The following is a 282,518-nucleotide window of genomic DNA, read 5'->3' as shown; positions in this document are numbered from 1 at the left end:
GGGAGCTCAGAGGAGCCTGCTGCCGGAGCCCAGAGGGCTCTAGCTGGGTGCTGGCCGCCTGCACTGCAGCCCAGCCCCAGCAAATGCCAGCGGAGCCAGGCAGGCAGAGGCGGGCGGGGCGGGAGGGCCGAGGGGGGCTCAGAGCCAGCCGCGCCCCGAGCTCAGAGCTTGGGAATCAGCCGGGGCGCCGGGGGAGGGCTGCTGCCCGCGAGAGCGCCCAGAGCCTCGGGCAGCCGGAGGGGCCCTGGCGGGGAGCAGCCAGGGCGCCCAGCGGCGGCAGGGAGCAGCAATCCCAGCCCTCCTCCCAGGCTCTGGTGGCTCTGGGCTCCCGCCCAGGGCACGCGGCCAGCAGCCCAGCCAGCGGGCCGAGGGCTCTGGGCTCTGGGCTGTCTGCTGGGCCAGCCAGCCGCAGCCAGCGCCCAGCGCAGGGCCGGGGGGGGGCTCTCTGGGCTGCCTGGCTGGCGGGAGGCGCGCAGGAATCCCGAAAGCCCCGGCAGGCAGGCTCGGGGGGGGCTCTCTGCTGCTGGAGGAGCCCAGCAGAGCCTTTAAGCAGCAGCGGCGGGGGGGCAGAGGGGCTCTGGGCTGCTCTCTGCGGGGAGCCAGAGCGAGAGAAATCCCCCGAGCCGCGGGATCAGAGAGGGCTCTGGCTCTCTGCTCTGCGCGGGAGCTCAGAGCCTTTAAAAGCCTTAAAGCAGGGCATCAGAGAGGGCTCTGGGGGGGGCAGGGGGCAGGCAGCCCAGAGCCTTCCGCCCCGCGGCCGCTTGGTTAAAAAAACTGGGCTGCCGGGGCGCAGCGCACAGAGGAGAAAAAGCTCCAAATAATTGCTGGAGCAGAGCCCTGTCTGTGAATATTTCTGGGCTAGCCCCCCCAGAGCCCATATAAGTCGGCGCCCATGCCACCATCCCCGTAAGGGTAGGGAGAAAACCCCTAACTGGCCTGCTGTATACCGCATCTGGCTGTATGCTTGTGCAGCAAGCATTGGTAAAACCTCATTGGCTCGTCAGAGGGGCGAGAATGGCCCTTGGCTGCATACATAGGGATAAAAAGTTTTGCCAGGTGGCTCAGGTACCCCTAGAAGTGAGGGGCCGCTTCAGGTGGAAGCGAGTGGGGGTCTTGGAGGGGCTACCGTAGCCGGTGGTGGTGGGCAGGGACTGGGGTCCGCCACTAAGAAGGGAGAAGAGGCATACCCCAGTTAGGGGGGTGTACCACTCGCGCCAAAAGGCTGCGAGATGTGACGATGGGCAAGCGTCCATCAAGACCAACAAAACTCCTAGACAACAGAGCATAGAGTGGGTGGACCCACAGGAGATCTACCTGGGGGAGCTGGCGGGCCCGGGCCCCTCAGAGGAAGAGCCAGCTCCCACGGAGAGCCCTGTGGATGCGATACCCAAGGATGAGACCCCAAACCCACAGGGGGGTGTGGGGGAAACTGAGGAGGGAAGCTCCCACCAGAAGAGGGGATAGGTTCCGACCCCATACCTGAAGTACTGGACGAGCGGGGGGCTCTGCTGTCATGAGCATGGTGTGATGACATGTGCGCAGAGGCAGCATTATGGGGACAGCCACTACCGCTGCAGTGTACTTTCTGTGGGTGGGGGATGGAGCGACCACTGGTGGAGGGAGCCGGGGTCCACCTGGCCACAGTTGGAGGCCTTCCCCCGGAAGGCCCCACCCCAGGTCGACGGTGAAAAGGCCGAAGGGCAGGCGGGCTGAGGGCAGCTGGGTCTTGTGGCTCTTACGGGAGGAGGGGTGTAACAGGATGCTGGCTAGGAATCCAAGCCAGGCCCCTGTTAGCCCAGCTCCACTTAAAAGGGGGATTAGTTAGGACTGACTGGGGATGCCACGCTCTAATCACCTGAGGGAATGCACCTGAGGGAACAGCCTGCTATATAAAGCTGGCTGGGAGGAAACGGGGGGGAGACTAGGAAAGAGAGGAGAAATGAGCTCTAGATCCCTGCTGGCAGGCGACACTAGCAGTCTCCCAGGGTGTTGGTCTGTGTAAGATATGTAAATAGTAGGTGGTGGGGATAGGCACGAACAATAAAAGAGCACTGGTGCATGTACTTTGGAGTGGTCTCTGACTGAGTTTGTGGAGGGGCTGGGAGAAGGCACCGCTATGGTCCCCCATTTACTACCAGATCTTGTGTTTTCGATATTTCTGTTTTTTCTAGAAATGCCTCATCCACCTCCTCTTCCTGATTTGGTGATCTATAGTCGACCTCTACCATGACATCATCCCTATTTTTTTTACTCCTTTTATCTTTACCCAGATACTTTCAACAGATGTTCCTCTCACCACCTTCTGGACCTCAGTACAAGTGTATATATATATTCTTGATGTGTTCTCCCTTTTTACCCTGTCTGTCCTTCCTGAAAAAGCTATGCCCTCTCTATACCAATATTGCAGTCATGAGACTTATCTCACCAGATTTCTGTGATGCCAATTGTGTCATAATTTAGACTGTGTACTAAGATTTCTGATTCTTCCTGTTTATACCCCATACTCCTTGCATTTGTGTATAGACATCTAAATTGAGCAGATTCCCTACTGATTTCCCTCTTGTTGCTTCTATAGCCTTATTGTAATTTTCCATGTTCCTCCCAACATCTAGCCTTCTACTAAGGTCACCTTTTTTAAGGTCACCTGTGGGCTTTTGTCACCTGGCCCCTTTGAAAGTAGTTTAAATCCCTTCTCGGTTGGCGAGTCAGTGTGAGAAGATGCTTTTCCCCTTCTTGGTCAGGTTGACTTCAACTCTTCTTCCTGGAACAGCATCCCATGGTTGAGGAAATTGAAGCCTTCCCATTGACACCATCTGTGCAGCCAATCATTCATCTCCAGGATGTCCAGGTCCCTGCCTGGGCCCTTAAACTCAACTGGGACGATGGACAAGAACACAACCTTCGCCCCTGACTCTTTCACCTTTGCTCTCAGAGCCCTGTTTTCACTGTTGATTTGCTCAGGGCCACACCTTGCAGTGTCATTAGTGCTCATGTCTATGAACAGCATGGGTAGTGGTCAGAGGGACAGATGAGCCTCAGCAACTTTTCCATAATGTCTCAGACATGGGCTCCAGGCAGGCAGCACATCTGCTGACCTGATATGATGCCCCAGGAGATGGATGCCTCTTTTCCCCTCAGCCCTGTTTTCACTGTTGATTTGCTCACTACTCTTCTGCCATTAGGTTCTGCTCCTCATCTCCAGTTTTCACCTCAATGGATGTGGGACATAGAATATCAGGGTTGGAAGGGACCTCAGGAGGTCATCTAGTCCAACCCCCTGCTCAAAGCAGGACCAATCCCCAGATAGATTTTTGCCCCAAATCCCTAAATGGCCCCCTCAAGGATTGAACTCACAACCCTGGGTTTAGCAGGCCAATGCTCCTCAAACCTACATGGGTAGATTTAGGAGCATTGTCTACTGCCCAAGAGGGCCAGCAGTTAATCTCCTCCCCATAGAGCATTCAGTTCTCTCCTTCTTCCTCTGGTGCTGCTGTAGTCACCTGTAATTGGCTAGCATCCTCCGTCCCAAATGTTTCCACGTGCATCCTGTCGATGAAGTCCTCATGCTTCCAAATGTTGTGCAGACAAGCCACCTCCACCTACAGCTGTCTTACGTGCTTTCTGAAGGAACCCATCAACAAACACCTCCCACACCACGTGGCTCCCCGTGCCTGGCTTTCATCAGTGGAGACACACAGGCCACATACTCAGCAAAGTCAAGACCAGGACCTGGGTGGAAGCCTCTAGGGTCAGGATGCCTTTCTGCTTGAGGGCCTCACAAGTGCAAGTAGAAGAAAAGCTAGCAGTGGTGTTGGCTACACACCGTTTCCCTCCCATTGTGGTTCTTTCTTGTAGAATACCTGCAGATTAAGGTAAGGAAAAGAAACACACCCAATCCTATCTCCCTGCCTACCTCTGCTGGTGAACTTCCTTACTCTCCTAGCTGCCTGCGTGCCATCAATCATGTATTTTAACAGCCACTGGGAGCCTGTGTGCTTTTTAAAGCCTGGACCCCCACACACAGCTGGAATGGGTAACTCAACCCATGTTGCTCAGATGCCGCTAATCTCTGGTTTATCCAATCAAACTGTGTGGCTCCCACTTCAAAGAGCCCTGCTCAAGCCCTTCAAAGAGCCTTGCTAGAAAGCAGGCACTTACTCACCTAACTGAAGGTCAACCTAGCCCAGCCAGCCAGCAACCAAGCTGGGATTTCAAAACACAGCAATCACACCAACCAGCCCAGAGTCCTTCCTAAAGTTAATCAATAGCAATAAAGCAGTAGTGCCCCAGTGTTACTCACCAACTGGCTCACTCCCTTAGTCTCCCAGCTGCCTTCATCTCACCAGCCACATGTCTCGAGTTTGGAGTTTAACAGTTGATAACATGTCAGACATGCAAAAGCATCTCAGTCCAAAACTCTTTGATGAAATATTCCTGATTTCCTCGGGGAAGAAACACAATACTCTCATATCTCATTTACTAGGCAAAGAGAGATTAGCAGAGATTTATGATGTATTTTGTTTCAAAGCTAATCCATTTATTTAAATTGCAGCCGCACCAGTTGTCTTTTCTTTTTGAAGCGTGAGGAACTGCGGTGTAATAAAAATGAGTTCTGAGATCATTACAAGGTAGTTTGATTAAGATATGCTTGCTTGTATCGAGAAATGATAAGGCTTGAAATTCCAGCACCAGTGTTACCTGGACTAAGGGCAAGACTGTTGGAAACTTTCCCACTAGTATAAGGATTGCTCACTGTGCCTTCCTGAAAACTTGCCAGTATGGGCTTTGGCCTTTTTGACGATGACAGGTATTTTTGAAGTGAATGAGATGATAGCAATGTGTCCTAACTGTACAATAGAAACTAGAAGGCCTATTAGAGTTCCCATTGTATATCCAGTTATTCAGAGGTGGTAGCCTGAGCCTTTTGGGGTTTTCCCTTTCCCCAGTACAGCTACCAATGGAGAGAAACTCAGGTGGGAATGGAACAGGATGGGGAAGAATCCAGCGGAAAGTTGGAGAAGACTCCGAGGGGCATGTGTATGAAACAGAACATTCAGTGACAAGAAGAAAGACTCAAGAAGGGATCAGGAGGAGAAGGGACCCAAGGGTGGGAAAAAAGGATCAAGGAAAAAAGGGAAACCAGACCAAGAGAGGGAGAAGGACCAGTGGAAAGGAGACAGAACAATGCTGACTTTGGCCGTTAGTCCTATGCCATCTAGGACTCTTTTACTCTAGAGGTATTCACTGGAGTGGGGAAGGGCAAATGCCTCCCCTAGGGCTCCATTGCACCAACCTAGATGTATTTCTGTGCCATCTTTACAGCAGTCCCCACACAAGCAGAGAGGTATTACAGGAGGAGCGGGAGTAGGCAAAAGCCATCGGAGGGAATGGGCAGACTGGGAGTGGGAGGAGGCATGGCCAAGGTGGTCCTGAACCCCTGCAGTGTCTCATCAGGCCATTAAAGTAGGAGCACAACTTGAAGCTACAAACATTCCCAGTAGCCGGAGTCAAGGGCTGACTCAGTTCCTAACAGTCCCTGAATATGGGATGCACCAGCTGCCTTTCCCCATCTCTGCTACACCAAGATGAATCTGGCCCTATGGGTAAACCTGGAGGAAGTGGAAAAGGATCAAGGAGCTGTAAGAGACTAAAGAGAAACAAGCAGAGCAAGGCAGGAGCAGGGCTGGCCAGGCTTTCCCCAGTCCCTAATCTGTTAAATAATATAACCACCCTAGTTTTCACAGGTTGCATAAACAAAACACACCAACTGCTTTCTTTCCTTTTCACCACACCTGATTTTTTTACAAAAATTGGTTTGGTTTCTAAAAGAGAAACTATAGTTTTCCAGCTGGTGTTTTAGAAAGAACACCGCCTGGCAATCTTACTTTTTTTCAACAGGATATTGAAAATGTCCTGGTTTGTATAACCCAGTAGGGTTCCACAACAGGAGTCCAAAATTCTTCTCTCCCTGCCCTCCTTGGAGTTTACTTTCATCTGAAGATGAAATAGAACAAACAGAACAACAAATAGAAACCACAGTTTGAGCTAACTTCCCTACATGGGCAGATGAATGAACTAAAGGTTGTTCCTGAATGACTCCTGTTCTCTGTAGAGCTCCTCAATTTAGAGGAAGAGGGCTTGGGGAACAGAGCTACATAATTCAGGGCCCCCTACTGCATAATTCAGCTTTAGCGTACCCTATGGAACATGGGTCTTGGTCCTAACTGAGAGACTATTGTGCACCACATATTTACAAGAAATCAAAGAACACAAAGGCCAAGATTTCTTAAAACAGAAGCCTAAAGTCATTTTTCTACATACACATTTAGGTCTCTGCTTGATTTGCAGAAGTGCCGAGCACCCAAAATTCCCAGTGTACTCAGTGGGAGGTGCTAGGGCTAAGGACTGCTGAAAATCAAGTGCAGATATGGATGCAGAAGATTAACTTTAGGCTTCTACTTTTGAAACTATGAGTTTCAGCAATGACTAGTGATTCTGAGTGCCTCAGTTTCAAGGTACCCCATCTGAGGCAATCTAGAAGCATAGAGTTAAGGCCAAAGCGATCACACCAGATCATCAAGTCTGACCTCCTGTATATCACAGGCCACCACCAACACCCAGCACCTGCACACAACATCCAACAACCAAAATGAGACCAAAATATTACAGCCCACGGGAGACTAGACTATTATGTGTGACAGACAGAGACTAGGAGGGATTTAGGTGCTCCAGTGCCCGAGGCCCCCAAAATGGCATGGAAACGATTACATGAGATATACCCAGATAAGCCTGGCAAATGACCACCTGTACATGTGTTGCAGAGGAAGGCAACCCCCGACCTGAGATATATTTCCTTCCTGACCCCACATATAGCGATCAGTTAGATCCTTAAAGGGGCCTGATTTAGAAAGGGCAGGAGCTCAGCGATGGTAATCAGATCCTTTTCAGGTGTCTCAGGTTGGGCACCCTGCAATTGCAGCACCCAAAAATCACTAGACATTTGAAAAGCTAGGCCCTTTGCCATAGGTGTTTCTCTTTGGTGGACAAGAACGTGAATGAGCAAAGCAATGAGGACATATACAATGTACTTAAAAATATGTTAATGTCACCTTCTACAGGGGGATGCCAACAAAGTCCAACTAGCCTGAGTCCCGCAACTTTAGTGTTTGTGCAAAGAGGAGGCGGCTCCCATTCACATTGGATGGGCAGGAAAAGAATAAAGTGACATCCTCAATTCAGCTGATCAATGGCTTGTGAATCAATACCAGAAAATGCAGGAACTGTACAGTGAGACTTAGGTAATGCTAAGAAATACAGACTGGGAGTGTCTCTGCTGTCTGAATAACTGTGGTATAACAGTACAACTACTGGTGAGCACTATTGATTACCTGGCTTTCTGTTGAGAGTGAGATGCAAGGGGAAGTTCTTGAAGCTGTTGGAGATTTCTGATATCAGTACTCATAGTTTTCATGTATGAGCAGAAAAGGTGTTTTAGTTCACATGCCAGCATGAGATTCTGTTCAGCTTTTTATGACAGTAATTCATTTTTATGGGATGCTTCCGAGTTTTGCATCAAAGGAAGGGGAAAAATCATATCTGTTTTATTTTAAAATGAGTTAACTATGCTGACAATGGAAATGGCCATATTCAAAGCAGGGTTACACCGGTTTCCACTGGATAAATTCAGGCACAGGGTTTCCAAGAGAAAAAGCCTGCCAGAGAAGAAATTAGGGCAGCTCAAATCAGCTACAACTTCAACTTTCTTTGTATGAGCCCAAATATTCAAATACATGGGATTTGCAAAGAATCCTAGGATTAGATCTTGTATTTTTATTTCTAAATCAATCTTGCCTCTCTATTTTTAATATAGCAGCTACCACCATGGAATCAAAACACTTCCTCTCCATAACCCAAATATGGAAAGGCATGTTCTAGAATTAAGCTCAGTTTCACAGGATCTAGTCACCAGAGAATATTTAAAGTAGCAATTGGGTATAAAGAAGTTGTCATCATTTTGATTGAATGCAGTGTGTGAATTAATTACCCTTTGATGACATCCCCTCTTACGACTCCTCTTCCCTGCATCTCCTGACCTATGCACACCCCATCTGTGGCCCCACATAGTTGTGGGATCTCTTGTCAACCTCCTCCTGGTGCTCACCAAGATGACTATCCATCATACCAGTAGGAAGATGAATGAGAGGCTACTCTGTGACTGTGGGGCCTATTTCCATTCCCTTGTTTGATTATGTCTCCCCTGGGCTGTGTTCACTGACTCATTAGACACCTTTGAGGAGTGGTGGACACTGTCTGGGGTTCTCTGCTCATTGTCCTCTTCTGGTTCCCTGATTTTCAACCTTTGACCTCACTCCCATTCCTGTTTTTTCATTTGTTGGCTCATGTATTCACTTGTGGCCTGGGCTTAGTGGTTACTCCCCCTGAGCTAACTGGGTAGGCCTTTAGCTTTGAGCAGGCCTAGACCTGTCTCAGATCTGCAAATAAAAAAGAAAAGGCCAGTTGTAAGAATTGTCCACTCCACGGCTGTACCTCAATGATGCTTCATTCTGATTTGTTTTGTAGGTTTTATACTGACAGCTCTTTATTGTTTTTCTTTGCAGCTCTAAAGGTATTTCCAATGATGATTATTTATATCAGGACAGTTTTCATTAAGATTATAATTCATCCTATAGCCAATGGAACAATTAAAGAAAATAAAAGTGGTTTGTTTGTTTTTTGGTCCTGGTAAACTGTGTTGTTGGGATTGTAATCTAAATTTCTCCCTAGCTTCTAAAAGGAATGTAGGGCAATTGACAAAGGTCTCATGCAAACCAAGGGAAAATAAATCTCATTACAGTTCAGCCAAGAACATAGACTTTTGTTAAGGAGGACAAATTGTGTTGGTTTTGCTTCTTTCTCCCTGCTATAAGAATGCACACAGGAACAAGCCTTAAAGCTAGTTCTAGCAGGAATCACTGCAATTTTCCTCTTTGAAACCCTATAATAGTTGCACCAGAGACTTTCAACAACTTATTGAACTATCAGTCAATATTTGTTTTATTTAACAAATGTCTTATACATCTTGAAAAGGAATGGTGTTGTTATCCACAATTACTATAAATTAGTTCCTCAATTCTTTATAAACTTTTGATTTCTTTTTTCCTTCTGTGAACCTGTGCTCATCTGAACTCCTGCAGATGATGACGTAGTGACATTCCAAGCTTCAGCACTGAATATACCTTGCTAATAGCGATCATTAATCCAAAGTATATCTCTTTTTCCAACAGAAGTTAGTCCAATAAAAGCTACAGAGCCATAACTACACATTTTAGCACCAAGGGTGAGCAAGCATATTTGCGCCCCCAGCAGATGACGCGTGGGGGGCATGCAAGGTCATGTGCCCCCTCTCCTCCAGATTTCTGCTTTTTAATTAGCACAGAGGTTTTCAAACTCTGGGGTGCACCTTCCTAAGGGGATGAACCCCATAGTCTGAAAACCATCACTACTCCTGAGGACATTCTGCACCAAAACATTAAAAATTCTGTGCACAATATTTTAGAATTCTGCATTTTTTGTCAAATTAATGTGGAGGCTCCAGCATGGCATTGGGGAGCACAGCCCCCTGGCTGCAGAGAGGTAGGTGATGACTGTTCAACCCGGGACTTGGACTCAGCAGTGAGGCTGCACCCAACTCTGACAGAGTGCAAGGACTGGGCCTGCCCCAGAAACATCCCAGTGCCTTGTTCCTCCATGCCAGGTGCACCATGTGTGGGCAGTCAAGATCCAGATGTGGGTTGAGAGGGTTCTATGTGGGGTAATTTGGGTGCAGGCAGCTCAGTGGGTGATCCGGGTGCAGGGGGGATCTGGATGCAGGGATTGTTGGGGGTTCTGGGTACAATGGTAATGGGACTCTGTGGGGGTCCAGGTGAAGGTGGTTGGGGCTCAGTGTGTGGGGGATAGAGCTCGGCAGGGGACTCTGGGTGTGGGGGGCTCACTGAAGGCTCCAGATGTTGGGGGAGTGGGGCTCAGTGGGTGTGGGGATCCAGATGCAGCTGGTTGGGGCTCGGTGGGATGGGGTTCCCGGTGCAGGTGACTCATCGGGTAGTCCAGGTGCAGGAGCAGTGGGGCTCATTGGGGGGGTTCTGAGTGTATGTGGGGAGCAAGGCTCAGTGGGAGGGTCTTGGTATGAGGGGGTCTGGATGCATGGGGGTTGGGTGGATGGGGAGCAGCTCCCTGTACAGGATCCATCCCCCTGCAGCTGAGGAGCGATGGGTGCAGGAAGTCGGGGGGGGGGGGGGCGGGGCGGAGGGAAGGGGTAAGTTTGCAGAGCTTCCTGCAGCCCAAGAAGAAATCTGGGGGTGGGTCTAACCCAGCCCTGGATGCCATGCAGGGGAAGAGGAAATCCCATGCTCCCCAGCACAGCTAGGACTAGCAACTGAGCTCAGTGCAGAAGAAGCCACCAGCCAGGTCTTCCCCAGTCTCGCTTCCTGCCCCACAGTGATTTACCTCTCTGCCAGCTGCCCTGGGCACCCAAAACATACTTCTGGGGAGGACTGCATGACCACTCTTGTGGCTTCCCTTTGCTTCCCCATCAGAAAGTAATTTTTCTGTGGGGAAGCAAAGAAATCTGCGGGAGTCATAAATTCTGTGCATGTGCAGTGGTGCAGAATTCCCCCAGGAGTAATCACTGGCTGCCAGGAGCCAGGATGTAACATCAAAACCTTGCACTGACAGGTTTTGCTACCAGTAGCAGTTACTTACACCCATGGATGCTGTTTTTTGCTGCCAGGTCACAATTTGCTACCTCTCATCTTTGTCATCCTCTAGTGCAGGAGCAGCAAGTTGTGGCAGGGCTTCAACCATCCAAAGTAATTTGCTAACCCCAAGACAAAGGATGACAAAAGTGAAAGAGAGCATATTGTAACAGATGGCTAATACATACTCATGATGCACTGCACTCAATCATTACAAGCAATCCTGGTGAGTACACTCACCAGCAACACAAAGAGCCAAGTAGGCACATGCACAAGTGACATACTAACTGGCGTGACTCTATGCTGCCATAACTTGAGTTAACATAAGTAAGGCTAAAATTTTGTCATGGATATTTTTAGTAAAAGTTAGGGACAGGTTACAGGCAATAAAGAAAAATGTATGGACTCCCGTGACCTGTCAGTGACTTTTACTAAAAATGGGGAGTTCAGCTGCAGGGTCCCCATACCGCCTGCAGCAGCTGCGGGGGCCCGCTCTGAGCTCTGTGGTACCCCCACTGTCCTCAGTGGCCAGGAACTCGGGGGGGGAGGCTCTGCTGCCCACAGCGGCCGGGAGCTTTGGGGTACCGCCACTGCCCACGGTGGCTCAGAGCTCCGGGGCCCCCTGCGGAAGCCAGGAGCTGCAGTCCCACTGCCTCCGGTGGCTCGGAGCTCCAGGAGGCCCCCACCGGGTGGCAGGGGAACTCCACAGCTCCCAGCCACCACGCTTGGCGGGGGGACCCTGCAGCTCCTGGCCACCGGGGCTGAATTCATGGTGGTCACTGGAAGTCATGGATTCTGTGATCTCTGTGAAACAATCGTAGTCTTAAACATAAATTTGTAGTGTAGATGTGGCCTTAGGTTTATGAATAATTTGGGAGAGATAACAGCAAAAGCATGAGACCAAGCCAAGATTCACTCAGGGGGTTAGGCTCCTACTTCTGTGGATCTGGGCCTCCTGCACCATAAAATCTCAGGAACAAAAAAGCACATAAAAAGAACCCCAAATCATGTATTTCTTTTTTTTTTAAACTTTCATGATTTGGGATGTATAACTCATGATTTTTGAATTCTTGTAGTTGTCAATCAATCTTGGGGTTGTAAATGTGTTTTCATTATGTTGTGAAGGCCAAAATTATAACTGGTTAAGAAAAGAATTAGGTAAGTTCCTGTAGGATAAGTCCATCAATGGCTATTACACAAGATGGTCAGGGATGCAATCCTGGGTGCTCTGGGTGTCTGTGTCCCTACTCTTTGACTTCCAGAAGCTGGGAGTGGACGACAGGATCACTTGATGACTGACTGACCTTTGTTCATTTCTTCTGAAGCATCCGGCACTGTGAGAAGACAGGATATTGGGATAGATGGACCATTGGTCTGATGCAGTATAGCTGTTCTTATGTTCAGTAAAAATTACAGTAGATGTTTGCCTTTGAGAATTTTGCCTTTGCAAAGGGTTTAAATTAATATGATATAGTATAGTGCCCTTAGTGAATATTTGGGAACCAAGTTCTACACACAGGCAATGACGTGTGAAAAAGCGGTAAGGGCTGGATTGACACGCAAAATAACTGTTGCGAAAGGCAATCCCCATTGGTGGATCAAATGAAAATGAAGAAGTTTTGACAGCAGCCCAGAAAATCAGTCAGACTAGAAAAGACATAATCCAAGACAACAAACTTGTGCTAAAAAAAGAAAAAGAAAAATTTGGAATTAAAAATTCCAAATTAAAAATCACAGTAAAAGTATAGGAAGTGCTATACTAGAATCAGGAGACATTGCTAAAACTACTAGCAACTATTTACTTATAAATATTTTCAGTGATTATTTGCTATTAAAATGTAAATTAAATAGCACAATGCCATCCATCTGCACAATGTTGAGACAGGTAAATGATGAAGTGCTAAGAGCAATAAGAATAATAAAAATAGCATTTAAAAAAGTTTAAAGGAGCAAAACGACATTTAAAATGGATGACAGAAAGGGAGTGCAATTCAAGGAATCAGCAGCAGATAAGGTAAATTTGTGAGCTGCTAGGAGACTTTATGCAAACATACAAGGGATTCATTTAAACGCTCAAAATCTGACACATATTTTTACATATGCCTCCAAAAACTACTTCACTGAATCATCTCTTGTAGGACCTCAGTACGTTATATCAGATAGAGAGGAGCTGCTTTGTCTAGGCCTTGGGAAGCCCTGTGCCTTTGAGGACACAGACCAGAGAAGCGCATGCTGAGATGTAATGTCCTGTGCAAGGGGAAATACGAAAAAAGGCCCTTGGCTTCCCCACACCCTGGTTTTGCAAGCATGGCAGGCGGCTCACCCCATCTGGGGTAACTGTTATCCCTTTTGCTCCTCCCTGTGCTGGGGTTTTGCCTTCTGCCACTGTCTGGCAGCACCTCACCGCTGGGGAGAGGGGGGGACGCTGAGCATACTTGTTGGTATCAAGAAAGTGGGTGGGTGGAGACCAGGGTGTTGAGCTGGTGCCAGAACATGGACAGGACTAGCTGACTGAGCACCAGTACCCTCCCTCAGAGGGAAAGGCACTGGAATAGTCCTGTCCATCTCCAGAGCCGCTCTACCACCCTGTCCTCTAAACCTTGCCATCTGGCGGAGACAGATGTGTAGCAGAAAGGTAAATGCCAAGATAGAGCAGTGGACCCGCGCTCCACCGGATGGCCTGAAGCGCAGGTGGGAGGGACTTGCCTGCCACCCATCCCTGACCACCAGGCCAGAGCTCTTGACCCAGTTGACCCGGGTGAAGGAGGCCGCCAAGTAGACGGCCTGGCAATCCTCCATCCGCACCAAGTCACCCGGCTCCTAGACCACAAGAGCATGTCATCAGCGTATGCCGACAGGACCAGCCACAACTCTGGCTCCCACAGCACCAACCCCGTCAGCCTCCGGTGGAGGAGACAGAGGAAGGGCTCGATCACCAGAGTGTACAGCTGGGCCGAGAGGGGGCACCCCTGCCGTACTCACTACCCAAAGCCTGACCAGACACTCCGCGGAGGCGTACAGAACCTAGAGAAAACCCACAAACTGGGTTCTAAAGCCGAACACTTGCAGAGTGCCCAGGAGATACCCATGGTCCACCCTGTCAAACACCTTCTCCTGATCCAGGGACAGAGGGCGAATGACAGATCATCCCTACACCCAAGCTCCAAGAAATCCCGGATCAAATAGAGATTATTAAAGATGATATGGCCCGGGATGGTGTAGGTCTGGTCTGGTCAGGTCCACCAGGACGGACCCAGTCGCAGCGAGATGGCCTTCGCTATGACTTTATAGTCTGTGCTGAGGAGTGAGACAGGACGCCAATTCTGAAGGTCGTGGGGGTCCCCCTTCTTTGGGAGCAAGGCGAGCATGGCTCGCCTGCATGACAGGAGGAGGACCCCGCTCTCCAAGGACTCAGCCCAGATGGTGACAAGGTCCGGGCCGAGGATGCCCCAGAACACAAGGTAGAACTCCACAGTCAGTCTGTCCATGCCCGGAGATTTATTGGTGGGCATGCGACAGAGGGCTTCCGAGAACTCAGCCAGAGTGAGAGGCAGCTCTAGCCTGTCTTGGTCGCCCGTGCTGACCGTTGGGAGTCTGTCCCAGAGCACTTTGCAAGCATCAGGATCGGTCGGATCCGGAGAGAAAAGGCCTGCGTAGAAGGCCCTGGCCCTCCTGCACATCTCCACCGGATCCGTAAGGGGGGTGCCATCCTCTACCAAAAGGCAGGTGACGTGCTTCTTGGCCCCACTCTTTTTCTCCAGGGCATAAAAGAAGTGAGAGCTGTGATCCATCTCCCAAAGGAGGTGGATGCGGGATCAAACAAAGGCACCCTGGGCCCGATGGTCCTCCCGCTTCTCCCTGCACACTCCGCAGAGGTCTCGGGGCTGGCAGCCAGATGCCTCTCCAGCTGTAAGACCTCCCATTCCAACTGCTCTATCGTGCATCTCTCTATCGGCTGGCACCCTTGGTGTAGTTGCAGCAGAAGAGCCAGGCATGCACCTTCCCCATGTCCTACCACCGCTGTGCCGAGGGAAAGGCACGCCTCTACGCTCACCAGCACAGCCAGAACTCCCAGAAGGATGCCACAAAGCCCACATCCTCCAACAAGCTGTTATTAAAGTGTCAATAGGCCAGCCCCGGCCTCTCCGTGCAAAGAGAGGCCATCACAGTTGCTAGGCGGTGGTCTGAGAACGGGGCGGCCAGATGCTGGAGGAGTGGGCCTGTGAAAAGTGGCAGCATGAGAAGTAAATGCGGTCCAACTGGGAGTGGTGCAACCGATGGGCCTCCACCCGGACAAAGGTGAACGTTGAGACATCATCAGGGTGGTGGTCATGCCAGACGTCCACCAGGGAGTGATGGTTGACAATCTCCTGGAGGACGTCCGCAGAGGCCGGGCACTGCAGGTTGCAGGTCTGCTCTCTTTCCTGGTCTATCACCAAATGAGCTGTTCCCCTGCCTTTTAACTCCTCCTCTAGTTGGAGCATTTCCTACAGGTATGGCGGGACGGAGCTGGCTGGGCCCAGAGTAGTTCCTTAGCCCCTTTTTGCCAAGTGTGGGGTTTGTACACCCCATCACAGGCTCTCAGTTTCTCTGGGTCCATCTGGAGTCTCTCAGAAGCTAACAGGTATCTCCTCTGCTTCAGCCTGTCTGCATTCAGCCTATTATTTGGCTTCTGGCACTTGCTTAGGAATTGTCACAGCTTGGTGTCATGCTCCTGGATTGCCTCTCCTTTGTCATCTGCTTCTCCTACAATAAGAATGTCATCATCTGCATCAGCCTGAGAGTTCCTCTAGTGCCCGGTTCAGTTTACACTGGAACACCTCTGCAGCCGGGCTGATGCCCATAGGCATTTGTACCAGCAGTACCTGCTCATTAAGTTCAATATGCCAGAACCCATTTTTGACACCACAAACAGTGAATGCTTGTGTGCTGGTTAGATCAGGCAGTATATCCTCAATCTCTGGGAGCAGGTAGTGAATTCTTTTCAATGCTCTGTTAAATGGATTTGGATCAATGCAGTGTGAAAACAGCAGTGTAGATGAGGGAGGCACTGCTTGGGGATGTAGGGAGCCATGTGGGATATACCAGGGGTGGCCAAACCACAGCTCGTGAGCCACATGTGGCTCTTTTACAGTTAAAGTGTGGCTCATGGAGCACCCTCATGTTCCCCCCCATTCTCCACCTACCAGATTTGGGGGGAGCACAGGGAGGGTGGTGGGGCTAGGGGCTTCTGCCAGAGATGACTGGTGCCTGCTGAGCATGGGTGGGAACACAATTTAAAGGTTTGGGCCCTCCCAACAGCTTGAGGCAGGCCCCCCCAGGCAGGACTCCCTCTTACCCTCAGTGGCCCCTGCCTACAACTCCCAGGTGTTAGCTCTGCAGGGAGAGGCAGCAGCAAAAGCAGCAGCTCACCCTGCAGCTCTCAGCTGTTTGCCGCTGCCTCTCCCCATGGCCACAGCTCCCAGCTTGCCAGGTCCAGCAGCTGCCATGCATGGAGTGGGGCTCAGAGGCACCATGTGACTGAGCGGGGCCAGCAAACCCTGGAAAAAAATCTGGGGTGTGTGTGTGAGGAAGGTCACGTGATCCCATGTACCCCACCCCCACTCATCGCCTCTGGCTTCTGCCTAGCTGGGAAGTGGGACTCAGGGCTTCAGCTCTGTGGGAAGCACCTGCCGGGGCTCAGGACTTTAGCCCCACTTCTGCTGAAGCCTTGAGCCCCCGCAGGTATGCTCCAACTCTTGAACTTCTGAAGATTGTCGTATGCAGCTCAGAGGGTCGGTAAGTTTGGTCACCCCTGCTTTATACCTTAAAGTTCTGGAATATCTTTACTTTGCATGCCTAAGCAGTGCCTCACCGTCTACATTGCTAGGCAGGTGTGGAGTGTCTGTATTCTATATGCTACCATAATTGTAGACATAGCCTTAGAGACATAAGGCTTGAGACACTTGAATTGAAATTTTGCCCAGAGAATAAAATATGAAACCTAAATAATGCACAGTTGACTCTTCTTTTTGTTATTTGCCATATACAGCAATATGTTTGATGTCATTTGAGTCTTACCCTACACTACTGCCTATGGGTGTAAGATTAGTAAAGTCAAGAAGGATGACTAAAAAACACTGTGAAATATGAATCCTCATGGTAGAAAGGAATCTGAGGCAACTGGCATCAAGATTATAATCTCTCTCTTCCTGTTACAGGATTTACAACCTTTACCTTGGGCTCCTTTTTATGGTACAGTCACTCTAAGTTAACAATAGACAATAAATATATATCTTAGGCTACCGTGAGGCGCCAAATATAATCTCCATGTGCTTCATGAGAACTGCAGAACATCAGGAAAGGGAAGCAAAACTAGTGTATAGTGTTCTTGAAAGGCAGCATTCTTATAATAGGGGACACCTTGAATTAGTCATTCGAACAGTGCATCTTAAATCAAGTATAAAACAAAATGACAACAAAAGACACGAGTGCGGTCCTGCAAACCTGTTATTCATGCATGTGGCCTTCACCTGAGTCAGTCAGTGGGGCTATGCACATGACTAAATGCAGGATTGGGCCTTGTCATTTTTATCAACACTGTTTTGGTTTAACCAAAGTTATTGGGCTCAATTTAGGAGTATCTGGGTGAAATTTAATGGCCTGTGATATACAGGAGTTCAAATTAGATGATATAATGATCCCTTTGGCTTTAAACTCTATGAAATCAACAACATTTCCTTTATATAAAATGAAATCATTTTATTTAATTACTTAATTTTTTCTGATATAGAATTGGTCCATAAAACCCTCTATGATAATAGCTAGAGAATAGGATCAAACGGTAAATCTGTCTAACAGATCCCATTATCCACTGAACTACTGATCAGAAAATGTTGCCTTCCTTTCTCCTTTCCTGTTTTAACTCCCTGGGATAGCTTCTCAGGATACACATCTCCGTATCGTAAGCGTCTTATTGGGACCCCAGTCATAAAACTCCAACTGACAGTACTGCAGTGTGGAATAAATAGTTCAGTGTAATATAATTATACTATCTAAAATAGACAACAAGGAGTAGTTCAATTTCAGTTTTCCGTAAAGATGTAATCCAATTGGCTGAAAAGTTATTGTTAATGTAGAGTTGTTAACTATAGCAATTAATTCACAGCTGCAGTAATAATCAAATAGACAAGTTGTTATGTTCTTATAAAAGCTATTATTAATAATACGAAAACAAAGATTTTGTCAGCCTAGAAGCCATTTATTTTTTGTTGGAAGGACTTTGCAGGGGGACGGGGACTTTAAGCCCACTGAGTCATTTTCATTTATCAGTCATTAGCCATTTCTAGTCAGTATTAGGAGCACCATCTGAAATGTAGAATCTAATACACGGAGGTTGGTTATTATTTAAGAACAGGTTGAGGCACTAGATGGCACTGTTGGTTTTAGTTTAACTACTACTTTCTCCTCTGCTAGAAAGAGCTGGTCTTTGAAACTTTAATTAGCTTCCTTTGGAAAATAAACATGGTGTTTCAACAGAATGTCAGTGTACATTGTTCTGGGCTGCTGCTTTTATGTTTATAGTCATGTAATCAATATGTTGGAAGAATAATTAATTTTTAACTTCAGTCCAATTGTAGATCAAATGCCAGTGAAGTCACTGGGTGGAGATGGTTTAATTTCTTTTAAATCAAAGATACTGATTAGCTGAAAAAGGAGTTTGCAATTAGTTTTTAGGGTTACACGAGACCTTGTGCTTTGAAATAATGGAGCTAACCTTAAACTAACATTATTAGAACAGATTCAGATTAATGATTGGGTGCTGCAATACTGATAAAGTTACTGTAATACATCTGCTATCAATCTCCTTCTCTAATCATATTTTCTGGAACTTTTAAACAACTTTGGTTCCTTTGACTATCATGGTCACTATAGTCATAGGTGCGGACTCTGTGGGTGCTCTGGGGCGGGAAAAAAAAAAGTGGGTACTCATCACCCACCAGCCACCCACCGATCAGCTGTTTGATGGGCCCCGTGGTGGGCGGGAGGTGCTGGTGGGAGGAGGCGGAGCGGGGGCAAGAAGAGGTGGAGCATGCTTGGGGGAGGGGGTGGGACGGGGGCAAGAAGATGTGGAATGAGGTGGGGCCTTGGGAAAAGTGGCAAAGTGGGGACAGGGCCTCAAGGGAGAGCGGGGGTTGTGGGGAGCCCCCACCCAGAAAAAAGAAAGTCGGCGCCTGTGAGTATAGTGATGGAATACCATTAAAATACTGTGCCACCCTAACTTAATCAAGCTCCCCCTTCTCCTTTTCACCCATTCTTTCCCAATCTGTCATCCCAGTCCCTATTTTGAGGTATCTTGATTATTCCCTGCTTCCTTCCGTCCCACCTGGACTTTGTCTTGTCCTTTCTGTCGATCTCCCTTGCTCCTATTCTCATTCCCCCCCTCTTGTCTTCATCCCTAACCTCTTCCAGTGCCCTGGCTCCCTTTCTTCAGCAGTCAGGCATGCTCTAGCATTTCTCATCATCAAACAAACAAAAATCCAGTAATCCGCAACTCCACTTGTTTATCCACTTACCTTTTTTCCCTTTCCCCCTTCATCGCTAAGATCAGTGAAGGGGCCTATGATGGGGTAAAACCCATTATGGGCTCAAAAAGGGTTAATAGTTAATGATGGCATAGGTGCAAGAGGTGTACCTAATTAGCCATGGGGACTAAGGAAAAGTCAAGTGGGAACTTAAACACCTGGGCCAAATAAAAGGGGAGAGAATTCAGTCTGAAGGGAGCAGACAGACGGGCTGGCTCATGTGAAGTGCTGAAGAGCCAGAGCCAGTTGGAGGCTGGAGGCCTCTGGAAGACTTTGGTTGGGCAGGACGGTGCTTGATGATACCAGAGCCAGGGAAAGGCAGTGGAACGCCAGGAAAGTGCTGAACTCAGGTCCCAGAGGACAGATTGATTCCTTGGGACTCTGGAGTATACCTGGACATTTGTTAGCCAAGAAGGCATTTGTTTTAGCTGCTTCTCAGCCAGAGGGCTGATTGGCATGCAAAGGTAGATAGCCTGCAACGGGTGCCAGAGCCAAAAACCCCTGCAACATCACACCCTGATGCACTGGGGTGCCCTGGTAGTGAGTAGCTATGTAATACATGATACCAAAAATGGGATTAACCATTCCCCACTCTGGGAAAGGAGGAAAGAGAGAGACAGCGTAAGGGTTTTATTATTATTAATTATTATTATTATTATTATTGTCAGAGGTAGCCAGCCAAATGGAGAAAAACATCCTCACGTTGGCTGCACAACAGGAGCAGACTCACCTTATTATGACTTTCACAAGGACAGCAGAACCAGCAAGAGGCCCAACAGTTACAGCAAGAACATCTTCTCCAGTGCCTTGAGATATGGGGACCTGACAGATGGGTAGCTCCATGGGAAGAGGACCCTAGTAGACCAGTCCTGATCCCATCAAAAGTAGGCCCCGGAGATAGGGTGACCAGACGTCTCAATAAAATTGGGACTGTCCCGATATTTAGGCATTTGTCCCGCGTCCTGACCGATGTTTGGTCGGGACGCAATTTGTCCTGATATGTCACGGCACTCTGCCTTTTTTTTTTTTTTTGCTCCGCTGGCAGCACTCCACCTTTTTTTTTCCCCTCTCCTGGTGACTCCCACCCCCACCCCATGTGTCCCGATATTTTCTTCCTCTCATCTGGTCACCCTACCTGGAGATGACATGGAGACATTTTTATATGCTTTCAAATGAGTGGCAATAGTGTCAGGTTGGGCCTAAGTAGTGGGCAGCCTGGGTGGCCCTGTTCCTCTCGGGAGAGGCACAAGCCACTTCCTGTGCCCTCTCAGATGAACAAGCAAAATCATATGTTATCAGAAAGGAGACTAACTGTGGAAGGCCACAAACTATTCTTGAGAGTAGAGCTTTCCCACGGGTGGCTCAGTACCTACAGAACCTGGCAAAACAGCAGTTATGTCCATAAATGAACTCATTGGATAAAGTGCTGGATTTTGTAGTCTTAGAACAGTTTTTACAAGTTCTGCCTGTTGCAGACTAAAGTTGGGTCTGAAGGTTTCAACCACAATCCACCAAAGAGCTGTAGAGAGGACAAAGGCCTATCTAGAAGCCACTGGCATAAAATAGTCTGAGCAATGGCCTAAATTAAGGATATTTTACCAAGGGAGGGAGGATGAAGGAGAACTCCAAACTCCAGAGGGTAAGGGAGATGGATGAGGAAAGACACTTCTAGATTTCTAAGTATTAGGAACAAGAGGTACTAAAAACACCCCAACAGTTCCCACAGGCCTGCAAGGGACCATCAGAGGGCAATCAGGAACACTACGCGGTCTGTTTCTGCTGTGGTCAGCCTTATCTGCTGCCTTATGGAATACAGCTCTCTGGGGTGTTATTATAGCCAAGTTTGTGGATGGGGAGGCTCCCAAGTTTGTGGATGGGGTGGTCAAACCCCACCATATGTAGTACCCACTAGACTATGGGACTGAGTAGCAAACGGCTTGGTGTGACCCAGGAACCTCTCTGTGCCAAGGGTGGCATAGAGTCTTACAAGAATCCCCTGGGCCAAGTATATGCACAACAATTCACCAAAGGGTGGCATGTAAGATCTCTGCCAAGAGCCCACTGGTCATCATAATAACTGCCAAGTGAATGTACAGATACATAACTTCTTAAACTTTATCTATAGTGAAAGCTATGTTCGTCATGCCTTGAAGTTAAAGGCAGGTTACCAGAAGATGACCTGCCTCAGTCAGGTTCTGTTCTGGCAGGGGATAGCAGGCACTTATCTCTCTGTCTGGTCATTGTGTATTGTGTGTCTCACATGTATGCCTATTTGCACATGGAACCAGATGCTGATTAAAAGTTGCAAAGTCAACAAGAGAGGGAGGCCACAGGAAAAAAAATAGCAGCGGGGTTGACCTGTTTACACAAAAGGACTGTTCTTATATATCTAAAGGTACCAAAAGACACCCTGGATCTTTCACCTAGGAAGTAAGCTGACATCATGACTTGTCTCATGAATGGAAGATCACAGCCAAGCCTGGCTGAAAAACTCTGGATGGATTTTGAGTGAGCTTTTTTCATTAAGACATGAAAATATCTAGCTAAATACGTCGAGGGTGTAGAATGCGTGTTATGATTTTACTTTACAAGTAACCATTTGTTTCTAATATTTCTACTTGCTGTCACTTGAATCTCTATACTTGGTTGAATAAACTTTTGCTTGTTTTCACTATAAACATATTGAGATGCTGTGGGTTAAGTGGGGCTGTGATCTGAGATGTAACAAGTAGGCTGGGGTCCTTTGGGAACAGCCAGTCTGAATACTGTAAGTGTCCAAAGGAACAGGGGCTGGACACTCCAGGGAGCGGTTGGGGTTGGAGTGTGCCTATTGCTAATCTGCAAAGGAACCTGCATGGGCTGAGATGGGACTGGTTGTGGGGCTCATGGCTGGTGGAGTCAGGGTGCTGATGCAGGCCAGGCACAGACAAGGCTTCCTCATGCTAAGGACGTGTGGTAGCGAGGTGCCTCGCTGCCCTCGGAACCCTGGAGAAGGATCACACGTGGTCGACTTGGGCTCTGGACAGACATCAGTCTGGGGGCAACAGCCTTCTATTAATAAAGATGGACAGACACTTGCTGGTACACATTTCTTGTGTGCATGGGAAGAGCCATGTGAACCGGAGAGCAGAGGCAGATATTGAAGTACGAGGTCGGCGGTGCTGGCTGTGGGTGGGGGTGCTAAGGTAGCTCCCCGCCCATGACTGTGGGCTGAGACAGGTGGGATTTTCCAAACCTGAGGCAACAATATGTTTCAACATCTCCTGCATGGACAGTCAGGTCTCTCTGATCACTTCCCTTCTGTTCAGCAGGGCTAAGTGACCCCAAGCCTGGTTCCTGGGCCAGGGCTGACTTGTCACCTAGCAACTCAGTATTTCCTGAGTTTTGCTAGGTGACAAGTCAGCCCTGGCCCAGGAACCAGGCTTGGGGTCACTTAGCCCTGCTGAACAGAAGGGAAGTGATCAGAGAGACCTGACTGTCCATGCAGGAGATGTTGAAAGGGCCAAAGAGAAAGCTTTACAGTATCTTCAAAGCCTGGGGGTGAAATGACAAGAGGTGAGGGCCAGAGATGGGATAAGTGAAAGCCTCCCAGCAGAAGATTATGTTCAGAGCAGAGAAATGGGAACAGGAGTTGATACAAACCAAGGTGGAATTGGATCATGAGAAGTTTATTCATCAACGGAAGTGCCAAGACTCAGGAAGAAGCCTCCATGGGCACTGAAGGGGAAGAAAATTGGGCAGACCTTTGGGAAAAGGATGTTCTCTGTGAGAGGGCAGAGGAGTCTGCACTAACCATAGAACCTGATTCTCAACCTTGGGAGAAACCAGAGAAGGCTGAGGGAAAGGCTCAGGGTACACAGACTGGAAAACCGCAGAAAAGATTGGTGTCTGCCAGTCAAGCCCTACAAAAGGTCACACAAGAAAGAGAATGGCTGGAGATATAGCAAGAGATCCTGGAGGAAAAAGACCTATGGTTTATGTGGGTACATGAACTGGAAGCTGAAACAATGGTTTGGACCACCTGACGAGGTACCCTGAAGAGTACCCAGTTGGGTACTGTCTGGAGATGGGGGTGGGGGAGAGATGTGTGATGGGGTGAGAGCATCATGGGCTGGAAAAGGGTTAAAAGTTAATTGTGGTGCAGTAGGAGTACTAAAATTAGCCACAGGAATTAAGGAAGGACCAGGTGATAACTTAATGGACGCTTGGGCTCTATCAAAGGGGAGATAATTCAGTCTGAAGGGAGAAATCACAGGGAGGAGACAGGCTTGCTTGCTTCTGTGAAAGGCTGAAGAGCCAGAGATGGTTGGAGGCTGTAGATCGCAGGAAGACTTTGGTTGGGCATGACTATTCTTGATACCTGAGCTGGGGAAAGGCAGCGGAAGCCCAGGAAAGTGTTGAGCACAGCGTTCAGAGGACAGGATGATTCCTTGGGACTTTGGACTATATCTGGACATTTGTTAGCCTGGAAGGGGTTTCAACTAGCTGCTTCTCAGCTAAAGGGTTGAGTGGTGCACAAAGACAGATGGCCTGCACCACAGATGAAAACCCCTGCAACATCACACCCTGACACTGGTGGTAAGTTAACTATGTAACAACGAATGGGCTATTGACTTCTCTTCTAGTTGTCTCTAGATCTTCTCTGAATTATATTGAAACTACTCATGCTATGGGCTCCAACAATCTATTTCCTGTCAGGTGTCAGGGCCTGCACTCTGTTCTCATCATCCTTGATCTCTCTTGTAGTTAGCTGTGACACTCTGAGTAAGTTTCCTAGACCTGAAGAAGAGCTCTGTGTAAGCTCAGAAGCTTGTCTCTCTCACCAACAGAAGTTGGTCCAGTAAAAGATATTACCTCATCCACCTTGTCTCTCTCATATCCTGGGACTGACACCGCTCCAACAACACTGCATAACTCCCCAGCAAGGCAGACTGCCTACGCAGGCCTGCTTTGTCGTCTTGTCAGAGGATATAAACAGCATAATTGCCCATGATTTTAAGTTACCACACAGCTCATTCTCAGACAGCACGTTTATTCTTGAGGTAAAAGAATTACAGAGAAAACATATTAAAAACAATAAAAGAACATGCATGCTAATAAGCTTACCAGTGATCACTCCAATTCCAACAAGTGCTCTGGTAGGAGTGAGTTCTTCCAACCCTTCCCTAAGGAATGGGCCCATTGGAGAGAAGGTCCTGTCCATTTGCTGGATGAGATAGAAGGCCCTGGGTCAGTTTAAACTCAGGCTATTTATCCAAAAGTCCTTTCTGTGTCTGTTGGCTTCTGCAGAATCCAGTTTGAACCAGTATAGGAAAGCATCCCCAGGAGGTAGCATCTCTCTGGAGGTGTTACAACAGGGTTTCTCAAACAGGGGATGCCGCTTGTACAGGGAAAGCCCCTGGTGGGCCGGGCCGGTGTGTTTACCTACCCCATCCGCAGGTCCAGCTGATCACGGCTCCCACTAGCGGTGGATCACTGCTCTGGGCCAATGGGAGCTGCTGGAAGTGGCGTGGGCCGAGGGACTTACTGGCCGCCACTTCCAGCAGCTCCCATTGGCCCGGAGCAGCGATCCACGGCCAGTGGGAGCCGCGATTGGCCGGACCTGCGGACGGGGCAGGTAAACACACCAGCCCGGCCCACAAGGGGCTTTCCCTACGCAAGTGGCGACCCCTGTTTGAGAAACCCTGTGTTACAGCCTGAGTGAATTTGCCTAATCACCCCCCCGCCCCACAAGGGTTCTTGGTTCCTGAAGGAGCCATGGTTATCCTCCCCTATGCAATTACATATAACCCCTGGCCCACATTAATTTACTTCAATACAGTTTGTCCAGGATATTGCGGGAAATTGCCATACCTGTCACAGTTGCATCAACGTTTACACAAAGGAGAGTTTGGTCAGGAGTATTAATTGGAGGAAGTGAAAAAGTCATTGTTCATCATATTACCCTGATGTCTCCTAATTACCTTGGGGAGTTCCCCTACCTTTCCTTCTCCAAGCCCAGCATTTCACAGCCAATTTTGATCTCCACTTCCTTAGACATTGTTCTTGGATCATGCCTTCATGCTGGATGTGTTCATGTGATCCTAGCTGATCCCAGATGTAGCATGGATTTGCTTATTTTAAAATATTCTTATCAATTTCCCCTTATCAATAAATTAAAATTATTGTTACCCCTTTAGACTGAGCAGCTAACCAATATTTGAGACCTTGTTAGCGGTTTTTGTTAGGAGGAGAAATTGATGGAGTCAGATTATTTCTTGGGTGCTTGTTTACCAAGACTGTATACAAAGTCCTGTTTCCTTGACACAGTAGGAACAAACAATAGGATGCAGTTTCCTTGCTCAGTAATTCAAACCTGTTTCCAACCAGCATTCTATCTAAAAGAATCTTATTCTCTCTCTCTCTCAAGTTGTTTTCAGTGCCCAATTACCAGTGTTTCTCTCACTGTCTCCTGGCTTTCTCTAGTTTTTTTTCTACTTCTTTCATATACAGGCACACACAGCTGCCCTGTTTGCAATCAGTTCCCAGGGAAACCCCTCTGACCACATAGCTCAGCTTCTGATCAGCCTTGCATGCAACCTAGTTTCTTGGGCAATGATGTCTATTGTTTGTTATCTTATTCCTTAAAGAAGTTTAATTACTTTGTAGAGTTTAAGGCCAGCAGGACCACCAGATCATCTAGTTTGACATTCTGTGTTTCACAGGCCATCAACATCACCCAGCACCCACACTTTAAATCCCACAACCGAAATTAGACCATAGTACAACTCACAGGATACTAGACTATTTTATGCCACAGGAAGAGAATAGGAGGGATTGAATTACACCAGGGCCCATGCCCGGTGTTGTGTTACCAGGTTTGCCCATTACTTTGGGGTATGCTCATTTATTAGGGTTGCTCTTTGGGTGGGGGGGTCGGTAATTCTATCAATGTACTTGCTTGTGTCACATGTTCTCATACGGAGCTCTGCTTTTCCCTTCTGCAAGTCCCCTCCCAATGGAGCTAGCCTGCAGAGCCTAAGTTCCCCAGGGCTGGGTTCTTCCAGCCCTAGAATCAGATGAACACACACACACACACTAACAGAGCATGTCCGCGAGGACCGGGTTAATCAACACTCTTAAGCTGACCCCTTATATGCCCCTGGACTCAATAGGTTGGGTCAAGCAGCATTTCCAAGTTGCCACCCACATAAGCCATGGGCACTGCACTAGAATAGTGTACACCTGAGCAGCCTGGGTTGAGCAGCACTTTCAAGCTGCCACCCTTATATGCTCCTGGACTCAGCAGGCAGGGTCGAACAGCACTTCCACGCTGCCAGCCTCATATGTTCTAGGTTCAGCACATCCCTATCCCCATTTTCTTGTTACAATTGTTCTGGTAGTAACCGACTTGATGAGCAAACCCCCCAGGATTTTTGGGCACTGCAGGGATCTTTAGCTTAGGTATGAGGAGAGTTGCTGCAGAGCAAATGGGGAAGCCAAAAAACACCCATGAGGGGGAGAGAGAGAGAATCAACCAGCTAAACCATGAAAGATGGGGCTACTATAAGGTGGGTGCATAACTGGCTGGATAACCGTACTCAGAGACTAGTTATTAATGGTTCCCAATCCTGCTGGAAAGATATAACAAGTGGGGTTCCGCAGGGGTCTGTTTTGGGACCGGCTCTGTTCAATATCTTCATCAACGACTTAGATATTGGCATAGAAAGTACCTTGTGACAAAGTTCCTCCTCTACCTTGGTGGGTCCTGCGCTTATTGGAGGACTTGCTCACCTCAGTGATCTTCCCCTTTGGTGGAACCCACAGTCTGGGTCAGCTCCTCCTGTGTCTGATCAGGAGTTGGGAGGTTTGGGGGGAACCCAGGCCCACCCTCTACTCCGGGTTCCAGCCCAGGGCCCTGTGGATCGCAGCTGTCTATAGTGCCTCCTGTAACAGCTGCATGACAGCTACAACTCCCTGGGCTACTTCCCCATGGCCTTCTCCCAACACCTTCTTTATCCTCAGCACAGGACCTTCCTCCTGGTGTCTGATAATGCTTGTACTCCTCAGTCCTCCAGCAGCACACCCTCTCACTCTCAGCTCCTTGCGCCTCTTGCTCCCAGCTCCTCACACGCACCCTTACTGACTAACTGGGAGGCTTTTAACTAGTTCTAGCCAGCCCTTGATTGGCTTCAGGTGTTCCAATCAATGTAGCTATCTCCACTGCCTTCTAGAAAGATCTTAATTGGCCCCAGGTATCTTGATTAACCTGGAGCAACTGCCATTTGGTTAGCATGGTACCAGGGATTTGTTTAGCCTGGGGCTAACATACCTGTTCCTCACTACTTTACTGTAGCCATCTGGCCTTGCCCCATCACAACGCTTATTAAGTTTGCAGATGATACCAAACTGGGAGGGATTGCAACTGCTTTGGAGGACAGGGTCATAATTCAAAATGATCTAGACAAATTGGAGAAATGGTCTGAGGTAAACAGGATGAAGTTTAACAAAGACAAATGCAAAGTGCTCCACTTAGGAAGGAAAAATCGGCAGAAAGGGATCTAGGGGTTATAGTGGACCACAAGCTAAATATGAGTCAACAGTATGATGCTGTTGCAAAAAAAGCAAATGTGATTCTGGGATGCATTCACAGGTGTGTTGTGAGCAAGACACAAGAAGTCATTCTTCCGCTCTACTCTGCGCTGGTTAGGCCTCAACTGGAGTATTGTTCTGGGCACCGCATTTCAAGAAAGATGTGGAGAAATTGGAGAGGGTCCAGAGAAGAGCAACAAGAATGATTAAAGCTCTAGAGAACATGACCTATGAAGGAAGGCTGAAAGAAGTGGGTTTGTTGAGTTTGGAAAAGAGAAGACTGAGAGGGGACATGATAGCAGTTTTCAGGTATCTAAAAGGGTGTCATAAGGAGGAGGGAGAAAACTTGTTCACCTTAGCCTCTAAGGATAGAACAAGAAGCAATGGGCTTAAACTGCAGCATGGGAGGTTTAGGTTGGACATTAGGAAAAAGTTCCTAACTGTCAGGGTGGTTAAACACTGGAATAAATTGCCTAGGGAGGTTGTGGAACCTCCATCTCTTGAGATATTTAAGAGTAGGTTAGATAAATGTCTATCAGGGATGGTCTAGACAGTATTTGGTCCTGCCATGAGTGCAGGGGACTGGACTCGATGACCTCTCGAGGTCCCTTCCAGTCCTAGAATCTATGAACGTTATTTATTGCCAGGTAATAACCATACGAGAGGAGCCAAACATGCAAAACTGTTACAATATTAAATCTAACTTAAATTTGATTACAAAAGTCAGGTTTAGAAAACCATAACTGATCACACAAGTCAGGATCAGAAGGCTGTACTTAGAGAGAGTTAGGTTCTCTCCACTACATGGTTTGAATCGATCGGGGGTCCCAGATGGTGGTGGAAGCTGAGGGTCCAGAGTGCTGGAGACAGGCAGAGCCCCCAGCATGATCAGTCAGGAGAAGATGAAGTCCCAATGAAACTGATGCAGAGTTTGGTTCCAGGCATCAGAGCACTTACTTGAGCCTGGGTTGGGGTTTTTGTAGGGAAAGAACAATGGTTCAAGGGAGAACACTAGATTTGTTTATGTGTAAATAAGGGAGAATACCAAAGTTTTTTTGTTCCATCTAGACAATGGGAGCTGATCATTCCTGGCTATGGGCGGTGCTCCTTGGAGAGAGCTCACAATGCAATTAGGAAGCGTCAGTATTTTGGATATCAATCAAGGATTCATTACTAGAATTGGTCTGATAACTGCTGAGATGGGTGTGTGCAGGCCTGGGTTCATTAGCATCTGGAGCAGAGATCTATCCGGAGCGGTTTAGGTGTGTCTTCCACCACCTTTTCATTGCTTTTTGGACATCTTCTGATCAGCTTTGGTTCAAGCAGAGGCTTGGGGTGGGGGGCAAGGTCTTTCATGAGTCAGACAGGCTGGATTCTGCACGCTGGTTGCCCAAGAACATAGAGCTGATAGCTAAGAAATTAGACCAAAGTATTACAGCTCACAGGATACTAGACTATTATATGCCACAGGAAGAGAATAGGAGGGACTGAAGTGCACCAGTGCCTGAGCATTGGTGAATTAACCACTGGGCCACCATGGCCTGTGCCCAGGGGCCCCAGCCAATTTGCAGGCCCTGGAAAAATGGGTGACCCCATGCTCTGACCCCACTTCCCTGCACCTGCCCAGCACTCCTGCTGGGGAGCAGGGTGTGGGTGTGGCGGCTTGTCCCACTCCACCTGTTCAGCACTCCTGACGGGGAGCAAGGGAAGCCCTTGTGCCCCGACCCCACTTCCCAGCAGGAGCGCCGGGCAGGTGGAGCAGGCAAGCACCCTTGAGGATGGGTGAGCATCCTGTGGTGGGGGTGGGGTACAGAGAAGGCTCCAGCCACCAGACAGCACCCAGATGCAGTAGGAACCCCTTGGTCCAGGTGCAGGACTCAGCCCATCAGGGGGCTGGTGCGCTGCCCCCACCCTAGTGCCCTGGTGGAGCTGCAGCAGCCAGTACATCCCACCCACTCCTAGCCAAGCATAGGTATGGTAACCCCTCTCCAGTGTCAGCCGGTTGCATCTCTGTGCTTTGTAGCTGATCCCCCACTGCACTAAGCGCGGAGGCCACCTGTCCCTGCTGGGGGTCTGCTCCTAGTCCGTCCCCTCTCTGCTGAGGGTACGTCCCATCACCAGCTGCCCGCGTTGCTGCAGGTTCAGCAGGGAGTGGTCCCTGTCAGAGCCCGGCTCCAGCCCTCCTCCGATTGCCAGCCCCAGTGGCTGTTCCCTTAGTAGAGGCTTTGGCAGGACAGTGACCCCCACTCCGGTGGGAAGCTGGGAAGTCAGCACCAGGGAACAAGATTGGTGATGCTGGGCAAAGCCCTGACAGGATCCCGCCAGTCTCTCCCAGGGGGCCAGGCCAGAACAGGGTTGCTCCCTTCCCTCCCTGCTGGAGAGACTATCCTTCTCTCTCTCTGCTCACAGCCCCTTCAAGCAGAGCAGTAACCCCCTGGCACTGAGACACCCCTTCCCCCATGCAGCTGGGCACAGGCTCTGGGCTTGGAAGGGATTCCTTATCCTAAAGATATCGCCACTTACAAGCTGCATGCAGGCTATTCTAATATTGTTATGGCTTGTGCCCTGACCCCGCTCCCTGGCAGGAGCCTGTTCCCAGGTAGGAGCGCTGGGCAGGCAGAGAGAGCCCCCACACCCTGACCCCATTACCCTGGCAGGAGTGCTGGGCGGTGGTGGTGGAATGCAGGCAGAAGGCGTGGGGAGGGGCCCCCAACTTGCTGTGGCCCAGGACCCCACAAAATCTTAATCCGCCTCTGTGCCCGAGGCCCCGGCAATGATCAAGTGAGATATACCCATTCAGTTTTTGGGCCATACCTAGATTATCTTTAATCTCCTTTCCATCCACTCTGCTCTTATCTTTCCGGAGTCTCTTTTTATTTATATAATATACCTCTTATTTATTTTAATTTCCTTGGCAAGAGCTAATTCTGCTTGACTTTTAGCAATTCTCACTTTATTCCTACATTTTCTAACCTTCACAGCATTCTTTGCTGATCAGGCCCTTTTTTCCATGTTCTGGGGGCTCGCTGCTTACTCCTAGTAAGCTTTTTCAGATAGTTATTTATCCAGCTTGGTCTGGAGCCTTTCCCTACATGTGTTTTTCCCCCTTGCTTGTATGCAAATTTCAGATAGTTTTAGTATAGTTGATTTGAAGACATTCAAAGCTTCCTCTGCTTTTAAGTCCTTGAGCTTTTCAGTCCAGTTGACTTCTTTAACTAATTTCCTTAATTTTACAAAGTCTGCCATTTTGAATTAACAGACCATAGCTGACAACCTGGTTTTGATTATCCTTCCATTTAATTTAAACTGGATGAACTTGTGATCACTCGATCCAAGGTTATTTCCTCCTACTAGCTCATCTGGTAACAATTTGATAAAGAAAACTGTCATCTATCACATCCAGGAATAACTGTGTGCCCTATTGCTATTAGTAGCATATAGTCTCGAATCTATAGATGGGAAGTTAAAATCTCACATTATGACACAATCCCCAGTGGTACTTCTCTCTCTAATAACATTAAAGAGATCTCTATCCATATCTGGGTCTGATCCTGGGGTGGGAGAGGGGGCCTATAGCAGACCCCTAACATTAGCGCAATAGAACAGCTTTTACAATCCTTCGCTACAGTGATTTTTGACCCAAACAGATACTGTTTTGTCCATATTATTGCTTATTTCTTTACAGTTTATTGTATCTTTGATGTACGTTACTCAACCACCATTACCTTTCTTTCTTTCTTTCTTTAACTGCCCAAACTCTGCGTTTGTGTAGATTGTTTCCCTTGGACCTCACCCAGTTTTCTAGCTGGATTAGATGTAGTCCTTTCACTAACTGTGACTATTGTCCAATCAATATTTGTATTTTCTTTCTCCATGCTGTCCATGCTATTACTTCGGAGGTGTTCCAATGTCTCTTACTATAGCTTCATTTAGTTGATTTTCCTCCTCCTGTGTATTGATGGCAGGAGTGGAGAGTTCAGGAGTCTCTCCCAACCTTCTCCCTTCATCTCCTAGTTTAAAGACCTGATCAGTCATGCCAGACTTGATCCCAAAAGATTAGTACCCCAGGTACTCAAGTGGAATCTATCAGTCAAGAAGAGTCTTCTTTCTGTGAATCCTTCCCAATGATTGATCATCCCAAACTTTCCTCATAGCACCAATCCATGAGCCATCCATTGATCTTCATTATCTTATCATGCCTTCGCCCTCCTTCTTTAGGGACTGGAAGCATTCTGCTGAAAATCACCTGAGCTTCCACTTCCTTAAGTGTCCCACGCACCCAAGCGTAGTCGTCCTTGATCCATTATCTTCATTGAATGGTGGCTAGAATTCCCATCAGCTTCAGAGTTGTCTGTGATTGGCTATAGATCAAAGACACACCTGCAGATAGCCACCATGCTCCAGCATAACATTATTGGCAGAACCAATGACGCTCTGCTCCTCAAGATGTTTTATTTATTTATTCAGATATTGAGGGAATGCTAAAAGACACTCTACATGCCTTGCACCCATCCTCTGAGTGCCTTTGATGTACATTTAAAAACACCATCACAGGCATTACAAAACATAAAGCATCCAATGCAACAGTGCTTCTCCTTCCTACCACCCATCATTTACTTACCATTCATGTGACCAGTACAGATTAAATCAACATTGCACTTTCCCACCCTCAACCTCGTATGTCCACCACTTCATGCTCAGACATGTGGAATTTACAATGTATCCAGAAAGTCAAAAGATTGGGGCTAGGAGGGGGAATGGGGAGTGAGGAAGAGAGTTATTCAGATCTCAGGGAAGTAGAGCATTCCAAAGGAAAGGATCCTTACAGAGAATGTTCCTTCAGCAACTTTTATAGCTGCTAATATTTCTGTGCCAGTATGTGACCAATGAGACCTAAACATTAGTGATGGTAAATAAATACATAATAGAAAAAAGCAACAATATTAAACTACAAAAGATGACATCGGGCATCTCAAGCAGTGAAAACCTCTGATCTCATCTACTTCTGTAATTTCCTGATTGTGGCTGAATGTGTGAACAATGAACAAAGATTCTATATCATCATTCAGGCATTTTAAAAAAAAAAAGGAGGAGGGGGCTAGTTTTCACTCAAATGAAACAACTCTATAAACTGAATTCATGCTGAAAACTATCACAGTGATTACATTGCTAGCATATGCCACATTTTATGAATGAGTCTCTGTTTTATAATATCTACTCGGCAGAACAAGCACATAAATATTGCAGATATTATCTAAACTAAGCATTGCATAAAGCCTGGACATTTCCTAGTGTATTTTTAATATGGGCCATTAACCCCTAATGGACATTCATTTTTCAATGGCATGAAGGTATTATTAATTATTATTATTTTAACCTCCTTGGAGTTTTATTCTGCAAAATATAGGACCAAATAATCCTCTGCAGAAAAGGATAAAATCCTGTGTATCCCAGCAGGAGATCCATAGCATATCAGGGTTGGAAGGGACTTCAGGAGGTCATCTAATCAATCCCCCTGCTCAAAGCAGGACCAATCCCCAGACAGATTTTTGCCCCAGATCCCTAAATAGCCTTCTCAAGGATTGAACTCACAATACTGGGTTTAGTAGACCAATGCTCAAACCACTGAGCTATTCCTCTCCCCATGGATGAGGAGAGCTGCTTTGGCACAATTACTACTATGCAGGGCTGGGGATTTGAGTTTATGGAGAGGCAGGCCAGGATTAATAATTAAGACCCAGAAACCTCCTGGTACCAACTGGAACAGGGGTACAAGGATCCCCTGGATGCACCAAAAGAGATTATGTAAGGGCTCTATTTAAAGCATGTGTCATACTGGTCATCATGATTAGGGCTCCGTGTCTGTCACGGAGATCGTGGTTCTGTGACCTCCATGACTTCTGCAGGGGCCAGTGTGGCTGATCCCAGGCCTGCTCAAGCAGCTGGCACCAGAGCCAGCTGCTCAGGTGGCCGTGGGACAGCCACACCAGCCACTGCTGGAGCAGCCCTGGGGACAGTCACACCAGCTGCTGCTCTGATGGCCCCGGGCAGTGGTCCCCGGCCAGCCAGAGCAGCCCCTGGCAGCTAGTGCTGCTGGCCCCAAGTGCCCCCCCCCCAGCAGTGCCCCCATCACTCCACCCCGAACAGCCCCCCCCCAAGATTTTTTGTGTATTGCCCATGACCTGGCCATGACTTTTACTAAAAGTACCTGTGACTAAATTGTAGCCTTAATCATGATTCTTGTGAAGTGGATGTGCAGATAATGTGTAAGGAGTTATGTATGTCTACTGAAAGTTATGTTCTTAAAGTAGGTAAATTAAGACAGGTAACTAGGTGAGAAACAGATTCCAGGTAGGAAGGGGTTACTAAACACTTATCTGTCTGGCAGACCTTCATGTATTGTATACCTCTGAGCCAACTCAATTGGTGTAAAAACAATGACTGTTCTTGGAGACAGTCTGTTTGCTGTCCGGGCCAGGTACAGACCTGAACATTTACAAAGACAAAGGAACCCCAAGATGTGTCTCTGAAGCGGGGACCTCCTGGGGTAAGGGGCCATGTTCTGTACCTGCGTAAGAGAAGTGGAGAGGGGACAAGATTTCATCCTTTGGTGTGGAAAGAGAAGCTGTCAGCAGGCTTGATCTTATGAAAGGAGTGTCTCAGCCATCCTGGTTGAGAATGCTAGGAAAAACGCTTGGAATAAGCTAGCCTGTAGGAGACAGAGGAAAGTCTTGTGTGTTATGTTTAGGCTATAGAATGAGTGCCGTGAGTTTGTTTTATATGTAACTCCTTGTTTTCAGTAGTCTGAGTTAGTATCATTTGCTTTCATAAACTTCATTCTTGTTTTCGCTATATCTAAGTGATGGGTGTTAAGTGCAGTGGTGAGTCTGAGGTGAAACTAGCAAGCTGGTGAGTATTTTTCATTTGGGAGTAGAGAAGCTGAGAGTTCTGTGAGCATTCAGTGCAAGAGAGATGCTTGGAGAACTCGGGAGTTGGTATGTGCCTATTGCTAACTTGTACAGAAAGCGAGGCCTGTGGAGGCCTGGAAGGTAGGGCTTGTGTTGTCAGAGGCTGGTGGAGTCCGGGAGCTGACCCACAGACATCCTCACAGTAAGGCCAAGTTGTAGTGAGGTGCCTCACAACCCTACATACCCCTTGGAAGCATCACAATAACATCCCAGGCTTTGGAAAACCATCTACCAGTTTGTTGGAACTTGATGTGACTTCCATTCTGACCAGTTTTGCTGTCAGTGTCTATATGTTTATAATAATGTACATGTCTATTTACCATTAAGTTCATATGGTCTCCATACTCATATTACAAACTTCCACTCAGCTTTCTTATTTAAATTGTGCTTCAGTTTTAGAGCCATAAGTGTGATGAGCGAGTAGAGGCCTCCCTAGCCTGAAGTACTTTTTTTGTGGCTTAATAAGTCAGTAAGCCCCCCTGTCAATGTGTACAACACATTCCCTTTGGCACAGGCCCCATGTCCTAAAGTTTTTGGCAGTAGCACTTATTACACTCTAGGGGAGCATTTTCAAATCTCATTTATTCCGAGGAGGGCTTCAAATTACTTGGTAATTAAAACTGGCAAATTTGAATCTTTAGTCAAATTGCCATAACCAGATATGTTAGCTCTACTCTTGGTCTCAAGGAGGGAGAGATTTAGGGTCAAATCATCCCTATCTAGGTTATGCCACTCATGGAATTTCCTGTGTATCATTCTGTTGGGAGCCACCTCCTATCCTGGAATTGATAGGGGGTTCAAACAAAGGAAGACACAGATCCCTCACACATCACTGAAGCCAGATCATGGCACAGTAGCCCAGTGTGCAAGGATTACCCCTGATTCCACATGACCTTTTAGTTCCACAGAGTTTCCCTGAAAGGCTGTGGCAGGGTCAAGGTCTATGCCCCTAAAGAGAAACTTCACAAAACTCCTCTGAGGGTTCACATTTATTTTTATATTATGTTACATCCAAGACCACACAAAGTCCAAACTCCATCTCAGTCTCTGGCCACGTTCTCCTCATATGTCTTACATCCTTGAACACCTATCTTTTCCTGATTTACAGAGATGGGGCCAAATTTCACCTCAAGTTACTCATATGATTTATGAGGGTAGAATTTGTTGCATAGATTAAATTATTTTTAAGCTGTTTTAAAGATTCCTAAACCTTACTAATCCAGGAAACTGTAATAGAAATGTTGGCATCCATTCTTATATAAATTAAGTTATATACGGCAATTAGAATATTATCAAATTAATATTTCAACAATAATGAACCTGCAAGAATACCAGTGGAAGGGAGAGAAATATCAGCGTGCAACACCTAGCCAGCTCAGTGTGGTGGTAGAGTATTGCCGGTTCCCTTGTTTTTAGTAGAAACTTTATTGTATTTTTATTTCATTTATTAAGTGTCTACTGTAAAATATAAAAGCTGTGTAAAAGGGCTGAGTAAACATTACATTAAAAACATGGGTGAAATCCTGGCACCATTTAAGTCAATAGCAAAACTTCAGTGCAGTCAGGATTTCACCCCTTGGTTTCTAATCTCTTGGCTTTTGTGGGCTTGATTTCCCAAACCTTAGTATTGCTTTCATGTTAGCTTTTACACTAATGTGCCAGAACTGCAGATGGTATTAACTTTAATGGAGCTATGCCAATTTAGGCCAGCTGAAGATCTGCCCCACTATGTTATGTGCATGATCTAAAGAAAGTTACTAGAGCACATAACCAAGGGTGTTAGTCTTGTGATTCTGGTGTCCTTTTAGCAGAGCAGCAAACTTCAAGTCTTAACAAATCATGGGAAGAAAGCAGAGGAATGCATTACAAATCTGGTATTTCAACTAAGTACTTCATTCTGCTATACATTGTAATGCAACAGACTGATGACACTGCCACTGATTTTTGACTGCAGTAAAATCTCCAGGTTCATCGAGAAGTTTTAGATGACTTTTTCCTGTGCAATCCTCAGTCCCAACATATAAGATGTACTAATGGAGAATAATTCACTGATATGAAAAATGGCAACACTATTAGCTGTATTGGGCTTATGACATAACAAAAGTGCACTTTCATTCTAAACCCTTATTTTTGATAACTTTTTTGTTTGTTTGTTTTCAAAATTACCTTAGGGGTTGAAGTTGCGCATTCTTGTCCTCAGTCAACAAGTCAGATTTTCTCCAAACAAACTCTTCAGATATTTCTGAGTTAGAACACACAAATGTTGTTTTCAACCAATTAGACATTGATTTTTAACCCCTTAGTTAACTCAAAAATGGTTTGGATTTAAAACTTAGGCAAGTCACTTAGGCCAGGTCTACACTACAAAGTTCTGCAAGCATAACTATGCTGGTAAAGGGTGTGGAAAATAAGAGAAACAGCTGTGTGGCAAAACCCCCATGCAGATGCAGTTTATACAGGCAAAAGAACCTGGCAGCATATGTCTTTTGGGAAGGTGGTTTATGGTTTAACTATACTGTCCAAAGCACTCCTTTGGCCAGTATACGCTGCATCTCCATTAGGGGGCTTTGCCGGTATAGAAATAACAGTATATAGCTAGCTATACCAGCAAAACCTTTGCAGCTGTGATACTCAGACCTCAATGGTTCAGGAGCCAAATTAGCGATCAACATTATCCAAGAGCCACAGTAGTGTGAATTAATTGTTTCATTTACTTACTTTGTCTCTCTCATAGCTATATATATATCTATAAATCACAGCAAAATGACTGACCAAGAATTCTACAATTGGTTAATAACATAGTAAAAGCAGCCTAATTGGTTAATAATTAAATCACAGTGTTTTAACATCATGTGCTGCAAAGAGCTACAGGAGACACATTAAATAGCCACTTGCAGCTCGCGAGCCAGTCAGAGTATCACTGCTTTGCCACATAGACTAGCTCATAGTCTCTCTGTGCCTCAGTTTCCCACTTGTACAATGGTATCTAGTACTGTAACAGTAATTCCTTACCTCACAGGGGTTTTGTGAGGAAAAACACCATAACGATTGTGAAGAGCTCAGATCCTGCGGTAATGGGGCTATGTAAATACTGAGGATAGAGCTAGATAGTAGAAGTGTCTTAGAAATAAGGAGTGTATTAAGAAATGAAATCAGGGCACAGCACCACAGACTGTATGTTCTCTTGCTGCCTGTCTTCTTCAGTATTTATCAGATTCAGATTAGATATCCAGTTTTACAGGTTATAGGGCTAAACCCTGGCCTTGACTTCGTCTGTGAGCACTCTGTGAGACCCATCAGAGCAAGCCACATAGCACTTAAAGAGCTGCCTAACGTCTCCCCTTTGAATGTCTCAACCCCAGCCTGTTTTCTGCCAAACATTTCCCACCAATGCTATCACCAGCTCAGCTCCAGCATTGGTAGGCGCAATATAGAATAGACAGGCCAAGGGACCATTGGCATCTCAGGCACTGTTGCGCCAGGTCTACACAACATAGAGGTTAGAACGCTGGCAGCCACTGGTGCCTTATCAGTACTAGCACTTTCACCACTGCATACGTGAGATCAGAACCAGAATCAATGCCACCAAATTAGTGACTAAGGCACTTACCTCTTGCTGAATATTGCATTCCTGCCCATGCTCCCAGTCATCCTGGAGACTGCTGCAACTGGGAGAAATCTAAGGGGAAAAACACTTTGTTTCTCTGCTTTGTGCATCTGACAGCACTTCAGCTGATTCCACCCATCTTAGAGCAGAATTAACTCCCACTCAGATAGCCACCTGGCTTAGAGAGGAGCATGCTAGAAAGTGTAGTGCAAATGTGGCCCTCCCTCTGTCGCCACCCTCCTCCCACCTCACAGAGCTCTCATTGACTTGGGGACTGAGCGGGGGAAATGCAGCAGGAGAAATCCTCTCCCGTGCCCCTGACCTACAATCATGCCTAATTAACCTCTGGCACTCCCTGACACAAATTGTCAGTGAGACCTGGAGCTCAGAGGGATTCAGGACTAGAGAAATCTAGTTACATTAAATAGGACAAAAATGTAAAAGATACAAACCTTCTTGCTCCAGAACAGAAGCTAAGCACCAAATGCCTGCTTTCTGGAAGAGACTTACTAATGGACAGGCTGTGCCACAATTGTCCATCATAGGGAATCTTATGCCTTACTTTGAAGCACCTAGTACTGGCCATTCGTAGGGACAGGATGCTGGACTAGATGGACCATTTGTCTGATCCACTGTGGCAATCCCTATGTTTTTGTGTGTCTAAACTGTTCCCTCCCATCTGCTCCCTCAGTCCAGTTCCACAAGTTTCCAATCCCCCTGCTCATGTTAGTGGAAGGGAACATAAAGGCCTATGTCAGCTTAACAGTCAAATACAAATAGTAGTAACATGAATTATCAGCACACAGAATGTTACAATACTGCATTTTAATAACTTTTATTAGGTCACACCAACAACTATCGCCATAAGTACCATTCAGCTCATTTGCAAATGCATGAATTGACAAACATCAAATCCTTACCAGAATCACATACTCCTACAGGTGTCCCAGACACAACATTAACTATATTAGGCAAAATTCATAAATAGTAAAAATGGTTTTTTTTTTCACATTGCAGCCTTCCTTGAGCATGGATGTACGGCTTTGGAGTATCTTCCCCAAATCCTTGTGTCATAAACTTTCTTAGCCATTGTAATGACTGTAGAGATGATTTTTTTCCTGCAGTAGAATCTTTTGTCCTTTAGCAATTTATAGTTATGTTTGCATCTGAAATGAAAGTGGTGGTGTAATACAATACAGTATTATCAGCTCGTAGTTTGCCCACACACTCCACCCTCATTAGAAACCTTTCAGTTGTAACACTCTTTCTGAAGAACAATAAATCTCCCTCATAATCAGCTCCATTCTAATCACTACCTCACCTTGCACATGTTAACATGTTTGACTTCCAGCAATGGTTATATTATAGTTAGGGTGGAGTATCAATCAGTTCTTTTCCTCCTTAATATTTACACAGTCATTTTTAACCTCGTTACAATGTATGACTCAAACGTTGACATACATTTTCCGAAACGTTCACAGTGCAGTATTTTGTGGTCTGACCAAACCTGGTATATGCCATTAAAAATAAACATTTTTTATAAAAATAGAATACTTTAAGTGTTTACACTAACAACCAGTCATATCCTACACCAATCAAGCTATACAGTAATACGCACAGAATTCCACAGGAACAGAAATGACACATGATGCTTACCCTAAAGCTACAGTACTCTTCCCTAAATAACAAAACCTTTAATTAGTATCTCTTTTGAAAATCACTTCTGGTCATGATTTAGGAATATACTATGTATCATAACTCACTGGGCTGGATTAACTCAAGGAGCAACTATGGGCGCTAAAAAAATGTTTCTTCTTTTGTCCAGTTTTCTTAATCCTTCAATACTGGCATGCAAAGGTTGGCAGCAATCCCACCACACTGCACCCTTTTTGGTTCAGAGTTGGCTTTCCTCAGCTGGCTCAGCATCTCTTCTCAACCCCTTACACACACTATGCGGCAGCTCCTTTGCATGGTTGGCTGGCATAGTTGCAGCTACTAAACATGTGGTCATACTAGCCAGCAGCTCCTCAGGGTCGCTTGGCTCCTCGCACTGTTACTGCTCCACTGTTTACTTGACTGTCTCTCCAAATGGTGCTTCCAAAACTGCTGCATCCTAGGTTAATATGGACTCTTTAAATTTTTACTCTCATGGAACAGTTAAAACACTTTATTGACAGAAAAGAAGCCTCACAATTTTCAGTAAGAAATCTGTACATACAGTTTCTCAAAGGAGCGACTGAATTTTGGAATGATAGAGACATTAACATTGAGATAGCTTTTTTCCTGGGTGTGTTCCCTTACATTTTATAAATATACTGCTCCTCAAAAGCTGACACACTCATTTTATTTCATGGCATTTTGGAATGTTGAATATCATTTTAGAAACTTGCCATGAGACTGGCTCTAAGGAACCTTATTGATATAATGGGCAAACAAAGAACAAAGGTAGAGTCCACTTTATACAACAGGAGACATTGTACAGTCTTGGAATTCTCATGATCTGGCCTGGTCTTTGTGTGAAAACCGTTACTGCACTGCCCACTGCACAATAGTACATGCAACAGGAATGGTATATCAAGCTTGAGCGATTGGTACTCTAGCTTTTCCCTTTTTTGCATTAATCGTGAGTCTCTGTACATCCCTGCTGCTCACCTCTCATTCTGTTGTACATGCTCTAAACTACAACAGAACCCAGGCTGCAAATGGTGAGCACATTCATTTCACAAATGAATGAGAGCTGGTGGGTACTAGCACTAGATGGTGGTAGATGTAGTCTGGTAAATAGATACAGCTGCCCCAAATATTTGGGATTTACCACAGTAGTGTGTAGCATCCCATAGCTATAAACAACATATCATCTCATCAACAGTGCAGTTTGGACAACATCAAACATGTGCAACAGTGTTTTCACAAAAACTGGGCAGTGAAAAAGTAGTGGACAAAACACACTTTTGTTCATAGTACTACTAATGGATTCTCTCTGACACTGTATGGTAGACAAACCTGGTCATGTATCCACATCCCTGTCTATGTTATCTTGTGATGACAAAAGAGAAGGATAGGGAGCAACGCATTTCACATTGACATATGTAGCATTGACATGAACATAATGCTCTCCAATAAAAGTGGAGAAGATTGTTGATATATTTGAAACCAGTTCAGAAAATGCTGGGCGCATTTCAGGTTTTGGATGCCAACACTTTAGCATGACTTCATACCTGCCATTGAAATAAAAAGACAGTAAGTGCTCATCTATGAAATACGTAAAATAAACCCAACAACCCAGAATCAATAACGTTTGCAGGATATGTTGCAAACTATTTACTTACAGTGGATCAGGGCAGTATTCCGGTTGCAATAGCCTTCTTCCTTGTAATAAGTAAACAGTGATATCAAAAGAATTCACGTCAGGGTAGGGCGGTGCTCCTCTCGTCATAAGTTCCCACAACAACACACCAAAGGACCACTAATAAAACAAACCAATAGTAAATCACAAGGGAGAGAGGGTTTTGAACTCCAGTTGTAGAATGTGGTCTGACAGATTTGATCATATCCATTTTCCCTGTGAAACAAGCTATTTTACCGCATGCAGCTTATAATGCTCCAAAGAATCGAGGAACCACTTAAACCAGAACCAGAGAAACTGAACTAAGCAAGTTAAAGAAAAATACAAGTCTATGGGTCAGCTACTCAGCCGGTGAAATTGGCAGAGCTCCTTTGAGGTCAACAGAGTTCCACCAATTTACAGCAACCGAGGACTGGGCGAATGCTATATAAATACATATTGGAGAATACAAATGGCTGAAATTCTATACATCAGACTAATCTGAATCTGAACCGAATTTAGGCTAAAATGCAAAGTGATGCAGCCAACTAGTGACTTCAGCTAGTAACTTTTTTTCTTCATATGTAGTCAGGTAACATTTGGTCACAATGGTCAAAGTATTCATAAAACAAGTAAAGCCTCTTCAAGAGCTGTTAGCTTTTAAGAATGTGAAAGCTAACTTTGTGTTTTCTACAGCTGCAGACCTAGGATCCAATCCTGCTCTCAGTAAACTTAGTGACAGATTTATCCTCTGTTCCACTGGGAGTGCGATTAGGCCCCCGTTTCTTTCCTGACCAGTGACTGACAAACATGCCAAACTGCCGTTGCTTTGTGATGAGCACAAATGTCCTCTCTGTACTTCGATAACACCAATTTCATATTCTTTTATGAGCTGCAGTAGGATTCCACCCTAGTCTTGGCTTGGACATATATTCTTAGTGGATTAATCAAATGCTATAGGGAGCCTGGCTAGCCCAGTTGGCAGAGCATCAGACTCTTAATCTGAGGGTTCAAGTCCCTGGTCAGGTGATAAACTACTCACCAAGAACTTCAAAGTCTGTCTTTCTTGTCATCATCAGATCAATGGACTACAAAGGATAAAGATGCCTTTGGTGATATTTCTAGGAGTGTTTTTAAATGAGGAAATTAGTAAATATACATAAATAGGCTGTACATTACCACATCTGATTTTGTAGTGAACTTCTGAGTTTGCAAACTTTCTAAGGCCATCCATTTCACTGGCAGTTTAGCGCCCGTTTTATTGTGCACACTGTAGTATTCTTTATCATAGACATCTCTAGCAAGACCAAAATCAGCAACCTTGACAGTGAATTTTTCATCCAGCCTATGAAAATGACAAAAAATATTATCTGTAGCTGAGTAGACAGGATTTACAATGACTGTGAATATTCTCTAAATTATAATAAGTGTCTTGTGTGATTGAGACCGTAACTTTTGAAGTCAGCACTCTATCTTGCATCTATTAACTCACGCTAAATTGAAACAAAAGACATGTGATATCCATTTAACAAATTGAATGAACTCAGGAATATTACTGCTGTTGCTCTGATCATTCAAATTACAATTCTTTAAAAACAGTTGCATCATAAAAAAGGTCTCTAATACTGCTCTGTACATCCAGACAGTGAATGCTGCACCATTTCTTATATAGTTGCTTCTTCTTCCAGCTACCTGGAAATCTACTAGTTTTCATATTGAGATACCACCTTTCCCATTCACTGATAGTTTAGACAAGACAACTCCTCTTTATCACACTAATTGTTCAATTTGATGAGGCAAAGGAGGTATTAGGTGTACATATTGAAATAGACAGAGCGGATCCATTGGTTGGTGTATTTTTGTTATTTAATAGATAAGTAATACTAGATGGAAAAGGGCCTATAGGGCAAATCCTTCGCCCTTCCTTCCTGGCTTTGGAAGGTCCCAGGCACAGTATTATTGGTGTGGTTTTATTGGGTGGAAAGGCAGCATTTTGGAAAGCCCGCATAGGGGGTTCATGTTTCCTGCGCCCTGTGAAGCCCAGCTCTATGTGGGCTTCCAGGTTATTCATAAAGCAGGGCCTGGGGTAGGGAAGGATTTGGGGTGAAGGTGGACCCACCAGCTGCTGAGAAGAGTCACTGGCCATTACCCTGTATGGAATGGAGGTGGATGAGCAGCAGTAACTAGTACAACCTCAAGGCTACAGTAACAGCCATGTTGCATCTGAGGGAGAAGGATGTTTCCATCCAAGCCCCAGTAGGACAATCCTACAGCCCACCAGGATGAAGGGAGACATTTTAGCCCTTACACTGTAACTAAAATCAATTTTTGGAGTAAACTTGAGATTGTTTGCCTAAAAAGGAGTCCTATAAGAGGGAACAAAACAGAAGTATGTAAACTAATGCATGTTACAGAGGAAGTTCTGTTCTTCCTTCCTCATGAAGAACAAGGGAACATTAGATAAAACTGAACCATGGCAAATTAAAAACTGATCAAAAGAAATTATTTTTCACACAACACATGATTACTTAGACAGTGGAACTCATTGTCACATGATGTCATTGAGGGATCTTACTAGTAGGATTCAAAGAGGGACTGAACATTTATAGAGATAACAAAACCATCCAGAATTCTAACAGATAATGCTAAAAAAGGAAGGGACATTAAACCTCATGCTCAGTGCTTGAACCAATCTCTAATTATTAGTGATTGGGATTAGATCTTTATGGGGCAAATTATCTCATATCTGCCGAAAGTGGGAAAGTTACTTGCACATTCCTCTGGCACCAGAGGCAGAACACTGTACTAGATGGACCATTGGGTCTGATCCAGTCTGGCAATTCCTGTGTTCATAAAAAGCCTGAAAAATATGTAACCCCTCATTCTTCATTACAAATCCCTGGATCTGCAGGATAACTGAATTAGGAGATGCTTTCCACAGCAGGCACACTTAAAAATATTATATAGCAAGGGTGAATAACCTTTTTGCTACCAGGGCTCCAAGTCCTCTCATGTACAGAAAGTAAATTCTAATGATTAATACTGTAGCACATTAATTCCTACTGTAGGTGATGAATCAGCATAATATGGACAAGTACTATGTCAGTCATTGTGCGAACTAAGCTGTCTGGTCACCCAGACACTAATAAGATTCTTTGCATAATTTTGTTTCATGCACTTTTGTGCAAATCAAGCCAAAATGATGTCAAGTCCGTGCAATGAAAGACCCACTGTCAAGCACTCTCATTGTTACTGTTTCTTTGTTTTCCCCATTTTGTGTTCCACAAAATGTCACCATATTTACCTCCTTACTGCCAGGTGAGGCAGCATAGAAAGGCAGTTTGTGGGTAGCTTGGATGAAAGCACAGCGTTAAAAGAGACAACACAGTTTAAATTCCCTCAAAAGATTCCTTTTTAATTCTCTGGCAGCCCATCTTTGAGAGCTGCCATCCTCCCTTTCCTTTTCCTTCTGTCTGCACACAACATGCTTATGTGCAACCTTAGATCTTTAACAGGCTAAAGCAGCTCATTTGTATGTGAGATTAATAGTATCAGTATAACATAAAAAATACATTTCTGCTGCAATATATAGTCCAGGAAGCTTTACATTTACAGGGTTACTCTCCCCACAATAATGTGATAATGTGGCATGGAATTAGAGTATTGTACTTACATACAATTTCTTGCAGCCAAATCTCTATGGACAAACTTTTTGCTTGCAAGGTATTTCATACCTTTTGCTACTTGAAGGCCAAATCCAATCAAATCTTTAACTGTTGGGTTCTGTAAAACATGGACATTTACAGGCGTTAAAAGGATAAAGTACATTATGGGAAGTACTGATTGGGAATGCAGTTGGCCATCTAGACTGTCACAGTTTGCCATGACCTTAATGTTTTGGGGCTTTGTATCCTGCCTTCAATTTGTATTAAAAACTCCCCGTGAGAGGCAGAAGTTGGCAATGAAACCAGGTACAAACTTAGATCAGGCTCCAGCTAATAGCAGCTAAAAACAACTTTTATCTTGATAGGAAGACAACATAAGCAGCAGCAAGTAAAACCAGCAAGACTTCCTGTCTGTGGGTTCATGGAATATATAATATAATGGACCAGAACCCCTGGGCTAGTCAAGCTCAGTGCAGTACCAAGGGGATGGGTTAGGCAAAGGCTGGCAGGGGGCCAGTTTGACCCCCAGTATAATTTCAAGCAGCCTTTAGGCTGCATTAAGTTACACCTGGCTGCCGTGGTCCCAAAGGCTCATCCCAGCAACTGGAGGTCCCCAGAGCGAAGAGGACTCACACTTGGCCTTATCATCCTCAATGCTGGGGCTGGGGTCACATGGCGTTACTATGCCAACTCTACACCAGGAATCCCCAGGTAGCAGATTAAATGTAAAGTTCACATCAGTAAGAGAACAGCATTTGCCCCATTCTCTTTACATACTCACTTCCAATATCGCCCGCATAGTCATTACAACCTTTTGTTCCCTGTCACAGTGACTGTAGCAATTTATGGATTCTTTTCTGTTTTACGAACAACAATTAGGATTGCAATCTTCAGTGTGGATTAGAACCTCTGTTTTGGGGGCAGGAACAGACTATGGCTGGGAGACTGAAACAGGCCCATCAACAACTGAATAGTTCAGCCCTGGCAGAACAAGCGGGTTGCTCTGACATAACCACTGACTTTTAATGACTCTGCCACAGCAATTCCAGTGGGGGTTGGAGCATGGAAAATACCCACTGGAAGGGCAGAAAGAGAAAAGGCTTCACATGCAGCTTTGAAAATGACATGCTCTCCAAACAAGGAGAGTCATTCCAACCTGAGAAACATGACATAGCTGGACGAGTGGGGGAAGTAGGACCTGGTATTCCCCCAATGCCAATGCCAACTGACCAAATCCCAGCAACACTCAGGAATGATAAGGACTCGGGGTGTGTGTGTGTGTGTGTGGGGGGGTGTGCATTCAAGATGTCGTTTTGCTTAGATTTGCCTACAGGAGTATTGCTCCTGTGCTGAGAGTAAAGTGTGTATGTTAAAGAAGTTCCTGTGCAAAGCCTGTGTTCCTTACTTTACCTGCCATGTGTTCACAAAGACTTAAACCATACACCAGCGTGCCCATGGGGGTAGAGCTCTGGGGGGAGTCTGCATAAATTAGGGGTGACCAGATGTCCCGATTTTATAGGGACAGTCCCGATTTTTGGGTCTTTTTCTTATATACACTCCTATTACCCCCACCCCCGTCCCAATTTTTCACATTTCCTGTCTGGTCACCCTAGCATAAATGACTGGGAAGGCTTGGGAGGTCCAGCACTGGTTTCAGGGCCTAGGACAATTGAACTGCAGGGTCCCACATCTCAAGGAGGGTGTCAGATGGGGAGTATGCCCTCTGGGAGTGTGCCTTGAAGACCAGACCTAGCAACAGTGTCTGGACACTGCCCAGACCCAGCTAACCTCGAAGTATGTGGGATCCAAAGGTTCAGACTGATGCAGAAGACTGGAGACCATCCACTTGGGGGCTCAGCCGGGATTGTCACAGTCATTATTTTCAGTTCAGTCTGAACATATTGCCTACAGGGCTGGCTTTATGAACGGCGGGGCCCAATTTGAATACCTGGCAGCGGTCTGGGGCTTCGGCGGCACTTTGGCGGCGGGAGTCCACTCTGGGCCTTCCGCGGCACCGAAGGACCCCCCGCCGCCGAAATGCCGCCAAAGACCCAGAGCGGACCCCCCCTCACGGCCGAAATGCTGCCAAAGACCCAGAGTGCCCCCCCCCGGGTGAGTAAAAAAAAATTAAAAATTAAAAAGACGCCTAAGGCACGGGCCCCTCTTAGGCGCGGGGCCCGATTCCAGGGAATCGGGGGAATCGGTTTAAAGCTGGCCCTGATTGCCTAGGCAGACCTGATGCCAAGGCCAGCAATCCAATTTATTCAATCAGAAATTACATAGACTCAAAAGTTTAATACCAATGTGTAAATTCTGTATCTGACTGCATGACTGTTTGTTATACAACTATAACACCCTCCAGGCTTCTATGAGGTTAAGCTTGCTCTGGACAGTTCTTTCTGCGAAACAATACTGTTCCACTGGCTTGTTTCTTTATTATATTATCATTGGTATTACCGTATCCCTTAAGAGCCCCAGACACGGACCAGGACTGCACTGTGCTGGCTGCTGCATACACACAGAGCAACAAGTCTGCCCCAAAGAGCTTACCATTCTAGCACAGGTCACTGCTTAACTGAATATTTACTAAGTGAACTGACTATTTACTAACTGTATCTTGCTACACATATACAGCCTCAGTTACCCAAAGGCTCCTTTACACTGCTATAAGTGGGCGAAAATGCACCAGAGCTGTGTAAAGGAGCCTTAACAGATGGAGAATCAGGTCCATTATCTTATACTTGGTAAAAATGCTAAAACACATTCTACTAACTTGTACTCTTAGTGCAAATTGGAGAGACTTGAACTTGTACCAACCATTGCTCTGTTTCTCATTTCTTAAAAAAAAAAAAAAAAAAAAAAATCACAAAGACTTTGTTGTGAGTGTGGCACTGGCAATAGCAGCCAGATACGATAGTCCCTTTGCATCAAACAGCCAGGGCCAGATCTGCAGTGGCTGTAAACTGGCACAGCTCCCTTGAAGCTAATGGAACAGTGCCAATTTATAGCACCGGATGGTCTCGCACACCAACTTTAATCTAAGAAACAAAATGTGTTTATAAAAAGGGGCTTATGGATGGCATTGGTAAATCTTTATTGTTAAGTTTGGGGAATATATTCTGAAAAAGAATATAGGACTCTCAGAACAGTGGTTAATAGACAGAAATAATACCATTTTATAAACAGAATGTAGCTGTCAGATTTATAATACTGTTACAAGGAGTGCTCAAATGTCACCATTTAACAGATCTGATAACGTACTTACATGAGTCTCATTCCTAATGAAGTTTCGAAGATCTCCATGTTTCATATATGGAAGCACCACCAAAGGAGACCCCTCACTGGGCAAGCAAATTCCCAGTAGTGACAGGACATTGAGATGAGTGAAATCTTTCATGATGATCCCTTCTTTGAGAAACTGAGCTACTTCTTCCAGGTCTGTAATTCCTGAGAGATCCAGCAGCAGGGGGTTGGGGGAGGGAGAGAGAGAGAAATCGAACTGCAATATATCTCAGGTGCAATAAATTCTAACTTACCAGAAACTAGAGGGGATAGATATAATTTTGAAAACTGGCCATTTTCTCCCACTCCCCAACCAGGGAGGTATAGTTGAAACAATGATCCAAATCTGATTGTGGAGTTCGACACGTGGTTCACATTGAAGTCAGTGGACCTGATCCCCATAAAGCAGGGGTTCTTAAACTGGGGGGTGGCAACCTCTCAGGAGATCACGAGGTTATTTTATGGGAGTCATGAGTTGTCAGCCTCCTCCCCCAAACCCTGCTTCACCTCCAGCATTTATAATAGTGTTAAATATTTTAAAATGTGTTTTTAATTTATAAAGGGGGTCGCATTCAGAGGCTTGCTGTGTGAAAGGGGTCACCAGTACAAAAGTTTGAGAACTACTGCCATAAAGCATGACTTTACTCATGAACATGCTCATGAACTACTCATGTGAATAGCTTCATTGAGGTCACAAGTATCAGAGGGGTAGCCGTGTTAGTCTGGATCTGTAAAAGCAGCAAAGAATCCTGTGGCACCTTATAGACTAACAGATGTTTTGCAGCATGAGCTTTCGTGGGTGAATACCCACTTCATCGGATGCAAGTGATGAAGTGGGTATTCACCCACGAAAGCTCATGCTGCAAAACGTCTGTTAGTCTATAAGGTGCCACAGGATTCTTTGCTGCATTGAGGTCACAGTTATCCATATGTATAGTGTTTTCAGGCTTGGGCTCAGTTTGAACTGCATACTAATATTTATATTTAGAGTATACTCCAGTAAGTTTTCAACACTGTCTGGTTCAAAGCAAGCTGTGTTATAGAACATATTCAATAATCCATTATCTGGATGTATCTGTCTCGCTCAAATACTTTATTCCCCCCTTTTTATAGTAATTTTTTTTTAAATAATGAAGAAGATAAAGCCAGGAATGAATCATTACTATACTATGTATGAACTTCCTTCTGCTGGTTTTCAATTTCATTTATAAAAACCAAACCTAAGCCAAGTTAATGGTGTGCAAAATGCTATTTCCCCTCCCCTGCCTCTTCTCCCTACGCCCATGTTTGTATTTGGGGAAGATGTAAATGTTCGCTTTGACAAATTTACAGAGCCAAATTGATCCCTTCTGTAGCTGAATTGAAAGCAGTGGATTTACCCCAGGGATGAATTTGGCTCTTAGTAGTTGCAGCTGAAGTCAATCTTTTATAGGTGAAAGTGGAACTCTACAGTGCAATTTCCTATTTTGGGTTACTCTGGCTGCCTTACGAGCTATGATGATATCTCACTATTAAAAAATGTAACTCACTGTTCAAGGACTTCACAGCACAATGAATTTTCCTGCCATCATTATCCAACAATGTCCCATGGTACACACACCCAAAATGCCCTGTGTGAAGAATGAGTAATGTTAACCTCCATCTCAATAAGTAAGATTAGCTTTATATTACTTTTTACTTTATGGACTAGCGATTATGCTGTAACATAGTCATTACAGACTCTGATTTCAGACATTTGCAATATATACTTTATAACACATTAGGCTGCAAGTACATAAAGCTAAAACTCTATTTCAAGCATAATTGATATTTCTTGATTTAGATGGAAAGAATAAATAAATGACACAGGCTAGCTCCACAACTGCCTAATATTCTTGCAATGACTATTTAAAAAAAACAAAACCGCATTCCTTCTCCCCCCTACTCTGCTATTTGATGTGTTCTGGAGGGAAGGACTGAATGGCTCAAGAGAGTGATAAGGGGGAAGTGAGCATTTTACCTGCAGTTCACCAGTTAAAAATCCAGTCAGTAGGGCATGATCAGAGGTCTCTGTGAAATAAATTGGGCATCTTGCATAGGGTCAGAGTCAAAGCTCTCTGAAGTCAGCTGGAATCTTCCCGTTGACATTAATGGGCTTTGGAACATGACCCTAGTTTTCAAATGGTGTGTCACCGAAAAATGATAATCACAATTTGCCTTCTTGCCGGCAGTCTCAGCAGAGAAATGAATAGGTGTGTAGAGTAGATTGAAATCCTCTCTCATCCCTGGAGAGGGGCCTTTGGGTTAAGGAAGGGGCAGCGTGGAGAAGCATACCCTGTCACAGCCCATGCTAACCTGCTCTGGGGATCAACAGAGAACTTAGAGCTTCAGGGCTGTGCATTTTCTGAGAACACTTATCACAGTTAATAAAAATAGATACCCTGGAGGATCCCAATCAATGAGGTTGCATGTTCTTAAATAGGTCTAACAATAGGGTTTGCCTGCCGACATCATGAATGCATATTCACTGGGCACAAGAGGTAAAGGATCATTTAAAATTAATATTAACATTTGCAGTCACAGCACTTTTTCAAGCATTAGCACTTCAGAAAATAAGGCTGAGAAATTCTACTTAGGATCCAGAGTCACAAGTTCTGGGCAAAACCAAAGGCGGCTTCGGTCCTGCAAACTGGAATTGGTCAGGAGTCTGTTTTGCAAAAGCAACCAAAATTTCCCAAGTTTGGAACCTGGGCACATTTTATGCAAGCCTTCAAGTATGGATGAGTTAAATTTTTCTGGCTTTGGCCCTTCTATCAACGAAAGGGGCAATTTAAAAAAGGGGATGAGGGGGCATAGTAAATGAAATCAGTGACATTTTCTGGCAGTTTTCCAATATTTAAAAAAAATATAGGGAATTTTTTATGTTTGTTTGGGGAAAAAATAATGCCCTGCTCCTGCTATGGGAAACATGAGCTATAACTAGGGTTGGCTGAATTCAATTTTTTAAAATAATTTCAACAGATATTAATATTTTAGTTTTAAGCATTTTTTATTATCAATTTAAATTTTCACAGTTGTGGGAAATTATGGGGGCATCAGACAACAATTATTTAATGACAGACATTGAGATTCAAAAAGTTAAAGCTATACAACCGTTAAAACATACAACATAAACATCCGTAAGGCAAACACTATTAAGTTCTCAAGCAGCATTTTTCTTATTTTGCTCATCTGTAAATGTTGTTTATTATCAATGGAAATATTGTGAGGTGCGGTGAAATCAACATTTCTGAATTTAGAACCCAATCCTCCCCAGTCTAACTATAATGCACTGAGGGGGATATAGTGTCTGTTGGTTTGATTTGTGACTATTTTCCTGCACCACAGAAATTGGACAAATGGTTTACAGCCAAGTTTCCATCATTGTTCACTGGTTTTCTACCCCTCAGTTTTTGTGCGCGCTAACTGGAGACATTTTATGCCTGAGTTTGAGAGGTGCTGAAAACCCAAAACTTTCACTTAAGTCATCCAGGTATATTGAAGTGCACAAAATGAGTGAACACCTCTAAAAATAATGACCTTGGCATGGGGGTCAGGAAGAATGGGGGATCCTGGTGTGGGGGGGGAAAGGAGGAGAGAGGGGTGGGTCAGGCACACAAAATCTCCGTCATTAATGGGAAGAATGGGGGCATTTTTATAGTGGGAAGGGAGAATGAGGGGACACAGAGCCCCTGGCATGGAGGGGAAGGGAGCAATGAGGGGAGAGGGACATGGTGGACACAGAGCCCATGCCATGTGGCAGATGGTGGAATGGGGGAAGATGACACAGAGCCCCTGGCATGGGAGATAATGCAGGGGGTCCCTGAAATAGAGGGGGATGGTAGGTAGCACACAGAGAGATTGGGGTTGGGGTGCATATGGAGGGATGCAAGATGTCCCTGGTAGGACCAATGTGCTCAGCCTATAAAAACAACAAAGCGTGCAAGCCTCTAGTTAAATGATTGCAATATCTTTCAGTGATCGGTTAGATGCTGTCTTCAGAAAGGAATATGATGAATGGCTGTGCAAAAATGTTAGTTAGCAAGGTAAGAGTTGAAATACTTACCTCTTCCTATTATCTCACTAAAATGCACAATCAGGCTGTCAGCACCAATGACTACATGCTGAACTTCTTTGACCAGGTCTGGATTTAAGGCACCGATGTCAATGTGGACATTAGTTTGCAGCAGTGGACTGGCTAAATCTGAGTCCCCACTGGACAGAAAGGATGCTAGGTCTGTGTGAGGATACTGTGCTGGTCTGCATGAGCCATTCTGCGACAAATTTGGGAGCTGATCTGCAAGATAAACAGAAATTATTTTAATTCTTTTAAGCTTCCTGCTGTGCTCACTGGAAGATCAAGAGGTGTATTTAACTGGTACTTGTGCAAAGTCAGTTATACTCGATCAGTCTGGAAGTTAGCCTGCTTTACAACACACTTCGTCACAAAAGGGAAAAGGAAAATATAGGTAGCTGCCTTGCCAAAGCTCAACTACGTCACCGAAGACAGAAATTTACTCTGGGTCCAACCCAGCTTCTTTTGAAGTAAATGGCAAAACTGCCAGTTACATCAGAGGGAACAGTACCAGGCCCTTCCACTTCTAGCCAATGTAAAAAAAAAAAAGAAAAAGAGAAGTATGTAGTATATCTAGACTATGCAGCCATTGGAGTAAATTTGCAGAAGAACACAGATGCAAGTAGGAAGTAGTAAAGGATTCAAAGTACAAAACTTTGGGTTATTGTCAGATTATAATCTGGTAGGCAACTTTACATTTCATGAAATTTGATTAAATTCCCAAACTGCCTGTGACAAGCTATATTTATCTAAAGGTCAATATTCAACCAGGGAAATGCCTAAAGGTGAGTCATATCCTGTAGCTTCCAAAGATAATACAGTTGGTGTAACATGAAAAAAAAAACAATTTGTCAACAGATTTTAAATTACAGCAATTGCAATGTTTCAGTTAAGCATAGTAAATGCTTTGGGAATAGTTTAAATCAATATAACATTCACTTTGTTGGTATTGTTTCTTAAACATTTTACTACCGTTTTGTATAATAGAGTCAAAGAGCCAAATTTTACTTTCAGTTACATATGGAATGAGTCCAGCAGAGTCAATGAGCAGAATTTAGCCCACTGTCAAAGAAAACCCCTAAGAGATGAGGCTACTTTATCAGAGAGAAAAAGGGAATTGGACATAGATATGTTACATGAAATTATAAAATGCAAATAGTGCTAAAATTATTCATTAGATTCCAGATACTAACTCCATGCTGTTATGTTTAGAAACACAAATCCCTCACATTTATGCTGCACAAGGAGGGAATGTATCCAATTATCACTATGTAACTGAGGCGAGTCTTTCCAGTTTTGTAAAATAATGTTAATAGCTGTTATCAGTGTACCTCAAAGTTTTCCAATGTTCTTTTCATTGTATTCCTTACAGTAAGTGAGATGCATATCAAAGGCATATTCAATATTAATTTAGTTCTTGTGATTTTCTAGGAATAAGCTGTAGCTTTCTTTTATATCAAGAAGATGAAGGTGCCTTGTAGGAAAGCATGGCAAACCTGTCCTGGACAGAGCGAGGTGAATAACTGATTTTTCAGTTTGCTGGTAGTTCAAAAAAAAATTGGGGGAGGGGAAAAATCAGTTTGACCCAAACCAAAGTAGAAAATTCTGAAAAAGTTCAGAAAATCAAAAAAGTCCATAAAAATTATTTTCTGGTTAAACAAAGCATTTACTTTGACCCATAATGAACTGTTTGGTGCCGTTTCTGGACATTTTTGTAACATAAAAGCAAAGGAAATTAAGGGCTAGCTTCACCAAACAGCTGGAGGAGGAGGAGGCGGTATCTTTAGGCCAATGGTTAGGGCAATCATCAAGGATGTGGGAGACCCACATTCAATTCCCCCCTCTCCCTGATGTAGACCAGCAATCTGAACTTAGGTCTCCCACATCACAGGAGAGTGCCCTAGCATAGGCGCCGACTCCGTGGGCCGGAGCACCCACGGAAAAAAATTGGTGGGTGCTGAGCACCCACTGGCAGCTCCCCGCAGTCCCGCCCCACCGCCCTGCTCCAGCTCACCTCTGCCTCCTCCTGTTTCTCCTCCCTCCCAGCCCTTGTGCCGCGACACAGCTGATTTGCAGGGCAGGGAGGGAGGGGGAACACCGTGTGCTGAGGGCAGAGGTGGGGTTGGGGGGGGGATTTGGGGAAGGGATCCAGTAGGGGCAGGGGGTGTGCAGTTAGGGCGGGGACTTTGGGGATGGGGTTGGAATGTGGGCGGGCCAGGGGCGGGGATGGGGTGGAGTCAGGGCCGGGCCAGGAGTGGGGAAAGGGGCAGGGCGTGCAGGCACCCACCGGCGCCAGAGAAAGTTGGTGCTGCTGTGCCCTAGTCGTTGTGGTCTGGTGGTCTTGATTTCTCCTGTACGTCTCCCTTGGTGAATGCCCTATCAGGCCATTTTGTACAAAGTGGAACAACTTTGACAGGAGAGACTGAGAAGACCCACATAAGCAGATTTAATCGTACAGCTTGATTTTTGAACCATAAGCTGAGTTGCAGTGTTGGCCAGTTAGAATATATGTCATTTCATTTTTAAGTGAGCATAACTGATGCAGGAGTCATTGAGACACACTCAAAGTTATCCTTGCAGGATCTTTTTGGAGTAGAATTGCACCTTTTACCTGGTAGACCTACATAAACATATAAGAGTGAAAAATTCATAAATCCGCAGCTCCTCATTAAGGTTTGGAATATGGTATTTTTTTCTATAAATTTTTTACACTGATTTTATGTGTTCACTAATCTCTTTTTGCCACTTAGTCTATAGTAAAAATTAAAAAAACCCCACCAAGCCCTCAGTTTAACCTGGTGAAATACCTCTGAAATCTACCTTCTATAAAAAAGCAGGTGAAGGTCCCTCACAAAAAACAGGCAGGTCTGATGAAAAATTGAGCAATAAGATATAGTTCAAAACAGGTGGTCGTATGAAGATAGCTGAAAAACAACGAAGTTAAAATATGGCAATGTCTGCTCAGATTAATAACAGAGACGCACCTTCCTGAAACGTTGATCTGTAGTCTACAGAGTCACTAGAAACCATTTCTGTAGTTGGACTTACGCTCCTTGCGCTCACAAGCCTATCCAAATGAGGAGTGTGCACTCTTCCATCATAACGAACTAAATCACTACCCAGATCTGAAAGCGGGTTTGAAAGAAACAGTGTCAAACACTCATGTACAGTGTGTATCAGTCCTAATTTGGAACACGTATAGGGGCTAGATTTTTGGCTGTACTGAGAAGGGGGGCCCCCAGGGAAATTCAGGGAAATGTGCTGTCCTGAGCCGCAACAAAAGTTAGAGCAGCTTGGGGGCTGCTTTAATTTATACCAGCTGGCTATAGTTCCTAAGGGACCCCACAACAGTTGAGTATAGATGAAGTACAGTTCACTCCAGCCATGCCCTCTTCCTGCCCCTTAGGACTGGCTAGGGTTCTACCCCCTTGAGAGCTGCCCCGCCTCAGGGGAATTCTCAGCTGGCCAGATCTGCTTGCTGGCCCTTCACACAGCCCTGGCACCAAAAAGGTGCTGAAATGCAAGCAAAGATTGGACCTATTTTTTGCAATTTCTACTGGCAGGGTATATGAGAAGGATATTACATTACATGTAGGCAGTGCATAAAATAGTTTAAGTTTTAAAAGAACCCACATATTTTGTAAATTACTTCATGAAGTTAACAATGATGCACCTTTAATTTGTTTTTTCTTCTTCATCCATAGAAAACCCCCCAACAACAATAAAAACAACACTGATGTTGAGACAACTCCAGCAATCAGTCCTGTGAAATTCTGATCTTGCAGAACCAGCACTTTCCCAATAAGCGTTGACAAAACTTCTTGCTTCCACTAACAGAAACAAAGAAAAAGATATTGTAATTCTGTGAAGATTTAAAATAAAAAATCCATCAAAAATAGATAATACATATTAGCACTGAAATACCCATTATGGGCTAAATCCTGGCCTGAAAGGTTACACCATGGAGAGACGTTTAGAGTAATGAATTTGCACTGGTGGAAATGAAATTGGAATCTGGTCCTCTGGGGTTCATCACATCCTTTCAAGAAGCCAAGTAGCCATCACACCCACAAAATGCTATTGTACACAAGAAACCCAGCATTTGCACACACAATTACTTTTTTCTTTGCACTATGTAGCGCATAGGAGCCACAGGCCTGGACCAGAACCCCTTTGTGATAGGCATAGGCAGCAGGTGAACCTCCCCTTTCGGGAGGCTAGCCCCCAGCCCCGCCCCTTCTGCCCGAGGCCCTGTCCTAGCCAGCTGGAGTCCCAAGACGCCCCCACCCCCTGCAGCTGGAGGAGCCCCGCCCTCACCCCGTGGCTGGAGGAGCCCTGGCCCACCTGTCTCAGCCATGCCGGTGGGCCCAAGCACTGAGCCGCCGGTGGGCCTGAGCACCAGGCTGTTGGCTGGTGTGAGCACTGGGCCACTGGCTGGACTGAGCTGCCCCAGGCCGCTGGCCACAGCAGAGCCACTGCTGGCTTCAGGGAGAGGGGGACTGAGGGCGGGGCCCCAGGGCAGAGTGTAGGTGGAGCCACAGGCCTGGGTTAGGGGAGACTTAGCCTCCGCAGGCCTACGATACCTGCCGCCCATGGTGATAGGCCCTGCACAAACACAGAACAAAGACGACAGTCCCAGCTCTGAAGTGCTTACAATCTAAACTGCCACTTTGTGTTAATCACCTTTTACTCAAATTGCACCGGCAAAAGTGGGGGTTTATAGGAAAAACCACTGTATTTGATTTTAAAACAGCCCTAGTACATGCCCGTCTGGCTGAAATATGCTGCAGGTTGTGTAGTATAGTTCCCAAGGTCATGTGATTCTATCCTTGCCAATTTTTAGCTAGTCAACAAGTTTGAAAAAAACAAGCAAACACACACTGACCAGCTACCAGGGCAAAATTATTTTAGGACACATGGCACTATCTCAGTCAACTGGAATGCACTGGCAATCCTTCGTCTTTCTTGTGTGGAAGTCAGTCCTTTGGGTACTGTAATGAAGGATTTGTCCATCAAAAGTGCAAAATTTCTTCTTTGCTGAGCAGACAACAATTTCCAAGACTTTTTGCCAGTAAACAAGTAGACAACATGTTTAACCCCTTCATTACTGAACTCTTTGCTTCCACATGTAGAATGTGCCACACCTGTGGTGGTTAGGAGTCAAAGGATTAAGGAAATATGACACAATAGAACTGATTAAATACGTTACATAACCAACAACATAAATGTAAAAGTGTGTGTGCATTTCTCATGATATATACATAAATAAAATATGAGAGACATGGCATTTTCAATCTTCTATGAAAATGTATTTGCCAAAGGGAAAGCATAAGGAGAACCTTTGATTGCATAGTTTGTCAGCAATATATCCAGGAATTAGCACCTGTGCTTTTAACAGAAATTGTCTCTCATAATTATTTTATTTGTATTGAGGTACAGCTTAAGGACCAGGACCACACTGTGATAGGTGTTGTACAAACACACGACAAACAAACTGTCCTTGCCCCAAGGAGCTTACCATCTAAATCAGTGGTCCCCGAACTGCATGGCGCACCCACTACGGGGGCACGGAGAAACGTTAAGAGGGGCGTGACAGGGCTTGGGCCAGCCCCCACAGGAAGTGGGGAGGGAGCCTCCCAGCTCCACTTCGGCTCCAGACCCAGCGCCTCCTGCAGCTGAGGCCCTGGCTTTGGCTCCTGGCCTCGACCGAAGCCAGGCCCTGGCCTCAGCCCCCGACCGCGGCCCGGCTCCCAGCCCTGGTCCCACTCCCGCCTCTGGCTCTCGCTCCCGGCTGCGGCTCTGGCTGCAGTCTCAGCCCTGCTCCTGGCAAGGCACAGACAAATTACATTATGGGTAAGTGGGGGCCATGACATAAAAAGTTTGGGGACCACCGATCTAAATGAAAGTCATACTGTAGGTTTAGATCCTATTCACTCTAAAGTCATTGTTGATTTCAGTGGAGCAGCTCAAGGCCCATAATGTACAAGCTGCATAATTTAAAGGAACATCATTTGTGATTTTTGTCTTTTCTCAACAATGTTATCAACAATTATGAAAGATGCTTGTAATGCCACATGAATCACCACAGGGTCAGATCCTGGCCTTATTTAAATCAGTGGCAACACCCTCAGTAACTCAGTGGGACCAGGTTTGGGTTCATAGAGGGTGACGGACTTGGATTCAAGTACTTGTTCTAAATATCTGCATTTTATCAAACTAATAAAACTGAATTGTGCATGTGGAGAACAGGTTATTTCATGCTTTTTCTACACAAAGTGCCTGATCCCATTGACTCCAAGGAAGGCCTGCAGGAACAGGACCAAAACTATTGCCTCATCATTTCCACATGCTTCCCTGTCTATCTGTCCACATCCACCTGTTGTCTCTTGTCTTACAATTTGATTGTAAACTCTTTGGGGGCAGGGACCATCTTTTGTTGTTTGTCTGTACGGCACCTAATATAATGTTCACATTTTTCTGAAGAAAGCTGGAACTTAGAAATAATAAGACACACACACACATACACACGAAAGTTCATGAACTGAAACCACTACCAACATGAGGATTAGAGTTGCATTTTAAGTTTGCAGGCACCATAATTCCAATGGCGTCATTATTAGCTATATCATATATGGAGTGAGGGTATCCCACCTCTATATTTAGCTCACTGTGGGATTTCAGCAGATCTCTGGGAACCATACAGAAAACTGATCCAGACTGTAGGCGGATGCTCTCACAACTTCTATTTCCAACTTTTAGCACTTCGCCTTTAATAGCTTCTGAATCAATGTAATTTCCCTAGAAAAAAATTTAAATATATTATGTTAACAATCATTTAGTATAATTCTTAAGGAGATGCTCTACTGCTGACTCAGAAAACATTATTTTAAGGTAGCAAAAGCAACAATTATGAAATCAAACAAAATACTACACAATTAGTCTTCTATTGCCTAGCCAATGCACATGTTTAATTTCTGTTAATGTAAATGGCAGTTTGGCAGAAAAACAAGAAGGGAAGTAAAATGTTGAAGGCCAAACTCTGTTCTCAGTTACACTCATGCAACCCACATGATTTCTAAAAATGAAAACATCCAAGGAACATATTCTGCTGGGTTTTTTTACTGTCTCACATTTTTGCATAATTCACATGAGAAAGGAAGCATTATACTGCCCTATTTATACAAAACTGGCATTCTGTTATCCACTACATTGTAGGCATCTCAAACATTTTGTTTTGTAAGTGGCATGGGGAGATACATTATATTTACAAAAGGAGTGAAATCTGACAGCGAACTGCTCTCGTAGAATTGGGCAAATTGTAGGACCCATCCTATTTTGGCTGGGACAGTCCCCTTTTTAAGTCCTATCCCGGATGTCCCGACTTTTTTGGCAAAACTAGGCATTTGTTGATGATCAGTTGGCAAGAGCAAATGGGACAAATGCCCAGTTTTGCCAAAAACGCAGGGCACACCTCCCTTGGGAGAGTGCAGAGGAACAGTCAGGAGGACGTGTGGCAACACCAGGTGCCAGGACTCAGGCTGTCAGCCCCAGGTGCCAGGGCTTGGGCAAGCAGTGATGCCAGGCGGCTCAGGCCAGCCCTGTGCAGGGGGAGGGGGGCTTGGGCCAGCTCCATGCAGGGTGGGAGAGGGCACGGGCCAGCCTCTCGGGGTATCTCATTTTCTCTTTGGGAAATAAGGTCACCCCAGTAAATTGGATAAAAGGAAACGTTCAACAAACCAAAGATGAGCATTAACCAGTAACAATGACAGCATTAAAAGGACCCCATTCTGCACTCCTTACCCAGGAAAACTGCCCTTGACTACATCCCAGACTAAGGTGAATCATTATTATTATCAGGGGCGGCTCCAGGCACCAGCACGCCAAGCGCGTGCCTGGGGCGGCAAGCCACAGGGGGCGCTCTGCAGGTCGCCGCAAGGGCGGCAGGCAGGCTGCCATCGGCGGCATGCCTGCGGAGGGTCCGCTGGTCCCACGGCTTCGGCGGACCTCCCACAGGCGTGCCGCCGAATCTGCGGGACCGGGGACCTCCCGCAGGCAAGCTGCCAAAGGCAACTTGCCTGTTGTGCTTGGGGCGGCAAAATACCCAGAGCCACCCCTGATTATTATTGCTACTTGTATTGTGTTAGTGCCCAAAGGCCCTGTTCAGGATTAAGGAGGGTGGCCACTCTTGCATCCTCAGAATACTGGACATTCAGGTTCGGGTACTTCTGGAAATAGCCTGGACCTGCCCCCAGCTGTGAGACTCCACCCCGCCAGTGTGACCTTGCACGCACAGCATGTACAAAGTCAGGATGGTGGGGGAAGAGCGGTGCACTCTTCGAAATGGTGTCCCTGTGATGTGCTGGGCAACAGCAGCTGTACTGCTGTATCACCAATTAAATTGCCCCGGACTGAACGTGAGGGGCAAAGCTGTGCCTAGTTAATAGATTGGGGATGGGCAGGAGAGAGCTGCAAGGCTATTTAGCCCAGAAGGTAGAAGGTCACAGGAAGGAAGTGCCCATGGGGGAAGAAAGACTGGTAGCCTTTTCAGAATCAGAGCCGAGAGAGAGCTCTCAGGTGGAAGATACCTGCTAAGGAGTGTATGCTATTGTAAATACAGAGCTGTGCAAATTTGTTAGGTTGGTGGGGAGAACACTAAATAAATTGCAAAGGTGTTTGACCAGAAGAAAGTCTATGAGTGGTTTGTGGCTAGAAAAAGGACAGGATCGGGACTCCGTCCTGTCATACTCCCCCATCCCTGGTAGCAGACATAACCACGACCGGTTTTGTCTCTGTACCGACAGGGACAAACCATTTAAAAACAGGGCTGTCCAGCTTAAAACCAGACAGATACCCTGTCTAGGATTAGTGTCCCCTTGGTGCTGGGCAGCATTCAATATTTAAGAAGATACAGCTCCTGCCATGAAGACCTTTCAATCTAATTTGAGACAAAACACAGAGTAATTTTAACAAACAATTGGAGGGAAGTGGGGCAGGCAGGCTGAGGGTAACACTAATAAGAACACACTTTACCATTGGCTGACTATGGATTTATTATTATTATTATTATTATTTTTCCCTAAGAAAGGAGTGCTGAAGACCACTTAGCCCTGACCCTGCAATGAGTTCCATGGGAGCAAATCCCTATACCCAGGCAGAGCAGATCATAATAAATATAGGATAGTTTTGTAGGACTAAATTCTAAAATCCTAAATCAAGCCTCTTATTCAATGGGAATTCTGCTCAGTTAAAGATCACAGAATGTGTCAGATATTTTAGGGATAGAAGGGAGTGCCTATTGATTACTACCGAGGTGGCAGAATAAGATTCCCTTTCATGTTAGTTCTTTCGTTTTTTAAAAAGAATCTGTTACCTATTCCCACCCTGTTTTTAACAGTTGGTTCCCCCTCAAGCCAGATGGGGGCAGTTAGTTACTACTTGGAGTAGCTATCACAGATCAACTCTATATACCATCTGCTCCCACAACGATGAGTATCTGAAGCATGTTGAACAGCACTGAAGGCTTAGAATGGTCCTACAGATCATAAGTAGGAATGATGGAGCACAATTTAAGAATGGAAGATGCAGAATAATTCCTAATGGGGAGATTCAAGACTGTAACAATCTGCTAAAGGACATGGAAGGAGATTGATCAATAGTCATTTAAAAATGGACTGGACAAGTTTCTTAATGTAATGGGGTCTACAAACTCCATACTAAGCGTAGACAGAGGCAGGGAGGAGAGTCTCTCTGATTTACAAGCAAGCAGCTTGCTCACACCCCCACATGGCTACAAGAACTACCAGTCCTGGAGGCAGGAACCCACAGCTACAACCAATAGAGAAAACAAGATCTGCTAAAGGGGAGAGCACAGAGAAGGGAAGGGGAGGTAGAAAGGCCTGAGCTAGCAAAGGGGTAACAGTCCTACACGAGGCTGCCTCCAAGAAAACAGCCAGGAGACTGAAGGAGACTGCAAGCCCTACAATTGAAGGGCTGATAAACTTAATTGGATGTGAGGATCCAGGAACTGACTTGGCCAGAAGCTGAGACCCCTAAAAAGACCACACCAAGAGGCAGTGACACTTAAGATTACCCCACAGGGAACATCCTATACTGGATTGGGAATAGACAAGGTGGCTTAATAGATCACTTCCATCTTTGATTTCTAGGGCAGACTTGTCAAGTTTGATTGTTTGACATGAAATTGTGATGGTCCCAATATTTTCCATGGCCAGAATGAGTTCTGTTTAAAAATCAAGTCCTGCTATATATCAGTAATACTTGTAGTCTGTCTCTGGTTTGGTATGTGTGTATGAGCTCTGATCAGGCAAAGCCTTGGGGCCTGTTGCTCAGTCTCTGTTTAGAGATTGAATGGAAATGGGGACTGAAGTTGATATAAAACTGCAGTAAGAGCATGAGAGAGATCCATGTTGGTGGTGAGGACAGTGGACTCAGACAATACTCTGGAATCTGGGGGACTGGCCCTACAGAGATACAACAAGAGTCAATTAAAACTACCTTCGGCCCAGTTCTCTGTCCCATTTACACTGTTAATTGAATTGTCTAGTTCTTTAAGCTGAAGGACCCTTGTAGAACAGCTGCTCCAGACACTGTAGTGCACTTGTGCACAATCTTGTAGGGGCTCAGATGCAGCAGCACTTAATTAAACAGCCTGCCTCTGACTCAGGACAGCATTGATAGGCATTTTCAAGAGAATCTTAAGTAATGATCACATGCAGAGCTAAGACAAGTTGACGTGTCTCACTGATAATTCTGACCTAGAGCTGCTATGGAGTCGGTTGCAGCTGTTTCTTCTACTTCTATGTATTTGCCTATCACTTCCTACATGCTGGGACAAGCTGCTGACCTGATCTGATCGGCTGTTAAAATTCTTTGTTGCTTAAAACAAACATTGATCTGTTCCAGTGGCTTCCTTGTGAATGCCACTGGACTGCAGTTACGTACTATGATAATGGATGACAGAAATACCCAAGAATAAACAGACAGATATTGTATTTGGGAGGCTGGAAGATAAAAACCTGTATAATTAGCCTATAAGTATGGTATGGGGCAATTGGTTGAGTACTGCCGTAGAAGGAATTCAACAAAGGAGCCGGCCATGTGGACAAATCATCCATTCCTTCTGCAGTTTGGTGGTGTTCACAAGCAAACTTGGACAGGAGGTAATTTTTCATTTACAGCTAGGATGCACTAGGCAGTCAGCAGGCTCAAAGTTCAGAAGAACGGGTCACTGACTTCTTTTGGCAGGCAATAAGTAAATTACATTTTCTTGTCCAGACCGAGTTTTTGGTTGTCCTAGATTGACAGACAATAAGATTTATCCTAACTTGTGTGCTTTGCAAGTTGGCAGGAGATGGGAGCATTTCAGAAGCAGTGTTCTCAGCTCATTGGGTGGGAATTGATCAAGAGAGTGCCTCGTGTCACTCTGCCATGACCCCTCTGACCAGCCTATGAGTAGCATTGATAAGACTTCAAAGAGAGTCACATACTTGGCAAAGGAAGATGGCTGTGATGAGGGACCTTGACACAATGTAATATGGAGTTTTGGAAGCCCTCCACTGAAGACAAAAAACATCTGGGACTTCAGGAACACAATGTCCAGATGGACAAAGTCCTAGATAAAGCAGTTGAATAAATATAGTTCTGAGCAATATTTTCTTATAAAACATCTTGTGTTCATCAAGGGAAACCAGAGAGAACCTTTCAGTCAGTATCCAGTCATTTGTTGAAAGCCAAATGTGTCACACTAGATTAGTCCGACTGAAAAACTCATGATAAAAGCTTTCCCCCCTTCTAAAACTAATTAATAAAAAGATAAAAGAACTTTGGTTTGGTAGAACAGTTTGCTCACTGAAGCAAGTTACCATTTAATTTCATGCTGTGGTTGCTTAATTATTGCTCAAAATAAGACCAGGAGGCATGTAAACTTACGTGTGTGTAATTTTGTCTGTGTGTAGGGGTGAGGGGAAAGTGTTGCCAGTATGGCTTATAATGATCTTTTGGCTCCTGAACATAAATTCTAAAAGTCGCCTCAGTGTTTCAATGGACACATCCCACTATAACTAATTTTATTTGGAGGAAGATGTTAAATTGCTGCCTGTTCATGCTTTATTCTAGGAGACCAGCTTTGACTAACATCATTGTCTAGTTGGTCGCCAGGAAATCATCCAGGCATTAGGCTTCAGAAGGCAGCTGCCTAGGGCACCATGACTACAAGGTAAACCAACAGGGCTGAAGTGTCATTGCGGTCACCCTCCAATAAGCCAGTCCTTAACCAAACTCCTCTACCATCATCACTGCTTCCAATGAAGCAGAAACAGAACATCCTCTTGGAGGAGGAAATGGTAAATATAGTTGTGGAGACTAAGCTAGGTGGGCAAAGGAAAGCATGGAGTGAATGTGGAAGCACCAAATCCCAAATCTTCACCTATGATAGCAACCTGTCCCCCATGCAGTCAGCGTGCAAGACCTGGAGTGCAATGACAATGCTATGTTGCCATGGCATGAAGAAGCTGGGCAGAGAGAGATTCCATGCTCTCTCTGTACGCTGCATAGCTGAACACTGTTGAGGGTCTCTCCAGCTGAAGGAGAGAGGATTGTGTGGGCTGGAGTTCCATGTGAGGCTGGTTGGGAAAATGCCAATTAAATGCTCTTTTGTCAGAATTTGCTGATTTGTCGAAATCAAAACATTTTGTGGACGTGGTTCAATATTGATGAAGTTCCAGTGGAACTTAGACATGGGTCTGACAGAACCCTGCCTGATTTCCTGGCAGCTTGCTCACCTGACTCCTTGGCAGCCTACTTGCTGGACTGTCGTGGAGTCAGGGACTCCAGGTCTCCCAGGATTCATGGCTCCAGCACAGTCTGGCAGGTGGGCTGCCTCACAGCTCAGCCCAACCTCCCTTTTGTGGAGAATTTTGAAATTTTTGGTTTTCATTCTGAATCAGAATGAAACCAGACTTTGCTCTATCAAAATCCTCCGCACCGTGGAATTACCTTTCTTTGCCTCGCTCTAGTTCCAAGCATGCAGCCTGGACACAGTGGGCTGTGTCTGCTAGTACACCCACACCCTGCATTAAACCTGTATGCTGGGTTGGGACTGAGAATTCCACTCCTCAGTGCACACAGCCTGATTACTCAGAACATGCACTCATTATCAAGTTTGAACCCTTCATAAATTCATAAATTTTAAGGCCATAAGGGACCATTAAGATCATCTTGTTTGACCTCCTGCATCACACAGGCCACAGAATTTCACCCAGTATTTCCTGGATTCAAGATCAAGAATGCCAGTGCTGCTAAGACAGTTTCATTTTCCTCCAGTGGAAAGGACACAAAACCATAGAGGAGGAATAGTGAGTCTACAGACCAACCATTTAAAATTCTGAGCTAGATCTGTACTCCTGCTAATTCTTAAGTGTGCAGCTGAAGATTCCCCAAGTGTTCTGGAGCTCATGGTGGGAAGGAGATATGGCTGGAGCATGCTGTGCTCTGGGTTATCCATTCTGGTATAATAGCTCGTAACAGGCTGTTAAAAGCTGGTGCAATTTAGAACAGTCCTGAGGCTGCTCTAACTTGCATTTGGGCTGAATTAGCCCCTGGCTCCTTTGAGGACCAGGAAAGTCACCTTTGCATTCCCACCCAGTGTGCCAAGTGTTCCCCGGTATATCTGTGAAATCAGCTCTTTATGTATAGTTCATGACAACTGGGACTTCAGAAGAATGTGGTAAAAGTAGAGAACAATGCTCTCAAGATATTCCCTGCTGAACATTTTTCTGCAGAAATCCTTTAGATCTTTTCTCCAAACCTTCATTAAACATCAGCCCCCTATTACAGGTAAGTGTTATGACAGATAGTTTGTGTTTTAGTACCTATTTGCTGGTGTAAGCTGAAATATTATTGCATAATATTGTTTATTGAACAGTGTTTCAGTTATCGGCGTAAAGTCTAGTAGATCAAAGCCAATGATTTAAAAGACCATCTAAACATTTCTTACCTTAATTTCCAATATATTTTGATTGCCCCTTGAGATCACCACTGGCTTTTCAAAAGGTTTAAATACAGGATTATTCACATAATCAAAATCGAAGTATTGTTTGCTGACTCCATCAAAAATGAAAAACACTTTTGTTGCAAAGGGTAGTTGCAGACTGAATGATTTCAGTGAAGGAGTTGTGCAACAGATTATCTCTGTGTTAGAACGATGGTTACATGTCTGTAATAAGAAAGGGGTACAAAACAGACAGATGCATTTAATATACTGGAGGTGCATAAACATTTTCAAACACCATATAAATACTTACATTAAAATATATTCTTCAATGGCCAACTTTTTTCAAATAAAGTTTATAAAAGCTGCAGAGCAGTAGGTATCTTGCTATATAAAAATCAAAGTAAAATTATCATGCATCTTAGGCAGAGTTTTTCTTAGATCTGAGTGATCAGTGCAAAAACTTCACTCTGATGCATTTGCACACTTTTGAGGAAGTATATTAGCAAACATATTTCCTAGCATTAGTGTGCACATTTTAGGCAAATATTTTGCTGATAATTAATGGTAAGTAAATCTCAAGCCAAGCACCATCAATATACTATATTCTGGCTACTTTATTACTGCTCCAGTGACACAACCCAGCCACAACCCAGAATAACTAGTCTCTGTCAGAGGGACTCCCATGTGGAGATCTGCTGGAGTGCCATTCCCTTAATACTGCCAAAGTGACATGAATTGACCAGAATATGGCTGCCAAAACTGCTATGAGAACCTGTGCCAAAAATTCACTAATTTTCTTTTAAAATTATATAGTTACGGCTCCAGTCCTGCAACATACAATCCTCAGGTGGAGTAATGTGCCCATGCAGAGCACCACTGCAGTCTGCCCTCATGTTGTATGCTACAGGATCCGTTTCAACCTGTATTCCTGACAGCAGCTGAGACAAAATGATCCCACAATGAACTTTTGAAGGGTCTTTAGTTATATCTTTTCTTAAAAAAAAAAATAAGAAATTAGAGAAGATGGTAGAGCTGCCACTGGAGCTGGTCAGGAATATTTTTGACAAAAAAAAATTTCATTGGAACATGTTGATTTGTTGGGAAGGTTTCTCAGGTTTAAGATGGAATTTTCTGGTCAGAAAGAGAGAGAGAGACCTCCCACCCCAAGATAGCCCACAGCTTCAGAGTGGACTTGAACCTGGGTCTGGGTGAGTACCCTAACCACTGACTTATTGGCTATTCTGGGGTGGGTCTTTCTCGCAAATATTTTTTGAAAGGTCACAATTTCTTTCCACTGAGGGATGAAAACAAATTCTGAAATCTCGATTTTTTCCCCACCAATGTCTCCCTTATTCCGACCTTTTCATCTCCATTTCTCTACTGTGCACCTCAGTTGGGTGTAAACAGGAGTCAGCTAAGCCAAGGGTAGGAAATACACGAATACAAAAAGCACAGCACTTAAATATTTATTTCAATATTCACCTTAACAAAATACTTGGTATTTTGCAGTAGCAGTTGCTGCCAAAATAGGTGGTGCTTCCTCTGATACGTTGACCAGATTTTCAAACGAGGACACTGGTGGTGGATGTCACAAGGAGGGGTTTGGTGGAGGATGAGGGAGGTTGATTGGAAAATAGAAAGAAAGGAGCCCTCTCTTCCCCTCCTTTGCATCCTTCTCATTTCAGAATGAAAACATAGGGCACATTACAGTAAAGGGCAGGGCACAGGGAAAGGAGTATTTGTCTCTGTGGGACTGCTTGTACTCTTTCCTTCCTGCTCCCTACTGTATATCACTGGCTCATCTACACTCACTATCATTCACCAGTTCCCTCAGTCCCACCCCTATTCCTTCCGTTCTCCCACCTCAGCCAAACCTTCCTCCTCAACTCCCTCCCAGAAACCTAACTCACTTCTTAGAAATCTTCTCCTTCCCCTAAACCCTCATCCTGGGCAATGCCCTGCTATGCACACAAAACCCCTCCCATCTGATCATGACTCAAAACAACCCCCCATCAGAAAATCCCCTCCATCCCATAGGGTTGCCAACTTTCTAATCCCTGCAAAGCCAACACCCTGCCCCACCCCTTCCCCCAAGGCCCTGCCCTGGGACTCACCTGCCGCCTGAAGAGCCAGGCTGGGAGGAGCTGATGCAGAGCCTGCCCAATCAGGGCACAACAGGGCATGGCAGGTGTCAGTCCCCAGAATGAGGGGCTTGGGTGGGGAAATCAGGGCACAGCAGAGTGTGGGGGGGTGTCGGTCCCTGGAACGAGGGGCTGGAGAGGGGAAATTGGGGCACAGGAGGGTGGAGGTTCTATCCCTGGAGCAAGGGACTGGGGAAATTAGGGCACAGTGGGGTTGGGGGCAGACAGGTTACCCCCCTGGATGGTGCCAGCACCTACTTTGGAGCCCGGTCTGAGAGCCAGCCAGTTCTCTCCATCAGGCTGGGGGCTGGGAAAAGCAGCACCTGCTAAGCAAAGCCACTTCTCCAGGCTCCAGAAGCAGCTACAGCTCTTCCCACCTCGAACCCCCAGTAGTAGAGGCCAGTTACTGCAGGTAACAGAACTTTTAGTGTCTGGTCAGGACCTTGCCAGTTTCCTACCGGACACCTGCCAACCCTACTGTCTCACATAGCACCCCCTCCATTCAGAGCCCCCAGTTTTTGCTTGGCCTAGTCAAGAGGCAGAGGAAGCAAGGAAGGCCTATATCTACAGTAAATGTATCTAGGGGGCATAATGACTGTCTCTGAGGCTCTAATATGTGTCAGTCCTACAAAGGCCTGTATTCTCTACTTTGAGTCCATTGCCTCTGCTGCCTGCAGCTCATAAGCAGATGGGGTTACTTCAGCTCCACAAGAAGTCCCCCAAAGGTAAGCAAGTGCCCTGCACCCTCCAGCTCAGCAGCCACCTCATAGAGACTACACTTGTCTGTAGCATGGCTGACAGTTGGGACATTAACAATGGTTCTTAGCACTACCAGCTAGGGTGACTGGAAGTCCTGATTTTATAGGGACAGTCCCGTTATTCAGGGCTTTGTCTTATATAGGTGCCTATTACCCCCCTACCCCAAGTTTCCACACTTGCTATCTGGTCTCCCTACAGCAACCCCACAGACCTAAAAGTTGCAATACTCCAACAAAAAAACTTCAAAAACAGACTCCAAAGAGAAACTGCAGAATTGGAATTAATTTGCAAACTAGACACCATTAAATTAGGCTTGAATAAAAACTGGGAGTGGGAGTTTATACCCAAAGTATAAACTATTTCCCCATGCTAATTTTTCCCTTACTGTTACTCACACCTTCTTGTCAACTGTTGGAAATGGGCCATCCTGATTATCACTGCAAAAGTTTTTTTTCTCCTGCTGATAATAGCCCACCTTAACTGATTAGTCTTGTTATAGTTGGTATGGCAACACCCATTTTTTCATGTTCTCTGTGTATAAATATATATATATATATCTTCTCACTGTACTTTCCACTGCATGCATCTGATGAAGTGGGTTTTAGCCCACGAAAGCTTATGCCCAAATAAATTTGTTAGTCTCTAATGTGCCACAAGTACTCCTCATTCTTTTTAGAAAACCAATATTACTGTTGAATAACTTGGTATATATAAATACAGCCAAAATAGTCCTTTTTAGTTATATTGGTTTTCATTATAAAATCCAATCTGAATGTTGCCTTGAAATTAATTTCCATTTGTTTCTTTCCAAGTTAATGCAGTACAATTTAGCTCTATATCAAATTAGTATAATAATGGTTAAAGCTATTTACTCACATTAGCTTGAAAGGTGGGATTAAATTATCTGTCTATAGATCAGCACTTTTTTTTATCACTACAATAATTCATGTTTTCATACATAACAGTGCGAAATCTTAGCCTTGCCAAGCAAAACATACTTTTAAGGATCTGGAAAGGAACAGTGGAGTTTTAAATCTGTACTACAAGTTTTACTTAGTTACGGACTATGCACCCAGTTCTGCTCTCAGTTAAATGTCTGCAGCTCTCACTGAAGATAATGGGAATTGCACCCATGTAACTAAGAGCTATTTGGCTTTATGGACCATACTCTGCCTTCAGATACACCAGTGTTTCTCAAACTGGAGTCGCCACCGCCACGTGTGTAGGGAAAGCCCCTGGCGGGCCGGGCCGGTTTGTTTACCTGCCCGTCCGCAGGTCCGGCCGATCGCGGCTCCCATTGGCCGTGGTTCGCCACTGCAGGCCAATGAGAGCTGCTGGAAGCAGAACGGGCTGAGGGACTTACTGGCCACCACTTCTAGCAGCCCCCATTGGCCTGCAGCAGTGAACCGTGGCCAGTGGGAGCTGCGATTGGCCAGACCTGCGGACGGGGCAGGTAAACAAACCGGCTCAGCCTGCCAGGAGCTTTCCCTACACAAGCGGTGACCCCAGTTTGAGAAACACTGAGATAAACCTACACATTCCTGTTGACACCAGTGTGATCTCTGGGGTGCAACAGAAGGTAGAATCAGGCACCATAATTTTATAGTACAACTAAACTACGCTCTTTTCTATATTTCAGTTGCATTTGTTACTTGGCTCCCTGGTCACAAGGTGACCTACTGCTGTTGCCGTGAAAACTGCATTTTAACCAACAGTACAAGACTTATTGAACTTCAGTTCTGCAGTGAAATGCCCCAGTTTCTCTAGTAGTTACAGGCTTCTTTGATTTTTTTAAAAGAACTATCCTGGTGTTCTTCTGAAAAAACAACAGATGGCAGAAATGTCCCAATGAGAGCTGCTCAGAATTTAACAGGATACATTTTAAATTCCCCTTATTTTTTGACCAGTGTTGGTCCCAGTGTTGCTATATTGCTTATTTTCCTGTGCATGGAGATCTGAGTTTTAAATCCTGCTCAGACCCCCTTCTTTCTGATTTACGGGTCAGTCTAAGGCAGAGCAGAATTTCAAAACTAAATTTGTATGCATGCTGTAGGGAGAAAGGAGATAGCTCTTCTTGCTGCTAAGACAATCTGGGATGCTGAAGATTAATGCAAATACACGTAGCAGGAACATATTCTAAATGGGTGCTTCTCTCTCTCTCTTTTTGCTGTTGTGGGCCTCCCTGCAGATATTTAGGTGTGGGCTTTACTACTTGCCATGTCAAGCTTTAACTGAAGGGCCTGCAAAACTCTCATCGACTTCAATGTTAATAGGAACAGGGGGGAGGGATAGCTCGGTGGTTTGAGCATTGGCCTGCTAAACCCAGGGTTGTAAGTTCAATCTTTGAGGAGGCCACTTAGGGATCTTTGGCAAAATCAGTACTTGGTCCTGCTAGTGAAGGCAGGGGACTGGACTCAATAACCTTTCAGGGTCCCTTCCAGTTCTATGAGATAGGTGTATATCTCCATATATTATTTAACACCCTGGGCCTAACTACATACAGGTGCCTTCCTCCCTGTAATGTCTTTTCAAATTCAGCTGGCTAGGAGCATTCAGAGAGTTAATAATTCATGATAGATTCCAAGACCAGAAGGGACCATTGTGATAATCTAGTCCGACCTCCTGTATAACACAGGCCATAGAAGAATTCATAGAGCAGATATTTTAGAAAAACTTCCAATCTTGATTTAAAAATGGTCAGTGATGAGGAATCCAGTATGACCCTTGGTAAATTATTCCAGTGGTTACCATCTCTGTCTGGTCCTCAACAGGTCCAGCTCACTTGTCTCCTGCAACATAGCCAAGTTTCTTTGGCCCAATGGAACACTGTTGTAGGATTCTCTTTTTAACTCAAGTCTATGAACTCAGGTCTAACGCACCCTAATATATTAAACTGACTAGCCTAGTATAAATGAATTGTTAAAAAAACTATTAAACAAGGTGGGGTCAAATCCTGAGCTCATGTAAATCGTCATAGCAATTTACTCCAGCTGAGGATGTATTCTGGTATGTTTACTTCTGGATGCTGAGTGATGGGCCATGCACTGTAGTTCAAGTTTTACTGTGACTAATGGACCTAAAAGATAATTTGAGTCAATGTGTTAATAACAAATGTATGATGAAAATATAGAATCAAGCTATTTTTTCCTTATTTATGACTAACCTTTTTAAAGATTCCTATAGCATTGTGCTGGTCAGCAAGTCATCACTAAAATACATATAGTTATACAACCAAATATGTCTTAGGTAATCATTATACTTATTTGATTAATGTGAATTCATTACACATCTTATCTACTGTACAGTAGTGATGTCTTTTAAATCAATAGCAGTGGTATTCATAACTTTGTTTGTGGCTATCTGTTGGAATTGGTTCTGAAGCCATCTACTTTATCAGGCCGGTCTCTGAAGGGGATGCTCTCAGAGAATGATAAAAATCTAATAATACTCTTTAGAGGTGATGCAATGTGACTGATTGGTAAGGTCAAGATAAATCTTATTTGCAGTGCCCTTTTTGTTACGTGATTTGACATGACATTTTTACCTTGAAATTGGTTTTAGCAATTGAAGAATATGATGGTTTAGTTTTCAAGAAATATTGGATTGAGAATCTATAAGGAAAGAATTATAATTCAATCAATTGCCTACTCAATTAAGATACTGCCTATCAGGCAGCACCTTTAACTTTTATTTAATTAGGTTTTAAAATACATTTACTTTAAAAGCTGAACCTGTGTTCTGCTTGTGACTATAATCTGCATCAGAAGAAAATGAGGAAGAAAAGATGCCAAAAATGTGGAGTGTTTCACAAGCATATAGCAAATAAGTTTACCCAGCAGAGACTAATGACCCTTCACTTAATCCATTTGACTCACCACTTAAAGATATGTATTTTTGCCTTCATAAAATGTGACTCTTGTGGCAATTAATGAAAGCTTGATTTACAGAACCTGAACTTCAATCCACAGTTTGATTTTTTTTTTAACAACAGGATAAAGAGCAGAAATCTTTCTCCACATTTAAGGGGTCACCCAGCAGCTGACCTAAATAACACAGGGCAAATGTGATTTGAAACTGCCAGAAGGGGCAGAGAGGAGAACTTCGCCTTTGACACAGAGTCTAACATTTTGGAGTTTTCCAATGATGAATGAAAGATGGATGAAATCTACAGCAATTTGGGAGACTTTTATATTGTCTCTGCTCCCCTAGATATCTGTATCTCAGGGTCCAAAGGGTGATTTCTTAGTAATCTGGTAGACGACAAAATGAGAGGTAGGGATAGGAATTCAATGGCCAGCTTGGGGAGTGCAATCTCCGATCTCAACAGGATTTTCTCTCTTGGTGAGAACATCAGAGGTAACCTTACTTGGTCTGTTGGTCATGAAGATCTGTCACAAAATGCGCCAGCCTTTGCAAGGACAGATGCTGCTGTTTAGGCTGGTGCACCAGGAGTATTAATGATTCAGTGGCATCTGCCCCTATTTCTCTTCTAGTCATCTTATTGGGTGAAAACACAGAAAACAGTGTGTCTGGTCCAGATGGTACAAACTCCAAGCTGTCAGATCTCTGCGCCAAACGGTAGACAGAGCTACAGCCTCACCTGATTTTGGTTTCCTGATTCTGAAGGTCAGACCTGGCCTCAATATAAATTTCAGCTGCTACCAGTTCTACTGCTGGCTTAGGGTCTTTAATGGACTCTACATCCATTGGAGGATTGGTGTATCTTCAGCACTCCCCCCTTTTGCCCATCCTGCACAGTCCATATACCAGGAGAGATGCAGGGCCCACCAGAATCTGCAGGGAGTTCCTCTCCAACAAGGGAATTCTCTGCTGGGCATTTGTGGCAGGCTTAAAGCCGCTGTGTATGACTGAAGTAATCCAGCTAGAGAATCTGACCCTCAGTATCTGTTAGGGGCAGGCAGAAAGTTTTTCAAGAGAGGAAATGATGCCAGGATGGTGTCCCTAGACTGTTTGTCAGAGGGTGGAGATGGATGGCAAGAGAGAGATCACTTGATCATTAACTGTTAGGTTCACTCCCTCTGAGGCACCTGGCATTGGCCACTGTCGGTAGACAGGATACTGGGCTAGATGGACCTTTGGTCTGACCCAGTACGGCCATTCTTATGTTCTTATGAGCTTCTGTGATTTCCATGGAATGGAATAAACCAGCAAATTTACCTCCAACATTATCTCAAAGCTACCCTAGACTCCCATGATCTCAGGCTTTAGGGTTTGACGGGTACTACACACATGGATAGATTCAGGATATCCCAAATCTGAGAAAGCTTTTATACTATTCCTTTAATCTCATGGGAGGTGACTGGGAATAGAAGAGAGAGAGCAGCATCACAGGGGAACATTTAAAAGATTCTCAAGGCTATTCAATGGAAGGGGCTAGATACTGTGGGCCCAGTTTTGTAAATGCTTGAAATGAAAAAATAATAATGAGAAAAGAGATGATTTTATGCTGTTACAATGCCAAAGCCACAAAATACCTGGCCTGATAGGAGATCAAATCCATATTGGATAATAGATGTGACAACTGACTATATTTTACAGACTGTGGAGGTAGAGGAGGGTTTGTCTAAAAATCTAAGTACTTCCTAATTTTGCACCTCAGACACCATGGGACATTCCTTTATAGAAGAAGTTAAGAGTATGAATATACTGTCCAAATCAATGGATGGGGATGAGGGTGGGCCAGACCTCTACAGTAGAAAATTCCCAAATGACCACTTGTTTGCTATTAGGGAATCAATGCAAAGTACAGGCTTTCAAAGAGAAAATATTGACCTCAAATGCTTAGGGGACAGAAGAGATCCATTAATAAGACTTACAGCAGAGGTTAGAAGGACTTCGTTTTGCAGGCAGGCACATGAGCTCAAAATTCGTTTCCAGATGGTAAGGCCAGATTATACAAAGCCTTTATATAACCGCACAAGGAAGAAGGAGCCTCTCTCCTCCTGCTATCCTCAGCCTGGGATGGGACATACAAGAGCTCTTCATCAGAGAATGCAAGGCCTCTGCAGAGCTGGTGCTATTCTTGAAACTAACTAGAGCTGGTTAGACAGTGGAATTTCCTTTTGGAAGGAAATTCCAACTTTTCAAAATCTGATTTCCATCTGACTTGGAAGGAAGGGTCAAAATTAGAACAGAAATTCTGAAAAAATTCAATTTGGAAACATCAGAATGTTTCATTTCAATAATGCAGAATTATTTTGTTATAATATGGGGATATGTTTTGATAATGTCAACGTGTTATAATATTTAATATAAAACAGTAAATACAATATCTGCAATATTAAAATTAACACTTGAATATAAGAAAGTCTAAGTGAAATAAATGAAAATGATAAAGTGGAAATGAAACACTTTCATGTTACTGAAATTAAATGTTCTGACATAAAAAAGAAATGAGAAAACCTAAATGATTCCAGTCAAAAATTTTGTCATGAAATATTTTGATTTTGAGAAAACAGCATTTTCTGATGGAAAACTATTCCACTAATTTTTTTTGACCAGCTCAAACACTGACTTCTTCAAAGGGCTGAGGAGAACAGGCAGAACAGAGCAAACTCTCTCCAAAGCTGGCTAATTGCTGTGTTCCCTAAAGCTTCAGGCTGCCCAGCACTTCCTGCAGCTCCCACTGGGGAAGTCAACTTCTGTGCACACATATTGCCCATCATGGAGCTGTGGCTCTATGTCATATACATGCAGGGCACTTGGATGCTCTGGATCCTAGCTGAAGGAAATGGAAGGAAGAGTAATATCTCCTCCTCTTGACACTATGGTAGCTCCTCTGTGTGTGTTCCTCATAGTTTAGGGCTCAAAGTTCACAATGTGGGATGGGGTAGGCAGCAGCCAAGCCCACTCTGCACCACCAACCACTTGATACCAGTCAGCTCTGTGTTCTTGGGGAACCAGGGTGCAGTATCTAGCCTATCTGACTCATGAAAAAACCCCTCTCCCCCATAACAGTCTCTGCTTGAACCAAAGCTGATTAGAGACAAGGCTTGCACAGAGCAGTGAAGGGCATTGGGAGACACACCTAGACCTCTCCTGACAAGGGTGACAAGATTAAGACATCTCTATTTGCATACAGAATGGAGAGCAGAGACAACTTTAGCCTCATCTGCATGAAAGATGGGACAGGGATTAGCGTACAGAATGAAGAACAGAGAACCGCACTGAACTCTGGGACCAGAAAAGCAGGGAAGCACTGCATCATGGGAATCTCTGCTCCAGATGTTAATGAACCTATGCCTGCACACACTCAGCAGTTATCAGACCAATTCTAGTAATGAATCCTTGATTGATATCCAAAATACTGAAGCAATAGTTGCATTGTGAGCTCCCTGGAAGAAAACACCACCCATAGCCAAGAGCGATCAGCTCCTATTGTATTGGAGCATGAGCTTTCGTGGGTGAATACCCACTTCGCCACAGGACTCTTTGCTGCTTTTACAGATTCAGACTAACACGGCTACCCCTCTGATACTCAGCTCCTATTGTCTAGCCTAAAGAAAACCCTTGAGTCATCAGTTTACACATAAACAAAACTAGTGTCCTTCCTTGAATCATTGCTGTTTCTCTACAAAAAACCCTACCTATGTTCAAGTAAGTGTTCTGATGCTTAGATCCAAACTCTGCATCAGTTCCACTGGGACTCCATCTTCTCCTGACTGATTGTTCTGGGGGCTCTGCCTGTCTCCAGCACTCAGGACCCTGAGCTACCACCATTGCCTGAGAACCCCGACCAGTTCAAGCTTCAAGGAGTGGGTGAGATCTCCCTCTTTCTTGTTCTCTTTTTTCCTTTCTATCTTAGGTATTAACCTTTAATAATGTATGTTATGTTGGTTTAGGCTATCCTTGTGTAGTTATCACTATTATTCAATAAATAATTTTTATGGTTAAGCTGGTTCCTTCTCTCTCTCTCTGAACTTTACTCTTTTGTGATTTTAGCTTCCCCCATTTACTCTGCAGCAACAGTTCTTTTACCTAAGCTAAAGATCCCGGCAGCATCCAAAATACTGTGGGGTTTGCTCATCAAGTAGGCTACCGCCAGTACAATTGTGATGTGAGAGTGGGGATAGAGACATGCTGAATCTGGGACACATAAGGGTAGCAGCTTGGGAGTGCTGCTCGACCCAGTCCACTCAGACTTGCTCTGTTAACTCTGTGTGTGTGTGTGTGTGTGTGTGTGTTCGTGTTCATCCAGTTCTGGGGCTGGAGGAACCCAGCCCTAGGGAACCTAGGTCCTGCAGGATAGCTCCATTGGGAGGGGACTTGCATAAGGGAGGAGTAGAGCTCCATATGAAAACACACGTGACACAAGCAGTACATTGACAGAATTACAGACAACCTCCCTGCCCCAGAAGAGTAACCTGAATAAATGAGCCTACCCCAAAGTAATGGGCAAATCTGGTAACACCCTGCAGGATCTGAGTGCTGACACTGTCAATATTAACTCCCCCTTCTTCTCCCTTTGCAATGTGGAACCTGCCGTGAGGAATAAATCTGGGGGCAGAGACTGGTGGCGGAATGACTGTCAGTGAAACTCAACAGGAGGTAGGCCGGCACAGAAGCACAAAAACCCAGGGAACATAGCAACAGGCTCCAATGTTTTATTCTTCTTCAATGATTTAATTTAAAATGTTAAAAAAAAAGTGTGATGTGATTTCTTATTTGTGCTTATCTTTATGTTTGTTTTTTTGAACTCTGCTTTGCAATTTAACTTGCAATTTAATTTGGGTTGAATCATCACTCATGTCTCAAGCACAGGTCCAGTCCCACACCGTTAAAGTCAAAGGCAGTTTGGCAGTTTGCTTCAATTGGAGCATAATCTGTCCCTATTATTTAATTATTTACGTTGCACTATTTTATTGCTCTCGAATTGCAAAACTCCTCTATAGCATGCTTTATAAAATACTATTATTATTAGTGCTAAACAGATTTTAAAAATCTAGTTTTCAAATGATCATTGAGCTTTGTTGCATGTAGCAGAATCAATCAGAATTATGCAGATAATAAAATCTGGGTCTGATCCTGTTCCCAATGGAGTCAATGGAAAACCTCCCTGTAACAAGGAGGGGCTTCTCCCCAGCTTCCAAACACCCACTATTATGCCCAGTCTCCTTTGGGAAGGTTCATTTTCTGACCCCGATCAAGTACCATAAAAGACAACAGTCTTTTAACTCACTCCTTCCCCCTCCCAGCATCAGATTCCACTGGTATCTGGCCCTCCTTCTCCTGGCAGCTTCCCAATTTGGGTCCCCTCTATTTCCTTCCTGGGGCAGTAGCCCCAGGGCTGCTTCCCTGAGCACCTGGCCCATTGCTGCAGGGACCCAGACACAGCCTGCCCCACCCATTCTCTTCCCTGTCTCATTTCCTGCCCTCGAGCAGTCCTTTACAGGCCCACTTGTAGCCTAGCCCCCTTGAGTTGGCTGTATTGGGCTTACCTGCTCTGACAGAGGCACTGGGCCCAGTTCTACTCACAAGGACCAATTCCCCTGTGACACTTCTGTTGACTCCAATGGGGGCAGAATCAAGCCCCTAAAGTATAAGGTACAAATAAGCCAGGCTGACCAAAGAGAACAGAGTCATTCAGGTTACGATGATGAGATGATATTTTATCATCCAGGAGGCTGACTCACCACAGTGAAGTTCTTTCCTAGCTTAGGTACAGTGATCACCATCTGAGGAAGATACACTGAATTCAAGTGGATTCCATAAACTGTGATTGTGCTCCCACCGCTGGTAAAAATTAAAAATGAATCATTACTATTCTAGAAAAATCCATATAATCAAATATATTTTAGATCAAATTACAGCATGGAAACAAAATCAAAGACATACAAACTGAATAGGAAATACAAGCTGAAATATAGCTTACAGTAGTGATATTTATTTCTGGGAATTAAGTTTCTTTCACACTCAAGATAAAAAACAAACAAACAGGAAAAAAATAATGTAAAAAACTGAATAATTGTATTTAATTTCTGATACACCAGAACAAAACAAGGAAATGTGCATTTAAAAGGAAGATAAAAAAAATCCTAAGTATTTGCTAGCGTATTTTACACATTGCTTTCAAAGCATAGCTTAATAAAAGCTTTCCTTTCCACTGCTGACTTGTTTGCAGACAGATGGTTGTGTTCAAGATAGATAATAAGATATATATATGTACAGTCCTGCAAATCCGCAGATACGTGCTTTATATCTGCAGACCATGTTTGCGGATCGCGAATCAGATGCAGATATACATTTTGTATGGCGCAGGGCTCTACATGTGCGCACACGCAAAAACAGTATTATCGTGAAAATAGAGATATGTATGAATGAGTTGTGCTGCCTTAGGACCCCCTTACTTCCCTGCATCTTACTGAACTGTCATGTTAAAATTATTTACCACTGTCATCAATGGACTGCCTGAACATCGTAGCTGGATGCATGTAGTTCAGCTGGACATTGAAGATACACTCAGCAGCAGTGCAGTTAAATCATGTTCAAAAATTGACAGAAAAATCCACCCCTTCACCTTTGTAAGGAAATGATCTGTCCTCTGCAACCAGACCATAATAGAAGCAATTGGCATGGCAGCTAGAGATAAAACATCCAATTTCTCTTGACAGATTTTTGCCCAAAGGTGTCATTCTCCCATTCGTTACTTTCCTGTATCTATCAGACACTTTTACTTACCTAAGAAAAGATTTAGCTGGATTAATTTTAAAAACAATAGGGTCTTCCTTGTACGTAAAATGACCCTTAGCTTCTCGAATAGCTAAATCAATCTCCATTTTAACAGGATATTCCGATGAAGTTCCTTGTGCAGGTGTATAACACACGACAGTGCTATCAGATTCACTGAAAGGAAAGAAGAAGGGAACTTGTCTTGCAATAATCAGAAAACACATAATCTGTTTAAAACACAATCCTAAATTAGGCCCTGATTTTGCAGGAGGATCCACTAGCACAAATTGCCACCGGGGCCCAAACAAGCAATTCACATTGCAGCATCAGGGCCTCAAAAGCAAACATGAGATGAGGATGAGACAATAATGTGATCTATGCTAAACAGTCTTTGAAATGTGGTTTCCTTGTCATCCCAGTCCTGCTCTGATGAGAACAGACTGACGTACAATCTTTGTAATGACCCTGGCCCTTCAAAAACTGGCTCTGTGAAGTTAAACTGGGATTTTGCTCTTGGAGAATATTAGCATTTTAAGCGTATTCCAACTACCTTGCATATATATGGCCACACAAGGCCAGAACATTAGCTGTAGTAAATTGCTGTAGCTCCACTGAAGCTGATGGATCTATCCTGATTTACATAAGTTGAGGATCTGGCCCATAGCCTTTAATAATGAGGTAAAGGGCTTTTACTAGATAGGCTTTGAAAGTCACCTAATACTGTACATGTGGAAGTGGCCTAAGATGATTGTTTGTCACCCAGCACAGGTCACAGGGCCTTTCAAAAGGTGAAGGAAGAATGAACGAAGGTCAATACTAAAAAAAAATAAGGACAAAAGACCATATTGTAATCACGTGGTGGTGATAGGGATAGAGAATAAGACGGCGAATATCTTATTGCCCTTATATAAATCCAAGGTACGCCCACACCTTGAATACTGCGTACAAATGTGGTCTCCTCATCTCAAAAAAATATACTGGCATTAGAAAAGGTTCAGAGAAGGGCAACTAAAATGATTAGGGGTTTGGAATGGGTCTCATATGAGGAGAGATTAAAGAGGCTAGGACTTTTCAGCTTGGAAAAGAGGAGACTAAGGTGGGATATGATAGAGGTATATAAAATCATGAGTGATGTAGAGAAAGTGAATAAGGAAAAGTTATTTACTTGTTCCCATAATATAAGAACTAGGGGCCACCAAATGAAATTCATGGGCAGCAGGTTTAAAACAAATAAAAGGAAGTTCTTCTTCACACAGCACACAGTCAACTTGTGGAACTCCTTGCCTGAGGAGGTTGTGGGTTTAAAAGAGAACTGGATAAATTCATGGAGGTTAAGTCTATTAATGGCTATTAGCCAGGATGGGTAAGGAATGGTGTCCCTAGTCTTGTTTGTCAGATGGTGGTGATGGACGGCAGGAGAGAGATCACTTCATCATTACCTGTTAGGTTCACTCCCTCTGAGGCACCTGTCATTGACCAGTCGGTAGACAGGATACTGGGCTGGATGGACCTTTGGTTTGACTCAGTATGGCTGTTCTTATGTTCTTATGATTTGGCTGCAGTGGAGGCTATCTAAGTTTGTCTTGGGGAGGAGGTGAGAATCAACTTGTGCCTTTATGTATTCAGTAGTTTGAGAGATCAGTGGATGTAAGGCTCATCACTTTCACTTAGACCAATGAAACTCAGGAATAACTTAACCAAAATCAGTGGAGTTACACTAGTGTAAAACAAGTATGGGTGTGAGGAGAATCAAACTCATTGCCTTAACAAACTGAAACAGGCTCCCGATGGGCAACAATATTTTCATTATTTTGAAGTGTTTTTCATTCTTCCTGCAGTCACATTTGCAGAGGAGGTATGCCATTATTTTGCAAGAGCAATTCTCATAATTTACAAAAAACCATACACGATACAATACTTTGCACCTTAGATCCAATTGCTTCCCTGCAAGGTAAGCATCTCCATTTTACAGACTGGGAAATGGAATTTCAGAGAGCTCAGATGACTTGGTCAAGAACGTACATTAAATCAGTGTCAGAGCCAGGAATGAAATATAGCCCACCTAACTCTGGGTCCTGTACATTAACGCATAGACCATTGCTCTCTCATGTGTCCCACAAGTGTGAGTTTTTGCCATTAGGTTTCTCCATAACCATGTGGAAAAACTCAAAATTTAGACCAATTCTGCCCCATTACCTGAAGTATGCATCACACCCATTTAACCCAGGACAGGACTGGACACAATGTATGTAAAAATAACTGCAACATCAGCGTTAGTACAGCGCCTAGTCCTGGCCCATGACTGGGGCTAAGCACTAAAATAATACAAATATTATTATTGTAGATTAGCAAAATAGCCGGCAACTTCACGACATTTGTCAGCCCCAAACCTATAGCTATTATTTAATGATTACACGGAAGTAGCATGTAGGATACGTCTACACAGCAAAACAAAACCTGCAGCAGCCAGTCTCAGAACTCGAGTCAACTGAGCCCTGGTGCGGTGGGAAGTCTTTGAGGCCTCAGACAGGTCAGGCCCCCCTGTGCTAGATGCTGTACAAACATATAGCACATACCGCATCGGTCTTAAGGACAAGATATAACAGATGGACCAGATGAACAAATGGGTTGGCGTGGGGGTGGGGCAGACAAAAATAATAGGATGTGTGCAATTCTTATACAGTCAGGAGCTGTTATCACAACTTGTCATCACCTTTTTACTTCCTCTTTGGCTGTAGTGAAATGTACACATTACAGAAGAGGTGAAATCTTCTCCTGACCTGTAGGGCACAGGGACTAAACTGGAACTGAAAGCTAGCACATTCAAATACTCTGCATATGTACTACAGTGCCACTTCTACATAGCATTAGGGGACGGGTTCATTTACTTTGTATGTCCAAAACATTTAATCAAACCCAGTTCATAATACAAAGCAAACACAGCCTTGTGAATATAATACCTTTTTAAGGTGCATGGTTTTCCACCAATGTAAATCTCTCTGGATTTTCCGCTCTTTAAGTATTTCCCTGATAATGTTAATAATGTTCCACCAAACTTGGGACCATAGGTGGGAGAGATACTTGTTATTACAGGATTCTGTACGGGTAAAAAGAATAATTTCTCTTATTAAATTGTGCTTCAATATCTTTAAAAAAGGATATTAAAATTTATAATCATAGTATTCTTAGCACTTTAATGAGGCAACAATGACACAAATAGGAACATAGGAATTGCTGTGCTGGGTCAGATCCATGATCCATCTAGTCCAGTATCCTGTCTCCTGTTTTAATGAATAATTAAATTAATTTTGGCACTACAATTTTAATCAGAGTGCTTACCACATAGGAAAATGTGTTGAAGGAAGATATGCCATGTCCACTTGAAACACTGCTTGTTATATTAAAACTGGGGTTCTTTGCAGCAGCAACAGTGCATTCTAGCCTTTGAAAAACAAAGATCAAGATGGTTTCTATTTTGTTTTCTGGACTATTTCGTATGAAAATGAAGTCACATGAACTCACAATAATACAGCATCCATACTAAACAAAAATAAAAAAATCCATCTGAATGATGGATACTTTAGAAATAACAATCTAATGAACTGTAGTTATTTAGTATCACACTAAAGTTCACATCATTATAGTGTTTGTATTTAGCCAGGGAAAATTATGCTGATATATTGAATATTATACTTCTGAAAACACTGAACATGTGACAGAAAACCAATGTATCTTATACATGTAATGGTTACTTTGTTTTAAAAATTTCTCTTTACATCTGAATTTTGTCAGGCAACAAAATTGTACAACTATTAGCTTCTTGTTTTAATTGAAACCTTACTGAAAAAATAAATTAGATTGTGATGGCAATATCCATCAATACATTATATATAGTCAATATAAATAGTCAATTTCTTTTCGTTAAATTGTTTTATTTGCCATGTTAAACTATTCAGGAGAGTTATCATGGCATAGCAGTGACATCTCTTTAGAAAGGAAAGAGCACATCTTTGCACAGCTTAAGATAGCAACAGTGGCTATACATGGCATTTTCTATCTGGAACTAGATGCGTAGTGATGTATCTAGCAAGACCCTGAGACAGCAGGTTGCTTTATCAATATATTGGCATATGTAATCAGCTGAAAGAGAATATTCACAGAATTTGCCAGATGCTAACCAACATATCTGTCTTGGCCACAGTAAGCTTAAGACTTTCATCCTGGTCCCTCTGCCAGATATCAGGAAAATACAGAAACACTTTTGTTAGTGTCTGAGGCAGAGGAGATGTACAAAGAGTCATCAGACTATTGATGACAATAATGCATGTATCCCCTCATCATCTCCCCAGCAGCTTCTCAAATTCGAAAGGGAGAGATGGCAAAACCGAGTCCTATGGGACCTTGACTAAGGCATCTTAGTTATGAAGAGCAGTTATCCATTACCACCTTCTTGGATCTCACTAACAGTAATAAGCAGAACTTTCCTAAGACCCGTTCACCTTTGCCAGGTCCCACAGATGTGACAGCGCACCTCATGGTCAATCGCAGTAAAGACTACTGAAAGAACTATCAGCCTTAGCTAGGATATCAGACCTCCGACATGGAGGCCCTCAATGGATTCCCCTTTTCTGAGGAGATTGTTGCCTAAGACTAATGCTGTTTCTATACTATTGTATGGGTCTGAAACCTGGGAACTGGACAAAGCCAGATGCTGTTGGAGAGTTACAATCCAGCAAGGGAAGACTCTAAGGGATTTACTATGCAGGACATTTTAAGTATCTTACTTGTTTTTGTTGCTAACTTTTACTTCCAGAGTACAAGGCTTTCCTCCTATAAGGACTGCTGTATTTTTTAAGTCAAATCTATTATTTTTGCTGAATCCAAAGTCCCAGCCACACACTGTAAGTCTTGTTCCGCCTTCTAATGGAGCGCTCCTTGGGACAATCTATAAGAAAAACATATACTATTGTTGGGGAAAAATAGACCACACCGTAGTTTTCGGGTCAGACACACTGAAGCACCTTTATTGGGGTACAATTATGCATAAAGGGAAGGTCGGCATGTCCCCATGCAAGGGGTCAGCCACTTTACGCAAAACACATAGCTTTAAGCTTATAAAGGTAAAAACCACAACGCGTAATCATACATTACAAATTCTATCAGCCTTATTTGGTATAATTCTTATCAGCAAGCCAATCAGAGCCCCTCTGGGGCCGTGACTCGGACCTCTTACCATCTAGGGGTTTTCCTGTTATTGTCTCTAGAGGCTCCTGTTTTCGCCACGTCCCCCATCTTGCGTTACCTTCTCTTGCATTATCTTATTGAGTATTAAATTACCCAATGCAATTATTTTTCCAATAGGGTTGTACAATAAGCACTAATGCAATTATTGTCTAATTGAAGGCCACCTACTTGCGGTTATCATTGTACAAGACTCTTCTGCCAAACTGCTGTTATCTTAGGTCAAGTTACCCAATTACCAGTAGGCGTGGGTTCCTCTTTTCTCCTGTTGGCCTTTTGATTAAGCCATGCAGGCTCCTGATTGTGCCACACAAGCAAGCTCTTACAAATTTTTTCTATGCCTTAATGTCAAGCTGGCCTGCCATGGCCTACTGTTGCTAGCTTAGCTTGGGACACAGTTCGGGGCAAGGCATGCAGGGTCCCTGAAAATCCCCATCACTATTATATCAGTTTTGCTAGAACTTCAGATGAATTTTACATAATGTGCAAAGGAGAAGAATAGTTTTATAGAAGCACTTTTTCTGGTAGACAGTATCCTACCATTTATCTTAATTGTTCATCACCTTTCATTCATCACATTATAGGCTTCCTCAGACAGTAGCAATAAATAATAAAACCTTTGCAAGAAAGCTTTGAGGGATAGTGTTTAGGGGCACTATACAAGCTGTGCATTGTAACAATCTTTTTAATCCTCCTGATCTTGTCTTTTATGTCCCATTTCTGGTGTGTTAAACATACAATGTATGTATTTTATTACAAGCTGAATGCTGAACAAAAAAGAGTCCAAAAATGACCATGTAACTTTTTTGTTAGCTTGATGAAAGGGCAGGTATGCACAATGGAGCAGTTTCAAAGGCATCTTAATCAGATATTGCTTTGGCAGTTACTAAGTTAATGAGACTTCTACTATTCTTTGACTAAAATCTGTTACATTTGATTACTTCTAATTCCGAGTTAAAAATAAACTACCTCTCAGCAACATACTGACAATCTAGAAGGAAATGCTTTTTTTCTGTATATTGTAAATTGTGTTGTAAAATAGAACAATGGTGGGAAAAATGTAGGAACACTATAGAAGTGGTACAAACCTCAGTTAAGGAATTCAGCAAAGCACTGCCAATAAAAGTCTAAAAGACACGGGGGGGTTAGGGTTGATGTGGGCTTTTAATAATACTGCCTAACCCAGTCACTACCAGATAATCAACAGGGAACAAAAGACTTAACTTACACTTGTGATCATAGTAGTTAAATATCTTTGGCTTAATGCTCTTAGTGATAGCACATTTGCCCTTAAAATCCAATACAATTGTGCCTTTCATAAACTCTACTTCTGTACTCTCAAGCTGAAAGAAAACTGCTTAAGAACTATGTGGCTATTATTTCATCTAAAATCCAGTAAGACAGGCTCATTTCCTTTCAACTCTCCTAGTAGCTATAAATGAAGATTCTCAGAAATGAAACTGTAGGTAAAAAGCTGTTGAGAAATACTTCACAGGAATTATATCATATATTCTATACTGTGAAATTTACTACTGTCATCAAAAAACAGAAGAAGCTCATTGAAACCAGTTGGAGTCTTTCCATTGACTTGAACAGGCTTTGGATCAGGCTGTGACTGAGCAAAGCACAGGGGACCTATCCGAGTGTTGGGGGGAATGGAGTTAGAGCAAACCAGAGATGCCCACATAGCCACTCAGCACATTATACTACAGCCAGTATTACACCTTCTACAGGACGAGGCACTAGGCCACAAGGGGTTTGTGTTCACTGGTTCTCAGAGTTACATTTTCCTTATTTGTTTTTTTGTTTCTAGGTCCCCAAAGAGACTGACTTTGTATCGTTGCCCCTGCTCCATGTAACTCAGCATGCGCTCTGCCTCTGGGGTAACACTCACCATGGAGCCCTAGCAGGGAATGAAATTGTTTTGTAGAGGTGAGGGAAATCCCATTGTCTGAACAATAATGCACAGGTCAGTACCATTTGAATATCCCTATTTGTAGCCAGTGAGCTATCAAATAAGGAAATTAAAAGCAAACTTTACAAAACTATGCAATATTGTAAGCAAAGGGACTTAACTGACCCCTTTCAAATTGCCTTATTCCTCAAAGGTAGGGTGTGACATCAGCCATATAATATATGCTGGGGGATGACATGAATCAAGGGATAACAAATCTAGCCATTACATCCTGCAAAACAAGCTTAAAAGGTAAGTTTTAGAAGTGGATATTAAAGGATAAAAAAAGTTTCTGATCTTGTGTGATTATTTATGTTGAATAAAAGGGCCTGAAATGAGTTTTAATTCATTTATTTATTTTTATTCTGTTTGTTTTGTACGTTAAATATATCAAGAGTCCAGCCTTGTTTTCCAGACTTTTTCTTGGAGAATTCACAGAAACTGAATTGTAAGCCTTCTGAAGGGTGTTTAACAAACAGGTCTTTTCTGAGAACTCTCTTACTGGATTTGTATTAATTAGGTGTTAACAAAAGTAAACAAAAAACAAACAGTTCTAAACAGTCTGAAACTCAGGACTTGTCTACCTGTTTTAATTAGAAGAATTTATGGAAGGAGTGGAGAACTAGTAAGAGTAAGAAAACATCACAGATAACAACAATGAAACCCAATTCATGGCTTGATCCAAAGCCCTTTGAAGTCAAAGGCGGTCTTTCTATCATCTTTCCTGGGCTTTGGATCAGGCCTTAAATGAGACCAGAAGTAATTTTTATGCAGAAAGTTTAAAACTCAGTTTTTCCACTTGGTTTTAACAGCCACCATGTTTAACTCAAATGCCTTATAAACTGTTGGAAGAAAAGATGTTAAAGATTCAACAGCTCCATCCCTTCAATTAAGGGACAAGAAAGCTCACAATGCACATCTGAAACCTTGAATGAGTCCTCCTATTAAACAGGGAACAAAAGGCCTGACATTCTTGATAATTCTAAGATAAAAAGCCACCCTGTTTAAAAACAGCAACAAAACCTCTCAGGGCTTCTTTATACACAGTAAACAAGTAAGACTGGACACAACGCTATTTTTTCTCCTGTGCAGTTCACCTGCCACAGTGACCTGGATTCCACAATTAGAGCATTGCAATTTGTTCCATTACCAAGTTATCTCTGATGAGACCCATCCAAGACTCCCAGATTTGATTTAGCACTGTGTGTCCAGGCTGAGAAAATGCACTTATTTGTTGGCATAAGCAATAATTGCAAAGCATTTCGATAGGTGTACTGTGCCAAACAGTTGAGTGTTCAAAGAAACCCGGTCTGTGAGAATTGGAGTTGTTTGTCTCACCAACAGCTAGCTGTGTTTTTCTATACGGCACAATGGAGGGATTCCGTCTGTTTTTACCATTTAGAGAATGTTTGGAAAGCAGCAGTTTGGAGTGCAAGAATCCTGCTGAGAACTCTCCAGCTCGAAGAATGGTCACTGTGGCCCAAAACTTCAAGTGAAGAGCTGGGATATTTAAAGCAAGGGGGCTACAACTGGGAAATCTACAAGGCTCCAGTGGAAAAAATATTGGACTCCTTTCCTCCTCTCTACAGGGAGAAAATCCCCCAGTAGATTTTTCATTGAATAAAACGCTATGGAATACACTGGGAAAGATTTTTTCAGAGCCTGATCCAAATCCCACTGAAGTCAACAGGAGTCTTACCATTGACTTCAATGGGCTTTGGATCAGGACCTCAAAGCATCTCTTGCATCTGCTTCAGGTGGAAGATATCATATAACACATTTAAACCCTCTGCCTCCCTGAAATCTTGCTTACTTTTTGTGGGATTTTAGGATTGAATGTCAAATATCATGCAAAGCAGGTTTCCTCCATTTGTTAGGAACAAAACATGCTTAACTCTTGTATTTAATGCACATGGGTTTAAAGATAGAACAGAAAAAGATTAATAATCTGTTTAAAATATTTTTTCAGTAATAATGTTAAATGTCATGGTCAAGCAGAGCAAGAAATTTGCCTTAACAGCTAGCAATCCACAGGGAATTAAGCACTTAGCTGCATTATTTTCCTTCCAAGCCTTCTAGAAACAAGTTTCACAAACTTGTGCATGCTGAAATGTAAACCTTTAGGAGAGTCACTTTAAAGATCAATCACTGCCACATATTTACTGAAATTTAAAATACACACACATACACATTTGAACACAGGGCACTAAATTATAAATAAGTATGAAAAAACTTATGAAATCTTGCGCTCTTTAAAGTTCTAAGTGTCCAATCCTGCAATCCCCACTTGTACTGAGAAACACTTTATTGAGAGGAATCATTGCATTGAACTCAAAGGGATTACCTTCATGAGTCAGCACTACTCAATATAAGGATTGCAGAACTGGGCTCTACAGGAGAGGTTTTAAGAATGGCTCAGTACACTCAACTCTGTATGAAGTCATGGTACGTGCTCAGCATATCTGAAAATCAGAACCTATGCACAAAATAAGCTATGTTGTATAGCTTTGAACAGTTTGGTCTTGTAGAAACATCATATGTATATATTTAATTATGATGGCAATGGAGACTCTCTGGGCTTGATTCTCCACTGCCTTGTATCCAGTGTTATGCACCCATGTACATGTGTGATTCACAAATTCATAGATTTTTAAGGTCAGAGAGTCATTAGATCATCTAGTCTGGCCTGTATAACACAGGCCATAGAATGTTGTGCACTTGTACAAAGCGAGGGTAAAGCATTCTCATTCTTATTTTACAGCCCTTTGCACAGATGTAAATGACTGCACAAGACAGTGGAGAAGCAGTGCCATAATAATTTTGGAATTCATAATCCTAATATAAACATAAATAAAACTTTTGTAGGTTTGGTTCCCATTAAAATTTCATTGTTTGTTGATTAGGTTTTGCCTACTTTACCCCCAGAGTGACTTTGTATTTGAAACACAAATGTAGAATAGAAAAACAACCATTTAAAATGTTTTTTTAAATAGGTTATTAACAAAACTAAAACTTCTTTCAGAAGCTTTGCTTGGATATTATGTTTAAGCAGTTGCAGCATGTGAAATCACCCATCTCTTCTGAGTTTAGTAAAATATTATTTATTTTAAAAAGTGTCTCTCTCTTTGTGCTTAGTCTTTCAAGTTTCTAAGTTTCATTCCTATTTATAAGTTCAGATGTGCAAAAGGAATAAGAATTTAACACTGTATACATCAGTAAAAACAATGGCTATAAGTGCTACAAGCAGGTTTTATGCTTGTTCTCTGCTCCATTTACTAGTGTATTAACTGCTCCATGAAACAAGGCCTTCATAATTGTGTCACACTTAACACAAAATGATTTGGTTAAATGCACAGTCAGCCAATACAAATCTTGCCTTAACCATAGCTAAATGAAAACAGCAACGAGCTAGTGGGCTCTTTGAGTATCAGTGTAATTTTGCTCTTGTGTACTTTTTAACATTTATGGGGTCTTCTACAACTGAAAGCGGCTTTCAGCTGTCCTCTTTCCCAGGGACAGAGCCACAGACTTCCCTACCCCAAGGCCATGCACATGGCAACCAGGCCTATGGGAATGACACTCAAGAAACTGTCAAGGCTGGGGAGATGTTTGAAAAAGCACCTGGCCTAAAGATGTCTCCTTGGTTAGAAGCTCTGTTACAGAGCTTAGGTAAGGAAGAGAGAGCATGCCATCAGGCCAAAGATGTTCCCTTTCTTTCCCATCAGTGCCAGCAGTGGTGGCAGGGGCGGCTCTAGGGATTTTGCCACCCCAAGCATGGCAGGCAGGCTGCCTCCAGCGGTTTGCCCGCGGAGGGTCCGCTGGTCCCGCGGCTTCGGCGGACCTCCCGCAGGCACCCCTGCGGGAGGTCCACCGAAGCCGCGGGACCAGCGGACCCTCCACAGGAAAGCCGCAGGAGCCACCCCTATCACCACTGCTGGCACTGATGGGAAAGAAAGGGAACATCTTTGGCCTGATGGCACGCTTGGCGTGCTGGGGCCTGGAGACGCCCCTGGGTGGTGGGAGGAAGAAGAGACAGAGCCATCCATCAAAATGTGATATGGGATGGGGAACTCCTCCACATCATCTCCAGCAGCTGTGAGCAGGAAGCGTCTTCCTACCCATTCTCCCTACGAGGAAGGCTTTGAGAGCTGACTTGCCCTCCTTCTCCCCACCAGGTGAAGGGAATTTCCTTTTTTAAAATCACAAACAGATCAGTTGAAACCCTGTCCCAGTTCCACATTTGAGACAGTAAACGGTAGTTATTGAAGACCAAGGCTTCCTCCACAGATCCCCAGCAGAGGGCAGAGGGACAAATCCAGAATGGGAGAGCTGTGGAGCACAGACTGTGGGGAATTTATTTACATGAGGTCAGCAGCCAGTTAAGGGTAATTAGGCTGAGGGGAAGATAAAGACCGTGGAAACTTTATTTATCATAATTTTAAAAAGAGAAAAAAAAGTATATTAAAAATTTATCTATTTGGTTGTAGTCCACGTATAATTTGCATCCATACACTGTAAGCTCTTTGGGGCAGGGCCATGCCTTCCTATATGTTTATACAGATCCTAATGCGAATACATTACCAATCCTGATACGGTTGGAATGCAGCATAAACAGGAATAAACAACTACATTAACACAAATTCTCTTCATCACACTGCTCTGTGACTCCTGGTCTTGAAAAGCTCTGAGATTTTGTAAGGGGAAAAGGCCACTTGCCCTTTTTACTGCATAGGTTGGCTAGCTGCAAAGCTAGCATCTGCAGACTTCCATGGCTCAGAAGGCTCAAGAAGCCTCAGGTACATTCTGTTGGACAGGTATGCTTGAAATACATGTGCAGTCCTACCTCTGAGATAAGTTTTGGGGAAATTTTTTTTACCTCATAAACTCTTGGCAAACATGTCTCCTGGGTCCACATCCTTTTATCACACTCCCAGGACCTCACACACCGATCACTACACCAGCCACACTGCATGAAAGGAGGTGCTGAAAGACACTGACTGCAGGACTTGAAGTGATCACAGCCTGGTCCATTCAAGGGAATCTTGGTTATCTATTGATAAGAGAATTATACACAGAACTTTACAAACATATCTTAACTAGCAAGGAGAAACCCCTTATTTATGCAAAGTATGATGATGTTACTCTGGTTTCAAATGTGAAAATTACTCCTCTACTGTAGTTTAGTTCAGTAATAAGATCTGATAAGTAAGGTATATGCTTGTTCATTAGCCCGTTTGTTTATAAACCAACCCCCCAAAATGGATAGGTAAAAATAGCAAAAACTGTATGACCCTTTCATAAGCCAACCCTATATTTCAGGGGTTGGAAAACTTTGGCTCCTGGCCCATCAGGGTAAGCCGCTGGCAGGTCAGAATGTTTTGTTTACCTGGAGCGTCTGCAGGCATAGAGCCCCTCACCTCCCTGTGGCTGCGGTTCGCTGTTCCCAGCCAATGGGGCTTCCTGCAGCCAATGGGGCTTCCTGCAGCTCCCATTGGCTGGGAACGGTGAACCGCAGCCACAGGGAGCCTGAGGGGCTTCATGCCTGCAGACACTCCAGGTAAACAAAACAACAATGTATTAGATAGTCAATTCAATGATTCCATAGAGTTTACAATCATCAAATTTTGGTGTAGACCCCCGCTCTTTGATGCATCACTTTTTTACCAAAACTATTTGGCTTATGAATGAGTATTTACAGTAATTTAATTGGCACATTCCTAAATTCACTCTTAAACCCTAAAGCCATACTGTTAATATCGATAGTCACAACAAACAGCTGTTGCTTACAAAGAGGGGTTACCGTCTTGTAATTAGAACTTGGACAGAGTATCAGGAGAACACCTGGTTTCGTCTCCCAGCTCTGCATTAACTCACTTGAAAAATCAGCCAGTGTAAATCAGTTTACTCATTTGTAAAATGAACATAATATCTACTTCACAGGTATGTTGTGAAGCTTACTTGTTATCTGTAACCCATGTTAAGAGCTTTAGAGCAAAGATGCTCAGCAAGTGGTTTTCATTTTATGACTTTCATTAATATACAGTTACTTCACCATATTTCCATGCCACATTTAAGCCTATTTTGATCATACTTTGTTTTAAGGTTACATTTATATCTACCATAATTCTTAAAGGATTAGTAAACGATTAATAGATATTTCAATAAATGGTTAATCAACTCTTATAGATTGTTAGAGAATTCAACAGGTCAAGAGGTTGCCTATAACCATGCCTTATAATCATCTATAACATCTTCTGCTGATGTGCTTTCAACCATTTATAACACAAAGTACTCAGGCCTGTAACATACTTATATAATCTATTAATCATTCATTCATTAACCTTTGACAAGCTATTGCTAAATGTAATCTTAATATGAATTGTGACCCTGCTTTTAAACACCCACAACCCCCCCATTTAAATAGTGTTATAATGTTACAATACCAATCTACAAAGACCAGGAAATTCTAAACACTATTCTTTACTCAAGCCATTGTGTATTTTTCTTCACAAGAGCTTGAATTCAGGACAGGGTGTCAGCCTTAAATTTGCATTTCCTGGCTTTTTGTCGGTTTCTATCACAATTCTCACATTATTTGCACATTTCTCAATGTTAATTTACTTGTTGGTTTAATAGAAAAAAAAAGCTTTTGAGGAAACAAACAACATACCCAAGAGACTGGAAAGGATGCAAAGGTTGCATGTTATGAGAACTCAAAATACTGTACTGACTAACCACTCTTATGTAAAGCTGATACTATGAATGTAGGTTTACATAATACAAAGCGTGATTAGATTATGAACCACTCACCTTCATTCCGGTGACAACCAGAGTATAGCCATCTGCTACTAATGAATGGCCAATAATAACTTGTGGGGAGACTGGGTGGGAGTCCAGGGGAAAATTCACATGTGGTGGAGTAGCTTCTGAACGGGAAATCACTATCTAAAAAAGAAAAACTCTCAAAATCAATAAATAGGCTGCATGTTACTTGTGTGCATATTGAACAGTGATCCCACATTCCCACTATTTTCTCTGTCTGATGGTTAGTACTAATCAGTGCTGTTGCACTAAGCCCCTTGAAATACATTATGAAGCAATAAAGGCACTCTTTATAACGGGGGCTGGGCAAACTTTTTGGCCCGAGGGCCACATCTGGGTATGGAAATTGTATGATGAGCCATGAATTCTCACGACATTGGGGGTTGGGGTGCAGGGGGGGGATGAGGGCTCCAGCTGGAGGTGTGGGTTCTGGGGTGGGGCTGGGGATGAGGGGTTGGGGGTGCAGGAGGGTGCTCTGGGTTGGGACTGAGGGGTTTGGAGGGGGATCAAGGCTGGGGCAGGGGCATAGGAGGGGGTCAGGGTTCAGGCTTTGGGGGACGCTTACCTCAAGCAGCTCCTAGAAGCAGCGGCATGTCCCCCCTCTGGCTCCTACACAGAGGCATGGCCAGACCGCTCTGTGTGCTGCCCCATCTGCAGGCGCCACCCCTGCAGCTCCCATTGGCTGTGGTTCCTGACCAATGGGAGCTGCAAGGGCGGCACTTGTAGTGAGGGCAGCGTATGGAGCCCCGGCCACCCCTATGCATAGGAACCAGAGGGGGGACATGCCGCTACTTCTGGGAGCCATGTGTAGCAGGTCAAGCCCCTGAGCCCGCTCCCCAGAGGGAGCTCAAGGGCCGGATTAAAACGTCTGGAGGCCCACTCTCTTACCACTTCAAAAGTTATTTTTCCTCCCTTGGCATCCTGCTGTTAATTGATTTATCTCATTAGAGTGACCTCACACTTGGTAAAGCAACCCGCATCCTTTCATGTATTTATACCTGCTCCTGTATTTTTCACTTCATGCATCCGATGAAGTGGGTTCTAGCCCACGAAAGCTTATGTCCAAATAAATTTGTTAGTCTCTAAGGTGCCACAAGGACTCCTCATTGTTTTTAGTTCAGTGAGACTCTATTGGCATGATAAGTGGTAAAAGAATTGCTAAAGTGTAAAAAAGGTATCTGTTAGAGGTAGGTAAGATCCTCCCAGGATAGGGCTACAAGTGTGTTTGAGGTTAGAACCTCATGTTCATATGTCACTGCTATCCATTCCTGATCTGGTGACAGGCTTCTGCACTGCAGTGTTATCTCTGCTGTTTGGGTGCATGCAGCTTACTCTGAGTAGAACCACAGGGAATTTCAACAGGTGTTAGGTACCTAGGTGATTTTGAAAATCCCACTAGATGCCTAGCTCCACATTTAGGTGCCTAAATACCTTTGACAATCCAGATCTATGGTTCTGATCCTGTTAAAACATAGGCACATGCTTAACTTTACTACCATGAGCAGCCCCACTGATTTCAGTCACCATGTCTGAGAGCAAAAATGTGCAGGACTGGGCCCATAATTATATACGGCATGAGCTGGAAGGTGATACCATCATGCAACAAGGGCAGAGGCTCATTTAAACAAAGCTTACAAGGGTACTTGTTTCCAAAAGTTACACCCCAGGTTATTTATTTATTTATTTGAGGAATTTAGAATATCAGTATTTGATAAGAAAGTGAGACTCATTGGATTTCATTATTTAGAGCAGTCTGATAATCTTTAAAATACCTAATACACAAAATGTTTATTTTGTGACTATTAAAGTATTTCATCTGACTGCTAAGCCAATCCTAAAACAGCTAGGACGGTGTGGCCTGTGGCTCTGGAGCTACATGCGGCTCTTCAGAAGTTAATATGCGGTTCCTTGTATAGGCACCGACTCCAGGGCTGGAGCTAAAGATGCCAACTTTCCAATGTGCCGGGGGGTGCTCACTGCTCAACCCCTGGATCTGCCACAGGACCTGCCCCCACTCCACCCCTTCCACCCTCTCCCCATAGCCTGCCATGCCTTTGCTCTTCCCCCACCCCCAGAGCCAGCTGCGCCCTACAAAACAACTGATCGGGAGGTGTGGGGAGGGAGGGAAAGGCGCTGATCGGTGGGGCTGATGGTGGACGGGAGGCGCTGGGAGCGGGGGCGCTAATGGGAGGCTGCTGACGTATTACTGTGGCTCTTTGGCAACGTACATTGGTAAATTTTGGCTGCTTCTCATGCTCAGGGTGGCCACCCCTGAGCTAGGACATGGGTTTCAAGGACTGCCATTGTCTTTCAGCAAGATGGCCGACTCCAGAACTAGCCATAGAAATGCCCACTTTGCTATAATTCAAAACTTCAATAAAATATGTTCCCAGTTAATTCATGGTGATAAGTGTTTCACACGCTGCGGATGTTTAGACTCTTGGGCGGAAACAAATAACAGGGGAAGTTTTTCTTTAAGGTAAAACTATTTTTGGTAAAGAATTGCCATTCAGGTTTGATTCACAGCACAGAAAAATGCAGTTTTTAGAAATCAATAAGGTTTGATGGTTTTCTGCGACACAGAGCTATGATATTTGGCACAATATATTAGGGGATGAGCTCTGTTTTTATATGCAGGACAGAGTGAAAAATGGAATGAACTGCAAAGCTGCATGGAAAAGCTTGATTAATGTTAGTATTATACGAGCAGAGGTAACACCACAGCTGCAAATACCTTTTTAGTTGATCATTAGCCATGTCTCCTCTCGAATACCCACTGCTATAAAATGCTAAGAATTCTTTTCTATCATTAATCCAGGCTTCTTCTTATTGCCAAACATTCTTTCTGATTTAGCAACAATGTTAACCCTTAAATACTTCTGGGTTTTAGCCAAAGAACAATATAAGAAATGGTATTATTATTACTGTAATTAAATATCTGTATTGCGATAGCACTGAGGAGTCTTAGTCATGGACCAGGATCTGTTTGTGCTAGCTACGCACTGTACAAACACAGAACAAAAAGACAGTTCCTGCCTCAAGGGCTTACAATCTCCGGTTATGTCTACACTTCGTGCTGCAGGTGTAACTTCCAGTTTGCGGAGACATACCTGTGATAGCTCTGATTGAGATAGCATGCTAAAATTAGAGTGTAGCTGAAGCAGTGCGAGCGGTGGGAGGGGCTAGCTGCTCCCAGTATGATCCTGTTTGAGACGCTAGGTACGTACTTGGGTGGATAACCCCTCCCACCACTTGCACTGCCATGAATGCACTTCTATTTTTAGCATGCTAACTCCATCAGAGCTAGTGTAGGTATGTGTCCTGGAGCTGGAAATTATACCCCAGCTCAAAAAGTGGACATATCCTAAGTAAATAATACCCTATTTTTATGGTTCTAGAGAATGTTTGGTACTTAAAACACTGAATGATCTATTATTCACCACAGATAAAATTCACATCAGCTGCTCAAAGCCTGAGTAAAATGGTTTTCTACTTGGTGACGTGATCTGAGATTGGAGGAATAGAAATATGCCCCCGTCCCCAATCTTGGGACTATGGTGTGAAATACCCATGCAACTGATCTGTAGCCAACATTACGACTATGTCTATACTACAGATCTGATGTTGGCATAGCTATGTCACCACTGCCTCCAGTGTAAACACAGTATACACAGGAGTTTTTCTGCAGGTGCAGGAACATTAGCTACTTCAATGACATTAGCTACATCAACAGAAGCACTCTTCCATTGGCATAGCTGCATCTACACTGGGAGTTTTGTTGGCACAGCTGTGTCAGTCAGGGGTGTTTTTCCACACTCCTCACCAATGTAGCGTAGACCAAGCCTGTAACTAAGGAACTGTAGAGGTAGCCAAGAGATGCAAAATACATAAATAAATAATAAATTGGGGCCAACATATCTGTGTAGTTTGTGATCTTACTGGCCAAGTCCATAGAATCAAAGAAATGTAGGTCTGAAAAGGACCTCAAGAGGTCATCTAGTCGAGCTCCCTGTGCTAAGGCAGGACCAAATAAACGTTGACCATCCAGGACAGGCAAGTGTTTATGCAACCTGATCTTAAAAACCTCCAGAAATGTGGATTCCACAATTTCCCTTGGAAGCCTATTCCAAAGCTTAAAAACCTTTATAGTTAGAAAGTATTTCCTAATATCTAACCTAAATCCTCCTTGCTGTAGATTAAGCCCATTACTTCTTGTCCTACCTTCAGTGGACATGGAGAACAGATCACTGTCCTCTTTATAACACCCCTTAACATATCTGAAGATTATCGGGTCCCCCATCATTCTTGTTTTCTCAAGACTAAACATGTCCAGGTTTTTTTTTTAAATCTTTCCTCATAGGTCAGGTTTTCTAAAACTTTTATAATTTGTGTTGCTCTCCTTTGGACTCTCTCCACTTTGTCCACATGTTTCCTAAAGTGTGGCACCAGAATTGGATGCATTACTCCATCTGAGGTCTTAACAGTGCCAAGTAGAGAGGGATAATTATCTCCCATGTCTGACATGCAACGTTCGTGTTAATACACCCCAGAATGACATTAGCCTTTTTTGCAACTGCAACCATTGTTGACTCATATTCAGTTGTGATCCACTTTAAGTCCCAGATCTTTTTCAGCAGTACTACCACCTAGCCAGTTATTCCCAATTTTGTAGTTGGGGATTTGATTTTTCCTTCTTAAGTGAAGTACTTTGCACTTTATTGAATTTCATCTTGTTGAGTTCAGACCAAGTCTTTAATTTGTCAAGGGTGTTTTGAATTCTAATTCTGTCCTCCAAAGTTCTTGCAAATCCTCCAGTCTGGAGTCATCTGCAAATTTTATAAGCATACTCTCCACTCCATTATCCAAGTCATTAATGAAAATATTTAATAGTACTAGACTGAGGATTGACCCGTGGGAGACAGCACTAGATACACCCTCCCAATTTGACTGTAAATAATTGATAAGTACTCTGAGTACTTTCTTTCACCCAGCTGTGCACCCACCTAATAGCAATTCCTTGGCCTGCCTTAACCTTGTCTAACATAATCCTACAGAGAGACAACAAGAGAGACAGACTCTTAAGGCATGCTTTGCATCATGCAGCTGGGTTGCATGGTATTCCTGTGCAGTTACTCAGCACCTCTCTTCCCTATGCAGCGGGACGGGGAGGTGCGGTTGTGGTATGACCCTGGGAAGCGGGGTAGTGGAAGAGTAGGATTACTCCCTAAAAATAACAAATCTGATTGTCTATCTCCTGGGACACATATACCATTTTCATAAGAAATCAAACATCTCCCCAGAGTACACAAAGAGCAGGAGAACACGTGTGCCAGCTGCCTTCCAGAAAAGCACGTTCATAGACAATAAGCAGTGCAATTCTTGGCATGCCTCTCAAGACAAATACAAATATATAACATTTTATCCCCTCCATCCTTGAAGGATATGGATAATTCACCAGTACGCTGACTGAACTATAGATTTCAATTTACACTGCTAGCTTTGAAGGTGGTTATGTTTTACTTCCAACATTCAAAAAGACACACACAAAAGGAACCATAGGCACTGAAAATATATGTAGTAGACTTCCAGTACAGCCCAGAGTATTTCAGTGATGCTGGCTTTAAAGATGATAGGCTTTGAAGACAGGAAGTCAATAGATTAATTAGTATCTCCTTTATACTGGAAATGAATCATCATTTTTATGTCTATGGATATCAGGTGCATTCTTTTAAACTCTATTTCATTATCACAAACCAATCAATGTTCAGTCAGAAGCCTTGACGTTTGGTTAATTTATACACAGCTTTGCATATTAAGACCATAATAACTTCAGCACAAAAGCATGCATGTAATATATATTTTACTCATTCTGATGATCAGTCCTGCTAGTCAGTAGGATTGAGTTACAAATGTTACTGTATGCATGTCAGAATATCTTCTGCAAAAATCAGAGGCTACTTAAAACAAGCCAGTCTCAGTATCATATTGTTAGTTTTCCCTAGATGTCTGGCAGGTGTAGGCCATTATCCAGCAGAGATAGGTTCAGGGTTAATGTTATTATGTAACCCCCAAGCGCCCCAGGATATGCAGCATAGCCTTGTAAAGGGCACACATGTAGCTCTCTGGATGCTGTATATATATCATTGTAATCCATTGAGTATAATGGATCCACTTTGAAGGGCATAAGCTTTTCTACTGGAACTGAACAGTAAAACATGTGTTCTCTCCAAACAGTAACTTGGTTCCAAGTGTTAATTTTAAACTTCAGTATAAAGATTTCCTCTCTTTTCTCTTACTATTTGAGTTTACTTTGGGATTAGCTAGGCATGCTCTCTACCATAGAAAAAAGAACTACTATTCAAAACCACATTAAATATTAAGAAGTAAGTTTCAAATATCAATAACTCTTTACTAGCATAGATTATGACATTTAATTTCATTGGTTTAAAAACAGAAAGAAGCACTGTGATTGATTACACATTCACATAAATGCATATATTTATGTTTTATATTTATTTTTTAATGTGCCAGATTGCCAACTCTGGAAAGTTAAGTCCTCTAGCCACAAAACATGGAATAACAAACAGGTGTAATATAGGAAGCTCGCTTTGAGCGGGGGGAGGTTTTTCCATGGCTCCAGCAAACTGCCTTAACCCCTTTCTGGAGGGACCACTTCTAGGGATGCCGGCATTGTTACACTCTGTGTTCATTCACTCCTTGGTCTCTTTGCCAATGCTTCCAACAGAAGTTACCATTCATACTGGTGGATTTTGTTACATGTACACCTGACCAGTAGAAAAAGAATGGAGACCACGAACTCAAAAGCCACTGATCAGCCAAAAGATGGTAATGATTTCCTGTTACTTTACATATGCATTGGATTTGAATGACTGACCTACAGATGAAAGGCTTTGTACATCATTACTCTGAACCATTGCCTTTTATGAATATATACCATGGGCCTGCCTTCACCATTGAAGTAATGGCAGTTCTGCCACTGACTTACTTCAATGTAAGCAGATCACAGCTTGTGAGATGCTAAGTGTTGAAGGCCCAATTTTGCTCCCATTGAATTCTGTGGCAATTCTTGACTTCAGTGGATACATGGCCAGGCCTCAAGTGTAATCACTGAGTTAAACACAGTTGTGATTATTTCTATCTAGCTTTCTTCCGGAAGTATCTCTCCTGCATGTAGGTATCTAAGCACTGAAAACAAGCATGCAGTGTCCATAGCAGTTCTCTGCTCCTCAGGTATGGAGAGCAAGACCTGCATGTGCTAAGGGTTTTCATTTGTTTGTTAGTTTTTAACCTGGGGTGGTGTCCTCGGAAAAGGCTTTTGTCAAACACGAGTGCCACACGCTTTGAACTGAAAACGAACAGGTTTGGGATCAACATGTGGAAACTCCACCTCTTGTTTGGCTATCAAAATATGGTGGAAAATGTATATCAAAAAAGATTCCCCCTTGCCCAGGGCCCACTATTAACTATTTGTATTAAAGTAGCGCAGAGAGGCCCTAATGAGGGTCAAGGCACCAGTGTGTTTGGTGTGGCATAAACCTATCAGAAGATATGTTCCTTGCCCCAGAGAGCTTACTGTGCAGCCGCACTGCTGCTGTTCCTCTGCAGGAAGCAGGCAGAATGCAGACAGTCTGCAGTCGGGATCTCTCTGTTCCATGAGCACCAGAGGGCAGGGTTCTGCTGTGGTTCTCTCTCAGCTATGGAGTGGGGTTTGTCAGCAGACCAAGGGTCAGTAGAACCATGAATGATATGGCTGCTCTGCCAAAGCCCCATATAGAGGGAGGATAGGGAACTGCAGCTGTTCCTACTGCCCTGAGAGGTTGTATGAACTGTAAGGAGAGGCTTCCCGTCATGTGCTTCCACATGTAGGGCACCTACGTGAAGCTCATTTTCCTGGGCTTCACACAGGTGAGGTCAATTTCACTCATAGTGAGCATGCTAGGTGTGCAATTTCCAAACACTGGGAACCTCATTGTTTCCAAAACAGATTTCATCAGGCACATCAAAGACATATTCCTCTCACTGACAATTAAGTCCATTGCAAATCTGAATATCATAGGGTGGCTGGCCCTCTACGTGAAGATGGGTCCTTCCCTTGTGATGGATGAGCTACCTCTCAGCTGAGTCTGATCAGCTAGGAACCAGGTGGTTTAAAAGATAGCAAGCACCACAGTTGCAGTAGAGACCTGCAAGGACCAGGAAACTCCTGCAGGAGACCCTGGGGCAGGGGGGATAGCATGGGGAGGTGAGGTGTGGTGGGGTGGAGTGCGGTGGAGAGAGGGCAAGGGGAAAGCACTACACAGGGCCGGCTCCAGACCCCAGCACGCCAAGCAGGCGCGTGGGGCGGCATTGTCCTGGCAGGGCGGCATTTGGCTCCGGCGGACCTTCCACAGTCATGCCTGTGGGAGGTCCACCGGAGCCCCGGGACGAGCGGACCTGCCGCAGGCATGACTGCGGAGGGTCCCCTCTTCCCGCGGCTCCGCTTGAGCTCCCGCAGGCATGACTGCGGCGGGTGCGCTGGTCCCGCGTCTCGGACAGAGCTCCTGCAGGCATGCCGGCGGATGCTCCACCGGAGCCGCGGGACCACGGGACGGTCCGCAGGCACTTCTGCCCCGGCCGCGGGACCGGGGAAGGGCGGCGAGAGCGGCGCCGTGCGCCGCCCTGCTTGGGGCGGTGGAATTTCTAGAGCCGCCCCTGGCACTACAGGAACTAGAGTAGCTCGGTGGCAGCTTGACTCTCAGGCAAGTGGCTGGTAGAGAGACAATCTGTGGGGAACAGACTGCTCCCTGTGGGGAGCAGCAGATCCTCCAGGGTTCCAAGGGAATTGATGATTGATATGCTGAATTTGTCTTATTTGGAGGAAATAAAGCTAAGAGTCTGAACTAGACTTGTGACAGGTGTCACTCCTTCCTGGGCTGGGGAAACAGGCCAGCAGCCTACACTGAGCATTTAAAAATAAGTCATTTTTATGCCCTCCTCCACGGCCCCAAAAATCAACAAAATCACCCATCAGTGAAATGGACTGTTCACACTGAGAGCTCAAAAATGGTCAAACAGAACATTATCATACTCAAGGGAAAAAAGTTTGTCTTTGGAGTCCAGAAATTTCAGCCCAATTTATTATGGTAACTTTTGTGACAAGCTCTAACTGCCTGAAAATAGAGGCTTATTATTAGGCTTGAGAAGATTAGATTTTTTTTGGTAAATGTCGGTAAACATCACCATACACACACAAACTACTCAGAATTTACCAATAGGCAAAAAAAGAAAAATGCTGCTTGAGAACTTATTAGAGTTTGATTTAAGGGTATTTACACTGTATATTTTGACATTTGATATTGACATGTAGTTAATGGTTATAAAGCTTTAACTTTTTGAATCTCAATATCCAAAGAGTAAATTATTCTGAGGCCCCTCCCCCCATAATGTCCAACAACTGAAAACTGAAATACCGATACATAAAAATAGGAAAAAAGACTAAAAATAAACACAGATATTATCCATAGAAATTATAAAAAGAAAATCAAATTATTTATAATGAAAGAGTCTTTTCAGTAATGAGCCAGATCTACAGGTGGTGAAAGATGGTGTAGCTCTTCTGACTTCAGTGGAGCTATACTGATTTACAGCAGCTAAGAATCTGGCTCCATAACTATAGCATCTCCAATGTGACTTTATAATCAAATAACCACTGTGAAATACCTGATTCACTTTGCACCCAACAGCTGTACTTATGGCTTGTGTTCCCAGCCACACACTCAAAACAAGGACAATAGGAAAGGCAGAAACAGCTGCAACCACTCAGAAGAAAAAAAACCTGTTAAATAAAGCTTGTTGTCAGACTCCAGCTTAGGAAGGAAGTCAAACCATTTTTCTTTTCCTTCTCATGCGTGGCAGCTGTCTTAGAAAAATTATTACTGTTCTGTTTTGTAACAGAAACTCCATAGTATTTAGTAAACTATGAACTCCAAAGTACTCATGGCCCAACATAGGTTTAACACTTTTGATCAAAACATTATCAGTGCATCAACGGGCTGTGAATTCTCTGTTTGAGAACACAGAATTCCCACCCACCCCAATTACTTGCTTTCAAAGAACTTGTGAGTTTTCTGTATCTAGATCATACAGATCAATTTAATGAATCTTAGTTGGCTGAGTAAAAATGCACAACTTTCTACATTTAGTGCAGGAGAATGTGTCTCCTTTTCAACCAGTGAATCCTCAAATAAAATCACAGAAGGTAAAGAATGGGATATCTTTTACTGACTCAATCAAATATATAAGCTTTTGGGCCACACACAGATGCATTTTTTAAACAAACAAAATACGACTACATTCTGATACTCTTTCTCTAGTTTAGTAGCACTTTACTCCATGAGTAATCCCATTGACTTCAATGGAGCCACTCAGGAAGTACAGTAACTCCTCACTTAATGTTGTAGTTATGTTCCTGAAAAATGCAACTTTAAGTGAAACAGTGTTAAACAAACCCAATTTTCCCATAAGATTTAATGTAAATGGGGAACGGGGGGTAGGTTCCAAGGATTTTTTTGGGGGGAAGACAAAAGGCATTATATACTGTACAGTACTGTGGTTGGGAAGTGCCCCTGGCTTATCCTACACAGGCACAGCCCGCTGCAGGTAAGGACGCTAGGTAAGGAAGCGGCAGCTTCCCCGGAGAAGACCAGGAGCCGACTTTGCCGGGAATACTCTAGGCCCGTCTCTTCCCATCCCCGCTCCACTCCAGACCCACCTCTTCCCACCCCCACTCCACCTCCTCTCCGGAGCATGCCACATCCCCGCTCCTTCCCCCCTGAAAGTCAAACAGCTGTTTGGTGGTGCTTAGGACTTTCTGGGAGGGAGGGGGAGGAGTGGAGACACAGCGCTTCCCCGCTTCTCCCCCTCCCTCCCAGAAAGTCCTAAGCACCACCAAGCAGCTGTTTGGTGGTGGGGGAAGCACTGGGAGATAGGGGGAGAAGGCGGAGAAGAGGAACTTGTGCAATGCTCCCTTATAAAGTTACTGCTCTTCCACAGAATCTTACAAGCAGTGGACAGAGTAGGCAGCCAAACGACATTATAAGGGAGCATTGCACAACTTTAAACGAGCATGTTCCCTAATTGAGCAGCGATGTAACTTTGAAACAATGTTAAGCGGGAGGACGTTAAGTGAGGAGTTACTATAAGGTACTGTACCTTGTGAGTAAAGGTTTCAGATTCTATCCCTAAATAAATACATGCAGCAACCACCACCACTATTATATAGTAATTTGGGCCACAAAATCAGTGCGTTAGAGATTCCTTTTTTGTAGTAGTAGTAGTAGTAGTAGTGTTCTACTACAATTGTGTGGAGAGCAGAGGGAAGGTGGATGGAGACAGAAATGGAGAATCAGAGAGAAGAGAGGTCGAGACACAGGATACATATGAAAGTGTGAGTGAGCAAGCAGAGGAAATAGTGAAGGGCTGAGAGAGAGGAAGAGAAAGAAATAAAGAGAGTAAGCATAACATGGTTGGTTACCAAGAGACTGATGGAAATGGTTTCAAATGCAGGTATCTAAAGTTAAGCACCTCAGGGCTTGATCCAACTCCCATTGACTTCTATGGTGCAGGATCAGAGCCTCCATCCTTGTTAGTGCCGGCCAACGTTTGTCAAATTTTGACAAAAATTTTCATTGAAATTTCAAAAAGAAATAAAACTGAAAAAAGTTGACAAAAATGTTCACTAATATTTCCCCTGGTTTTTGACCAGCTGTAATATTTAGGCACTCAAATAAACTGGTCCTGATTTTCTGAGGTGCTATGTAGCCACACTTCTTATTGATGTCAGTGGGAACTATGGCTACTGAGCAGGTCTGAAAGTTAGGCCACCTATTTAGGTACCTCAATATGAATTTAAGGCCTGGATCCACAAAGAGGCTCTGGCATTGAAACACCTAACTTTTAGGCATGTAGAAAATTACAAGGAAAAACAATGGGAACCACCAAAGCCTGAGTTAGGAGCCTTTATACAATGAATGGGGAGAGACAGCACCTAAGAATGGGATGCATAAAAACCACCACAGTAGGCAGGGCATTATCTAAGTTAGCCAGTGGGAGATGCCAATGAGAGAAGTATGTCTTAAACACAACCTCTTTCAAGAAATTAGGCACCTCAATCCATGCTGCAGGGAGGCACTTGTCTCTACTTGTGATCCACAGTCAGAAACTCCTCTCTTGGAGTCGGGCTGCCTAGGCACCTAAGCCATTTCTTGTAAGAAACACTGAAGAAGGAGGTATTGGTGCTGCCTCTCTTTACTGCATTTTAGCCCAGTGGCTAGCACACTCACCCAGGATCTGGTAGATCTAGGTTCAAGTTCTCCCCCACTACTAGGGAAAAGGGAGACCCCTGTTCAAATCCTACCTCCTAGGAAAGTGCTCTGATCAATGGGCTATCGGATATTCTGACACAGTGTGGGGTGCTCCCTCAATCTTTCTTGTTAAAGCTGTTCTGCTTGGGATAAATAATTAAATAGTCATTGGAACAGCAAGATTGGACCCTGTGTCTCCCATGTGAGTGCTCTACCGCTGGACTGTAGAATCATTCTCACTCTCTCCCCAAAACAATAACCCTTTGCATTGTGAGGTTATCCTGATTTTTAGCAATTATATCCCAGCAACGCTAAAATAAGCGGCCCATACATTATGAATTTATTTCTATTCATTGCAGATACCAGACAGATTACTATAGAAACTCTACTGCAATTCTGTTTTAGTTGAAAATTTGCTAATGAACACCTTTGGAAGTAATACCCAGACAACTATTAGAGGGGTAAAAAAAGATTTAATTTGCGTGTATTACATTCTGGAAAATGCTGTAATTCCTGTATCCTGGAGACATGGTACCTTTTTTCAAGGCAAGAAATATTAAGTTTGGTTATACAGATGTGCTGTTACCAGTCATTAAAGGCTGTCTGAGTGTTCACTCTGCTGTTGGAGGTACTAGACCCTAAGGCTGTTCAGGATAAAGAAAGGCTTAGAGTGTTATTATACTATGATCTTCATGATAACTTCCCCCTGTAACTCAAGCCAATCTAATTCAATGATGTGAATATTTCTGTTAATGGCAATATGCAGCTCACACAATAGCCTTTCTTTTCATCTATGCCTGGCCCTAGAATGAGAAATGTAGACTGGAAGTATTTTAATTGTTATATTTTATTGTTCTGTGAGATGGACAAAATCCTGAATAAAAAGTCTGGTTCAAGACATGAATGCATAACAAAAATAAAATAAATAAAAGTACTTACTGCTTTGTATTTTCCTCCAGAGATCACCAAGAGCTTTACACAAAGCCCATTGAAGTCCCACATGAACCCTTACAAAGAGGGCAGTAAGCATTATTGTCCATGCTTATAGATGGGAAAGTGAGGCAGAGAGGTTAAGTTACTTGCTCAGGATTACACAGTGAGTCAGTGGTTACCTTCAGGAATAGAATTTGGGTCCCATGGCTTGCAGGACTCTGCTCTAACCACTAAGAATTCCTGTATGAAAGCAATCTCCATCCTTAAGGCAGTGAGTTCATCGTGGGGACTGCTAGTAAAAATTACAGCGTAATCACTTCATATTTTGCTAGTGTGACCAGATATCCTGATTGTATAGGGACAGTCCCAATTTTGGGGTCTTATTCTTATATAGGCTCCTGTAGTGAGTCGGTGTGGCTCCCCTCCTGCCCAGCAGAGGGAGCCACCTTGCAGACTCCCAAGTGGGCGGAGCCACCACCTGTCCCCACCCCCCGGAAGTCAAGGGGTGGGACAGGAAGTAGAAAAGCCAGCCGCCAGAGCTCAGAGCCCAGCCGCCGCTGGGAGCAGACGTGCCGGCGGAAGCTCCTGACTGGGAACCCTCCAGGACCCAAGGCAGCTGTCCTGACTGGCCGGAACTCCCCCATGCCCACTACGACGAGGAGCCGCCGGAGCTTCCCCGTGACCGGTACTGGGAGCAGCCGCTGGAACTCCCCCACACCCCCTACGAAGAGGAGCCGCCGGAGCTTCCCCGTGACCGGTACTGGGAGCAGCCGCTGGAACTCCCCTGCACCCCCTACGACGAGGAGCCGCCGGAGCTTCCCCGTGACCGGTACTGGGAGCAGCCGCTGGAACTCCCCCGTGCCCACTACGACGAGGAGCCGCCGGAGCTTCCCCGTGACCGCTACTGGGAGCAGCCGCTGGAACTCCCCCGCACCCCCTACGAAGAGGAGCCGCCGGAGCTTCACCATGACCGGTACTGGGAGCAGCCGCTGGAACTCCCCCGCACCCCCTACGAAGAGGAGCCGCCGGAGCTTCCCCGTGACCGCTACTGGGAGCAGCCGCTGGAACTCCCCCGCACCCCCTACGAAGAGGAGCCGCCGGAGCTTCCCCGCCCCTGCTGTTACCCGGAGGAGCTGCCTGAGCACGCCTGGCCAGACTTCCCCGAGGAGCTGCCAGACCTGCCACCAAGCCCTGGTCTTGAGGCGCCTATGCAGGTTGACTGGCCTGGAGCTGGTGCCACGGACGAGGTAGGCCCTGAGGGGGAAAGTGGAAGTAGCCCGGGGGTAGCCGACCCCTGTCAGGCTGCAGACGCAGAGGTCCCGATGTCAGTGTGTTGCGGTCAGGACCCCACTGACCAGCAGCGGTGATAGCCGCTGCTAGGGCCCCGGGCTGGGACACTATGGAGTGGGTGGGCCTGTGTCCCCCCCTGCCACCCCACGCACGGGTGGCAGTTTTCCCCCTCACCCAGCACTCAGGAGTAAGGGCCTGAGCCTTTTGTACTGTGTGTTGCTGCTCAGCCCCTGCCACAAAGGGCCTGAGCTTCCTGACTGTTGGTTTGCCGCTCAGCCCCTGCTCCAAAGGGCCTGAGCTCTCTGTTTGCTGCTCAGCCCCTGCCACAAAGGGCCTGAGCTTATTGTACTGGCTGCTGCTCAGCCCCTGCTCCAAAGGGCCTGAGCTTATTGTACTGTTGGCTGCTCAGCCCCCTGCTCCAAAGGGCCTGAGCTTATTGTACTGTTTGCTGCTCAGCCCCTGCACCAGAGGGTCTGAGCTTCCTAACACTGTTGACTGTTGTTCAGCCGGTTCCACAGAAGACGTGGAGTGAGTCGGTGTGGCTCCCCTCCTGCCCGCAGGAGGGTCGAGCCCCGAGGCGATCGATTACAGCTCCTATTATCCCTCACCCCCGTCTCGATTTTTCACACTTGCTTTCCACTCATCCTATGCTAAATTCAAATGAGATTCATACTGATTTTTGGTAAAGTGTCCCATGTGTAGGTTATTTCCTAGACCTCCCTTCCCATCGCCTCTTTAAAGGATGACCAGCAGGAGCAACTTCACCTCTCTGCAGGAATATCAGGGTGTACCATCTATTAATTCCCCCACAGGGCAGAGAGGGGTAAGCAGCAGCAGCATTCACCCCTGCAGGAGACATTGGTAGGGTGGTGGGATTCCTTCAGCCCATGAAAGGGGCAGGACAGCAAGTATGACAGGTACATGAATGCCCTGTAACAATCTGTTAATAATGTATGTTTTTTTTTCTGAACAAATATCTTTGATTAAAGTGCTTCCTATCTGGGATGGGTCAGACGGGAAGGAGAAAGTGGCTCAAGATCCATTTCCACTTCCTCTGATAAGCTTCCACTTAAGGATGGTAAACAGAAAATGCCAGAACTATTAGCTCTGATGACTCAGTTCAGTCCCCAAACAGCCTATGGAACTAACCAGGAGGGGCCAAAGTCCACCAACAATTGACAAACCCTCCTGGAGAACAAAGAACACTGGCAGGGTTTAAAAGGACATTTTCTCTAGGTTTTAGGGGGCAGGGGAATCTGACTGAGACACAGGCAGACACAGGAACCTGCAGAGGGTGTCATTAAGCCTGACCTAGGTTGCCATTATTGGTACAAGCTCTCTCTTTCTTTAACCTCCTTTTTTCCTCTAATGCTTTGTTCTGACTGCTAAATAAGAATATTTTGTTTTAAGAAAACTATCAGTGCTATAATACTGATCACAGATCCCAGAAAGGAGGAAACTCATGTGCCCAAAACCCAATCAGTCCTGCAGAGTGTTAAGTGATTAATATAGGTGGAGCAGCCTGACTCTGGTCCCAGTCTAAGATTGGGAGAATTGTGATATTTCACACAGAAAAAGGTAAGAGCAAGAGGCCTAAGATCCAAGGGGGTGCACTCAGTGAGACCAGAAAGGGGACAGACTAACCTTACTGCCATGGCTATAGGGCTAAAAATAAGAAAGTCATAGAACCCTGGAGTCTTGTGATAACTCCTTCAGAGATGCTGTATCGGGTATTCTGTCTTATGTTTCCTTACAGATGCTCCAATTCATTCAGCTCACCTGATTTTCCATTATTGCATTAATCTGTGGCTATATTGTCCCCACTCTTTCCCCAACCCCATTTATCTATAGTCAGCTTCTTATGGCTCTAATTTATCTTGCTTACTCTTTGCGCTCACATTAAAGTGTGCTAATGTCACAGTTATATTTACCTGCATGAAGCGGCCCTCAGACGTTCCCAGATTAGCAACAGTAAGATTCCCTTTGGTGAAGACGGATATTGAAGTTAGCAGGACACTGTTGAATTGCCCCATAAACAAGTCAACCCGTTGCAAAGGAGTCGTAACCTCTAGACGATATTCATCATCTTGTGCTTCACAGTACGAGGCATTTCTTGAAAATGTCTGTCAGAAAATAAAGTAGACGTGAATAGTGTCTCTTCAGCAGGGCACAGGCATGAAAAGCTCTTTGTCAGAAAAAAGTCATTTGGCAAGTGGACACAAATGCATTGGATCAGAAGTACTTAGAGGTTTCAAACTGTAATTGTTTCACCAGTTATCACGTTCCATGGGGAAGATAATGATTTCTTAACATTATGGGAATATTTCCCATTTGTTTTAATATGTTTTGTCTGGATGCCCAGAAGATAATGATGGTTTTTCTATTGAATAAGTAGATATATATAAGCATTTACATTAAGATATAGTACAGTACACGTAATATGTTTTACAGTGCTTTTCATCTGAAGGTCTCAAAAATGCTTTACACTTAGATCTGCCCCAAATATAGTATATTTTGCAAAAATATACAGAAAAAACTAGGAAGGAGTGTTCACAACATTTTGAAATTTTCAACCCTTTCCCCCTGATTTTTCCTTCTTTCCCTCCCCATTTTTCTCCTTCCTCCTTTTTCAGTGACAAAAAGGAAAAAAAAAAAAAAGGGGGGGGGGAAGAGGGCAAGAGAGGAAGTGAGAAAGATAGAACCTGTGTCCTGATTCAGATTAAAAATAAAACCAGGTCAATATAATTACTTAGGCTGAGATTATTTTGATCATCTACTGCTCATACATTATTCTTTTCAATCTCTTTTTATATTTATCATGAACATTATTAGAATAGATGCTGCATTTGCAGACTTTTAAAAAAATTATCTTCTGATTATTAATGGAGAATACATGGATTTTTTTTTCCATTGGAAAAATTTCTTGAACAATATATTTTAAGTTAATCTTTAGAAAAGATAACTACGCTGTACTGACAATTCAATAGTAATCTATTAACTGATAATTCCATTACTATTGATGTTTCATCTTCCATTTTGGTGAAATAATATAGATAATAAACAGGGATCCCTTAAAAGATCTATAACCACTTTAAAATTGGAAATAGTCTAGCTGTGTTTCTACTGGAACATGTTCTATGACTACACATACAAAGAAAGCAAAATATCATGGATCTCTCTTTTGAAACCAGTATTGAGCTTGTGTTTTTTTCTTTCAATTTTTGTTTACTGATTTTTTTTAAAAAGCAATTTTTTGTGGGGGATATTAAAGTTTGATCCATCTATTCTGACTTCAATAGCAAGCCAGAATAAGCTTTTACTACAACATAGTTATTCTAATTCTCATGGTGCAGATGATTTACCTTATATTACTTATAACAGAATATTATCAAAGAGAAAGCAACCAAATACGTAAATAAGCTAGTTCCTTGAGGCTTGTCAGTCAGTCAGTGCTGGATAAATGGTCAAAGGCATTTAAGGCCCTTTTCCAACCTACCCAAAATTTTATTCACTGTAGCGTTTATGAAGAGACCCCCATTGGCAGCACTAGAAAGTTAAGATTCTCTTGATCCTTGGAACAATTCTAGCACAAGTTGTAGCAGTGCCAACTTCCCCCTGCTGCCCAATCAATGTGTTTTAACTGTGACCTGAAGAAACAACCACATATACGGGTGACGGAAGGTAGTTTATCCATGTAGAACTGTATGCATCTCTACAGCAATACTGCCAAGGTGGGGATCTGAGTTACTACAGAGAATTCTTTCCTGGGTGCTGGCTGGTGAGTCTTGCCCACATGCTCAGGGTTTAACTGATCGCCATATTTGGGGTCGGGAAGGAATTTTCCTCCAGGGCAGATTGGCAGAGGCCCTGGAGGTTTTTCGCCTTCCTCTGCAGCATGGAGCACGGGTCACTTTCTGGAGGATTCTCTGCAGCTTGAGGTCTTCAAACAGCAATTTGGGGACTTCGATAACTCAGACATAGGCTAGTGGTTCATTATAGAAGTGGATGGGTGGTATTCTGTGGCCTGCATTGTGCAGGAGGTCAGACTAGATGATCATAATGGTCCCTTCTGACCTTAACGTCTATGAGTCTATGGGTTCCAAATTAGACCTGGTCTAGGGAATGGGGCATGGGCGGTCATGCCTAATGGTTTGCATCAGCAGCCTGGAACTAGAGCTAGGGTCAGAGCCAGGCCCCAAGCCAAAGGTAAGAGCCAGAGTCAGGTGCCAAACTGAACGTCAGAGCCGGAATCAAAGCCAGGCGTCAAGCCAGGGGTTGAAGCTGGAGTCATCATCAGGGGTAAGGTGTAGGAGCAGGGACCCGGAGTGAGGCAGGAAATCAAGAACTGGGAACAGATGGGGGTCTGGAATAAGGAGGAACCAAGAACAGGCTGGGAGGCAGGGCTCAGGAGTCAAGTAGGCAGGCTCTATAGCAGCCATTAGCCAAGGACTCCTCTAGTTGCTCAGGCAACTTCTTGTGCCTCTTTCTGACCTAAGTAGAGCTTCCTAGCCAATCAATCGGGTTGGACGTCTCCCCCAGTCAGGAGCTTTATGGGTGGGGCCCTTTGCAAGCTAGAGTTTTGCTGGCCGCTTTCTCCAGTCATTCAAGTGACCATGGTCTGAGCACTCCCTGGGGACATATGGGCCCAGGTTCAAGGCTGATGATTCCTCCCACCTCGTCCAGCACTGATTTCAGTGGGACTGTTTGTATGTTTGAAGCGCTTTGCTGGATCGGTTTTAGTGCTGTTATTATGATGTGATGTGGACACCTGCCCACTAAGAACTGTTTTGGACAATGAGCTCATTTCATATAGACCACCAAATAATCATCAGAGGATAATGACTTTAGGTAATTACCACTACACTTCCTCTAAAACTCGTGTTTGATTAATACATAACAAATTTAGCCTCTCTTCTCTTCTGTCCTCGAAAGCAGGGTTATTTTGCAGTTCTAGTCTGGCCAGTCTAGAAGTGTCTGCAAAACATCTGCACAGAGATGCAATGAGCACAAATAGTTCCAGCAGAGAAGGATACACCTACCCTTGCACTTTTGGGGCAGAGTGCTCAGCTGTACCCCCTCTCAACATGTATCCATCTCAGCCTCTGTTCCCTTGAGAGAGGAACTTCCCATACTGAGAGAGGAACTTTGGACTCCTCTGCATTTGTGCTGCTGACCTCCTTTGAAGATTTCCCTTCTGGGGCACAAAATGTACATCAAAACCTCATCTTCTGCAATTTGAACACCCTGCCAGTCCTCATTAAACATTTTCCAATCCCTTACTAAAAACAAGTGGCCTATATTTTCCCTCCTGCTCCTAACAGATCACACCTTCCTGTATCCTCCTAAAGAGAGAAGTGACCAGACTGACCCTCCTCCCAGATGTCCAGGTTTTGGATGTCTCTCCAAGGACATGTTGAACACAAGACCTTTCCACAAATCCTGGCTCTGCATGGGATAAACACAAAGCTGCTCTTTGAATGGAGCAGAGAGGCAAAAAGGCCACTCCAAAAACTAGAGCAAGGAGTTGGACGGAAATTTTTAAATGGTCTCACCCATTTCTCTTAGTTCTTGCTAGGCAACCTCAAGTAAATCACTGTTTGGGCTAACACAAAATACTACTGGGAAAAGGAGGTGCTGTTGTTTTAACCCTTTGACCCTGTGAAGACTGCGTCCCTTCCTGACACAAATACTCTGCCAAGTATTCTGTGGTAATATGGAAAATAACTGATCTCTGGGTTACACATTTACAATATTACGCCAAATCCTAGTGACAAATCACACAAATATTGAAATAGCCAGGGACCCTGCTGATATGTGTTTGGGTTTGCTTACATTGTTTCTTATGCATGACTAGGAGTGAAAGTGGTGTATATGACTCAGAAAGAAAAATGTTAATGTGATAGAGGTGTGCCATTGGAATGTGATGAGGTGTAGGAGGCAAGTGTTGAATTCTGCCCATATCCAGTATGGACATGAGGTAATAATCCTATTTGCTCAAAGGGGAAATTGTAACTACTTGGAATTTGCCCTGAATCCAGTCTGCAAAATACATGTTGCCAGCTGGTCAAAAAAGTCTCTGAGCTAGGCTAGCAAGAATTGTCACTGCCTGAAGATTAACTGATGCTTGTACATTCAATTTAGCTGACATAAAATTAAAATTTCTTGACATAAAGTTGCATATTTGAAACCAAATGTCCAAAATGTGATGGCCTCAAAATATTTGCCACCCTCTTCCCTCCAACTCCTCCAAAAGCGCCTTTTTATGAAGCTACCCAATTAGACAAGTATCAGAATTCAAAATATCCAATATAAACCAGACTGGAAGAAATAAAGGCTTTAGTTAAGGATTTCTACTAAGTCTCTGCGATAGCTGCAGATCCTGCAATCACCAGGTGTCTGTACTGGGCCCAGTCCTATTCAACATATTCATAAATGATCTGGAAAATGGGGTAAATGGTGAGGTGGCAAAATTTGAAGATGATACAAAACTGCTCAAGATAGTTAAGTCCCAGGCAGACTGAAGAGCTACAAAAGGATCTCACAACACTGGGTGACTGGGCAACAAAATGGCAGATGAAATTCAATGTTGATAAATGCAAAGTAATGCACATTGGAAAACATAATCCCAACTATACATATAAAATGATGGGGTCTAAATTAGTCAAGAAAGAGATCTTGGAGGCATTATGGATAATTCTCTGAAAACATCTACGCAATGTGCAGCGGCAGTCAAAAAAGAGAACAGAATGTTGGGAATCATTAAGAAGGGGATAGATAATAAGACAGAAAATATCATATTGCCTCTATATAAATCCATGGTACGTCCACATCTTGAATACCGCATCCAGATGTGGTCGCCCCATCTCGAAAAAGATATATTGGACTTGGAAAAGGTTCAGAAAAGGGCAACAAAAATGATTCGGGGTACGGAACGGCTGCCATATGAGGAGAGATTAATAAACTGGGACTTTTCAGCTTGGAAAAGAGACAACTAAGGGGGGATATGACTGAGGTCTATAAAATCATGACTGGTGTGAAGAAAGTAAATAAGGAAGCGTTATTTACTCCTTCTCATAACACAAGAACCAGGGGTCACCAAATGAAATTAATAGGCAGCAGGTTTAAAACAAATAAAAGGAAGTATTTTTTCACACAATGCACAGTCAACCTGTGGAACTCCCTGCCAGAGAATGTGTGAAAGCCAAGACTATAACAGGGTTCAAAAAAGAACTAGATAAATTCATGAAGGATAGGTCCATCAATGGCTATTAGCCATGAAGGGCAGGAATGGTGTCCCTAGCCTCTGTTTGCCAGAAGCTGGGAATGGGTGGCAGGGGATGGATCACTTGATGATTGCCTGTTCTGTTCATTCCCTCTGTGGCACCTGGCATTGGCCACTGCTGGAAGACAGGATACTGGGCTAGATGGACCTTTGCTCTGACCCAGTATGACCATTCTTATGTTCTTATTATGTTCTAATCTGCAATCATTAATGGTCTCTTCTGGCCTCTGCCATCCAAAATCCTGCTCCCAAATTAAGTGAGTTTCTCAATCAGAAAAAGACATAATATTTAATATCTTGAATGAACTAGAAATGAATGATTTAATCAAGGCAGCAGGTCTCATGATTCAAGTGAATAGTGAATGTGTAAAAAAAAAATCACATTTACTTTTCAATATACAAGCAAAATAATCAATGTGCAGAAAGCAGTACTTAAAGGTTTGGGGAATCTGAAACTGAGGTACAAGATGAGCATATGGTTGGGCAGGGAAGAATGACCTTTTTCATCAAGTAAAAAAAAAAATGGATACCTAGGCATTTCCACAGAGTAAAACTTGAATCAGAGAAATCTGGAGCTCTCTCTGAAGTAATGGAGAGTTTTGGGTACAAGTAAGTGGATCTCCAGGTTTTTAATTTGATAGAGAGAAATGGATTAACATTTTTGAAAAGGGGCAAAAAACATAATTGAAACATGGCAGATATGAAGACTTTATATTTCTATGTATTTAACTAAAATTAGTTAAAATTATGAAACCAATCAGTTATGTTCCATCTTTGTGCAGTCTGCAGTATGCAGCCTGAGGTCAGCTTCATTAAGCACAAATGGTAGTGTAGTCTTTGAAGATCTAAACAATTAAACATTTTGTTAATTCTTTTTTTGTATTATATGGAGATATACCTATCTCATAGAACTGGAAGGGACCTTGAAAGGTCATTAAATCCAGTAGTCCCCTGCCTTCACAGCAGGACCAAGTACTGTCCCTGACAGATTTTTGCCCCAGATCCCTAAAGGCCCCCTTAAGGATTGAACTCACAACCCTGGATTTAGCAGGCCAATGCTCAAACCACTCAGCTATCCCCCCCATACAGGAAAACAGCTTCTTTATGTTCCATTGAATTATGTTCCACTGAATGGTCCAATTAAGCACATGTTCAAATGCTTTCTTGACTAGGGATGGACATGTGCTCTTCAGGCAGGGATTGCCTTTTTGTTCTCTGTTTGTACAACTCCTAGCACAATGGGCTCCTGGTCCATGACTGAGCCTCCTAGGCACTATGGCAGTGGTTCTCAACCTCTTTGCCATTGTGGGCTCTCTATTTATAACATAGGCCGCACCCACACAATATATATACTACCTGTATGGCACTGAGGATGTCACATGGGCTGCAGCTATGTGCTGATTGGGCTGCAAGTGGTCACGGGCCACAGATTGAGAACCACTCTGCACTACAGTAATATAAATAAATAAATAAATGTGCTTAAGCACTTTGCAAACTTTTCCTTGCCTTTTCTTTGTTAAAAATATAGGCTTTGATTCAGCAATCTATATCAACACAAGTACTGTCTCACAATAACATCTCCATGATCAGGCACTCCCATCCACACAGAGAGTGGGCAGGACCCCCAGCACTTAGAGGGTCTGGAAATTTGTCAATGATAGGATAAATATTCAAAAAATAAATTTGGTGTAAAATGCACAGAATAGATAGTCTTAGATATTGGACTGATTTCCTAGCCTATTTGGAAGGGAGAAGGCCAAGGTTTCTGTAGAGACAACTCTCCAAAACAATGTTTTGTCTTTATGGTTCCAGGGGGATCAGTGAATTAGGATTAGCGATAAACAAAATAGTACTGTCACCATAGAATACAATTTTCAAGAGTGTCTGCCCTCAGGGAATACAGTTAAGAAAAAGTAGCAATCAACACAGTCTCAAGAGAAAGAGCAAAGAAGGGGAAAATAGGGCAACCGTGGTGGTTCCCCTCTCTAAACAGTCTTGTATATTTTTAAAAATACAAACACAAATAAAATACAAATACTTTGCTCCCCTATAATGCCTTCCATCTGAGATTTCAAGACACTATACAAACACTTAGTTTAGTTTAGTTTCATGACCCTCCAGTGAGGTAGTTGAGTATTATTACCCCCATGTTTCATGATGAAACCAAGACACAAAGGATGAAAACCTGGCCCTGTGGACTTCAGGGAGGCCAGGATTTCACCCAGAGAGCTTACAACATTTGCCCAATGTCACACTGGAAGTCTGTCGGAAGGCTGAGGAACAGAATCCGTATTTCCAGTTTCCCGGTTCTGTGCAGAATCCAAAACCCATTACAAAAGTGCCCCAAAGAACTGGACTTTTGGTCATTGCTAGCTTTGGAAGGAATTATTCCTGAGGTGTCACATAACTCATAAATCTCCACTTCTGTCACATACCAATCTGTTTAATTCTGGGCTCTGGTAGAGACAACTACTCAGTTCTTGTAGTTATAACTCTGCAACCAAATGAGAAGAAGGGAAAAACAACAATGCCAAACTTTCCTGTTTCTGGCACAATTACCCTATTTGCTTCATCCTTCTCAGGCCTATTTCCTTAACAAAGGAACAATCTCCTTTTTCACCTCCCAAGTGGTGTCCACGGCACAGTTGGACAAAATGAATAAAATACAAGGAAAAAGTTAAAGCAGACATGTAAATGGATCCCCTTTCATCCCTCAAAGGCAGAAGGATGAATTTTTTCTGCATGATTAAGTAGTACAGACTGTTTGTAAAACTGGACAAAATGCTGTTTAAAATCTTGAAGATTTCCTACCTCTGCGGGTATATAAGCTGGCACTCATGGTCTGAATTCCTTTCAAGTTACTCACATGACTAATTCACATGATTTGCTTTGGAAGAAAGCAGATTAGAAAAAATCTCTATAGAACAAACATCAACAGTACAATAGACCAAACCTCAAGAAATAAGTACAATAAATAAATGAGACATGCAAATTCTGCAGTAACAGAGGCAATTGCAAGGTCCTTTTCTAGAATGTATGCAAATCCTCACTCAGGGGCACATTGAGATCCAGCACCCAGTCCAAGGAGCTGGGTGAAGCACTTGTGAAATGCACTGGGGAATGAGACGAGATTTTCCTACCTGTGCCCAACTGATGATGTAATCTCTGGGGGGAACCTATGCTGACAGAAGGATCCATGAAACATTGCATTCCCTGATCCTAACCCTGAGCTACCTCCCTCCATATCAGCCATGGAAAGGACTCATGCTGAGCCATCATTTATGTCATGCACGGGGCACATGCCCTGAGCAGACCCTTCCACTCATTCAATACTGTAACCAATCCAGTTCTGCGCCTTAGTAAAATATTGCACAACTTATGCATGTTCCAAGAACAGGCTGCTGTGTTCCCAAGAAAAGCTGCTGCATGTAAATAAGCAGGAAATGCCATACAAACAATACTTGGGTTTTGTTTGTTTTTCACTAATCCAGAGTAAATGCTTATGATAAGAACAGTGTAACTTGTTGGTACCTAAGTTATTGCTGGTGCTAACTTCATGTTCATATCCTCCCATTTGGCTTTCTCAACAAAATATTATGAATAAAGGCACTGATTCACCCCCATTGGTACACTGCCCCCTCCTTGCACTGATGGGCTGCTGTGGGGGTTAAATATCAATGGGGGCAGGCACTATCCTCCTGGGTATCCTGGCTTGATAGGGCAGGTTGAATTTGCAACAGAGACTTAATAGACACCTGTGCAGTATAGGCTGTCTGGGGGACTCAATGAATTAGTACATGACCTAATAATGCTGCTCGGTTTTGGTGTAGCACTGGACTGTTGCTCATTCCTATGGCAAAGTAGGAGTTGTGGTGCTTTGTACCATGTCGTACCCTCCCTCAGCCAGACAGACTTTTTGCCACCAGGCACTTACGGCCAGGAGTGCTGGAACAATACGTATAGTGGGGGTGCTGAGAGCCACTGAACAAAACGGTAAACCCTGTAGACGATGAAAACCACTTTAAGCCAGAGGGTGCTGCCACACCCCTAGCACCTCTAGTTCCAGCACCTATGCTTAAGGCTCCAATCCAGGACCTGATTGTTCTGCATGTGTTCCCGTCACAGGTGAATTCCACCCAGGAAGAATTTATTGGTTGTCTGTTGGGATTAGAGCAGTGGTTCCCAAACTTTAACGACCTGTGAACCCCTTTTACTGAAATGTCAAGCTTGTATCACTTTGAATAAGCCTGTTATAAGACAAGGCTCCTATGTTTCATCAAGGAGTATCAGATGTGAAACAGCATGAAGGTATTTCAGAAGCCAACTCAAAGAGTTCCTCCTACACAAGCATTCAGGTCTTGAGCAGTCCAGGCAAACAATGCACGTTACAACAAAGCTTAAATTTGTTCTTCATAATAATTTTAAAAACAATACTAGCTATCTATTTAATTTTAAAAACAGCAAAAAATATCCACCTCCCTTTCCATTTCTTATAAGGAGTCTTGAAGTTTAAATCTCCTCAGTGTGATAGATATGTTTGCTTTGATCTGCTTAACTCTTGGAAGTCCAGGGGCTCCGGGCTGCTGGCCCCGTGCTGCCCAGGGTTCCTAGGGACAGTTCTGTCCACCATTAGGGAATTTTTTCCCGAGACCCCCCCTGTAACATTTCACGAAACCCCAGGGGTTTGGGAACCACAGTTTGGGAACCACTGGATTAGAGACATGTCCATTTTCAAAATGGGGATCAAACCACATGGAATATTTTCCTTGACTTCAACAAAGCAGCATCAGGCCCCACGCTTCTTTGTCAGGTCTGTACAGAGGGTTTTGGAAGCCTGGGTCAAAATCTGAAACTGAGGTTCCCCCACCCCCATCCAAAACATTACCATGGAGGTAAAAGACTTTAAGAGGAGGAGGAAAAAGTGGAGTCAAAGAGGGCCCAGGCCTGTGGAGTTGCTGCCCTCCTCACTGGGATAAGTGGGGCTCTACCCTGCATGTGGCCAGGGGCACGCTTGTCCCTGAGCTCTGGCCCCACTGCTGGTGGGACCAGTATCCCCCAAACTGCTCCTGCCTCTGGGCTCCTGGCCTGGTGTGTTGCCTCAGGCTTGGCACAATGATGCCAGCCGTGGCTATGATGGGATCTGGGCTCCGCTAGGGCAGGCGAATCACTCCATGCAACATTGAAGGCAGGCACCAAACCTGAGTGGCACTGTGACCCAGTGTGCCAGGTTGCAATCCCACCCACTCTAGTTTGACCCCTCTGTAATGTTGGGGACTCTCTCAAATATGGGGCCTGGCCGAACTGCCCCTTTTGCCTCCTAAACCCAGCCCTGCTCCTTGTGACAAATGAGGTGGTGAAACAGAGAAAAATATGCAGAATGGGACAGATTTTATTCTCATACACCTGGGCAAATCCACTGGGCTAAATTCATCCCTGGTATAAACTGATACATCTTCCACTATCTTTGGACAACTCAAATCTGAGTTTCTATGAACCAATGAAAGCCACATTTATGACTGAAGAACTAAGGGGTTGATCCAGCACTCATTTAAGTCAATGGAAAGAATCCTACAGATTTCAATGTTTTGGATTGGACCCTCTAGTTTTTTCAAACATCAAGTTTCTAACAAGCTTCAACTGAAGCACTAGAGCTTTTCTTTAAAATATATAAAAAGTTGCATTTTTTAAAAGTAGAAAATTGTTTGCATCCCCTACTTCTTTTGTCCTTGAAAATGACTCAAATGTTTTTGATGAAACTTTCAGGGGAAAAATACACTCCCTTTCTGAGAGCAAGCATCTCATATTTTGGCTGCAAAGGTAAACCTCTGAAAAAGCTATAAACAATTGAAAATAATCCTTTAGAAAGGAAATGTTTAGGCAACCTTAGCAATAAGTGATGCTATGTGCGTTCCCTATAATTACAACTACACATGCAAAAAGTCACATGGAAACAGCACCTTGTAGCAAACCAAAAAAACCAAAACAAAACAAAAAGCTTGGAAGGAAATATTACATTTCACACACACTTTAAAGACCTGATCCCAAATCCACTGAAGTCAATAGAGAGATTATTTAAATTAATCATACCCCCCCAAAAAGGTAGTTCTCTGAAAAAAGTCACTGGTGTACATTTCACATAGTAATAGCATCATTTCAATCAACTCTTAATACTTTTTGCTTTGGTCTATTTCACTGCTGAATAACAGAAAAAAAGAGGTGAGACTGGTTACTGGTGAGACTGGTAACAAGGTAGAAAAGACATACATGTTAGTGTAATTAGTTAATACAAATTAAAAACATTGCACATTCAATTGTCAAGATCATTCAAAGAGTTATTTGTTTTTGTCATTGACCACTGTTGCATTAGTTCTTGTAATCCAGTTAGTGCATTAGCACTAAGTAAATACTATTGATTCAGTCAGATATAATGGACCTATGCAATCTTTGAATGTTATCCATTTCCTTTATACTAATTTTATGACGTTTCACTCAGTACACACATTATCATTGTGGAGGTGTTGGTTCATTATTCAGTTTAATGAATTAAAAATAAGACACAGAGGATGTTGGTAAAATATCCAGACTTGGTGTAGAAAGTGCTTCTCCCATGGAAGTCTCTAGGACGCATTCATTTGTGCCTTATGGCTTATCTGTGAATGTTATTGCAGAAAAAGGTAAGGTGTGAATTTACAATGGAATAGTTATTGTGGAATAATTCCATGTTTAGAGAAGCCCTTAAACAGTGGTGTAAGAGACATGTGGGATGAAAGTAGGTCAGAAAATGGGTATGAGTTTAAGGGTAAAGTGGTATAATTTGTACATATTTCTATTCAGTAAGTGTGCAAAAGCAGAACAACATACATCATACACCAGTGGCTCTCAAATTTTTTTACTGGTGACCCCTTTCACATAGCAAGCCTCTGAGTGTGACCCCTCATAAATTAAAAACACTTTTAAAATATATTTAACACCATCATAAATGCTACAGGCAAAGTGGGGTTTGGGGTGGAGGCTGACAGCTCGTGACTCCCCATGTAATAATCTCGTGACCCCCCGAGGGGTCCCGACCCTCAGTTTGAGAACCCTGACATACAAACAGAGGTGGCAGAACACACCTTATATTACATCCTCCTGTTGGGTGCTTTTTTTTGGCTGCAATCTCTTCTTCTGCTCCCTCAGTACTTTCCTTGCTACAACCATTCATTCTGCTCACCTGCTGCAAGCCAAATTGCACAGCTTGCATTGCTTTGCCACCTGCATTTGTCTTCTAATCCATTTATGTAACTGCTTAAGCCACCAATAAATTTGGCTGATTGTTTACAGTAATGGTATTCTTTATAGAATACAGGATCTGATTCTGGTTTCGCAGAATCAGGTGTAAACCAGGAGTCGTGGAGTTACAATGATGTCAAACCCGCGTGAGAGCAGAATCTGTCCCAAAGCATACGTTACACAATTGCTTACTTCTGTGACAAGCCAATGGATTTACTGTGAAGGTGCTGAAGACAGACCTGGACTAAGGAACTGAGGTTCCTTCAAAGTCTCCTGATGCTGAAGCCCAGTTTCCTATTGCTGCTCTAAGGCTGGCATTTGTGAAAGTGCCAAGGGGTCACCAACTCAGATAAAACTACAACTCAAATTGGACTGGACCTGACTGGAAGCAATGCTGAGGACAGCTGAAGCAGGACAGGTACTGAGGGAGTTAAAGTGCCATACATACGTGTTTGCATGATTTAGACTTTCAGTTGAGACATGACAAAAAGGGGGAACTGGGAGTGGAGAGACAGGGGTTATAATACCAACCATCAGAGGGGTGAGATTCTGGAATAGCCTCTTGTTGAGAATTGTAGGGGCAAACAACAGTTAATTTTAATAGAGAGCGGGACAATTATGCATGCAATTTTATGATGGGGTTGTTTGTGATGGGAGAGGGCTGGGCTCACTTCCATAATGTTCCTAAAAGCTGATGCTTCAGGGTCTCTGCTGGTCACCTGGGGTCAGGAAGGGGCTCCCCCCAAGTGTATTCTGGGTAGGTTTTTTTTTAAATCTCCTTCCTCTATAGCATCAGAAGAGATGGTGTCTATGACTGGAGACAGTGGATGGGGAGAGCCTGGGCTCTGAGTTGAGAGTGAGCTTTCTCTCTCTCTCTCTCTCAGGTGGCTGGTTCTTACTCACATGTTCAGGGTCTAACTGATCACCATATGTGAGGTTGGGAAAGCATTTTCTCCTAGGTCAGATTGGCAGTAACTGGGGGCGGGAGGGGAGAAGGGGTTCATCTTCCTCTGCAGTGTGTGGGTCCTGGTCACCTGCCAGGATTCATTCATTCATTCATTCATTCATGCCTGCAGTGCCTGTCTGGTGATGTTTATATACAGATAATCCTGCCAGGATTATCTGTATATATTTCACTTAATCATTCCCCTAATAGCGCAGCGTCCTTGGGCATTGGTGCACCTTGATCCCTCATATTCTCTTCCTGTGGCATATAATAGTCTAGTCTCCTAGGGGCTGTAATATTTGGGTCTAATTTTGGTTGTTTGATTTAATATGCGGGTTCTGGGTGGTTTCAGTAACCTTTGATGTACAGGAGGTCAGACTAAATGATCTGGTGGTCTCTTCTGGCCTTAAACTCTATGACTGTATGCTCAGACAATGTGGTTATGCAGTAAGGCCTATGTGACATTTTGACAATGCAGTGTGTTATTATGCTTGTTCATTTTGCTTCATATAGGTGACACAGCAAAAGTGAGTTTTTAGGAGGGATGTGACTTAGGAGAAGGAGGTGACTTTAGAAACAGACCTAGGGAGAGTGTCCCAGGCATAAGGGATGGGATGGAAAAAGGGTCAGAGGCAGGAATGGGACAAAGGATGGCATCATTTGTGCAATGGAGGGGATAGAGGAGGAACTTTGAAGGAGGCAAGCCTGGAGACTGGCTTCAGCCTGATATGAAAAAACTTGTTATTTTGTTATTTAATTATGTTCACATGCTTTAAGAGACATTTAAAGGCATTTTACAAATCTGAGACATAAAAAAAAAATTCAATCCACTGGTCAACATCTAGAAACTGTTCACTGAGCTACTAGAAGTTTGGGCTGTGCATTTTCAGAGTATGCAGTACATTTGCTTGCCACACTAGTGACCAACGGGCAGCCTTCTCTTCAATCAAAGGATCTGATTTAAAAATCTGGAAGTGAGCATTATTAGTTGGCTTTCCTGAGAAAGCAGCATCGTTGCTAGAATATGATGGGAGAACAAATGTCAGTTTCACAGAATAACCCGACTTTCAGAAAGAAAATTATTTAAAAAAAAAATCCTGATCATACTGAACAACAGAGTAGGAGATAAACAGAGACCAGCCCCCAGCAGGGAGCTCAGGAGGAGGGAAGTTCAGCAAGGTTCTCTTTGCAGAGCTTTCTCCCCATCAGGGTAGCAAGCAGCAGCCCCAAACTCCATGGATCCCAGGGATCAGCAGGAGGACATTTCTGCACCACATCTGGGTCTCCAAAAGTCACCTCCTACTCCCTGGCAGTGTGGTTCCAATGGACTGACAGGACTTCTATACCTGGTTCCTTCCTTGGGTCTCCCTTTTAATGGCATCCATGGAGAATGATCACACAGAGATAATACACCTTTAGACTGTATTATCTTTCTGCTGTGAGCTAAGCATGTTTTCCTAGAGGACAATGCACATTTCCCACTGCCCCATTGCAGCCTGTTTACACAACCAACAGATGACCTACCGAGAACCCTCTACAGATGCTGTAAAGACGGGAGGGGATGCCGCAGCATACACTGGTACCCTCTATGCATAGATTTAGTAAATACAATCAGGCCCTTAACTTTTACAGCTTTTTAATTTGGATTACTATGGCATACCAAACTTAAGGAAGGTTACATGCCCAAAGTTCTTTTTAGCATCACGAGCGAAGATCTCAGATGATATTTTTATGTTTTTTAATATATAGCATTTCCAAAAGCATCAACTAATGAAAAAATCAGGATACTAGTGCCTGATTCTTAGGAGAAAAATTTCAGCCCATATTTATTCTACTTGTAAGAGAAAATCCATTTCCTGTATTGTGTGAGATTGTTTAAATGAGCCCCTCCAAGCCTTTATAATCACAGAGATGTGGGGCTATTTTTAATTCTGCCAAAAATTTGTAATCCAAATGGTGTGGGAGATTATAGGGCCTCTAAAGAGTTATTTGTCTCTGTTTATTTTATTAAATATTACTAGCCATACCCTGAGGATGACAGATCAATAAGGGTCTTTGTGGTTTCCTGATGGAAGGTCGCAATTATTTTCTTCCATTATAATATAAGCATAACCCAATTTAACTCATTTATCATCTTTGCAACAGTAATAAAGAAACATCACTGCATGTTTATTTTACTGTTTTTTTTCACTTTGTTTTCATTTCACCTTCTTTCAAAATTATTTTTATCTGTTTGTGCTCTTCCTTTGATAGGAGTGGTGACCAGTTTGTCTGGCCACATCCCAGGGTACTTGGTGACAAAGAACAGCCTATGGTTTCTCTGTTTGGTTGCAAAGCATTTTGCCATGCTTTGGATCAAAGACACTGTATGGAGTAACTTTGGATGTGAAAACTCACAGGAAAAACAAAACAAAAGGAATCCCCCTGCCACAGGAAATCTAGAGCTGAATTCTGCTTGCACTTCCACAGGCACGCCTCCATGGGAACTGGATCCACGTAACTGAGAGCCAAATTGGCTCACAATTGTTTACTACGTAAAAAAAAAAAATCAATGTGAAAAAACTCCAAATGAAAAAATTCTAAGCTTACTGCTCAGTAAAAATATTATCATTTATAATACATCTGTACCGGTTGAGCCCAAACCCTGCTCATCTCACGCACCTAAGGAGTCTCATTTAAGTCAGAACTTAGATGGGCACCTTGGGACTATGTGCATAAGTGAGGAAAGGCAAGTAGGATTTGGCTCTTGATCTGAATCTTCATCTATTTTAGTAGCTGAACATGACTAATTTTGAACCAGTGACTAAGGCTCAATCCACTAAAACCGACACCCAGTTTCCACAGCGGGTGTGGGTGAGGAGATGCCAGAGCAATGATTCGAAAACCTCCAGGAGAGATTTGCAACCACTTCACATCACTCTTTTTGCCCTGGCTTGGGCACTAGAAAACCCTTAGTTTTACTCCACTTTCTAATTTCTGATTCAAAGCTGATTCTAATTGCTCTCCTGGTCCCATTGAAATCAATGTCAAAACTGGAGCAGATCCTCATCTGGTGTACACTGTCGTATCTCCATTGACTTAAATGTGGCTATGGCAATTTATACCAGCTGTGGATCTGCCCCCCTGACTTTTATGGGCTGGGTCTTGTGTGAGCTTTTCTGAAAGACAGGGAAAACTGGAGCCAGTTTTGATTCATGTTTTGTAAAAACTGACAACCAAACCAAGGTAAACTGAAGCATTTTAATTCAAACACCCAAATTAGGGAAGGAAGGGTAGAGGGAAAATTTCAGATAATTTGTTCTGGTTTGGGCCCATTTCTAGCTTCAGCTGCTTCACGCCAAACAACAAAAGCACCGAGGAATAGTCATTCAAAGGGTTATCTGTTAATGTAACAGAAACAAAGGCAATGTGGTCTTGCAACTCTGTCTGCTTATGTGATTTGTACTTCACCTATCAGCCTTTGACAGTAAATGATCAAATATTATAGGATTGCCTTGAAAACAGTGCCAAAGACACAGCATTTGGTTTGGATGTTGCTAACATGACACTTCCATGACTGCGGTACTGTTTGAACTCTCTTATTACTTAATCCTGTAGAAGTCAGTACATTTTCTCTTGCATCAGAGGACTGTGGTTTGCATCTCTCATAACATTAAAGAGAGACATCATTTTGGCTAAATTACACAAAATAACATTCTGATTCGCCAAAATAAGCTATGACAAATTGTCATAGTTTACAGAAAGTTTTATAGCAAGCGAAAGGTGACCTACAAAGGGAAAAGTTGGGTTGTGGCCTTTTAAACTTCTCTATGACGCATAAAGAACGCCTGAAAAGTGCTTTTGTTTGATCAGTTTTTAAAAGGAAATTTTTTCTCTGCTTGTTTTTTACATTAGAAATTTACATCCTTCTAAACTGGAAAAATATGTGAAATGGTGATATTACAAGAGTCAAGAAAATGAAAGCTGAGTAATTGACAGGGAAGAGATTTTCAGCCAGACTGTTTAAAATGCTTTGATTTTTGTTTGTTTTTATAATTTCCTATTGAACTTCAGTGATTAAAGAACACTCCGGATAAAGGAAACCGTGAGATAAATATTCAAACTCCCAATCTCTTCAATTAAGGTGGTGATGTTCACAGTAAACATCCCTAAAACCACCCAGAGGTTCTCCAGCAAAATCTGAGATCTGACATTCTTGATATTTCTAAGATTAAAAGAAAAGAAAAAAAATACATTTACTTCCCTCCCAAAACCAAACCAAAACCTTTTATGTCTTTTTTATACATCATAACGAAGCAATGAAAGGGCACACTCCCAGTTTTTAAAAATCCTTTGCCAATCACCTACCCCTTCAATCCAGGGCTGAGAAAGCTCACAATAGATATTTAAGCCTTCCAATGAGTTCTCCACCAAAAAAGGAATGTCAATCTTGACAGCATTGATATTTCCATGGTAAAAAACTATCAGAAGTACATTCAAGCCTTCTTTATGCAAAATAAAGGCGCACAAAAGGCACAGACCCATTTTCCTCCCTTTGAAGCAATCCTTTATCAATGTTATATAGCTGAAATAAGAGCAGAAATCTGCAATTCTGATGACATTTCTTGGAAACGTGCAACTGTAATAAACCCTCTGTAGCCATAATACATTCAGCTCAGATATGCAAAACAGCGGCAGAGCCTAGAAAGCATTTGAAGCAGTAAAAAAATTCTTAGTGTGTGAAAACTCACAGATTATTCCATCAATATATTAAAGGGACACTTTGCAGTGAAAAGAACATCTTATTAAAGAGATTTGGTTGGGTAACAGGAGAATGAGATAAGTTAAAGGACAAAAGGATCTTAACCCTCCCCCCCCCACAAATAAATAATCTGAGAATAAGGAAGAAACCTATTTTCAGAGAATAAAAATGGATACTCAGAGTGAAACACAAAATGAAAAACAAAGAAGGAATATTAAGGTCTAAGAAAAGACGAGGACAAGGCACTAGAAACAGATAACAGAAGCTACTATTTTAAGAATTTTCTAAACTGTATTTATTTTCCTGAAAATTAGAAAGAAAAAGAGTAAAATATAGAGTGTAATATGTTCACAGTGCCAGTAATATCTCAGCTCAGCTCTGGGAATCTCTAGCAAGGAATCTTCCACTGAAGGCTGCAGAATCATAATGGAGCCTATTTAGAGAGTATTCTAGCCCAGTGGTTCCCAAACTTTAACAACCTGTGAACCCCTTTCTCAAAAACGTCAAGTCTCGCAAACCTCCTCCTAAAAATGAATATTTCCAGGGATTTTCTCTTTTACCGGAGTATAAATTATAAAAGAAGTGATCTTGGAAATATAAAATTTGTTTTTATGACATGCTTATTACACACTTTATTAATTATTATTTGTCGTTACAGTATTTTTATTATGTTATGAAAATGGCAACACTTCCAAGATCTCACTTTCGTAGCTTGTATCACTTTGAATAAGCCTGTTATAAGACAAGGCTCCTATGTTTCATCAAGGAGTATCAGATGTGAAACAGCATGAAGGTATTTAAGAAGCCAACTCAAAGAGTTCCTCCTACACAAGCATTCAGGTCTTGAGCAGTCCAGGCAAACAGCGCACATTACAACAAAGCTTAAACTTGTTCTTTATAATAATTTTAAAAACAATACTAGCTGCCTATTTAATTTTAAAAACAGCAAAAAATATCCAGCTCCCTTTCCATTTCTTATAAGGAGTCTTGAAATTTAAATCTCCTCAGTGTGACAGATATGCTTGCTTTGATCTGCTTAGCTCTTTAAAGTCCAGGGGCTCCAGGCTGCTGGCCCCGGGCTGCCCGGGGTCTGTAGGGACAGCTCTGTCCACCATTAGGGAATTTTTTCCCGAGAACCCCATGTAACATTTCATGAACCCCAGTTTGGGAACCACTGTTCTAGCCCAATGGCTATGCCACTCTCCACGGTGGAGCATGCCTCTGCCACAAGGGAAATGCCAGTGGATCTGTGCAGTGATAGATTTGCCCAGTGTGACCTTTGCCTCATCCTGGAGCTGAACGCCTAACATCCGTTGCCATCCAGGAGGGACAGCACAAAGCCTGCAAGGTCTCAGGTCCTTAACAGAACGTGTTACAAATATGTTTACGTTTTAAATATTTTGTTTATAAAATCCTTCTTGTCCAGTCCTGAATACAGGATTCCATATTTCCACTGACATCATCACAGACCACTTAACAGAGAGGTAGGAGGGGTTTTTCTTTTGTTTCCTCTTTGTTGTTCCAATTACTTGGGATGCCACCAGCACCATCGGGGAAACCCTCAATATGTAGCAGATTTGTGAAAGCACAGATGTAAAGATATGGAACCCTTCATTATCTGAATTCAGGTTGCATCTTTTGGTAGACAATATTTACCACAAAAAAAAACCCTCTTACCCAGATTCCCATTTATCTAATAAACCCTACATTGCACTCAGAAAAAGTGAGCTTCCAGGCTACTTCTTTAGGACCCAATCCTTCGCAGAGAAATTTGCAGAGACAAGAGTACATTTGCTTAGTCCTCACTGCAGGACTGGGACTGCATTTGGGTAGGGTGAGATTCAGATAGCACCTCACTCCACAAGAAATCGCATTGATTGAATTAACTAAACTGACTTCAGTGGGACTGCTTGTGTATGAAGCATGAGTAAGGGTACCACAATCTGGCCCTTAATGATTTATATTATGAAACAGATTTTTTTCTTTAAAAAACCCACCAGACCTTTATTTCACCTTTAACATTCTCTATGAGTTTTAGTTTTAGGGGACTCAATGCGCAAGGGGACTGATAGTAGTGAACCCTTTTTTAATGGCAGCAGGAAATCTAATTCCCTCATTGTTCCATCTATGGTCTAATAGATCCTTAGAAACAAAAGAACACAAAACCAGAAAACAAATTAGTTGTTTTTAAAAGAGGTTTTTCAGTCCCTTTAATATTTTATTTTATATCCTTAAGCCCCTCGTTGACTCCTGCAGTCGATTTACTGTAATTGCTTCTTGCAAAGATGAATCATTGGCAAAGCTGATCGGAACTAGTGCTAATCATTGCTTATTTAAATGGACAACTCAAATAACCTGTAAATGATTAGGGGCCTCAGCCAGCAAAGACTTGCATCTCACTAGTGCAATCAATGGGACATTCACAAAGTAATGGAGTAGTCAATGTGAGTAACGGGTGGCAGGATACAGTATCAAATTTATATGTGACAAAGTAATTTTCACTTACCCTTTTCAAACAGTATTTGCTATCTTTCCCATAAAAGTGCTGAAGACATTTCATGTTTTGCTTGTCTACAATCTTGTTGAAGAATTCATTGATTGTTCGGACAGAGACTGCACAGACAGCAGATCTGTTTGTTGGTTCTGAAGAGTCTGGCTTGCTTTGTGCAAACACACCATACAGAATGTCATCGTTCACGCTAAGCCCCATTTCATGGGCCAGAACTGCACCTGGCTTACTGACATACGCAGCCTGCAGAACATTAAATATCTCATTTCGAATTGACCTCTTTCTCCGCTTTTCAGTGAAAATGCACTCAAGAGGCATCTCCATGTAAGAGCGCAACTCGGAATCAAAAGAGCAGAAACGGATGATTCTTGTGTGAAAAGCCTGGGAGTCAAGAGATTCACGCTGGACTGTTAGGAAGTAGACAAAGTGGTCATTTTCAAAGGCATGGACGTACTTAATGGGATAAGAGTCCCTGAACTGTGGGAGAATGTCCATATAAGAATGATCTGTGAGAAATTCAAAACCATCCAGGGTTTCTTTTAACCTTCTAACCGACACTGAATGTAGTGCATGTTGTGGTTGAAATGAAGACTTGACAGTATTCCCAACAAAAAAGTTTACAAATCTGTCCTTTTCGGTCACCAAAACTTTGGTTCCTAAAGTGCTTACAACACAGTCAGGGCAGCTGTCTGACTCACCATCCCTCTGCTTTGAGTACATGCAGTGCACTTCACTTTCTATGTCTGCAGGGTTGTCGGGGTGAATGATGTGACGTTGACATACACCTCGAGTTACACTACCACAGCTGATGAGCTGATCATCATAGTATGTTTCTAGGAGCAGAGCCATGTTGACATTATCTTTCCAAACACTATTGGATAAATTGGCTCTCTCTTTGCAATCTTCACATGGTGCACAATCAGGATTCTCCAGCACGGGTCCAGTCTTGTACACAGAAATGTTCTGGAGATTTTCATTTAAGACATAGATCTTGTTGACTGCTCCGATATAGATATGATGCTTATATAAAACTATATTCTGTATTGGCGTTTCTGTGATAAAATGAGGAAGATGATAATTGATGCTCACATTCATCTCTGACTTTATAGCTGCTTCTTTACATTGTCCACTGGTCCTTTGCACCAAAGAAAACAGGAATACAATAATCCCAGAAGTAAACGCAGCAACAGTCTTCATTGTTATAGATTTAACCTGTCAAAATATATTTAAATAAATAGTGTTTATATTTCATATAGTAAAGCTTCAGTTTATCTATTATCAAAGATCTGCTTCTATGCTGTATGTATATTAGCCATTCTAATTCAGCTTGAGAAAAACTTGCAGTTTTGTCGTGTCCTGTTCTAAACTGTTGCCATTACGTCTAATGGGTACCTATCTCAAAGCTCCCAGCACACTTCCCAGCAGCAATGGATTTTGAAAGACCACTGGTGCATTGTGGGGAGCTGATAATATCAGCTATTCTAATTCCACATTGATGCTAAAACAGTTTAGACTGAAATGGCTTAGATCAACCCAGTCCTTAAATACTCTGAAAGCAATTCTCATCAGAGCAGTTCTTGAAACACACATAAAGTGGCTGGAGAACTTTGTGTGGAAGAGAGGTGTTCTGCAACATCTAGGGGTTGGAGTGATTTTTAGTACAGCTGGTCAAAAAAAAAATCACAAAAAATGTTGACGTTTGCATTTAAGTGGACTCATTTTGTTCTTTGCTCAGTGTTTCACAACATGTTTATCAACATCATTATTGAAAAGGTTAATTAAATTTTTCACTACCAGAAAACCATTCTGTTTTCCCCTGCAAATTCAATAAAAGGCAAAAAATGTTTTGTCTGAAAAGAATTCAACCAGTTCTAGTTCTTGGAATGGTCATTTTCTCTCAAGTAGACAAGACATTATAATATATCCTTAAAACACTTTATGTATTTTGTGGTTCTAGACATGTGCAAGTTTAATTTTAGGCCCTGTACCACAGCAGTAAGTCACTTGGGAGAACCTTCAGAAGATACAGGCAAAGCACTGTGTTGTAAACAAAGAGAGATCAAATGAATTAGAGCCATGAAGTGATGAAATCAACAAACGTAGCACATTTCTTTCTTACTTATTTTCCCCATTTATTTGATGTGGCTTTAAAAATCAAAAGCCCATGACTGGTGTGATATTTAAAACTCTCTCATTTGACCAAGTACATGAATTGTGGTTGCTGTGTATTTTGGTCAAGAGTCTACATTATACCATAAATCATACCAGACATTGTTCTCTTAATATCTTGCCACAATTGCTAAGCTCAATTTGGCTTCCTTATGGGGAAAACAATTATACTTTCTAAAAGAAATATAATTACATGCTGTTTAGAAGATTTTATGGAAAAAATTGCTTATAATTTGGCTATAGTTAAACAATTGTTTCTGATAGACAAATGCTCACAATAAATACATACTTGAAAATACAAAATATAATAAACAGGAGTTCTGTACTGATTTTTTTTTTAAAGAAAAATGTTGGCTAAAATGACAGAATTTTACAAGTCATCAAACATTTTATATAACAAAATATATAATTTTTATATTTTCATTAGATTGGTTTAAACAACACAAATAATTCTGCTGTATTCTTCCTTTATTTCAATGTATATCGCATTCTTTCTGTGGCTTACATCATTAGTCTATACACTTAGTGTTTGCAAACAAGAGAATTGTCCCCTGTCCAAAAACCTCTCAATGGTCTGTCCAGAATCATGATCAAGAATGGAGAAAAAAATCAAAGATTATCAGCAACAGTCTCTGAAAAACTGCTAGGAAAGATAATCCACTCGTGGTAGTGAGTAATGAGAGTATTAATTTTTAAGCAACTGGCATTTTCTGCTATTAATTAGCAATGCAGTGGCAGAATATTGAGAAGAAAAAGAATTTGATTTTGGGGGAAAAAGAGCAGGGATGTTACCATTATAAAATAGTGATAATTTGATTTAATATTTAGCTGTAGTATCTACAGAGTGCTGGCTCCTGGCAGAACATATAGGCAGACACGTTCCTTGCCCCAACGAGATCAAGTTCTAATATTGAACATGAGACAAGAATTGAGAGCTGATAACAATAGGTTGAGAAATTGAAGGGTGGATAGATGAAAGTTACAAAAATAAAGTCAAAAGGTTACTTGATTGCTATACACTCGTCTTGTTCCAATGTATTAGACAATACACACAAAACCTTCTCCCTACTCTGTCCCCTAAAATTCCCCTACAGAATGCAGTTCCCTTACCCAAACCACCCTCCTGGTCCCTCAGATATCTGAGAGGTGCAGGGAACTCCTGCAGAGGTTGTTCTGGGTGTTCAAGACCAAAAGAGCAAAATATCAGCTTTTAATGACACTGGGACCCAGAAACTGTAAAGACATGGACTATTCTTTCCCCATGCCACACTGGTGTTCAGGTCTCAGAGGTAAAGGGAAAGCCCCAGCTGGGTCACTGTCGCCACTTCCCCCTAGGTGTGGCAGCACTAGCTGCTACTAGCAATTATGTAGCTCCTGGCAGGAACTGGTCCTACCCTGGAAAAAGTTTTGCCCAGCTCCCCAGGTGCCTTGTGGTCTTGAAGAGCCGCTAATCACAGGTGCTAACTAATCTCCTTGCTGGAGTTCAAGTCCCAGGCTTGACCCTGCAGTCTGGAGCAGACAAATTCCCACTGAAGTTGATTTACAGAATCAGATCCAAGGTGCAGAGCTAAATAGCTCCCTTAATTCAGTGCAATGCAACAGGGGGCACTAATAATATGTACCACACTCAACTCCATGAGCAAGGAAGGAAAATATGAACAACACACAAGAACCAAACTTCATCTAGGCTTTGCAGTCTGAGAACCTCCCATCATGTTTACACCTTGTCTTCCTTTGTATTTGCGATATGTGCCAAGAAATCTCAGATGCCGACTCCTGCTGAGTTCCATCTATACAACCCTGATGGGGATTTTACAAGGGAATTTCACAGGGCCCTGCATACTCCAGAAAATGCTTGCTAAGCACAGGGTTTGTAGGCCACTGTAGGCCAGCTTGACATTAAGGTATAAGAAAATTTGTAATAGCTTGTGTGGCAATCAAAAGGCCAAAGGAAAGAAAAGGGAACTGAAATCAACGAGCAATTGTGTAACCTGGCCTTAGGATAGCAGCTTATTAGCAAGAAATCATAATTAAGCAAAACAGTATTGTACAATATAACCGCATGTAGGTGGGCAAACATGAGTTAGGAAAAATATTGTACAACTGTATTGGAAAATTGCCTTAGTAAGCAATAAGGTAACGCAAGAAGAGGGACATGGCATAAGTGGGGAGCATCTAGGACAATAACAGGAAACCCCCTAAATGGTGAGGGGCTCTGATTGGCTTGCTGACAATAAAAATTATACCAAATAAGGGGTTATTAAAAATTAAGATTTGTAATGTGTGATTATACGTTGCGGTTTTTACCTTTAAAAGCTTGTTGCAATTAAAGCAGAGCAAGGCAGCGAACCCCTTGCATGGCGCCATGCTGACCTTCCCTATATGCATATTTGTATTCTAATAAAGGAGCCTCAGGCTGTGTCTGACCCAAAATCAACGGTGTGGTTAATTTTCCACAACCCCCCCCAAGGTCAATACATGTGTACAGTTGCAAAAGGAGATGGCTCCCCACAAACCCATACACTATGGATTTCCTGCTTCACAGTGTCTAAGAGTGGGAAGCAGAAGCAAACTGCTGTAGGCTCAACCTTGGTGAGATAGGAATGATGCTGATAGGCAGGGGGCAGGGTTCAGAATGCACTAACTCTTGGAGGTGTATATGTGGCATTTCAACCTTGGGGTTATATCATCTCCATTGCTGCTTTCGGATCTCAAGGAGACACTGATGGCACCCAATGCCTCTTTTCTCCTAATGTTTGGCCCAGAGACTGTCACTATTCCTCTTTTGCAGACTTCAGCACAGGGAGCCATCTTGTTATAACCTCAAGGCTGCAAAATGCTTTACTTGGTGATACCCTTGAAAAGTATTCAAAAGCATCAGCTAGTAAAAAATGCAGCAGCTCATCTCTTGAGAAGTGTGAGCACCCCAGTTCAACAAAGCACTTAAACATGTGCTTAACTTTAATTTGATTTCAATGGGACTTTAGCACATGCTTAGGTGCTTTGCTGAATCAGTGCCAGAATACCCAGGCTATGGACTTGCTACATTTTCTCTTCTTGCTGCAGGTCAAGGTATTAGTTAATACCCAGGGCCGGCTCTAGGAACCAGGAGGCGGCACTCCGGCTCCTTTTATATTTTGTTTGTTTGGGGCGCAAAAAGCCAGGAGCCGGCCCTGAGCGGAGGTGAGCTGCGGCTGTGGGGGGCACGGGGAGGGTCACAGGAAGTAACCCTGGGGGGGGGCAGAGGAACTGCTCCCCCCAGCTCACCTCCGCCTCCTCCCCCGAGTGCGCTGCTGCTCCGTTTCTCCCCCTTCCCTGCCAGGCAAGCCTAAGAGGGAGGGAGGGGTAGGAGGGGAAATGCAGCGCTTCCAGGGGAGGAGATGGGGCCAGGGATTTGGGAAAGGGGTTGGAATGGGGTGGAGAAGGGGCAGAGTTGGGGCGGGGCCGGGGGGGCACGGGAAATTTTTTTTGCTTGGGGCGGCAAAAAACTTGGAGCTGGCCCTGTTAATACCTTCCTGTTGCTAAGGGAAAAAAACTAATCTGTTAGTTTCTATGTTGTGTTTTAGTGACCTCCCTTTGATCAGTTTATCCCCATCTATGTCATCTGTCTAGATGAGCCTTTTAAGTTATTTTGACCTGTGGTGCTTCCTATTAAGCTAATTCTGTGGATGGATTCTGTCTTTTGTGAGTGGATATTTTCAAAGGTCCTGTCACAATGCCCCCATTTTTCCATCCCTCAGCAGACACTAGCTCATATTACCCATGAGAAATTGGGTTTTGGTCAGCCCGTGGTGCCGGCAGTGTAAGTGCTGTGGTTGATGCTTCCCATACATATTTGGTACTTGGAGTTTGTGTGCTAGTGACTAACATCCATCACTGGGAACTTGATCACTTTTTTCCATTGACAAGCCTCATTCACACTGTGTCATCATTTGTAAGAATACAAGTGCAATACCTTTTCTTGATGGTCATGAGGATGTTGCTTTTATTGCAGTGATATTCCAGACCAGCGCTAGTTGCTAGGTAATGTCAAGTTTGCAACATGTGAGGAAGCCAAATGCCATAACTGTGCTTGGTCTTATGGCATTAATGTTAAAAAATTTTCTTCCTTTTTAGTTTGATCACAATGCACTTCAAGAAACCTCAGAGAGAATGATACTGTTTAACCTACAAATCCTGGCTTTTGTATGTTATTTGGCACATCTCAATTTTCCTTGCTTTATTACCTGACAAGAAATGATAGGGGCCTGTTTGTGTTATATACAAACATAGTAATGCCCAGAAGTTGGGACTGGATGACAAGGGATTGATCTCTGAAAAATTGCCCTGTTCTGTTCATTCCCTCTGAAGCAACTGTCCCGGCCACTGTCGAGATACTGGGCTAGATGGACCATTGGTCTGACCCAATATGGCCATTCTTATGTTGTTAATGGCAAGTTTACACTAGAAAACACATTCTTAAAATAGGTCCTTTTCAGTGGGATATAGCAGAGCTGTGGTAATTCACACTTCACTAATCTGCAAACCCTATAATTAGCACACAAAAATGATGGCTTCTTCCCATTTTTAGCTAAGATTTAATAGAGCACTACAGTTATTAATTATGAGATTGTAGATCTTATTAGTTGTGTCTCACATTACTAAGACACCATGATTTCTACAAAATACAGTGCAGAGCAGTTAATAGAGAGCATGGTGAAGTACTGTCATAACTAATCAAATCAAAACTGCACTTGGCAAATAAACTAGAGACATAGAGTCATAGAATTTACAGCCACCAGATCATTCAGTCCAACTCCCTGCACATCGAAGGCCTCCAACACCACCCAGCACCTGCACACCAACCTGAACCACCAAAATTGGACCAATTTTGTTGTCCAGAACAACAAACCCACAGGAGATTAGATGATTACGTAGCACAGGCAGAGAATAGAAGAGACCCAGGTGAACTAGTGTGCAAGGCCTCTGCAATGGCAGAGAAATGATTAAGTGAGATATACCCTGGCAAGTGACAAAGAATGTTTTGTGCTGCAGGATTCTTGCTTTTTATATTGTTTACTCACTTGGGGAAAGCACACTGTAACACGTTAACCAGCAGAATGTTAAACATGACTTAGCTCTTAGTGGGCTCATCTTCGCTAACTTCAGTACCTTGAGTTAATTGATTGCCAATTAATTTGAGGTACAAAAATACAGTGAGGACATGCCTGGTGTGGATAATCACCGACAGTCATATTAAGACATGTGTTAGGTGTTGTGGTAAGCTGCTTTCTAACATGACACATTTTTTCAACTTAGACTTACTCTGAGGGCAAATACAGCCCGTCCACCCCAACAGCAGGGAATCAGTTAGCAATGGAACTGGTTCTGTGGTAAAGTGGGAGCCGGGTAGGGCAGGTTTGGGTGTGCGCAAGCTCCATACATGGCAGAATAAACCGGATGATGGCGCAAAGGTGAGATGGACGGAGGTAAGGACAAGGCCGGAGGATGGGCATGCTAAATGAATCATTGTGTGTGTGTGTGTGTGTGTGTGTGTGTGTGTCTCTCTCTCTCTCTATCTCAGGGGGAGTACCTTAGAGAAGTGCAGGTTTACTTCAGTCATTAGGCTGAAACAGCCTCCCTGGAATGGCTGTGGAACTTCTCCATGAACGTGGGGAAGGAGGAGGATGCTTTCCCCTTTCCCACTGCACAGCTCCCAGCCCAAACTGCTTGAATAAAACATTATGGCCTGATCCAACTCTCCGTTGACTTTAATGGGAGATAGTTTTGGACTTCACTCCTTACTTGCCAATTTTCAAAATGAAAGTTTTCAACATGTCTGAGTAATTAGTGCAAATTAGTGAGATCCCACTCTTGTCAAATAAATCTTTATTCATTTATGAAGCAAGTTTAGACTCAAGTAAAGGCAATAACGTTAAGATGTATTCTGCCACTGCTGTCTATACTGAGACTGGCATGGCATTCACTTCAGTTTCAGATTTTGGGAACTATTTGCTTGTGATTTTTTTCATAAATAACTGATCAGCAGCAAGCAAAACTGGGGTCAAGGTATCTGTAAATGTGTCTACTTTTGAGCCAGTAGAAAACCATTAACTAGTTTCTCCCTGCTCATAGGAAGGGTTTCATTGCAAAAATTTGGGAAGGTTTCGTTTGCTGAACCTTGGCCCAACTATTGCTTATATAATTGATGTGCAAGTGTCCAGAACATTTGATAAGCACATTTATTATATACATTGATATAAAAGTATAGGAAAACAATCAGTGTCTTGATTTATGTTAAAAATGAAATGCTAATCTGAACAATACGTGCAATGACTTTCCAAGAGATGAATTTATTAGCGTGTTGGGCTGATCTGAAAGATCTTTACTGTATTCATTCTAACATGAAAATCTAGTACAGTAGAAATCAGACAAATTTATAAACTCAGTGCATAAAATATATTGATATGCACAGTCCATTAAAAGGTCCAATATATTTTTGTAATTTACAGTGGTTTACAGTAAAAAGAGTGTTCATTGTTTTTCCAGGTTTATTTTTAACACACACTAGAACACAAGACAATCAATTTATCCTTTGCTAGGGAGAAAGATATATTATTTTACTTGTTTAATATTAATTTACTGTAAGTATATTGCAGTGGAATACAAATTCTGGCATTTCTTTTGAAACCTCCTGTAGTGCTTAACATCCTAAGGACAAGGCAGGTTTTGAGTCAGTGGCACGATTTTTGTTTTTAATTGCTTCTGCTAGTGACAGACTACAATGGCAGTACCGGTGCTCTCATAATGACAGAGCTGACTGGTACATTCCAAATGAATGGATCAGATTGATAGTGTTACATTGTTCAAAAAGGGCTAATTTGGAATTCAGCGTTTGTTGAGATTCACTGGAACTAATCGTGTGAGGAAGTGCTACTCAGTGTAGGGGTTGCAGAGCCAAACCCATAATGAGAAACGATCAGAAAGATGCTGAAAGTATTGAAAGAATAATTGAAAAACAAGACAAACACACAAGAATGGATAGTCCATATTGTTAATCTGTGATACTGTTAACATTTTCAGATGGACTGGGACTTGACAATACAGAAGTGTTTTCCACATCCAGAGGTACAAGGACATGGCTTTTCTTTTTAAAGGCGTTATTAGTTGACGACAGCAGGAAAATAGAAAACAGACATTGAACAGCATTCATTTGGAATATACTAGTCACTATTTGCTGAGGTTCATTATCGTAGAATTATAGAATTGGAAAGGACCTCAAGAGGTCATCTAGTCCAGTCCCCTGCACTCGTGACTATTATCTAGACCAGTGTTTCCCAAACTTGGGACACCGCTTGTATAGGGAAAACCCCTGGAGGGCCGGGCTGGTTTGTTTACCTGCTGCGTCCACGGGGCCGGCTGATCGCAGCTCCCACTGGCTGCGGTTTGCTGCTCTAGGCCAATGGGAGCTGCTGGAAGCAGCGCGGGCAGAGGGACGTACTGGCCGCCGCTTCCAGCAGCTCCCATTGGCCTGGAGCAGTGAACCACTGCCAGTGGGAGCCGCGATTGGCCGGACCTGCGGATGCAGCAGGTAAACAAACCAGCCTGGCCCACCAGGGGCTTTCCCTACACAAGCAGCGTCCCAAGTTTGGGAAACATTGATCTAGACCATTCCTGACAAGTGTTTGTCTAACCTGCTCTTTAAAATCTCCAATGATGGAGACGCCACAACCTCCCTAGGCAATTTATTCCAGTGCTTAACCACCCTGACAGTTAGGAACTTTTTCCTAATGTCCAACCTAAACCTCCCTTGCTGCAATTTAAGCCAATTGCTTCTTGTCCTATCCTCAGAGGTTAAGAAAAACAGTTCTTCTCCCTCCTCCTTGTAACAACCTTTTACGTACTTGAAAACTGTTATGTCTTCTCTTCTCTAGACTAAACCACCCCAATTTTTTCAATCTTCCCTCACAGGTGATTTTCTAGACCTTTAATCATTTTTGTTGCTCTTTAGACTCTCTCCAATTTGTCCACATCCTTCCTGAAATGTGGCGCCCAGAACTGGACACAATACTCCAGATGAGACCTAATCAGCATGGAGTAGAGTGGAAGAATTACTTCTCGTGTCTTGCTTATAACACTCCTGCTAAAACATCCCAGAATGATATTTGCTTTTTTTGCAACAGCATTACACTGTTGGCCCTTATTCAGCTTCTGGTCCATTATGACCCCCAGATTCCTTTCCGCAGTACTCCTTCCTAGACAGTCATTTCCCATTTTGTATGTGCGCAACTGATTGTTCCTTCCTAAGTGGAGTACTTTGCATTTGTCCTTATTGAATTTCATCCTATTTACTTCAGACCATTTCTCCAGTTTGTCCAAATCATTTTGAACTATGAGAAAAACTGTGGTGCTCTTGTAGCTCTTCACCACCAGGAGCATTGAAATTAATCCAGTTCTATCACAGGCTCAAGACCTGTCTCTGTAGCAAATTATTCAGTGAGACCACACACATAGGTCAGTGTCATTCAATTGAAGGGTTGCAAATTGGGCCCTACATCCTGAAAACTGTAATAGGAGCTTTAAGCGGGGGGCGGGGGGAGGGACTTGAGGTCATGCTTAGTATTAGATCCGTTATTGTTCAGAATACAGAGCAAGGATGGTCTTGTGGTTAAGGCCCAGGAGGGGGGAGTCAAGAGATCTGGGTTCCCAATTCCTCCACAGACTTATTGCATGAACTTAGGCATGTCACTTCACCTCTGTGTGTTTCTTTTCCCTGTGTCTACAAAATAAAGATGACACACTTTTATTTAACCTTGGGGAGTGCCTAGGAAGTTGTCTGGGCAACCATGCAGGCTTCTGGCTTGCTGTGGTTCTAGACCTTGCCTTCCCTCCTCGTCTCCAGTCTCTGACCCTGACTCTCGTTTACCCACTTCTCGTTTACTACTCCTAATCTCCAGTCTTCAACCCTGGCTTGACTCTGACCCTGACTCTTGCCTACTGATCCCAGCTCTAGCAATTATTCTGATTACTGCTCATTGACTAGCACCTCGTGACCATCCTTGACTCTGACACTACCCTAGCAGTGACCACTAGGCCAGATTGCCTATGCCCCAACCCCTTACAGTAGGTTGTACAAGCCCCATCACTGGAGGTTTTTAAGAACAGGTTAGACCAGGGGTCAGCAACCTTTCAGAAGTGGTGTGCCAAGTCTTCATTTATTCACTCTAATTTAAGGTTTCATGTGCCAGTAATACATTTTAACATTTTTAGAAGGTCTCTTTCTATAAGTCTATAATATATAACTAAACTATTGTTGTATGTAAAGTAAATAAGGCTTTAAAAATGTTTAAGAAGCTTCATTTAAAATTAAATTAAAATGCAAAGGCCCCTGGACTGGTGGCCAGGACCCGGGCAGTGAGAGTGCCACTGAAAATCAGCTTGCGTGCCGCCTTCGGCACCCGTGCCATAGGTTGCCTACCCCTGGGTTAGACAAACACCTGTCAGAGATGGTCTATATATACACTTAATGCTTCCTCTGTAGGGAGTGGGGATGGACTAGAAGACCTCTTAAAGTCCCTATATTTCTATGATTCTAAAGATACATTGTTTGTAAAGCATTTTGAGATTCATGAATAGAAGGCACTAGGGATAAAAATATGTGACTATGTAGTGTCTTCTATAAATGAGCCCTGCATATTCCAGAACACTAAATTTCATCATAGGTAAACACTTCTTTTCGTATATCTGATCAAGGCACACAACCTCAAGTAAAGATGTGTGTCCTTTAACAGCACTTTTGGTATAAGTAAAAAAAGTCATCCGGCTAGGGAAACACAGTTTTCTGATACTTCAATGTTCCTGACAAATTCTGTCCTTTTGAAGATCTGCTTGCATAAGTGCAAACATGTTGTGGTGGTCTGCACAGAACAGGGACAGCCTAACTTTGTTGGTATGCAATCCTTGCTTTCCTGAAGATCCAAGTAGGCAAGCCTGGCTGTAAGCAGAGTTTTATTTCCACCTATTTGACTATCCTGATGTATTACTTCTCCATTTGTGTTCTTGCCATATGCCTAGTTCTTGCATTGAACTAAAGCAGGTTTTGTACACCTTTCCATACTTGTAGTAAAGCTAACAGTTTTACATACTGGGATAATAAAGAGAAAGGAATTGGTCATTAAATGAAAGGGAAAAAGGCAAATAATAAGTAACCCAGGGAAAGTACAGAGATGGTCAAAATGTTACAATAGCAATTATGAATGATCCTGGTGCAGGGCATTTCCTGGGGTTTAGTCATCAGTTAATGATTTTAACTGTACCAGAGCCAATAACTCTTCCTAGCCAGTTATTAATTTCTAAAAAACGTCCTGCACATCAATGTTTATTGCTCACAGATAGAATATTATCTGAACATGTAGCCAGCATAAAGGATCAAATCTATGAACATAACAACATATACTAAGTTGCTACTTGTCTACTTGCCTGTTTGATGCCATCTAATTATAATAATATCTGAGCCCTGAAGTCCTCTAAGATGCAGCACAAATGCTCAGAATAGCCAAGTGGTTTAATCATTTTCTCTGAGGCTTTGTCTACAATACAGAGAAAAGTTGATCTAAGCTATGCAATTTGAGTTACATGAATAGCATAACTCAAGTCGACGTAGCTTAGATCTACAATGTATCGACCGCCATGCATCGATCCCCCATTTAATGTAGACAAGCCCTGAGAGTCTATAGTAGTGTTGGTCAATTGCTTTTTTTGCCCTAAGGGTTGTCTATGGCCTGTGTCCTCACTCATCTTATTCCATATGTCTATGAGGAGAGTTAGTGAGGAGAACCAGGGCAGGTCTACACTACAGGGTAAAGTCGACCTAAGTTACGCAACTCCAGCTATGTGAATAACATAGCTGGAGTTGACGTACTTTAGGTCAACTTATTGTGGTGTTTACACCAGGCTGGGTCGATGGGAGAAACTCTCCCATCTACTTACCTTATGCTTTCCATTCCGGTGGAGTACCAGAGTTGATGGGAGAGGGGTCTTCACTAGACCCGCTAAATCAACCCCTGGTGAATCGATCACCGCAGCATCAATCCATGCTAAGTGGAGACAAGCCCACAGAGTCAGGTATTTTCAGTAGGCTGCTGCCACCCTCCTTTATATAATATCTCATCTACCCCAGACACAATGATTAACTGCCCTCACTGTCTAGGTCAGTGCTTCTCAAAGTTGGGCCGCCGCTTGTTCAGGGAAAACCCCTGGCGGTCTGGCCGGTTTGTTTACCTGCCGTGTCCGCAGGTTCGGCCGATCGCGGCTCCCACTGGCCGCAGTTCACCGCTCCAGGCCAATGGGGGCTGCGGGAAGGGCGGCCAGCACATCCCTCGGCCTGCGCCACTTCCCACAGCCCCCATTGACCTCCATTGGAAAACCGCGGCCAGTGGGAGCTGTGATCGGCCAAACCTGCGGACACGGCAGATAAACGAACCGGCCCAGACCGCCAGGGGCTTTCTCTGAACAAGCGCCGGCCCGACTTTGAGAAGCACTGGTCTAGATTAGATTGGTGCATAGATAAGACTGAGCTGATTAATCAGGTTGAGCCTTAAAGACTAAGGTGATAATGGTGGGCTGGGGGAAGCAACCTGAGGAAATGGAGAAGCAGCCTCTTTGCTTACTTACAAACTCCAGGAATCTTGCTCTCCAGCTCCAAAAAGGCCTCCAAAACTAGGCATGTTTTGGCCTAAAGGGTAAGTCTGAACAAATCTGAAATTAAGTGAAAATCATTTTACAAATGACCCTTAGGACTACTGGCTGTGCATTTTTGCTTTCTCGGATATCTAGAGCTGGCTGGAGAAATGCTAATGGATCATATTCTGTAAGAGTATGTGGTTCCATTGAAATAAAAACTATTTGCGAAATTGGGTTGATTTGCCATATTTTTATTTTTGGAAGAAAACCAAGAAAAAGAGTTCTGACAATGGTGAAACATCCCATTTTGACATTTTTAAAAATTAAATATTTAAATTTTTCATTTGGATACAACTTTTTGTTTTGAATATTTTTAAATTTAGTATATTACAAAATAAAGTTGAAATAAAAACTATTTTGTTGAAACAAAACCTTGATTGCCCCAACATGATTTCTCCCCCACCCCCCAGAATTTTCCTTCATAAAACTTCAAAATTTTCAGTGTTTGTTTTGATTCAGAACAAAGTCAAATGCTGAAATTGCTAAATCTTTCATGAAAACAGAACTACCATCTTCTATGCACTGTTGGTTGGTGGTGTATATACATCATATGTTACCAAAATTAATAATTTGAGTTGTCCAGGTAGATTCCCAGTACCTTTCGGATGATCAAATAGGTGCAATGTTTTTTTCCATCTGTGTTTAGGCTCAGTGCTTGTGACCTTCTCTTTTGAATGCTAACCTTCTGTTTCTCACAACAAGATTAGCTTATTACAGTGTACTCTAGACAGGGTCACACACCTTAACTGAGTTTAGAAGCTGAGCTACTGATGACCCATTTGTTAAGAAAAATAGCATGCTGTGAGCATGACACCAGTGCTTACTGATCTGTTTTGAAAGATTTTACAGTATTGGTGATGATTTATACATCCCTAAATTGCCTGGAACTAGCCTATCTGATGGGCCAGCTCCCTCCTGTGGAACATTGTTACAATCAGTGGAGATGGCTAAGCTGGAACTAACTTGGTTCTTGTTGGCAGGGTTTTCTCTTGAGGGTCCATCAGCTATAGAATTCATTCCCACTTTTATTCTGAAAGCCCCCCCAATCTGCTGACTTCAGGCCCCGCTAGGGTGACCAGATTGCAAGTGTGAAAAATTGGGATGGGGTGGGGGATAGTAGGTGCCTATATAAAGAAATAGCCCCAAATATTGGGACTGTCCCTATAAACTCAGGACATCTGGTCACCCTAGGATCATCTGAAAAGCCCATTTGTTTGGTGCAGAGTTTTGGGATGCTGAGTGGTCAGAGTGCAGGGGTGGGTTTATTTTCATGCTAAGTGTCTGGCTTTGTGTTGGATCGGATCTGCTGTCATTTTGTTTATGCTTCTCCCTCCATTTTGGAACAGTTTAAAGCTCCTATCTGAGTACCTAGCACCTGGGATAGATGTCTATAAAGTAGTAAAACTGAAATAAACAAAATATTTGCTCCTGATACTGCTTGAGCTGCGAAGAAAGACTTGAAGCCAGACAGTTCCATTGGCTAGATATTTGAGAAGGCTAAAATGCACAACCAGTAGTCCTAAGGGTTATTTGTAAAATGATTTTCACTTAATTTCAGACTTGTTCAGACTCACTCTTTAGGCCAAAACATGTCTGGTTTTGGAGACCTTTTTGGAGCTGAAAAAGCAGGATTCCCGGAGTTTGTAAGATAAGCAAAGAGGCTGCTTCCAGATTTCATATCATTTATCTTTCACACAAGGGTGACATGAGTTTAAGTAAGTTCATGTTTGCAAAATGCTTTGAAAATATAATGTGCTAAGTATTACTACTTACAAGTAAAAACTGGAGAGTAGCCTTGGATCTGATGGCAGAGATTAGCCTTAAGCACAGTTTCTATAAAAAAAATATTGCATGTACAATCAATTAAAAAACTTCAACATCAAGGCCTTGATTTTACCCATTCCCACAACAAACAGGCAGGCCCAGCAGAGTTAGTTGAAGGGCTAATAAACTCTGGCCCTGCTGAACTAAACATTCCAGAGTTGAGGGCTTTCCACCAAAAGCACTCTACTTTCAGCACAGAGACTGCTTCGCAGTTGCTGGGGCAGAACAAGAGGTTTTCTCTCAGGTGGCCAAGGCCAATCTTATATTGGGCTTGGATTGCACCTATATAGGTGTGTGATGTGTTTCAGTTGCTGTTAGTCTTCATGAGGAGGATATTTTACATCAATTCATTAATTACGGAATCTGTTCTCTATTTGGGAGCAATAAACTAACAATGAACTAACACATGTTACATCCTGCCAGAGACATGCCGGTGGTTATTGATTGACAGAGTCCTACAAATCTCAGTGATCTGCATGATTTTGCATGTATATAAACAGATTACAAAACGTACGGGTGAGTCCCAAATAAGGGCTTGGAATGGGCCTGTATCTGACACTACAGCATAACAGCACCTACCCCAGATTGCTAACTTGTGCTCCAGAATCTCAGCTTTCATGAAATGAGGTTGCACCTTCACTAGAAAAAAAAAAAGGTTTAACTAACTTGAAAGCAAAATCCTAATGAAGCCAAGGCAGTGTGTAGTTTTCACATGAGTAGGGCAAGACAAGTTAGAGACAAAGCTCCCCCTTAGGTTACATCTACACTTAAAACAATACAGCAGCATAGCTGCAGTGTTGCAGCTGCACCGTTGTAGTGCTTCAGTGTAGACACTTACTCCAGTGATGGGATGGGTTTTCCCATCTCTGTAGTTAATCCACCTCCCTGAGAGGCTGTAGCTTGGTCGACAGAAGAATTCTAGCACTGTCTGCACTGAAGGTTAATCGGCACAACTACTTCTTTCAGGGGGGTGGATTTTTCACACTCTTATGCTGATGTAAATTTTCAGGGTAAACAAGCCCTTAGTCTTTAACTTGACCTGCTAACTTGAAAGCAAAATAAAGTGACAGGGGTAAAACTAGCAGATGCTCATTTGGTATATGCGCATCACTTAGGACTTGATCCTGCAATGTTTACTCCTGTGAGTAATGCTTGCTCAAATAAGTAACACCACTGATTTCAATGCTTTAATAGCAGCCCCTGGCATCAGTGAGTGAACGCTGTGATGTACCAAGAGTACTGACTTTTGGATCTCTGACCCAGATCACGTAACTGGGTGAGGAAGTCAAGCTGAAGTTTCTTGCCTGCACTCCTGTGAATCAGACCTTTATCCCAAGTTGGACTGCTTGTGTGACTAAGAATTACTCACTAGAATAAGGGTTCAGAGTTGGGCTTTTAACTTGCACAGGATACAGCTGCCGGGGATGGGGGAGTGGCAGGTCCAAGTTACTACGCACCTGGATATTTGTAGAAGAGCCTGGGTTTGGAAGTGAGTAAACAACATGCCTGTCTGGGCAAGTGCTATCCCTTTATTGTGAATGTGCCACCTTCTCCAAGTAACTAAAGGCCCAGTCCTGCAGCCCTTACTCAGACAACATTGTCACTGATTCCAGTAAGAGTTTAGCTGAGTAAGGACTGGAGAATTGGGCCATTAAACATCCTAAGAGACAGAAGAACTTTTAAGATAACAAAATCTCAATATTTCATCATTTAAAATGAGCAACACTTGATACATGACAAACAATGAGATGTGCAGGGCATAAGTCAAAAGGATGATAGGGGGTAAAACAATAAATCTTTAAAAATCTTACATATTGTTTAATGAAGAAATTAATTATTTTCTAATGAATGAGTGAAAAAACATATTATTTCCCAGTAACATTAATTAATGCACATGGGCATTGTTTCTTCAAATATCTTTGAATTCCCTATAAATAAGGCTCCGGGTTTGTCACAGAGGTCACGGATTCCATGACTTTCCATGAGCACTGTGACTTCTGCAGCAGCCGGTGCACCTGGCCCAGGGGTCATCTGAGCTCAGGCAGCCACCCGGGCCTGGCACACCAGCTACTGCTGGGGCAGTCTTGGGGCCCTCCGCCCCTCAACAGCAGGAGTTTGGGTGTGAGGGGGCTCAGGGTTGGGGGGTGGGGCGGTGCTTACCTGGGGGGGGGCTCCCTGGAAGGGTAACAGCAACTCCCCTCCCTCAGTTCCTAGCTCCATGTGCTACCTCTGCCCGCAGGCATCACCCCCACAGCTTCCATTGGCTGTGGTTCCAGCCAATGGGAGCTCCAGAACCAGGGTTTGGGGCAGAGCAGAGGCAGCACGTGGAGCTAGGAGCTGGAGTCGCTGCTACCCAGGAGCCTGCCCCAGCCCCATCAATTCAAACCCCCCCCCAGCATCTGCAGTGCTCCCCAGGCCGTGACTTCCACTCTGAGCACCTGTGGCGCCCCCCCAAAGACTGATTGGCTTTTAGCCCCATTAACAATACGCATGCATTTCTCAGTCAATAACTTACGTTCAGAATTGAATTTGAAAAATGCTAAAGATTCACCAAGAAGTAGTAGGGACACAGGTCTCTTATTCTTCAGCTATCTCTTACTGTTCAGTGTTGTTTCCTGAAAGAGGTTTTGTACTGTAGAAACAATTCACTTGTTGTATTAGCTTCTGTTGTATCCAGAAGGAACTTCAAATATTGCTGTCAGATAGGCAGGAAGAACTCCCACCAAAGCCAATGGAAGTTGTGTGTGCTTATCTGAAGGCAGTTTGGCCCAACTCATATTTAGTTTGAAAGTAGTGTGGTGTTACTTTCCGAAAAATACATTTTTTGAAAGCATGTTAAGCAAAAAAATCCTCAGTTAAAAAAAAAAAAGTTATTTTCTCTGGAAGCAGCAATGACACTGAACTACTCACAAGCAGATTTTATCATGACAGCTTAAGGTTTATGAAACAAAATCATGTGATTAATCTTCTAAACACGTTCTCAGAAAAACTAAAATGACACAGATTCACAAGGAATTAGTAGTCCTTCAGACAGATAATGACCCAGCACTATGTTATCAGTTTCCCACCCTGCAGAAGAAACAGAGAGTTCAGCCCCACAAAGCAGCAGAACCTCTGAAGAATTTGGATACACATGTGATCTGTGGAGATCAGTGTGAGGGTTATACATCTCCACGCTGACTTCCAGCTTTCCAGATTCCTCTCAGCGTGACTCCTACAAAACCTCCTCCTACTTAGTGTTCTACAGAATGGAGGGGAAAACCCAGTAAGTTACTGCCAGCACCGGCTGCATTAACTTACCCATAAAAGTTCTAAGAGATTGATTAGGGGGCGGGGGACGGTGCTGCTTCTATGATCTTCCTTCTCCTCATCCTGACACATATCCAGCAATTTGCCCCCTCCCTGAACACAAGATCCTGACCTTTATGGAGTAATCCTATAGAGTTTGAGAAACATGAAACCCATGAGGATCCATGGAATTGAATAAAAAGTGTTAACCATAGTACAGTGAGTGTATGTGTGTGTGTGTGGGGGGGGGATTTTGTTTTCAATCTATAGAATTCTATAGCAAAAATATAATTCACTATTAAATTCTAGAAGGACTACTCAAAAAACCTATAGAAAGATTCTAATTTAATATGAAATTCTATAGGATTTTTCCATAAGGGAAGCCTGGTTGGAGACCTCAAAGAGGGACTTTGATGGGGTCAGGAGAAGGGAGGAGCAATGTTGCGGAGCTGGGCCTCCCCAGGCAAGGAACTGCTTGATCCTTGGACCCTCCACTCACATAAGTGGAGAGTATAACACAGCTCCAAGAAATGTCACTGTGCTATGTTCCCCTGCCCATATTACTTGTAGGGCAAATGCCAGCAACACCAGGCAAAATAGTCACAGAGAAATTTTTTATTCAGATCTGAAACTGCTTGGTAAACACTAAATACTTAGGGTTGCCAACTTTCTAATTGCCAAAAACCAAAAACCCTTCCCTGAGGCTCTGGTCCCCACTCACTCCATCCCCAGCCCTCTGTTGCTCGCTCTCCCCTACCCTTGTTCAATCGCTCATTTTCACCAGGCTGGGGTAGGGGCTTGGGATGCAGGAGGAGGCTCTGGGCTGGGGAGTGGGGCTGAGGGGTTCGGAGTGTAGGAGGGGACTTCGGTCTGAGGAAGGGGATTGGGGTGTGGGAGGGGTGCAGGCTCTGGGAGGGAGTTTGGATGCAGGAGGGGGCTCAGGGTGGGACAAGGAGTTGGGGCATAGGAGGGGGTTCAGACTCCAGGCGGCGTTTACCTCAGCACCTCCCGGAAGCAGCTAGCATGTCCCTCAGGCTCCTAGGTGCAGATGTGGCCATGGGGTCTCCGTGCGCTGCCCCTATACGCAGGCGCTGCCCCCGCAGCTCCCACTGGCTGCATTTCCTGGCCAATGGGAGCTGCAGAGCTGGCACTCGGGGCGGGGGCAGCGCACAGAGCCCCCTGGCCATCCCCCAGCTGGAGGGACATGTAGCCGCTTCCCATTGCTGCATGGAGCCGGGTAGGAATGGGACCTTGCCTGCTTTGCTCGCCATCAACCAGACTTTTAATGGCCTGGTCAGCAGTGCTGACTGGAGCCGCTAGGGTCCTTTTCAACTGGGCGTTCCGGTTGAAAATTGGACGCCTGGCAAACCTATAAATACTGAGATTAGAAAAAATGGGGTCAAGGTGTAAATGAGGGCTCTAGCCTGCTCTCAGTACACATGCAACACTCGCATTGAAGTTGGTGGGAGTTTTACCTGAGTTTGGGTGTAGATGGGGTCCTAAATTTGGCAGATGTAGCCCGTGTACCAATAAGCTGAGCATGTGGATTTAGTAAACTGGAGCAGCGTGTATGCAAACAAGGAAAAAATTTATTCAGCTGCAACACTCCTGCGCATTTGCCCAAAGGTAGTTGCGGAACACATAGGCAAGTTTACCCTCATCAGAAGGGTTAACCAATAATCAAGATAACCATTATGAACAATCAGTTACTATGGGCCAAGTTCTATCATTAAATGCACATAGGCATTTCCCAGTGACTTCAGTAGGAGCTAAGCACATGTCCAAGGCAAAACCTAGCCTTATAGTCTCTGATAGTAGGAGGTCTATTGGATTTCAAAGTCCACAATGTTGCAATGAGCTTTAGATAGACAGACTCCTGGGTATCCCAAGGATGCCTGTGAAGGGCTCATTAAAAGATCGAGGCCCAATTTTGTAAGCACTGAACATGCATAAACAATATTAGTGTTTGATTGTCTTAGTTTTAAACCACAGTTTTGGGGACATTTGGAAGGATGATACCTATGGTGCCACCAAACACAAAGCATTAATACAAACAACTTTTTTCAACAAGAAACAGAGCTCTGTTTTTTAGGAAAAAATGCAAAGAATCTAAAGATTTAAAACAAGGGATTTGCATCACAGTATTTTGTAGTATTTAAAATTAAAATCCATTTAGAATTTGCCAGAAAGCCTGAATACTAGTCCAGTAATTCATTTATCATTTTCAATAACATTTTGGAGAGGTAATTAATCAACTTATGACATATATTCAAGTACTGTCACCTTTCATTGTCTTTAATTAAACTCTCCTTCTGGTATTTGTCATACTTTCTCTAAACTGATTTACAGAAACTGATTTTTTTGGGAGGTGGGGGGTACAGGTTATATAAAAATACATGTGGTAACCGTGTTTTTCAAAGAAGAGATTCTAGTTCTGCTTCAGATAAATATCTAGTCTTAAATAGACAGGGGTAAATTCTGCTCTCATCTACAGCAGCATAAATTTGAAATAAACTGAAGCTGTGGTTTTACTCCAGATTTATACCAGTGTGAGTGCAAAAATTTGTTCCTCTAGAAATACAGGATTTTATTACACTTATTGTAAAATCTACAAATAGGCCAAGTCACAAACTTCAGATTCAGAGGGGGATATTTAGATTTAGGCTTTTCCATGATTTCACCATAAAAATAAAGGCAGTATCAAAGTTTTGATCCTGGTTCATCTCCAAGTATTCCTGCATTTTGGGCCTGTTCTGCCCAATTTGGAATGGGTGGTCAGCCTAACAGTAACAGGTTGTTGTTCTTATTGACTGTTTATTAGACCTGGGCAGAAAATGTTTATTTCCATAAGCTTTTTATTTGAGAAATCCGCCCTTTTCCATGGAAGCTTCCATTTTGACAACAACAAAAATATTTTTTTTCTCATCAGAGAAATATTTCAAATGAAAAAAATTAATCCAGCTCTGCTATTTATATTGCAGATTGCTGCACCATTGTACTATGTACTGTACAAACACATGCAAAGCGTTGGGGTGAAATCCAGAGTCCACTAAAATCAATAGCAAGACTTACATTGACTTCAATGGGGCCAGATTTCACCCATGATTCCTGTTCCATAAAAGTTACAATTTAAGGGTCAGATTGTGCCTGGCTCCTAACATGGCCACATAGGGCAGTAAGGAGAAGTAAGTCACCATGGCCATATTACAGACAGGGGCGGCTCTAGGAATTGTGCCGCCCCAAGCAGGGCGGCATGCCGCGCGGGGGGCACTCTGGTGGTCGCCGGTCCTGGTGGACCTCCTGCAGACGTGCCTGCAGAGGGTCCACTGGTCCCGCGGCTCCGGTCCACCGGAGCCGCCTGCTGCCCTCCCGCAGCACGCCGCCCCAAGCATGCGCTTGGCGCGCTGGGGTCTGGAGCCGGCCCTGATTACAGATCCCTGCACTGTGGGTTTGGGCAAGGGAGGGGAAAAGAGCAGGGACTATTCCTCTTGTACTTCCCACTTCAAGTAGGCCCCTCTTCCTCAAGGCACTAGCCAGCAGAACTGAGCTGGTCCAAAAGAGAAGGAACATACAGCTGGTAAAGGGCTATAGCGAATGACATCTTCACAGGAGCAAAGGAGTGGGAGCCGGGGAGAAATTGTGACTTCCTCCTGGGGGCTCCTCCTAAGGCAGCACAGCTTTGTTCTGCTGCATACGCTGTGCAAAGCTTCAATTTAGCCCTAAAACAATTGACATATGGGGGAGAGATGAGGGAAGAGGGATGCATTCAAATACATACAACGTTAATATATATTGGCAATTTTTAAAATTATTTTTATGGGTTGGATTAAACCTTGTTGAGACTGGTGGGTGCAACAGCTCTCTTTCATTTAAAGTAGTGATAAGATACCATTCAGCTCCTTTATGGAACCAGCTAGCTGAAACAGCACCAGCCTCCACCCAAAAAACAGGCATATATATATGCAAGGCACATGGAGGCAGAGGGGATTTACTGAGTATTGTTCTACTAATGGGGCATATGTGTGCAAGAGAGAAAGCAGCAAAAAAATCCACCACAGAAGCAGACCAAGAAAAGAAGCAGAAAGCCAAAGATGACACAGCCTGGACAAACACTGAGAGAGTGGCCATGAGGGGAAAAAAAAGCCTACAGAGAGCTTTTGCAAATGACCGTTGTCTGAACGAGTCTTCAAACTGCAAGCAAAGAACTCTATCCTGTTTGATTCCTACTGTGTCCAGGGACACAGAACTTTGTATATTCCTGACTCCAACAATTTCTCCTAAATCTATTAGCCAAGATGGCCAGGGATGCAACTCCTTGTTCTGGGTATCCATAGCCTTTGATTGCCAGAAGCTGGGAACGGACAACAGAGGATAGATCACTCTGATTGCCTATTCTGTTCATTCCCTCTGAAGCACCCGGCACTGGCCACTGTCAGAAGACAGGATATTGGCCTACACAGACCATTGGTCTGAGCCAATATTGCCATTCTTATGTCCTCCTAACAGAAATAACTCATGGGACCCCAAATTTTGACAACTGCTCTGGTCAAATGCTATTATACATAAAAGTAAGTATCAGCTTTCCCCATCTGCTGCTCAACTCAGCCAGGATTAAATTGGTTGATTTCTTAGAGGCATCTGAGTGTTAAAGAAGTATATAAAAGAATAGAGGGTGATAGCCTATTTATTACCTCTCAAAAGATATGAAGCAGCTGCTGCACACTGATTAAAATATCTCTAAATATGTATTTTACCCAAATACATATTTCCCAACATTATGTCTTTATTTATTTAGAGAAAAATTACAACTAATTATTTACCCACAAAAGCCCTAACTACTGGAGCCAATGGGGCTTGATGGTGGAGGGGTTGCCCAAAATTCTCAGCACTGAATGAGAGCTGTTGGACCCAATCCTGCAAACCACTTCTGAGTGAGCAAAAATCAATGAGTAAAAGTCAAGTTTTAACCTTTCTGCTCTAACAGAGTCAATGAGTCATTAGGGGAGAATTGTGGTGAGGAGAAAGCAGACCAAGACAGACTCTGAATTAGAGCCCTGTGCGGGGACTATTTTTTTAATCCTGCTTCTGCCCCACAATACCCACTCCCACCTGCTCCTGCACTGTTACCCCATTCCCACCTGCAAAAACATTAGATCCCGCAAGATCCTCATACACGGAATTCAGACACAATTTTTATCATTAAAAGAATAAAAAATACCTTGGCTCCTATTATAACAGACATCAGATCTCTTTCTATCCCTCACTTAAATTTAAGTATTAAAACCTTTATTGTTTTTTAAAAAAGAAAAACTTGCTTTACATTGCTAAAATTCTATTTAGGACAAACTGACAAGAGATTTAATGTTTTCCCACAAATTACCACGGTTGGGTTTTTTTTTGCCCATCAAAGTACATTTTACCCACTCCCGCTATTATGGCAGTGGGTGGGATCCTAGCCCCGCTGCAGGGCTCTACTCTGGACTCAGCCATGCACAGTATGGTTCAGGAACCCCACACTTTGGATAATGTGACCATTAGTTTAAAACAGTCATGGTGCACAATGAGCACAGAACCCATCAGGCTTGGTTCTCCCACTCCCAGAGAGTTGTTTCAAATGAACATTGTTTGAAGGAACCCAAATAACCATAAAATATATTTAATAAATAAAATAAGTATAATATATATTAAAAAAGTGAAAAGTTTCTGTATGTTTTTTTCAAGTGACTTTCTAGTGACAGCCAAAATTATGGTTTCAGCTATTTATTTTTTTTGAACAATTACAATTTGGCAACCATAGCCCCAGTGGAACATTGGAAGAACATACTATGGATCATTAGCTTTTGACTGAAGACAAATACTAAGTGTGGGAAATGAGAAACTTACAATGAGTTACTGTATCAATAAAAGATAGTCACCTAAATCTGTCTTGGATTTACACCTGTGCAACCTTAATAAGCTCAGTCAGGTTTCGGGAGTGTAACCAAGGGCATAATTTGGCCCCTATACTTTGTCATCAGCTCCAAATGAACAGTTATTTTATAAAAATAAGTACTATATCCTGTCCAAAAAAGTAAGCTCATGGGATAGCTTGTAACTACCATTTTGGATTATGAAAAAAAGTTTGGTCAACACACAGGGGAAGGTTTAGTTCCAGCAAACACACACAAACAGGAAATCTCTCTACAGTAAGAAGGTGTTTTTCTTTACACAATAGAATTTAAAGATGTGTCATCACGTAATTTAAAACAAAAATGGCTATTGCTAAGTAAGTTCACCCTTTCCAGTAGGTTATGAGTATACTAGACTTACAGTACATTTCAAAACCTGTTAGAACTTGCATGGATGGCATACAAACACAAACAAATGAAACCTGTCTTAGTCTGTGCATGGTTTTTAATCGGTAAGCATGTCAAGCTTTGGGGGGGAAATCAATTTTCAGAAGGCAAATGGTAACAACTGCAGATTTAATCAAATTGCATCAGCAATCCTTTACTATTCTCAATATGTTTGAAATGATGCAGCTCCGTGGTAAAAAATGAATTTCAATAAATGTCATATATTTAGTTATATGCCTTATTTTTTAAAATTTATCAAGCTAGATCACTGATCCTTAGCAGAAATTATGCCAGCATATGTCAAAAGGAGTTGGATACTGTTTAGTAGGATAGGCATTAATATGAAGGAGCTATAGTAGAGAAGAGTGACTAAGATATGAATCTTTATTTGTACCTTACCATACAGGAAAAAAAATTATGCAGACATAGCTCATAAGACAAGAATTGCAGCTGTGGCATACACAACAGAATGCTGCTGGGAATCAAATACCACAATGATGGGCATGGTATAAGAACCTGAATAAACTAGTAATTCTTTGAAGGCACAGCATTTAAGTATTTTTCATTTCACATAAGGTTTCATCTGAATTTGATGAATTCCAGGATTGCCTCCCCTACAAAAAAAAATCTATTTCATGTTGATTTCCCTAGGGCTAGTAGAAGAAGCTGTATCATACAACCGTAAAACATGCTTCAAAGGCTCTCTGTTGACGTTCTTCTGCAACTATTATATATCACAGCAGTTCTCAAACTGTCGGTCGGGACCCCAGAGTGGGTTGTGACCCCATTTTAGTGGGGTTGCCAGGGCTGGCTTAGACTTGCTGGTACCCAGGGCCAAGGTTAAAGCCTGAGCCCCACCACCTGGGGCCAAAGCCTGAGAGCTTCAGCCCTGTATAGGGGGGCTTAGGTTATAGGCCCCCCTGCCTGGGGCTGAAGCCCTTGGGCTTCAGTTTGCTCCCCCCCACATCCGCCTGCACAGGCTGGAAGGGCTCAGGCTTTGCCCCACCATCCTGGGCCATGGGGCTTGGGCGGGCTCAGGCTTCGGTCCCTCCTCCTGGTAGGGTGACCATATGTCCCAATTTTATAGGGACAGTCCCGATTTTTGGGTCTTTTTCTTATATAGGCTCCTGTTACCCCCGACCCCGTCCCAATTTTTCACATTTGCTGTCTGGTCACCCTACCTCCTGGGGTTATGTAGTAATTTTTGTTGTCAGAAGGGGGTCGCAGTGCAATGAAGTTTGAGAACTCCTGATATCGGTATGTTATGAAAACCATTATCATTGAAATCTTCTAGCAAAATTGTACACTACCTACTCCTGGGGGAATTCTGTGCCAAAAAATTAAAAATTCTGCGCACAATATTTTAAAATTCTGCAAAATTCTGCATATTTTTTGGTCAAAATAATGCAATATAATCCATCTGGTTTCAATTATTTTTGTAATTTATCTAAACTACAATACAATGGATGGAGAATGGGAGTGGGGAGCATTGGAGAAATCACCAACCCCCCTCTGCCTAATAGTAATGTAGCTAGTATTGACCCTTTACTTCTAATTATTAGTCAACAAATATATGCAGCCATATGCTTAGTGTTACATCATAGGCAACTGAAGAGCAAGTGAGGGCTGTGGACTCAAACTGAATTTATACTGGCTACTGACCATCTTCAAAAAAGATCAGTAGCAAACAGTTCATGGAGCACATTTTGATAGGAAATTTTTTCATTCCAAAAATTTAGACCAGTTCTAATCACTAAAGCACCATAAGCATTTAAGGCCATACTGTCCTTTACAGTAAGGCTCCTTTACATCACTCTGGCAATGTAAAAGGAGTGTAAAATTTAAATGTAAAATTAAAAAAAAACAACTTTACACCTGTTGTATACTCCTGGGGGAATACAATAAGAACAATGGGAACAATTCACTAAGCAGGCAGGCTGCTACATTCTTGTGTGCCTGAGGGAACAGAGTCTGCCCCATGTCTCCCTCTTCAGAAACACCCCAAAGCCTTGCCCCTCTACACCGAGCATGCCACAGCAGTAGTTGAGAGGGACACAGGGGCAGCTCCAGGCACCAGCACGCCAAGCGCGTGCTTGGGGCGGCAAGCCACGGGGAGCGCTCTGCCGGTCAGCACGAGGGCGGCAGGCAGGTTGCCTTCGGCAGCATGCCTGCGGAGAGTCCACTGGTCCCGCGGCTTCAGCGGACCTCCTGCAGGCGTGTCGCCAAATCCACGGGACAGGGGACCTCTCGCAGGCAAGCCGCCAAAGGCAGCCTGCCTGCCGTGCTTGGAGCGGCAAAATACCTAGAGCCGCCCCTGGAGGGACAAAGTGTCTCTCTCACATGCATGACTACCCAGACCCCCCACCAGTGGTGATTTACATCTCTACTGGCTGCAGTGGGTGTCCAAACCAACCTGCCCGCACTGTCGGGAAGTGGGCGCATGACTATTCTTGTGGTTTCCCTTTGCTTCCCCATCAGAAGTCATTTTTCTGCTGGGAAGCAAAGAAATCTGTGGGGGACATTAATTCTGCGCACGCGCAGTGATGCAGAATTCCCTCAGGAGTAACTACCAAGTGCCTCAAATTCTCTTGCTTCAGTTTCATGTCTCAACCCAAATATCTGTGCAAACAGTACCCACCTGATTCAAAGCCCATTGGAGTCAACAGGATAGACTGCAATGGGCTTTGTGTCAGGCACTATCTGATCACATCAGGTGGCATAACAATATCATAGTGTAGTTCAAAAACAAAACAAGAAATGGTCCTCGATCTCCTTGAGCAATATTCATCCTTAAAACAATACCTTTTCCTTCACAGACATTACACCCTGGATGAATCTGGCCCAATAACTTTACCTTTTATTTTATATTTAAATTACAGGAAAAATGCTCTATCTTCCTGTGCAACATAACAGTATTCCTGAAGGCAAATAGCTTGGCAATTTGGGAGATTTGTTAATGCTAAAGGAAACAAGTTAGCATACATACCATGTGCATGAATGCCTTTAGAAATTAGATTGCAACCCTGATTTGATTTCCTAAAAGGTATTTGAAACAAGGAAAGCAACACAAGGCTAGCGATTCTAAGAGTAATGAGCATTTGTGGGATTTCAAACAGCTCTACATAAAACAGGCACAATGTTCTGGGGAAAAGAGGTCACCTAATTATTCCTTTCTTTAAGGCCCTGTCTACACTACATTTCCCCTGGGTGACAAAACTGCTTTAAAAATAGTTTCTCCTAATATGCCTGTGTTAGCTGCTGTAGATGAGGTATAGATTTGTTAAAACCATTGCTAAGATAAATATATTCTTTAGAAAGAAAGCCCAACAAAACAGAACTCTGATGGTTTGGCTGCACATTGGGGGATGGGCAGGCCATGTAGATCGACACTTTACACAGTGGTCAGCTCATCTCCACAGTGGCTCACTCCATGTGGGAGTGGAGAGGTTTGGGTAGACTAGGGAACTAGAAAGAGCATGGCTAGAATCTGCAAACCGTGAATTCAATGGCTACAAACTGTATGAAGGAGGCAATCATAGACTGTAGCAATTACAGACAAGATGATGGCTCCACTGACTGGTAATGGGCTGTTAAACATTCGATCTCTGTGCCAATGCTTCAAATGCAGCCCAAAGAGGCCATAAGTGTGGGAAACCTGGTCACCTGGGTTTCATGAACTAATGCTAGAGGAGCTGGTTTGCAGACAAGAAACCCATATGCATTTGTTCAGAGTGTCAGGTGGCAAATATCCCTGAGAATTCCCCGCTCTCTTCCCTTCCCGCCAACACACCTTGGAACTGGGATTCTTAAGGCTCCTTGGGGCTGGTGTTTCGTGTCTTCATCCTGGGATCTTCAAAGGATACCAGGTGACTGCTCTTTTATCTCCCCATTTTATCATTGGTATTATTAATATTTATTATGTGTATTATTATTGTGCCCAGAGATCCCAGGCAGGATCCCATTGTGCTAGGCACTGTACAAACACGTTAAGACACTGCGTCTGTCCCAACGTGCTCTCTCTTGAGTGAGTAGAGTTAAGATAGGTGCCTACTACAAAGGGGTGCTGGGTCCTGAGAGAGACCTCAGAATTCCTTGTGTGGACACTGCCCTGGAGTCTGCACTGAAGCTAAGGAAGCCCAGATTTCTGAGGTATCTTTCAGGCAGCAGGTTCCCTCAGCTGCTGTGGATTCAGGCATGTTTACAGCTGCCAGTTGGATGGGGTGATCTCCAGAATGTCTTTACTCTGATTTGGGGTCCAGCAGACTGAAGAGGCCATCCCCTTTCCCCTCTGAGATAAACAATGTGGAGCAGCCACCTGGCGGATCACAGAAGGATGAGGAAAAGCCACTTGGCCCCCCAACAGCACTGGACACAGTAGAAGGGGGTTGCAGGTCACCATGCAAGCCCCCAGAAGATTGCAAATGAAAGATGGGTCTCAGAGCCAGTAGGGAGGGGGAAGAGGATGTTAGGGACTTGTGGACTTGGTGAAGTAAGAGGCCAAAATTTGCTAACAATTCTTTGTTCATGAACCTCTCAATGAACCTCTGCTAAGTTTTGGGTTTCTAATTGGCTTAGGCCTTAATTACTCTGTTTCCCATTGCATTACCATCAACTGTAAGCCATAGGCTGGCTTCAGAATGACCTTTGTAAAGAAATAAACCCTCTAAAAAGAACATCTGTAGTTGTGTGTCAAGAGAAACAAGTGTTATGGAATGGTCATAAATTCTGAAAAACACTAAGACAAAAGACAAGACAAAATGTCTGCAGCCCTCTGGAAATAGATTTTGATCTGAATTTAAAAGAGATTGTTGTACATAACTAATTTGGTGTATTTACCTTTCTTCGAATTAACAATTGTGTACTAAATGACCTGTTACACATTATCTATGGCTACAGAAGGTTTAGGGAGGTAATGAGTAGTTATCCTCTCAGGTTGTTTTGTTTTTAATCTGTGACCGTTGCAAAACAGCAGCGCTGTGGTCTTTATTGGATAACACAGTGTAAATATTAGCTGCAAATATTTAAACTTCTCTTATAGAGAAGTGGGACATTTTGTACCTTGCCTAAGTATGATTTTGTGTCTTTCGAATCTCAAAAATGATTCCCACCTATTTGTGCTTGCCAGCAATGCAAAAGGACATTTTGAATGAGATATATCAAAAGCAAATGAATTACCGCAATATGCAAAGGTTTATTGAGAAAACTGAAAACATCCATACATTGCAGCTTCTCAAAGTAAATCCTGTAGATTATAAATGCAAAAAATCCCAAAGAACTGCACAGTTATTAAAGTGTTTGTATTATTTAAATATTATTTAACATTTTAGGGGGTGAGGATTAACCTAAATACTTACAGTTTCTAGAACATACATAAATATTTATACAGAGACCATCTAACTTAATGTTGATATGGACACACTATTAAAGTTTCATTACAGAGTGTAAATTATTCCTAATTGTGGACAAATTTCATCTTTAAAATAAAAAATTTACAATACAACAGCAAGAAATATTTTAAATACACCAGATCTGTAAAGTACATAATCTGGTAATCTGGAAGATAAATGCTTAAAAAAAAGTATACTAACTTAATGGAAGTCTGATTGACTATGCAAGAATTTATCAATAGCCAAATATTTAAACCATCTTTTTTTCTAAATTGAACTTTCAAGTTAAAGTTGACAAAACTGTCTGAATAACCCAAAGCCTTTGACTTCATTTGCATTTCTGCACCTCTTATGCCCCAACAGCACATCTAATGGTCCATATGATCATATCAAATAGACAGTCACAAAGAGAAAGTGTAATAGTTGACAAGAAAAATAGTACACAAGATACATGTTAAAAGCAACATATGTATTGTAGGTGGCTGGCTCCTAGGGACTGAAATACAAGCCTAAATATTGTGTTATACAATGTGATGATTCTTACAACATTTCTGGAGAGTGCTCTGTAAGTGTGGCATTTTCTTTCTAATGCCACTTGGAACAATTACCCTAGTAGTAATTGACTAGGATATCTTAAAAATGAAAAAGAATATAGATAATCATCTGATGAAAGTTTAGAAGAACTGACATGATTCTATCAAAATTAGACTCTGTGACACTCCTCACACACAGGAGGTAAAGGGTTTTATTATTACATCTCAAACCCAGGAAGTTTCCAGCTGCTAAAGCAGCGATTCCTGTAAAATAAAACACGAGTGCAGAAGACACCAGAGTGGAGTTGACGTTTCCCTTGGTCGGAATTAATCCGAACCCCTTAACTGACTCCCACGCCACGGCGGTGCCACATGCATACAGTACCTGTCTCTGCTAAAGCCAACAGCGCGGTATTCCAGCCGGGGTCCGCTCTAGGGGTTTCTAGCAGGACACCAACGCCTCCCGCTACATTGCCGAGCTGCGGGGTCATCCCACTGGGAACGTGCGAGGGCAGAAGCCGGCCAGGGCACCAGCAGAGGGGCACGTGCACCTGCGGGCAGGGCGAGGCGCTCCCCTTCCAGCGCTGAAGGGTGCGGGGGCTCCTCGCGACTAAGCGGCCACTTGGCCGGTTCCCCGGCGCTGCCGTCAGGCTGAGTCAGACCGTGGTTGGTCCAGAGTGGATGACTGTAAGCGCCGCACCCCCCTTCGTTCACCACCTCCCCCTGCCCTCGGCAGAGCCACTCACTCCGGAGTCATGCAGGCTCGCCCGGAGCGCTCCCCCTGACTCAGCCCAGGAGCGTGCCGCCCGCCCCCTGCTGTCCCCGGGCTTACCGACAGCTACAAGTGCACTAACCCCCCCCGCCCCCCAGCCGCGGGCTCGAGTCCACCGCCACCGGGATCGCTTCGGTTCGCACGAGTGTGGGGCCAGCTCCTCCAGTCCTCGCCGGGATCTGTGGGGCCAGCTCCTCCAGTCCTCGCCGGGATCTGGCCCCGGGGCACTGAGGCTCCAGCTCCCGGAGCCGGGCGGGGGGACCCCCCCCTCCCTCCCACCGCCGGGTGGCTGCACAGGCCGGTCCCCGGCACTCTCCATTTGTACCTTGAGCGGGCGGGGAAGCCGAGGCAGCTGCTCCGTATCTGGGTCCCCGACTCCCGCGCTGCGCTCCCGCCACCTGGAGGCAACGTCGCTGCTGGGGGGCGAACGGGCGGGCGAGCGCAGCCCTGCTGCTCCCCAGGGCACCTGGAGGCGCCTCTCCCGCTCCTATGGGGGCTCCTAGCGGTAAATCAGCGCCTGGCCTCGGCTCCCCAGTGCCCCGCCCCGCCCCGCGCGGTCCTGACCTGCCGGTGACTCACCGCCTGCCTCGCAGGGGCCCGGGAGCGCGGAGGAAGCGGCCCTTCCCCCTCTCCCGGGGGTGCGGCCGGTGGCCGGGCTGCGCTGCCCACGTGGAGAGCCCCCCGCCCCACAGCTCCGCCTCCGCGCCCCAACTTTCCAGGTGAACCGGGGAGTTTCCCGGGACCCTCCCCCCACCAGCTGGGTCAGCAGCCCAGGCGGGCTCGGAGCTGCGGCCGGGGGACGGGCCGCCGGGCCGGGCTGCCGAGCAGCGACGAGCCCGACTCAGCGGGGACAACAAGCGTGGCATTGGCTCGGGGAGCGGACGAGGGAGGCATGAGGGTGGAGATCCAAACTAGCCAGCCCCGCAGAGCCCCAGTGGCCTTTTGGGCCCTGACACCCATCGCGATCACCCACCCACGCAGCCCTTTGCCGCTGTTTGGCTGTCCCTAGTTGTGTAACTGCCCCAGGCATACCCGGGGGACCCGGACTTCCCCCGAAGTGCCAGGCACTGCACAGAGTACACTGGGGAGAGCTAAACTGCCTTCCCTTTCCTCATCCCTAACCCGGAGCCTGCACCTAGCTCCCAGCAGCAGCTGCAGAGCCGCCACTGAACTCCTTGATCTGGATCCTGCAAGCCCATCGGGAGAGACTTGCAGGATCCAGCCCTTAGGTGGTCCCTCTAAGGCTGGAAGATAAAACGTGTTCAGACAGAGATGTGCTATTTAGGCTGCCTTTAAAAAAATCGGATTTAAAAGCAGAGCTTCTCCCGTGTTACTACCCAAAAGTATTGGTACCAGAAGAAATATTAACTTATCCAGTAACTCAGTGCCAGTGTCCCCGCCCTGCTGTGCTACAGCATAAACCAGGCAGCCCTGAGAACCGAATCTGTCCATAGTCTCTCTACTGGGTGTGTCAGAGGTGGGAATTGTATTGTGATCATCCACCCTCTAGGAAATGGATTTAAATAATCCCACATAGATAATCAAATAGCCATCTATCAGTAAAGGTGCCTATGTGAGTTGCAAGGGATACTAAGTGCTCAGATACGAAGTACTGGGGATTTATCTCCAGAACATCTCTGTAAGGTAGGTATCCTCTCAGGGGCGGCTCTAGGAATTTGGCTACCCCAAGCAGGGCGGCATGCCACAGGGGGCGCGCTGCTGGTCCCGCGGCTCCGGGGGACCTCTTGCAGACGTGCCTGCGGAGGGTGCGCTGGGAGGGCGGCAGGTGGCTCTGGCGGACCTTCCGCAGTCATGCCTGTGGGAGGTCCACCCGAGCCGCGGGACCAGCGAACCCTCCCCAGTCATGCCTGCGGGTCCGCTGGAGCCGGCTGCCGCCCTGCCGGCAAAATGCCACCCCAAGCGCGCGCTTGGCGCGCTGGGGTCTGGAGCCGGCCCTGTATCCTCTCCATTTGTACAGATTGGAAACTGAGGCACTGAGGGTATGTCTACACCTTAATGTAAGACCATGGTTTGAACTCACTTGCAACTAACCATCCTTCCCATCTACACACAAATTGTGCTAACCCAGGGTTCCCAGGAGTCCACAGGAGTGGAGAGGCTGAGCCTGAGTGAAGCTGGGACCCAGGCTTCAAGCCTTTTGGCTTTGCACTGTAGACACAGCCCCACTGGATTTGTGCTCTGGGAATCTACCAGAAGTATTCCATACTCCCATGCGCTGACTTTTTTTGTCCTCTTGACAGTCACATGTGGTGGACAGTCAAGTTTTCCCGTACTGCACCATGAATAAAGGGCTAGAGCAGCTATAGTTTGGGAATGTGCTAGAAAGTCTGAGATATACAAGGTTTAAATTCAGTTGGAGCTGTCTGGAGCAGAGCTCTGGTAAATATTTTCTGACTCCAGCCTGATTCTGTTGGTTTTCAGCTGGGGGTCTTCAGCCCTCTGGGGGTCTGCAGGCTGGTTTCTGGGAGTGCATGGGGCTCCACAGCTGAAGCCTGGAGCCCTGAGGTACAGGGCGTCCCCCCTGGGGGCCTGAAGCCCTGAGTGGGGCAGGGGACTGGGAGCTCCAGGAAATACTCTATGAGAATTTAAGCCCTGGAGATATGAGTAGTTGCATTGGGGCTTGCATAATGCTGGAGCACCAGGTTGGGAGCCAGAGTTCAAAAATTCCTAACCTGGGGTTACAAATGGTTGTAGATCCTCACGCCCCGTGTTAATGAACCCAGGATCTGCTAACTTGAGTTTACTAGTCCTGGGCTTACACTGAGTTTACTAGTCCTGGCATACCCTGAGAGATTAAGGTTCAGTTTTACAAAGGAACTTTAGCTTTGCAACACTTGACTTTTAGGTGTCTACAAAAATCACTGCAATAACAGTCTGACCCACAAAGCCTAGAGGCATTCCCTCATAACCTTTAGCCCAGTGGTTATTTTTAAAAAACCGTCGGCCAGCCTACCACTAATATGCATCATCATCACTTTCACAATTTGCTTGTGTGTCTGTGTTTCATACTAACTTGTTGGCTTTAGTGATAGAGACATCTAACCTAGATGGGAAATGATTCATTGCCAAAAGCAAATGTGTCATCAAACCAGAATTTTACCCTTTTTATTTTATCTGCTTAATTGGTGGAATCTCATTCTATAATATCTTGCACTCCCCAAAATAACATAAAGGAGTTCATATTTTAATAAGAAAAGCCTACAATCCTCTGGCTACAGGACAACTAAAAGATTATTTTTATTTGTTGTCTCATTATTTAATAAATGCTGACAAAGTGTATGGTGCTGTGCAAAACAAAAATAAAAACAGCCTTTGCCCCCTAAAACAAAATCAACACAAAGATATAATTTTGATTGATTCAGGGCCTGATATAATTTGTTTCATAGTCAATTGGAATCTTTCCATTGACTTCACTGGGCTTTGGATCAGGCCCTTATATTGTAACAAAATGTGATGAGGCCCTTCATTAGTGCTCAAAATACTAATACAGATTAAAGGCTCTAGTCTCTTGCCTCTGAACAGGGACCAGGCTTCCAAGGAGGATAGGGAGGTAGAACACATCAATGCCAGTCCCCAGAGGCATTCTGTGGTGTTCCCAGGCAGGCACAATGCTTCCAGGGGTAGTGAAAAACATGATTTTAGGTGCCTTCTACTCCTTTGTGGAGTTGGAGTAAGTGCACCCCTCTGCCAACCAGTGTGGAAGGCTCTCTTTCCCCCCCGCCCAATTCCCCTTGTGCTCCCATGCAGGACCAGTCATCATCCAGCACTAATAGGGCAGAAGTATAAACATCTACATCAGACTTAGATAGATCCTTATTCTTTTTAAAAGGAAAAGGTAAAGAAAAAGGATTCAATCTAATGATCACCCACATGTAAGAAAGCAAGTCATATGTTCTTTATCTGCTCTCTAGTTCCTGATGCACCTGCTTTGGCTGAATAATAGTCAGCACCAGAACTGTTACTAATGTTATAGTCAGTGCTATTCTAAAGTTAACAAATGGATTGTCACCCAGCATAAAAAGGAGAAACAGCTGTTTCCTTTCCATTTTTTACCCTGCCAATGCCATGTTATTTTAGGTTAGCAGTATGAGACATGAGCTGCAGAACAGTAGGATATCAACAGTTCCCAGATACGTATTGATCCTAAAATCAGAGAGATGATTTATAAACACCTTAACCGGAGGTTTAAACCTCTTTCAGGAGAAAAAATTAGGTAAGCAGGACCTCAGCTTGATTCCCATTTATTTCAAGTTCTTCTCATGACTTCACTTTTGCCATCTGTCCACAGCTTCACTTTGTAAAGAAGGCTTGCATAGATATGATGGTGTGGAGCATTTTGGAAGCTGGCCCCACCTGAAAAACAGTTCTATAGCTGGTGCAATCTATTCAAATAAAAGAAGTGGAATGTACAAATTGTACTGTCAGAGAGTCCTGGCTATGTGCTTTCCACCTGTACTTGCTTCAAGATAAAGGTAGGATGAATAAGCACAAGCACTGACCAAAGAACAGAATTTTATGATTAGACAAATGACTCACAAGATACGAGTTTTCAAGCTGATCTCTCCAGGGTCAAAGATGGAGAATGAAATGCAAAAATATGTATTTCTGAGTTACTACTGCTACTTCTGTGCAGGGCTGGCTCCAGACCCCAGCGCGCCAAGCGCATGCTTGGGGCGGCATGTCGCAGGAGGGTGGCAGGCGGCTCGGGTGGACCTCCTGCAGGCATGCCTGCGGAGGGTCCCCTGGTCCCGCGGCTTCGGTGGAGCATCCGCAGGCGTGCCTGCGGGAGGTCCACCGGAGCCGTGGGACCAGCAGACCCTCCGCAGGCACGTCTGCAGGAGGTCCATCGGAGCCGCGGGACCGGCGACCGCCAGAGTGCCCCCCACGGCGTGCCGCCCTGCTTGGGGCGGCGCAATTCCTAGAGCCGCCCCTGCTTCTGTGTTACTACTGTGACACATAAGGGCCCAATTCAGCCACCCATATTCATTCCAAGTAGTACTCATAGAATACAGTATTACTTAACATAAGCACAGCTGACAAAATTGGGCCCTAAGTGCTTTTCTTGCCTAACTTCGTATTCTTATATTCAGTATTAGAAATTGGCTATGAACATTTGTATAAAAATATATCATACTATATCTCCTGCAGACAGAGGGCCTGTGTGATGGGTTAGATCACAGAAACCCTCTTGGGGCTGCCAACTAATGTGCCAAGACTACTTCTGCCCCTGCTTTCCCTGCCAGCCTGGGACTCCAGCACCCTCTCTTGTTGATCCAGACATACCAGTCTGCTCCAACACAGACCCAGGGTCTGAACCACGTGCCCCAAAGCTGCAGACTTAACTGAAAGCAACTTAAGAAGTGTTCCTGTCTTTAATACTCAGATGCCCAACTCCCAATGGGGTCCAAACCTCAAATAAATCCGTTTTACCCTGGGTCTGATTTAAATCATGATTTAAATCACTAGTCAGGAAGACTCAATTTAATCATGGTTTTCTACATAAAAGTGCATTCTTGTTGGTTGTTATAACCCTAGTACATATTCTTCACAACTCAGAGATAGATGTAATTTTCATTTTTAGAAGGTACACACTATACATTTTTAAACTGTGATTTATTTTGAAAACTTTTCAGATTAGTTTTACAACTATATCAGACAATGAATGATTGTTTGGTTATTTCATTTACCAAAGGTAATTGAAGCAGATATTTATGAAGACGTTGGGAGGTGAACTATCTCCAATTCAACAGGTTAATCATTGATAGTTGGAGGATTTTCTTGCCATGCTGTAGTAGGAGGAGAACATAACCAGACAGATATTTAAATTGTTTTATTTAACTAAAACAACAACGTTAAATATTCTGGATTTTTTTTCCAACAGCAAACATAATATTTTAACAAAAGAAGCATATGTCCCTCACTTCTCACATTTATCTCCAGACTTCTTCTCCTTGTCCAGATCTATTCTGCCCCCAACAATCTTCTATTCATTGAATTTATTGAAACTTTGCACTTTTAGAGAGAGGTAAGGGATTGACTCTGTGTACACAAATTTGCAGAGGGACAATAGAGTTGAGGTCTGTTATTTCTCACCTCTATATATTATTTATTTTAAAAAAATTTGTTGTTAACAAGCATGTTACCTCTGGAGACACAAATCCACAGTTTGAGAACTGCAAAACTAAGCATCTCTGATGGTATCTTCTAGACTGAGCACTGAGTCCCATTGGGTAGATAGAAAGATTAACCTAAATAATCAATAGAGAAGCCTGAGGAACCCCATAAGATTGGGTCCCTAATCCATGAACTATTGGAACTCATTTACAAAACTTTTCTTAAACATTACATGAATATATTGTCTCATACTATAGAATTATAATTTATAATCCCTATTCCATGATGAGATATCTTTGAGCTATAATGTATCTTAATTAAAACTATCTTTAGATAAAATTATTTTTGAGGAAAAAACCTATCAAAAAATCCAATTTAAATAAAAAAAATCCGATTTTTATTTTATTTTTTAAATCATTGATTTTTATTCATCCTGATTCCTTGACATTTTTTCAGTGCCATCCTTTTTTCACTGGATTTTTTTTTAATCTATTTTCACTACAAGGCAGATTGTATGGAGCTATGTGCTAAAGTTTTTCCTGATAAAGATAATCCCACAAAATAGGAAAGATATTAAAGACAACTATTCCAAAATTGTCCATGAGCCTTTTCTAGTCTGATACATAAGGTTCAGGCGACAGCATTTTTTTTCTTAAAGTTTGCTGTGACTGTTTACAGAGTTCATAGCCTGCATAAAGATCATTGCCCAGGCTGGAAATAACAAAACTATCTATTTGAAAGCTTTTGGGGCAGATTGTGTTCTCAGTTACACACGCATAAACCCATTTGTTGCACATGGTAAGGGCTCTGTGCAAACACACATTTGAATCTCTTTGCACACATGAGCAGTTCCATTGGCACTAGTGGGACTATTTGAAGCCTTGATCCATCAAGATACATAAGTACATGCCTAACGTTAAGGGGCACTATCTTCATTGGAACTTCTTATGTGCTTAAGTTAGGCATAAGTACTTTGCTAATGCAGGTCATATGTGTAAGTGTTTGCAGGACGGGGCTGTACTGCCAGGGCCGCCCGGGGCAGGGCAAGTGAGGCAATTTGCCCCAGGATCTGGGCCCCACAGGGGCCCCCACAAGAGTTTTTTGGGGCCCCTGGAGCGGGGTCCTTCACTCACTCTGGGGGTCCTGGAAAACTCTCGCGGGGCCCGGGCCCCCGGAGCTTCTTCCACTCCCGATCTTCACCGGCGGGGGGGTTCTTCCACTCCAGGACCCGCCACCGAAGTGCCCTGAAGACCCGCGGTGGGGAGTCCTTCTGCCCCAGGACCTGCTGCTGAAGAGCTGGGTCTTCGGCGGTAATTCGGCGGCGGGGGCCCCCACCGCGGGTCTTCGGGGCACTTTGGTGGCGGCTCCTGAAGCGGAAGGACCCCCCGCCGCCAAAGCGGGAGCCCCCCACCGCCGAGGACCCCAGGCCCCCTGAATCCTCTGGGTGGCCCTATGTACTGCACCCTATGCTTGACTACACAGTTCCTCATTGTGTCACTTGCCAAACACGAGCCTGCACCACACTCACTCTACATTTAAAAAGACACCATCAACTTAAAAATTCTCCTTTTTCTGACAGTATTTTAGCATACTACTGCTTACATTACTAGTGCTGCAAGCAGCACCTAGAAGGAGTATAACTTACAGATATTAAATAAACAGCTCTCTTTTTCCGTTTATTTACTCTTTGCATTTGGCAGCACTTTGGGTGCAATCCACAAAGTTCTTAGGTCCCTAAGTCCTGTTTTTGGGCAACACTGCAACCCAGAAAACTCCTGCATGGCTGCCGCTGAACAGAGGCGGTGGCAAAAAAATGTTTCTGCATTGTAAGGGGCCCTGGACATATGTTCGGAGGGGGCCACATTCTTTGTTGCTACGGCCCTGCTTGTAGGCATAGAGTTGCCAACCTTCCAGGATTGTCTTAGAGTCTCCAGGAATTAAAGATTAATCTTCAATTAAAGATTATGTCATGTGATGAAACCTGCAGGAATACAGCCAACCAAAACTGGCAACCCTATTAGGTGCTAAACTCACTTGGTGCCTACGATTTTGCCTCTGGGCATGCGTGCTGCAGTCTGACTCTAGGCACCTGGGTGCTTATCTCCCACCGGAGCATGCACACTGCTGTCTCCTGTGAGCTGTCCGGATGCCTATCTCCCAGCAAAGTTCTAGAATGATTCACAAACCAGGAAAGATAGGCCTTCAACCTAAACTCGTAGGTATGCTCAAACCTACTGGATTCAGCTCCTCAGACAAGTTCACATAAAACATCTGGGGGGTGGAGGAGCAGGGGACCAAGAACAGGGGATTTCCCTTATAACCCTGTGGGACAGGGAACTCACCCAGAATAGGGGAAGACCCCCTGACAGGGAGAAGGGATTTGAACTGCATCTACCACTTCACAGGTTAGTGCGTGACTCCCTCACACGCTCCTATGAAGTTGTTCCATTTTAATTAAATAACTGAATAATTAAATATTACTTGGGAGAGTGCAAGCATTGGAATAACTCTGTAGCCTAGTGTTTAGGGCACTCACCTAAGGGGGTGGGGAGTGGGACTTAAATAATGGGTCTCCCACATCCTGTGTGAGTACCCTACCCACTAGACTAGATGATAGGGAAAAGGTATGACACTACTTGTGGTAAAGCTAAGCACGTGCATACGTTTTTGCAGGATCAGGGCCTTATATCCAAGCAATCCCTAGCTGTCAAGGTGGCCCCTGAAGGCTGTTGGTAACCAGTATAGATTGAAGCAGCCTTTGGGCTGCTCAAATTTATGCTGAGGACTTGCCGTGCATTTCCAGTTTTGGGGAACTGTAAACAAGTTTCAAAGACTTTTTTCACCTTTACAGTCTTGCACCAAAAAGTTCCTTACTGCTCTGGAAAATCTGGCCCTTTAGATACTAATCTGTATATAAAATATATTTCAACACATTTGTGCATGTCAGAAGAGCACAACTCTGAAGAAGGTTATTAGCTTTTTTTACCTTATATCATAAATACTACGTACTTCCCAAATGTAATTCGGAGTGTGTTCTCTGCATTACCTATTTTGATGCAATTTAAAAGATAATGGGATATATTCAGCAATGAACCAATGAAGTGTATGGCTAGATTTGGCTCATTATCTTTTAATTGTCCACACTGTTTGGGTTAACTTTTAAAACAAATTATTGATTCTGCACAGATGTAACTATACAATACAGTATTTGCCAAAAGCTTTTCTTCATAAGGCAGGCTTAGTATATAAACTAGTCATAGGAATCTTTATAGGAAACTTCCTTTTAATAACTGCATAATTTAATTAGACATGCGCTGATAATGGATCTAATTCTACTGTGAGTGAAGTCAATATTAAACTCCCATTGATTTAAGTTAGGCAAGATCACACTCATATTATATAGCCTGCATTCAGGAAGCATTTGTTCCCTTAACAAACTAATAGCAATATATTTTTTCACATTAAAATAGTTTCAAATTGCCCTAGTTCTGTTTGTTAGCATATCACTTGTGCTAGCCTGTCATGCAGTCAAAAACATTGCAGCATAATAGTCATTAGAGAGCTAGGCTTAACAAGCTCTCTGGGACTCAGAAGAGTTTATTGTTTAACTTTGTGTTTGGGAACTCGTTGAAGTCAAACAGGATTATGGAAAATGTTTAACTCTTTCTAAATAATATTAAAGCCAGAGCATTGGTTACTAATCTTGAAATGAAATTTTATGTTTTCACTTTCTTATGTCTGTCATGTTAAGGTGTTTGGACTTTGAACTAACATGCCAGTAGCCTTGAAGCAAAATTCCATGTTAAAATTTATGTTTTTGTAACACTCGGCTTTTTCACCAATACCATCAATTTCATTGTCTACAGTAAAAAGAAAAAGAAAGAAAAGGAAACAATAAATAAGTCAGAACTGGGAGAATTAGAGATGAACAGCACAGATAACATACATTCTCCAATTAAAAGCTAGCAAGATGGCAGTTTTAAAATGCTGCTGGCAAGGGACTTTTGATTATTAATAGCATGCTTCCACAGATGCTGGCTTCCGCCTTTCCCCAGAGGTGCTCAACCCCCGCCCAGCCCCAGCCCCCCCCCCCCCACTCCACCCCTTCTCCCAAAGCCCCAACCCCACCCTGCTCTTCCCACCCTGCTCCACCCCCACCTGCCTTTTCCTAGCCAGTTCCACCCCTCCCCCGAGCACCCCTGTCCCCACTGCTCCCTCTCCCCCACTGCCTCCTGCACGCTGCGGAACAGCTGATCACAGCTGGTAGGAGGCACTGGGAGGGTGGGGGGATGAGTTGATCGGTGGGTGGGAGGCATTGGGGGGAGGGACAGGGAACTGGCTGCTGGTGGGTGCTAAGCACCCACTAATTTTTTTCTGTGGCTGCTCCAGCCCATGGAGTCGGCACCTATGCATGCTTCTAATACAGAAGGATTTTTGTTTATTAGAAGATTTAAATGATCTTGTAAAGGCTGGAACTACCCTCTCAAACCAACTCTACCTCTGACTTCTTCCCAAGTGTCGACTCCATAACAATGTTTTGTCATTTCTTTCTTATGTACTCCTCTGGCCTCCATTACCTAGTATCAAGCACCTCAAAATGTGTAATGTATTTATCCTCACAACACCTCTGTGAGGTAGGGAAGTGCTATTATCCTCATTTTACAGATGGGGATCTAAGGCACGGACTGTGGCCTGGATGCACAAAGTTATTTAGGCTCCTAACTTCCATTAATTTGAAATCAAAAGACATTGGGAGCCTAAATACCTTTGTGGATCTGGGCCCCTGAGTCGATCACTATAACACATGTTTTCTAATTCTGTAATCATTCTTGTGACTCTTCTCTGAACCCTCTCCAATTTATGTTCTTATCAACTTCCTTCTTGAATTGTGGGCACCAGAACTGGACAGAGTGTTCCAGCAGCAGTTGCACCAATACCAAATACACAGGTAAAATAACCTCTCTGCTCCTACTTGAGATTACTGGTTATGCATCCAAGTATCGCATTAGCTCTTTTGGCCAGAGTGTCACATTCAGAGCTCATGTTCAGCTGATTATCCACTACGCCCCCCAAGTCTTTATCAGAGTCACTGCTCCCCCCATCCTGTAAGCATGGCCAACGTTCTTTGTTCTAGATGTATATATTTACATTTAGCTGTGCCCACTGTTGACTCAGGCAAGTATCTAGATGCCTACCTCAGGCCTAAGCCCCAACACAATCCACAAACCAGTGAAGAGAGACATTTCTCGCCTATCTTGCCTGCAGAGTCTGATCTGGTAGGTGCGCTCAGAAGCACCATTAAAAATCTGGCTAGTAGCACTAGCTCCTTACTGAAAACTGTCAGCCCAGTGATTAAACCATTTACCCAGGAAGTTGGAGACTTGGGTTCAGTTCCTCCCTTTGCCTGATAGGGGAAAGCGGATTAGAAGAGAGGTCTCCCTCCTCTCAGGTGAGTGCTGTAGTCACTGATTTTTATGGGATATTTTGATACAGGCTCCCTCAGCTAGTCCACTCTGGATTAAATAGTCATTTAACGGGAGACACAGCGTCCATTACACTCATCTAATGATTCTTTATTTATAAAAAGTGGAACATCTTCCACAGGAGAGAGCCCAATTCCAGGATACCCTCTAGCACAGGGGTCAGCAACCTTTCAGAAGTGCTGTGCCAAGTCTTCATTTATTCACTCTAATTTAAGGTTTTCCATGCCAGTAATACATTTAAATGTTTTTAGAAGGTCTCTTTCTATAAGTCTATAATATATAACTAAACTATTGTTGTATGTAAACTAAGAAGGTTTTTAAAATGTTTAAGAAGCTTCATTTAAAATTAAATTAAAATGCAGAGCCCCCCAGACCGGTGGCCAGGACTTGGGCAGTGTGAGTGCCACTGAAAATCAGCTCGTGTGCCACCTTTGGCATGTGTGCCATAGGTTGCCTACCCCTGCTTTAGCAAGTCATTAGGACACTCATTTTGGAGGGGGGAGATTCAAATTCAGGCTCCAGATCAGTGATTTAAACCTAGGTCTCACACATCCCTGTTAAGTGATCTGGCTATTGGGAATAATTCATCATCATGGCTGTCTTTCATGCAGGTTAGGTGTGCTTAAAGCATGCCAAGCAAACTGGGACCTGCTGGGGAGACAGGCAGGGGAAACCTAGTTTGTGAATCCTGCCAGGGCACAGGCATAAACTAGGGTGCCAAACACTTTGCATCACCAAGATTTAAATGCTTTGCAAGTGCCCACTGACAGAAACCTAGGTGGCAGCTTGAGCAGGGATTTTGAGTGAATATTTGATTTTTCAGTTCAGCGGCCAAACCAAAAGAAAAAACAAAACCCAAAAAACCAAAATGATTAGTTCTCAACTGAAACTATTTTTTTTGTTTTGTTTTTCCTCACTGAATCAAAAACAACCCCAAAGAAATTTCATTTGGCTTGACTGAAATGTCTCAACATTTCTGACTTGATTTTTCATTTTTTTAAAACCAAAACTATTTGCCAAATTAGACCCAAAATTGTAAATAGTTTTCGGGTCCCCAAAATACATTTTTTGGCACATTTAGTATTGGCTGAAAAGATTTCACAACTCCAGTTCTGAAGAGGAAAACAACTAGCCACAAATCAGCAGGTGGAAGTTTATAACCCCCGAATCAGATTAAGTCTCAAGGGGAATATTTCTAATAACCTTTGTTATCTCCAATGATCAAGACTGGAGTTAGAAATTACTTGAGTGTTGTGACAACTTGTTCTATGGCAATCCCCCACCCAAAAAACAAACAAACAACCCAATAAAGCTTCGGGACTTATCCAGCTTGACTGAAGACGCTAGATATTGGATCTTGCTATGAAAGGAAGACATTTTAGACCACCATGCAGAGTTCTCTCTCTTATTTACTAGTAAATGCAGGGAAAAGTAGATGGGGACATTATCATTGCCTGTGATATGGATCACAAGCAAGTTTTAGCAAGTGTTATTAAAGGCAGGGCTAATCAGGTGCAATTAGAATCCTAATCTGTTTCTGCTAGAGTGCATTTGGAGATCGTTCCTAAATGAGCTCTAGAAGATAACATGGCTAGTTTAAGGGTTATATTGTTTCACTTTTGATATTTGTCAGGAAAGAGCCATGTGTGTCTTCTGGTGAGGATATGACTGGTGCTTACTTTTATATTGAACCTATTGGAGTGTTTTAAATTTGACATTTCAAATAAGTAATTGCTTCTTGAGATATCATTATTTGTTCACAAATTTAAGCCTAAACTGTGCCTGTCTTGGGGATGGTGCAGCCTGCATTCCCCTCACCTGGGTTCACTAATGGCGCTGCCATGCCTGTCCTCTCTGGAGAGGCTAATAACACGGTGGCCACAAGCCTTTTACAGACCTTGGGCAAAGCCCATTGTAGTGACTGAGAGTCTTTCCAGGCCATGAGGCTTGTTGTGGCCTCTTTCTCATATGCTTATTTCCTTTGTACCCATTGTACAGTTAGGTTTTTATTTTTCACAGGGTGCACACTGGGGGTGTTTTTTTCATGTTTGTGGGCTTGTATGGGATGATATCTTTTCCTTAAGAAGGTTAGTTGTTTTGCATTGATAATTTGTAAGAAAACATTACACAGATGTTTTTAAAAGGCATATTAATAGGCACATCCTGTATCCCAGAAGACTTTTATTAAAGGGATACTGACGAACAGGTTAGGTCTAAATTCAGGGTGCTTGTTGGGGGACTGGCTGGTTTTAGGGTCTGCTCCTGTCAGAACTTGGCATTTACACATCTGAGATATACTGAACATATAGCATGATTGGGCCCAAAATACGTTACATAGAGTTCTGAATTACCATGTTTTTATTTGACACAGTTGTGGTTGGATCTTGCTATGTGCTGAAGGCCATTGAAGTCAGTGGCAATTAAAAGCATTCAGCACTCTTCACAGTGCTCTTAGAACCTCCCCCGATTGAACCCATGATAATTAGGGACATGAAAGATATCTTGCAGAAGCCATAGACCCTCATATAGTTACACAGCTAGTTTCAATGAAACTTCCTTCTATCTATCTTCAACTATCTTTGCATAACTGGCAGGCTATAAAAAGGACACAGGCACCAGGAAATACTTCCTGAACATTCTTAAAACTAATTTTCAAGGTAAGGATAATGCTATGAATGTATCATTTAAATATGTTTTCCTCAGAAGGAAATAAGTTAACTATGATAACGAAACAAGATAACTATGATACTGCCATCTGGTGGTTTCTATTACAATATCGAGATAGTATTTTTCAATTATTGATTATTATTTCAATGGTGATACAAGTGTGCATAGCACTTTACGCATAAATAAAAAGCACAGTTTCTGCCCAGAGAAGTTTACACTCTAAGGGCTAGGTTTTCAGAGATATTTTAGATCGCCATCTGTTGGCACCTAAGCAGGTGAAGTGCTTAACTTCCCTTTATTTCAGTTAGGTGAACAGGTGACTTGTCCTCTTCTATGTAATGTTTTTTAAAACACTACTGGTTTAGATATGACTCCTACACTAATGCAGCCCCAACATCCCATTAATGCAGGTTAACACAACCCGAGAGTGGCCGTGACTCCTGCAGATTGTGTCTGGGATAAGTTATGATCCCGAGAGCAAGAAGTTATAGAATGTAGGAAGCAGAGAGCATATCCTCATGGAGCTCTGTGGTTTTGTGGTGTAAGAATGAGTACCAACCTCATGGCAGACTGTTAAAGGAGCAAGGCACAAACCCCAAACTGGCTGAGAGTTCTATACTTAGATTTCACCAACCAAGTGCCAAGTGTAAACTCCTCAGGCACTATAACAGCCTAACCATGGAATCACAGACAGTCCCTTTCGATGCTCAGGTATATCTTGCCACCTAAGCAAATTTGCCTTCGTGATAGATGGTCCCTTACACCAAAAATAAAAAAAATAAAAATCATAATACTCAAGTTACTTCCAATCCCAAAGGACTAGTTACTTACCCCAGGTCAACTTCACTTTAGATCTTACACTAAAGACAATGCTTGTAGACAATTCTATAATAAATTATCTAAAGATTTATTAACTAAGAAAAATAAATGGTTATTTACAAGGTAAAGCAGGTAAACATATACACACAAATAAGTAGTGTCTTAAGTTCCAAAAGATGATATAGAGCTTGCATATTACAGTAGCTTCTATGTCCTTTAGAGCTAACCTGAGCTAAGCAGCTGGGGATCCCTTGTTTATGCTTAGAAATCTTGCTCTCTCAAAGTCCAAACAGCACAGAGATACAATTTTTTCCTGTTAGGGATTTTTATTCTCTTCTCCACAGAGTTCACGGTGATGGGACAAGTTCACAAGCACGTCTCCTCTTTATGGTGCATGTGTGTGTGTGGAGGAATGCAATTAACAATGTTTTTGTTCTTTGATGTTTCACAATGGCTCATTTGGTTTCAATGGGCCTTCTTGGTAGGCCAGACCGAACACCTTCTGTAGGAAGCCAGCATTTTACATTAATTAATGTTCCCTTCCTGTTTGATGACTTACACAATTACAGAGGATTAGACTGCAAACACTTAATATTACTTTATAACATGGCGTACAGGTGTTATAAGTGAGATTACTACATGCAACATCCTACAAGCTTTTCATAAAGTCTAAATGCTAAACACATTCTTATAAATGTAACCTCTATTTTAACAATATTAACATACATGTGAGCCAGACTAATTCCAGCAATGTATTTGTCAGTGTTCAGTTGAGACATAGGGTTCTTGGCAAGAGCTGGCATCTGGTTTGCCAGCGCCACAATCAGAATTCTATAAGTGGCTTCTAAGGTTTTCCAGGGCTTTCACAGCTCAAGAGTCCCCTGATTTAGTGTAGCTATGTACATAAACATGGCAGCCATGATGTGGTCAATAGTATTTGAGCAAATGTATCATGAAAATAAAAGGCAACACAAAGGAATCAGTCAGAAATGTCTGAGCCATTCCCTCAGCACATCTTCAATAATTGCCCAGTGAATCATGGTATTCAAAAAAAGACTCTGTCCTCCTAAATGCTGAATTGTTGTTACTTGTATTTACTAAGATTCAAACCAGAGTGGCAAATTCCCATAATAGAGAGAGAGAATATTTGAAACAAAGCTGCTCATAAAATGTTGCTGCAGCATGATGTGCAGCATGAATTGTTTTAAGATTATAACTCATATTAAGAAATTGCTATGCTCAAAGTAGCAGAATTATTAATAACCAACTCCTTTGAAAATCAGATTTCAAGACACTTATGGAAGGAGGTTAGATTATGCTATACAAAGAAGAAACTGGAGGTCTTAGCCATGGTGAGTTAAAAACTCCTAAATAAATAATGCTAGAAGGCCATGTTAGTACAAAATATATAGGATAATAGACCATGTCACCAACTGTTGGCATATGCTCCTTTTTAGTTTACGCTAAAGCCATCTTTTCATGTGCTGTAATACATATACTGCTTACTGTATTTTTCACTCTATGCATCTGATAAAGTGGGTTTTAGCCCACGAAAGCTTATGCCCAAATAAATTTGTTAGTCTCTAAGGTGCCACAAGTACTCCTCATTGTTTTTGTTGATACAGACTACCACTGCTACCACTCTGAAACCTAAAGCCAGACAATGATTCATACTTTTTCACTAGACTCAGCATGTTGCAAAAGGCACTTGAAATAATTAACAACTGGAATTAAACTACTTAGATTTCACATCAAGCATTTAACTTTCTGTAATCGCCACTTCAGCTAATTTATTATTCACTCCATTTATCCATTTTAATTACAAGTAATATTTGTCTCGTAGTTACTTTTTTAGTTGCTCATAATTCGTTCTTTTGTAAGTCTGAATAATGACAAAGCATTTCTACACTCCCCTCTTGTATGGTGTTGGGACATTTCCATTAACAAAATATAACCCATAGTCCATCCGTTTGATTAGCAGTTGTCCACAAGTTCATAAGCTCATAAAAGTCATTTTCAAGGGAGTGTGTCTCTGCTCTGTCACCAGGGGCGGCTCCAGGCACCAGCACACCAAGCGTGTGCCTGGGGTGGCAAGCCACGGGGGGCGCTCTGCCGGGCACAGCTAGGGCGGTAGGTAGGTTGCCTTCGGCGGCATGCCTGCGGAGGGTCCACTGGTCCCGTGGCTTCAGCGGACCTCCTGCAGGTGTGCTGCCAAATCCGCGGGACCGGGGACCTCCCACAGGCAAGCCGCCGAAGGCAGCCTGCCTGCCGTGCTTGTGGTGGCAAAATACCTAGAGCCGCCCGTCTGTCACAAGTTCTGGTACTGATGGTGGAGGCTTCTGCATCTCTTTTCAGTTTATTTCACATTAAGCAGAAAGTTTCTGCAGCAATTTTAGTTCCATTCTCCAACTGACTAGTCAGTTTTGAACACCTTAAATCCCCAACTAGGTTAATATCTTATGAAATAACAGTTTGTATGTACTCAATGGTTAACTATTTAACTCCAAGTTACTGAGCATATGGCAAGCTATTTAGAAAGTGTACCAAGCTAACAATTACAAACTATCCAGAACTAGGAAACACTTCATTTACCAATATTACATCAATCTTGGATAGAATGCAGGATAAGGTACAGAAATAGGTGGTTGGTATGGCATGTGACAAATACGAGGATGACCTCATGGGGCATTCACCAGTCCAATAGTTGTGACACTGATAAGTAGGTGTCTTTAATTGTTCACATGTCAGTGTCTGAGGGTCTCTTCTGTCTCTAGATGGATGACCTTACTGTGTCAGTGGATTGTTGTGGTGATCTGCCCCTTTGCACTACTGGTTTTATGTTCTATTTTGGTGTTCATGTCTTTCTACGGCTGGTGTGAATGTCTTATCAGTCCGACCAGCAGTTCCCAAGTCTACTGGATCAATAACATCTTCATTTCCCAGATGTGGATGAAATGTCTCTGCCTCTGGATTCAAAGTCTCTGCGCCATGAGCAGTATCACGGAAGTCCAAATTTCTATCTTCCCTTTGATCTCTTCTGTGCTAGTTTGCGGTGGTGGTTGTAAAAGATTGTGGTGAAGAACTAACATCTTTTTCTACCTTCTGCTTTTACTTCCTCTTTTCTTTTAAGTACTACAAGAAGCTCATCTTCCCAGTAAAATCTTAATTCACCTGGTCCCCTTCTCTCTGAAAGGCTCCTGACAAATACTGTCACTTGGTTGTGCATGGTGCTTTTTGCTGATCATAGGGAGTGTTACCACAAGTAACAGCTTTTTCAGAACATTTTGATGCCAGTTCATAAGCTTCTTTCATTTGCTGTTTCTGTTTCTCAATGTAATCTTTATGATCCCCACGTGCGTATTTAGAGTTTATAGGTAAACCAAATGTGATGTCAGTGGGCAAACGTGAGTGAGAGTGAGAACCCTGTAGCTTCATTTGTGTACAATTATAGGCATAAATGACTTTATTAAGGGAGTTCTTCCGATTTGACTTTTGTTCTTCTGGCAAGGTTCCCAACATAGCCGCCAAGTTTGGTTCAGCTTTTCTATCTTCCCATTTCCCTGTGGGTGGTGTGGGGTTGTGCAAGATGTTTCAATTTTACAGTACTGCTGTAATCTTCTTAATAAACTATTTCAAACTCTGGTCCTTGGTCATGATGGATTCTTTTGGGGAAATCAAATTTTAAAACAAAAGTAATTGAAGCTCTTGTCTGTCCCAGTCTTGCCTGACTTGGTAGTGGTAGGGCAGGTTTGGACAAACCTAGAGAAGTAACCCACTATGACTAAGATGTGTACATATATTCCTTTGCTTCTGTCTAGATGCAAGGAGTCTATCGATAAAAGCTCAAATGTTTCTGTTGCAACTATGTTAGCTAGTGGAGGTAGGCTGGTGAGGTTTCTTTTGCTTGATGAATATACAGGCTCTGTGACAATGTTCAATGTTCCTCTTCATCTGCAGCCAGTAAAAGCAGTCTTGTGTGGGACTGATTACTTTCACTGCTCCTAAATATCCCATCCCTTCATGTAGTTCTTGATATACCTGCCTTTTGTAGTGCTGCCCGGGGGGGGGCAAGTGGGGTAATTTGCCCCAGACCCCGGGCTCCGCAGGGGACCCCAAGAGAACGGCTGAAGCTCCCGCCTCCGCCCCCATCCTGGAGCCTCAGCGCATCAAGCAGCGCCCCCGGACAGCGCTGCAGCCTGACTCCGGCGGGGCCCCTGAGCTCCGCCCCGCTCAGAGCCCTGTCGTAAGGGGGCGGGGCTGCGAGCTCCTCGCCGAGTGGAGGAAGCTCAGGCCCCGCTGGAGCTCGCAGCCCTGCCCCCTTACCACGCGGCTCTGAGCAGGGCGGAGCTCAGGAGGCCCTGCCGGAGACACGCTGCAGCTGTTCAGCGACGCGCCGAGTTCCAGGGGAGGGAAGGGCCAGGGGGGGTTGAATAAGGGACAGGGAGTCTTGGGGACAGTCAGGGCACTGGGAGGGGGCAGATGTTGGGGGGGCGGTCAGGGGACAGGGAATGGGGAGGTCTGTCAGGACTCAGCGGGGGGGTGGATGGGGTTGGGGCAGTCAGGGGACAGGGAGCGGGGTGGGGCCACAGGGGGGTGGTGGGGTTTCTGGGGGACGGTGAGGGGACAAGGAGCAGGATGGGTTGGGGATTCTGAGGGGGCAGTCGGGGGGGGGGGCAGGAAATGCATGGGGGTCAGATAGGGGGCAGGGCCAGGCTGTTTGGGGAGGCACAGCCTTCCCCACCCTAAAGCTCATTCAGCAGTTTGAGGCTTGCAGAAGAGCCAAGCTGTTAGCTTTTCCATTAGGGCTACCATCCCTTTCACTTCTTAAATACCAGATTATAGTCTATATTTAATTTCAGTGCCATAGGGAGATTCATGTCAGGGGAGGGTAGCTTCATTTAAAATTAGCCACTGGGGGAGGGATCACATGAGAAGAGCAATATCCTACACCACCTACCTCCTTCCCAACCCTACCAAGGGAGACCCTTCCTCCCCCCTGCATTCCCTGAGGCTTCAGAGGGGTTAATTCAGTGGTTCTCAAACTTTTGTCCTGGTGACCCCTTTCACATAGTAAACCTCTGACTGCGACACCCCTGCCACCCCTTATAAATTGAAAGCATTGTTTTATATATTTAACACTATTATAAATGCTGGAGGCAAAGCGGGGTTTGAGGTGGAGGCTGACAGCTTGCAACCCCCAGTAATAACCTCTTGACCCCCTGAGGGGTTCCAACCTCCAGTTTGAGAACCCCTGGGGTAATTTAATTTTAGCACCCTGTGTCCATTCACATGCATGTGCTATTTTGAGCATTTCAGTTCTCACAACATAGGCTCATCCCAGATTCTGGAACAAGCTCAAATGCTCAGTTCGTGGAGTCTGTACATAAGCTATACTAAAGACAAACCCACAGTAACCGTCTTCAGTTTGTGAGGGACCCCATCGAGCCAGTCTCTAGGAAACAGATAAATGTATGGAGGTTAAGTCCATTAATGACTATGAGCCAGGATGGATAAGGAATGGTGTCCATAGCCTCTGTTTGTCAGAGGGTGGTGATGGATGGCAGGAGAGAGATCATTGATCATTACCTGTTAGGTTCACTCCCTCTGGGGCACTTGGCATTGACCATTGTTGGTTGACAGGATACTGGGCTGACCCAGTATGGCTATTCTTATGTTCTAACCTAAATGAACCCAAAGCTATGGAGACAGATATGAGCCAAGGAAGCCAGCAGAGTATCAGGAACCTGAACAAATCTCTGACTGGATAGGCTCAGCCGTTTGGTCACAAGCTGAGGTGGTTCAAAAGTTTTGGATTTTTTTTAAAGCAGAATTTTTTTATTGTTTCTTTAAACAATCAAACACAGCAAGCAGCAAATATCTGGCCACACACTTCTGAAACCTCAAACCATGTTCAGGTTTTGCTAGACTAATTTCAGCTTTTCAATTAAAAAAAAAAAAAACAAATTTTGAAGGAATGCAGACATTGGCCGTGATTTTTTTCTGCTTTTTAAAAAACCCTAGTTTTTGATCCAAAAAAAGTTTTGATGGAAAATATTTGTCCAACCCTTTTAATGAGATTTAGTGCCTTTTAGCACTAGCTGATGCTGAGACCCAGTGATACCTTGTAAAGAAGTTTTCTCAAAACTGGTTTTGTGCTGAGATGCGGAAGGTTTATTTTTCCCAGGGCCGCCTGTGAGGGTGGGGGAGCAAGTGGGGCAATTTGCCCTAGACCCCGCAGGGGCCCCCACGAGAATATAGTATTGTAATTTTTTTTATGGAAGGGGCCCCTGAAATTTCTTTGCCCCAGGCCCCCTGAATCCTCTGGGCTGCCCTGTCCTTTTGTAGTTGATTTGGTCACCTGGTTTTCCAATAAAGAATTCCATCTGTATCCAGAGGCAGATACTATTCACACATCAGCACATCCTCCTGTGTTCTCTTGGTTATTCGATTTGTGCCCAGAAGGCTTGTGAATTGTAGCAATTGCTGGATCTTTCTTGTGAGCTGCAAAAATGTCTTTTCATGGTATAGACTTTATGGAGAATTCTTCTACTGCCAAAAGATTGGTAGTAATAGCCGCTAACCAAAACACCTTGCCATCTCTTTATACATCCAGGACTGTAAGACAGCATTAACAACATCTTTGCTCATATCTTCTGTGCATTCTCTCATATTTTTTTCCCATATCAAGGGGAATTCTGGAAAAAGTATCTGCTCCCGCATTAGATTTCCCTGGACAATATTTAACTTTGAAGTTAAAGTCAGCTAATTCTGCAATCCACCAGTGTGCTGTGGCATTCAGCCTGACAGAGGTGTAAACAGGTTAGCAGGCTGTTGTTATCACTGTAAACCTTAAAGGATTGTGTGTAGTCAATGGCGGATTAGCCACTGGGCTGATGGGGCCTCAAAGATACAATTTCTCCCCCAAAACATGCACACATGCATGGAACAAAGCAGGATAATTGCTTGGCTTGGAATTGTGGAAGGTTGTTCTAAATGATAGAGATTTAAAAAACCTGGAACCTATCAAATTTTATAGATTATTCAGAGTACATATCACAACAGGCGATCCCAGGAAGTAAGCTCTTTGGGCAAAGTATCACGAAAATTGCCCCTGCTCACTGATGAATAGAGGATGACGTTACTTCTGCCCTTTTGCAGAACAATAGAATGAGGCATATTTCGCTGTCAGGATGGTGACAGATTTTGGCACTCCAAGAGGTTGAAACCCACGTAACTTGGCTGACAATAAGTGGCAAACTCTGTGTGTTGTAGTTTACATCTTAAAATTCAAGAAGACTAACAGTTTCTTGCCAGATTAGGCTCTAGGATTTGAGTTTCAACAGAAATAAATAACAGAAAGCTTCTTGTCTACAGATAGATGATGTTCTTTAGATTGTAACACAGGAAATATTATGCTATCATTGAAATAATGTGAATAATTAAATAAAGTTGTGGTGGTATAAACCTCAACGGTAAATAGATTTTGTTTTTCTGAATTAACATCAGAAGTCATTATAATTACCTCTATTCTCTTCCCATTCCCCTCCCTACACATACTGTAAGTGAATTTAGAGCTCATGAAAGATGCTAGGTCAATAGCTTTGGAGAGTGAAACTCTATCTACATAACAGTAGATCAAAGGCGATGGCAGTACAAGTTTCTCCAAACTGCCTGGCCAGTATACCTCAATCTTGAGCTGGAGAGACCACCTTGGCTTTAGGGATACTGATGCTATTCAGTCTCCATGTCCATTCCCCTGCTGACATTGCGTTGGTCCTCTAATGGTCCCCCTATTAATATGCAAACAAAAGTGCTAGTTGTGGTGGCAAATTTTATGAACATAGTTCCCAACAGAAGTTAGAGTTTTTTCAGTCTTTCTTAGCAATTAAATCTTGATAGATTATAAATATGTAGATTTATTTTTCCCTCGTGAATCTGTGTTTCAAAATTTGCGCCCTGTTGTCAGTGTCAGCAGAGAGGCAGGCCAGAGCAGGAAGGTTTGCTTTCCATGAAGAGGCCTTTCATGCCCTCTCCATGAGGGGTCCTTTCTAGGTATGATCTCTTTCTCTTAGCATTGTCTGGTCAGTGCAGGCACTGTCACTTCTCCCACTCAGTTTACTTGTAAAAATTAATCTTCTGTTTCCCTCATGACTAATTTTACAAAGGGAAGGTTTGCAAATCTCATTGGGAATACATAGAATCATAGAAGTGTAGGGCTGGAAAAGGTCTCAAGAAGTCATCAAGTCCAGCCACTTGTGGTGACATAGAAGCAAGTGAACCTCAACCATCTCTGACAGGTGTTTGTCCAACCTATTTTTAAAAGCCTCCAATGATGGAGATCCTGCAACTTCCCTGTTCCAGAGCTTAAACGCCCATATAGTTGGAAAATATTTCTTAGTATCAAACCTAAATCTCTCCTGCTACAGATTAAGCCCAATACTTCTTGTCCTTCCTTCAGTGGACATGTAGAACAATTGATCACAGTCCTCCAGTATTTTTTTTAACCTTTCCTCATAGCTTAAGTTTTCTAAACCTTTTATCATTTTTGTTGCTCTCTTCTGGAGTGTCTCCAATTATCCACAGTTTTCCTAAAGTATGGTGCCCAGAATTGGACACAGTACTCCCGCTGAGGCCTCACCATTGCCAAGGAGTATGAGACAGTTATTTCCTGTGTCTTACATATGACATGTTAATACATCCCAGAATTATGTTATCCTCTTTCTCCACTGCATCACATTGTTGACTCAGATCCACTTGGTGATCCACTACAACCACCAGATTCTTTTCTGCGGTACTACCACCTAGCCTGTTATTCCCTATTTTGTATTGTGCATTTGATTTTTCCTTCTTAAGTGAAGCACTTTGCACTTGTCTTAATTGAATTTCATCTTGTTGATTTCAGGTTAATTCTCCAATTTGTCAAGGTTGTTTTGAATTCTAATCCTGTCCTCCAAGTTGCTTGCAACCCCTCCCAGCTTGGTGTCAGCTGCAAATTTAATAAGCGTTCTCTCCACTCCATTATCCAAGTCATTAATGAAAATATGAAATTAATAAAATTAATGAAAAGGTGTTCAGAGCCAAGTTTTAAGAGTGGTGTCAGAGGTTGCTCTAACTTGTGCCGGGGGGTTGAACTGACTGCTGGCTAGCACCAAGATCATAAGAGGAGTGTAAAGGCGGCATACACCCACCTTGTCCCCACCCCAAGCAAAGCTCAGGAAGATCTGAGGACCTAGCTCAGCAAAGAAAAAAAAAAGTGTCAGCAAACAAAGTGGTATTTTAAAAAAATAATAATTCATATTCATTACTTCCCTGAGTACTGCAATATTAGAGATATTAAGCTACAGAAGAACGGCTATAAACTTGCTAGGAAGTAAATGTATGACAGATGAAAGTACCAGAAAAATCAAAGCTGAAACGTTAAGATGAAGTATGTCCTGCACACACTGCAATCCCTCTATTCCACTAGAATTCAACAAATCTGTCTCAGCATCAGCCAGTAAATATACATAGGAACAGATTGTGCCAAGCTGTGAAAGAGTAGACTCACCACTGGAGCGCCTCCTCATGGCCAGTCATGGCAATAGTGACTCTCTCCCCATCTGGGTTCCCCTGCTGACAGCTGCTTTGGTCCTCTGGTGGTTTGGTGCTTCCCATGACTCACCCCTCCAGTCCTGTCATGAATTCTATTAAACCTGAAAGAGGTGGATTTAAAGTCAAACAAATCAAAGTCCAAAACCTTGTATTGGGAGTTCAGCCTTAACTCTGGACCCCATGTTCTTCACACTCTTTTCTCAGGGGTCTGTCATCCTTGTCTCCTTCTCCAGTTTTGTCACAGTTCAGGGCAACTGCACTTGTATTCCTCCTCCATTGTCCATGAAAGGCACCTAGTTTAGGCTCCTAGCTCCTCAGCCATCAGGTCCATGGAGCAGAGACCTATATTTCTCTCCCTCTTGACTGGGTTATTTCCAGTCTGCATAGTTCTGGGCCTACACTGTGATATCCTCTGCAAGCAAGACTGCCTAAAAGGCCAACAGCTGTGCTTTGCTTTTTCTCCAGAGGTTAATTGCCTGCAATAAGTTACCATACAGCTCTTTATAAGAAAGAACATTTATTCGTAAGATAAAAGTATTACAGAGAAAACATGTTAAAAACAACAAAAGGGGCCCTTTAACCAGCAGCCCAGGATTGCTTCATGAAGCTCCTTGCTGCTCCTCCTTGGATTTCTTACTAGCCAGCCTTCTCTCTTGGTTCACCTTTTTCTCAGGGCTGGGAATCTCAGGCCCTGGTCTGGAATCTCCTAACAAACCAAATGTACAAACTTAAACCAACTTCTGCCCTCCTCAAGGTTGGCCATTCATGCATCTTAATTTCCCCTTGCTGTTCTCCATTGAATGCCTCCCAGAGCTCTCTCCCCAAAAGTCTAAATCACGTTGTTTTACCAGGGCATACCACTGCCTGCTCCCAATGGCTGCTGCATCTTACTCCTGGCCTCCTGCCAGACTTCTTGGTTCAGAAGAAGACCACCCCGTCCCCCTTGGGTGACCATGGCCAGACTGAGGCCCTGAAGCAAGGGCAGGGAAGGTGCTAGGACTACACAGGAAGTGGCCCAGGGAAAGTAGGCAGTGGGAATAGGAGAAGAGACAATAAGTGGCTGCCAGCTATAGGGTCCCACAGTAGTGGGTGGGCCTGGGTTCCCCCTACTTGCCAATGCAGAGAATGGCCTAAATCCAGACTGCAGTTTGCCCCTGAATCCAGGGGCTAGACTAGAGACTGCAGTTGGCTGCTGAGGCAAGTGGAGGGACTGAGGACCGCCTGTCCCCCAAAAGGAGGGAGACAGAGGGCTGTGTCCTGAAAAAGACACCGGCTCTGGGAGCGACATGGGTCCAGATGGTGGAGGAAGTGGACGCAATGGCGAGTGAGACCCAAGAGAGCTAGTAAAAGGCCCAGGAGAGCTAATTCCCAGCATAACCAGCAGGAGGTGCTGCAGTGGTGGGTCTGCACCGCTACAGGTACACACCCCATCACACTAGCTCTTTACACAGTTGTGCAGGGGGGAAAGGTAGGAGGAGTCTTTCCTCTGTCCTCCAACCCACATATGGTTCTAGTGCTGGGGGAATGGAAGCATCAGTCCCGCTGTGGAATGCCAAAGAGCTGCTATGTATCTACTAGTGAGATACTGCGTAGGGATAGCCTTCACATCCATGAACAAAGACTTTGTTAACTATTTACCCCTATACCCCTGGAGTGGAGATATGCATGTGGACTCATCCCATCAGTCTGAACACCAAGGAAAGGGAATATTAATCCCCAACAAGAAGAAACTGGATCTCTCTATGCTGCTTGGACTCTGAGGGGCAAAGGGATCCCCAGGTGTCTAGCACAGGGTTAGCCCTAAAGGACAGAGCTTTCATATCACAGCAGCTTCTATCACCTTTTGAAACCTAAGACTAACTCTTTTGGGTGTGTACGTTTACCTGTTTTAACCTTGTAAAAGCTCATTTCTTTCTTTATTAATAAATTGTTAGTTTATTATAGGCTTGGCTACAAGCATTGTCTTTGGTGTAGGATCTAAGGAGCAATTGTCCTGAAATAACCTGAATGTTGTTGTGATTTTTGGTGTAAATGATTGCCTATCAAAGGGAAGTTTTCCTGGGAGGCAAGACAGACTGGAGTACCAAACAAGACTGCCTGTGACTCCATGTTAAGGCTGTGACAGTGCTTGAGTAAGTCACACCTGGTACTTGGTTGCTGAAATTTAAGTAGAACTCACAGCCAGTTTGTGGTGTGTGCACTGCTTCTTAACAGTCTTCCCTGATGTTGGAATTCATGCTCCCGAGCAACTCCAAACATTTTGACAGGATGTAGAACCCCTTGTGTGATCTCTTGGCAGTGGTTCTCAAACTGCGAGTCGTGACCCCGTTGTACTGGGTTCACCAGAGCTGCCATTAGACTTGCTAGGGTCCGGGCTGAAGCTGAAGCCCCACCACCTGGGGCCAAAACGAAGCCCAAGGGCTTCAGCCCTGGGTGGCGGGGCTCAGGTTACAGGCCCTGCAGCCCTTGAGCTTCAGCTTTGCCCCCCCCTGCCCAGGTAATGGGGCTTGGGGGCCCCCCTGCCTAGTGTGGCAAGGCTTGAGCAAGGCTTCGGTCCCGTCCTCCCCAGGGTTGTGTGGTAATTTTTGTTGTCAGAAAGGAGTCGCAATGCAGTGACGTTTGAGAACCCCTGCAACAGACCAAACTGGTTCCATTGCCTTTTTGGGCCCTACAGATCTGCAGATAGAGACTGAACCTGGGACTAGTATGGGGCAATTTTATACACCAATCAGACTGTCCCAAACACCCGTAACTTACATATTTTTTAAAATGTCAGTGACTTAGCATTCATTAAAATCAATGCTTCCCCACACAGCTCTGCCATTTCAACCCCTCTATTATTCCAGTGCTTGGTCTGAGGCATTTGTTCAGCCCAGAATGTCAATTGTACTAATGGTGACTTTGTGATGTGGGCACTGGAAGAGACTATCCCACTCCTTTTCAGTTATGAGCTAAGATTTAGACATAGGTCTCCAAAGGGGTTGCACTCACCCAAATTCTCTTCCCTTATTTGCTTTTCTAGTGCAATTACTTGTAAACAATATAAAAAGCATTTGCAATCACATTGCTATGCACTCCTTGCCCACTTTCAAGCTCATACTTGTCTGCAAATCATTGAAGTAATACATGGAAAGCTGTATATGCTGTACAGATTCCATTGCAGATAAACATGGATTGGTATGTAAGTCCCATGTCAGAACAAGACTCTGTAGGTTTCATGGGGGGGAAAAAAAAAGAGAAATTGAGAGAAAGCCAAATGTGAATGCACTTGTACTTAAAGATGTTTTTCTGCAAGCAATTCTCCTAAGTGACATTAAACAGGAATAATCTCAACACCTGCTCCTTTCTGCTGTATTGACTTTATACATTGTAGTGATGCATCCTTGAGAAAATAAATTTTTAAAATATCTATTTTTTTTAATAGAACTAAAGCTGATATGGAGGGGCAGAAGGAGGAACAAAGGTGGTATATAAGTTTTCCCCTCCCCCATCTTCCATGGGGTGAACAAAGCTTGTATTTAGAATCTTATCTGGGGATGGTATAAAATAAAGGAAAGATAATAGTTTTAAAGCCAGGACCATAATTACTATTTATTTCAACAGCAATTTGCCTTATTATGGTGTATAGCATTTGTTACCTAGGCAACAGGTTTCTGTAGAGGCCCTGCTCAAATTAAAGTAAGTCATGCAAGATCTAAAGTCAATATCAATAATATATTTCAAAACCAAAAAGCTGGACAGCCAGCAATTTGGCCTAAGTGTCCTGCTCTTTCTAGTGGCCCAGCAACAAAGGCTTATGTGCATATATGTGTTACATTTAGATATGCCCCTGCATCCATGGGGAAACAGAAACAAAAAACAAACACCCTCCCCCCCCACTTCCCTCCAAGTTCTGTAGCTTGTTATTGTAGGGTCAAACACAATGCACAGCTTGATTTTTCTGTTTCTCATAAAAAGAGAATTCCACTAGACGGGAGGACTGAATGCTGTTTTAGTGGAGCTAATACTCAAAGGGTTAGATCCCATTCCCATCATAGTTAATTGCAAATATCCCATTCCCTTTAACGGTGCAAGGTCAAGCCCCAGACCAGTATTTTCTTTACGGAAATTCGACACATTTAACCCCCTGAAAAGTAACTGTTGCTTTTCAAAATTCTAAGGGATCGGGGTTATTAACTATATTTTCAGACAGTCCAACGTTTGGGTTTTTTTTTAAATGTAGAATTTTTGTAAAGAAAGCAATACTGTATGTAAGTAATGCTGTGTGGTTGTATGTAATATGGACACACTGTCAATCTTAACTTTTAGAGTGAAAGGTTTTTTCTTAATGAATTTCCCTTTCTTGGAGGGGAGGGTTGAATGAGCACTAAACATGCAAATCAGGTTGGTGCATTAATTTAGTAGGAGGCGAGTCCGACTCTGGCAGATCTTATGAGACCCATGAAAATAAGGCTCCTTTCTGCAACTTTTAGATCAAACACTGAGATTTGACAAGGCAACACAGCTTCCATGCCACTCCTTCCTCTACCTGAGTCCATATCCCTTCTAGTCAGTCCACTTCATACCTCACCCTGTCTCCTCCACACTTCCCACCCGCACCCTTCCTATCCCCATCCATGCGTGAAGCCAGGTCAATTTATATTTACAAAGGTTTAAAAAATGTAAACCTTGCTCTGTATCCACATAATGGCTCCGTAAAAGCCTGGCCTGGGCTATAGTGAATTCCATCCAGTGTAGGACGGGCCGCACTGTAGATGTAGATAAAAGGAAAGGAGAAAAAATAAAGCTAAAAGAATCAGAATATTGCAGCCTGCCATTTTAAGAAACCATGCATCTCTGCAGAACATTTCACCACCTTTTCCTAATACCTGTGAAACTATTTTGCCAGGGGCTGCTGGGAGCAACAAGGGCCAGGTTCAATATCTACGGATTCCTCTTAACATTACAAAACAGAACTGGCTCAAGCCCTAACCCAGTAATCTGGGAAAAGTAAACACCAGCCTGGGTGGTTCTAAGAGGCAATACTTCCCTACTCACAAGCACTGAGTCTATGTAAAACGAAAAAAAAAGGGAAAGGAGTCCCAGCATTAATTTGTGAAAACACCACAACTATGATTCAAGAGCGCATAACTGTAAGCAAACACCCACCTCACAGTATGTTGGCAGCATCCTTTGGCTCAGTTTCCTACCTTGTGCTGTGAACATCTGACAAATGAATGCCCTTTTAACATGCCACTCCCCTTTCCTTCCACTGCACCGCACTCACAGTTGGTTGTCCTTGGTCAGTGAACACCCAGAGGTGCATTCACATGGGTTCACCTCCCATCCCTGAAAGTGGGAGTGAGCATCGAGCAATGTCTCTGCTGCTGTGCACCTTTGCAACTGGCTTCTTGCTGCTGCTGTTGGTTTTTCTCTGCTAGGGCTTGGCTCTCTCTGCCACTTCTGTGTTCTGAGATTCTACCACTTAGCAAAGTCTTAGTGATGTCAGCTCTCAAAGATTTCACTGGGTAGCAGGGAACCTCACTTCTAGTGCAGCCTTAACCTCGCCTTTTACTGCAACATTATCCCAGCACCAGTTCTAAGACTTAAGCTTTATACCTGCTTATCAGTGACCCAGCTCTGATCATCACTGAATAAAAACAGACTATCAAGTCTCATGAGCTGTGTCTTTAAACATCAGAGGACTAAGGCTCAAATGACATTGTAGGGATATTAAAGAAGGTTTATATTAGACATGGTTTATATAAAAATGACTTATTGTTAATTGATGCCTTATAATTAAAGGTTTATGTTAGAAGTAAATTTGTAATTCTAACCTGCAAGCCACCAGCTGTGTCTGTGTGAAGCCTGCTCAAAGAAATACTTTGTATAAAACTTGTTAAACATTAATTAACTCTAAATAAGCCAAAACAGTAGCTGTTATAGTATATAAATAGAGACCCCCACCCTCTGTAAATTTTCATCTCACTTTATCTTTGATTGTTAAAAGACAGGGAGTCTCACATAAATTGGTAACACCCCAAAAAGTAAAGAGACAGTGAAATAGATGTGATTAAGATAGAGAATGTATGTGAATGAATGGTTAGGGAGTTACCAGCCTGAAAAATTCAGTGTTGGCTGAAGAAGGTGTCAAGTGGGATCAACCAAATGACCCCCCGGAGGGCAAACTGGAATCCACTCCACCACACCTCAAAAGGCATTAAAAACAAACATCTGATAACATGGAGCCAGCCACCTGCTGATTGATTTAGCAACAGCAGAATGAAGCAACTCTCATGAACTGACATAGGAATAAATTCCTATAAAACTGGACTCTGAAGACTAAGGACTTTGAGTCTATGGTTCTGCTGCCAGCCTCCAGGAGCATCAGATGCATCTGACACAGACTCAGCTCCATCCTCATGACCAAGATACCTGGCCAGTAACTTGGCATGAGCAACGTCTAGGCTGGTAACTATAACACCTATACAGAACCTGAATGAATGATTGTGTAAATGAACGTGTGTGTGTGTGTGTGTGTGTGTATACAAGAAATAAGTAGTGATAAAAATAAGTAGTAAAACAACGTTGTTTACTGTTATCTTTTGTTTTATTATGGTATTTACAATAAATGTGGCATCTTTGCCTTATCCCTCTTAATAAGAGCCTGCTGGTTTTTATTATATTGGTATAACAACATCTAAGGCATACCTCTCTGCAGAACTAGGATACTCTAAGCCAGGGGTCTCAAACTCAATTTACCTAGGGCCAGTGCCAGTCCTCAAATCCTCCCAGGGAGTCAATAATGTCACTGAAGATGGTTTTCAGAAAAGAAAACATTTATATTGTATTTTTTATTTTGAATTTCTTAGAAATAATAAAACTCTCATACAACTTTATAAGAACATAAGAAAGGCCGTACCGGGTCAGACCAAAGGTCCATCTAGCCCAGTATCTGTCTACCAACAGTGGCCAATGCCAGGTGCCCCTGAGGGAGTGAACCTAACAGGCAATGATCAAGTGATCTCTCTCCTGCCATCCATCTCCATCCTCTGACGAACAGAGGCTAGGGACACCATTCTTACCCATCCTGGCTAATAGCCATTTATGGACTTAGCCACCATGAATTTATCCAGTCCCCTTTTAAACATTGTTATAGTCCTAGCCTTCACAACCTCCTCAGGTAAGGAGTTCCACAAGTTGACTGTGCGCTGTGTGAAGAAGAACTTCCTTTTATTTGTTTTAAACCTGCTGCCTATTAATTTCATTTGGTGACCCCTAGTTCTTGTATTATGGGAATAAGTAAATAACTTTTCCTTATCCACTTTCTCAACATCACTCATGATTTTATATACTTCTATCATGTCCCCCCTTAGTCTTCTCTTTTCCAAGCTAAAGAGTCCTAGCCTGTTTAATCTTTCCTCGTATGGGACCCTCTCTAAACCCCTAATCATTTTAGTTGCTCTTTTCTGAACCTTTTCTAGTGCTAGAATATCTTTTTTGAGGTGAGGAGATCACATCTGTACACAGTATTCGAGATGTGGGCGTACCATGGATTTATATAAGGGCAATAATATATTCTCAGTCTTATTCTCTATCCCCTTTTTAATGGTTCCTAACATCCTGTTTGCTTTTTTGACCGCCTCTGCACACTGCGTGGACATCTTCAGAGAACTATCCACGATGACTCCAAGATCTTTTTCCTGACTCGTTGTAGCTAAATTAGCCCCCCATCATGTTGTATGTATAGTTGGGGTTATTTTTTCCAACGTGCATTACTTTACATTTATCCACCTTAAATTTCATTTGCCATTTTGTTGCCCAATCACTTAGTTTTGTGAGATCTTTTTGAAGTTCTTCACAATCTGCTTTGGTCTTAACTATCTTGAGTAGTTTAGTATCATCTGCAAACTTTGCCACCTCACTGTTTACCCCTTTCTCCAGATCATTTATGAATAAATTGAATAGGATTGGTCCTAGGACTGACCCTTGGGGAACACCACTAGTTACCCCTCTCCATTCTGAGAATTTACCATTAATTCCTACCCTTTGTTCCCTGTCCTTTAACCAGTTCTCAATCCATGAAAGGACCTTTCCTTTTATCCCATGACAGCTTAATTTACATAAGAGCCTTTGGTGAGGGACCTTGTCAAAGGCTTTCTGGAAATCTAAGTACACTATGTCCACCGGATCCCCCTTGTCCACATGTTTGTTGACCCCTTCAAAGAACTCTAATAGATTAGTAAGACACGATTTCCCTTTACAGAAACCATGTTGACTATTGCTCAAGAGTTTATGTTTTTCTATGTGTCTGACAATTTTATTCTTTACTATTGTTTCAACTAATTTGCCCGGTACCAACGTTAGACTTACCGGTCTGTAATTGCCGGGATCACCCCTAGAGCCCTTTTTAAATATTGGCGTTACATTAGCTAACTTCCAGTCATTTATACAATTCTTCACCTGCCAGAGAGTTTGTAGTGTTTGCCAGAAACCTGGCAATGCTTCAGTTCTGTCAGTTTAACTGTTCAGTGACTGAGCAGTTAAAACCTTCAGGATTGCAGCAAGGTGTGCATCAGATAGTTGTGTTTGGTATTTTGACTTGTTTATATTCATTGTGGAAAAAAGTGATGCTGCCTCCATGGCTGACTCTGCCCAGCAACTAGTGATGGTATCTCTGTCCTTCTCCCCCAGCCAATAGGAGCTATGGGGCTGCATGCATCTCTTCTCCCCAGGCCACAGTGGAGAGGTTCTCAGGCCACAGGCTGGGACTTTGAGACCCCTGCTCTAAGCAGAATCCCCATCCCTAGATAGAAATGCCTACCTTAACCCCCTTTGCCCTTCACCAGGCTTTGTCATCCCTACTCCCTGCTTAGCAAGTGAGGTTCAGGTTAGGATGACCCCCCTCAGGCAGGGCATGTTAAACACAGTTCTTTACTCATGCAATAAGGATAACAACACTTAATTACCCCTTCATTTAATATGAAAGTGAATAGTAACCAAACACCAGCCAAAATAGATTACTTTGGAAAAGCAGATCTCTTTGATGATCCCCTATGCAAATACAGGCTGCTCCTGGAATCTTTTCCCTCTGTTTGTCACTAGATGTCAGGGGAGAGCTCGTTCAGGCCCTGCTTACAAAGGGAATCATAATTGTTCCTTTCTTCAGCCTGGTCCAAAAACGCCAGCAAGCAACAGATAAAACCTCAACAAGCTTAAATTTCCTTCAGCCAGAGGGAAGACAAAGAGTTCCTGACTGTCAAAGTCCTTCCATTTCCTAGGTCTCCTTGCTTCCTGGGCTAAGGAAGCACTTCTTCCTCTTCTGCACAGAATCCTTTCCTTTGGCAATCCGTTGGCTACTGTTTATAACCCTGCTTTAATGAGCCTCAATTAACCTTGCCCTGCCAGGGTTACTGCAACTTCAGGGTTGCAGTAGGAATGGCAGACAAACGCTACAGCTTTTCTGTGGCCTGACTGGAGATGGGATTCCTCTTTCCCTCATGCATCTTCCCAGTACTAAGCACCCAGGCTAGGTACTTGAACAGTGTTCTGGTGAGTGGGTTTGGGCCTAACTGAATAGATCTGTAGAAGCAGCAAAGAATCCTGTGGCACCTTATAGACTAACAGACATTTTGCAGCATGAGCTTTCGTGGGTGAATAGATCTGCTTTATTCTCACTGCTTTTAGACGTTTCCTAGTGAAAGCTATGCCATTCCTTTTATCAGTCTCCTCATGTACTGACTGAGCATCTCAAAAAATTATTGAGAGACAAGTGGGGTCCTTAATGCTGAAGCCATTGTGCAGCAACACTTCTGAGGCTGGGAAGGATTCATTAGAATGCTGCAATCTAATCCTTAGGTAATGTCCACCCTCTTGGGTCTTTGCTTTAAAAGTTCACAACTGCCAATAAATCTAACAAACAATTAGTTTCCTGATATTTGAAGAACTCATTTAGAGGTCTCTCTAGAGTTCTTTGCTTTCCTGTGCCCCACTCATTTCTGGGCGTCAGGATGTTGCTTCAGTTTGCTCTGGTATAAATTTCTGGCCACCCTGTCACAAATATTTATTTTAGCTGTTGATCCAGAGCTCATTGATAGTACTAGGAATCAGACACAGAAGTTCTTTGTCTATCATGATAGACAGTTATCTTAATATGGAATGAGATCAATAAGAATAATGAATCCTTCCCTGATTGGAGAAAGAAATCAAAGGTTTGCACACCTCTGGCAAAAATAGCCATTTATTTATGTGTTTCCTCAGTCATTTCTGACTTAAGACTCCTGCCATGTGTGCTTTGTACTGGAGGTGCCATGTTTTGATGAGGTAAATTCCTGGGATCCTGACCACTTATGGTCATCAAAAGTCCTCTTGTTCTTTTTCTCCAAGAGGGGAAGTATTAAACCTGACTGAATTGTTTACTTATATTGTTGCACTGTTGGTTTTAAAGCTGGTCAGAATGTTTTTTCCCTTGGATAATTTCAACATTTTGGAAAAAAAATTGAAACCAAAAATTCTGTTTAAAAACTAAGTTTGATTGGAAAATGCCACCCCAGTACCTCATGAGAGTTTTAACTTGGGTGCCTCATGCCCCATTCTCCTCTATGGACCAGGATCCCTAGCCAGACTACATCTCCCAGGATATATCACAGTGTTTCCCACACCTCTTGCATGATGGTGCATCATGGGAGATGTAGTCCTACTGAGGAACGTGAACTATAGATTAGAATGGGGGCACAAAACAGCTGAACTATAATTTCCATGGGGCTGTGCAGTGCCTTTTCCAAATTGAAATGTTTTAGTTTTCAGGGTTTTTTGTTTTGTTTTTAATTTTTTTTGACAAAGACAATTCTCTGCAAAAAGCAGACACTTTTTATGACAAAATTTGTTGAGCCAGAAATCCAATTGTCCATCAAAAAACAATTCTGGTGAAAATTTTCAATCACCCCTAGTTGGCTTATATTTTTAAGCAACATTGTTGTGTTCCATTAGAGAGCTGCTGTATTTTGCATCAGACATATTAATGAAATCTGTGGTGTGTGAAATTATAGCTGTAGATAATTTACAAGGCATAGGTGACTCTTTCAGGAGAAGAGGCACTATATAAATGGGAGGAGGAGTTGTGACATAAATTGTCCACCTATAAATGTATGGTCAGAGTTTGTTAAGTATTAACTAGTATGATAACAGAACATCTTAACTGGCTGAAAATGTGAAGCATTTACACACCAAAATAAGTGGTAAAAAAAAAATTCAGAACAAGTTCCACAGGAAGGTTCAGGGACAGGGACAGGGACAAGAAGACCTTGAATGGATTTTATTGATTTACTTAGGTAACTATTTTCCTGGCAGTACTTAGCAGAGCTCTGCATGACCTTCTGCAGCCTTCATCTCTCCTCCCATTGTTGTTTTTACTCCTTTACATTCCTTTCTAGTCCTTTCTCTTAAGTCCTCTCTTTAATTCTTCAAAGTGTGTGTGTGTGTGTGTGTATGTGTGTGTGTATTGCTGCCCTATGATAAGAACAGCTTTGCCTTCTGTGTGTTCATGTGCTCTCCCTTACAGTCTTCAAATTTCTTTTCAAAACTCACTTCTGTGAAACTTTCATATTGTTAGGTTTCAGAGTAGCAGCCGTGTTAGTCTGTATCCGCAAAAAAAAAACCCAGGAGTATTTGTGGCACTTTAAAGACTAACAAATTTATTTAAGCATGAGCTTTCGTGAGCTACAGCTCACTTCTTCGGATGCATAGAATGGAACACACAGACAGGGGATATTTATACATACAGAGAACATGAAAAGGTGGAAGTATGCATACCAACAGGCAGAGTCTAATCAATTGAGATGAGCTATCGTTAGCAGGAGGAAAAAAACTTTGAAGTGATAATTAAGATGGCCCATAGAAGGTGTGAGGAGAACTTAACATAGGGAAATAGATTCAATTGGTGTAATGATCCAACCATTCCCAGTCTTTGTTTAACCCACAGTTAATAGTATCTAGTTTGCATATTAATTCAAGTTCAGCAGTTTCTCTTTGGAGTCTGTTTTTGAAGTTTTTTTGTTGCAAAATTGCCACCTTCAAGTCTGTCACTGAGTGGTTAGAGAGGTTGAAGTGTTCTCCCACTGGTTTTTGAATGTTATGATTCCTGATGTCAGATTTGTGTCCATTTATTCTTTTGCGTAGAGACTGTCCGGTTTCTTAATTATCACTTCAAAAAGTTTTTTTCCTCCTGCTAACGATAGCTCATCTCAATTGATTAGACTCTGCCTGTTGGTATGCATACTTCCACCTTTTCATGTTCTCTGTATGTATAAATATCCCCTGTCTGTGTGTTCCATTCTATGCATCCGAAGAAGTGAGCTGTAGCTCACGAAAGCTCATGCTTAAATAAATTTGTTAGTCTTTAAGGTGCCACAAGTACTCCTGTTTTTTTTTTTCATATTGTTGTCCACACTACTGTGGCCTTGTCCCATTCCTTCATGTTTTGTCCTCCCTGGGCCAGTGGGGAGGTTCTGAGGCCACCAATGGCCCGTGGGCTGGGACTTTGAGACCCCTGCTCTAAGCAGAATCCCCACCCCTAGACATATGTCTGAATAAGACTGCAAGCTCTTTAGGACAGCAGTCCTTTTTCATGTTTGCAAAGCACAGGGCACACTTACACCACTCTATAAATACTAATAAAAATTGGGGCAAATTACTCTTGTTCACTTCAGGGGTAGCTAGGTATTTTGCCCCCCAAGCACGGCAGGCAGGCTGCCTTCCGCGGCTTGCCTGCGGGAGGTCACCGGTCCCGTGGATTCGGCAGCACACCTGCGGGAGGTCCGCCAAAGCTGCGGGACCAGTGGACCCTCCGCAGGCATGCCGCTGAAGGCAACCTGCCTACTGCCCTCGCCGTTCCTGGCAGAGCACCCCCCGTGGCTTGCCACCCCAGGCACGCACTTGGCGTGCTGGTACCTGGAGCCACCCCTGGTTCGCTTTCTACACTTTTAGCACCTTCTCTTTAAGCAACTTAGGTGGGTTATGTTATGCTATGCCTACCCGTGGCTTGCATGTGTTGTGAGAATCAAAGATTTTTCACAGCAGAATGATTTGTTTGGGCTTGTAGCTGATATAAATGTTTTATTTCTGGAAAAGTCAGGACTGGGTTTTTCAATTGCATTGTACTTTTGTGACCTATTACAATTCTCACATTTCCTCGTGTTCACTTACTGCTAACTGGAGCCCTTCATTTAAAAAAAAAAAACCCTTGAGGTTGTCAATAGGAAACTAGGGATAACATTAGAACAAACTGAGTTCTTAATAGATTAAGTTCTATTTTCAAGCCTGACGAGCGCTTAGGAGCCTAAAATTAATTGAAAACCAATGGGATTTAGGCTCTTTGGTGCCTAAATACCTTTATAAATTTGGCATCTAACATTTAAATCAATGGGAATTAGATGGCTACATTTCTTTAAAAATCTGGCTCTGAGTCACTTCAGTGTTTTTGAAAATGTTACCCTATAAACAAGTTGATATAACCCATAAAGGTATTGTATGTCATTTTCCTCCCCTAACCGGTTTTGACAGCATGGGCCATATTCATCCTTGGCACTGACTCCTTTGATGTAAATGGAGTTAAAGCCAGGACTGTATGTTTTCAAGTTGACTCTAAATTTAATTTCACAGGAATCTTGTTGAGAACACTGTAGTGAATCCCTGCTTTTCTGTATCCTTTCCATGTACTGTACCCATTTCAAGAGCTGTCTTTCTGATAATGCTACAATGTATTTACAGAAAAAGCTCTGTTATCTGGCATGTTGGGGAAATGGGCGGTGCCAGTTAACTGAATATTTTGGTTAACTGAGTTATAATTTACGAATGGAATACCAATTTTCAAAGAATTAGGATACAATAAAATGACTAAAGTATAAAATAGTATACAGGTACTCCCCAAGCCAATAGTAATACTGCACTGCAGAGTAGTTGGTTTCTTGAAGCACTTAATTTTCTATACAGTAGGTTACCTGTATATACCTATCTTATGACACTAATATCACTATGGGCAGCACATGGCATATACCCACATCACTAAAACTACACAACACTAAAACTATACTGAACATAATTTAATCTTTCTTTGATTCAGAAGGTATTTCAGGTTCTTGCAGTGACTCAGGATCATCATTATCAACATCAATTATCATTTTAGATGTAGAAGGTGTAGGAGATTGGGCTGAATCTGTAATGACCCTATGACACACCCCAGAAGCTGCTTTTTTGAATTAATCCCTGATATCTGCTTGCTTACCTTGTCTTCTGCCTCTTTTGCATAAAAGAGTGCAGAATGTGCAATTGCATAACGTCCTGGGCAGTATACTAGTCCTGGTTACTAGATTGAAGATTTGTATTGGGAGATATCAGAAATGCCAGTTAAGGCGGGCCAGATAACACAGCTTTTTTAATGTTGTGCCCAGTGAAACAATCTTGCTCTGTAAAAGCAGCAAAGAATCCTGTGGCACCTTATAGACTAACAGATGTTTTGGAGCATGAGCTTGCGTGGGCAAATTGACGAAGTGGGTATTCACCCACGAAAGCTCATGCTCCAAAACGTCTGTTAGTCTATAAGGTGCCACAGGATTCTTTGCTGCTTTTACAGATCCAGACTAACATGGCTACTCCTCTGATACTTGACAATCTTGCTCTGCCATCTTTTGGGCTGCTCTCTTTCCATATTCATTTTGCAGTCAGTTTTGCTTTCTATGAGGATTTCATAGAATATCTCGCTTTGACTTAAAGAACCAGGATTAGCTGACTGAACAAAACTCAAAGGCAGCTCTACTCTGAAATGTGACTGCAAAAACAGGAGTTCCTGGTTCCATGTTTATTCTCTCTTTATGGCTTAGTCAAATCTGCTCAACTTACAAGAATAAAGATGTTTTCATAGCAGACAGCCCCGTGATCTGCCCTTGGAATCAGAAAATTAAGCTGGATTTCTTCTGACTCTGTATTCAGAATTTAATAGTTTTGCTGATGTTGTGTGAACACAAACAGACCAGCTCACTCTTCCATAGCTGTGTTGGTTCTGCAGGGGCTACTGCAGTTAAGACAAAAGTAGTAAAATCTTATGGTAGTCAGACAAAAAAACAGATTGTTGAAATACAGACAGGGATAAGGTTTCTACTGAATAAAAAGTATCATTTTATATACAACTACTTTTCAGAGAACTGCACTTTAGATAGTACTTGCTTATTAGGTTGTTCAGTTCAACATATCAGTTGTGGGAAAGTTCCTCCTCTACCTTGGTGGGTGCTGCACTTATTAGCGGATTTGCTCACCTCACAGATTCACCATGTGGGTGGAGAAACAGCCCAGAGACCTTCCCTTCTGGTAAAAGCCACAGTCCAGGTCAATTCCTCCTGTGTCTGGTCAGGAGTTGGGAGGTTTGGGGGGAACCCAGGCCCACCCTCTACTCTGGGTAGCCCAGGGCCCTGTAGACTACAGCTGTCTAGGGTGCCTCCTGGCAAAGCTGCGCGACAGCTACAACTCCCTGGGCTACTTCCCTATGGCCTCCTCCCAACACCTTCTTTATCCTCACCACAGGACCTTTCTCCTGGTGCCTGATAATGCTTGTACTCCTCAGTCTTTCAGCAATATGTTTTCTCACTCTCAGCTCCTCACATACACACCACAAACTAAAGCGAGGTCCTTTTTAAACTCAGGTGCCCTGATTAGCTAGCCTGTCCTAACTGATTCTAGCAGTTTCTTAATTGGCTCCAGGTGTCTTAATTATCCTGCCTGTCTTAATTGGTTCTAGCAGGTTCCTGATTACTCTAGTGCAGCCCCTCACTTAGGGAACAGAAAACTACTCATCCAGTGAGTAGTATATTTGCCCTCTACCAGACTCCTGTACCCCACTGGCCTGGGACTACACACAGTGAGCATTATCTTTTGCTTAACAGAGGGAGTGGATCTAAATGATTGACAAATCTCAAACTATTTTACATGCTCTTTTCATTTTTTCCAAATTATCTAGAGCTTTTTTCAGATGAAAATAAATCAATTTATTTTTAATTGAGCTGAGGTATAGAAATCACACCATGAATCTTAACTTAAAAGGCACCTCTCCCATTAGTGCCTGTTGGGCACTATAACTGAAGTAGATTTAAAAATCACCAGAAAACATAACCACACACTGTAACTGAATAGTACATAATCTTTTTAACATGACTTATTGGCTATATCCTAAGCTTAACATCTATAGCTGAATAGACATATAATACAATATCAGCAAAGTTTCTCTTAGTAGACTCCCCTATGTATCATCTAGAGCAGGGGTGGGCAAACTTTTTGGCCCGAGGGCCACATCTGGGTGGGGAAATTGCATGCAGGGCCATGAATACTCACAAAATTGGGGTTGGGATGTGGGAGGGGGTGAGGGCTCTGGCTGGAGGTGCAGGCTCTGGGGTGGGGCTGGGGATGAGGGGTTTGGGGTGCAGGAGGATGCTCCAGGCTGGGATCAAGGGGTTCAGAGGGCAGGAGGGAGATCAAGGCTGGGGCAGAGGGTTGAGGCATGGGAAGGACTCAGGGGTGCAGGATCTGGATGGCGCTTACCTCAAGCAGCTCCCGGAAGCAGTGGCATGTCTCTCCTTTGGCTCTATGTGGCGGCACGGCCAGGCGGCTCTGCACATTGCCCTGTCCACAGGTGCTGCCCCTGCAGCTAAATGTAGGAGTCGGAGGGGAGACATGCCGCTGCTTCCAGGAGCCACACAGGAGCTTGAGGGCCAGATTAAATTGGCTGGTGGGCCGGATGTGGCCCGCGGGCCATAGTTTGCCCACCCCTGGTCTAGAGTGTAAATTAATTCTTACTTTGCACTGCCAATAGTCCATTTAATATGCTGAACCACGAATGGCAAGGTATCCCTACAAAGACAAGTGTCTGAGTTCTATGCAAAGTTCAATTGCTAATATCAACACACGTCTTTCAAAATGTCATTCCCTCATCTCCCCAGCTCTTCAGACCCTTTCAAGATGGCCACAAGCAAAACTGCATATTGGCTCAGTTTAAATAGTGACTCTGAACTAGATCTTCATCTAAAAATGATAAGATTTGATATTTCTCTCAAGACAGTTTTGTTCATCTCTAAATAATCTGTGTGTCAGGGCCAGATAGTGAGCAACCTGTTGTCATGGAGTGAACTGTTCCGTATCAGGGCCCAAGGCCAGAGATTAATCCAGGGCCAGGCCAGCTCAAAACAGTCAGAGTCTGTTACCAAACTGAGAGGATGAGGTAAGAATCAGGGTTGGGTCAAGCCAGGATCTTTCACTGGGGTCAGCAGTAGTCTTAAGCCAGAGACAGTAAACCAGGAGCAGGGTTGAGAGCTGAGCCATGGTCAGAGCCAGGGATTCAGGCAAATCATAGCAAGCAAGGGCTAAGGCAGAAGCACACTGGAGTCCTGCATTACACAGATAACTCTCAGAAATGGTTTCCTGGTTTAACTTTATATGAGTGCCAGCCAATCAGGAAACAACAGAGGGCTGTTGCTCATGTTCCTTTGGGCCGGGCTTCTTGCAGGACTTAACCTCTCAGTTCCTCTTGATGGTAACTCTACCAAAGCCCCTACTGGTGATGGGTAAACAGCTTCTGCACCTGCATACACCAGTTCTAGGTCTGTGGTTCTTACACCAGGGCTGCTTAAGGCCCAATCTGCAGAGAAATCAATGGGAGCTTAGTACAACTTGTAGAATTGGGCCCTAAGCATTTTTTTTTATACAGTGTATGCTCCTCAAAGGACTTCCATTGTATGTGACTGTTCTGATGAATCATTCCTCCCGGAGTATATTTTCCAGTTAGATAAATATGTAGCCATCCACACAGTCTGCCACTTCCTATTTATTAACAAGTTTCTGAAAATACTTTCTATCCATATTGTTGTACAAGCAAGAGTAAAATGGGATAACTGCCAATGATTCTGACACATTCAGATTCCAGCTCTAACATTGTGCAGCAGATTATCACTAACTAAATTTCCTCTAAGCATGGGTGACAGATTATTCTTTTCCCTGGTTATGTTGTTACATTTGTGACTAGATAATTCATCTTTCCTGCTTCAGAACCTCCCTATCTCTATCTTTCATTTTCAGTTTAGAACAAGGATGGGCAAACTTTTTGGCCCGAGGGCCACATCGGGGTTGCTTCTCCTTCTCCTCCTCGGGGTAGCACAAACTTCTTTCACCAACAGAAGCTGGTCCAATAAAAAAAAATATTACCTCACCCACCTTGTCTTTTTTTTTTATATATATAGATGAATCATACCAATAGTATGTAGCCCCCCTGTTCAAATATTGTAACAATCATTACACCTTTACAAAGGGAAATAGGTCATAATTTTTAACTCAAGCATCACTACACATTTATTTAATTCTGCAGCAAAAACATTAATATTTACACTGACATTTTCAAAAATTCTGAAACACTGTCAGACTTTTATCATTCCATTCCTTATTGTACACTTCAGAGCTAACACTGTTTTTTTATGTCATGGTACACAGCACTGCCAGTGGCTTCCCACAATACTATAATTTTTAGCACAGTCATTCATTTTTCTGATAAACCATATGATCTGAACCTTCCCTAGCAACCCTTGTAGTATTAGGAACCTTCTTTCTTCCCTTAAGATCAGTGTGAGAGGGTCAGGTGCATATTTCCTGTTCCTCCTCTAAACTGGGCAGGGTAATTACATCTGTCCAATTTAGCTGTCGCACAGTTTGGATCCAGGACTGGACACTGGAGGCCCTGTTCTCTTCTCTCACAATGAGCCTTTTACCTCTTTATGTGCCCTGGCTTAGATGAGCCTTGTGTGCTTAAGCTGGAGACATCTGTGCAGGATGTGGACTAACAGGTCCAAATGTGCTATGATGTCAGTTTCTTCTGCACAACACAATTTCTATGACAAGACAATGTAAAGCCAACCCATAATGATTTAACATAACAAAAGAACACGACTAGGCGCCTGATCCTGCTCCCAGTAAAATCAATGAGGGTTTTGCCACTGACTTCAGTGACAGAAGGATTGGGCTATTGATACTAATCACCCTTATGCTCCAATATATTGCTGAAATCTGCTGACATTTGTGTACATAGAACGTTTACACCTGATCCTGCAAGGCGCTGAGCAACTTTTTCCAAGGTAGTGAATGCCCTCAACTTCCACTGAAACCAATGGGAGTTGATAGTGCTCAGCCTCACAGGGAATGCTCAGCAATCACAAGTTCAGGCTCTGCATTATGAACAGACAGTGCAGTCTTGCTCCAATTGAAGCCAGTGGGAACTATGCTGGGTCAGCAGGAACTCATATAAATAAACAAATATTGTTATGGCAAGTGTCACCAGGTGGAGCTGTTACACGGAGGTTTCCAAGTTCTGTGTCTTGGAGTGAAAACAAGCATCCAGTCGTGGGAAGACATGCTGTGTATTGGTGTCAGTTTTATTTATGCAAGGCTCCCTGTAAAGGCAGAGAGGGAGCTGCGTGAGAGTTTGATCTTTACCTTAGTCTCTGATTAGCATGAGGTCTTGAGTCAGTTGTTCCCTGAAAACTAGGCATTGGTGTTGGGCTGAGATTCCCGAAAGAAAGACTTGCCTGGCATACTGTTTGTGACCATCTCATTCCAGGACTGGTGTGAATGTAAATAAAGGCAAAGTATTCTTAGAATACACCCAGAGACCTCCTGTTACTGCCTTTTCCTTCTGTGGAAAGCTAGCCTGCAAGGCCCTGGATGTCTGCTTGGTAGAAGGGCAATGATACAAAATACATTGATTGCAAAATGAATGCTCTTCACTATGTGCCTTTTTTTTTTTTAAACAAACCTGATGAGAGGGAATATGGGCCTTGAACCCAGGCAATACTCAGCCCACAACCACCCACAAGCCCATAGTTTATTTGAGCAACCAGAGAAAGGAACCTGTGAAGTACTAGTTTGCAAAGGGCCATCCCCTGGAGCTACCAATTGGGGAAAACATCTGCACTCCTGATTGGCTGGGGAGCTCTTTTTAAACCAGTAAGAAGCACAGGAAGTTGTTTGAGCAACTTCTGCTTATCTGCCTCCCTGTCTGCTCTTCATCCCTGTTCCTATCCCAGACCATATCTGTTCCTGCTTTCCAGCCTCACACTGCTCCTACACTTGGTGCTGTCTCTGGCCCTGATATCTCTGGCTTGGCACCTGATGCTGGCTGTAACCTTTTGCTTGGCACCTGACTATCCATCAGGCCTGGCTGCTCATGCCCTGGTCATTACACCGAGGAATCTTAAAACGAATATGCATTGTACATCTTGTACACAACCAAGGAGGCAATTTTTTAAAGGGATACAAAACATTTTTAAACACTTGGAGCCTGCTTCTCATTTAGGCTAAGGCCCTACACTTTAATGCCCCTTTACAGTACTAGAGTGGTGCAAAGTGGCCTTAGCACAAATGAAAATCAGGCCCTTAATTTCTGGAGCTGAACGAGCACTCCATTGCATTAACTAGCAGCTCCTTCCATTGCATTGTATTAATTAGCAGATTCCAAACCAGTAACTGAATGTACTGCCACTATTTAATACTCAAAGTAACGATTTCACAAGGGACTTACAAGCTGTAAATTACAATGAGAGCCAAGTTGTCTCCCTCTTTCCTTAGTTTTTACCTTAATTGTCTCATTACTTTTTGTAGTTGAGCACAGTAGTTAACAACCTCAGCAGTAAATCCAGCAAAGTGAGGTTTTAAATCACTGATGCAAACCTATGCTCCTGATTTGTCTCGTTTTTTTCCATGTTGGTCTCTGATACCATTATTTATATCATGCCCCTGCAACTTTCCCCACTCCCATCCCCGGATTTACCAGGCTACAGGTAATATTGAAACGACATTAACACCTTCACTATGTATGCATCAGAAAGTGTAACCTCTTCAGCACAGAGAATATCTCTGTGCTAGGTGTATGTATAGTGCCTATAGTCAGGGTGCCAATGGGGGGAGGTCCCAGAAGCCCCCCCCCCCAAGTTAACAGGAGGTGTGCAAGAGTCCAGGTGGAGCTCTTTAAATACAGCACAGCATTAGTGTGAAATGTAAGGCCTGGTCTATACTGGAGGGGAATCGATCTAAGTTAAGCAACTTCAGCTACATGAATAACTTAGACGTACTTAGAACAACTTGCTGTGTCTTCATCACGGTGAGTCAACTGCTGCCACTCCCCTGTCAACTCTGCCTGCGCCTCTTGCCAAGCTGGAGTACAGGCCCTGGTCTACACTACGAGTTTAGGTCGAATTTAGCAGTGTTAGGTTGATTTAACCCTGCACTCGTCCACATGACTAGCCATTTTTGTCAATTTAAAGGGCTCTTAAAATTGATTTCTATACTCATCCGCAATGAGGGGATTAGCGCTGAATTCGACATCGCCAGGTCGAATTTGGGGTAGTGTGGAAGCAATTTGACGGTATTGGCCTCTGGGAGCTATCCCAGAGTGCTCCATTGTGACTGTTCTGGACAGCACTCAACTCAGATGCACTGGCCAGGTAGACAGGAAAAGACCTGGGAACTTTTGAATTTCATTTCCTGTTTGACCAGCATGGCAAGCTCATCAGCACAGGTGACCATGCAGAATCATAAAAGAGCTCCAGCATGGACTGAATGGTAGGTACTGGATCTGATCGCTATTTGGGGAGATGAATCTGTGCTATCCGAACTCTGTTCCAAAAGACGAAATGCCAAAATATTTGAAAAAATCTCCAAGGGCATAATGGACAGAGGCTACAACAGGGACCCGCAGCAGTGCTGCGTGAAAATTAAGGAGCTCAGGCAAGCCTACCAAAAAAACAGAGAGGCAAACGGCCGCTCCGGGTCAGAGCCCCATACATGCCGCTTCTATGATGAGCTGCATGCAATTCAGGGGGGGGCCCTACCACCACCCCACCCCTGTCTGTGGACACCTGCAAGTGGGGAGTCTCATGCAACAGGGATGAGGATTTTGGGGATGAGGAAGGTGAGGAGGTAGAGGAGGATGAGGATAGCGCATAGCACGCAAGCAGAGAAAGCATTCTCCCCGACAGCCAGGAACTGTTTATCATCCTGGAGCCAATACCCTCCCAACTCTCCCAAAGCAGGCTCACGGACCATGAAGCCGGAGAAGGCACCTCTGGTGAGTGTACCTTTGTAAATATAATGCATGGTTTAAAAGCAAGCATGTTTAGTGATTAATTGGCCCTGAATACTTGGGATGCATTCGTGGCCAGTACGGCTCCTCCTTTTAAATGGCCAACCCAACGGGTGCTTGGTATGGGAAAGGAGGGTGCTGCTGTTTGAAACCATTCCCACATGTTATGAAGGTTGAAGAAACTGAAAGACTGTGGCTTACCATGGCTGCCTGCATCCAACCACTCCACCCCAGAGGACTGCCCACGCAACAGAAGGCTGGTATTCAATAAGTTTTGAAGTGCAGTGTGGCCTTGTCCTTCCCTCCTTCATTCTCACCACCAGTGATGAGCTGCTAAAATCTTAACAACAGGTTCCCTATAAAAAGTTCTGATTTAAGGGATGTGCCACAGTATGTATTTTTTGTACCAATTTTAAAACCTAAAAAGCCCCCAGGAAGGAAAATACAGATGTAATGTGCTACCTACCTCTTTTTAAAAAAAAAAGATGGGCTGAACTAGAAATGGCTCCATTTTCATGTGTGGGGTCCCGCCACTCCTTGGGGTGTGTGTAGGGTGACCAGATGTCCCAATTTTATACGGACAGTCTCAATTTTTTCTTTTTCTTCCTGGCTCCACCACCCCACCCGGTACTTCCCTCCTCACCCACCCCTCCCAGGCTACCTTGGCAGTTATCCCCGTTTGTGTGATGAATTAATAAAGAATGCATGATTTTGAAACAATAATGACTTTATTGCCTCTGCAAGCGGTGATCGAAGGCAGGAGGGCAGTTGGCTTACAGGGAAGTAGAGTGAAACAAGGGGGCGGGTTTTCATCAAGGAGGAACAAACAGAACTGTCACACGGTAGCTGGCCAGTCATGAAACTGGTTTTCAAAGCTTCTCTGATGTGCAGTGCGGCCTGCTGTGCTCTTCTAATCGCACTAGTGTCTGGCTGCACGTAATCAGCAGCCAGGTGATTTGCCTCAACCTCTCACCCCACCATAAACATCTCCCCCTTACTCTCACAGATATTGTGGAGCACACAGCAAGCGGCAATAACAATTGAAATATTGGTTTAGCTGAGGTCTAACCGAGTCAGTAAACTGCGCCAGCACGCTTTTAAACATCCAAATGCACATTCTCCCACCATTCTGCACTTGCTCAGCCTATAGTTGAACAACTCCTTACTACTGTCCAGGGTGCCTATGTTGGCTTCATGAGCCATGGTATTAAGGGGTAGGCTGGGTCCTGAAGGATAACTATAGGCATTTCAACATCCCCAACAGTTATTTTCTGGTCTGGGAAGTAAGTCCCTTCCCGCAGCTTTTCAAACAGACCAGAGTCCCTGAAGATGCAAGCGTCATGTACGTTTCTTGGCCATCCCATGTTGATGTTGGTGACATGTCCCTTGTGATCCGCCAGTGCTTGCAGCACCATTGAAAAGTACCCCTTGCGGTTTATGTACTGGCTGTCAAGGTGGTCCGGTCCCAAGAATCAGTGTTCCATGGCATGAACCTGCCCCATTACCACCATGAGGTCCAAATTGCCTGGGCCCGTGCTTTGAGAGAAGTCTGTGTCCATGTCTTCATCACTATCGTGATTGCGTTGTCATCGCCACCTCGCCTGCTTTTGCAAGTTCTGGTTTTACACATACTGCAGGATAATGCGCAAGGTGTTTATAATGCTCACAACAGCAGCGGTGAGCTGAGCGGGCTCCATGCTTGCTATGGTATGGCGTTCTTCAGAAGAGCAGAGTTGCAGCGGAAGCAGTGGAGGACGACAGTTAGCACCGTGTACATTTCCCAAGGGGGGAGGGATAACTCAGTGGTTTGAGCATTGGCCTGCTAAACCCAGGGTTGTGAGTTCAATCCTTGAGGAGGCCTCTTAGGGATCTGGGGCAAAAAATTGGTCCTGCTAGTGAAGGCAGGGGGCTGGACTTGATGATCTTTCAAGGTCCCTTCCAGTTCTAGGAGATTGGTATATCTCCAATTATAAAAAATAAAAAGGAAGAACAGAAGCCCATGACAAACAACATGGAGAAATTCACTATTGAGACGAGAGCAGAGTTGCAGCAGAAGCAGTGGATGACAATGGGATGCCACAAGAATATACATTTATACAGAATGATGAGAGGACCTGCGAGATCAACTCATGGCACCAGGAGAGCAGAGTTGCAGTGGAAGTGGTGGTTGGATGATGATGGTTAGCAGTCCTACTGCATCATCTGCTGAAAGCAGTATGGTGTCTGCACGGAAAAAAGGCACGTAATGATTGTCTGCCTTTGCCTTCATGGAGGGAGGGGCGACTGACGACATGTACTGAAAACCACCTGCAACAATGTTTTTGCCCCATCAGGCAATGGAAGCTCAACCCAGAATTCCAATGGGCAGTGGAGATGGTGGGAACTGTGGGATAGCTACCCACAGTGCAACGCTCCAATAATTGACGCTAGCCACGGTACTGTGGACACACTCCATTGACTTAATGCGCTTAGTGGGGACACACACAATTGACTATATAAAAATCACGTCCTAAAAAATCAACTTCTATAAATTCGATCTAATTTCGTAGTGTAGACATACCCTTAGAAGGTTTGATGCTTTGTAAACCCCACTAGATATCTAGCTGCATTCGGGTGCCTAAAAACCTTTGAAATTCTGTCCTTAAAGCACTGGCCTGGGGTCAGACGGGAAGTCCATGGGGGGAGTAGAACCCAGCTCTTTTAGGGCTAGCTCCCTGACCAGCCTCTCTCTCTGCTGCATGCTGCCAAAAATAAAATAAAATAAAAAAAAACTCAGATGGGAGCAAAATCAAGGCAGCCAGGTCTCTGAGACTCCAGCAAATGGTCCCAGGATGGATGTCATGGTTGACAACATAAAAAGCAGCACAGAGGTTAGGGAGAATGAAAGTTAGAAAGAGGAGATCACTTAACTCCCAAAGAGTGGCAGGTTCTGCCCCATTGTACAGCAATGGCTGCTGTGTAATTTTACCTTTTAACTGGAAGCCATTTTGTTCAGTCATTTTTTTGTTCTGAGTTTGAGAAAAGGAAGGAATGAGCGTGTCATAAGTATCAGATGTGTTTATCCACAAATTCTTAGGGTTTCAGTTGTATTCAGGCCCATTCCAGAATAAAGAACAGAAACTACATCCACAGTCCACAAAGTCAATAATTGTCATTATTTGCATTATTACTGGGAACCATCTGTGTTCAGCATTGTTCAGAATGCGCCAGAAAATCCAGTCTGAGCCAATGCATATAAGATGTGTAACTCTGGCTTAGATATTTAAGTATGAAGTGTATAGTTATTGACCACACATTTTATCACATGGTTACTGTGATGTTTATATCTGAGTGGAGGCACTGATGGCAATAGAAGTTTTAGTTGATTAAGGACTAGAAGATTTGACCCTCCGACTTTCTTTCTAAAGGAAGAGCTGCCCAGAGCTCCAGTGCCTGTTTATTTTCCTTTCCTGCCTGCAGTGGGTTGATGTCCATTTTTTTCCTCAACTCTAAAATATAGAATTTTCTTGCTATTTAGTTTAAAATATTCTCCTGTGAGAACTGCAACTCAGTCACTGTAGTATTAAGTTTAAGAGCCTTCTGGAAAGTAACTAGCCTTTAAACAGAAGTAAAAGCAGTGTTGCCAATTCTCATGATTTTGTCATGAGTCTCATGATAAGTGTTTTTCTTAAAGCCCCAGGTCCTGGAGTCAAGTGATTACAGCCTTCATTTTTAAAGAAAAATGAAGTTTTTAGTCCTCATGGCTGTGGAGAAAGCTTCAAAATATGACCCCAGTGTACCTTAAAGGCTCAAAAAGCAGACGGCAAATAAAAAGAACTCCAAATCTATTTTTATATACTCTCATGATTTTAAAGCCAATCTCATGATTTTTGGTGAACCTGATTCATGAACATTTGGTACTGGCAATACTGTGAAAATGACTTGAAAGTGTCAGTTTCACTCCTGTTTAAGGTTAGTTTCTAGTCTATTATTTGTAGTAGATAACATCTCTAGAGCCCCAGGCAGGTACAGTATAAGGTCCTAGGGCCTTGCCCTAGTAAGATGTTTCCAAAGTTAAATGATCTATTCCAAGCTTGGTGAACTGCAAAAAAGTGATAGAAAGTAACATTTTTCTACAGTTTGTTGTATTCAAGAGTTAGTAACAAAGAATAGTTATTAAAATTTTAAACCTAACCAGTGTTACTTAAGTGACTTGACACAAGATGTGAGAATGTTAGTATTAGAGCTGAGTGGGTCTAATATTTATTAAATCCTTTTTATATATATATATATATATATATAGGAATTAGATACAGTGCTCCTATCAGCTAGTTTCTAAGTTATTTGTGCAAAACCAAAACCACCCAACCCTAGAGTTTTCAGCTGCCTAAGTAGCCCTTGGAATCACAGTTAAAGTTGCCTCACCCCCTCTCCCCTCCCCCCAGCGCCAAAATCTGAAATGGCGCTCCTGCCTATAGTATTGCCAACATGTTAAAAAATCAGGAGTAAGTCCCCACCCCTTGTCCCCCACCAAATCATGAGATTGGCTTAAAAAGCATGAGGCGATTTTGAAAAAAATACATTGTGGGTTATTCTTATTGGCCATGTAGGGATTAAGCCTTTATGATTCAAGTTTTCAAGACTTTTCTTACCAACCATGAGGGCTAGAGACCAACTGTCTTTTAAAAAGAATGCTGAGATTCTCATGTAATCATATGACTCCAGGAGTGGGGGGCTTTAAGAAAAACAAATATCCCAGCACTCATGATAAAATCGCAAGAGCTGGCAACAATGTGCCTAACACAATGAGGCCCTGATCCAGGAGAGCACTTGGATAATAATAATAATAATAAATAAAGGGATTTGGGGTTAAAGACCACTGCACTTAATATTCCCTTTCTTCCTCACTTTACAGATATTGAGCCTGATTCACTATTTTACCTATTGATTGCAACAGAGTTAAACTGGTGTAAAACTGAAGTAACAGTGCTGCATTAGGCCCTGCATATGCTACTTATGATAACCATTGAAGTCTTATAATGCTGGCAAAAAAAAATCCAGAACGGTGACTTACCCAGAGTGTGGACATTTTATTTCAATTTCATTAATCCTGGCTGTATGTCCAAACCTTTCACATTTTAAAAAGTGAATTTCAGCTGCTATATATTCCTTTATTCCAAACATTTGTAACCTTTATTGATCTGCTCAGGCAGAAGCACAGAATGAAAGGTCTTTATGATTGATTTGGAAAATACTACTTTGTTTTCAGTCCACAAACGTCCATCACTTTTATGACAGCTTACCGTAAATCTTCTCTTTTCCACACCTAGAAAACTCATACATATGCATTTGGTACAATACTGGGTTTTTCCATACAGTTTAATTACAAATGAGATTTCCAGCACTTTCAGCATTTCCAGCAGCTGAGTGTAACAAATTTTGCCTTAATGGGTCTCATTGTGTTCATCTACCCTCTTGGTACCCCACTATGTTTTCATACAAACTTTTGGGGGTCGCATCAACCTGTCCACATCCAGAAACAGAGGAGATGGGACTAGCAGAAATATATTTGGCCAGGAAGCACAGAAAAGGGAAGTAGGGTCTATGGGGCATCTTTCCTTCATCCTCTGGGCTCTATTTTGCCACCCTTACTCACATTGAATAGTGCTTCATTATACAAATAGTTCCATTGATTTCAGGGGACTGTTTGTGGAGGGTTGTACTACTCAGTGTGAGTAAGGATGGTAGTACGCGCCCCCCCACAACCCCAAGACAGAAGCTGCACTGTGTGACCACCACAAGGCAGCCAGATATAGGAGGACCATGTGGAAAAGTTGATCTATATGGTATTATCCCATACAGGTGCATTTTCCATTGAAAAATCCATTGGAAGCAAGTGTTGTTCAGAGCAGCACTAACTCCCATTCCTATCACCAATCAGAGAGTGGGAGATGTGTGCTCTGCTGCATCTGGGCTTCCACTGGACACAAGGACTTACCCATGCTGCCTGGAGATGGGGACTCCAGGGAGCAGCATGGAGGAGCTGGATCTCTGCACACATGGCCCAAGATCTGTGTGTTTAACGATACAGTTAACAGTTTTCCCATTATCTTCCATTTGATACTTGAGCTCTTTGCTCTTTGTATCTGATAGTTTTCAAAACCAGCACAAACACCGTGAACTTGCAATGGCCCAGTAAAGTTTGCACATTGCTTTCACTATCCAAAAGCGGTAATTCGAGTGGCCTTTGTACTCTTATGACTTATGAGGCAGAACAAGCGCTCCAGGTTTTTCGGTCAGTGCATGGCTGTCATGTTTCATTTCAGCTGATACACATCAAGGTGACATCTTCTGCAATTGCACTTCACTATGCCATTTGTTTACTTCTGCTTTCTAATTCCAGCTGCTGGGACCCAGGCAGCCGCTCCATTGTTCAGAGAATTTAACTGGCTGTTCTCTATGCCCCAGTTAGTACAACTGTTTCTTTGAAAGTCATCATTTCATGTCTTCTTATATGTCCGTGTATTTTCTCTCTCTGTGTGAGAAAGTGAATGCAGGTTAATATTATCATTTGTTCTTGTATGTACAGTGTGTATGTGTCTGTATGAATGTTAATACTTATTATCAGCCTGCCATTTGAGACTCACACACTTAAGGGGCAGTAATGTTTCCCAATAGAGAAAAATATATTTTAGATTTCCAATTTCTGAAATCAGTTTAAGACAATATCTCAGCAATATGAAAGACAATTGTTTTGTCAAGCTGTGTGTTTAGTGAGGTTTAGAATAATGTCATGTTTAGCCCTCTCGAGTCTTCAGCCAGGTTCTGGACACTGTGTATATAATGACCACACATTTGCACCACAAAGAAGCTGGGGTTGCTGAAGTTCACCTCCCCAGATCTGCTGAAAGTAGGAGAGCTCGCCCTCCTCGGCTGATGAAGTGAGGCCTTCTAAGGCAGGGGACGATGAAGTCAGAAAAGCAAGAGGTGCTGACCTGATCCCAGCATCCTGCTCTGGGCCATGCTGCACAGCCACACAATTTCCCCTGCAGTCAGGGCTCTCTAAGTCGGGGTTTGCCCCTGCTGCCCCATCAAGGTGTTTGGTCTGGCTCAGGACAGACTGTTAAAAACCCAGGCACAAACTCCAAACTGGTTGTGAGTTCTATTATTAGCTTTCACCTATCAAGTGTGAACTCCTCAAGCACTATTAACAACCTTAACATGGACTCACAGACACTCCCTTTTGGCTCTCTGGTCTATTTTGGCACCCAGGCAAACGTGCCTTTGTGATAGATGGTCCCTTACGCTGAAAGTCACATCAATATTCAGTTACTCCAAGTCCTAAAGGACCTGTCACTTACCCCAGGTCAATTTGTACCTTAGATCTCTCCCCAAAGACAACGTTTATAGCCAATCTTATAATAAACTAACTAAAGGTTCATTCATTAAGAAAAATGAGTCATTTACAAGGTTAAAGCAGCTAAACATACACACACAAATGAGTTACAGTCTTAAGTTCCAAAAGGTGACAGGAGCGCCTATATATGCAAGCTCTATATGCCCATTAGGGATAACCCAAGCTAAACTTGTGCTTAGAAATCTTTGCCCTCAGAGTTCAAGCAGCAGAAGGATAGTTTTACTTAACAGGGATTTTTATTCCCTTCCCTCAGCATTCAAGCTGTCATAGGATAAGGCAGGGGTCAGCAACCTTTCAGAAGTGCTGTGCTGAGTCTTCATTTATTCACTCTAATTTAAGGTTTCGCGTGCCAGTAATACATTTTAATGTTCTTAGAAGGTCTCTTTCTATAAGTCTATAATATATAACTAAACTATTGTTGTATGTAAAGTAAATAAAGCTTTTAAAATGTTTAAGAAGCTTCATTTAAAATGAAATAAAATGCAGAGCCCCCCAGACCAGTGGTCAGGACCCCAGCAGTGTGAGTGCCACTGAAAATGAGCTCGCGTGCTGCCTTCGGCACCTATGCCATAGGTTGCCTACCCCTGGGATAAGGGCTTGTGCATGTACCGTCCTCAGGATATGGGGGAAACAATCAACGAAGCCTTTTGTCCACTGATGTTCCACAATGGCTTGTCTGGTGCCTATATGCCACCTTTTATGGGAGAGGAGATAACACTTTTTGTGGGAAACTAGAATTTCACACTTGGCAATTCTTCTTCCCGACTGTAAGAATTTAGAGTCTATGGCCCGGTTTACACTACAGACCTATATTGGTGTAACTACATTGCTCAGGTGTGTGAAAAATCCACACGCCTGAGCAACTTAGTTTTATCAGTCTAACCCCCTGTGTAGACAATGCTATGTTGATGGGAGAGCTTCTCCCACCGACATAGCTACCACCTGTCGGGGAGGTGGATTAATTATGGTGATGGGAGATGCTCTCCTGTCAGCATAGCCACATGTTCACTAAAGCACCAAAGCAGCATTTTAAGTGTAGACCTATGTGAGTGGGTGGAGAGTCTCTGTCCAGTACAGGGTGAGTGCACCCTGTCTCTCAAGCTGCCTTCTGCCTCTCGGCAGTGAGGACTAAGGTTTAAGTCCACCAATTGGCTCTTTGCTGTAAAGCCGTGCAGCCTAGGAGTCCGAGTCAAAAGCGGTCCCTTGACTTCCTGGGCTGTAAGACATAGCAGATAGAGTCACTGCACAAACCCAGACTCCCGGGGCCATGAGGCCTAGCAGCTAGAGTCAACAGGTTCACCCTGGTCCACAGGGTAGTTAGGCTTAGTGGCCAGAGTCAATAGGGTTGGGCTACTGCCAGAAGGGTGGCGGCTGGGGTAGGGAAACCCAGGCCTGCCCTGCTCGACCCGGTCTCAGCCCAGGGCCCTGGTAGTGGCAAATGGGCTCACCATTTAGTCAGCAGGTATCCGCCTGAAACACGCTGACTGCTGAAGGGACAATGGCTAGTCCCTCCCTGGGCTACTTCCTACCATGCAGTCCTAGTCTAGACATCTTCAGGGTCTCTCGTCTCCTCAGGATATGCTGATCCCGGGGGATCCAACCTCTGAGTGACATCCTCAGGTACCTGGGTGTCTGCCCGAGTCTTGGTGTCTCCAGGTCTCGCAGTCTGAGGCTTTGGCATCTGCAGCAACTAGCTCAGACTGAGCAGGGCTACTCCCTCTTATACTGGTGCTACAGCTCAAGCATGCCCAGTAGGGATGTGGGGGTGTGGCTTCTTCAGCCCACAGGGAGAAGTTAATCCCTCCCCATCCAGTGCGTGGTGTGTGCACCCCGTCACAACCTGCCCTTAGCAAACATTTTATAGTTCCAGAGCAAACACTTAAACATTAGCTTATAACATGGGGTACAGATATTATAAGTAAGATTAATACACGAAGCATCCGACAAGCATTCCATAAAGTCTAAACACATTCTTATATTTCAAAGATCTATTTTAACAACATTAACACGGGGAGCCAGATAGACAAATGCATAGCTGGAAGCCAGTGTTCAGAGAGGCCCAGTGGCCTCAGCATGAGTTGGCATCTGGTCTGCCAGTGCCACTTCCCCATTAAAGGGAGTGATTTGGGAACAAATGAATTACAAATAGCACTGGCATTTTTCAGTATTGGCCATAATTAGCCATTTGAGAAGCTGAGGAAATAGCACTTGATCCAAAGTCCACTGAAGTCAGTGGAAAGATTCCTATTGGACTCAGTGGGCTCTGAGTCAGGTCCTACATGAGACTGGAGAGAGATTTTGTGACCTATGATGGAGCTCTTTCCCAGACAGGTTTTGGACCCAGGGGTGATGGGGTGGAGCTGAAGATGCTGTATATTCAGGCTTGGCAGGATTTGATTTAAATCAGTGGTGATCTGTAAACGTTCATTTCACCTGAGACACAGAAATGGTGGGGAAAAAATATCCCTCAATAGCATTGGGCGAGCATAACTTCTTTGTGCCTGCTGGGATTGGTATCCCAGCCTTATGGTCCCACTAACTCACTCACTGGCTGGGAGTGAGGGGCCATTCCCTGGCAGGAGCTGGCTCAGCAACGGGATGGCCTTCCTCACGGCTGGAGGCTCATCCTCTTCCTCTCAGCACTGCCAGGGGGGTCTGTTCTGTCACTCCAGGATTGCAGCCTTCCCCAAACCTACTGCTTGCAGCCCAGGGTACATGGCACCGTGTGGCAGCACAGGGTACACCCTGCAGCCCAGGGTACAGCACAGGGTACACCCTGCAGCCCAGGGTACAGCACAGGGTACACCCTGCAGCCCAGCTTTGAAACTGTGGAAATTTGTTAATATTGATCAAAATTGGGGGGGGAAAGGTTACAAATAAACATCAATATTAACAGTTGAATTTACAGGACCCCTCCCCCCCCCAAACAGAATTCTGCCAATCCTGTATGCTGCACCTGTTCCAGGATAAACAAAGGACTTCAGTATTCAGGGGTACATCATTCACAAGGATGTAGTTCATTTTAAAGAAATGGTGTAGAGATTGTGAGTAAAGCAACAGAGCCCAGGAAATGAAAAATGAAGACCTACACTTCGTGAATGATCCATGTCATTTGCCTCCCTACCCACTATGGCATTTGATAAAGGAAGGGTGGCAGCCCTGAGTTACACCTGGAATGTCTTGGCCACTTTGAATGTTACTAGAGACAAATAACAGATATAGACACTGATTCAGCAAAGCACTTAAGTATGGGCTTAGTTCCCACTAAAATCAATGGGACTTCAAAAGATACTAAAAAAAAAAATCAAGCATGTGTTTAAGCACTTTGCTGAAAGGGACCATAGCACCCAAAATTGATGTCCTGAATTAATGTCTCACAAAAGGAAGATTTGAGCTTTGCAATTTTAGGCCTTGATCCTGCATGAGAGCCCATCAGTAACATTACGCATGTGCATGTCCCATTGAAGTCAATTATGCATTTATCCGTAGAACAGGAAATCAATGGGACTACTTATGTGTCAAGTCTCTGCTGTGAACAAACATTCGCAGGGGTGGGCACTAAAACTGTCCGTTCCAAATGAATTCTTTACAGAATCAATGACATGTCATGCCACTTACATCATTATCATTGTGAAGGGTGCCCTAAATGACCTCATTCAGTGGGAAGAATTGGAAATATTTATATTTGGATGCTGATCCTATTATTTGGGGGGGGAATTTAGATGGATTCAGCTCCATATAAAGTCTATTTCCAGGCTTTAATATTAGTGTGTTTTAGATCTGGCTGATTTTAATATTCTAAATATGAAAATACATTGGATCAGTAAAGTCTTTATGAGGTGCCTAATTGTTTGTCTTTAATGTATCATTTTTAAATGAACTTTAGTGCATGTAAAAGCTGTCAGATTGCCAGCACTGGAGACTGAAATGCTCTATTTACAGAACATGTATTGGGAGTAGCTGTGTTAGTCTATATCCCAGGGCCGCCCGGAGGATTCAGAGAGCCTGGGGTCTTCGGCAGCGGGGAATTGCCGCCGAAGACCTGACACTTTGACGGCGGGTTCCGCGGCGGAAGGACCTCCCGCCATGGGTCTTCGGGGCACTTCGGCGGTGGGTCCTGGAGTGGAAAGACCACCCTGCCGCCGAATTGCCACCGAAGACCCAGAGCAGAAGAAGCTCCGGGGGCCCGGGCCCTGTGAGAATTTTCCGGGGCCCCCGGAGCGAGTGAAGGACCCCACTCCAGGGCCCCCGAAAAACACTCGTGGGGGCCCCTGTGGGGCCTGGGGCAAATTGCCCCACTAGCCCCCCACCCCCCCCATGGGCAGCCCTGCTGTATCCACAAAAACAATGAGGAGTCCAGTGGCACCTTAAAGACTAACAGATTTATTTGGGCATAAGCTTTTGTGGGTAAAAAACTCACTTTGTTTTTTTTACCCCACAAAAGCTTATGCCCAAATAAATCTGTTAGTCTTTAAGGTGCCACCGAACTCCCTGTTGTATTTACAGAACAAGTAGAGTAGTGGCACTGCAAGTCTAGCACCTAAAAGGCAATGTCTTCCTTCCCACAGAATACATCTCAGTCCTTTCTGTTTCATTAGCAAAGAAATAAGCTGAATACAGGATAAATTGAATAAGTGGAACTTTATTAAACCCTGTGCACTGCTTTGTCCATGTGGCTAAGTTGCTTCCAGCCCAACTTCCTGCATTCCCTGGTGTCCCATCAATAGCAGCCTCTCCAGGGAACACAGGCTGTGACTTCAGGTCCACAGATCATGATATACTTTATTAAATATCAAAGGTTGGAAAGGTAATTTTGAGTCCTTGCCTATTCAGTCCTCAGCTTGTCTGTTGAGATTGCCAACCTGGGTTCTAGTTGTATGGTTGGTGTTATGATATGGCTTAGAAACTGGACTGACTCCACTATTTTCCATAGGTCTCTAAAAGTTGACTGATAGTAATGTGACAGGTTAGAGCCTCCTTCCCCCCAGGATGTAACCCTAACCCTGATGTACTGGGGTTTAGTTGAGCCTCTCCTGCTCCACCAGCCTGATTCCCTCTCCCTATCTTGCAGCACACACACACACACACACACGTAAGGCCACACCCAACTACAGACAGCTGAAATCAGCTCTATGTGAGAAGGTTCACCCAGCACTCATGTGCACACCGCTTTTGGGAGATACACCTCAAAGTATATTGTTTTGCACTGTATAGAAAGATCTGCCCAGCACAAACTCATAAAATTTCATCCTCTTCCTCAATGTGAAGGGAGATATGCATGACTTATTGCCCCCCCCCCCCAGAAATTACATAAACTGGGTTTAATAAACAAAACAATTTGTATTAACTATAAAAGGCAGATTTTAAGTGATTAAAGAGATAGCAAACCAAACAAAGCAGATTATTAAGCAAATAAAACAAAACATGCAAACCAAGCTTGATTCACTAAAGAAATTGGCCACAAATAGTCATTTCTCACCCTCGAAGTATTGTCACAGGCAGATTACAGAAAATCTTGAAAGTCAGCTGCCCTGGCCTGCAGCTTGAGACTTCAGGTATTATTACTCACAAGCCAGATGCCCTTCCAGCTTGGGCTCAACCCTTCTCCCCTCAGTTCCGTTCTTCCTTCCAGGTGTTTTTCAATATCTCTTTTGGTGGGGATGCAGAGGAGAACCACCATGATGTCACTCCCCTACCTTATATAGCTCTTGTGTATGGTGGGAACCCTTTGTCTTCCAGTGGAAAAACACTGGCATTCCAAGGAGTGGGTCCAATACCAGGTGACCCAGACCCATGTCTCTGCAGGGCTGTGGCAGGCTGTCTGGAGCATCCACAGGAAGACTAAGCCCTTTTACAGTCTATTGTCTTTGCTAATGGGCCATCAACCCTACTGGCTTTTTCATTGTTGTACCTGAAGCAGAGGTGAAAGTAAGCCGGTACGCCGTGCCGGACTGGACCGACTTCTCCAGCTGCTATGGGGAGCCCCGGACCCTTTAAATCACTGCTGGAGCTCCGGCAACCGGGCTCAGGTGGGGATTTAAAGGGCTCAGAGCTCTGGCCCCTGCGGGGAGCCCTGGGCCCTTTAAAGTGCTGCCCGAGCCCTGCTGCCGGAGCTCTGGCAGCGCTTTAAAGGGCCTGGGGCTCCCCGCAGCAGCCGGAGCCTCTGGCCCTTTAAATCGCTGCCGGAGCCCTGGGGCTCCTGCAGCTGGGCGTGGGCAGGTATTTAAAGGGCCCGGGGATCCTGCAACTGCAGGGAGCCCTGGGCCCTTTGAATCACTGCCGGAGCCCCAAGGGTAGCGGCAGCAGGGCTCCTGTGATGATTTAAAGAGCCTGGAGCCCTGCGGCAGCTGGAGCCCCGGGCCCTTAAACTTGAAAAGCCCTGTCTCTTCCGGTTGTGGCCAGGCCCCCGCTCAGGACTCTGGCATACCGGTAAGTCCTTTAAGTTACTTTTACCCCTGACCTGAAGGCTAGTTGTGGATGACACCCAAAGTAGCACATTTGAAATACAGCTACATGGTCCATATTCCTAACTTCAGATACAGAAATGATACTGGCATACAAATTGGATAATCACATTCAGTAAATCATAACCTTTCCAATGATATCTTACATGAGCACCTTGCATAAAGTATCTCTCTGTTATGTCATATCCATATCATAAGCATATTTTCATAAAGAACATGGAGTGTAACATCACAGGTAACGAATGCCAATATTGAATAATAAAAGGCTTATTCTCCCTACATGCATGTGTATGTGTGTGTGTGTGTAACATTCTCTAACATGAATGGAAGTTGAATGCACACACTGAAAATGTGTTCCTCCCCTTGAGGATAAAAACCTAATTCTAATTTAAAATGTGCATATCACCATATCTTGCATTTAGAAAAACACAGTGAATACAATGCAAGCATGCCAAAGGGACATGCTATTGTATGTATTAAAGAATTTCAATGAACTAAACAACATAACTAAATTCACTTTATGTATATTTTGCAGAGAGATTCTAGCAAGACACCAGCTTCATGTATTAGATTGAGAAGCAGAAAAATTTGTGAAACATTCGTTGAGTTTATAGTTTAACATACAATGACCAGACTCACATAGAGCTTCTGTTGGCTACTACTTCAAACCTTGTAATATGGCCAAATTATACATGCAGTCCATCTCTTCCTTGTTATCATTTAGGCTGTGTTTTTAATAGTTGTGAAGGCATCTTGAAAAGATTAAGCCTAAAGTATATCCATATAATGTCACTAGTTAAATGTACAGATTTAATATTTTCTAAAAAGGGGCATCTCTCAATGAAAACACGCACTCCATATATCAGATTAGTAAATTTGAACACATGACCAACAAAGATAAGGATTATTTTGCAACTCTGTGTTGAAAAGCAATGAAAATGGAAATTAAATGAAAAGTGGGAAACTGCAAATGTTTTGACCTCAAAATGTCAATGGTTGGTTTTGGTTCTGGAAAAAAAAATGCAGAAAGCATATGTTTTATAGTAACTCCTCACTTAAAGTTGTCCTGGTTAACATTGTTTCACTCTTACGTTGCTGATCAATTAGGGAACATGCTCGTTTAAAGTTGTGCAATGCTCCCTTCTAACGTCCTGTGGCAGCCGCCTGCTTTGTCCACTGCTTGCAGGAAGAGCAGCCCCTTGCAGCTAGCTGGTGGGGGCTTGGAACCAGGGTGGACCGGCAGCCCCCTATCAGCTCCGTGCTCCCCTAAGTTCCCTGTGCAGCAGCTGCCAGCAGGCTAGCAATTGCAGCTATCCCTCCCTCCACTGCCATGTGCTGCTCCTGCTCTCCGCCTTGGAGCTGCTCCCCAAGCCTCCTCCTTGCTGTGCGGGGAGGGGGAAAGAGGGGGAGCTAATGTCAGGGCGTCCCTCTCCCCCCTGCTCCTACACCCCACTTGCCCCTTCTTCTCTATATAGAGCAGGGTAGAGACAGAGAGAGCCTGGGGCAGCAGCTGCTCTCTCAACTTCCTGATCCACTTAAAAAGACAATGCACTTAAGAGTGGGTCACCTTACTTAAAGGGGCAGTGTGCCCCTCTCTCCCACACAAGGTGTGTCTGCCTCTGTCTGCTATGCTATCTCCCCTCCCCTCCATTCCTGCTGCCTTGTGGAGTGAGAGGCTACATTAACAACGTGTTAACCCTTGAGGTCTCAGTCAAGTGCTAGTTCATCATTTAGCACAAGGGTTCTCAAATTGGGGGTCGGGACCCCTCAGGGGGTCATGAGGTTATTACATGGTGGGGTCACGAGCTGTCAGCCTCCACCCCAAACCCTGCTTTGCCTCCAGCATTTATAATGGTGTTAAATATATAAAAAAGTATTTTTAATTTAGGGGGGGGGTGTCACACTCAGAGGTTTGCTATGTGAAAGGGGTCACCAGTACAAAAGTTTGAGAACCACTGATTTAGCAGCAAAGCATTCCCTGGGAAATATTCCACCCTCTTCCACCCTCTAACTTCACCACCTCAACCAAGCCTCACAATCATCATAGCTGTGAACAGTATTAAATTGTTTGTTTAAAACATATACTGTGTGTATATCTACATAATATATAGTTTTTTGTCTGGTGAAATTTTTTTCCCTGGAACCTAACCCCCGCATTTACCTTAATTCTTATGGGGAAATTGTATTTGCTTAATATCGTTTTGCTTAAAGTCGCATTTTTCAGGAACATAACTACAATGTTAAGTGAGGAGTTACTGTATTTATTTCCACGATAAACAGTGAGATAACGAGAGTAGGTTTTGAGCATTGTTCTTGATCATCAGGCTAAAGGGCTTTGTGTTTTTGGTGAGGACCTCATTCCATTGGCTAATGTAGATTTGCTGGAGTGTGGTAGTTAATCAAGAAGGGCAATTGTTGTCTAGCATGGGGTCCAAGGCTCTGTTCCTGCCTCTACTGTTGACATATTGTATGACCTGTTTCCTCATCTGTATAAAGAGGAAAATAATGCTTACCCTTCTTTGGCAATCTCTATGAGATTAGCAAATGAAAAAGCCTATACAAATTCAAAAGAACTATGTTTATTTATTTATAAATATTAAGCACCAATCTGCTCCTGCAGCTTTGCGCTGCTCTTGAAATATCAAGCAACTGTAGACTGTATAACTGCCTGGGTAAACTGTGTTTATGGCTGATTTGCAACACTAGAGAAGCACAAAACAGCCAGAAGCTACCTATCTGAGAATTTGGCGCAAAGTCTCCCCTTCTCACTCCCCTTCCAGGTTGAACTGTCTAGGGACTTTTGTCCTCAGTATCATTATTTAAGGTTCTTGTTCAAAAGACAGGGCTTCCCAATGATACTCTTAGATTTATTAATTAGAATAATTAGATACTCTTAGAATAATTAATTTTTAAAACAATTACTACAAGAAAAACAATTTTATTTTTGGATTGTTCATTACAACTCCCTAAACACCACTTTGGTCAGAGTACTCCAGTGATACAAAGCAATTCAGTTATGGGTTAACCATTCAGTTCAGATTGCTTTACAGCTGCTTTGTATGTCCAGCGCTCAGTCAGTCAGCCTGGTCCAAAATGGGATTTAAAAAGAAACCCCACAGGAAATATCTCCTACCCAGGGTAATATTGCTTTGCTTGGATTCTCTACCCAATCAACAATTGTGCAGATAGGAGCTCTGCTTTCCTATGTGTATTTCATGCTTTATTTTCTTGCTGGGTGCCTTTTCCTAGTGTGCAAGCTCTGTGTACAGGTGCATTCCACTCAAAGCCGAATGCCAGCGTATCCATTTTCGCTGCACTCTGGGCAGGGGCGGCTCCAGGCCCCAGCACGCCAAGCGCGTGCTTGGGGCAGCAAGCCGTGGGGGTCGCTTTGCCGGCACCGCGAGGGCGGCAGGCAGGCTGCCTTTGGCGGCTTGCCAGCGGAAGGTCCGCTGGTCCCACGGCTTCGGCGGACCTCCCGTGCTTGGGGAGGCAAAATGTCTAGAGCCGCCCCTGACTCTGGGGAGAATTAGATTAGATTTGCCTCCTCTTCACACTCACAGTGAAAGAAGACTTATTAGGATAAAAGCAGAGGGCACCATTCCATTAGTAGAGTGGCTCACAAACATTTGTTTCACTAGATGAAATGCAAACTCTCTCATGAAGTTGGCTGTTTTCCAACATGTATGTTCATAACTATCCTTAATTCAGGAAATAAGGTAAGCATGTGCATATCTTAAAGTGCTTGCTTAAGTCCCACTGAAATTAATGGGAGTTAGCATGTAAGTAATTTCCTTTATTTGTACATATGAGCATGTTCTAACTATTGTTTTATCTGTACTATAAATCAGTGGTTCTCAACCTGGGTTACATATACTCCTGCGGGTACTCAGAGATTTTCCAAGGGGTACATCAACTCAGCTAGACATTTGCTTAGTTTTACAACAAGCTACATAAAAAGCACTAGCCAAGTCACTACAAACTAAAATTTTATAGACAATGATTTGTTTATACTGCTCTATGTACTATACACTGAAATGTAAGGACAATATTTATATTCCAATTGATTTGTTTTATAATTATATGATAACAATGAGAAAGTAAGCCATTTTTTAGGAATAGTGTGCTCTGATACTTTTGTAGTTTTATGTCTGATTGTAGAAGTATTTAAGTGAGGTGAAACTTGGGTGTACACAAGACAAATCAGATTCTTGCAAGGGGTACAGTAGTCTGGAAAGGTTGAGAGACACTGCTATAAATGTTGCAAAAAAAATCTATAAATACACATTCATTTTTAGACCTAACTCTAGAGTTTAGTTCTCTGTGTCTAACCAGTTGATCTGCAGGGATCTTATTATTTGGTTTGTAGGCAGCCAGTAGATGGCAGTCTCAGCATTATAATCCAATAGGAGCTTTAAAAAAAAAAAAAACACACCAAAAAACAGCTTTAGAATTTTGTTTTGTCAGCTCCTGGAATATCACAACTACAGTTCATTTAACAGAGTCGTAAATGCATTGGAAGATGCCTTTCAACTACAATTTTGCTAAAAGACCTTTATTTTTACACTACAGAACATTAAAATAAAATCTATAGTTATTTTTCCATTGTAGAACATTTACTATAATGAATTTCAGGAGAAAAAAATAATTGAAAGCGCTCTATTATATAAGGTGATCTATCACTTTGTCACCACTAGCTGTGAGCCTCATATTCCAGAGAGTGATTTCCTCAAATCTCATCTCAGACCACAAAGAAAAAACAGACCGATTGCTTGAAACCAATTAAACCGCATGAGCCTGATTTTGTTTCTGTAAATCAGGAGTTACTCCAATTTAGTCAATGGAATCACACTGGAATAAAAATGATGTGACCGGTTTCATCAATGTTCTCATTTTTGGACACTAAGGGCGAGATCTTCAGCTGGTGTAACTCCTGAATCTCAGAAGAACAGGGCCAATGGTGCAAATTGGAGGAGAAATGGTGTGACAAATATGCTTGCCCTACTCACGCCAGTAACATCTTTCAATGATTCAGCTGACATCAGTAAAGTGAGCAAGATTTGGCTCAACTACTAGTTTTGGGGTCTGATTTTCCACGGTCAACAGTAAAACTCTTTTGACTTCAGTGGGAGAAGTCAGGCCAACCTTGGTACTTTGAAATGCCCACCATAGATATATAAGATTAGAGTAACCAGCTAGCAAGTGTGAAAAATCAGGACAGGGAGTGGGTGGGTGTGGATGGGTAATAGGTGCCTATATAAGAAAAAGCCCCTATAAAATCAGGGCATCTGGTCACCCTATACAAGATACAGTTTCCTCTGAAATGTTTCTCACTTTAGGACTCAAATGAGTGACGTTCCTAAAAGTTCCCTATGTTTTCCCATCACTTTTGATGTGAAAATTATTTACATGAGAAATAAACACTCATGAAACAGTGGTTGTAGACAGAGCTGTTTACATTAAAGGAGTGAATCCCACATGGATACTCTTTGTGTCCCTCATTTTGTGACTTTGGGTACGTCTTCACTACCCGCCGTATCGGCGGGTAGCAATCGATTTCTCAGGGATCGATATATCGCATCTCATCTAGACGCGATATATCAATCCCTGAATGAGCTCCTGTCAACTCTGGAACTCCACCAACCCGAACGGCGGTAGTGGAGTTGACATGGGGAGCCGCGGACGTCGATCCCCCGTAGTGTAGACCAGCCCAGAGTCAGACATTTGTGCTTTGGCAGGTTGGAAAATACAAGGTACAATGTCTATAAGGGCCAAATGTGTCCCTAATGCAGCTCCAGTGTCTTCAAGCATCTGACGCTGGTGTCTTAAAAATAGGAGAGCTGTTTGATTTTGTACAGTTGAACTCCAGAAATTATAAAGGTTCCTTCAGCTCTTGTATTTGTCATCATTGTTGTGACTTGACAAAAAAAAAAATCACACACTAAGCTGAGTTATGACTGGAAGTGTCTCTATTTGATAAAGAAAAAATGTTTCCCTCAAGAAAGAAAACCTTGTACTTTTTGGTCTTAGTCTTCCTACATTTTTGTCTGTGAGACTTAGGGCTCTGCTTATATGCAGTTTGAAAAATGTCCAGCTCACAGGCCACGCGGGGTGGGTTTTGGCCAGCAAAGATTTAGATGTCAAAATGAAATATGGTCATAGGGTTACACTCTAATTTTTTGCCCCTTACTCAGACTATGGCATGTTGTGTATCATCCACCTCTTCCCTTTCTACTGTTGTAGATCTCATTCCAGACAGGATTTACTCCATGTTTAAAGATAAAGCAGTTTTAATTAAATCTCAGAGAGCACCATTTATATGAAAAGAGTATATTTCAGTGTCTACCTTCTTTCCTAAGAGTGAAGTTGAAAAGTGTATCAGAAAGAACCAGTATTAAAAATGAGAGGGACATTACATGCTGGGTTCACTTATAAGGCTCCATATTCCAGCACTGACTTCCAGTTGTATGGATCGCTACTGTTTTCATATCTCAGTCTGCCAAATATAGGATAACACCACAAATCAAACATGTTCTTGTTATATTAGGCTGTATATTTTCAGCAACAAGATGACTCAGGAGGAAAATTTTATAATTAGATAAAAGTACAGAAAGCACAAGTTCTCATGGAAGCAAGAAACCTATATCATCTAGTGATACCACATTTTACAAAAGGAATTGGTCAGATGACTAAATGGACCATAGGATACTTTGGATTAGCTCCTATTTGTCTTAATAAGAGTGTGTTCAGTATGTGTTTTAAATGTATTTAACATGCCCTGTAGTAGCACTGTTCATAAGACATTCATCTGTATAGATGCAATATTTACTTTAATGGGAATTCCACTTCCAGCTTTCATTCAGAATTAAGTATGGTACCATTAACATACAGGGACCAATGGCTGATATGCACCTGTGCGCTCAAGTCCTAAATTCAAGCATGTGTAGAATCCCAATGAACTCAATGAGACTACTCATGTACTTAAAGAAGAACATGTTCTTAAGTACCTTGCTGAATCAGCATATTGGTGGGGAAATGGTTGAATAGCTGATAGTTGATCTCTTTGCACTTTACAATTTCTGAGTGAATTTGTGGCAACAGAGGATTTCTAAAAGATACAAAGTACAGGAGTTATTCTTATAAAAAAGTGTATATATGTTGACTTAGATGGCTTAGTAGCTTGGTATTAGATACAGCTATTCCAGATTTTTTAGTTGAACACTTCTTTCAGTGAAAAAAAAATGTCTGTAGACAAGCAGACTCACCCCTGTGGCCCCTCCTGCTGGTGACTCCTGGGAATTAGCTTGTTCCAGCTCTGGAGCACCCTCTGCAGGCCGGTGATCCGCCTGTCCTCTGGCCCCTTTGTCCCTCCCTGGGCCCGGTGCCCTTTTACCTGGGGTGCTGCCCCTTGTCAGTAACCCCTTTCTCTCAGGGTCTCCTCTCCCTGGGAAACCCCATCCTCTATCCCCACTTTGCCTCAGTATATGGCTACTGCCAGTTGTTGTCTAGCCTCTGCACCCTGGGGCAGACTGCAGTATCAGCCTACTCATCACTGGCAAGGTTGGGTTTGCACCTGCTGCCTTGGCCTACCCCTGGGCTGCCCTCTGCAACCCCCAGTACCTTTTAGCCCAATGCTAAGCCACATCCTGGGGCTTTCCAGGCTGGAGCTCCCCTGCCTGTCCCCAGTCCTGCATCACTCAGGTACCTTGTGTCTAGCTCCCTGCAGCCAGGCCCATCTCCCTCTACAGCTAGAGAGTGACTATGTGCTCTTGGCTTCCCTGGCCTTCTTATAAGGCCCTATTGCTCAGTTTGGGGTGTGGCCCCAGCTGCGGCCACTTCCCCCAATCAGCCAGGGTTTTACCTTGCCCAGCCCCAGCCCTCTGCAGGGCTTTTCTAATCCTTTCCAGGCTGGAGCGGGTGGTCACCCCACTACAATGCCTCTTTTGGAAAATATTTTTTTTTGTTGCAGAAAATGTATTTCTAAAACCCAAAACGATTTCCATTTTCAAAAGCCTCAAATTGAAAATGATTAATTTAAAAAAAGTTTTTTGTTAATAGGGAGCATTTCTATTCAAAATATCACTTTTAGGTACCTGGTTTAAATCTATACTAGATTCATGAGGAAAAAAGACATTACTGTCTAATCACTGTTTAATGGCCTGTGTGAAATGGATTTGTGGTCTCAGTGTAGTAGTTCTTAGTGACCAGACCTCCAGACATATCACAGAAACCACCGACACAATGAACTTGCATTAGCTTCCTAGTTGTCAGTTTCAGCAGAGCCAAAAACTGAATGTCCATGGAATTATCCTCTTGCCCTTAAGGCTGCTTTCTCCAGGACAGAAATTAGACATTTTTGCAAGGCAGTATGGGGAAAATTGCATCTCTGCTGCCTCACCTGTACCATATTTGTTCTGGAAACAGAGGACTTATTCCCGAAGAGCTCTCTTCTGCCATCTTTCAAGAATATTGAATCCACTTTAAGATGTATTAAAAACAAGATGTGGACTAATTCCCTGCAACAGTCATGTTCTTTATGTGGACTTAAGTATGGAGAGTACATTTTGTTACCAGTCTTGGTTACACAACTATTTCTAATGTACAACTGCCCCAGAGTATAGATTCTGCTGTACACAAACTCTGAATTGGTGGGGTAAAAGGAATGAGCAGAGAGGGAGGGAAAAGGGGGTCTAACCCTGTGGCAAGGATTCTGCTCAACGGCCCCATATGCACTGATGCCCCCCGCACTGAAAACTGTGGGAAGAACTAACCCAGGTGGCTTTACAGCAAGAGGCAGCACTGACGTGGCTGTCTGCTGAAGCTGCACAGAACGGCAGTGGAGCTGAGTGAAGTCCAGTGAGGATCCTGCTACCCAGCGCCTATAAAGCTGAAACAACAATGGCAGGGTTAGGTGAGGTGATAGAACCTCAGGACTGGACCAGGCACCACTTTGTCTAAGAGCCGGAGAAACTCCTGACGCTGGGGCTATGCTAATCACTGACACTAAAGAGTGAGTGGGGTATAACAGAGGGAGGAGACACATCAAAGAAATATGTGCATGTTGGACATTCACATCAGTGGGTGGGGAAACAAGCTAAAGGACTACTGCCAAAGATACCATGAGGGTGGGTGTTTTTATTATTCATATAGCTGTACTGTTAATTTATTGGTGCTTTGTTTTCCCAAGCTGATTTTGTGTTCACTCATTGTATATGCCAACTCATTGCTTGCCAGTGTGTGTGTGTGCGGGGGAAACGTTGCCTGTTAAGGTGCCCAGGGCAGGTTTTTAGTTTTTACCAGATTTCTGGGGGCTCAGGTAGTCCATGTTTGTTAGTTTTAAGAAAAACCCCATAGACATTTGAACCCAGCCCTTGTTACTGCTGACAATCTCTGGCAGCAGGATTACAAGTGATGTGTAGAAATCCTACATCTCACTAGACCCATGAATCAAGAGGTTATAGAAAATTTAAAAAAGACATTTTTTCTTATTTTGGTCTTTTTGGAGGAATATCCACTGACTTGGCCACAAGTATCAGGGGGTCGCCGTGTTAGTCTGTATCCACAAAAACAACGAGGAGTCTGGTGGCACCTTAAAGACTAACAGATTTATTTGGGCATAAGATTTCATGGGTAAAAAAACCCACTAGGTTTTTTAACTATGAAAGCTTATGCCCAAATAAATCTGTTTTAAGATACCACTAGTCTCCTTGTTGATTTGGCCACAGTTTTATAGCTCTGAATTCAAGGTTTTGGGGTACAGCATAATTTCCAATGTAATAGTTCCAGCCCCTACAATCCCCAAAGGAATGAACTGGTGCAGAGAAGAGTATAGATTGCCAGGAGAATTCTCCAAAAAGACTCCATAATAGCTACTCTGAACTACAGAGAAATGCCCAGCTCAGCTGCTTATGGGTCAGATGTCAGAACAACCAACCATAAAGGTAAATCCATATCTTAAATGGTCCTGCTTACAGGTTGGGAGGTAGAAAGATGCCAAGCCAGAGAGGTCTCAGGCTCTTTTCTTTAGCCATTGGAACGAGGGCACAAATTTACCCAACCTTACACCGAGACCCAGTCCTGTTAAAACTTGATGCAGACAAATATGACAAATCTTGCTTTTGTTACTAGTCAGATCTGCTATCTGTGATTCTTCATGGCTAAGACTGATCAAGTTACTCAGCACAGAAGAAACAGGTGGCATCTTCAGCTGATTTCAACCCCAGTTTAATTATTGCCTGACCCTAGTTATAACAATATTCACAGCACAATCTTAAGAAAAGGAGATAATTCTGTTGAGAAGATTCCTAAAGCTATTGAACAGGAACCTACAGCTGGGATTTAATAATCCAAATGAACTGAATGGAAAAAGCTCTTCTGTAGGCCAGTAACTCACCTGAATCTATAATAATTTGTTCCTTGTTCTACAACCAGGCCCTATTCCAGTCTCTGTTCCTATTATCAGAATCTTTGTCACATGCTGAAGCTAGGGAACAATGGAGGATTTTTGCAGGCTGGTAGAGATCTTGGATGAAGGCATGTCGCTAGGCTCACAGGTCAACTTGTGCTGCTGCTGGCCTGACCAGAAGCCAGGCTTTAGAGTAAGCTTGGACAGCATGTATGCGTATAGATCACACCTTGGAAAGTACATGTGTGAACATGTCTAATCCTTGCTTTAATAAGGCTTCTTTCACCACTGGGACATTTAAAGGAAACTTTCCTTTGCTAACATCCCTTCCCTACAAGATTAGTTTGCTTGATTTAGTTGGGAGTTGTTGCATGTCATTACTTTGCTTCCACTACCACAGTAGGCTGAGCATTCAGGCAGTTCAATAACCTAAGCTGGCTATTTCTGAACTGGATTTTGGCCTATACAAGGGAGGGAGGAGAGAACTTAGTATGGCTGCCCCACAGTTTCATTACAAAACAAGAATATTAGCCATTCACATTTTCAAAATGCAGGATAAACGTAAGAGCCCTTTGCTTGCGGAATTTTTGTTCCATGTAGGAATTTGTGTGTGATTTTAAAGAGGATCCGTAACCCTGGATATTTTTGCCTGTGGTTACTTTGCTAATTTTTGTCAGGCTTTCAGATCTGGGGTGATAAATTCCTTCGTAGGTTAGATAAAATAGGTCCAGGCTATTTTATTGACATGTACTAGCATTACTCAGATGTTGCTCATGGTGACTTTTCAACCTGATGTCACCAGCAGGAAAGATGGAGCAGCTCCAGCGTCAGTAAAAGAAGAAAGGAATGAAGAAGCAAAGTTGAATTCTTTAGTGGTTACCAAGGGAAATGGAAAAATTGCACGATGTGTGCGATACACTGAACGGATTTGGTCTGGTAGAATAAAAGACTGGCAAACACAGTGTGATTTCTGCAAAAAGTGGGGAAGATCCACAAAATTATGCCAAATATTATGTTACTTGCTAATTGAGCCAGATTTTCCCGGCCCCTGCAAGGTGCAAACAACCTTCCCTCACATTGCATATCCTGCGCAAGGGCCAAGGACAATCACATCCTTGAGCTCAGCACCCAGGTTTTCTCTGTCCTGTCCTGTGGGGCTGGGCACCCAGAGGAACGCAAAATACAACAGTTCCAGGGCTAATACAGTGTGTATACTCCTACCATGAGCCAGGATCTTACACCAAGGTCCAAGCTGGATGCTCCATTATAATTTGTGCCTATCACTTGTAATTATCATGCAGAGAGATTGGGAGAGCTTGCAAGAGACACAGAGAGAGAGACCAAAATTGCCTGGCTGCCTGGGGGTCAGTAGGCAGGCCCTGGGCTGTTTGTGAATTTGAGTTTTAACTCTTTGGGAGGAGCTCAGATACTGAGACAATGAGAAGAGTGAGATGAAAACTGGAGTTTTCGTTTTGTGTGATAATCTGCAATTTTTTTTTTAAAAAAAGTACTGTTGTCAAATGGAATGAAAAAAAAAATCAAAATTCCCATGAACCAAAATAAAAAAATCCAGTCAGTTGAAATGTTTTGTTTGGATAAAATCAAAACATTTCATTCTAATTTTGACTTTTCAAAAGTTTGACAGCATATAAAATTAAAAATGGAAAAATGATTTGAAAATGGAGACTCAAAACATTCCAGGCTGAAAAGGGAGTGTTTTGCCCTTTTTTGAAATGCTTTTAAACTTTTTTCTGTAAGACTTTTCAGTGGGAGTTTTTCAGCAAATGGAGCATGGTATTCTGGTCTTGAAGGCTGCCTGGGTAGCACATGTGAATCAGATTTCCGGGACCTGAGGATAATTATTATTTGTATTACTGTAGCCCTTAGGAACCACATTTCTTGAACCAGGACTCATTGTGCTAGGCGCTGTCCAAACACAGAACAAAAAGCTGGTCCCCACCCCGGAGGCCTTGCAATCAGATACCATCTTTGCAATAACTTGATACAGTGAGAGTTGGAAGATTCTGTGCACCATGTTGGTACTGATATTTTTATCTATTGTTTTAGCTATATCCATTATCAGCACCAGTGGTTGGGAAGGATCTGTGCTTGGAAATTTCAGCTAATTGTCCATCGTTGTTTCCAACAAAAAGGGACGCTTCTAAGGAGCCTATGGTAGGGATGACATACTGGGAGCTGCTCTGGGGGGCCCCCCATCAGTTTCTGCAAAGTACACTTTCTATAGGGTGTTATGCTAGCAAAAAAAACCCTTCCAAATGTTGATTGGGTGTAATCCTGTCTTACCAGGGACTGACTGAAATACCAGCAGCAGGAGAGGTGTGAGCCACCAGTCACTTCAGTGGGATGTTGATTCTGAAGTCTAATTATAATAATTTAATTATCATCATTGTGACCTGTTTTGCAGCTGATCATTTGAGTACATTTGTCCATGTCACAAGTTGGTCCCTGGTTGGGGCCACCTCCTGCAGCAGGCCAGAGTGCAACAGGTGAACCTGCCTTAGTTTCCCCTTTCCTCCTCTCAGTGTAAGCCCCTCCCTTTTTCCCCTGAGCCAGAGCCCCACTCTCCAGACCTCCCTACCAGAGAGAGACCAGTCTTCCCACAACCCTCCACTCAGGTCTGCACTAGAAGGGCTCCCCTTCCAACAATGTTCTATTCCTCCTCCTGGGATCCTGCCCCTGCTCAGAGATCCACCCTCCTACAACAAGCCTATTGCTTCCCACTCAGCTTTGCGTGACCAAGCTGGACTGCATGAGCCTTTTGCTCATCAGGGGTCCCCAGCACTGGCCAGTTGTCACCAACAGCTTTCTTCCACGCTCCTAACCAGCAGCTCATATTTTCTGCCCTCCTTCCAACTCTTTCCCTGGGGTAATTCTCTGCTGCTCCTTCCTGACTCTCCTGGTCTCAGGCAGCACTCACCTGTCCACCTTCTGACTCTCTTCAGCTGTTGTCAGGCAGCTCTCACAGGCCCCTTTTCCCGGTTGATCCCACTGTCTCACTCTCTCCCCATTTATGTGGCCCAGGTGCCTTCCCTTAACCTCAGCTGGGAGGCAGCTAACCAGTCACAGGTGCACTGGTCTCTTCCTTCTGAAATAGCCAGTGCTGTCCTGTGACAATCCAGCTATCTGGAGACTGGGGGTGGGGCTGCGGCTGCGGCTGCATACAGTGCTTGAACTGAGTAACATTGCATTGGCCCCAAGTTTGACTCCTGGCAGAGGTGTGCAGAGGAATTTAAATTTGGCCCCTTTTGGCGGAGCACATGCTGTGCCCCACAAGGAGCTTGCTCTCCCGCCTCCCCATCCAGCCCGGCAGAAGCTCTCTCTACCCTCCCCTCCAGCAGTGGTCCTGGCAGGAGCTCGCTCTTACCTGGTTCCGCGGCCCTGGGCCGGAGAAGTCCTGTGCCCCTGCTTACCCTCCGTGTGCACACCCCTGACTCCTGGCCTATCGGCTGTTGTCTACTCCCTCAAACTGACCAGTCTTTATGTTTGCAGCCTCTTTCTTTGGCTGGCTAGCTGCTGTTCAGACTGTCCCACATTATACAGGGTCGGTTCTGGGGCAAGTTTTGTCCAATATCTTCATTAATGATCTGGAGGATGGCGTGGGTTGCACCCTCAGCAAGTTTGCAGATGATACTAACCTGGGAGGAGTGGTAGATATGCTGGAGGGTAGGGACAGGATACAGAGGGACCTAGACAAATTAGAGGATTGGGCCAAAAGAAATCTGATGAGGTTCAACAAGGACAAGTACAGAGTCCTGCACTTAGGATGGAAGAATTTGGGCCCCACACTACAAGAAGGATGTGGAAAAATTGGAAAGAGTCCAGTGGAGGGCAACAAAAATGATTAGGGGGCTGGAGCACATGACTTATGAGGAGAGGCTGAGGGAGTTGGGATTATTGAAGTCTGCAGAAGAGAGGAATAAAGGGGGATTTGATAGCTGCTTTCAACTATCTGAAAGGGGGTTCCAAGGAGAATGGATCTAGACTGTTCTCAGTGGTAGCAGATGACAGAACAAGGAGTAATGGCCTCAAGTTGTAGTGGGGGAGGTTTAGGTTGGATATTAGGAAAAACTTTTTCACTAGGAGGGTGGTGAAGCACTGGAATGGGTTACCTAGGGAGGTGGAATCTCCTTAGAGGTTTTCAAGGTCAGGCTTGACAAAGCCCTGGCTGCAGGACCAGTGCAAGGATGTTTCGTGCCCTAGGCAAAACTTCCACCTTGCGCCCCCCCCCCCACTGCCCTGAGGCGCCCCCCCCTGACGGCAGCTCCCCTTCTCCACCCTGAAGCGCCCCCTTGTGGCAGCTCCCCACCCCCCACCCTGAGGCACCCCTCCCACCCCAGCTCACCCCTGCTCCATGCACGGGCACCTTGAGCACGCCATCGCTGCTTCACTTCTCCTGCCTCCCAGGCTTGCGGTGCCTAAGCTGATTGGTGCTGCAAGTCTGGGAGGCAGGAGAAGTGAAGTGGCGACGGCGTGCTCGGGGAGGAGGCGGGGCAGGGGTGAGCTGCTTCACTTCTCCCACCTCCCAGGCTTGCAGCACCAATCAGCTTAGGCACCGCAAGCCTGGGAGGCGGGAGAAGTGAAGCAGTGATGGCGTGCTCGGGGAGGAGGCGGAGCAGGGGTGAGCTGCTTCACTTTTCCCACCTCCCAGGCTTGCGGCGCCAATCAGCTTAGGTGCTGCAAGCCTGGGAGGTGGGAGAAGTGAAGCAACCATGGCGTGCTTGGGGAGGAGGCGGGGCATGGGTGAGCTGGAGCGGGGAGTTCCCCTGCATGCTGCCCCCCCTTACTTGCTGCAGGAAGCCCTCCCCGTGCCCCCCCTGCCCCAGCTCCCTCCGCCTAAATGCTGGTGGCAACCGGGGTGGCCAAAGTTCTGGCCGCCGCAGTGGCTGCCGACGAAAATGGCGCCCCCCAAATCCCAGTGCCCTAGGCGACCACCTAGGTTGCCTAAATGGTTGCACCGGCCCTGCCTGGCTGGGATGATTTAGTTGGGGATTGGTCCTGCTTTGAGCAGGGGGTTGGACTAGATGACCTCCTGAGGTCCCTTCCAACCCTGATATTCTGTGATTCTATGATATTCTGCTTTTGCATGCTTTAGTTGATGGTTGGCCTGACAAGTTTTGAACTGTTTTTTCCCTAGTATAATTCTATTACAGTTTATGACTTTCCTTTAAATTACATACTAACTCTTCAGTCTCTCTTTAGAATATGTCTGTCCTGTGCAATGTACCATTTGGTTTTGATTTTCCGGGCTAACTCTTTTTATGTTTAGTTGCTGAACCCCGTTTTCATCTGCGGTTTCCTGTCAGCAGGAATTCTGGCAATGTGTGCACCTGGAGCTCTGGTTGCTGGAAGTGGGGGAGATGGGTGTTTTGATATGTGATATTCTATATTCTGCCAATTGCCAATTTACCCCCCCCCTCCCCCACAACCTTTTGGTTCGTTCAGGCTGAGTTGTGCAGCTCCTTGGGTGTACATCAGCCTTACACCTGATTTAACTGGCCAGAGATGGTTTTTTCTTGCATAGAGCTGGTGAAGGGCTGCCCCACTCCTGGTTAAGGGATATGACCAGGAAGAAAGTTACTGGCTGTGGCAGTCCTGTATCTCGCTGGTCCCTGGCTGCCAGAATAGGGCCTGAGGGCAGTTGGCAGCTTGTATGAAATAGAGCAGCTTTCCGTCTGCTTTGTTTTATGCTGGGGACTGGGCCTGCATCCAGAAGCTCTGGGATCAGGGAACATAAAGGTGACCTAAAGCCACCTTTATCCTCATCCCCATTGAGCACAGCTTTTTGGACCAGAGAATCTGGGATCTGAGTCTATAGGGCAGTCTGACCCTTTAGCAATGTACCAATATAGCAATTTAAGGTCTTGTCTACACTACAAATAAAGCTGTGGCAGGCAATCTTCTTACACCATGGTTATGAATATGGTTCCAATTTGTAGTTTAGAGTGGACCTTAACCATGTTTCATAACCAGGCTAAATCATTATCATGACTCTTCCCTGCCATTATTCAACAGCATGGCTGGACCCAGTTCAGCAGCAAGGGCCTCATCTGCCACAGCAGTCTAATACTCATCTAGTACTCCCTGCTATAAACTCCAGCTAGTGAGTTGCTACAGAGGGATCGAAAAGAAAGTCAGATCCCCATGTTCCCTGAAGCCTCTTGCTGATGTGCAGGGCCGGCTCTAGGCCCCAGCACGCCAAACGCGTGCTTGGGGCGGCATGCCGCGGGGAGCGCTCCGCCGGTCGCCGGGAGGGCATCAGGCGGCTCCGGTGGACCTCCCACAGGTGTGCCTGCAGATGCTCCACCGGAACTGCGGGACCAGCGGACCCTCCGCAGGCACGTCTGCAGGAGGTCCACCGGAGCTGCGGGACCGGCGACCGCCAGAGCGCCCCCCGCGGCGTGCTGCTGTGCTTGGGGTGGTGAAATTGCTAGAGCCGCCCCTGCTGATGTGCCATTGTCAGATGGACAAGTTGGATGGATGTTTTGTCCCAAGTTTTTCAAGCACCTTTCAAAGGAAAAATAACACAGCATTTCAGGCATTTAAAATATTGACAACCTGTTTTCTGCAAAAACCATCCATATATTCATCTGCTTCGGGGCCACATGTCATTCTTTAATTGATTTTAAAATCTTCTTTTTTAAAAGCTCTCTTCATTCACACTGCAGGGAAATGAAATGCATTGAACACACTGTTCTGCGAGTGCAGAATGTAGGAGAACTTACCTTGTGCTAATGTTTGTGATTTGTGCTTTAAAGCATAGCTAATAGATTGATGGGCTCAAAATGTGATATCCTAATTTGTAGCATGTGTTTGTATTATGGTAAGAGGATGGCAGATATCAAGTAATAACCCTGAGGAAAGAATTAGCCTGTCATATGTTATGTCAGTTCAGGACTGGACAAGAGATGCAGTACATAGTACTGTACCTACAATACAAAAAATGGTTATGATAAACAATGGTATTGGTAGGACCAATATTGTTCCCATTGAAGTCAGTGGCAGAACTTCCAAAGAGCTCAAGTGTGGCAGGATCAGGCACAATGTCTTTTATGTCAAATGAAATATACAATAATACTTAGCTCTGACGTAGCACTTTTCATCAGGACAGCTCCAAAGCACTTTAGGTATCATTATCCCGATGCCTGAGGAACAGGAAAGTGAAGTGAATTACCTAAGCTCACCCAGTAGCAGAGTTGGGACTAGAAGCCCCATCTCCCAAGTCCCAGTGCAGCGTGCTATCTACTAGCTAAATAATGTCAATGTATAACAGTGAGGGAAACATCATTTACTATTGTGAAAATCTACTCATAACAAACACCGAGTCACCACCCAAGGTTTATTTACAGGATCTTTCTCAAGAATCATTACATGGATTTATTTGACTTTTACTTGGGAAATGTTTGGTCTTACTTCTTAAGGATGTGAGATTTGTGAAAATGACTTTTTAGGTAAAGAATAATTCAGACTGGAGCTACCATTAAACATTTTTTATTGCGTAGATTGTAGCCTTTGCAGTACATGCAAAATTAAAAAGAGGTGTCGGTTAAATCTGTAAGCATATAATAGCAATGTAAATGTCTTGGATCAGCAATGTATTTGGATTAGGGACTAATAAGTCTAAGTGAACAGACATCTGTCAGGACACACAGTTTACATGATAAATCAAGGAGGCCTTTTCAAAGTGATTTTCCTCATATAAAGATAAAATATTTCTTGTTTACAATCTTGCTTGTTTTTAATACTGCAAAATCTCTATAATAGTACACTCTCAGTTCTGTACATAGTAAAAACATAAAACTATTCTCATACCAGTGTCTGTTTTAAATGCAAAACAAAAGTAGTTAATAGGTTTGTAATGTATGTGCCTATAAAAAAAAAAGAGAGAAGAAGAAGTAGCTGCACCCTCCAATCAGATTTTAAATGCACTTATGGCAGAAATAGAATGGAAGGCACCCCTGACTCATATAAAGCAATATGCAGAATCTCAGCACTAGGCATAAAGCTTTTGACTATACCAGGCAGCTTTATGTACATTTCAGGTTTTAAGGGTTCAAATGCTTCATGCAAACCTTATGAGGATATCCTCTAAACTCAGTAACATCACTGTGAGGTCAAAGGCTCCCATGGGTCACAGCATAATACGTTGCAAATGCTTTATTTTCAAGGGCTCATGCTTTGCAACATTTGACAATTTCACACAATACCCTCCATTAAGACTTCCTGATGGCTGCAGCTCAGCTAAAAAAGTGGAACACAATGTGGAGTTTCTAAAGCATCTCTTGTGATGGATTAGTTTGGACTCAGCAAAGCGTGAATTCTCCTGAAAATAATCTGTGAGCTGACAGCATGCTGACCTCGGCTGACAGGAAGGTTTTTTAAAGCTGGCTTCTCTCAGAGACAGCTCATAGTTGGCATGTTATGGCATGAGTTTGGTGCACCTGGATTATTCATTTTTTAAGCCAGTGTCATCTCAGACACATTTGTGATATTTACTGGTGTGATAAACACCCACATATTAGCTAAGAGACACATCATAAGTCACTGCCAGAAAAACATTTTAATAACAATATTTTTTAGCTTTGATCTTCAGTTTGCTTCTGTAATTATAGTGAAGGGTTGACAAACAGTTGGCAGCAAACTTTCAGGATAGCTAGTATGACACAAGAAGGCATTAACTGTAGCTTTTTATGGACATTCAGCATTTTTTATGTTTTATGTGTCAAAGTCTCTGATCTGATAAGGCATTAGATTTTCAGAACATATATTAGTTAAGTAATTTATTTATATCTGTCTTTTCATAGTAGACCATATCTGACCATTACAGTAAATGGCTGTAGTCAACTGACAATACAATTGAAAAAAGAACATTCTTTTAAAACCTGCCAACTTGTCAGGTTCATTCTGCTGCAATAGCTTTATACTGTTTGCCCACAATAAAATGAATGGCATGACAGTGTTGAAAAGCATTTTTGCAGTTCTTTATTATATCATTGTGAATGTATCTTGCAAGGAATGAATGGAGGCCTAAAAAACCCCCCGACAAAAGCAGATCAATCTGTTTATCAAATGGTCAGCAAAATGATATGCGGCTGGAATGGGAGAGTAGCAATTCAAGATCAGTTTGAAAAATGCAGAGTAAAAAAAATCCAGTAGGGATAAATATTAGTAATGAAAACTGAATAAATGATTCTTTGTTTTGGGCCAGTATATTCACCACCGGTTACTGCAGATTGATTTAAGAACCTTGAAATTGGCACACAAAAGGACTCTCCAGACAGAGAGCTGTCCTTGAAGAATCACTTATATTTCTTTTCGTACTGTTGCCCGGATAGTGCTGAACATTTTGCCGATGGCCTCGAATAATGGGTCGCAGAATGTGTGGATGCAGATAGAATAGACCCGGCTGATGCATTGGATCTCAATCAAGTAGCTCCTTATGCATGGCACCACTGCCCAGATGTGCAAGAATGACAAAATGGCAAAGTAGATACCCCAGATGAGAGCCAGAGGAATGCCAAAGATTGCCGACAGTAAGCGATAAAACCAGTATTTTGTCACAGTGAAGGTGGTGAAGCTGGCTTTCCAAATCCCATCAAAACTGTGTGTTCCATCAGGTTCAGCAATGACATCTTCAAAATCAATCTGAAGGCAGAGGAGACAAAAGCAGGTTAGACAGATATTCACAACCGACAGACGTGTGGATTCCAAATACCCTTTGTCTTAACAGTGATCTACTCATTATGGCTTTGATTCAACAAAACACTTAAGCATGTGCTTAACTTTGAGCATGCAAGTCCCATTTATTTAGACATTTAAGCACATATGTACATTAAGCATGTACTTAAGTTTTTCTGACTAAAGGTAGGGTTATTCATATCATTAAAGTCAAGCATCTGCCTGAGTAATTTGCTGAATTAGGACCTTAGTCTCTGAATTGCATGGAACAGTCTTGTGCAGTGTTTCTCAGACTGGGGTCGCTGCTTGTGTAGGGAAAGCCCCTGGCGGGCCGGGCCAGTTTGTTTACCTGCCCCGTCTGCAGGTCCGGCCGATCGCGGCTCCCACTGGCCATGGTTCGCCGCTGCAGGGCAATGGGCACTTTTGGAAGCAGTGGCCAGTAAGTCCCTTGGCCCGTGCCACTTCCATCAGCTCCCATTGGCCTGCAGCGCTGAACCGCGGCCAGTGGGAGCCGCAATTGGCCAGACCTGCGGACGCAGGGGTGGCTCCAGGCCCCAGCATGCCAAGCGCGTGCTTGGGGCAGCATGCCGCGGGGGGCGCTCTGCTGGTCGCTGGGAGGGTGGCAGGTGGCTCCAGTGAACCTCCCGCAGACGTGCCTGCGGAGGGTCCGCTGGTCCCGTGGCTTCGGTGGAGCATCCACAGGCAAGCCTGCGGGAGGTCCACCGGAGCCGCGGGACCGGCGACCAGCAGAGCGCCCCCCACGGCGTGCCGCCCTGCTTGGGGCAGCGAAAATGCTAGAGCTGCCTCTGTGCGGATGGGGTAGGTACACAAACCGGCCCGGCCCGCCAGGGGCTTTCCCTACACAAATGGCGACCCCAGTTTGAGAAACACTGATCTTGTGGGCTGTGTGAAGCATTTGCATGTAAGTGTGTCTAAAATATAAAACAAGTCTCTGCTAGTTGTGGCTAGCAGATCTGTTCATGTAACTGGAATGGAAGCTCAGATTCCTGGCCTGGAGTTTCCTCCTATGCTGGAGGCAGGGAAATTGGGTCATGGACCCCGAAGGAAGGAGCAAAAAGAAGAACAAATGGGGACACCATTCTCAGGCCTCTGATGGATATAAGGAGAATTGCACTGTAGAGAAATGCTGCTGTCTGATTGTGAACCAATCCTTGAAGAACACAAGAAGATACAGCAGACAAACATCTGCTTTCCACTTGCAACAGTGAAACTTCATAGATGTAACTGAGGTTACTCCTAATTTATATGATCAGGGAAGTGAAATCAAGATTAGGCTCCATATATTCTAATGTAAATATGCAATGCTCTGGAATAGAAAACTAGTATTAAAAAGAGGAGCAGCAGTTCTCCATTGCAAAATCACAATATGCAATACTGTAGAATGAATGGCTTATAAACAGTAGTAAAGATTTCCATGCAAAGCCTTCCATTTTGCAAAAATATTTAGAATATTTACATAATGTTAGACTTAATCACACTAGACAGTGAATTACTGTCTTGTCTCTTCAGGCCCCTCTTAATAGTGAAACAAGTTATTGTTGGGTTTAGGAAAGTGACAAAGTATTGATGTTAAAGAGTTATACATTTTGTGTAATTTCCTTTGAATTCTAATAAAAAACATCACTGTTGACACTGGGCTCATCTGTTTGTTAAAGAAGAAAATGTTCTTAGAATGAGAAATTGAATACTATGCATTTAAAAGTCTAAATTTTTGTAACAAAATAGTTGCTTTCCTAAAGCACCGTGAGTGGAGCATTATGTGGTTATGTGAAATTAATACAAGTCAATTATTTAGACAATTTTTTTGCATTTGGAAAATCTGTTTTAATTTAATAGAATGAGGTTATAAACCCCAGTAAAAGCTTTTCAAATAATAGCGCATCTTTCCCTCATTTTTTCCCTATGAAGTCAATTACAGAGGAGCAAATATTGAGAGAAACAAATTTAAGCCATTAAATATCAACCCAACATTTTCATATCTCCTGATCATGTAAGGGTTTAACCTGCAAGGTGCTGCTTGTCTTCAATTCCTACTGTAATGAACAGAATCATGTTGCATGTTCTGCCTCTTGAATGACTGGACCCTTAATTCCAGCCACTTCACATCGTGACATATATGTTACCATGAAACCAAGCTCCAGACTTCAAAGTGCAACAGGGACGTCTTCTGGTGCATTTGAATCAGGCAGTCATTTTGACATCCTAAGATGACAACAATTTAATGGTTTGTAAAATGTTGACAGCTCAATGTAAATTGAAAACCAAAAACCCTAGATATAAATTATTATTTTATTAGATGTATTTGAGGTATTCAGAATCTAGACACATTTTATGTAGCTTAAATCAAGAGCAAACAACATTTCCCCAATCATGTGAAGCACACACATAATCACCCCCATGGTAACCAAGCCAACTTCTTGAAAGGTGGGGAAGACCAATTGGTAAACCATATATCAGGGGATTCCAGAACCTGCAGTCTGTGGAGGACGTGACTAATGTGATTCATCTTATATCATGTTCTAAAAGTGGCCAGGCTCCAGCTCACTTCTGGCAGGAGTGAATTCTAGAAATGAGGACCATCTGCTCGGAACATTCAGCTCCAGGGCCCATTCACCCTTGATAGGCAGGGAAAGCATTTCTGTTAAATGTTGGCATTGTGTGATGGGGAACAGAGGGACAGCTGGCCTTTGTGATAACAGGGTTCTAGAACTTTTAGGGCTTTATAGATAGTAACCAGCACCTTACATTTCACCCAGCAGAGAACTGGCAGCCAGTGGATATGATGAGCCACAGATGCAATATGCTCTGCTCTGAAGATGGGAAACCACATTTTACAGGAGTAGAAGCATCTAATGGGCCTTCTGACTATCCCCTGATAAAGTAATACAAAAATCCAACCTTAAAATGATAAAGGCATGAACGGTTACAGTGAGGTTTGCATTTCAAGGGAAAGAATGAAGTGTCTCAGTCAATTGAGGAAGACAATGATTTTTCTGACCTTCTGGGAGCTGAGGAATCTACTAAAGCCTACTGAGATGGCAAAAGCATTGTGACAATAGGTGGACAGATGCCTTCAATAGAGATAGCAGCCACAGTCTATGCAAATTCTACAAAATGTTTCCTGCTCCAACATGCATCACATTTATCTTATCCAAAGTGAGTCTAAGAGATCTATCTGGCTTTCATTCATATTTACCTGTCTTTCCTCCAGATTCTAAGGGACTGATCCAGCTCCTACTGAAATCAGAACCTAGCAGACCAGGAAAATGATTCTGTCTGGGCCTGATGAAAAGGAGACATAGAGCAGCTCCTTCCTCCCAAGGGTGTGGAGTGCCACAGGTTTCAATCTTAGCCCCTTCATATTCAAAGTATCTGAAAGGGGGAAATTGCGAGACATAGTATGGCATCTTCAGTGTGTTGAGTGCCCAACACAACCTTCTGGGAGCTCTCCTAAAAAAAATAAGTATGTAGCCATCTATAGTGATTACATCCATTCATGCCACATCATGCAGTCCTCTAACTTAAAGACATGCACTCTTGGCTGAATTTTCTAATGTCACCCTTAGTACCCTTATTGAATTTTCACAGTCAGTGTGTGGGGAAGGCAGTTCTTTAAACTTGTGCTTTAAAACCAAACAAATAGTTGTTAATGTGCCATATTTATATCAGCACCCAATGATTCATCTCTTTCATTCTGGAAGTGTCAGGGGGTTCTCAGTTTGAGTTAATCATTAGGAACATCTTTTCATTGTAGTCTGGTTCTTGCCCATATGGATCATGGGTTGACACTCTGTTAGTAAGATACCTGGCCAGGCTAATATATTAATATTTAGAAGAAATACCCTTTTGTACACATTTCATAGTTTTGACTATTATAGCCAACCTGTGCAAAAACTCACTTGAAGGAAGCGCTACAATAAAGGATGCATATTTTACAAGTCTCTGTTGAAATGCCAAAATATCCAGGAAGCTTAATTGTCATAACATTTCCATTAGAATATTAACAGAAACATGTTGAGACATAATAGTTCAGCCCCATGTCACAGAAGCTAAACATGTGTTTGATATAATCCACGGCACAGGATATTTAGTGTGGCCAACATAACCAAGCAGAGTAGGTCAACAGGAAAAATGAACATCACAATAGTATTCCACTGCAAGAAATTAAAACAATTATATAAATTAGTGGAAAGAACAATACACTCATAGGAGCTGCTCCGAATGAGACTGCTGCCAAGAGTATGAGTTTACTGGATCAGGCTTAATATGCCACACGCTGAGCAACAGTTCTTCAATGTGCTTTTCTAAGGCACAACACATTTGTTAATTACACTATTCTCAGCAGCATCCTACTCTACCCAATGGTTGTGGAGTCTGATATTTTTAACACCTTATGGGATAGGGAATATAATCATTCACCTCTTCTGTAATACCTGTAAAGATGACAAATCATGTACATAAATGGATAACTAGCTAAAATTGTATTTCCACGGAGACCACGTAAATCCCTGTAAATTAGTGCAGTCTCCACCCAGCTCCAGACACAAGCCACACTCTCGCCTTAGAGTCATTAGCTGCCATGTCACCACCATGGGGGATCTGATTTTATTCACAAAAAGAAAATTCCAAAATAACACTGTCTAATCCTCAAACCAACAGCTGATCTACACACAAATGGTGAAATCCTGTCCCCACTGAAATCAGTGTGAGTTTTGCCATTCACTTGAATGGAGCCAGGGTTTCACTCAGAAATTCCAACCATTTAAAACGGTTTCTAAATTGATTTGTTTAAATGGATACAACTTCCTGGTGTAGTGTGGGTTAAGGATGGATAATATCATTTTAGCTTAATTTGGTGTGTTATTAAGCCTAAGACTTCTCCCCAGCCCTGGCTACTTGTAGGTTTCCATTCCCAGCCTAATTCTTCTCCCTGGTTCTGCAAATAGCAAGCTATAATGATACTTGTTGATCATCTGCCAATCTGAAGAAGGCTCTAAGAGCACAAAAGTGATATTTGGTACTCCTCTAAAAGAATTATTTCACCAAATGAAAACAAGTTTTCTAACCAATTCAACAGTATATAGGGTGAAATTCTGGTCTCATTGAAGTCCATGGCAAAACTCCTCCTGACTTCAAAGAGGCCAGGATTTCATCCATGGAATCAATCTTCCATTAGGAAAACGTGTTATACGTGCAATGGAGACACAACTCTATGTATTTTTTATAGAAGCTGTGCAGAGCCAGAAATTTATAAGGAGTTTGAAAAATGTAACTTGACCTAGTTTAAAATATAATAATAATAAAAATATCAACTTTAAAAGGTAGGATTGGCAAATGTCTTTTCTTCAAATAAGAATTAACAAACAGCGTATGGTTTTGTAGCTCATATAAATGCATTTTTGTTTTAACTCATATTAGAGAATAACTGCCTGTGAAATCAGTATAGAAAACTAGGGGCTTTTCTCCTGTAAAGTTATACAGTCATCCAAGTTCAATACCATCAAAGATAGGAAAATGGAAATTTGTGTAACTGTAATGAATGAAACATATTGCTATGCTGGCAATCTTGTGAGTGACATGAAAGAAAGAAATATACTCCAATTTCTCTGTATTTCCATTAAAGCTTTGTTAGGATTGAATGGTTTATACTTTTGGACTTTTATAAATGGTGCTGAATACTTTTGTGCAGCACATTGGCCCATAAAATAAATCTATGAATTTGCAAGTACAAGTTAACCAAAATCTAGCAACATATATTAAGAAAAGTAATCCTTGCTTGATGTGTTGTGACATTGTTTAGCTAACATGAATTGTAAGGTGGTGTTGAATCCGGTCAAATACATTACAAAAAACAATGTATACATGCAGAAGTGAAAAAAAAAGCATCATTTCCATTAGGACAGGGTCTGGATATTATATTTCAGTTTCAATAGAAAACTTGGAGTTTAGTGATCCATGTACTGGAATTTAGATGATTCCAAGACCTGCAACACTGATTTCTAGAGCCAATCTTCCTAACAGAGAGTGGAAAATATGGGTGTGAATCTATGCAATGTGTATATTGCCTCATTCATGAACATAAAAACATGCTGTTAAAAAGACATTTCTACAATAGGTAAGATAACAAGTTTTAGGTTATAGTAGCCCTTTCCCCAAAACTATACAAGGATTTTCTAGTTAAGCACATAAAACCTGTCATCAACATTCACTTTTGTATCACATTATACTAATGTAGGTGAAACACAAAATGTATTCAGCAACATAAATTTATTTGCTTCTGCAATGAGTTGAATTACTCCTCAAATTAATTCAGTGGTCGTCCTGTGCATAAAGGGTTTTTAGGATTAGGCCAAAAGTGTTTACACACATCTAGAAGGACCACAGGATTGAGTTTGTCCTGGCTGGCTGTTTTATAGGAGAATTTATTTTTTCAACTGGCTCATAGTAGAAACATTAAATCTTACTGGGAAACTAACTTTGCACGGAAGCCCTTTAGCCTTTCTGAGGCTGCATCTTTAACTTAGTCAAGCATAACCCTTTTGCTAAAAACAGACTATCTTTCTGGCACCCCAAAAAAGAAACTATAAGTTTATATGGAACTCATAAAGCTGCTAAAGTAAATTATTAGAATTGCCCATGTGCTCAGATGTATTTACATACAACTCATTACAATGGTGAAATATTTATTTTAAAAATATGACTCCAAAGCAATCTCATTGCTTTTCAGGCTGAAAAGTCAAGAGTGAATGTTCTCTCTAGGCCTGAGTCTCAGTAACTGCTTGTATTACAATACTAGCCTAATTGTACTGTCTTCTGTGGAGTGACTCCTGAGGAGAGGAGAATCAGGCCATATTTCTTTTCTTGGCAGACATGCCTGTTCTAAGTGTAAGAGATGAAGATGATGTCATGGAGTCATGGTACTTGCTATACCATGGTGGCACTGCTCAAGTCACACACAAATGTCCTAAAAGTACATAGGAACCGTTATGTTTGTGAGAGGCTAAACAATGATTAGTTCATGCCACCAATGATCAGGGAGGGATTACTGTTCCAGACTAGCTTTAACAAACATGGGAACTTTTATATCAATTTTAGATTATACTGCACAGTACTGAAAACACCATCTCATATGAATTGTAGTCAGTGTCCCGTTGCCACATCTTCCCATTTCACTTTTCCACTGGCCACAAGTCCCAAGCTGCTCCACAGTGATTAAGTAGGGATGTTAACCTGACTCCTGACAGTGAAAAGACCAATAAGCAGCATGTCAAATTAGGGGACTTTCAGTCATGTACAGTATTAATAAATGTATACATCAGTCTGCTCATGGCCCCAAATGTAGTGAAATTACATAAGTGATTAGCAGCCTCAGCTAAGACTGGAGCATCAGTGTGTTAAGTGCTGTACAAACACATAGGATGAGACAGTTATTGCAGGTTATGGTCTAAATAGACAAGACAGGCAAAGTGTGGGAGGAAGGAAGTATTATTATTAAGGGAGCACAGCAGGGCTCCACCAATTCTCAGCTGCTATATGTTCACTTAGGAGTTTTGCCAGCTGGCATAACATAGAGCAACCCCAAGGGTGCTCTAACTCACAGTGCAGCCAGTGCAGATCAGCCCACAGGATCAGGGAGTGGGTCATAACTAAAGCTACATTTCAGTCATGGGTATTTTTAATAAAAGTCATGGACAGGTCACAGGCAATAAACAAAAATTCACAGCTGTGATCTGTTCAGGACTTTTACTATATACCCCTGACTAAAACTCGGGGCGGGGGGCAGCTCAGGGGAGCGGCTCTGGGACCACCGCGGGCGCTGGGGGGGACAGCCTGGGGAGTGCAGTGGGTACTCAGGGCGTGGGGGAGCATGGCCCATGGGGAGGGGAGAGGGGCACCACGGGTGCTGGGTTGTGCAGCTCCCATTGTCTAGGAATCGTGGCCAACAGGAACTGCGGGGGCAGTGCCTGCGGTCGGAGGCAGCACTTGGAGCTAGGAGCTGAGGGAGGGGAGTTCCTGTTGCCCTTCTGGGGAGCCCCCCCCCAAGGTAAGCACCACCTGGCATGCCAATCCCCAGTCCTGAGCCCCCCCAACACCTGCTGCGGGGGGTGTGTGTGCGGGGAGCCCGAGACAGCCACAGCAACAGATGGTGCGCCTGTCCCAAGGGCTGCCTGAGCTGCTCAGGCAGTTGCTGGGCCAGTCACACAGGCTGCTGAAGAAGTCACGGAGGTCACAGAAAGTCACAAAATCTGTGACTTGTGTGACTGCCATGACAAACATGGAGCCTTAGTCATAGCTATCATCCTGATCCCTCCTGTGAGGAGCAGATTCTGCCCGTAGCATAGGGATCAACCCTGTACAAGCAGCATATGCACTAGGCAACCTATGCATTTTGTTATCAACAATTCTAGGTTCTGTTGTCATTTCCATTGTTCTGACTACATCACTCTTCCTGCAGCATGTTCATGTCTTTTAGCTTTCCCTTCTGGTTATCAGTCCAGTAACACTCTGTGATGGTGAGTTGTCATCAGACTGATAACGAGAGCCAAAGTGAACCAAGCCATGTAAAAATCGGAGTGAAGTGGCCCGAAATATGGACATTAGGGCAGGGGAGATACAGCAAAGTTTCCCAATAGCTTTTAGTAGAGGAACTCACTGGCTCACGAGGATAAGATAAACTTTACCTGGGTTCCACTTTTGTCAAATATACCAAACGTAGGTTAGCCTGTAAAGAATTTGTTGCAGCTCCATGCAGTCAGGCACAGATTTAGGCAGAGGCCTCCCTCACTGCAGTACATGTACACCAGGGAACTTGTTATTCTACAGCCTCTAGGGTGTATTGTGACATGGCCATGACATGTCTGCAATGCTAATGAAAATACAGGCATGTTATGATGACAAGTACACAAGGTAAGGAAATGGGCTTTGACCAATTAAAGGGTGCTAATAACTCAAAATAACCTTCTGTTTAGGCCAAAGATTTTTAAACATTACCAACTTCTGTTCTACATCTACAATAAATTTCCTGACCTCAGCGGTTCTTTGTTTCCTACTATTCAGTTTGGTAAAGCCAGCTGTTGCATTGCTTGTAGCTTTTGTTAGAGAAATACTGCAGCTTCATTTGCCCTGGATGTGTTTATTAAACTAGTTTATCAGTGAGTGAAGTATGTTTGAACAAAGATTTATTTGCAAGGGGGCAAATGATATGAAGAACATGTCTACTCTTTCAAGGTTTGTTTAAAGAAAACCTCTATTAATTAGTGTCTGAGATAGGAGTTATTGTTCCGAAGGAGCAGCCTGCTCAATGAAGAAATGAGCACTCTTTATATGTGAAAATAGAGATGGGTGCAAGAGTGAGCTATATATCAAAAGCTGCTGAGTTAGGGGGCGTTTCCTACACATTCCAATCCCAAACCTCCAGCTAACATTGCTGCTCCTTTTAAAAGTTTGATCTTTGAGACATCACCCATTGAAAAGCAAACTTTACCATGTTGTGTTGGCTAGGAAGATAACTAAGAATACCTAAAGGCCACATTTTCACAGAGGTTTCAATCCGGCCAACATTTCTGCAGGTATAACTATGCATGCCCCCAAAAACCACTGCCATGTTTTTGAAGCATTACTGCTTGTGTCCACAAAAGATCTAATTTACATACACCACTGATGCTCAGTTTCGGTGTGAACTAGCAAGGTGCTGAGCACCATGATGAAGTGCTAAAAGCCCTCAATTTTCCACTGATGTCAGTGAGAGGATGTTCAGCTCCTTATGGAAGCATTCAGCCCCTTTCATGACTGAACTTTTAAGCCCTCAGTCTAGCAAACCATTTAAGTATGTGCTTAACTTCAAGCACATTAATGGTCCCACTGAAATCATGGGCTTAAATGCTCTGCTGGGCTGTGGGGCCTGATCAAAAGCCAGGTGCTTAATGAGCAATTTACATGCATGAATATATTTCTATATAAGCCATAAAAAGGGGTTATTTATATTTTTAAAACATGTCTAATGTGAAATGTTGAGGCTGATTTTAATGCCAGAACTCTGCTGTTTTAGGGCAAGTTTTTCCTCACATTAAATAAAACCCACTATTTTTGCGAGATTATATGGTATCCTTACAAGACTAGTAACAAGCATATAGCAGGAAGCAGATAAGATCTTTCCCTATTGTGCTCAGTTTATCATTTAATTTTTTCCACTGTACTCAACTTCCTTTAAAAACAATTCAGTTGAAGCAAAGATGCATATAGTCCCAAGAAGACCATAGCCGCACTGCATTATGAGTCACATTTGGGAGGGGAGAGAAGCTCCATGACAGATGCAATTTTACCAGAGGTGGTTCAGACTGGTGAATATATTAATGGGAGGTCCAGAGGATTTTGTTCTTAGCTATTTGTACTTCCACTTACTTTTTGGATACCGAAAATTCACTGTTACAAAATCTGGAGAACATTGTTAGGTGGTTGGGAACTAGGTAAAAGTTATGCAAGAAGCTCCTGATAGTTGCAGATAAAATGCATCCAAACTTTTAAATGCTTCCCTGACTCAAACATTCCCACTTCCTTTGCAAAATACATGATTCCACACACAGAACCAACTGCCTTCCTGACAGTTATTCTCATGTATCGTAGGAACCGAGAAGTTGGAAAAGCACATTAGGTCATCCCTGCAGAATGTGAGGAGAGGAGAAGAGGGATATGGGGTTGGTTTGGGGTTGAAGCAGATGGAGTAGGGTTATGTGTCATTGAGCTGCTTTTTCCCTCTTTTGCCTGGGCTCCTAGCAATCATGTGATTTTACTGATTTTGATTTTATGATAAACTGGAGCACTGACATTACATAGCACTTCAGAGCTTCAAAGCCTTTATGAAAAGGAAACAGGCATGGTGAGCTGCTGTTCATATTACAAGAAACTCCAACAGATATCTCGCTCTTTGACCTGTAATACATTCCCCTGCAAGTGCCTGGGTGCGGGGGGGGGGAGGAACTGAGGATTTTTTTCACTCGTTTTCCATTTTAAACAAAAACTTGCTGTCATACCAGAACCAAGGACGGAGGCAGCACCATCTGGCAAACAAACATATTCACCTGCATTTCTGGGGACATGTTTATATTTTGTCCCTGAAAACACACAGCATGCGTATGCGCAGGTGTCCTGCTTCCCACTACTAACTCTTTTAACTACTGGTCATTTGGTGCAATCTGGCACTTGACAAAGGCAAAAATCGTACTATTCAAAAGTACAGACCCTCATACTTTGACAAGGACGTTTAGAGATTAGGAATCTCTAGCAGTATCCAGAGATGGTATAATTTTTATCAGAGACAGGGAGATCACCTGGACCTGTAATCTGGTGGAAGAAATGTATCAAGAGTCTCTTCCAGCACATGAGACAAAGAGGTAACTTGACTTTTGTACATATTGGTCGTGTGGTCAAAGGCAAGATCAGACTTTGGCTCCCAGCCCTGAAATCAGTGCATCAGAGCCCACTGCCTTCATAGAAGCCAGCCAGGTCCCCCTGGGATGACACTTTTCCTTTTGCATAAAAAAAGAAATATGAGGATCTCAAATAGACAGAATCTTGGTTTTATATAAAACTGGCCCAATGCTGCAAATAAATAAATAAAAATATCCCACAAATATATGCTCAAACTTGTAAGTGAGTTTGCTTTGATTGTGTTTCCTTCCCTTTTTTGTGTTCACTTGCACTACACTAGTCTAGTAAATTCGTTTCCTGGCAAGAATGTTCATGGAAATAATGAATCTTCAGTGAGTACTTGAGAGTATTCACAGAAAGCAAATGCTGATTTCATAAATAAGAATCCTAATTATAAGGTTGACACTCCTCCAATCGGCGAAGAGAAATATGCCAAGTAACCAATCAAAACTGACCAATACCGTTCAAATATTCAGTTTTGAATATCAAATTATTCCAATGGGCTGCTTGTAAACAATCCACAGATACATTCAGTAAGTAATTTTGAATAATGAATAAATCTGAGAAAATCATGATTTGCTTGTGAACATTTCAAATAAATTATTTGCTATTAATTCACCCAGGTCCAATTGTATGTCCTGCCAAAAAGATAGCATCTTGTTCCCTGACACTATGTGGAGTTATTAATTCAGTAAAACCCAAGGCCTGCATACACTTCTTAGCACATGCTTAACTTGATCGGTTGAGCGGTCCCATTGAAGTCACTGTAACTACTCTTGAGAGCAAAGTTATGCATGTGAATGCAGGGAGAATTCCACCTGCTTTTACCAACATAATTTCTTGCAACAACTAGGCATTCTTTAGAGGGCCTTTATCCAAGTTCTCACCTGGTCTGTCTCAATATAGCTTGAGAGATATGATGAAATATCCATCCAAGGAGTCATCTGAATCTATCTGAAGTACTGCTATACGTCCTGTGCAGGTGGTGTATTCCTACCAGCCAATTCCCTAGGAAAATTACTTTAATGTTGCCAGAGTAAATTTGTTATAGAGGTAACAAAGCTGCTGTTTCCCTTCCTGGAATCTGGTGTTCTGAAAGCTAGGTTAGGTCATTACATTTCCCCCATACTGAAACTTTCCTCAACTAACTTTAACTTTGTTTGTGTTACTTTGTTTCACACTCCATCATTTTATACATCTGATTCAACCACCTACACCAAGGATATCTGAAAATGTTTCCTACTCAGAAAAAATATAGTTATGAGGTAAAATTCAGGCAACACTGAAGTCAATGAGAAATCTGCCATTGATTTCAGGAAGTATAATTTCCCAACACCCAGTTTCCACTGGGTAGCCACACTACATCAACTGAAATAAACAATTTCCCTTTGATTGCCATAATTATATGTAACAATTTTCTTTCTCTTCTTCCCCTCAAGTGCCCCCTCCCTGTTTTTCACTTGTCATGCCTAGAACTGAAGGTAGCATTAATACAAGGTGCATTGAGCTGTATAAAGTCTAACTTTTCTGATCCTTTTAAAAATATTTGTCTCTGCATTCTTCTGTTAGAATTTTTTTTATGGAAGGCCTTAAATTACAGATCCTCAAGTAACAGTGTTAAAACTATTTATTTTTAAATATTGCTATAATTCCTATAGATGACACTGTGAGTCTAGGGCCTTGCTCCTGCAATGACCTCTGCACAGGAACAGAGATCTGTCTGTGTGGAGCTCATAAAAGAATTGGGAGCAGAGAAATGGGGCCGATAGGAAATAGTAACTGTGTGTGGTGTGCAAATGGAGTGTGCGTCTTGTTATTTGTTGGGAGTGAGGGCAGGGGATTTCGGAGGAGCCTGCGGGAAGTAGGTGCCCAAACCCCACTGATGCTCCCTTGGGCTCTTTTGAAAATCCCAGTTTAAATTGAGCACAGCAGCAGTCTGAATAGGGAATGTGATGCTTTCACCTTAAGCTGTGATGCTGTCTTCTCGCTTTCTATTTGAGAAGCTGAATTTATCAGTTCCCACTTGTCTGAAAACATAGCATGTGTGCCAGATAAGCATAAGAATACGGACCAAACTCTTCCCACATACAATTCCCTTGAAGTCAAAGAGTTACACCACAGATGAAATTGCCCCCTCTGCCTATAAAAAGGGCTACCATTTAAAGTTATTAAGAGGCTGGCCATTGGAGGGTACAGAGAAATACTGGGATTAACTTAATTGATATGGATTTTCTCTTCAGTTTGCAGGCGCTCCTAGTTCAATAGCTTCATCCAAGCCAGTTTAGTATGGTGTATTGCTTCTTATTGCTTGAAAAGTGTCAAAGTGTAAAATACTCTTTTTGGACCTGATGTGGAGATCTCTCTATTGCATACTCCTTACATGTTCATGTAACAGAACTCCCAGTTTTGTTAATGAAGAATTGTGAGCTAAAGAGTTCAACACTATGCATCATACAGGAAATTCTGCCCCAAAATGACATTTACCCACTGATAATTCCAACTTGAGCTTGTCAAAGTGTTTTTAAAGTTCATGTGTTACATGAAATCTGTCAAATTATGTTGGCTATAACATTTGCCTTCTGTGAAGCACCTGGTATAATTTGGGGCAGTGTAAAAATGCTAATACAATAAGCATCGGTACTGAATAGTTAGTTATGTCGCCATAGCAAACAAATAAACATTTTCCTATTGAGTTATGAATCATATTCATTGGTGTTAAACAGGAAGCCAATGCATAAGGGTTTAATTATGGTGAGAGCTTAAATATAAACAAAATATTTCAAAAAGAGGCTTTGCTCAGAATAAACACAATTACTGGTTAACCACTGTAATCCTTACGGATGATTAAACTTCCAAGTCCAGCAAAAGAGTATCCAATACTTCCTTGCTTTCCATGTAAAGGAAGACTGATGCTTCGAAAGAGCTGTGCTTTGCCTCGATTCCCTCGCTACATTACTCCAGTTCCAAACCAGTGTATGTATCCTGATATAGCACTGGAGTACTGCAGTGGTGAATCAGTCCCCTACCCCCTGAATCCAGAACTAGTTATGGAAGCGTCTTTTAACAAGGCCACCAGAGTGTATGGGTAGGCAAAGTTTGTCCAAACTTCTGGGACTATGCACAATTAAGGAACCAAATAAACACCTGCAAGTTAATATTTGACATTAAGAAACTGTCAGCACTGTGCAGAAACAAAGGAAAAGGACTGTATATTAAATCTCATCCATTCCTGATGGAAGAAAAGTCCTGGCTGAACTCTGGATTTTCTCTTATTTCATCTAGTTTGACCCCTGGATTCTATTCCTGGCTCTGTCACTGACTCTGGACAAGCCACAATCTTTCTGTGCCTTAGCTCTCCCATCTGTAAAACATGGATGACAAAACTGATTTCTTCATAGAAGGTTTGTGAACTAAGATATTCTTTCAATCATTAGCTGCTCTATCTGTCTAGACATCTATCTCTGTATTCATGCTCCACTCAACACAAAGGTGTCTGACTGCCTAGATGCAAAGTATTAGATGAGGTGATTATTTTGACTTAATATTGCCTTCAGCACTGACTCTCTTTTTAGCCATTGACGGGAGTCATAAATGTTTTTAAGTAGGCTTGGAAGGATTAGATTTTTATCTGTAAATGGCAGTAAAATGTCAATTTCACCACACACACAAACCAATGAAAAATATTTCCATTGATAATAAACAGAAATGTACAGATAGGCAAAGTAAGAAAAATGCTGAGCAAGAACTTAGGAGAGTTTGATTTAAGGATATTTACTCTGTATATTTTGACGTGATGTTGACAGTTTCTACTTTAATGGTTATACAGCTTTAACTTTTTGAAATCAATGTCTACTGTCATTAAATTGTTCTTGTCTGACCTATCCTATTGTCTGACACCCCCACACATAATTTCCCACAACCGTGAAATTTTTAATAAATAAAAATAGAAAAAATGTTTACAAATAAACACTGATATTATCTGTCAAAATTATATCTAAAAAAAATCAAATTCTGCCAAGTCTTGTTTTAAGATACATAAAGGGGAAGTGCCAGGCCAGCATGGCTCATTGTACAGACTGAATAGTAGTGCCCTCCCTGATACCAGTGTAAATGATATATGTGATGTTTGGTCACATCTGATCAAAGTTTCTGGAATATGTTTGATCCTGTAGTGAGCTGAACTGCATCGAGCTGAATAAACTGTTGAAGTGGAAGGACTGAATACTTAATTGTATTTGAGCAACAATGATAAACACTTTTGCAAATTAAACTAGGTGTAAAAACTCCTTGTTGTTTGTAACTGTAGTAAAGCCAGGAGATGTTTCCCAGAAAGAAGGGTCTCTCAGGCAGTAAATAGTTGGTGGTCATTGCTTTTTAAAAAAAAAATAAAAACCAAGTTGTGGATGGCCTTGCGTGGGTTTTCCAGAAGGTGCAATGGACATTTCTTATCTAACACACCCTTGTAGGTGACAGTCATAATCTGGCTGGTTGTGCTCATGACCAAGGAGTGGGAACCAGATAGCTGTATCGTTGCTGGTAGTGCGTACTGGTGCTGAGGTGGCATGGCTGAGTGGGCTGGAAGGCTGGACATAGCCCACCCAGCTTGTGTCAGAAACAAGGAATAGCTGGAGGAGGGCAGGCTACATATATTTAAAGGTGCAAAGAAACCTGCTCCTCGCTATGCTTTTCCCAGCACCAGTGAAGTCGTTATGCCTTATGCAGGCAGAATGTCTTCCTCCACCACTGCTGGATCAAAGTATTCCCCAGAACACAGTACTCCGGAGGATTTCAGGACCATAATTTGGCCCTAAGATGGAAAAAAATCAGAGTGTGTTGTGGGGCACAATTTTGGGAAGTGCAGAGAGTGAGAAAGTCCTCATGGAGAACGCACCCCTCCCCCCTCAGCCAGCCACAGGTGAATATTGGCCCCTGGGGGAATGATAAAAGGCAGATGAGAACAATTAGGGGTTTGTGAGAAAGGTCACTATTGTGATACACACATTAACGGTTGTGTCTCCTCTCACAGAGGTGAAGAACGTGGCATAGAAAGCACAGAGTACAGCTAAGAGTCAATTGTGATATATGAGCTATATAGCTGTAAGGCTGTTCTGTGTACTACAGAATGTCCCCAGGATCTCCTAGGTGCAGAGGCAGTACGCCTGCAGCTAGAACTCATTACTACCTTCCAGCTGGCTGGCCAATTCCACTGTCAGGTAGATGGAGCCATTACCCCATCTTCTAGCTCGCTCCCCTTCATCCCAGAGGAAACAGAGAGGGAGCAGTCTCTGTCCTCCCGCTGAGTGCTAGGACTACAGTTTTGCCTGGACTTATGTGGGTCTCACAAGGAGGTTGAGGTTACACTCTACCCCTCCTTCCTATACCTCTACCCCCAAATGATTTCTGATTGAAGAAATTAGTATAGGCTTTAACCCTCAGAAAGTGCCTTCTTGTAGATGTAAAGTCTGGCTTCAGCTGAAAATGATCTAGATTCTGATAAGCAGAGAATCTTTACATACTCATGAGATTCCAGCATATCTTCATATCTCTCTGTATCAAAATGTTGCACCAACACTCACTTTTAAATTCGTTATGCAAATTGAGCTGTTTTTAAAAGAAAGCATAAACAAAGAAAAGCCAAATTTGGTTCTCCTCCATGTATGTGATTCCATTGACTTCAGTGGGGTTGCACACATGTAACTAAGCATTTTACCCCATTTTTTTCTAAGTGGATGAAAAACATCCTCTCAGAAAAATTGTAACTTTAGAATAAATTGTAATAGATCTGCATGATGGAAGAAGAACTTAATATAGATACTAGGGAAGGCCTACATTTTGAAAAGAACCACTAGTTTTTGGTGCCTCAATTTTGGTGTCCAACCTGAGACATCAAGGCATGTTTTTCTGAGACATTGAGAACCCACAACTTCAAATAGGAGGTAAAGGTGCTCAGCACTCATAAATTAGACTCTCAAGTGGGTACCCAGGGGCTGGACACAAAATTACCGGTCATTTTTTATAATGTAGACCGTGCAGCAAATAAACCAGGAAAATCTGGCACTCAGTGGCAAGCAAACACAATTACTTTTATTTTCTCCCTCTTTACAAACTTATATGGCCTCCATCACCAGAGTATCTGAGTGTATAAGAAAAATAAAATTGCAGAGGTGCTCACTGTTTTATTTGCAAAGGACTGTTATTTCAAAAAATAACATGAGACAACAATGTTCAATTTGGAGCTGAGTAAAAAGTTTGGAACAACAAATATATTTGATCAATGTCGCAGATATTTTTCTGCTCATGAAATATCCACAAATGTTGCAGTTTTTTTAGATGTATTTGTTGTTTGAAAATATTTTATGAATGTTATGGCAATTTTTTAACTCCATGGACATCAAACAGTTTAGTATGAGTATACACTAGTTGAGTTCTATTGGTTAGTGGGGATTGGACAGGCCCTAAAGGCCCTTCTGGCCTTAAAGTCTATGAGTCTATGAAATAAGTCATGTGGTATTGTTTCTCTTCCCTGATTTGACAAGTGTGGAAGCACACCAATACTTCTGCAGGTCAGTTTTCAAATTCAATTTGGGAACTACTCATGCATGTAACTATGAAATTCATGTCCCGTGAACATTCATGCCAATAAAATTTGATCACGTGAATGTTCGCTGAAAGCTGACATGAGAGCTGAGCACATGGCTGAAGCTAATTCATTGACAACACTGAGAATACCCCGGGAAAAGTTTTGCAGTATTCCCCCTGCGGTAGTTCAATCCAAATGGTGCGGTGTAGGCAACTTATGGCACTGCTTAAAGCAAGTTGTTTTTCTCTCACACAGCCTCATGAATACACAATGTTGTACACACATGACGAGATTTGAGCGTAGCAGTTAATTTAGAACCTCATACTGCATTATGTTGCCCAGTCAGGGGCACTTGGCATCTTGTAGAATGTGGCCTTTCGTGAGCATGAGGAAATGCCAGATGTTGAAAGATTCTTTCTCCCCCCACTCCCACCCCACAGTCAGAGATTGGACAGGGGTAATACTAACTATTGAAGGTACTTATAAGGGGGACATCACCTTAGGATCTGAGGCTCAAATCTGAGGTGTTTCAATGCCGCCTCCTCCTCTCCTCCAGCTGTTTTGCTGCCACATAGAATCCCACACCCTGCTGCCTTTTCACCTTAACTGAGAGGGCCTTAGGTACGGTGAGTTCTAATATACACCCCAATGCTAAAATAAATCAGGTCATTTAGTCAGCTTTTCATGAATTAGTATGGCACTTAGCTTCCATTTCACAGATCTTTTAAAGTCATAGTGTAACTGAAGCTGAGGTCACCAATATCTTTAGCTTTAGAGTCAAGCTCCTACAATCCTCCAGTGTCAGTACAGATCAGGAGCAGGGGTATGCCCTTTTCTTGATTCCTACCTATCTGATAGCACCTTGCTTTACCGCTATGCTCCATACAGCCTATTTATCTGGTGCAGAGGACACTGTGCAAATGCAGTGAACTGTGTGGCAGGCTCAGCATGATGTACACCAGGGGAACACGTCCCCTGCTTCTCACAAGCTAGGGTTATTTTTAAAACGTGTTATGAGATTTTTTTTGAGTGCAGGCAACACTGAGGCCTTTTTAAGAGCTGCTTAAAAAGTGGATTCCTTGTTCTCTGTCTAATAATTTACTTTTCATGGTTGATTTACTTGCCCCCGTGTTACTCTCTGATTCTCATAGCACAGTGGCAAAAGATGCATGGATGCTGAGTAAAAGGCTGAAAGTTCTGAATCTGGTGAAACACAAATAGTTTAAACAAAGTAGAGATAGGCCTGAATCACAACTCTGACTCCTTACATCCCTGAAATTGTACTATTTGTGTATTACTTGTATTGTAATATTACTTGTACGGTTTATTACTTGTATGGTAGCACCTAGAGACCCCAGCTGAGACTGCAGCCCTATTGTGCTAGGTACTGTACAAACACATTTGCTGCCCTGAGACACACTCTGCCCTGAACAGCTAAGTAGATGAGATGGACAAATGGCAGGGGGAATAGAAGCAAAATTTCTTGCTCAAGGCAACACAGCCAGCTAGTGGTTGAGACAGGAGCAGAACCCAGATCACCTGACACCCAGTCAAGTCCTGTCCACCCAGACTACACTGCCTCTCCAGAAGCTTTCAGAAAGCTCTGATCTAGATATGAACTTTCTGGTTGCCCCTTAAAAAGCAGTAGCCAAAGAACCTGGAAATTTGGATCTAAAGTTTGCAAATTGGACCTATCTGTGAAATAAACAGCAAAATAAATTGTTGCCTGTCTTGTAACTAGGTGGGAAAATGTTGTTTTTCCAATTGCCCTATGAATTTTGCAAATGTTGCTGTTAGTAAAAAAAACAAAAGTTGGATACCCTGTGTAGCTCAAAAGCTTGTCTCTCTCACCAACAGAAGTTGGTCCAAAAAAAGGTATTACCTCACCCACCTTATCTCTCTAAACGTTACTGAAAGTGGGGATCTGAACACTGTCTTGATATGAGACTGACATTGCCTGTCACTCACTCACTGGGATGGGCATACTTTGAAAGCCATATCAGTTTTCTGATTGGTTGGTTGGTGGGGACTTTTAGGGTGTTTGCAAGTGGCACATTTGTGGATAAGAGGGATCCAGATTGTTTCAGAGAGAGAGACCAAAGGTTTTGATTTTTTTACATTCCTATAATTCTTACTTTCTAACTCAGGGCCGCCCAGAGGGGGGGCAAGTGGGGCAATTTGCCCCGGGCCTCAGGCTCCACAGGGGCCCCCAAGAGAACAGCTGAGGCTCCCGCATCCGCCCCTCTCCTGGAGCCTTAGCGCATCAAGAGGCGTCCTCAGACAGCGCTGCAACGTGTCTCCGCCGGGCCCCTGAGCCCCGCCCTGCTCAGAGCCGCGTGGTGAGGGGGCGGGGCTGCGAGCTCCAGGCTGAGCTCAGCTCCCTCCGCTCGGCGTGGAGCTCACAGCCCCGCCCCCTCCCCACACGGCTCTGAGCAGGGCGGAGCTCAGGCCCCGGCGGAGACACGCTGCAGCTGTTCAGCGAGGCGCTGAGGCTCCGGGTGAGGAGGGAGCTGGGAGTAAGAGGCTGGGGCCAGGGGGGTTGGCTAAGGGGCAGGGAGTCCTGGGTACAGTCAGGGCACAGGGAGGGGGCAGAGGTTGGGGGAGCGGTCAGGGGCAGGGAATGGGGCAGGTTGGATTGTGGGCATTCCGGGGGGGCGGGTCTGTCAGGACTCAGCGGGGGTGGTGGATAGGGGTTGGGGCAGACAGGGAGCAGGGGTGGGGTCCCATGGTGGTGGTGGTGGGTCTCTGGGGGACGGTGAGGGGACAAGGAGCAGGATGGGTCGGGGATTCTGAGGGGGGGGCAGGAAGTCCGTGGGGGTTGGATAGGGGGCAGGGCCAGGCTGTTTGGGGAGGCACAGCCTTCCCTACCCTAAAGCTCATTCAGCAGTTTGAGGCTTGCAGAAGAGCCAAGCTGTTAGCTTTTCCATTAGGGCTACCATCCCTTTCACTTCTCAAATGCCAAATTATAGTCATTATTTAATTTCAGTGCCATAGGGAGATTCATGTCAGGGGAGGGTAGCTTCATTTAAAATTAGCCACTGGGGGGAGGGATCACATGAGAAGAGCAATATCCTTCCCAACCCTACCAAGGGAGGCTCCCCTTCCCTGCATTCCCTGAGGCTCCAGAGGGGTTAATTCAGTGGTTCTCAAACTTTTGTCATGGTGACCCTTTCACATAGCAAACCTCTGAGTGTGACCCCCCCCCTTTTTTTTTATATATTTAACACTATTATAAATGCTGGAGGCAAAGCGGGGTTTGAGGTGGAGGCTGACAGCTCACGACCCCCAGTAATAACCTCGTGACCCCCTGAGGGGTGCTGACCTCCAGTTTGAGAACCCCTGGATTAATTTAATTTTAGCACCCTGTGTCCATTCACATGCATGTGCTATTTTGAGCATTTCAGTTTTGACAACATAGGCTCATCCCAGATTCTGGAACAAGCTCAAATGCTCAGTTCGTGGAGTATGTACATAAGCTATACTAAAGACAAACCCACAATAACCGTCTCCAGTTTGTGAGGGACCACATGGAGCCAGTCTCTAGGAAACAAGTAAATGCATGGAGATTAAGTCCATTAATGGCTATTAGCCAGGATGGGTAAGGAATGGTGTCCCTAGCCTCTTTTTCTCAGAGAGTGGAGATGGATGGCAGGAGTGAGATCACTTGATCATTACCTGATAGGTTCACCCCCTCTGGGGCACTTGGCATTGGCCATTGTCAGTAGACAGGATACTGGGCAGGATGGCCTTTGGTTTGACCCAGTATGGCTGTTCTTATGTTCTAACCTAAATGAACCCAAAGGTATGGAGACAGATACGAGTCAAGGAAGCCAGCAGAGTATCAGAAACCTGGAAAAATCTCTGCCTGGATGGGCTCAGGTGTTTGGTTACAGGCTGAGGTGGTTCAAAAGTTTTTGATTTTTTTTAAGCAGAATTTTTTTATTGTTTCTTTAAACAATCAAACACAGCAAGCAGCAAATATTTGGCCACACACTTCTGAAACATCAAACCATGTTCAGGTTTTGGCAGACTAATTTCAGCTTTTCAATTAAAAAAACAACAAATTTTGAAGGAAAGCAGACATTGGCCGTGATTTTTTTCTGCTTTTTAAAAACCCCTAGTTTTCGATCCAGAAAAAATGTTGATGGAAAATATTTGTCCAATCCTTTTAATGAGCTTTAGTGCCTTTTAGCACTAGCTGATGCTGAGAACCAGTGATACCTTGTAAAGAAGTTTTCTCAAAACTGGGTTTGTGCCGAAATGCGGAAGGTTTATTTTTCCCAGGGTCACCCGTGGGGGGGAAGCAAGTGGGGCAATTTGCTGTGGGCCCCACAAGGGCCCTCAGGAGAATATAGTATTGCAAGTTTTTTATAGAAGGGGCCCCCAAAATTTCTTTGCCCCAGGCCCCCTGAATTCTCTGGGCGGCCCTGTTCTAACTTTATTTTGGGTCACTGGGAGTAACAAACAACCATCCGCAGGGCTTGTCCCTGTGGGTGGGTGGAGGGGATGTGCTTTGTAAATTTCAGTTTCCTTTAAGACAGCTATGTATTTCCCCCCCCCCCCCCATCAGCGATCTGCTTCTTTTCCCAGTAGGATTTTTCTTTCTCTGTTTAGTTCTGTACTGTGGATATCCAGATTCCAGCCTGCCTGGGGGCTATGACTCACACTCAGAAGGTTTAGTTGCAGGGGACTTCTACTACCACTGCTGCATCACATAGTGAGTGTAACACCGACAGTCCCCGGTCATTGGTGGGCAGCATCAAACCTGGGGACCTCTGGAGCTAAATGCATGAGCCTCTACTACATCAGCTAAAAGTCATGTGGTCCTTAGCTAAGGCTGTAGAACAGACTCATTAATCGCTCTCTCTAAGTGGGCTGGGTGCCACTAGATGGGCTAAAACACCACACCCTAGAGGTATGTGGGTTACATGAGCACTAGCATGCTCCTCTCTGAACTCTCATAGCTCTCCCCCTACAGTGCCTCTTCCACAACCAAAAGAAAAACAAAATTCTAAGTTTATAAAAACACGTTAGCTTGCAAATTAAGATTTGCACCATTCTGTATCTTTTGTAGACCATTTTTCAGTGTGTACAGAATTCAACTTCTTTTGTTTCTAGATTGTAAAGGCAAAGTTATGGAAATAGCTCTATGTGCATACCATCTGCCTGCAAAAACTTTTAGGGCTTGATCCAGCAAGGCAGAGAGCCTCTGCTGTGATGAGTGCCTTCAAATGTTGTTGCAGTCAGTGAGATTTAAGAGTGCTCTGTACCTTTCCGGATTAGCGGCCCTAGAGGTCTAAATCATTTCACCAACCTGCCTTGAAAATCAACAAAAGTGAAATTCTTCTGATACAGAGAGAATGATATGTTTCCTTGAAAGTACCTGAATAGACAGGCTTTACCTCCCATCCTAGAGGCAGGATGAACTAGGATTGCACTATATGACTCTGGATCTGAAACAGGTTAGCATTGAGTGGATATCTGCTGTTTCCCCAGATTCCAACGAACTTGAAGGACATTCCTCTATTAATGAGGGATCAACTCCAGGGTTTCTCTGACCCAGATGGACCCAGGCAACAATGTCCATTGTCCCAGATTTGCTGAAATGATCAAAATTGGAATTGAAAATCTGACCAGAGGTTCAGGCACAGTCACACTGAGTTTTTGCTTGTTTATTGCCTGTTTTTATCATTTCAATACTGCAGGAAAAAAAAAACAGGAGCTATGGTTTTGCAAACAATTGGCTTGGGAGAAGTGAGCTGTGTGCATCTGGATCAGGGAAAAGCTGTTCCACAGGCAAGCAGTGTAGAGAAATCCTTAACAGTGTAATCGGAGTTCCACCTGATTTTTGGCCCCCCTTCTTTTTTGGCTATTCCTTTATAAGGTATTTATAGGAATCATTGCTGGCCAGTAAAATCTCCCTTCCTGGGTTAAATATGGTAATGTTCGTTCCATGTCTCACCCCCACCACACCACAACCCACTACCAAAAAGCATTTGCAGCTAGTTTGACTGCAACAGAAGGACAGTTCACTCAGCCCGTGAGTTCTGTAATGGGGCATTCCTCCCCCGACTCCAGTTATAGCTGCATTTTGTTCAGATTGCACTACTGGCTCGAAAGCTACAGTAGCTAGTTGGTTACCGTGTAGAGCTGCCCAGAAAACACGCTGGCTGGGCAGCAGGCGGTGCGGACGGTGCTGAACGCCCCGCTTCCCTTGCGTTCTCGCAACAGGTTCCATTGCTAGGGAACACGGAGCGCGGGTTCATTCACTTAGCGGGTGCCCCCCCGCCCCCAGTCTGTTGCGCTCCCACCAGCTGCAAGCTCCCCAGCTAGCCCAAATGGCCACAAGTAACGTACTGACTGACAGGAGGCTATTTAAGCCGATGCACTAGAGTGCCCCCGCCGGGACAGCAGGTGGTGGAGGGAAGGGAAGCAATGAACTGTCACCAATGGTATCGGTTCCGTCCCTGGCACCTCTGCAAACACCGTGCCCCCGGCACTCGGCGCTGCTGTCGCAAAATAAATCAATCAATCCCCCATAACAACAAAACGGCCCCAGCTTCTCTGCCCCCAGCCCCGGATCTCCCGCGTTTCCTGCCTTTTAATCCTTACCTTGACCACGTCGTCGTTGAGCCGCTTGGGGTCCCGGCTGACCAGGTCGATCTCCTTGGTGTGCACGTCGTGCATCGTCTTCTCGTTGAGCTCCTCGGCCATGCTCTTGTTGTGGGGTTTGTAGATGTTCCCTTGCTCCCGGACGGGCGCGGTGTACAGCAGCCCCTGGGGACGGCACGGGACGGGACGGGACGGGACGGCAGAGATGAGGCACTCCCCGGGGCTGGGCGGTGGCGGCGGGGAGTGTCACGAGCTCCTCCAGCGGCGGGGCTGCAGCGTGCGCGGAGCCGGGGACCCTTCAGCGCCGAGCCTGCCCCCCGGCTGGCTTTTTAAACCGATAAAAGCTGCCCACACCACACCCCTCGCTCCCGACTCCCACCGCCAGGGGTCCCCTGCCAGCGCGCGCCGGCAGCCGGCGCCCAGCCCGCCCCGCCCTCGCCCCTGAGGCCAATGTGCCCGGCCCCGCCGCATCCGCGCCCGCTCCATGCCCCAGCCCCCCCATCCCGGCAGCGCCAGCTCTCTGAGCCGGGCCATGTCCAGCCCCCGGGGCCTGGCTCAGTCCCTAGCCCGGGATCTCAGGTCTGTCCCCCCGTCTCAGGCCGATCTCCAACCTGGGGCTCTGCGCCGGGTCCCTCCCTGGGCTCCCATCTCCAGCCCAGCCCACTGCAGCTCCGAGTCCCTGAGCTCATCCCCCAGCCCCCTGGGGCGAGTCCCACGTTCCATCGCACCTGAGCCCCTGTCGGATACTCCTCCCCAGGGCAGCGCACACCCCTTCCCCACAGGGCTGCGGCGGGCCGAGCGGCCTGCTCAGGTGGGGCCCTTTGCTCCGTGGGCAACAGGTCACTAGTGCTGGCTGGAAAACACCCCGCAGCTTCATTAACAGCCCACGAAACAAGCTGTCAGCGCTTCACCTGACGCGTTCGCTTTGCGGAGCGACGCGGTTCCCTACAGAGATGTTTACAAATACCAGCTAAAGAGCCGGACGGAGGGAAAGCGATCGGCTCCGGATGGAGAGAGGAACTTCCCCAAAGGTGCCAAATTATAATCGGGTTTCCTCGGAGAGCCAGCAACATGGACAAATAACCCCCGATTGCTATCCTTATCTCTAATCGCCCCTCCCAAGCACCCAGCCTATCTCCTTTGCTGGAAGGGGTTACGGACGGTCAAGAGCACGATCAGTAAAGAAAAGTGCCAAGAATGCCCGGAGAAGCCAAGCCAGCGATAGCTGAAGCAGGTACTAGGAGGCAGGAGGAAGCAGGAACGAGAAGTATCTGAACTGAAACTGAATTTTGAAAGGATCCCAAGGAAAATCCTACCTCTGAGTCTACGTATTGGCTACCAGACATGCTGTCCTGGGCTTGGTGGAGAGTCTGACTGAGGTTTCACTGCGCTACAATTTAGACGAGCTGAGAAAGGAAGATCCTGTATTGTAAAAAGCAAGCGAGGGGGAGGTAGCTATAAGTGAGACAGCTGGCCGCCGGCCAGGGTTTGTTCTGCTTGTTTTTGGCTGGGATGACAGCAATGGTGGGTCTAGGCACATCCCCAAAGCTCTGGGAGCAGCAGGGGGTGGAAAGGGAAAAAAAAATTCCTGAAACTGGACTTTCCCAACCTTGTTCTGCCTGTACAGATTTTGAAACCTGGGGCGAGGTTGCTTTGCCAACCACTCCACACAGCGATCCAATTAGGCTGCTGCTTGCTTCGAAAAGGAAAATCGATGTATTCACTTTGCAGCACGTCGGCATGTTGCGAGGGCGGTGGTGCTGGAAAGGCACCAAATTTTAGCCCTAGGATGACAAGCTCTTCGGAGCTGTCTCTGTGTTCTCTGGTCGCAGTCAGAAGCCTCCCGTTTCCTTCATGAATCCTGTTTCAGATCACCAGATAGTGTGTACTAAAACGGTTGCCTTGATGTTTCAGAGCGGAAAGTAATGAGAGTAGTTGTATTTCACATCTAAATCAAAGTGAGGAGTTTGTATTTTTCTTTGACAATAGTTTACATACAAGAACAACTGGAAAATTGGGGTCCTTTTGGGTTGCAAGAGGGAAATTGTTCCGAGTGATTCATTTCACAGCTATGCAAATATTTAACAAGTCCGCGCTTTTACTGTATTTTTTTCTGAGACGAGAATGATCCATGCTAACATAGCCTGTTGGCCATGCGTATTATCTTCCGGGATTTTTAAAGACGAGATATTGAGGTAAACGCTGTAATGTTTTCAGCATGGGGTTTCTTTATGATCGAAACCCCACGGTAACTCTGAGAGATTCGGTTTTATTAATAATAAATAACAACAATGCTCAGCACTCTGTAGGTCTGAAGTGCCTTTGCTTATGGTTACAAAGGCACTGCACCGCTAGGAACTTATTCCTTGTTTTGCTATATAAGATTTCGCTGTGTTGGAACGATCAGTTATTTCCTGTTAAACGTTTGCAGAGATAATCTGACCTTTTAAAACATGTCCTTTAACAGAGTATTGCACAAAGAAAACTAGATGTAAACATTGGCTTAATGCTGTAAAATAGCCTATAAAGTTCATTACCTAAAAATGAAAATAGAGTTCAAACATACTATCGTGATAGTCATAAGTGAGGGACGGGTCATCAGTTAATGGTAAATTATCCCTCTTTTCACTCCCCTCTTTTTCAAGTGCTCATAATTTTATCAAGCAAATTCCTTCAGGGCGGATATTTTCCATGCTTCACATTGGTTCTCATTTCAAATATGATCTTGTTAATATTTTTTTTTTGTGCAAAATTCGTTGGGCTAGAAACTTTGCCTAAACTTTTTTAAAACCAATCTGCATTTGAAGAAGAACATGTCATTGTTTTAAAAGTTAGGAATGTTTAAATTAGTCAGTTTCAGACATGTGTATCAGAAGTTTTAGAAGCATTATGCAGCATTGTTGCATGCCTTAAGGATGACTAAATTAAAGATATATTTGTTAACTCCAAAGTCTACATGGACCCAGAGTTCTTACATTCTGCAGAAGAAACCTGTTTCTAGGAAGCTTGTAAAGAAGTCATGTAGGACTGCAGCACCACTGCAGTACAAAAATTTTTCAAAGTTGGTAGAGTTTATACACATTGCAAGATGAATTCCAGATCAAGGAACTTAGGGGTTGAAATGAACTATGGTATCTGGTGAGTATACAAGTTACTGCTTAAAGCTAAATGTCAAGAGAGAATAAATCACAAAGCAAAAATTACACTGATGCTAACAACTTCTGAGTGTGAGGCATATCTGTAGGGATGGGTAGGGTCCAAGGAATGTGTCCATTTCCAATAACACCATCACCTTCATAAGAATCAATCAAACAAACAAACCAGCCAACACAAATGTGGATCCAGAGATGCAACATGACTGAGCAAAAGAACAACCAGCATGGTTTATATTGTTCATCATAGGACAATCTGTTGTTTGAAAAACTATCTGAAGAGAGATATATATTGTGACAAAGTTCCACCTCTACCTTGGTGGGTCCTGCACTTATTTGACAGATTTGCTCACCTCGGTGATCTTCCCCACAGTCTGGGTCAACTTCTCCTGTGTTTGATCAGGAGTTGGGAGGTTTGAGGGGAACCCAGGCCCGCCCTCTACTCCGGGTTCCAGCCCAGGGCCCTGTGGATCACAGCTGTCTATAGTGCCTCCTGTAACAGCTGCATGACAGCTACAACTTCCTGGGCTACTTCCCCATGGCCTCCTCCCAACACCTTCTTTATCCTCACCACAGGTCCTTCCTCCTGGTGTCTGATAACGCTTGTACTCCTTAGTCCTCCAGCAGCACTCCCACTCCTTGCACCTCTTGCTCCCAGCTCCTCTCACACACTTCCTCTTCTCTGGCTCCCCCCTCCCTGACTGGAGTGAGCTCCTTTTTAAACCCAGGTGCCTTGATTAGCCTGCCTTGATTGGCTACAGGTGTTCTAATCAGCCTGTCTGCCTTAATTGGTTCTAGCAGGTTCCTGATTACTCTAGTGCAGCCCCTGCTCTGGTCACTCAGGGAACAGAAAACTACTCACCCAGTGACCAGTATATTTGCCCTCTACCAGACTCCTGTACCCCACTGGCCTGGGTCTGTCACTATATATATATATATATAAACATTATGGAAACCTTCCGAAAGATTGAAACTTAAGTGTAGAATTGAACAAAATACTTGCCGAGCACTGGCAGTACTTCTCATTTTTAGAAGCAGAAGGTTTTTCGGCACTTGTGTTATATGCTTCTAGATTAATAACCAGCATGATTTCCTACTCTACCAAATAGGTACCAGAGTGTAAAATACTCTCCACGCAGCAATGTCTGAGACTGAGATATAACAGTTAACTACAAGTGTATAACTGCCCACTAGGAGTCTGATTCTGATCTCATTTACACCTATTTTACACCTGTGTAATTCCAGTGCCATCATCTGCACTATTCCTAATATATTCTGGTGTAACTGAGATCAGAATCAGCCACTGGCAATGTATTTCTTTTAAATTTATTTTCTACAGAAGCTAGCCAGTTTATTTCATTTCTAAAACAGTGTCTATCAGTAGGCAACATTCAGCATATGCAGTACTAAAAAAAGCCAAACACTTTGGAGAGGGTTCATAAGAAGATCACTTAAGTAATTTAGGGTGGGATTCACAAAGGTGCCTAACTCACCTGGGAATGAAATACCTGTGTGAATCCCACCTTCTAATGTCTTCAATGGGACAATTCATGTGCTGTAAGTTATGCACAGGCTTTAGTGTTTTTTTTAATGGATGAGAACCTCAGCCATTAATACATTCTTTATGGGGTTTTTCTTTTGGATATGGGGCCCCAACTGGTATGTGGCATGAAGCATGGGGATTTGTTTACAATGTAGTCTCATTCCCTGATGCCCAGACGTTAAGGCCTGAAGGAATCATTGTGATCATCTAGTCTGACCTCCTGCATAACACAGGTCATAGAACTTCACCTGATAATTCCTGCATCGAGGCCATAACTTCAGATTGAGCTAGAGCATGTATTTTAGAAAGACATCCATTCTTGATTTAAAGACTACAGGTGATGGCGAAGCCACCACATGAGTGGTAAATTGTTTCAACAGTTAATTACACTCATAGTTAAAAATTTGCACCTTATTTCCAGTTTGAATTTTTCTAGCTTCATCTTCCAGGCATTAGAACTTCTTGTGCCTTGCTATATTAACACATCCTCTATTATCAAATCTCTCTGTGGAGGTACTCAGAGACACTGATCAATTCCTCTCTTAACCGTCTCTTTGATAAGCTAAAGAGATTGAGCTTCTCATGTAAGACATGTTTTAACACCTTGAATCATTCTAGTTACTCGGTTCTTAACCCTTTCCAATTTGTCAACATATTTTTAATATGTGGACACCACAACTAGCACTGTATTCCAGCAATGATCTCCCTGATGCTGTATTTACATCTTCTTATTCCTGTTAAATATAATATTGTCCATATTTCTTACAAAAATATAAGAATGTAGAGCCATTGTGCTCAACGGTTATAGTCAGAGACTCATAGACTTTAAGGTCAGAAGGGACCATCATGATAATCTAGTCTGACCTGCACATCGTAGTCTACAGAACCGCACCCACCCACTCCTGTAATAGACCCATAACTTGTGGCTGAGTTCCTGAAGTCCTCAGATCATGATTTAAAGACTTCAAGTTTCTGAGAATCCCCAATTTACACTAGTGTAACCTGCAAGTGATACCTCACCATGCTGCAGAGGAAGACGAAAAAACCCTCAGGGTCTCTGCCAATCTGACCCAGGGGGAAATTCCTTCTCAACACCAAATATGGCAATCAGTTAGACCCTGAGCATGTGGTTAAGACCCACCAGCCAGACACCTTGGAAAGAATTCTCTGTAGTAACTCAGAACCCTCCCCATCTAGTGTCCCCTCCATAAACTTAACAAACTCAACAAACTCAGTCTTGAAGCCAGTTAGGTTTTTTGCCCCCTTTGCTCCCCTTGGTTAGAAACCTTCATCTAATTTCAAGCTTAAACTGTTGATGGCCAGTTTATATCCATTTGGTCTTGTGTCCACATTGGCACTTAAATAACTCCTCTCCCTCCCTGGTATTTATCCTTCTGACATACTGTTAGAGAGCAATCATCTCTCTCTTCAGCCTTCTTTTGGGGAGGCTAAACAAGCCAAGCTCTTTGAGTCTCCTCTCATAAAGTAGGTTTTCCATTCCTTGGCTCATCCTAGTAGCCATTCGCTGCACCTGTTCCAGTTTGAATTCATCTTTCTTAAATATGGGAGACCAGAATTACACACAGTATTCCAGATGAGGTCTTACCAGTGCTTTGTATAATGGTACTAACACTTTCCTTTCTCTGTTGGGAATACCTCACTTAGTGCATCCTAGGACTGCATTAGCCTTTTTCACAGCCGCTTCACATTGGCGGCTCACCTTCATCCTTTGACCAACCAATACAGACAAGTCTTTTTCCTCCTCTGCTTTTTCCGAGCTTATAGCAAAAATTCTTGTTGTTAGTCCCTAAATGCATGACCTTGCACTTTACACTTAAATTTCATCCCATTTCTATTACTCCAGTTTACCAGGTCATCCAGATCATCTTGTATGATATTCTGGTCCTCCTCCATATTGGCAATACCTTCCAACTTTGTGTCATCCACAAATTTTATTAGCACACTTCTACTTTTTGTGCCAATGCCAGTAATAAAAATGTTTAATAAGATTGGTCCCAAGATTGATTCCTGAGGAACTCCACTAGTAATCACCCTTCATCCTGACAGTTCACCTTTTGGTACCCGTTGCAGTCTCCCCTTTAACCAGTTCTTTATCCACCTCTCAATTCTCATATTAACACCCATCTTCTCCAATTTAACTAATAATTTCCTATGTGGAACTGTATCAGATGTCTTACTGAAATCCAGGTAGATTAGGCCTACTGCATTTCCTTTGTCTAAAAAATCAGCTATCTTCTCAAAGAAGGAGATCAGGTTGGACTGGCATGATCTACCTTTTGTAAAACCATGTTGCATTTTATCACAATTACCTTTATGTCCGTAACTACTTTCTCTTTTAAAAATTTGTTCCAAGACCTTGCATACAATTGAGGTCAAACTAACAGTTCTGTAGTTTCCCAGATCACTTTTCCCCCTTTCTTAAAAATAGGTACTATATTAGCTATTCTTCAATCATGAGGTATGACCCTTGAGCTTACAGATTCATTAAAAATCCTTGCTATTGGGCTTGCAATTTCGTGTGCCAGTTCTAATATTCTTGGACAGAGATTATGTGGGCCCCCTGATTTAGACCCATTACGCTGTTGGTGTTTGACTTCCACCTCAGTGTGGTGATTCCTACCTCCATATCCTCATTCCAATTAGCCACTCTGCTAATAGCTCTAAACTCTCATTAGCCTTATTAAAAACTGAGGCAAAGTATATGTTTAGGTGGTGGGCCATGCCTTGATTATCTTTAATCTCCACCCCATCCTCAGTGCTTAGCAGTCCCACTTCTTTTCTTGTTTTCTTTTTTATGTGGCTATAGAACCTTTTTCTATTGGTTTTAATTCCCTTTGCAAGGTCCAATTCTGCTTAGCCTTTGGTAGTTCTCATTTTATCCTTACACTTTCTGACCTCCAAGAGGTAACTTTCCTTGCTGATCCATCCCATCTTCCATTCCTTGTAGGCTTTCTGATTTCTCTTAATCACCTGTTTGAGATGCTTGTTCATCCAGGTAGGTCTGCAACCTTTCCCTACATATTTTTTCCCCCTGCTTGGGATGCAGGCTTCAGATAGTTTCTGCAAGCCTCCTCCACATTCAGATGAGTTCTTCAGTCCAGTCCACTTCCCTAACTAATTCCCTTATTTTTTAAAAATTAGCCCTTTTGAAATCAAGGACCCTAGTTGCAGATCTATTTTTGTTTATCCTTTCATTAAGTTTAAACTGAATTAGCTCATGATCACTCAAAGCAAGGTTGCCCCCTGCAGCCAGTTCTTCTATGAGGTCCTCACTACTCACCAATACCAAATCTAAAATGGCATCCCCTCTTGTTGGTTCAGTGACTATTTGGTGAAGAAATCTGTCAGCTATCACATCCAGGAAAATCTGAGCCCTACTATTATTAGTAGCACTTGTCATCCATTCTATATCTGGGAAGTTAAAGTCTCTCATAATCACACAATTCCCAGTAGTATTTATTTAATTAAAAACATTAAAGAGGTCTCTATCCATATCCAAATTGGATCCTGGAGGTCTGTAGCATACCCTGAGCACTTGCCCAAGGGAACCTCTAGTAGCTTCCTTCCCCAAAGTGATTTTGGCCCAAACAGACTCTGTCTTATCCATTCCATCACTTCTAATTTCTTTACTGTCTACCTCATCTTGAATATACGATACTCAACCACTTTTGCCTTTATTTCTGTCTTTCCTGAACAGCACAAACCCCTCAATGCCTGTACCCCAGTCAGTCATGACTACTATTCCACCATGTTTCTGTTATCCCTATAATATCTGGTTTCACTTTCTGCACCAGTAGTTCTACTTCCTCTATTTTGTTACCCAGGCTCCTTGCATTGGTGTGTGAACATCTTAATTGCTGCCGTTTGGCTTCACCCACATTCTTTGCCTGATTGGCAAGGAATTGTCATTCTACTGCCAGTATCACCTATCTGACTGTTAGCTTCATTGGTATCGGCACTATCTTTCCTCTTAATGTCCATTCTCTTACCCAATGCTGTTCCTTTCTCCATTGCTATATCCTTTCTTATTTGATTTTCCCCCTCTCAATGTTAAAATAGGATTATATTAGAATCTTCCAAATGTCTCCCCCAAGTTTCTAGTTTAAGCTCTTTTAATCAGTTGTGTCATCCTCCATCCCAGAAGTCTATTTCCCTCCCTACTCAGGTGGAGTCCATCCCATGAGACCAGTTCTCTGTCCATGAATGCCTCCCAATGGTCAAACATCCCAAAGCCCTTCTTATAGCACCACCGCCTGAGTCATCTGTTGACCATCAGTTTCTTGTCTCACCTTTATTCTCCTCTTCTAGGGACAGGTAGAATCCCACTGAAGATCACCTTTGCCTCCATTTTTTCAAGCGTCTTTCCCAACCTGGCATAGTCTCCCTAGATACATTCCAGTGAGAACCTAGCTGTATCATTTGTTCCCACATGAAAGACAATCAGTGGATTCTTTCCTGCTCCCATTAGGATCCTCTTCCTCCTCAGGTCAACATCCCATACCTTAGCTCCCGGCAGACAGCACAACCCTTTGTTCTCCGGATCACCTCTGTCTATTCTTCTTAGTTTAGCTGTTTATATACTGTTAGTCACAGTTTATGAGAGCTGCAAATATAATAGAGCCAGACTCTATATTAAGTGAAATTGTAGCTGCTTCTGTAGGCCTATACAACTTCATGAGCAAATGTGACTTTGCAGTGTGGCAAATGGAAGATATCAGGCAAATCATTTTGCATTGGTTGCTCACTCAGTGGGATGTATGAAAAAACAAAAACTGTGTACCATCCTGTGTGCTGCCATGGGGATGAGAATACTATAAATACCCAGACAGATACAATAACTGGAATATATAGCATCTCCCTCTTGCTTGCAGAAATTCTCCAAAATTCACTCTGGTCTGATAGTATGGCTGCGGCTGCTTCCTTCTTCCCATTTGCTTGTGTCTTTGCATTACCACAAGAATTACAGCTGAGTCACAGGCAGTTAAAGAAGGTATTGGATGTGTCCACAATGGACAGAGATGCTGCAACTCCGATCATGACTGCTCCTGCCTTTTGCTTTGTTTCTTTTCCAGGAGGAACTTAGTCTTTGCTAAGTGCAAACTCATCCACCCTCTTTTTAGCTCTCTGATCCCTATTCTTTTCTCATTGCTGGATATTATTTTTTTTTACTCTCTTTTGTATATTTTCCCTGTCACAGCCTCCCCTCATGCCAATACAATGGCTTTTGCAGAGAAGCAGCACAACTAAAGGAACAACACAAGCAGAATTGACAAAGTTCAAGAAGGTGCATTTTTAGGTACATTCTTCAGATTACTTTTCTAACTCCAACATGGACTCTTTCCTCTGCCAAAATTCCCCTCCCCATACTACATATATAGGCCCCAGTGAGAGAGCTGTTGCTAAACAGCAGTAGATAAGGCCCTGGTCTGGAATTCAGGAGACCTGGTTCAATTCCCAGCTTTATCACTGCCCTGCTGGGTGACTTTGGGTATGTCACCTCATCTGTAAAATGGGAATAATGGTACTGCCTTTCTTTGTAAAAGGCTTTGAGATGTAAAGATGAGAAGTGCTATATATTATTCCTCAGTTTACATCATGGGGATTTTTTAAAAACCAAATAGGCTTCACAACATACAAGATCATTAAGCATAAAAAAGGAAAGCTACTATCTAAAATGTATTCCCATGAGTCACCAAAAAATCCTGACCATGAACTTATTCCATTCATTTGGGTAGTCAAGAGTTTTGTTAAACTTCCTGCATTTCCTGCCTTTTAGGTGCTCAACTGCCTCGTTCACCTTTGACTTTCCTTAAAATTCTCACAGTGCCTAAAAGCACTGTCTTGTGGAGGACACTGATCATGATGCCTTGCAGTCATAACGTGTTCTTGAGCTGCTCATTCATACCCTTTGGGATTGCTCCAAGTGCTCCAATTATCACTGGGATCATCTTTGTTCTAGTTTTTAATAATGGTTCCACTTCATAGCAGAATTCTTCATACTTCACTATCTTCTCCTTGTTCCTTTTTGCTGGTTCTGCTTACTGGTAATGCAATATTAATTAACATGGTCTTGTTGGTCTTCTGTTTTACAACTGTATCAGGCCTGCTTGCCTGCCCTGTTTGGTCTGTGACACTTGCTAGATCCCATAAAATCTTAGCCTTTTCATTCTCTACAGCACTGTGAGTTCAATGATCATAATACCCAGTGATGAGCTGCCAAAATCTTAACAACGGGTTCCCTATAAAAAGTTCTGATTTAACAACGGGTTCCCTATAAAAAGTTCTGATTTAAGGGATGTGCGACAGCATGTATTTTTTGTACCAATAGGGTTACCATACGTCCATATTTTCCCAGGAGGTGATTAAGAACCGAAAAGCCTGACATGTCCAGGAAAATACAGATGTATTTTAACCCTACCTAAAGTTCTTTTTTAAAAAGATGGGGCTGAACTAGAAATGAGCTCCGTTTCACATGTGTGGGTGGTGATCAGGGACAGTCTCAATTTTTGGGTTTTTTTCTTATATAGGCTCCTATTACCCCTCACCCCCGTCCCGATTTTTCACACTTGCTGTCTGGTCACTCTAGGGTGTGCACATGTGTGGGTTCCAGCTACTCCCTGCCCCCCCCCCCTCATTAAAGCAGGTGTGCAGGGTTACTGCCCTGGGAACTGCAGGGCACCAGTGGATGTGGGGCTGGCTGCAGATAGGGGCGTGGGGCAGGGCTAGCTGGAGGCAGGGAGTGACACGGGCTGGCTGTGGGCAGGTGATGCAGATGGGCAGGCTGCAGGTGGCTGTGGGCAGGGGGTGGCTGCGGGCGGCTGTGGGCAGAGGCTGACTGCAGGCAGGGGGTGGCTGTGGCAGGGGCTGCGGGCAGAGGGTGGCTGTGGCAAGGGCTGGCTGCGGGCAGAGGGCAGCTGTGGGCAGGGGCTGGCTGCGGGTGGCTGTGGGCAGGGAGTGGGGCAGAGGGCGGCTGCGGGCAGGGGGTGGGGCAGAGGGCGGCTGTGGGCAGGGGCTGGCTGTGGGTGGCTGGGGGCAGGGAGTGGGGCAGAGGCGGCTGTGGGCAGGGGCTGGCTGTGGGTGGCTGGGGGCAGGGGTGGGGCAGAGGCGGCTGTGGGCAGGGGCTGGGGCAGAGGCGGCTGTGGGCAGGGACTGGCTGTGGGTGGCTGGGGGCAGGGAGGCGGCTGTGGGCAGGGGCTGGGGCAGAGGCGGCTGTGGGCAGGGGCTGGCTGTGGGTGGCTGGGGGCGTGGGTGGCTGGGGCAGGGGCTGGCTGGGGCTGGCTGTGGGCAGGGGTGGCTGTGGGCAGGGGCTGGCTGGGGCTTGCTGGGGGCTGGGAGTGGCTGGGGGCAGGGGCTGGCTGGGGTGGCTATGGGCAGGGGGTGGCTGTGGCAAGGGCTGGCTGCGGGCAGAGGGCGGCTGGGGGTGGCTGTGGGCAGGGGCTGGCTGCGGGCAGGGGGGGCTGTGGCAGGGAAGGGGGGAGGCGCAGATACTCACACGGGGCGGGGAGCAGCAGGAGGCAGCCAGGGACGCACCAGGCAGCAGCAGGAGCCCCAGAGCCAGAGGTCCAAAGAGCAGGAGCAGCAACAAGGCCAGGAGGCAGCTCACATGGCTCCCAGGAGGAGGAATTACAGGCTTCCCAGCCAGAGCCCATCAAAGGTTCCGGGAAGCCAGTTAACAAGCGGTTCTAAAACCGCTTCTAAATTTAACAACGGGTTCGAGCGAACTGGTGCGAACCGGCTCCAGCTCACCCCTGATAATACCACATGGTTCATTCAAATCTGTACTTGCCACAGAGGCTCCAATGGAGATACTTGGTGATCTTATTGTGTCTGTTTATATAGACTCTCCCAGCCAGGTTCATGCAGGTAATGAATACCTGTTCCACTGGCTCTTCCTTTTCGGAATGTGTTCTGCAGTTTGGGGAGCAATTCTGCTAGTCAATTTTGTTTTAAACGTAGTTAAGCTTTAAAGCCTGCTCTTGTGCACTGATAATGAGGCTCCCTGTCTCTCTTTTGAGGTATCCTACAAGCTAAGAGTTTGTTAATCTTCATTCACTAATGGGTTTGATCTTTTTCCATTATCTGTGCACTGATTTCTGTGTAAATCTTTCAAGTCTTTTTTTGGTGATTTGCTTTCTCCTTTATTTTATGCCTCCTTGTGCTGGAATGCAGGCTCACCTATCACTTGTTATCAAGACCAGATCATCTTATACTCTGGCTGACTCCTCATATATTTTGATGTGATATTCTTCATTGGTCAATTGCTTCCTCCACAGATAGCAGGCTTTTCCCCCATCACATTGTCCTATGTACATCCTGCCCAAGTCTTGATTGATATTCATTATACTTTATGCATCACCAGGAGCTTTCTTGTTTGGATGTCAGATGTTTTCTTCTCTTGTTTCCACTAGATTACTCTGGTATTGTACTGTACTACTTATATCGCCCACAGATTGCTAGCTTGGATCAAATTCTTTGAGCAGAATTTTGTTCTTAGAGTAATATTCTTTTCTTAACTTCTTCTTTGGTTTCCTTATGTTGTAGCTCTGACAGTTCCCTGATTC

General features: G+C 43.6%; 2 protein-coding genes and 1 long non-coding RNA gene across 11 annotated transcripts; all 3 read right to left on the bottom strand.

The window, feature by feature from the left end:
* Positions 1-39,289: 39,289 nt before the first annotated feature.
* Positions 39,290-164,470, bottom strand: MET (MET proto-oncogene, receptor tyrosine kinase). Of its 9 annotated transcripts, none has more exons than XM_039508576.1 (23): positions 164,133-164,470; positions 163,191-163,299; positions 131,776-132,990; positions 110,960-111,151; positions 94,432-94,566; positions 92,498-92,671; positions 85,211-85,371; positions 83,766-83,868; positions 83,387-83,523; positions 80,436-80,600; positions 79,391-79,490; positions 68,320-68,412; positions 66,841-67,059; positions 59,478-59,624; positions 56,500-56,656; positions 55,811-55,951; positions 52,818-53,048; positions 50,263-50,343; positions 48,717-48,898; positions 45,460-45,569; positions 42,966-43,131; positions 41,791-41,927; positions 39,290-41,679 (listed from the first exon to the last, which is right to left on the bottom strand). In XM_039508576.1, exons 3-23 carry the CDS (start codon positions 132,973-132,975, stop codon positions 41,469-41,471), a joined length of 4,242 nt encoding a protein of 1,413 aa, XP_039364510.1. In that variant the 5' UTR covers positions 132,976-132,990; positions 163,191-163,299; positions 164,133-164,470; the 3' UTR covers positions 39,290-41,468. The 9 variants fall into 9 exon arrangements, with proteins under 9 accessions (XP_039364510.1, XP_039364518.1, XP_039364506.1 ...); XM_039508584.1 differs by lacking the exons at positions 163,191-163,299; positions 164,133-164,470 and adding an exon at positions 163,421-163,619 and having other exon boundaries at positions 39,290-39,627; positions 41,465-41,679; XM_039508572.1 differs by lacking the exons at positions 163,191-163,299; positions 164,133-164,470 and adding exons at positions 147,442-147,501; positions 148,072-148,086.
* Positions 164,471-215,737: 51,267 nt separating this feature from the next.
* Positions 215,738-232,250, bottom strand: LOC120388563. The gene is made up of 3 exons (XR_005590591.1): positions 232,206-232,250; positions 231,508-231,608; positions 215,738-217,157 (listed from the first exon to the last, which is right to left on the bottom strand). It is a non-coding gene; the product is annotated as an uncharacterized LOC120388563 (long non-coding RNA).
* Positions 232,251-242,398: 10,148 nt separating this feature from the next.
* Positions 242,399-270,660, bottom strand: CAV1 (caveolin 1). Its single transcript, XM_039519965.1, has 3 exons — positions 270,558-270,660; positions 269,242-269,406; positions 242,399-244,568 (listed from the first exon to the last, which is right to left on the bottom strand). Exons 1-3 carry the CDS (start codon positions 270,585-270,587, stop codon positions 244,227-244,229), a joined length of 537 nt encoding a protein of 178 aa, XP_039375899.1. The 5' UTR covers positions 270,588-270,660; the 3' UTR covers positions 242,399-244,226.
* Positions 270,661-282,518: the final 11,858 nt, after the last annotated feature.

Source organism: Mauremys reevesii, linkage group 1 (genome assembly GCF_016161935.1).
Source record: "Mauremys reevesii isolate NIE-2019 linkage group 1, ASM1616193v1, whole genome shotgun sequence".
Classification (NCBI taxonomy): domain Eukaryota; kingdom Metazoa; phylum Chordata; order Testudines; family Geoemydidae; genus Mauremys; species Mauremys reevesii.
This window is presented reverse-complemented; position numbering and strand designations above follow the sequence as displayed.

Coding starts and splice junctions, on each gene's coding strand:
- MET (XM_039508576.1), bottom strand. CDS start 132,975: ATGAAGACTGTTGCTGCGTTTACTTCTGGGATTATTGTATTCCTGTTT. Junction 83,524..83,765: donor TCAACACATTTTCCTATGTG/GTAAGCACTCTG, acceptor TTACCCGTACAG/AATCCTGTAATAACAAGTAT. Junction 53,049..55,810: donor CAGATCAACGTTTCAGGAAG/GTGCGTCTCTGT, acceptor TTTATCTTGCAG/ATCAGCTCCCAAATTTGTCG.
- CAV1 (XM_039519965.1), bottom strand. CDS start 270,587: ATGTCTGGTAGCCAATACGTAGACTCAGAG. Junction 269,407..270,557: donor GCCAATACGTAGACTCAGAG/GTAGGATTTTCC, acceptor TGCCGTCCCCAG/GGGCTGCTGTACACCGCGCC. Junction 244,569..269,241: donor TCAACGACGACGTGGTCAAG/GTAAGGATTAAA, acceptor CTCTGCCTTCAG/ATTGATTTTGAAGATGTCAT.